Source organism: Schistocerca gregaria, chromosome 1 (genome assembly GCF_023897955.1).
Source record: "Schistocerca gregaria isolate iqSchGreg1 chromosome 1, iqSchGreg1.2, whole genome shotgun sequence".
Classification (NCBI taxonomy): Eukaryota; Metazoa; Arthropoda; class Insecta; order Orthoptera; family Acrididae; genus Schistocerca; species Schistocerca gregaria.
In genome coordinates, this window is record NC_064920.1 from 196,430,163 (window position 1) to 196,673,627 (window position 243,465).

At 44.5% G+C, this 243,465-nt stretch overlaps 2 protein-coding genes across 2 annotated transcripts; one reads left to right on the forward strand and one right to left on the reverse strand.

Annotated features, from left to right (window-relative positions):
* Window positions 1-42,279: 42,279 nt before the first annotated feature.
* Window positions 42,280-185,288, forward strand: LOC126336536 (protein Tob1-like). Its single transcript, XM_050000354.1, has 5 exons — window positions 42,280-42,420; window positions 116,484-116,551; window positions 154,740-155,080; window positions 172,458-172,864; window positions 184,839-185,288. The coding sequence occupies exons 3-5, from the start codon at window positions 154,802-154,804 to the stop codon at window positions 185,194-185,196; spliced, it is 1,044 nt and encodes a 347-aa protein (XP_049856311.1). The 5' UTR covers window positions 42,280-42,420; window positions 116,484-116,551; window positions 154,740-154,801; the 3' UTR covers window positions 185,197-185,288.
* A 4,192-nt stretch (window positions 185,289-189,480) lies between these two features.
* On the reverse strand, window positions 189,481-237,084 carry LOC126337614 (proline-rich protein 36-like). Its single transcript, XM_050001489.1, has 3 exons — window positions 237,061-237,084; window positions 229,827-234,331; window positions 189,481-189,730 (listed from the first exon to the last, which is right to left on the reverse strand). The coding sequence occupies exons 1-3, from the start codon at window positions 237,082-237,084 to the stop codon at window positions 189,481-189,483; spliced, it is 4,779 nt and encodes a 1,592-aa protein (XP_049857446.1).
* Between the last annotated feature and the right edge of the window lie 6,381 nt (window positions 237,085-243,465).

A 243,465-nucleotide genomic window follows, 5' to 3' on the forward strand; every position in this document is an offset into this window, starting at 1 on the left:
ACCCGATGTGATTGTATGGGATGCCATTGGGTACACGCCTCGGTCACCTCTTGTTCGCATTAGCGGCCCTTTGAACAGTGGACGTTAGATTTCATACGTGTTACGACCCGTGGCTGTACCCTTCATTCGATCCTTGCGAAACCCTACATTTCAGCAGAATAATGCACGACCGCATGTTGCAGGTCCTGTACGGGCCTTTTTGGATACAGAAAATGTACGACTGCTGCCATCTCCAGCACATTCTCCAGATCTCTTACCAATTGAAAACGTCTGGTCAATGGTGGCCGAGCAACTGGCTCGTCACAATACGCCAGTCACTACTCTCGATGAACAGTGGTATCGTGTTGAAGCTGCATGGGCAACTGTATCTGTACACGCCATCCAAGCTCTGTTTGACTCAATGCCCAGGCGCATCAAGGCCATTATTACGGCCAGAGGTGGTTGCTCTGTGCACTAATTTTTCAGGGTTATGCAACCAAATTGCTTATTTTACACATAATTCCAAACCTTTAAGAAACTTTTTCTCGCTAACAAACTCCACAAAATGCCGAAAGGAAAAAAGTTTGCTACTTTTTCGCTGTTAATGGAGTAAAATCGCTGATTTAGGCATGATGTTTTGATTTATTACTTGTCTTCTACTAACTCGATTCGTAACGCATTTCACAGACAGTAAAATATATCACCTGCAAAATTATGTCATTGTATGACTCTATGTATGGAAGATATGAGATCATGATGATTTAGTAACGTGGAAACGAAAGTGCACGACAAAATTCGCTGGAGATATGGGAGAAACATATGTGAAATATGTTAAACACATGTGAATCATATGTGACATGTCTGTACTCCAGCACTGCCCAGATAAAAGCTGCTCCTAAAACACTGAATCGATTTCAACCAAACTTGGTTTACGTATTACTATCCAAAATGAAATACTGTGAGCAAGATGGATAGAAAGAGTGGGTAAGGAGGGCATGTATCCAGATATGAGAGAGGTGAAGATGGACATACTGAGTGGAGGCAGAAAAGAAAACAGAGAGAGATGGACAGATAGAAGAGGTGGAGGATGGACCCATACAGAGAAGGGAAGAGGATATGGACGGGGGGGGGGGAGGGGGAGAAAGAAGCAGATGGACAGAGGAAGCAGGAGCAGAGGGACAGAGAAAACCGAGAGGAACAAGTGCACAGAGAGAGGGGAGAGTAGCAGGTGGATAGAGAGAGACACAGGAGGAAAAGATTGATGGTGGAGATGGACAGAGAGGAGAGCGGAAGAGATAGATAAGGAGAGGGAAAGAGGAGATGAGCTAATGAAAGAAATACATACCCAGGCGGAACTGAGTACTCAGTTAGTTATCTATGTAAATAATAATAATAATTTCGTGTGGCTCAATACGTTGATGCAAGTCTTCCTACTGGACGCCACTTGAGTATCCTTATTCAACCTCAATTATCCTACTGGGGACAGGAGATCTGCAGTTCAACGTGCAATCCGAATCGTTGTTTCTAGTGATTCCTCACGTCATTGAGAGGATAAGGCTAGGATAAAATGAAGCGTGAAAAATCTACGGTGCGACCGAAATTTGATCCTGTTACCTCCCTGTATCCAGGCACGTGCTTTACTGCCTTTTCTTTTAATTGTGTTAGTCATTTTTCTCAGCATTTGATCTGGCCGGATATCAAGTGAGACGCCTTCAAGTTCAACGTTGAATACTTCTTTTTCTAGAAGATAGCCAGTGCTCTGACCTAATATGCTGAACTACCGTTCCAGCATCGCTAGACCAACAGGCCCGGCATGTATGCATTTAGTTCAGGTTTTGATGAGAGTTTGCGAGTATCAAAATGTGTGACATAAATGGCTGTGTCTTTTGACTGCATTGACTTAGAAGCTTCATTTTTTAATCATCAAGGGATGGCAGACCTTGGAATGTGGTGTAAACTTCTTCTTGGCTTTGCCCTTCCTGAGGGAAAGGTGTCTTAACAGTCGGACTGACAGACAAACAGAAACACAGACGGACAACAAATTGGTCATATAATGTTTCCATTTTTATAGACTGAGCTGCGGAACCCTACGAACGTGTAATTGGAAAAATTTGGAAATTTGGGGTGGTAAGTTCCTACGGGACCAAACTGCTGAGGTCATCGGTCCCTAGTCTTACGCAGTACTTAATCTAACTTATCTAACTTACGCTAACGACATCACACACATCCGTGCCCGAGAGGACTCGAGTCTCAGACCAGGCTAGCCGCGCGAACCGTGGCAAGGCGCCCTGGACCGCACGGCTACCCTTGCGGAGACCGTGTAATTCATGATATGTCAAATGTGAACATTTTGATAAGATTTTACAGCGACTATTAGGGTATTGAATGAAGCAACAAGTTTGCTGTTACTAGTCACAATATTTATTTATTTCCATGACTCTCTGAGGTTCAAGCCTCATTGATCAAGTGAATTTACGGGGATTCATACGATTTGCACGTGTTGAGTTACGATTTTTGGGTAACCTGTGGCACTATCTGACAGAAAAAGACAAAAACAAAGCACTGTTTTTCTTTATGTTGGTCATAGCTATCTGGAGGTCTCTGATTGTACGATAAACAAAAACATAAATATGAAATGAAAAATACCTCCAGTCGCGGCAGGATCATTCTTTTCTCCTATTACGTCACATACACCATTACGTTTCGTAAACAGTGAAAGTATGGCGTCTGTAATGTAGTCAGTGCAAAAAAAATACAACAAAAAACTCTATTTTTCAACAAGTTTCAAAGTGTTATGAACAGTGTAAATATATTCAGTGGTCATACGTTCTTTTCTGTCATGTTTACGTAACCAGATCGATCATGTTTGACAATGTTCATGCGTGCGTTAAGTCCTCCCATTCTCGACGTATGAAGATACATCCAGCATTGTGGGGAGACATAATGTTGCATGGGCATACTGATCTCCATTTGGTCGAAAGGACACTCACCGGCCAACGTTATTGTGACACTGTGCTCCATCCTTTTCAAGGATGCATTTGGCTCTACATCACTTTTACGGATGAGAACGAGCGACCACGTGGAGCAGCGCAGGTGGAGGAAGTCTTGGACCGAGAAGATATTCAGCGAACGGACTGGCCTACCCGTTCCCTCGACTTAAACACCATCGAGAGCGTGTGAAATGCGTTGAGCAGACGCAGTGCAGCTCGTTCACATGCACCGACGACCATCCGCCAGTTGTCAGCCACACTGCTGGAGGAATGGAACGCCCTACAACAACAACTCCTTACCAAACTCGTGGCCTCCAAGGGAGCACGTTGCAGAGCAATGCACTGCCGTCCATGTTGTTCACAGACCCTATAAGAACCATGTCCCACCATTTGTAATACCCAGGGGACAATCATGAAATTATCATGAATCACGGCTACTTCACTGTAATTATTGCCTTTGAATAAAAATGTCATCTCGTTCATCTCATTGCGCACTAATTTCTGTTAGCTTCTACACTATACCGCCTAGGTGTGCTCCAATTTCCATCGGCCTACGATACAAGGCAGTGAAACAGCATGCGAAAGTTATTTACGTCCTTAAGTCTTGCACACCACAGCACTTTCCTCTCATTTAAGTAATCAGGATGGCACATTAGAAACATTAAGTGTGAAGAACGTGCGATACAATTACACTGCCAGCAACAGCACACGTGTAAATAATTAATTGGGAGTGGCAACAGCGAATTTGCTGCTTCATTCGATAGTGCACGTTGTTTACAGTACGACGTCGTCATCTTATGACAAATCCGCTAGATTACAACAGAAGCTACATTTAGCAGCTGCTAGTTTTGCAGAGAGTAACGCCATCTACGAGACTGAGTCATAGGCCGCTGGTAATGACACAAGTCTTGTTACACAGAACTTATTTCAGTTTCCAAGAAATCTACTGGTTTGTCTCAAGAATTCACAGCCATAATTGTAGCTTTACAGCACATAAGGAATTATATGTCAAAATATATTTTTACCACTTCGATTTGCAGAAGTTTGCTGCTCAGCCCCCCACCCTCATCAGGAAAAATAACTCACTTGCGATATATTAAGAAAGCCACCAAAGAAAACAAATCCCCCCCCTTCCATCCTGTTTTCTCCCCTCCTAACCTCTCTCTGCCTCCCTTCTCCCCCCCCCCCCCGGAGTCCTTTTGCATTCCCTTCATCTGCCGTTCCCCACTCTCTGTTGCGTCTGCTGCCCAGCTCCCCCCCCCCCCCCCCCCCCGCTTATGGGTCCTCGTCCTCTGTCAGCTCCTTTCCCCCCTCCCCCAATTCGTTTCTCCTCTCCTCCTCCCTTTTCTTTCCCAGCATCTGTCCAGGTTCCCCCCGTCTGCCCTCGGCTGTGGTATGTCATATCTGTGCCAACTTTTTAGTGCAGTGTTCAAGTGGGTGTTCAGTGTTGTGCGTCTTTCCAAAGTGTCGCGAACAGAAATCATGCTGTCGCTGGGTGTGAATTTTATATCTCTTGCGAACAGAAAGCAGTCTGTCGCCGTGTTTTTTAATCGTCTGTCTATTATTTTACCTGTCATCTTCCAGTGTATTTTATTAGCAGCATCAACCCTTTGATTTATGTTTTAAGTTCCCAAATTTTCCTCCGTTTTACCATTTAAGTCCGATTTTATCGCCTGCTTTTATTATTTATTATCTTCATCTTTTTAAAACAAACTCTGTAGGCTGAAGAGCGGCGTACTAAGGTGCTGACAGCCCGCCCCCTTCGGGGCGAATCGAAACTCAGTACAGAAAAAAAAGTATCAGGGGGATGGTGTTAAGAGTCACACTAAAATTAAAAACAGTGAAATACTTGAGAAACTTACTGACCGACTATATGAATATTTCTGGTATCTGAACTGCAGATTTTTCAGAGCTCATTTAACTTTAGGACTCTGTATCTCAGAATGAACAAAATTGGACTTGTACCACTATTGAAATAAGCCCTTCAAATGTTCCCATGCACGACTCAAACGATCCGCCTTCCACAACTTCAGTTCTGCAAGTACCTCTCTCTCCTACTTTCTGAACTTAAGTTCTCCTGCATACCTTGCTAGATTAGCAGGTTTTAAGGAAAAATGTCACTGAGAAACAGTTTGGGGAAAGACCATGGCTTGTTTCCAGTGCAATGGAGTGTGTGTCGTTGTACAACTTTCAGGCATAACAAATGAATAAAATTAAAGGGCTAGGTTCGATTTTCGTATAGGCTCAAAGAATTAATCTGACAAAATCTTCGCCATAGCGTACGCTCCGCTGCACAGTGAGTCAACGAAACTCCAATTTAACCTATGATTATTCGAAGACCAGCTCTCAATGGAGCACCTTAAAAATATATATCTACGGCCGTCTGACTACGTGAAAGGGCAAGACGAGAACGAAAAGACGAGTATGAGGAGTAAAAAATAAAAACGGGTGTAAGTCCCATTACTCGCATGATGCGCAATCACATATCATTCCTCGGTGGTTACTACTGCGTATGAAATAATCCTTATTACGAATGTGACTCTGTTTCAATAGTGAATGACAAGTCTTCTTTTCTTGGCATGTAGTTTATATTGGAACATCAAAATGGTTTTTACAGACGAAAATGTGACATAATCAGTTTGGTAGAACTCACTTATCAAAATGACGAAAATTTGCAGTATGAGTAGAGTTTTTAAATAAATGTAATTCCGAAAACGTTGTTAGATGAACAGTAGAGCCAAAGCGACTAATGGCAAAAAAAAAGCCGGAGATGCACGTCTCTTTGGCTCGGGGTTGTCTGAAGGTCGAAAGGAGACACTTATGCCGTGCGACATTAATTCAAGAGCTGCACTTGTGTTCCCGAGGAAAACGTGACTCTTCATAGTTAATTACACAGGTAAGCTAACTTCCGTTTTCTTCCTCTCAATGCGGTTTTCCCCACTTGTGGGGAGAATCAACTTTCAAGATGATGCAGTATTTTCTTCATTCCTTATACAGAACATCTTCCTAGGCCAAAATAGACACCAGTCCTTTTATGCTAATTTCAATAATTCATCAGCAATTCGCACAGCATATAAGCTTTGCACGAGGACGTGCTGCAATGTAATGCCTCAAACTTTATTCAAATTCTACACATTTACTCTGCATGTCTACATACATCTAAGTAAAGTCCAAGTTTTTTAAGGTTTAGAAACTGATGAAGATCAGATGGACCAGTCTGGATAGAGAATGGTCGATGAGAGTGAATCCAAGGCGTCGGTTTGTTGCAGCGCTCGTGTGTGGTCTGACACTATGATACCGAAGGTGAGGGTGCTCCATCTGTGGACGAACTCCTCGTTTTCGAAATTCCATAACAGCACTCTGTTTCTCACGCTCTCATGGATATGTCACGCGCCTGCTGATTTATTTACGATAAGCACTGTCTGACAGTGTTTAAAATCGAATGGCCACCGAATACAAATTCAATGATATGCTGCTATGTAATCTTGTTCATCAAGGGCGCCGAACCGACATCAACATAATCGTATGACTTGTTAAAGCTTCGTCGCTGGGCTCTCTCTGCAAGTGAGTTTCACTCAGCACAGTGCAAAAATTGAAACATGAATACAATGCTGGTACAGTGTGCGTCATAATAGCAACAACTGACTCGACAATAGAAACAAAAACGTTCCAGAAAATGCGGGACCGCAAACGATATCTGCGAATGCATGGCTTCGAGCTGCCTCTGGCTTCAGTGTGAAATGTTGTCCTCCTTCTTCTCTTCCCTGGTCTTATCCCCTATCGCCACGGAGTTGGCACTCAAATCCGTATTTGGCAATGTTAGCGGTAAAGGTGGAGGGGGGGGGGGGGGGGCTGACACTCTTCCTGTCTGCACCCTCTCCAAAAATGTCTGCGTCTAGTGCTATCCCATGTTCAAGTATGAGAATGTTTCCGAAAGGTTTGCGAATCATGTTACTAAGACGGACCAGGAGTAACAGTCCTACTTTAAATATATATGTGAAATGTATTTGACATTTGCATATGCGCCCAAAGCCACGGGTAAAAAGTTCATCCTAAACCTCTGCAGCGATTTCATACTAATTTGGTTCACATATGAGTTACGGCCTGGAAAAAATACTTCAGACGGTGAGAAGGCCTAAACCTCTGCAGCGATTTCATACTAACTTGGTTCACATATGAGTTACGGCCTGGAAGAAATACTTCAGACGGTGAGAAGACCTAAACCTCTGCAGCGATTTCATACTAATTTGGTTCACATATGAGTTACGGCCTGGAAGAAATACTTCAGACGGTGAGAAGACCAACCTCCTATTAGGCTAAGGTTGATGAGGTATAGAAAGAAGGAGGGAAGAGGAGGTGGACAGAGACGGAAGGAGTAGATGGGTGCAGATAGGGGAAGGAGAAGATGGACGGAGAGAGGGGGAGGGGTAATGAACAGAGAGAGGAGAGAACACAAGATTGACGAACAAAGGAAATACGAGGAGATGGGCAGAGAAAAAGGAGAGGGCGTTTGGACAAATAAAGAAAAGAATTGGACAGATAAAGAAAAGAGAAAGAGATGGTCTGATAGAAGAGTGGGATAAATATATTCCCCGGCAACGCCGAGTACTCAGAATGTATTTATTATTAACTGTCAGAATTTGATAGCAATATACATCAACATTCCTTGTCCACGTCCCATTTTTCTATGTAGTCTCCATCAAGTTCTATAGCCGTACGCCAACGTTGCGGTAGAGCATGTATTCCCTGCTTGTAAAAGCTCTTGTTCTGTAGGCGTAGTCATGTTTTCACTGCATGACTGACACTCTCCTGATCTTCAAAGCGTATTCCCCGTAGAGGATCTTTAAGCAGCCCAAAGAGATGGAAGTCCAATGGTGCCAGGTGTGGACTGTAGGGTGGATGAGGCAATAATGTCCAACCCAGCTTGGCGATGTGTTCCCGGGAAGTCACACTTGTGTGTGGGGATGCATTACCGTGTTGGAGCAAGATTTCTGCTGAATTCTTGTCAGATCGAACACGTTGGAAACGGTTCTTTAGATTCAGAGTCTTCACGTGTGCTTGAATTGATGGTTGACCGTCTTGGCATTGCATCCACGAGAATGACGCCATCAAAATCCCACAATTCTGTCACCATGACTTTCTGGCAGAGGGGATTGTCATGAATTTCTTCTTTTGTGGTGAATGAGGCTAATGCCACTCCATGGACTGCATTTTTGTTTACGGTGAAAAGTGGTGCACTCAGCTTTCGTCCCCTGTATCGATTCTTGACAGAAAGGCCTGTCCGTCCATCTCCAAACGTTCCAACAATTCAGACGAAATGGCCTTTCTTTGAATTTTGTGGTCCGCTGTGAGCATAAGTGGAACCAATCGTGAGCACCTCTTTGGAAATGCGAGAGTCTCGATCACTGCACACGCATTTCTAATGCTGACAGACACCTGCAGAGCCAATTGTCGAGCTGTTATGCGCCAGTCGGGACGAATAATGGTATCCGCACGATTCAGCATGTCTGGAGCAGTGGCTGTGACAGGACGTCCCGAGCGTGGCTGATCATGGAGCTCTGTTTCTGCATTTCCTGAGGCGGTAACTTTCTTCACCCATCGCCCAACTGTACTCCTATCATCTGCAGAGTCGTTATACGCTGCACACAAACGTTCATGGATATTCACCACGATTTATTTCTCTGTCCACAAGAATTCATTAACAGCGCGCTGCTTGTAACGTGAGTCGTGTGCAGACGCCGTTTTGACGCTGTACTACGGCTCTGCCACCTGCCAGAACGGTTCGAAACTTCACCGGCATACAGAACAAACATCAAATGTGAAGCACCAACAAGGATTATTGTCTATATACACTACTGGCCGTTAAAATGCTACACCAAGAAGATATGCAGATGATAAACGGGTATTCATTGGACAAATATATTATACTAGAACTGACATGTGATTACATTTTCACGCAATTAGGGTGCATAGATTCTGAGAAATCAGTACCCAGAACAACCACCTCTGGCCGTAATAACGGCCTTGATACGCCTGGGTATTTAGTCAAACAGAGCTTGAATGGCGTGTACAGGTACAGCTGCCCATGCAGCTTCAACACGATACCACCGTTCATCAAGAGTAGTGAATGGCGTATTGTGACGAGCCAGTTGCTCGGCCACCATTGACTAGACGTTTTCAATTGGTGAGAGATCTGGAGAATGAGCTGGCCGGGGTAGCAGTCAAACATTTTCTGTATCCAGAAAGGCCCGTACAGGACCTGCAACATGCGCTCGTGCATTATCCTGCTCAAATGTAGGGTTTCGCAGGGATCCAATGAATGGTAGAACCACAGGTCGTAACACATCTGAAATGTAACGTCCACTTTTCAAAGTGGGGTCAATGCGAACAAGAGGTGACCGAGACGAAAAACCAATGGCACTCCCCATACCATCACGCCGGGTGATACGCCAGTATGGCGATGACAAATAAACGCTTCCAATGTGCGTTCACCGCGATGTTGCCAAACATGGATGCTACCATCATGATGCTGTAAACAGAACCTGGATTGATCTGAAAAAAGGACGTTATGCAATTTGTGCACCCAGGTTCGTCGTTGAGTACACTATCGTAGGCGCTCCTGTATGTGATGGAACCACAGCCACGGTCTCCGCGCTGATAGCCCACGCTGCTGCAAACGTCGTCGAACTGTTCGTGCAGATGATTGTTGCCTTGCAAACGTCCCCATCTGTTGACTCGGGGATCGATACGTGGCTGCACGATCTGTTACAGCCATGCGGATAAGATGCCTGTCATCTCGACTGCTAGTGATACGAGGTCGTTGGGATCCAGCACGGCGTTCCGTATTACCCTCCTGAACCCACCGATTTTATATTCTGCTAACAGTCATTAGATCTCGACCAAGTCGATCAGCAATGTCGCGATACGCTAAACCGCAATCGCAGTAGGCTACAATCCGACCCTTATCAAAGTCGGAAACGTGGTGGTACGCATTTCTCCTCCTTACACGAGCCATCACAACAACGTTTCACCAGGCAACGCAGGTGAACAGCTGTTTGTGTATGAGAAATCGGTTGGAAACTTTCCTCATGTCAGCACGTAGTGGGTGTCGCCACCGTCGCCAACCTTGTGTGAACGCTCTGTAAAGCTAATCATTTGCATATCACAGCATCTTCTTCCTGTCGGTTAAATTTCCCGTCTGTAGCACGTCACCTTCGTGGTGTAGCAATTTTTAGGGCCAGTAGTGTGTATCCTGCACTGTTAATGATGCCACCTGCCGTCTGTGAGTGGTTATTGCACGCTGACGTGGAACATAGGCGGTGTCGCATTTATGTGTCTGGACCGTGTACGTATATGTCCCCCATCCGGAAAGACAAATGGTTCAAATGGCCCTAAGCACTATGAAACTTAACATCTGAGGTCATCCGTCCCCTATACTTAGAACTACGTAAACCTAACTAAGCTAAGGACATCACATACATCTATGCTCGTGGCAAGACTCGAAACTGCGAACGTAGCAGCAGCGCGGTTCCCGACTGAAGTGCCTAGAACCGGTCGGCCACAATGACCGGCCCGGAAAGTCAATTTAGAACCTGGGGATTCAATCACTATTAACAAACCATACTTTCTATCACTACAGTTTTTGCAGAACTCACGAAAATAAGCCGGACGCTGTGGCTGAGCGGTTCTAGGTCCTTCAGTCCGGAATCGCGCTGCTGCTACGGTCGCAGGTTAGAATCATGCCTCGGGCATGGATTTGTATTATGTCCTTAGGTTAATTAGGTTTAATTGGTTCTAAGTCTAGGGGACTGATGACCTCAGATGTTACGTCCCATAGTGCTTAGAGCCATTTGAACCATTTGAACCACGAAAATAAACTCTACGAGACGAAATATATCACTGATTTTCGATGTGAATCTGTAGAAAAAGACTAGCACGATTCGTTATTGTTGATATCGGGGTGCCGCGAAGTGAGTTTCAGCATTAATTATTCTAATGAGGTTAAGAAGACCAAATAGTGTTGTGCGAAATGCAACAGTTTAGTTCGAGCTGTTATTGTTGTTGTGGTCTTCAGTCCTGCGACTGGTTTGATGCAGCTCTCCATGCTACTCTATCCTGTGCAAGCTTCTTCATCTCCCAGTACCTAATGCAACCTACATCCTTCTGAATCTGCTTAGTGTATTCATCTCTTGGTCTCCCTCTACGATTTTCACCCTCCACTCTGCCCTCCGAAGCTAAATTTGTGATCTCTTGATGTCTCAGAACATGTCCTACCAACAGGTCCCTTCTTCTAGTCAAGTTGAGGCACACGCTCTTCTCCCCAACTATATTCAGTACCTCCTCATTAGTTATGTGATCTATCCATCTAATCTTCGGCATTCTTTTGTATCACCACATTTCGAAAGCTTCTATTCTCTTCTTGTCCAAAATATTTATCGCCTATGTTTCGCCCGCATCTCGTGGTCGTGCGGTAGCGTTCTCGCTTCCCACGCCCAGGTTCAATTCCCGGCGGGGTCAGGGATTTTCTCTGCCTCGTGATGGCTGGGTGTTGTGTTATGTCCTTAGGTTAGTTAGGTTTAAGTAGTTATAAGTTGTAGGGGACTGATGACCATAGATGTTAAGTCCCATAGTGCTCAGAGCCATTTTTCGTCCATGTTTCACTTTCATACATGGCTACACTCCATACAAATATTTCAGAAACGACTTCAAGACACTTAAATCTATACTTGATGTTAACAAATTTCTCTTCTTCAGAAGTGCTTTCCTTGCCATCGCCAGTGTACATTTTATATCCTCTCCACTTCGACCATCTCTGCCCGTTTCTGACCACTCATGAAACATATACGGTATTCAAGAGCCTACTGTCCTTGAACTAATGCCGCACGCATAACTGAAATACCTACCAAGCAACACAAACACTTTTCAACCAGTCTTTCGCAGTGCTTTAAGGTTAGTTATCAAACTATTGCAGAATTCTAAGCAAATCAACTTAATTAAACAGAAAATAACCAAGTATCCACATTGCACAAAAGTTAACGAAGTGATCGAGCGTAATTACAAAACGTTTATAACCATTTGATTTAGTATTTCCCAGCACTGTGAAATGTGTTAGATTTATATGCCAACTTTGATTATAGGGATGAATTTAGCCCAGTGAGTAAGCTATTAATCAATATCTAAACGTCAAATCTTATTTTATAACTCTACCCTCTTCATTTTGTACATATTTCCACCATACAGGTAAGTTCGAGCTTTAGGTAATAAATTTCAGGAGCCTTTCCTCCGATTTGGAAATGTGCCAAATTTCTACCGCACGGAAATGAAAACTGTGGAAAAGAGGCCACGGGTGGGACAGAGCGCTGCAGGAAACTGCGATAGCAAGGATCGTATTTCCTTCAGAAGATAACCCATAAAGAGACGAAGCGAGTTTGCGACATTCACTGCGCTTCTGCGCCGTGGTTGGAGGTTGTGACCTCACCGCCACAGGCGAGCGCTGGAGTCCGCAAACAGAACGGCTGGCGCTAAGCGAAGATCGATCTAAGGCGAGACTAGCTCCAAGCTTCCTGACCTGTTTACGTAGACGACGCGGCGTAGTCGGTGCGCGAGGGATCGATATATTAAAACGGGGCACTACAAGGACATCCCCGCCCGTTTCTGACTACTCATGAAACATATACGGTATTCAAGAGCGTACTCTCCTTGAACTAATGCTGCACGGATGACTGTAATACCTGTCAACCAATACAAACACTTTTCAACCAATCTTTCGCAGAGCTTTAAGGTTAGTTATGAAACTATCGCAGAATTCTAAGCACAGAAAATAACCAAGTATGTACATTACACAAAAGTTGACAAAAGTTGACAAAGTGATCGAGCGTAAATACAAAATGTTTATAACCATAGCTTAAATATTTTCCAGCATTGTGATGTCTATAGACCAACTTTGATGGCAGGGACGAATTTCGCCCAGTGAGTAAGCTATTAATCCATATCGAAATGTCAAACCTTAGTTTATAACTCTACCCTCTTCATTTGTCCATATTTCCACCATACAGACGAGGTCGATTCGTAGCTACAAACGGAAAGGGCATTTGTTCTTCCCATTTATACGTTTTGTACGACACAATGACATTCCGTCTCCGGAAATCATTTTTTTTCCTTAATTGTTCTCTGGGGTGTCTGTTTTACTGCAGTGTTCATCCTAGGTTCACTAGAAATTCCATTATCGAGCTAGAAGGCCACCTGTATATGTTATATAGCTCCGAAAATCATTCACAGCGAGAAAAAATAGCGGACATCTCAGCCCGTGTGGCAGCATGTAATTTCAAATACAGTCTAACAGGTATTTTATAAATCATGAACGTGCTGCAACTTGAGGTCGGGCCAGCTTGTTATAACTTGTGCACAAAAGCGCTGCGGCAATGAATATATGCGTCTTTGAGAATGCTTGCTTGTTGTGAGCGAAGCAAGTGAAATAATTCCTGACCTATAGTAGTATATATGTTCACTGATTACAGTGGTCGCTCCATCCCCTACCATCCTTTGCTAACTGATTTTAGTTTTAAGCGCACTGCCAATTGACAAATCTTTTTATCAGATGTGTTCCACTTTAATTGGCACAGCGATCTCAGTGGTTGTACTGTAAATATTATCAATATATAACGCGTTGATGAACTTTTAATTGCTACGTTTTTTAAAGAATAAGACATTTTTCGAAAATTTATTACATTGTTTACTATTCCTCTTCACCCTTCGTAGCTATACGAACTAGGATTAATAAACACTGTAAGCAGTTTCTAAATAAATCTCATTCGTAAGGAAAACTTTCTTTAAGTCTATACTAATCGAAAGACCAATAAACGTATTTACAATACGACCAGTGAGGAAGCTCTGGCAATAAACTCGAAACAAATGTAGCAGAGAAAACAGAGCCGTGGCTGGCTCATGCTATGTGCCGGATTAAACCTTCGTTGCGATTCTGTGTTTAGGCTCCCACAGTTATCGCGATTATGCTGTTATCCACTCCTTCCACGGGTGGCACCTGCGGTGTGTATCGATACTCGCACCTTGGACTATCTCTAACCTGGCGCATATACACTCCTGGAAATGGAAAAAAGAACACATTGACACCGGTGTGTCAGACACACCATACTTGCTCCGGACACTGCGAGAGGGCTGTACAAGCAATGGTCGCACGCACGGCACAGCGGACACACCAGGAACCGCGGTGTTGGCCGTCGAATGGCGCTAGCTGCGCAGCATTTGTGCACCGCCGCCGTCAGTGTCAGCCAGTTTGCCGTGGCATACGGAGCTCCATCGCAGTCTTTAACACTGGTAGCATGCCGCGACAGCGTGGACGTGAACCGTATGTGCAGTTGACGGACTTTGAGCGAGGGCGTATAGTGGGCATGCGGGAGGCCGGGTGGACGTACCGCCGAATTGCTCAACACGTGGGGCGTGAGGTCTCCACAGTACATCTATGTTGTCGCCAGTGGTCGGCGGAAGGTGCACGTGCCCGTCGACCTGGGACCGGACCGCAGCGACGCACGGATGCACGCCATGACCGAAGGATCCTACGCAGTGCCGTAGGGGATCGCACCGCCACTTCCCAGCAAATTAGGGACACTGTTGCTCCTGGGGCGAGGACCATTCGCAACCGTCTGCATGAAGCTGGGTTACGGTCCCGCACACCGTTAGGCCGTCTTTTGCTCACGCCCCAACATCGTGCAGCCCGCCTCCAGTGGTGTCGCGACAGGCGTGAATGGAGGGACGAATGGAGACGTGTCGTCTTCAGCGATGAGAGTCGCTTCTGCCTTGGTGCCAATGATGGTCGTATGCGTGTTTGGCGCCGTGCAGGTGAGCGCCACAATCAGGACTGCATACGACCGAGGCACACAGGGCCAACACCCGGCATCATGGTGTAGGGAGCGATCTCCTACACTGGCCGTACACCTCTGGTGATCGTCGAGGGGCACTGAATAGTGCACGGTACATCCAAACCGTCATCGAACCCATCGTTCTACCATTCCTAGACCGGCAAGGGAACTTGCTGTTCCAACAGGACAATGCACGTCCGCATGTATCCCGTGCTCTAGAAGGTGTAAGTCAACTACCCTGGCCAGCAAGATCTCCGGATCTGTCCCCCATTGAGCATGTTTGGGACTGGATGAAGCGTCGTCTCACGCGGTCTGCACGTCCAGCACGAACGCTGGTCCAACTGAGGCGCCAGGTGGAAATGGCATGGCAAGCCGTTCCACAGGACTATATTCAGCATCTCTACGATCGTCTCCATGGGAGAATAGCAGCCTGCATTGCTGCGAAAGGTGGATATACACTGTACTAGTGCCGACATTGTGCATGCTCTGTTGCCTGTGTCTATGTGCCTGTGGTTCTGTCAGTGTGATCATCTGATGTATCTGACCCCAGGAATGTGTCAATAAAGTTTCCCCTTCCTGGGACAATGAATTCACGGTGTTCTTATTTAAATTTCCAGGAGTGTAGTTTCTGGCTGGGCGGTGTGCGACGGGTCGGTCGGTTGGCGCGGAGCAGCGAGGAACTCTCGGCGGGGCTTAGTTTGGCCGGGCGTGCTGGTGGTCTATGCGGTGTCGGAGTGTGTGGTACTGTTCTCACTGCTACGAGGTCCGTGGCTCACCGACGCTGAACACGAAAGCTGAGTTTTGATTTAACCTATCAGCAAGTCAAGGTTGTTCACATTGTCGTTTGCAGGTCGTTTTTGGCTGTTGGGATATTCCCGAGATCAACAACGTGGTTTTCAAGTTGGAGAATTCTAGCCATCCTCCGGTGGAGTTTCACTGTATTTCGTTATTTGGGTTGAAGTGCACCAGCGTAATCTTCTGCTTTGTGGCCGTTAACGTTTCGATTACCTGCCCAGGCCATTAAAGTCAATTTCAGGCAGTGTAGTTTCCTCATTTTGTTGTTGCTGTCCAGTATGGTGTGTAGTTTGACAGCTCCATGTATGATTGGTTGTGGGCGCCAATATCCTCTACGTTGTTCCATTGAACTCCCTGTTGTGCCCTGGTCTGGTGAAGTGGAAGTTATCTTGTCGGTGGGTCCGTTGACTGTTTGTCGGTTGGGTTGTCGTCATATCGTCAATGGTTGGCCCAACTGCCCGTCTCACCTAAGCGAGCATTAGTGTTTGAATTCGAGGCCGACCCTCGGACATCTGAGCGCCTTTGTGTGTACGGCCCTTTTAGCCGATTTTTTTAAAAAAATAGAGTTGTTTTGCTCTTAAGGCCTTCAGCCCAAATTAAAGAACAGTTTGACGTAAGGCCTTTGGTAATTAAAAAAAATTAATGTTGTGGAGTTCTAACTCTTATGCATTCTGCCGTTTTGAATTTAATTTGCTTATTTCAGCCTAATTAAGGCTTGCCTTTTGAATTTCTGATTATGCTTGCATTTTTAAGTTATTGGCCTTCAGCCATTTTTAAATTAAAGTGCCTTTCAGCTGGTAATTAAGTCCCAAGGATTAAAGCTGTGTGTTAAAAAAAAAAGAAACTATTTTGGGCTCTTGTAATGTCTGATCAAATAATAAAGTTGTATGTTCGAATGTAACTGACAGCTCCTTATTTTGGCCCCTTTTCACAATTTAAGTTACCTGTCGAGTCCTGCGGGATTAGCGGGGCGTTTTAAAAACTTCTCAGTTTTCAGTGTGTTTAAGAAAAAACATATTATTATTATTATTATTATTATTATTATTATTATTATTATAGGTTGTTGCCCCAGATGACCACCTGCACAAACACGTTATGGACATGTCATGCTTTCGATTTAACGTCTACTTCTGTAATAGCACAGATTGGTCAAAATTTCCTGCATATTTGGTAACAGATGAAATACTCTAAGACAAAAAAAACGCACCTTCAAGGAATTATCTGAGTGGACGGAAATCGGTAGATGTGATGTACATGTACAGACAAACAAATGATTAGAATTTCAGAAAAATTGGATGATTTCTTCCAGAGAAAGACCGTCATAGATTGAGCAAGTGAATAAGGCGCTGGTCCACTTCTTTATGCAAGCAGTTATTCGGCTTGGCATTGATTGATACAGTTGTTGGGTGGCCTCCTGGGGAATATCGTGCACAGTTCTGCCCAAATGGCGCGTTAGATCGTCAAAATCCCGAACCGGTTGGTCCCTGCCCATAATGCTCCAAACGTTCTCAGTTGAGGAGAGATTCGGCGATCTTGCTCACCAAGGTATGTTTTGGCAAGCTCGAAGATTAGCAGAAGAAGCTCTCGATATTGTGCATTAAATTGGTGAAATGTAAGCCCAGAACGGCTTGCCATGAAGGGCAACAAAAAGTGCTGTTGAATATCGTCGACGTATTGTTATGCTGCAAGGGTGCCTTGGGCGACATCCAAAGGGGCCCTGTTGTGAAAGTAAATGGCACCCCGGACCATCACTTCTAGATATCGAGCCGTATGGAGAGCGACAATCATGTCGGTGTCTCAGCGCCGTCCGTGACGTCTCCAGACACATCTTTGCTGGCCATCGGAACACGGTTCGAAGTGTGACTCATCACTGAAGACATTTCTACTCCAATCAATGAGGCTTCAGGCCGTAGACGTGTGTGGAGACGACTCTGATGGCCCTCAGGGAGTCATCCAATAACTCTATAAATCAATGCCAAGGCGAATAACTGCTAGCATAAGGGAAAGATGTGGACCAACGCGTTGCTGACTTTTTTCAATTTATGAAGCCCTTTCTCTTGAACAAATCATTCAATTTTTTTCTGAAATTGTACACCTTTGTTTGTCAGTACATGTACAGCACATCTACCGACTTCTGTCTCATCCGGATAGTTCCTTCCTGGTGCGTGTTTTCTTCTTTTGTGTGTGTGTGTCTTAAGAGTGTAATATGTTAATGTTCGCGAAAATTGCGATATCATTAACGAACCACTGTTGTAGTGGTCTTCAGTCCAGAGACTTGTTTGATGCAGCTCTCCATGCTACTCTATCCTGTGCATGCTTCTTCATCTCCCTGTACCCACTGCAATATACATCCTTCTGAATCTATTTAGTGTATTCATCTCTTGATCTCCCTCTAGTATTTTTACCCTCCACGCTGCCCTCCAATACTAAATTGGTGATCAATTGATGCCTCAGAATATGCCCTACCAACCGATCCCTTCTTCTAGTCAAGTTGTGCCACAAATTTCTCTTCTCCCCAATTTTATTCAATACCTCCTCATTAGTTATGTGATCTACTCATCTAACATTCAGCATTATTCTCTAGCACCACATTTCGGAAGCTTCTATTCTCTTTTTGTCTAAACTATTTATCGTCCACGTTTCACTTCCATACATGGCTACACTCCATACAAATACTTTCAAAAACTACTTCCTGACACTTAAATCTATACTCGATATTAACAAATTTCTCTTCTTCAGAAATGCGTTCCTTGCCATTGCCAGTCTACATTTTATATCCTCTCTACTTCGACCATCATCAGTTATTTTGCTCCCCAAACAGCAAAACTCATTTACTACTTTAAGCGTCTCATTTCCTAATCTAATTCTCTCGTCATCACCCGATTTAATTAGACTACATTCCAGTATCATCGTTTTGCTTTTGTTGATGTTCATCTTATATCCTCCCTTCAAGACACTGTCCATTCCGTTAAGCTGCTCTTCCAGGTCCTTTGCTGTCTCTGACAGAATTACAATGTCATCGGCGAACCTCAAAGTTTTTATTTCTTCTCCATGGATTTTAATACCTACTCTGAACTTTTCTTTTGTTTACTTTACTGTTTGCTCAATATACAGATTGAATAACATCGGGGATAGGCTACAACCCTGTATCACTCCCTTCCCAACCTTTCATGCCCCTCGACTCTTATAACTGCCATCTGGTTTCTGTACAAATTGTAAATAGCCTATCGCTCCCCGTATTTTACCCCTTCCACCTTCAGAATTTGAAAGAGAGTATTCCACGTTACATTGTCAAAAGCTTTCTCTAAGTCTACAAATGCTAGAAACGTAGGTTTGCCTTTCCTTGATCTACTTTCTAAGATAAGTTCAAAATGGTTCAAATGGCTCTCAGCACTATGGGACTTAACATCTGCGGTCATCAGTCCCCTATAACTTAAAACTACTTAAACCTAACTAACCTAAGGACATCACACACAACCATGCCCGACCGTAGCGGTCGCGCGGTTCCAGACTGAGGCGCGTAGAACCGCTCGGCCACATCGGCCGGCTCTAAGATAAGTCGTAGGGTCAGTATTGCCTCACGCGATCCAACATTTCTACGGAATCCAAACTGATCTTCCCCGAGGTCAGCTTCTGCCAGTTTTTCCATTCGTCTGTAAAGAATTCGCATTAGTATTTTGCAGCTGTGACTTATTAAACTGATTGTTCGGTAATTTTCACATCTGTCAACACCTGCTTTCCTTGGGATTGGAATTATTATATTCTTCTTGAAGTCTGAGGGTATTACACCTGTCTCATTTATCTTGCTCACCAGATTGTAGAGTTTTGTCATGACTGGCTCTCCCGAGGCCGTCAGTAATTCTAATGGAATCGTATCTCCCATTTCATCTTCGTCTACATCCTTTTCCTTTTCCATAATATTGTCCTCGAGTACATCGCCCTTGTATAGGCCCTCTATATACTCATTCCACCTTTCTGCTTCCCCTTCTTTGCTTAGAACTGGGTTTCCTTCTAAGCTCTTGATATTCATACAAGTGGCTCTCTTTTCTCCATAGGTCTCTTTAATTTTCTGATTTTCCTGTAGGCGGTATCTATCTTACCCCTAGTGACTGCATCCTTACATTTGTCCTCTAGCCATCCCTGCTTAGCCATTTTGCACTTCCTCTCGATCTCATTTTTGAGACGTTTGTATTCCTTTTTGTCTGCTTCATTTTCTGCATTTTTGTATTTTCTCCTTTCATCAATTAAATTCAATATTTCTTCTGTTACCCAAGGATTTCTACTAGCCCTTGTTGTTTTACCTACTTGATCCTCTTCTGCCTTCACTATTTAATCTCTCGAAACTACCCATCCTTATTCTACTGTGTTTCTTTCTCCCATTCTTCTCAGTCGTTCCCTAATGTTCTCCTGAAACTCTGTACAACTTCTGGTTCCGTCAGTTTATCCAGGTCCCATCTCCACTAACATTCGTGCAATCTTATTCACATATGATAGTTAGTTATACATGTAGTCCCACATCTTCAGGGTGAAAATTGTTCAAGCGGATGACGATCCGAAACCGAGTATTTCGAAATATGGAACCGGTGGTCAGAAATGAATACAGTCTGATTTCTCCGCATGTACCCAAAAATCGGGACATACGAAAGCGAGCCATGGAATTTAACAAAGCGAAATGAGCAAAGAAGCATCATAGATGCAATTCTTAGGAAAAGAATCTGAGCACACACTTCCGGCAGAGCGAACAGTGTTGACAACAGAGAAGAACTGGGAGGGAAAAGCTTAATTGAGGACATTGGCCGGCAGCGGTGGCCGAGCAGTTCTAGGCACTTCAATCCGGAACCACGCTGCTGCTACGGTCGCAGGTTCGAATCCTGCTTTGGGCATGGATGTGTGTGATGTCCTTAGGTTAGTTAGATTTAAGTAGTTCTAAGTTCTAGGGGACTGATGGCCTCAGACGTTAAGTCCCATAGTGCTTAGAACCATTTGCACCATTTGAGGAGATTATAGTATACGGAATAACTGAAAAGACAATGGCAGATGAATGGAAGACGACAGAGGGCACAAGATCTATAGGAAGACCGAGAGAAAGGTGGATAGATCAGCAATCCCAAGCAAGAGGACGTAACAGGCGAATTCCTAATGCTCGCAGAAAGAAAAAGAAGAAGGGCAACAACAAATAATACTGAAAGGAATCAAAAATTCTGCATTATTTTTCACGCAAATGAATATTTATGGAGCCATCGGCGTTCCCAGTCCCGAGCGCGCTCTGAGTGGAGGCACTGTTGGCGACGTACAGCGCGCGAGACAGCGTGACTAACGCTGCGTGACGTGGCTGTGCGTTCACGCACGGTCGAGCTCATTATGTTCTGTCCTCTCTGGTGCTAGTCGCGTAGGATGCTGTGCAAGTGCCCGGTACCGAGTGCAGCGCACCTGCAATTAACTTTCCTGTTATTCGGTGCAGAATGCCGATGTGTTGTTCCTATCTACACTCCTGGAAATGGAAAAAAGAACACATTGACACCGGTGTGTCAGACCCACCATACTTGCTCCGGACACTGCTAGAGGGCTGTACAAGCAATGATCACACGCACGGCACAGCGGACACACCAGGAACCGCGGTGTTGGCCGTCGAATGGCGCTAGCTGCGCAGCATTTGTGCACCGCCGCCGTCAGCCAGTTTGCCGTGGCATACGGAGCTCCATCGCAGTCTTTAACACTGGTAGCATGCCGCGACAGCGTGGACGTGAACCGTATGTGCAGTTGGCGGACTTTGAGCGAGGGCGTATAGTGGGCATGCGGGAGGCCGGGAGGACGTACCGCCGAATTGCTCAACACGTGGGGCGTGAGGTCTCCACAGTACCTCGATGTTGTCGCCAGTGGTCGGCGGAAGGTGCACGTGCCCGTCGACCAGGGACCGGACCGCAGCGACGCACGGATGCATGCCAAGACCGTAGGATCCTACTCAGTGCCGTAGGGGACCGCACCGCCACTTCCCAGCAAATTAGGTCGCTGTTGCTCCTGGGGTATCGGCGAGGACCATTCGCAACCGTCTCCATGAAGCTGGGCTACGGTCCCGCACACCGTTAGGCCGTCTTTTGCTCACGCCCCAACATCGTGCAGCCCGCCTCCAGTGGTGTCGCGACAGGCGTGAATGGAGGGACGAATGGAGACGTGTCGTCTTCAGCGATGAGAGTCGCTTTTGCCTTGGTGCCAATGATGGTCGTATGCGTGTTTGGCGCCGTGCAGGTGAGCGCCACAATCAGGACTGCATACGACCGGGGCACACAGGGCCAACACCCGGCATCATGGTGTGGGGAGCGATCTCCTACACTGGCCGTACACCTCTGGTGATCGTCGAGGGGACACTGAATAGTGCACGGTACATCCAAACCGTCATCGAACCCATCGTTCTACCATTCCTAGACCGGCAAGGGAACTTGCTGTTCCAACAGGACAATGCACGTCCGCATGTGTCCCGTGCCACCCAACGTGCTCTAGAAGGTGTAAGTCAACTACCCTGGCCAGCAAGATCTCCGGATCTGTCCCCCATTGAGTATGTTTGGGACTGGATGAAGCGTCGTCTCACGCGGTCTGCACGTCCAGCACGAACGCTGCTCCAACTGAGGCGCCATGTGGAAATGGCATGGCAAGCCGTTCCACAGGACTACATCCAGCATCTCTACGATCGTCTCCATGGGAGAATAGCAGCCTGCATTGCTGCGAAAGGTGGATATACACTGTACTAGTGCCGACATTGTGCATGCTCTGTTGCCTCTGTCTATGTGCCTGTGGTTCTGTCAGTGTGATCATGTGATGTATCTGACCCCAGGAATGTGTCAATGAAGTTTCCCCTTCCTGGGACAATGAATTCACGGTGTTCTTATTTCAATTTCCAGGAGTGTATTTTGTGCGGTTGTGTTGAAATTTGCCTATCAAAGCATGTGCTAAACTTTCTCGTTCGTTTCATGCTGTTTTATCGGTGTTGTGATTTTAATGACTAGCTATTTTATATCTTTATTACGACTTTTGGATATATTTCTCTGAGCCGTTATTTCCGCACTTCCGTTCGTGACGACCCAAACACATGAACATCTTTATTATTTTTGAACATGCTGCTCCACTTGTTGGAGACTATACTGCTTGGTCTCCATCGCACTTTGGTATTGGCGTTCGTCTGTACTTAAACAATAGATAGTCTCCTCGTTGGACTCGAAGAAGAGCTCCCGTCTCCTGGCCAGAACAATCAGCGGTCTTCACTCTCGTGCACTTTTTTTGGTATTGGGTTATGTGAAAAGTTGCCGTGTCAAAACTGAGTGGAAATAGAAGAGGAGTTGGTTTTCTGAGTGCTGTCTGCTCGTCCCAATGTACAATAAACAACATGGCTATTACATTGAGTGCAGTTAAATGTTATTCGGAGTTGTTTGTAACAGACACTTTTATCTTGGAGATCCCCGCTTCGAACAGTTACTGCGAGCGTTAATGCCACTGTAAAGCGTAAATTGTTTTTTTTTTTTTTTTTCAACAAAAAATTAAATAGTCATTTCAGTCCACTGGTTCGTTATCTCAGTGTACTCAGTTTCCCATCATCTACCTTCTATGACTTTGCCCCTAAAGGTTTCGGACTCCCTGCGAATTGTAACTCTTAACTGCACTGGATAACAAACGGTGATGCTCGCCCGCAATCAGTATCTGACATACTCGTCATACACTGGCATACTCCACATTTGTTCTTTCGAATACAAAGTAATCCCCAGAAATTGCGGCCCAGTAAGCACCTTTTGAATTCAGATCAATTTGAAAAAAATCGCACATACAGCCCAGTAAAAACTGTTTTTGTCCATTTTCAACTTTTCGCTTCATAATGAATAGTAGATCAAATTTCGGGCATGCAGCCGCGCAAATAAAATTTCTTCCACTGATATTTCAGCCGCGTATCGTCCGGCCATCCTCAGAGACGAAATATCAGTGGAAGAAATTTTGTTTGGCGGCTGCATGCCCGGAATTTAATGGACCAAACTGTTTTTGTTTGCCGACACCTATTGTACTTGAGAGAAAAAGTCCATACATTAACAAGTGAACTAGACGTTTAATCCAGCACTGACTTCCCCTTATTTGACGCTCTAAAAGGTCTTCCACAAAATTTTCATCTCGGCGCCCTCAATGATTTTCCCTTCATGCAGAATTTGGTGCATAGAAGTTTCTTATGAACGTCTACATCGATTGTTCCCCGAGATTAGGGTATTTGCTGTTGTCTGAGAGTCCAACTAATGCCTGTACGTGCCAAAGTTAAATTCAATAAGTTTGTGTGACTGCCTATAACGCACTGATGATAGATACGAAAAAATGCATCTTTCGACTGACGCTGACCCACGTTTTGTCTCTTTTTACTTTACGTCGCCACAAATAGTTTCCGAGCTTCTTAAAACCGCAAATAATCGCCAGGGCTTCCTTTTCAGATATTCTATAATTTTTCTCACATTTGTCAAGGTCTGAATTGCTAATGCTATGGTTTAATGAATTTTTTCCTTCTGGGCCATTATTTCTTGTACGTTTTTTACATCTGTAGCATAAAAATTGCTGTCGGCGTCCATATGTAAAGTTTGAGACACATATGGGTGATGTACCACATTATTCCTTATTAAGTCCCCTTTTAAATCTTCAAAAGTAGACTGACTTTCTTCAGTCCAGATAAAATCATTATTTTTTCCTTAACAATATGTTCAGATACTTATTATTGAAATTGTGTCCCTCCAAAAATCGGTGACAGAATCTGCAGAGATTTTTTAAAGTAGTTTCTTGTTTTCAGGATGTGCACAGTTGTTAATTGATATTAATTTTTCTGAGTGCTTGCCAGTCCCAGACAAGGTAATTATTTGTCCAGAACCTTCATTCCGTTGTTAACACACATACATTTCCTTAGTTTCAAAGTCATTCCCCCATCTCTTTTCAGTCACATCCCATTCTAACATTTTATAAGTTTCCTGTTGAACTGCTTCGTTCTTTGACCATGGAACTGGGTAATCATGCACAAGAAACAGATTGTGAGGTATTATTTCCATGCAGTGCACAAATCTCTTTGTTATGAGTCTTTCTTTTAACGTTTTGTAATCCAGATTTTTGTATAATGGTAAAGTATGGTATTTCATTAACTACTTCCTTAAAGTCATCCTCAATTTTCTCAGCACTGTTCAGGTTTTTCACTAGGCCACTGTCAAAGCTGTTACATAGATTTGCGTTTTCAGAACTGACTTCTGTTTGCAAGAATTAAACTTTTGTCCATCTTCACATTCTAATTCTTCAAATTCCACATCTATAGCTTTCAATACTTGTGTGTCCTGATAATTTGGCCTTAAGACTCAACAATTACATTTTGTTTCATGAACCAAGCAATTCCTACAATCATTTTTGTACTAAGTTCAGGACCCACTAAGAAGTCATACTCAAATTCACGTCCTTTTATTTTAAAATCAGTTAGAACTTATGGCTACGAAATTTTTCACGAGTCCTCGTGTAAGAAGTTCTTGGTTCACTTGCTGTGTCAAATTCGGATAAAATTCCAAGCTTTCGATGATAGCCTTCATCATCAATATCATGCCTGATGATGATGGTGGAAGCTATCATGTAAAGCTTGTAATTTTATCCGAATTTGACTTTGCGAGTGAACTGAGAACTTTTTATGCAGTAATAACTTCTGTTTTATAAGTTTACTAGCTTTCCCATTTGTACCCACAACTATGGCGCGAATTACACATATAGTAACTAATCCATCATGCATTCATGAAATGAGTGAGGCAGTCCACTACTCTATGATTCAATACATAATAATGCGTGTAGTTTTACAGTGAAGAGGCAAAAAAACTGGTACACCTGCCTAATATCTTATAGGGCCCCCGAAAGCCTATATCGATGATGTTTAGTTGAATGGTTCACACGCTGATGCTTGTTGGTTGATGGCCCAGCATTGAAATCTGCAGTAACTCGCGTAAGGGTTGCACTTCTGTCACGTTGAACGATTCTCTTCATTCGCAGTTGGTCAGGATCTTTTTCCGGGCTCAGCGATGTCGGAGATTTGATGTTTTACCGGATTCCTAATATTCACTGTACGCTCGTGGAATGGTCATATGGGGAAATCCCCACCTCATCGCTACCTCGGAGACACTGTGTTCCAATGCTTGTGCGCCGACTACAACACCACGTTCAAACTCACATCTTAATAACGTGCCATTGTAGCAGCAGTAACAGGTCTAATAACTGCGCCAGATGCTTGTTGTCTTCTATAGGCGTTGCCGACCGCAGCGCCGTATTCTGCCTGTTTACATATCCGTGTATTTGAATAAGCATGCATATACCAGTTTCTTTGGCGCTTCAGTGTATATTCCATATTTATATTGATAAAAGAGTCTGTGTTCCTGTATTGTTCTAAGTATTTTACTGATCCTCCAACAACAAATCTTGGTCGACCTTAAACTCATTTTAGGATATGTTGTTCGTTGACAGTATGTCTTTATCTGGAGGTCTGCTTCTGCAATTATTCAGCATGTGTAGTCATGTCTGGGGGTTTCGTTTTTTCTGATTCGGTTTTAATTTCAGATTTTTTGCATTGACATTAAATCAAGTGTGCTAACTTTCTTTTTCCATTGTGTCAGTCATTACGATAGGGCTTTGATTGGCACTGGTTTTCAAGACAGCAGCTTTAGCTTAATTACCTTCATATATCAAATAATTATCATCATGGATTTCAGTGACACGTATACAATCTCTCAGATTTAGATAACATCTTTCAGCAACAGTTCCCTTCATCGGCGCGGTCTGAGGCGTCCTCTCACTGTCGGAGATTCGAGTCCTCCCTCCGGCGTGGGTGTGTGTGTGTGTGTTGTCCTTAGCGTAAGTTAAAGTTAGATTCAGTAGTGTATAAGGTTGGATGTATGTATGTGTATGACCTCAACAGTTTGGTCACATGAAATCTTACCGCAAATTTCTAAATTTTTCTTTCATGTCTGCTTCATTATCTAGCAATGCTTTGCGACGCTAATAATGTGATGTCCTTCTGCCTATCATTTGCAACATTTCTTGCTTCGCTGCAAATAATTTCTTTATCCGCAGCTCATGTACCTTGCACACCGCTTATTATTTCCCTACACATCACACTTTACCGTTAGCAACATACGAATTATACACGATACTTGTATTACTACACACCTTGCCTCCTCCTTCTCGACTGACATCATACTCCGGATGCACTTCACTGCTTCCCTTTTCATTTCTTACCATTCACACTGCTGCAGACCTTTGTACAGATCATCACTGTGTTCTAACCAACTAAGCATTCCTGATGACTTACTTCTGCAAAACTCCTCTGATTTGATTTTAGATAAACTGTTGTTATGACTTCTTTCTTTATCCATTAATGTATTTTCATTTCCGACTGATATGTTATCAGTATTCAGTAGACCAGGTTCCACGCTTGATACAGTGATGTCAACCCCTGACCTTGTTACTGTAGTTACGGTGTTCATCTTATCGGCCGGCTACACTCGCAGTCTGCAAGAGTCCAGCATCAGCGCTGTCACTCTTTTTTATTACGTGCCAGCAGCGACTCATCCTGTATACAAATATTGCAACGACTGAACAGTCTCTGTCGTTATTTCGAGTGTGGTACTTGCTACTTCTGTTACATGTGTGTCTCTTACTTTTGACGCAAGAAAGCTTTTCCGCGTATGTTTGGTCCACAAAGTATGAAATCGGTGGTTTTCCTCATTCCCTATCGCTTGGTTCGAATCCTCTGCTGTTGGGTGGCCATCCGGTCGATCGCGACTGACCGGTCGTTCGCGGCTATTAGCCCAGGCGATCGTGGCAAGGCAAAAAACTTGTGAGTTTAATATACCTAATAGTAAGTTATATGCAAAAAATACGTAGAACTCACTGTGCAAGAGTAACTACGAACTGCTGTGCGTATAATTTTGAATTATTTTTCAATCGTCGTTCCATCACGTTATTTATTCTGTCTTTCACGCAGTACCTCTATTTTCCACACAGGACTCGCATTCGGGAGGACGACGGTTCAATCCCGTCTCCGGCCATCCTGATTTAGGTTTTCCGTGATTTCCCTAAATCGATTCAGGCAAATGCCGGGATGGTTCCTTTGAAAGGGCACGGCCGATTTCCTTCCCCATCCTTCCCTCACCCGAGCTTGCGCTCCGTCTCTAATGACCTCGTTGTCGACGGGACGTTAAACACTAATCTCCTCCTCCTCCTCCTCTATTTTCGGCACGCGATGGATTTAGACGGGAAGCACGTGGGACGTCGGGATGGGGCTGGTTTCTATCCGTCAGTTGACAACAGACTAGCGGAGATACGACGCCAACAATTACCGGCGTGAATCAGAATTAGACTCTGCACGGCGCCTCGTACGTTACGGATAAGTGGTTTAAGAGAAACTGAACTAATTTCAAATGAAGAAAGAAATGCTTCTGAAGGTTCATCAAATAAAGTAAGATAATTTTTTTCAATATGATTTTACTCCGTCACTCAACCAAATAACCCACATACTAACAAGGGGAAGGCCTCGGACACAGCCAACCGATTCGGTTCAGATTTGGCAGGTCGCTTGTGTACAACCTAAAAGGAAGGAATCTAAGATATTTTGGGTCAACATCCCCGCGTTTTCGAGGAAATCACCCCTAAAGGTTATGACGAGCGGTCGACACAAAATTGGCGGGATCGACAGATAATTGTAAACAGAGCATTTTTCATCATCAGGTATGGGGCCCGAAAACGCATACTTTTCCTGAAATCGAGGTAAGAAACTTTTACAACTGCCTCTTCTGTACCCACATGGTCAACGCTTTTCGCCGACAGCACCGATAGCGCAACGGCGAAGGTAACTGCCTGCGAATCTCGAAGGAACGTAGTGTATATTATTCTTTTGGTTTGTTTTTTCCATATCTCAGTTGATAGGGATAGGAGGGTTAATAAGGTAAGTAAATCAATAAGGAATGATAATAAGGTAAGTAAATGAACAAGTAATGGTAATAAGGTAGGCAAATAAATTTCTCAAGCCTCTTAGGATAGTAAGCAACTAAAATGTTACTCCAGGTTACTTTACAATGGCTCTTCCAGTCACTGTTACGTGTCCGCACTTTTCTTCGAACAACTAGATGGATGGTACTTGTCATATAAACATTCGAGACAAATATACTCATGGCACAAAGAGCATCTAATGAATGCAATCTTTCGACAGCTACACTGTTCTTTCCCTATGATATGACGAAGAGGCAACCAGGACAAAATAACTCTCCTCGCTGTAAACAAGCGTCACACGGTTGGCTATCTGTGATCCCTCGTGAGGAAGTCGCAGGACTTTTACTCGGAGTTCTTTTCATGTGACAATGCTTAAAAGTTTAATAGTTTACTAACTCACGGCGTTTGGGAAATTAGTTTGCCTACCTTATTATTATCTTCCCTTATTGATTTACTTACCTTATTAACCCTCCTATCTCCATCAATAGAGATATGGAAAAGTACAAACGAAAAGAATAACATCCGCTACTTTTCTTCGAGATTCGAACCCGGGTTTACCGATTATCAGCCAGTTACCTTTTTCTTTCAGATCTCATTTTGTTCGGTTTTGGTCGTTGCATCTGCTCGGTGCGGACGTCGTAAGACATGCACTTAAGTTCGTTGTTGATCGTTTACCTCAGTTTTTTTTATTACAGAGGGCAGCTAACTCTCTGACCGAACACGCTGAGCTACCGCGCCGGCATTACCTTGGCCGTTGCGCTACCGACGCTGTCGGCGGCAGGCGTTAACCATGTGGGTACAGACGGGGCAGTTGTAAAAGTTTCTTACCTCGATTTCTGGAAAAGTACGCGATTTCGGACCCCATACCCGATGATGAAAAATGCTCTATTTACAATTATCTATCGATCCCGCCAATTTTGAGTCGATCGCTCGTCGTAACCTTTAGGGGTGTTTTTCTCAAAAACGTGGCGGTGTTGTCCCAAAATATCTTAGATTCCTTGTTTTAGATCGTACACAAGCGACCCGTCAAATCTGAGCCGCCAGCATCTCGTGGTCGTGCGGTAGCGTTCTCGCTTCACACGCCCGGGTTCCCGGGTTCGATTCCCGGCGGGGTCAGGGATTTTCTCTGCCTCGTGATGGCTGGGTGTTGTGTGATGTCCTTAAGTTAGTTAGGTTTAAGTAGTTCTAAGTTCTAGGGGACTGATGACCATAGATGTTAAGTCCCATAGTGCTCAGAGCCATTTTTTTCTATAATATGTTTTTTTTTTTTAAATAACAATCAAAGGCCACTGTCCCAACGAAGACGTCTTTCACCTTGGCGCATCCGTCGGCTCCGTGCGTATGGTGACCAGCTGTGAAAGACTCCCTACTTTGCTGCAGCAAATCCACCACCCTTGTTCCAGCGTCCTCGAACCCATGTAACGGAAGGAACCAATAACCATTGCCTAATTCATCAACACGTATTGACTAATATGAAACTAGTGACACAAAATGTGATGGATATTTGTTTCGATATTGTAAATTCTATAAAAGGAAAAAATCTCTCCGAAGGTGACTCTTTAAGCAGCAATTAGATGAGAAGGAGCCAGATTTGGCATTGCACACTGACTTGAGGTGGCTCAACAGAAGCAAGTTATTGCAAACATTTGGATATCTATTAGACGAAATAATAAAACTTCCTGAAGAGAGAGATGATGATTATCAGCGCCATTTATACTGGCACTGTGATTTAGCATTGTTAGCAGATTTAGCGGAAAATTGAGCACATAAAATCTGGAATTAAAAATCAAGAATAAAACATTAGCGGAAATGATGAGCTCTACTGCAGCACTCCATAGTATAACAGTGCCTAGGATAGTTTACATTGACATAAAAAACTTTCAACAATTTGTAAATATGAATCATCATACGGAAAAACAGCATATTACAATTTCATTCCTGACAAGCACACGGCAGAATTTAACAGTTGTGTCAGACTTCGAAATTCGCTTTACTGATTTGAAAAAAATTGAGAAGTTGGTGGAATTCATCAGTTGTCCGTTTAATAATTCCACTGATCATAGTGACATCTATTAAATGACCAAAATTAGCAGGTACATTTCAAATGGATCACTGATACTGCAAAACGAAATTGTTACTTTGCGTTGCGATATATTTCTAAAAGCAAGGTCATCCATTGACCTAGATTTCTGGGCACTGATTTCCACGAGAAATAACCAGATTTGAAGAAATGTGTTGAACAACTGCATTCATGTTTTGGTTCAACGTATTTATGTGAATCAGCATTTTCCTGCTAAAAACAAACAAAAATTAAACACCGTTCTCGCTTTACAGACGCTAATACATTGGATTCTTTAAGGTTGGCAATTTCCTATTACAAACCTGACTTTGTTAATCTACCGGAAGATACATAGACGCAGTGCTCACACTAATATGAATAAGTAGTTAGTAAGAATAATTTTCAATGTTATGTTTTCCCTCTTAATAAAAGAAAAATTGGTACATCGCACAGAGTTTCGACAGTAGACAGTAGATCTAGGCTATAACCAAGTTGGTCACCACTGCTCCACTGGGTCTTGTTGAGTTAAATCCTCCATGTACCCTGCATATCATACTGACTCGTTACCCTTCGTTATCATTTCTCTCACTTTTACGTTGATCATTACTGTTTTTAAACTAGCGTAAATAACGATTTCCTCTCCAGCTGTTCTCGTCATCCACGTGTTCCAGAAATGTAGCAACATTTTTATTATTGCTACTTACAAAACGTTTAGAACTTCTGGGAGTTTATTTTAAAGTTCCCAGACAATCCCAGATCCTGAGCGTCTACTTGTAAGTGCACTATTCTCCTGAACTACCCATAAGTCTCAAAGAAATTTTTCGTAGATTTTATGCCCCTGTTGTCTTCATTATACGTTTCCGCTATAAGCGATTCTGTTTTTGATCAGACCAGTACTCACAAAAATAACTCGTGATTTAATCCATTAAAAGTTATTTGGCCTGTACTTATATTACGTGACCGTTTTTTTGGAAATAATCGCATAACATTTGCAAAATTATAAAGCAAAAGCTCAGTAGATTGGAATGGTTAATCGGCAATGAGAAACGTGACGCGTAAACATTACTAGTGATTGACGGTAGCTAACTAATCTAACTTGCTCTTCTTGAATTATTTCATTCGAATTTCCATACTTTATAGACTAAAGCGCAAAAGAAACTTGTATGGGCATGCGTATTCAAATACAGAGATATGTAAACAAGCAGAATATGGCGCTGAGGTCGGCAGTATCTATAAAAGACAACAAGTGTCTGGCGCAGTTGTTAGATCGGTTACCGCTGCTACAATGGCAGGTTATCAAGATTTAAATGAGTTTGAAAGTGGTGCTATAGACGGCGGACGAGCGATAGGACACAGCATCTCTCAGGTAGCGATGATTTCAATGTTGGGCCGTCAACAAGTGTGAGCGTGCGGTGCGAACCATTCAACGAAACATCATCGATATGGGCTTCCGGAGCCGAAGGTTCACTCGTGTACCCTTGATGACTGGACGACACAAATCCTTACGCCTCGCCTGTGCCCGTCAACACCGACACATGACTGTTGATGACTGGAAACATGTTGCCTGGTAGGACGATTCTCGATTCAGATTGTATCGAGTGGATGGATGTGTGCGGGTGTGGAGACAGCTTCATGAATCCATGGACCCTGCTTGTCAGCGGGGGACTGTTCAAGCTGGTGGAAGCTCTGTAATGGTGTGGGGCGTGTGCAGTTGAGACTCTTGATACGTCTACATACGACTCTCACAGGTGACAGGTACGAAAGCATCCTGTCTTATCACCTGCGTCCTTTCATGTGCATTGTGCATTCCGACAGGCTTGGGCAATTCCAGCGGGACAATGTAATACCCCACAGGCCAAGAATTGCTACAGAGTGGCTCCAGCAACACTCTTCAGAGTTTAAATACCCAACTTCCCATACATTAATATTAACTGAGTATATCTGGGATACCTAGAAACATGCTGTTCAAAAGAGATCTCCACCACCTCATATTGTTACGGATTTCTGGACGGCCCTGCAGGATTCATGGTGTCAGTTCCCTCCAGCACTACTTCAGGCATTAGTTGAGTCGATGCCACGTCGTAATGCGGCACTTCAGCGTGCTAACGGGGGACCTGCACGATATTAGGCAGCTGTACCAATTTCTTTGGCTCTTCGGTGTATAAGTTAGAGGACGTTGAAAACAAGCTGGGATGAAGCAATAGAGCTTTGGAGTCATACAGGTCCCTTCGAGTGGTTCTTCGATGCGAGCACTGGGAGCCAGTCATGGCATGGCTCGCTGCCGTTGGGTGCCCAAAGCACCGCAGACACAGACAAGATCATCTGTGGCGTAAGGCCTCAAGCCACGATCGCTCTTACGGCCCAGAAGTGGAATAGAAAGAACGCTGTTTTTAGCGAAGTCCGAGGACGCAATATTGTGAATAAAATATATGAAAGCTGCGTTTTCTCCAGAAAGGACCAGGTGCTATGGAGTGGGAACCCGCAGTTTTGGATAATCTACATTTACATCTACATATATACTCCGCCAGCCACCGAGCGGTGTGTGGCGGAGGGCACTATTCGAACCAAAGTCATATCCCCCCCCCCTCCCACCCTCCCGCGAGAGGGAAAAATGTCTGAACGCCTCAGTACGAGCTCTAATTTCTCTCATCTTTGAATGGTGATAATTGCGCATTTTGAAAGTTGATGGTAATAATACATGCTCTATATCCTCGGCGAAGATCGGATTTCGGAATTTAGTGAGCAGCCCCTTCCGTTTAACACGATGCCTATCTGCAAGTGTATCCCACCTCAGACTTTCTATGAGATTTGTAACGCTCTCGCTATGGCTAAATGTACCAGTCACGAATCTTGCAGCTCTTCTTTGGACCTTTTCAATCTCTTGAATGAGACCCAACAATACTGTAAGACTGGAGGAACTAAAGTATTGTAAGCTATTTCCTTTGTTGAAGGACTGCATCGCTTCAGGATTCTACCAATAAACCGCAAGGCGGAAATGTGAGATTTCTTTCTAGCAAATAGTGCAAAGTTACTCATACTTCTTCTTCAGAGAGAGCCTCGAAGACTATTTCTTCGCGGACGGCCATCATCGCTTCACCTCCTAGGGTCCCGACCGCCACAGCCCACCGCCAGAGCAGATGTTCCGAGGGACTTCGGGCTGATTGGCAGTTGGCCGTTGGCGAGGGCCGCTGGTGTGCGCCAATGACTGATTCTGCAGCCACTTCAGCCTCCGCCTACAGTTTACTACGGTGAGGTCGAACCGCAACCGTGAGACGAATAGGAACATCAAAATCATTTTATAAAATTTCATAACTTCCTGTTTCACTTCGAAGGCTTGCATTCAGATTCAGTGACCAGCTAGCTTTTAACCCAACCATAGGTTCAACACACTCCCTTCTTTGATACTTTCTCGCTTTTCTACTAACACCACGACACTCATGTTACAGCTTCGCAGCTGCAGTTTTATCATTTACTCGTTTATTACAATATTACACCAGACCCTTTTTTCAGATATGCTTAAGTTATACTAAAACAATATTATCATTGCTTGTCAAATGTGTTCGTTAACGGAATAAACCGAACTAATTATGATTCTTGTTTCATTTAGTAATAATCTAATTCATTATTCATTACTATGTACGATAATTAATTAACGTTTGTCACATACACAGGTCCAATTTCCACACCTTCAACTTTGAATCACGTAGTCGTAACATATCACTTATGTTCCGACCCCCATTGCTTCGATCTCCTGCTATATTACTTATTACCACATTAATTTTTGCCAGATCAGTTATGTCTTCACGAAAGACTCCTTTGAATTCTTCAGAAAACAGATATGGTGCTATCCATTTTGATTTTCATATGGATCAAACTTCTCCTCACTGTCCAAAATCTTACTTAAGGCAGTTATGTCAGATATTTGGGTTTATCTTTAATTTTCTTTTCAAGATCACAAATTTTACAGTGAATGACGGAAGTATTTTTGATACACTTCTGTTTGCGAACAACATCCTGTTCATTTAATTCTGTCTCAGTATCAGAAATGACTTTTCTCGAAGTTCAGATTTGGACCTATTTTCATTGACAGTATCAGCTTTGAAGAGGGACACTTTATAGTTCAATTTCATTTCAGTCACAGGTTCAGCAAATTCCTGAATTTTCTCTACTTCCGACTCAAAGCTTTCGTTGGTATCATTTATCTAACCCTGCACAAATATAACATTAATAATCAGATTGTGCACTTCTATTTTGACATAATTAATTCCAGTATTTAAAACTTACTCCTTCTTGTCACTATCACCAATTTTTTGATTCATTTTACATTTTGATTTTACAATCAATTTTAGTTCTCAGCGCCTTGATCGGAATCTCAGTCATGCTAATTTGTGCCTTGATTAGAGTGTCAATTTTGTTATTCTGTTCCTCCATTTCCCTGTCATTCCTGCTGTTTAGTGCCTTAATTTGACTACCTATCAAGGAATATATGTAATGGTTATAACTGCAGATATTACTACTGGTGACAGATCGGTGTGCTGAATAATATTACGTCAGTATTTATATCATTTGCAGACTAATAATTATCGCCTTTACAAGTCATATGTGTTTAGGTATGTTAGTACCTGCCAGTAGGTGTGGTAAGAACAAGCCGTTAATGCTGATTTTCCCCTGGGCAGCAGATCAGGTGCTCAAATTTTGATGTGTGGACACAAAATAGGTAGTCTATACTGACATGGGTAGTCCAGTTAGTGGTGCAGTATGACCGTGCAGGAAACAGCTGATTGTAAAGTTTGTGACATGTCTGTAGGAAGAGAAAAAACAACCAAAACACTGCTGTGAGTAGATATTAAGTTACCACATATAAAAATACCTGCATTAATATCTGCTGCACTCTGCGTAGGAACTAAACTATCTCTGAACAGGCCTTGTAAGTTCCAATGGTACCGACTGGCCGCCATGTCATCCGCACCCGACAGACGTCAATGGATGAAGATGCGGAGAGGCATTTGGTCAGCACGCTACTCTCCCAGCCGTTGTAAGTTTTCATGACTATAGCCGCTACTTCTCACTCAAGTAACTCCTCAATTGTCCTCACAAGGGCAGAGTGCTCCCAGCTTATCAATAGCACTCGACAGACCACGATGATCACCCATCGAAGTGCTAGCCAAGCCCTACAGTACTCAACTTCAGTAACCTGAGAAGAATCAGTGTTAACACTGTGGCAAGGCCGTTAGCACGTGTGCGTGTGTGTGTGTGTGAGAGAGAGAGACAGAGAGAGAGAGAGAGAGAGAGAGAGAGAGAGAGAGAGAGAGAGAGAGAGAGAGAGGGAGAGAGAGGGAGAGAAGAGACGCCCGCTAAACCCGCTGGGCAGATAATTAGGATTGTGGAAAGGGCCAAATAAGATGGGGTCAGTTTCACCTACTAATTGTAATTTATTGTAATTGAATAAAACATTTACAACGAAAGCGGCAATAGCCGAACGTTTACCAAATGCAACTCTTTCACTGCCGAAGTCCTTCAAACAAGAAATCTTAAAAATCAACAAGATAAAAATGGAGTTAAAATAGCAAATAAAATAATTAAAAGAAGCCTCAAAGCACAGTAGATAGAACAAGCATATGCAAGGTGCAATACGAACGGCTGTAGGTCCACAATAAAATTTTCAAGATTTTAAAAATAAATTACCATAACCTTTCAAAAGCAGAAGGCCGTAATGTTTAAGCTTGAAAGGTAATTTTAAGAATAAGGTTGGAAGGCTGAAGGCCAACCATTGATTTACATAAATTGGTTTACATAAAACATAATTAAAATTTATTTTCTTTTAAATCATTGGCTATAATAGATTACCAACAGACAATTAAACACCGGTGAGGAAGACAGCAAAGACAACGGCACTCAGAAGCCTCCAGCGAGGTCGGTCTGCCCTCTTTCGCTTAGGTGAGACAGGTGGTGACACCAACTATACTTGATCCGTCGGAACCCAACCAGGGGGCAGCCACGGACCGACCGACACAACGAGTTGCTTGCCATCATTCTGTGGTGTCACCGCCAGACACCACACTTGCTAGGTGGTAGCCTCTAAATCGGCCGCGGTCCGGTACTATACGTCGGACCCGTGTGTCGCCACTGTCAGTGATTGCAGACCGAGCGCCGCCACACCGCAGGTCTAGTCTAGCTAGACTCCCTAACACTCGCCCCAGTTGTACAGCCGACTTTACTAGCGATGGTTCACTGACAAATTACGCTCTCATTTGCCGAGACGATAGTTAGCATAGCCTTCAGCTACGTTATTTGCTACGACCTAGCAAGGCGCCAGTATCCGTACTATTGATATTGTGAATCATGTACCATAAAGAGCGACGTTCGTCATTAATGGATTAAAGTTAAGTATTCCACCAGCTACGTCCGTTTTTCTCAATTCTAATTCCCTTGTCATGTTCCAGACCTCACGCCAGCCTGCGTGAGCTGAGACGCGTGCATTTCGGCCTCCTTTAGGAACACGGTTGGCTCACCTGCCAACCGCAACACATTCAGTACGTGAGAACTCAAACACAAAAGGTTACGAACGTGATAATCCACAATGATGTATGTACTTGCTGTCAAAGTTGCAAACCACGCTGGACAGCGACAACAGGTGAGGAAAGGACGCTGCCTGAAATTACGTTAGTGCCCAGTGCAGGTAACCCACTAACGGCCACAAGGCCAAAAATTCCGCTGGTGCACTTGAATTTGAAATACGGTAATGTAGTTAACTTCACCCAAAAGGAACACTGCCTGAATTTACGTCAGTGGCCAGGGCAGGTAACCAGAACTCAAACGGCCACAAGGCAGAAAATTCCGCTTGTCCGCAGCAACCGACTGACTCCTCTCTGAATGCCGACAACATCTAAAATAGTCGTCAGTGGAAATAACGCCAAGAACAACCTGACAAACACTTGCACGAAGACCTCAACGATACCGAACAGTAACTAAGCACGCACGAAGACAAATCGGGAGTCGATGCACGCACACACTCCCAGCCAACTCATGAGCCAAAACACATCGTCCAGTAGGACGACCGACCGACGATCCACCAAGACCATGGCCCGGCTCAAGTGATGCGTGGCGGCAATGGTCGGGCTAGCCATGTCGACGCAGACCTCACTGCTGCTCCAACCCGACTGCACTAGCGCCGCATTGCAACTCCCCGACTGACAGGTGCGGACTGCGCTCCACACGCGTCCCAACTGACTGGCAGACCTCAACTCGCGACTCAAACTCTCTTACGACAGACAACGACCGAGGAGTAATAGCAGTCGAACAACGATACTACAAGAGGGGATATATCGATACGCGGCTGCTAACGCCGCTCGCGGTCAGGCAAAGCAGCAACTCAGTGACAGTAGTAATTTAAATTAAAGTAGAGAGGTGGAAAATCGTTAAAAACAAGGTGTAAAATACTTGATGGCGGGAACACGAGCCATGCACACACGTACAGCTCAATATACAGGGTGTTGCGAAAAGGTACGGCCAACCTTTCAGGAAACATTCCTCACACACAAAGAAAGAAAATATGTTATGTGGACATGTGTCCGGAAACGCTTACTTTCCATGTTAGAGCTCATTTTATTACTTCTTTTCAAATCACATTTATCATGGAATGGAAACACACAGCAACAGAACGTACCAGCGTGACTTCAAACACTTTGTTACAGGAAATGTTCAAAATGTCCTCCGTTAGCGAGGATACATGCATCCACCCTCCGTCGCATGGAATCCCTGATGCGCTGATGCAGCCCTGGAGAATGGCGTATTGCATCACAGCCGTCCACAATACGACCACGAAGAGTCTCTACATTTGGTACCGGGGTTGCGTAGACAAGAGCTTTCAAATGCCCTCATAAATGAACGTCAAGAGGGTTGAGGTCAGGAGAGCGTGGAGGCCATGGAATTGGTCCGCCTCTGCCAATCCATCGGTCACAGAATCTGTTATTGAGAAGCGGACGAACACTTCGACTGATATGTGCAGGAGCTCCATCGTGCATGAGCCGCATGTTGTGTCGTACTTGTAAAGGCACATGTTCTAGCAGCACAGCTAGAGTATTCCGGATGAAATCATGGCGGTGAATCGAGGAAGTACAGTACATACTGACGAAACTAAAATCAGCTCTAACGTGGAAATTAAGCGTTTCCGGACACATGTCCACATAAAATCTTTTCTTTATTTGTGTGTGAGGAATGTTTCCTGAAAGTTTGGCCGTACCTTTCCGTAACACCCTGTATACGAGTCGCGTAAGACGTAACACCCTCTTTATTCCGCGGGCGATTGCACGTATCAGTAAGCGGTTTTCGGCGAATCATAGCGGACTATGGGGCACATGGCATATGCTTTGGTACATGCACAATAATCACAACATTTATATTGACCGAGATAATGAGGCAAGTTCATGTTTTTTAAATGGCACGCTATACTTTTCTTACAATCATTCGAACGCTCTTGAAAAGACGCGTATAGTGATATAACGCATGTTGCTATTGTGATTCAACCTTCCCTTAAAAGACGCTGGGAAACATTGTACGATTGAAGGTCGAGGCGGTCGGGAGCGGCTGCAGACCGTAAACACGCTTCGCGCGCCCCGAGGGCCGAGTTGCCGTGCTGTATGCAGCACGCACGGCCTACGCTACGTAGGTAAATCCTCATTTACCAGCGTCTTTTAAGCAAAGTTTGAATCACAATAGCAACATGCGTTACATTACTATACGCGTCTTTTCAAGAGCGTTCGAATGATAGTAAAAAAAAAAAAGTATAGCGTGTCATTTAAAAAACATGAACTTGCCTCGTTATCTCGGTCAATATAAACGTTGTGATTATTGTGCATGTACCAACGCATGTGCCCCATAGTCGGCTTTGATACACCGCTTGTCGATACGTGCAATGGCACCCGGTATTAATGGGGTGTTAGGTCTTACGCGACTCACACTCACCCTGTAATATATATATATATATATATATATATATATATATATATATATATATATATATATATATATATATATATATATATATATATAAGGCTTAGCAATATTGTCACCTAATCCCACAAGCCAGATCTCGACTTACATGAATAATGAATAATTAAGTACAGTTATTTCGAACATGGATCAGCTGTATACTAAGACTGGCAGAAAGGATTGTTACTATATTGATGTACCATCCCTGAATTACGACATAAATTTCAAAAGCACAACTGTACTAGGTTCTTCGTCGAAGGAGCTGTGACGAAATTCCTGTTTGGCCATTCAATCAGATGCACCCATAAACACCCAGCAGACACTCGATTAGTACCCGAGAGGACAGACAGAGCGTACTGACGAGTGGTTAGAACACTGTACTTGCGTTCGGGAGCACGACAGGCTCAAATCCGCGTCCAGCCATCCGGATTTAGGTTTTCCATAATTTCTCTAAAATCGCTTCGGGCAATTGCTGGGATGGTTTCTTCCTTGTCCTTGAAACAGTCCGAGCTTGTGATCCATCTCTAATGGCCACCATGTCGATGGGACGTCAAACCATAATCTTTCTTCCTCCCGAGAGGACAGACATGTTTACTCAGTCAAGAAGGATTGTACAATCATATCAAGTAACTTGATTCAGGAAATGGGTTTGTCTGCACTGACAGAGGACGTATGGAGCACTGTGGACAATTAGGTTGACTACCATTATATGACTTGCCTTGACGTTGCAATAGACAGAGGGGCACACATGGAGACAGGTCCAACAACAACGCTGGGCAGAGGAATGGAACCACATCGTCATCTCACACAAGTCCAAGTCACGATTCTGCGTACGGAATTACGAAGGCAACATACAGGGCGATTCGGCTTGCACTACCTAGAGGTTTTATGAAACACGCTACGCCTTCAAATACCACGTGCAATATTTTCATATTCTTTGGCCTGTACAGAAAGAAAGAACATGACTTTCCTGTATGAAATTTAATGTAGTTCAGTTTTATGTTGGGGTACTTTTTTTACGAGAAGACATAGTTTTCGAGTTATTCAAGAAAAACACAAAAGTGACCTTCAAACGCGCTTTCCTCAGGTTGCCTAAAACCCATAGGTAGCTGCAGCTTAATTACCCTGTACGTATGTGTAAACTGTTTGGAGAACGGACGTTGCCAGATTGTACTCATCATCATACAGGCTTAGCAACTGGCGTGACTGTATGTGGCACCAGTAGATACACAGCAAGAGCGCCTCTAATTGGCATAGTCGGTAATTAAGGTAGCAGGAGCTTTGTTTCTGGCGTCTGAAGGTCAGTCGCTGTGCCCTATCTACGAGGTCTCCCTGACGTTATCTTTCAACAACTCACCGGAGGACTACATGTTGCCCTACTCTCCTGACCTAATCTTATACTGAGGGTGGTTGACTATTCTCCCGGTCAATACTTTCTGCAGATCTGTGACCCAATGAAAACATCGTGGGTTGCCAAGAGGCTGTTATGCCATCACTCACCAATAACAGCGATTGATGAAGTCCTGTATCTGTCGTGCAGGCTCAGTTCGACTATGGCAGCCTAGAACCAGAGTAGTTGCCAAAAGTGGCAGCTCCGTACTACATTTCGCACTCTTTGTACCCCCAAAATACCTAAAAGTTTAGCCATAGTATACTGTGTGGGCAGAATACGTAATATTTTGTTATTAGGTATGCGTCTTGGCGTTGCAGTTTTAGTTGATATACTGGTCGGCATAGGAGAATGTCGTCGCCAGGTGATGACTGTGTACCATATTTCCAGAATGAGATTTTCACTCTGCAGCGGAGTGTGCGCTGATATGAAACTTCCTGGCAGATTAAAACTGTGTGCCGGACCGAGACTCGAACTTGGGACTTTTGGCTCTCACGGGCAAGTACTCTTCCAACTGAGCTACCCAAGTACGACTCACGCCCTGTCTTCACAGCTTTACTCCTGCCAGTACCTCGTCTCCTACCTTCCAAACTTTACAGAAGCTCTCCTGCGAAACTTGCAGAACTAGCACTCCTGAAAGAACGAGTGCTAGTTCTGCAAGTGAGCTTCTGTAAAGTTTGGAAGGTAGGAGACTAGGTACTGGCAGGAGTAAAGCTGTGAAGACGGGGCGTGAGTCGTACTTGGGTAGCTCAGTTGGAAGAGCACTTGCCCGCAAAAGGCAAAGGTCCCGAGTTCGAGTCTCGGTCCGGCACACAGTTCTAATCTGCAGGAAGTTTCTGTACCATATGTTAGGGCCTCCAAAAGTTGTCTCTCAAGCAGTTGCTCTTAGCGGGTGAATGAGTGCGTATAGACAGGGAACGCAGGCGTCGGCGCAGCCCACTTTCGCTGTCGCGCGACTGCAGCAGGCAGGGCACGGAAGCGCTTTTCGGAGTTGGCCCGGCGCGGCTAGGAGCAGCGCGGCCCGGCCGTAATGATCGCGGCTGCCCCGCAAGCCGCTCTGCCGGGCGCGCGCCCGCGTGGCTCGATACTAGGACGCCAGTTCGCCGGCCTGCCGCCGCGGCGCCACCGTCGCGCCGCTAGTTGATAAAAGCGGGCGTCGCGCGCCGCGCCGCTACAGTCGCAGGTCGACCGCCGCCAACGCGTGGAAGCGCTTATCTTCCTTTTTTTATACTTTTCTACTTTTATACTTCACCGTCGTCGTCGGCTTGAGCAGTTCTCGAAGCGCTGCGAGCGGCGAAGAGGAAGGCTGTTCGAGACGAGGTGAGTACTCGAATCAGCTAGTCCAGCGTGTCTCGTGTGTGCCGAAGGGATATTTTTAGTGTGAAACTGATACCGTATTCAAATTACGTTCCGAGCGTACGCGGAGAGCTCTGTGCGTTATGGCAACATTTCTTCGTGAAAAACATGCTGCGTATAACTTGGCGGAACTACCTAAGATACTTCGCGCTACAAGACTTAGAAATGATATATATACTAGGTTGAGCTACGAGAAAATTGTGTGCTACAGTGTGTGCTGATGATAAGACCTCCGGAACATTTTTCTGCAGGATTCGTGCACGTCTGCACAACCGTACTTCTCTAATGCCCAAAATCTGGGCCTGAACGAATAAGGATTGTTGATTACACATACGAATTACTTAAGAAAAAGTTTCAGCTGTATGCCATACAACTTTCGCATTCACGTGATATTTTCATTTGTAGAGACATACTTAACAAACGGCCACCATCCATATGTGAACAAACAAGTGATGATGTCCATATCTGTAGGTCATTATCCCTGCAATGCTTCCTAATCGTAGCCCGTGCAGTAACTGCAATAATACGAAACTTATACCTGTGAATCGATACTTTACATATGTCAGTATATCTACATAAGGAATAAGTGTGGTAATCAGACATTTAGGACACTTCTCCATGAATTAGCGTCGGTTCTATGCCATAGTGGAGTATACTTCAGTAGAAACAAACTTCATGCATTCCAACCATCCATACCCGCCAAACAGGCGCTGAAGACCACTGGGTCACTTATTCCTAAATGCGTTTCAGTTTAATCCCAGAGCATTCCTGTAAAGATACTAAAACTACATGTGTATAGAGATACTTAAGATACCGTCTGTGGCAATAGACATATGGCAACAATCTACAGTAATCGAATACCTAGCCATGTTCCGACCATTCATCTCTCAATTCCATTGTATAGAATTACAGAAAATGTATACCTGTTGAGCCTTACTTTAACTACAAAAACTATTAAATGTCAGTAGTTAGATATGTTCATGAGTTTCCCGTAACGACTTAAATAGTATTCGATTGAATAACTGCTGTCACATATTACGAACATCTGTAGAAGCAAATTCCACATATGGAAATAATACAAATGCGAACGAAAATTTCCAATACGCTGCAGCCTGAGAAGCATACTTCACGTATGGGAACAATCTACAGAGAAAATATAACTGCATATGTTACGGACTTTAGATCACTTCTGCTGTAACACGTTTACGTTCCGTCTCACAGAATTACATGAGATGTATACATGTCGAGACGTGCTTCATTTATAGCAACTAATAAGTGCCGCTGGCTATAATGTTTCATCACTTCCGCCGCAGTTGGTTATAACACCATTCGTTTGAGATCCTGCAGTCACATTTTACGAACAACTTGAAGAAACGTAGCTGACATATGGTAATAGTCCTTAAGTACCGAACATTCCCATTCACGGTGCAGGCGACAGTACTACATCGCTCTAGCGACGTAGATGCAGCGCTGTTCGGGAAAAAACACCGTCTGCTGCTCTGTAGGTGCACCTTCGATCAGAAATGTACTCGGAGCTTCCTGGCATTCTCAAGGTCAGCTGGCGGCAGAAGCACCGCAGTGCGACACGGCTGTTAACGAATCAGGAAGGTCACAGTCGAGGCTGGCTGCAGACTCGCACTCACCTTCGACTTTTAAAACGCTACTGCAGCACAGCCACCTGGTCGCATTTCCTGGTTAGGAGAAGCACACTGGGTAATAGGCGCAACCTCTTGACCTTTGGCGAATGAAGTTACTGACCATTAACTACGGTAACATGTTGTTCTATAGCAACATCACGGTCTCTGTAAGAGAAAAATGCTTTTGCGATGAGATGAAAAGAACTAAAAGGAACGGGGAATTGTGAAATAAAGCACTTCGGTGTGGTTCATCGATAGGCTGCAATGTGGGACAGCACAATTCGAAACAAGTCAATAAGTATTGCTAGTAAGCAGCAGTTGGAAATATTTCTTTACTCCGTTCTTCAGCATATTCATTCAGGCTCTTAAACCACGTCCCACAACGTAGAGTTAGGCAAGATTATCACGTACTATAAGACATCGTCGACTTGAAAATTATTGATGTAAAAATATCTTGAATCAGAAGACTCGTTACGCCCTTAAGTGAAAGTTGACAAACAATACATCTTGCAGGTTACAATTTCTGAATATCGTAGTCGTATTGATGTACGTATCGCAACAGTTTTGTATTAATTTGGTGAAATGCCAATGTAGCGTCAAGTCACAGTAACAACCCAGCTTTAAATTAGGTTGTGAGTAGGAGACACACTTAAATGAATTCTGCTTCCGTGCGAAATCAAATGTAATAACTACGGCGTTTTCTTCCCCTTTTTGTGATTCTGCACTAGAGACGTTAACGATAGATGACACGAGTGTGTTTAAATTGGAAATTTAGTATTTTCCCCGACAGTTTTAATTTGTACTGCCTGTTAATTCGCATTTCGTGCTAGGACTAGCAGCCTGAATTAGGGACACAACCAATTCACTTTTGACGAAGAAAGTTACCAGTAATCTACCTCAGCAATATGTTATTTTCGTGAAACCATCGAGGTCGTTATAACAGAAAGCAGCTGTTTTGAGGAGACGCAAAACTCTAAAAAGAACATTGAATTCGCAGTGTGTCAGAATTATGCGAGACAAACCGGAGAATGCTTTTAGGGAGCAACTAGTAGAAAATATTGCACTGCTGCTCTAAATTTCCTAAGCCACGACCGTTGACTTCAAAATGACATTATGCATCTGAAAAAATTTAGTTGATCCAGTTAGTTAAAGTGTTTTCACATTTGTTGCTGGCTAGAAGAACAGCTTCATGTTCAGGTTACACATTTTCGAAAGTACTACACGTCGATTCCCGTATTTTGTGTGTCAAGAGAGTGCTTTGTGGCGTGAAAATCGATTGCAATTAAGTTGGAATGCAATAAACACAGCTGTTTGGAGATAGGCATCCATATGGTATGTTTGGTATTTATTTTGCGCTGTGAAAATATTTTTCAAGGATGTCTTCAATCAGAAGATTATTTAAATCAACATTAACGAAGAATGCTTCTTGCTGACTTCCATTCCTTTATTTCGAAATCCTGTTAGTATTATTCTAACAAACTTTTAGCGTTATTCTGAAAAAATTTCATTGCAATGTGACGTGAAAGTAACATATGTAAATAAAAATTAGAAAGCGAGTATAAAGATACCTTTGAATTTAGGTTGGTTCAGTGCCAAATAATACGTGACAAACACGGCATTTCCAGCGTTCTCTAATTCTGCGTTAGGTCGTTAATGACTAATGACGTGAGTGTAATTAAAATATTTCGAATTTTTCATGATATATTTACTATACACTGATTCGTCCAAAGCTGATCTTTTTGCAGAACTGACAGATAGTTTTATACCATTTACGCAACCAGTACTGTATGCGCACATGTTTACACCCTCGCCACCTAGGTAGTAGGAATAGTGATAGTAGCTGTATTCATCCGTGGATCACATTCACAAGGGCGTTACTGGTTAAGATCAAGAAACATGATTCATATATTCGGAAATTTACATATTTGTCGCTACACATTTAGTCGTCCGTGGTATTGTGAAAGGAATCATCACCGCATTTGCCTAAACTAATTGAGAGAAAGCTCGGAACATCGAATACCTAATTCGTGAACAATCTGTAAACAACAGCGCAAGTTCGTTCGATTTGTTCCTTGTGCGCAACATTCTTTTTTGTAAACATCTTGCAGAGAAATTTTCTCATTTCTTAACACAAATCGCAGCATAAGCTACGAACACACTATCAGCGGACACTTGGGCCGCAACGATTGCGTTTGACATCCATTTTATGTATTGTAGCTTTCAATTTTCGTACTTGAAAAACTGAGTCGGCATGCTCCATAATGAGTGAGCTGTTGAACTCATAAATAGGGTCTTTGTATCACCCATTGCAGAGCCGTGATGCAAGGTTTGTTTTCGTTTCCGGTGTCAGCATTTCTGCTCACAAATAAGATGAATGCGATGGAAGTGATGACTCGTCAGATACAAAAGAGGCGGACACGTCGCTCGCGCCAGCCCACTAATCTGTTGCGATGGCCACGTCGGCGCGCGGTGAGACGTGTATGTAAGAAGTGACGCAACCGGCCCCTGTCATCTAGGCTCACCCGCGTTGCACTGATCCTCCGCAACAGAGGTCACGCGTCGGATTCCCAACGATCACGATCGGCTAGTTCCTCTCTTTTGCCGCAGAGGCCGTGAGAAAGTGACGGATGCGCTAACCACTTTCCGAGTTCCGCAATGGTGACCATCCCGAGCGGAACGTACCTCCATTTCCAGCTTACGCAATAACAACAGCTGCCGTACAACTTTGTAGCTGGCTATATCTACCAACCTTCGTGACTAGAATACATTCTTCTTTTAAAATTTACAATTATATCCACCCAATATTATTTACCGTGTACGCTTGTTACACATGTCGTCCTATACTCAATATACTGTAAGTATTTTGTCATAATGATAACGACCGGGAGAGCGGTGTGATGACCACACGCCCCTACTGTACCGATAGGCCACTTGTGATCTGAAGATGGAGTGCTTTTTTTTTATTTTGGTATAAGGAACCCCTGTCTCCGGTGTCTCATTAGGGAGTAATAATTTAATTATAATTTCTAGAGTTTGTTGCCCCAGTGACCTTAGTTCCCTCACAAATACCTTCACAGTAGTGTAAAAGCCAATTATCAAACGTACAACACAAGAAACACAGTAATGGAAAAGTACTGAGGGAATAGTTCAGCAAGGCGACGTCGCACCACTGTTCCATTGCATTTAGCGAACCCATATACGAAGTGTATATCGGCCACCTATTCATCAGTAAACATGTATACATTGCTGGGTGTCACTGTTAAGGTACAAGTAATTCCGCCCGTAAAAACAAATCCCGTGTGGCATTGAATAGTATGATTCTGTTTGCTAAGGCTTCAAGACTGGCCAGTCTCTTCTTTCCTGGACGAGTTACATTTCCTCGCGGTTCTTCTATTGATTCCCAGCCTTCTTATGGCTACTTTGGTGTTGTCATTCCACTTTAAATCGTTCCAGTCACTTATTCCTACGTATGTTACGGTCGTTTCCGTTTCCAATGAGCTATAGCCAAAAGTGTAAACGAATAGTAACGAATCTTTTCGTCAATTTATATGCAATGTGTTACGTGTATTTATTGTCTGGACATACCGTCGATCCTCTGCTGATCTTCCTCTATTTCGTTACAGTCTTTTGTCTTTCAGCAGCTGTTTGACTCATTTTCATAAGATTGCTTTAGTTTCACCACACAGTTCCAGTAGCACTCACTCCTTCTTGCGTATGAGTAAGCATACACGGATTTCCAATTTTGACCTGCACAATATATAGATATCAAGTTGGTGGCAGAAACGGAATAAAGATCTCCGAAACTATTATACTGTAAACTCTGTATTTTCCTTTCATTTTTCAATAGTTGCACAGCTCCTGGCTGCACGCGTCTTTCTTTAATTATACCAAAAAATTCTCTTCGTACATATTTCTTCTTCCTGTCACTAATTACGAGTGTAAGCTTGTATCACTAGTCCGTACATGTTGCGTACAGCATGGAAATATGGAGGTGAAAACGCATACCCCGAAAAATATTCGTACCATACAATTTTCGAATACTTTTCGCTTCGTTTTCCACATTCAAGAGGTCCATTTAAACTTGTGAGTTGCCAGCTTTTACCATGTTACCCCGTGAAAATACCTTTGTAAATTTATTCCATTTATTATATTTTGGGTTCTTCTGACAGTCTCTTGTTTTGACTTCTGGAAATATTGCGATGACTCTATTTTTTGGAGAGCAGTATTTTCGTCTTTGACTGTTTAATTTCAACCAACATGATTACAGTTTCGATCGTATGGCCATTTTACATGAGAGTGAATCAAACTGGACATACGTTTTAAAATTTGTTATCGAATATATTATTTTTTATCAACTTTTCATAACTGGGATTCAGTTACGTAAAATTGTTTGAAAGACATTGTGTTTACGCCAGTGAATATTAAACTTTTTATTTCCACTACTGCAATTTCGGCTTTAGCCCAATTCTCTAGTGCAGATGTTTTGGCTTTAAGCCATATCAACTTTATACACGACATATAAATGTGACAGCGTGTATAAGGTTGACATGGCTCAAAGCCAAAACATGTGCACTTGATAATGGCCTAAGGCCGAAATTGCAATAGTGGAAATAAAAAGTTTAATAGTCACTGGAGTAAACATAATCTCTTTCAAAAAAACTTTTTTCAGCTTACGTCGTATTTGAACCAAAGATACGTAAGTAATATAAAATTTCATCGTACTTTATTGTGATGTGGTTATAGCTATCACCAAGGCATCAACGTGAAGCATTAGAAGTCACTCTTTTCCTTTGTTTCAAAAAAAGCTACATTCATGATGGTTCGTTCGTATGAAAGTTTTATTTCACTTTTGAAAAACATACTATTATTTTTTATATTGTGATCTCCTGTCAGTCAGTTGCGCGCCAGTTATGGGCGCCAGTTCTGTGACTGGTAAAGCGAAGGAATAAACTGCATCTACGTACCCCATTCCTTGCAGGGCATTTTTAAAACAGGAGTAATGCCATACAGACAGCCGACAATGACGAGAGCTTCCATATTGAAGCAGCTTACGTGCCCGCAGTACGTAGCTGTACAATACTCCGAGTAGCAGACAGTGCAAGAAGATGTGATATCTTCTTGTCATTTATCGCTCATGCTCCTAACGTTCACTACCAGAGATGGCCAAGTATCCGCCCCCATAAAAATGCCATTCAGTTCGTCGCCTGTGCCATACTTATAGAGACTTCTATTGTTGAAAACCTTTCGATGCAAACACGAGTTTGTTTTATGGCACGCTATTATGGTCACGCTTTTTCCTGCCATAAAACGTGACTCGCTACGTGTGCACGCGGCACAAACATTTTATGTAACTCTGTAGTGAAGACATCTTGTGTAGATCGCTCTGTAAAATTTGGCGTGGATTTGATTTTCTACTCTTGTAAAGTTCGTCGATCTCATTGCAGTTGTTAAGGCATACGGAAATGAGTGAAAGCAGTAGCCTAAATAGGATTTTCCTGTGTCAGGAATACAATAGGTGCTCCTGACGCAGTTCCCGATCGGCAAATTCTGAGATACTGCCGTAGAAAAAATTTTGTGTGTGACCAGACACGCTGTCAATGGAAGGCGATCGATTAAAGCTCTCAGTTCATGCGGCTGAATTGTGCTTCCCGGGGCGTCGTAGTTTCTGTGTTGCGCGCCTGCGCAGTAGTGGGTTATGCATCACTCCTAGAGAGGTCGTCGTGCTGGGTGCTCCTGCCATTCGCTGATTAACTAAGAAATTATTGCATTGCAGTGAATCACTAACGTCAGAGACAGATACACTGAAGAGATTTTCTTGTTGTTGTGGGTTAGTGGTTCGTATTATCTCCATGCCTACCTTGACCTCCATACGTGTTTATATATACCTACACGCGTAGCGTAGGACGGGCTAATGCTGTGTGGTCTCTTTGCTACACCAAAGGATTCTAAAAAAAAAAAAAGGATGAAGACAGCAAAACATGCCGTTAATTTGCCCTTTCCATCTCACTGTTTCTACGTTAACTTCGGACACAGAACAACTCCTACTCATTCGAAAAACTTTGCTCCTTGACAACATTCGCAGATTACATTTAAGACAAAAGAATAGCTGGAAACTTAAATCTAAGGCCTCAATTGTTTGTGGCAACTCTGCTGAAAGCGAAGATGTTTGGCTATTCCTGAAACTCAACAGTGATAATCTTAACCTTCGTGGAGATTGTTACTTCGTTCTCGTGTGCTTTCAGCGAATCTACGTTTCCATAACACAGCTGTAATAACAAATGTTCTACAGAGGACAATGTTATTGTTGTTGGAAGCCCCTCGGCTTTTCTATCATTGTCACTCACTAAAAGCCACTAAAAAATCATGCTCAATAATTCTGAAAATATTAGTGAAGTCTCTTACACAGGGTACCTTCTTTTATTTTTCACTTAATCGTTCTTTTGGAAAAGTTTTAATTTTTCGGATATCATTAACAGCTATAACAATTTCACTAACTGACAAGAGGAAAAACTATTATTTCTATTCGGGAACGAGTATTCACAAAAACCTCATAAAATAAGATAAAAATGGGATAAAAATTTGTGCCCTCCCATAATCTTTTAAAACTCATAATAAAACTTGATGAGCCACTACAGAATGGTAGGCCGCCACTTCCATATTTAAATATTTTAAATAAACATCAAATCAAAATTTATTTACACAAATCGCAAACGTGAATGGCCCTCACAGCCACGATGCAATCTAAGTGCACCCACACTTGGCACTAAACACATTTAACCGCAATCCTCCGCGAGTACCTTCAGAGACATTTTCATCACTAAAGATGCAAGTTCCACCACTCAAGTATGATGTAACCGCATTGTTGATATCCAGGTCATTATCTCTGTTCAGAATGGGAGTTCATAGGAGGCACATGAGTCTCATGATAGATCCGATCGTTCCGCGGACTGAATTTGCTCTTCCTGAAGGCCTTTAGTCTCTTCAACCCTACCCCGTACATCTCCCACCCCTAAAAAAATCCAGTGACATCTTCCTGGTAGCACATTTGTCAAGTGACTTGATGAACAGATCCGTCTATGGCGTGCCAGTGATTAGGGCGGGAATTGCTCGTTTGCGTCCCTCAGTCGCGATTCTCTTCTTAATGTTGGTAACAGGAGGTACGCCGAACGTAGAAACAGCATTTGAAGTTCAGAAGAAATATTACGGTGTTTAAATAGGGCCCATAGCTGCATCGACCCCAGACAGATTTAGTTTCTCCGTGGCTTTCCTAAATTTATTAAGGAAAATGTTCGGTTGATTTCTTTGCAAAGAACACGGTCGACTTTCTTCACCAATCCGAGACTGTACTCCGTCTGTAAAGACGTCGTCATTGAAATGACTTTAGACCCTATTCTTCCTCTCTTATTTTAATAAAAAGTTGTGCTGTCTCTGAGCGCTTCCCAAATCATGTTGACAGACGCATTACCATAATGTAAAGTTCCTGTAGCCTGTTGTATGCTTCCTCGCCCCATGCTTCCTCCCATACGCGAAAGGCGTCACACAAACACAAACTATTTTTGAATGCTTCAATGAACAATATCTTTCGAGCGGTCGCACCAAGTCGTCATCTTCTTTAAAACTGAGCCATTTTTGACTAGCCAACAACTTTGGAACGTCCCTGAACGATCTCTTATTTGCACGTCTACTTGTCATCTGATGGTACGGAAAGGCAAAACAATGTCGCTAAAAGCTTTCTCTGGATTATTCCATACACGAAAAGTATGCTTTCCCGACTTCATGAACGTAACAGGCATTTTGGTGCACAGGTACTGACAGTATTGCTGCAGCGAACGAGATGCTCACATACAGTAGGTTCTGAAGAGCGCAGATCAAAATTACTTTCAGTCCTGGAGACATCCACGTTCCATGAGTTCTTCAAATCATTTCCGGATAGTTCCCAGATGACTTATAAAATAGGCCACGTTCGTCCTTTTACAATCGGGCTGGTGTTCTGTCTCCAGAGATGAGAGAGTGGCGTTAAATCTTCATCTTTCCTCTTTTTGCAGCGCCGGCGAGTATTGTCTGGTACCCTGGCAGAACATTTTGCAACGCTGGCAAGCGACGGACCTAACCTGTACGAGTCAGAACGTCGGTCGATATCTGTGGCCAGGTTGGCGATAACCGATAACACGTCACGGCAATGCTTGCGTTAATCTTCCAAATGTCCATTATCGCACATCATCCAGACTGCGTGAGAAAATCGCACTTGCCTCATTGAAATTCCATGAGCCAGCTCCGGTAAACGTCTAGAATTCGCAAAGCGTTTGCGCTCTTGTCGAGTTCCGTCCTTGAAGTGCAAACTGTTATCTGGCTAATTATACAGTACTACAAACATTATCTCCTCAAGGGCGAAAAAACTGCGCATTTAAGAGGAATATATCTCTCGACTACACTTATTCGCTTCAAGGTGTTCATTGACATTGAAAACAGCGAGATGGCGTAGTGGTGACACAATGGCTTCGCATTTGGCAGAGAGGGAGGGGTGGGTGGGGACACCAAATTCCTGTCACTGTCTCTTGATTTAGATTTTCCGTGGTTTCCTTAAGTTGTTTCGAAGGTTCTTTTGAAAAGGACAAGGCAAATTTTATCGCCATACTTCCCCGATACGGGCTTGTGCTCAGTCTCTGATGACCTAAACGTCGACGGCATATTAGTATCCGTTTTCCTCGACTATAGAGACCTTAGAACCTGCCTCTAGTAACTAAGTTGTCTGGCTTTTTCCTTCCATTACCTTTAATCCCAAGCTGTTGTAGGTCTTTGTCCATTCGTGCTTTGCTCCTGGAGTCTGCGAAACAGATGTTTCTTTTTTTCTCTCTCTCTCTGGGTTCCTCGGCGTTACAAATTTGACTCGTAGGCACACTAGACGCATTACAGTCCTTTCTGGAAAAAGATTTGCAGTGGTTAATAAAAAAGAAAAAGAGAAGAAAAGAAAAGAAAAAGTTGAAATGTGGGAAAGAAATGGTGAATAAAAAGGGGGTTTTAAAATCGTAAATGACCGTGAAAAAGAGAAAGAACGAAAAGCAAATCGGACTTCGTATTACAAAAAAGCTATCGGACTTCGTGATTCGAAAAAGCAATTGTTGGGGTGGTCCTTGAGGCGTTCTTGAGTAAAAGTTAAAACAATTTCCACTACAAAAATTATTGAAAAAGAACAGAGAATAACAAAATGTAACTGACCGGGGGAAATGGCGTAGATAAGAGTTCATCCTTTACCATGTTAACATGTCTTCTTTCGTGCGGCTTCCAGGTCTTCAAAAATCTCCTACTTCATTTCTGCGTGAAAAGTCTGCTCCGAAATCTTGCAGTCGTCAAGGAATCACAAATTTATACAAATTAAAATCATCTTGATACTGAATGCAATTTAATTTACTTTGCTACTTCCATCCTTCGAATTACATAACAACTTCCACAATATGTCTACACATTAAAATCAGATCAAGACTAGCAATAAGTTTTTTACGTCTGCATTAAGCTTCCGCTCTCGAGAGACAATAGACGGATAGAAAACAGAAAAAGAGCTACAATTTTAGTATTTTCTCTGCCGTCGAGCGCTCATACCGCTGCGACGGTATAATTTATGTCTGAGGGAACGAGTCCCGCTACAGATTGATGCCGGAAGTACTCTCCGCCACAGACCGTTAAGTATAACTGTGGACATACAGATGTAGGTGAACCTGGACAGAAGATTTCTCTATTGGGTACACTCCCAGGACTTCGCGTTGGTTGCGATCTACCTGCTTTTTCAGTCGTATAATGCCCTGGAACTTTACCCCTTGGATTTCCCTGGCCGTTACGCCTCGCAGAGAACTGCTTGGAATCCCTGAGCTGACGTCTGTCTGATGCTGGCGTCTTACGTGCTATTTTGTTTGCTACTCCTAGTCCCTCGCAGACGTAATGCTTATCGCTTCAGAACTTTACTTGCATGTCCCGGAAGATAAGTGGGTCATGGTTCAAGTGTCTTAAATAATAAAAGTGATTGCAATTAATTGTTATTTAAGTAGGATAGGCAAATGTAATGTCAACTTGAAATGAACTATTCGTGAAAAATTCTCGTCCCACCAGCCACGCGTATTGCACAGAAATCACTCATGGTGTGTCCACCAGTCGAATAGTCCCAGTAGTCTAGTTCAGACAGAAATTGACTCAGTGGCGCACTTAATAATATTTTAATAATTAATTTCATGATATGTCGCACATGTCTTCCATACCAATCGCAGTCCTTAACGTACTAAATGTCACTATCAGAATATCAGCAACCTCGTGCCATAGCTTCTTATTGGATCATTTAAAACATAATTACCGCAGGAAGCTTATAAAGAGATTCATCCCTTTCCTTACTTGTCACCTGTTTTGCTTAATATTTATTGTCAAAGTGTTCTCTTCTGGGGAATGGATTCTGCCATTTCGTCACTAACTGTAACTGATCTTTATACTTGGACCACCGTTCCCCGTACCACTTTGCTCCGCTGCTGTGCCATTTGTTCCAACACACGTCGGTTGCGCCTCATTTCCTGTGCGGAAGACCGCTTGCTGCTAGTACAGCCTAGGTCGAAACCCTCACTCCTCAAATTTTATACTATCTGTTTTAAAAACACGAAAAGTTCTAAGACGTATGGCTCATAATGACGACACCTGTCACACGCCGAGCCGCGAGATTGTAACCGCTTATTTCAGGTACAACTCGATAAAATTTCTCACGTATTGGATTCACTGTCATCTGCTTCACTACGAGTCACCAGGGTTCTAAACCCATGCAATATTTGCCTCCCACTCGTAATGGCCGGTGCTTTCCCCGACGGTAATATAGTGAAAGGAAATGCTTTTCCGGCAAACAAGCGCTCAACGACAAATGACAGGTGTTGCGTAACGTGTCGCGGTGATATGCAGTGCCGGGGTGAACTGCAACCTGCTGTCGTTGTTCCAGATATGCCACAGCGGGGAAAAAATACAGCAAGGCGATAGCAAAACGGGGACGACGTCCGGCTGAAACAGCGCATGCACAGGTCGCCTCGTGTACACGGCGGTATACCAGCTTTCAGTCAAGCGAGTTGAGAAATAAATAACAAAGATCGCTACATCGATGAACTCATCCCATCGTCTTCTGCTCTGCTCAGTTAGCGAGATATGTATAGAAAATAACATGCACTAAAAAGCTTTTTTTCCATTTGCCTTTGCAAAGATACTGAAACCAAATTTCGACAGTTGCCAGTTTACTATGTGAGCTTACAGTGTGAGAATGAACTGAATAAAGTTATATACCTTACATCTAGATTTACATTATGCAAGCAACTTTACAGTGTGTGACGAAAGGAGCTCCTGGCCTCACTGTAATTTCCCAGGTCGCCAATGATGTGTGAGGGTCGGTACACCGTCGTATCGCCTCTCATTTGTCTGACTTCGTCTTGGTGATTCGACTGGCCGTATGTGAGAAAGTAATACGCTGCCCGGATCTTAGAAAATGCGCTCTCGGAATTTCATTAGCAAACGTCGCCGTGATACACAATGCCCCTCTTGCAGCCTCTGGCGCTGGAGGGTTGGGTTGATTTGGGGGAGGAGACCAAACTGCGATGTCATCGGTCTCATCGGATTAGAAAAGGATTGGGACTTAAGTCGGCCGTCCCCTTTCAAAGGAACCATCCCGGCATTTGCCTGAAGCGATTTACGGAAATCACCTAAATCGTGCTGGCCGGACGCGGTATTGAAACGTCGTCCACCCGATCTGCCGCTGGAGTTCGTAGGGCACCTCCGTAACGCTCTCTTGCCAATTAAACGATCCCGTGACGAAACGTGTCGCTCTTAGTGGAATCTTGTCTATCTCTTCTATAAGACGTTCTTGGCAAGGCTTCAAGACTGATGAAAAACACGAACGAGTATTTTGCAAGCCACCTCTTTCCAGGATAATTCACATTTCCTTAAAATTTTCCCAATCAATGTCAGCCTGCCATCTGTTTTTCTTACTCTACCCACTCGGTATGGCTCAAGTCTGTTATTTCCAAGTATTTTACGGTTGGTACTAGATTGATGGGAAAAAACCGCAGCGCCAAAAAATGTGTGATGTAGAGTAATGAAATTTTGAAATATATTTGTCTATGTAACATATTCAACTAAAGAAAAGGCATTGAAAATGTGGAATGGTGGTACTTTAATAACCGATATAACAGCCAGACTGTTGAATGCAAGCACGCAAACGTGCATGCATTGTGTTGTAAGGGTCACGCATGTCAGTATGTGGGATGGAGTTGCTAACGTGCTGCACTTGGTAGGTCGGTACAAGGACGGTTACTGCTGTGTGTGGGTATGCTGGAATTGTTGTCCGATGATGTCTCGTACGTGCTCGATTAGAGACAAAATTGTTCAAATGGCTCTGAGCACTATGGGACTTAACAGCTGAGGTCATCAGTCCCCTAAACTTAGAACTACTTAAACCTAACTAACCTAAAGACATCACATACATCCATGCCCGAGACAGGATTCGAACCTGCGGCCGTAGCAGCCGCACAGAAGTGCCTAGAGCCGCTCGGTCACCGCGGCCGGCGATTGTTGACACATCTGGCGATCGAACAGGATAAGGCACCATGTCGGCACTGTGCAGAGCATGTTGGGTTACAAGAGCGATAAGTGGGCGAGGGTTACCCTGTTGAAAAACACCCCTGGAAAGCTGTTTATGAATGGCATCACAACGGGTCGACTCACCAAACTGATGAACAGTTTTGCAGTCAGAATGTGTAGGCTAACCACGAGAGTGCTCCCGCTGTCATATGAAATGGCACTCCAGACCGTAACTCCAGGTGTAGGTCCAGTGCGTCTAGCATGCAGATTGGTTGGTTGCAAGGCCCCAACTTGCCTCGTTCTAACAGACACACGATCATTACTAGCACTGAGGCAGAACAAGCTTTCGTCAGAGAGTAACACTTCGTTGTGTCACTGTGTTGTCTGCTGCTGCTCAGATTGCTGCTGCAGATGCAGTGCGATGCGCCACAGCCATACGTCGAACACGATGAACATTCCTCTGGATAGTACCATGTGGCCGTCTGGAGTCCGGTCTTCATGCGACTAATCGTTTTCGTGTCCACCGCTGCCAGAAACCATAAACACTGGTTGCGTTCGTGTCAGGTCTTTCTGCAACGCTGCAGAAGGAACATCCAGCTCCTCGAGGCCCTAGACATGACCTCGATCAAACTCAGCGAACTGCAGTTAACGGCGTCTTAGTCGCCTTAAAGACGTTCTTCACTAACATCAGCTCACTGAGTCCAATCTCAACGGTAACAACGCTCACGACCGTTGCAGCGTGTATTTAAAGCAAACCTGATTTGCATCCTTATAGTGGTACTACTAACGCCATTCTTATACGACTCGCCCGAAATTTGCACAGAATCAACTTTCAGATGTAGAAACATGCCTACCAACTTTCGTTTATGTCACACAACTCACACTTGGTGTCGCGATTCTTTTCCGCCAGTGTACAAGGTGCGACAATAAAGTAATGAGACTGATTTTCTTAGCAAGATGTGGCAACCCTGCAGGCGTGTGTAGCCACAATATCTTTGACCTTGGTCTACAAGCTGCTTCTAGTCCAAGCGGCACATCGATGCAACTGCTCAGTCGTGAGTTGTGCTGTAATAAGTTAAAACGTGTTTGTGTCTCTCATCACGGAAATGGAACCGCATAATATTGCGCAACAGCATGCCATTTCTTTTTGCATTAAATTGGATGAAAACGCGACGAAAACTTACGGTAAGCTTCAGAAGGCTTTTGGAGAGGAGATTACGTCAAGAGCCCAAATTTTTCGATGGCATAAAATTATTAGAGAAGGCAGAACTAATGTTGAAGATGAAGACCGCACTGGACGACAATCAACCTCACAGACGTGCGTCAGCTTGGCCAGGGTGCGTGAAGTACGATCTGATCGAAGATTATCCGTGAAAATGATTGCGTAAGAACTGAACGTCAATCGTAAACCGGTTCGTCTAATAATAACTGAAGATCTTGGTATGAGAAAAATTTGTGCAAAAATTGTCCCCAAAAATCTCACACCACATGGAAAAATGTGGCAGCCGATCTGTTAGAGCAAACGTAAATCAATCCAGAATTGTTGAGCCTTGTTATCGCTGGTGATGAAAGTTGGTTTTTTCAGTACGATCCACAGACAAAAGCCGAAGTTCGCAGTGTTGCTCAAAGCGATCACTCAGACCAAAAAAAAGCTCGCATATCAAATTCAAAAGCGAAATGCATGCTTGTGTGCTTCTTTGATTCGAAGGGAATTGTTCATAAAGAGTGGGTGCCTTCTGGACAAACAGTTAACCAATATTACTACAAAGAAATTTTAGAAAGACTTCGTAAAAGAGTTCTTTGTGTCCGTGCCAACATTGCCGATAATTGGATTCTGCATCACGATAATGCGCCATCCCATACTGCTCTGTCAGTACAGAAATTTTTAACCTCAAGACAAATTTCAGTTCTATCACAGTCACCTTATTCACCAGATATCGCTCTGTGCGACTTTTTCCTTTTTCCAAGAGCCATACTGCGGTCAAGGGTCACCATTTTTAAACAACACAAGATGTCCAAAAAGCTCTGACGAGGGTCTTGGAGGATATTACGGAAGATCAGTTCCAGAAATGTTACCATCAATGGCAGAAGCGCTAGAAAAAGTGTGTACAGTCAGAAGGGAACTACTTTAAAGGAGACAACATGAAACTTGACTAAAACGGTAAGAAACATTTTTTTTTTCACATCAGCCTCATTACTTTATTGTCGCACCTCGTATTTCCAGTTTTTTGTCTCCAATAGCGTAATCGAACAGCAGGTGTCTTAACTTACTTATGTTAAATACGTTACTTTTATTTACGTCCAGGGTCAACTGACAGTCCCTGCAAAAATCGTCGTCTGCTACGGGTGTTCTTACATTTCACTGTAGTCCTCTGACGTTAAAGTCTTACTATGGACAATAACAATGTCCTCGAAGAGCTTCACGTAATTTCCGATGTTATACACCAAATCATTTACGTATATTGCAAAAAGTAATGGCACTAGAACATTGGAGTAAGCTAAAATTACCTTTACATCTGTCGATTTCGCCCCGTGATGAACGGTTTCTGTCTGCCAGGAAGTTTTGAAATCAATTTCAGGTGTTTTTCCATACTCTACGAGCTGGTATATCGTTCAGAAAACGTCAGTGTGGAACTATAGCGAATGCCTTCCGCAAATCAAGGTACACGTCATCAACCTTGACACCGTTTTCTTCGGCGGTTGGGGTCTCATGGACGCTAAGTGAGACAGCAGAATATGTTAGCAAAGTGAAGAATTCGTGTGCTAGCAACACGTGAGGCGTAATTGTGACGCAAACTGTTGAAAACAGAAGGGCGACAGAAGGTCAGTGGGGATGTCTGCGAGTTGATTGCGCCAAAGCGTGATGTTAGCTCGTACGCTGTAAGTTGCCACTGCGTGCGTGGTCACGCTTAATGGCGACATTTGTATCGGCTGTCTGCCGTGTCTTAATTTCATGGCGACTTTTATTGGTCATACACGGCTTTATGGCAGCCGACGAGCATCGCCTGACGTCGCAGGTATACAAGTGTATCGAGATGGCGTCTGCCTGCGTGCACGAACGTCTCACTAAGCAACAGCTGCGGCGCCCGACATATCGGCACAAGCCTTACGTTTACACATGGCGTATAGGCTTTAGTAATGCAGATTGTGGCGTGTATTCAATGCTTTCTTTAGTCCAAGAACAATATTTCCAACTGTTCTCTATTGGCTGGACGATTCCAGCGAAATGACTCTTTATTGTTTTGCGTGCAAGATAGGTGGACAGCCTTCTTTGAAAGCAAAACAAAGATCCAACGTGCAAGCTATTGTCGACAGAGTTCTAATTCATTACCAGAAGGATGAAAGAAGGAACATCTGTATCCTTATAAGGAATCGTCCAAGTTTTCCTTTGAAGCGATCGCCTTAGGGAAGGGTACGCAAGTGGTGCAGCAACATTTGTGGGGAGCAATGTTGAGTATTTGCAGTCTGTTTAGTGAAATGGTGGTCGGGTAAATCAGTAGAAAAATGTATTTGACAACAAACTAAAACTACATACATCATATATGAACAAAAGAAAATGCAATTACAATTAATAATACGTCCAGTCACTTGCAGCGACGACAATTGCTTGGCATCTCCGAGGCACGTTTGAAACCAAGTTTTCCGCGTATTCACCTCCAATACGTCGAATCTGCGTAGACAGCTGTTTCAAAGTGAAGATCTTTCTTCCGTGCAACTTCTTTTTGGTATAAGACATACATTTTCAATAGGATTAACGTCACACGACTGTGAGCGACAATCCAGTACCTGCACACCTTTCTCCTTTTTCCAGTCGCCGCAAAACCCCTGCGGCATCCTGTCTTCATTTTTGTCGTTGAACCAGAATTTGGCAGTCGGTATCAAACATCGTTGATAAAGGCGTCCCGTAAATTGCACTCATATCTCTTCTTGTGTATCTCAGTCAAGAATTCAAAGTAAACTGATGTTTTATGCATTGCATGAAGCGTAAAGATTCCCTCTGATGGGTTGTGAAAGAACACAGTCAATATCTTTTACCATCTGTGTGTAATGCCGACCACACGTTTACTTAACAAACTGTACAACAAGTCTTGTAGTACTTGTTACGACTTCATACACTTCTTGTTGTTTTCGTTTGGAGCCGATGTTATTATGGCAATCGCCGGCCGGTGTGACCGAGCGGTTATAGGCGCTACAGTCTGGAAGCACGCGACAACTACGGTCGCAGGTTTGAATCCTGCCTCGGGCATGCTTGTGTGTGATGTCCTCAGGTTAGTTAGGTTTAAGTAGTTCTAAGTTATAGGGGACTGATGACCTCAGAAGTTAAGTCCCGTAGTGTTCAGAGCCATTTGAACCATTTTTGAATCAATTTGAAATGATAACCAACACCGACTTCAATACGAGGTATCATCCCCACACTCTTGTATTTATTTTACGGTGGATACTAATGTTTTGTGATGACTGAAATTACGTCAGTTCACGAAGACTGACGACTCGAGGCTAGTATGAAAGTTACGTCTTCCCGTCGCACCCTAGACACGCTAGGTGAGTGAAAAATCAGGAGACAGGCCAGGGCAGTCAATGATCCGTACATAGCTTAAAGCATTTGTAGTGTGAAGTGCAGTGTGCGGTCTTTCATTATCTTGTTAGATTTTGCCATTTGGTACCCCGGTCGTGAAGGGTGTGCTAACAATTGCCGTGTATACCGACTGGCCCAAAACTCTGTATACCTATACAACTGCATCCGCGAACACGTATGGCGACGTCGGCGAGCGCCGGCTGGCCCGGAGTGCTTGTCGACTGGTTTCGTGTGGTGTGAGGCGCTATCTCCCTTCCCTGCGCCCAACAGATAAGACCGCCGTTGGCGTAACTCGGCCAACACGACCACTATAGGCCAGAGTTTAGCAACAAGCGCGGCGACTGTGGCAGCGCAACTCTATTACGCCAGTCACACGTACAGCACATCTTCGTGACAGACTTATCTTGAACGTGAACGCCGGGAAGATACACTCCTGGAAATTGAAATAAGAACACCGTGAATTCATTGTCCCAGGAAGGGGAAACTTTATTGACACATTCCTGGGGTCACATACATCACATGATCACACTGACGGAACCACAGGCACATAGACACAGGCAACAGAGCATGCACAATGTCGGCACTAGTACAGTGTATATCCACCTTTCGCAGCAATGCAGCCTGCTATTCTCCCATGGAGACGATCGTAGAGATGCTGGATGTAGTCCTGTGGAACGGCCTGCCATGCCATTTCCACCTGGCGCCTTAGTTGGACCAGCGTTCGTGCTGGACGTGTAGACCGCGTGAGACGACGCTTCATCCAGTCCCAAACATGCTCAATGGGAGACAGATCCGGAGATCTTGCTGGCCAGGGTAGTTGACTTGCACCTTCTAGAGCACGTTGGGTGGCACGGGATACATGCGGACGTGCATTGTCCTGTTGGAACAGCAAGTTCCCTTGCCGGTCTAGCAATGGTAGAACGATGGGTTCGATGACGGTTTGGATGTACCGTGCACTATTCAGTGTCCCCTCGACGATCACCAGAGGTGTACGGCCAGTGTAGGAGATCGCTCCCCACACCATGATGCCGGGTGTTGGCCCTGTGTGCCTCGGTCGTATGCAGTCCTGATTGTGGCGCTCACCTGCACGGCGCCAAACACGCATACGACCATCATTGGCACCAAGGCAGAAGCGACTCTCATCGCTGAAGACGACACGTCTCCATTCGTTCCTCCATTCACGCCTGTCGCGACACCACTGGAGGCGGGCTGCACGATGTTGGGGCGTGAGCGGAAGACGGCCTAACGGTGTGCGGGACCGTAGCCCAGCTTCATGGAGACGGTTGCGAATGGTCCTCGCCGATACCCCAGGAGCAACAGTGTCCCTAATTTGCTGGGAAGTGGCGGTGCGGTCCCCTACGGCACTGCGTAGGATCCTACGGTCTTGGCGTGCATCCGTGCGTCGCTGCGGTCCGGTCCCAGGTCGACGGGCACGTGCACCTTCCGCCGACCACTGGCGACAACATCGATGTACTGTGGAGACCTCACGCCCCACGTGTTGAGCAATTCGGCGGTACGTCCACCCGGCCTCCCGCATGCCCACTATACGCCCTCGCTCAAAGTCCGTCAACTGCACATACGGTTCACGTCCACGCTGTCGCAGCTTGCTACCAGTGTTAAAGACTGCGATGGAGCTCCGTATGCCACGGCAAACTGGCTGACACTGACGGCGGCGGTGCACAAATGCTGCGCAGCTAGCGCCATTCGACGGCCAACACCGTGGTTCCTGGTGTGTCCGCTGTGCCGTGCGTGTGATCATTGCTTGTACAGCCCTCTCGCAGTGTCCGGAGCAAGTATGGTGGGTCTGACACACCGGTGTCAATGTGTTCTTTTTTCCATTTCCAGGAGTGTAATATCTGTAACAGCATCCCATTCGTTCATTCTGATTACATTCTGGAAGTTTCACTAAATCGCTTCGGTCGGATTCCAGAAGCGGTGGCTTCCATAACCTTGGCCGATATTAACTAGTGCCCCATCTAGAGACCTCATTGTAAGTGGCACAATAATTAGTGAAATTCATTATGTCGTACATATACGAGGGCTTGCTGAAAAGAAATGCCTCCGGAATTTTTGTGTGAAAACTCTTACATCTTTTTAAATAAAACAAACGTAAACATTCTACGTCTTTATTCTTTGCGTCAACGTATTTATTTCTCGACTTAGCCACCCTGGCGACGAACGAATTTCTCCTGACGAGAGACCACTTTGTTGATACCGTCACTGTAGAATGTTTGGCTTTGTTGAACATCAACTCTGCTTGCACTGCTTAATCACTGCCAAAGTGAAGTTCTCGAACGGATTCTTTAAGTTTTGGAAACGGACGAAAATCGGACAGGGCCAAGTCGGGACCGAGCGGAGTATGGTCAGCGTTACAGATAGCAAGGCATCGGATTGTTGCAGACGTCACAGCTCTCGTGCGTGGACTGCCGTTGTCATGCTGACGGAAGCGGTGCTCCGTATGTGGACGAACTCTTTGAATTCTAAACTCGTTTACAGCCCGCTGTTTCTCTCGCATCGCCATAGTTACGTTACACACCGCCATGTTACACGCTAAAATTCGGGCCCCACTAAAGGCAAAGAACTGCAAATGTAGATAGATAAAGAATGAAGATGTAGAATGTTAATAACGCTTGTTTTAGTTTAAAAGCTTCACGATTTTTCATATAAAACATTCGAAGACATTACTTTTGACACGCAACCGTAATTATCCCCCCAATGCAGACTACGGCCAGTATTTATATTCCTACCGCACGAAATGTGTATTCTGTGGTACTGCTCATCTTCTCACATACAGACAGACGCTAACATTACTTTAGTATTCCCATAACCTAGATCATCACGCTATCGAGCATCCTGCGGAGATATTCTCCCCGTGATCATCAGATTACTGTAAGAGGTGCTTACCATGATGGATCGTACAAGATTCGCGTGGTAATAACTGATAAGTTAGTCGGGTTCATGTCGCATACTCGTTATACAGGTTAAAATCCTCTGGTCTTGTTGGCTCAAATGGCTCTGAGCACTATGGGACTCAACTGCTGTGGTCATTAGTCCCCTAGAACTTAGAACTACTTAAACCTAACTAACCTAAGGACATCACACACATCCATGCCCGAGGCAGGATTCGAACCTGCAACCGTAGCAGTCGCACGGTTCCGGACTGCGCGCCTAGAACCGCGAGACCACCGCGGCCGGCTCTGGTCTTGTCCACTTAACTTATTGCCGATGTGTCAACACTACAACCATGCTCACAATGATTTTGCCTGACTGACATGCCGATTATGGACTATACAGCATGGATGTTTGGAGTGATGACACATTATCTGCGAATCCAGTTATGCTGGCAACTGATGTGTTATGCATGGGGATCGTATCAACCTGTAACGCATAAAAACAGCCTGAAGATGACGTAATGAAGCGTCGAAGCTGGTAGCGACAAAATAAAATAAAATCATAAGGACGGCTGTAGGTGTGTTTTTATTTTTTGTCACCATAGTAAACGGCCGTCGTCCCAGAGACGTCCTGCTGAAAGGATGGACATACAGGAGTCTTATTAAGATTCATTCGGCCATGTTTGATGTTGCGCCGGCCGGGGTGGCCGAGCGGTTCTAGGCACTACAGTCTGCAACCGCGCGACCGCTACGGTCGCAGGTTCGAATCCTGCCTCGGGCATGGATGTGTGTGATGTCCTTAGGTTAGTTAGGTTTAAGTAGTTCTAAGTTATAGGGGACTGATGACCTCAGAAGTTAAGTCCCATAGTGCTCAGAGCCATTTGATTTTTTTGGTGTTACTCTCATTTCTGTTAAATAGTCCCAGTACAACGTAATGGGTTCTACTACTCAAAAATTTATCGAATGTATCGCATATCTGCGAATATACTCCTTACGGTGGTATCTTGTTATTAGTTAACGATTTGGTGTTTCTTCGAACACTTCCATTAATTAATCATCTGTATGTAGATCAGTTGCAGATGGCAGTCTAGAGTGATGACACCGCAGGCCCTGCGATATGCGGGGAGGCGGCTTTAGGCAGTGCTGCTAGACTGTGCCGCGTTCGGTTCCGCGGAAGCGTCCTGCGGGCGCATTATACACGCGATCTATTTCCACGCGTCCGGTAAACGCAGCGTGCGTGAGGCGCAACCAGTAAACGTCACACCGTCAGGGTCGCCGCCGCACGCTAAAAATTATCCGACCAGCGGTGACTCATCCCCGATCTGCAAGTTTCCCAGAAAGTTCGCCAAAAGGGCCGCGAATGTATTTTTGGGCCAAGCGACGCCATGCTAGAAGAATTACCTGGAACGCTCCAAATGCGGGAAAGTTATATTTCGACGTGCTCTTGAATCGGCGTGACGTCTCCCCCCCCCCCTCCTCCCCATTCCACGCATTCTGCATTATCTCTGCCCCACGCTCTTTACACAAATACTGACAAATAAAACTAAATTACTAAGAAATTATTTGTCGCTCTGTATTTGTTCGTCTCTGTGTTTAAACACCATACCATGTCCTTACTTGTGACGTCTGCCATCCAAATAGAACATTTCAATTACTGAGGATGAGCAGTTTACAGCAGACACGTCCTGGAAATGTTGGAAGTCGGAACCAGCAGGACTCCTGCGCAACGGCAAGCAAACGACGCACAGAAATGTTTTGAGCGGACAACGGTGCGAACAGAGACATGTCTTGGACTCAAATTGTTCCCGCTAATAAAGCGATCACTATTAACTGAAGATATTTAGCGCATGTAGAAATCTGCACTATTAATTTCAATTCTTTTGCAGCACTCCTCGGGTACGACGTTCCTTTTCGGAATGCAAGAACACCTTAGTAGTTGCATGTAGTACACTCAAGGCAATATGATGAATTTTTATGAAACATGTCTTAGTGTAACGGCACAGTCCAGTATCGAAAAAGAAGCAGGCGCTAATACGTTCACCAAATATCCCCGTTGTATACTAGTCAATTTAACCCTCACCGCGCTCTGAAGTGGAATGTTTGCATCGTGGTCTCGCGGTTAAGGCGCTCAGTCCGGAACCGCGTGACTGTTACGGTCGCAGGTTCGAACCCTGCCTCGGGCATGGATGTGTGTGATGTACTTACGTTACTTAGGTTTAAGTAGTTCTAAGTTCTAGGGGACTGATGACCACAGCTGTTAGGTCCCATAGTGCTCAGAGCCATTTGAACCTGTAAAGGAACTGAAAATATTGTGATTTAATCGCAGAGGTGCTGAAAAATTGTTCCAGTGACACACCAGAGAAATATCTGGTAAACTTTTTATCTTTGAGAGACATAGGAACAATTTCGCCCTTCGTTTTTTATTTCTTGTATGAACGACTACTTTTTGTTCTAATGGGCTGGTGGGATGTCGTACTGTCTAATTACTAGTGTGTGTGTGTGTGGTAAATGAATGAGTTAAAAGACGCAAGATGTGTTTTATATTATTTTCATCGCAAAACAAGCCTTATTCCCATGCCTATGGAGTATTTATGTTAAGCAGAGAAGGCGAGTTTTAGATGGAACCGAAGATCTTCAAAACGGCGCTGCTCAACAATAGAGGTACGTGATTGTGCTCTCTACTTTCCTTTCGTGGCCGCTAAAATTACTTCCGATTCGTTTTGCCGAGACATTCAGAACCTGCAATCTTCTTTTTCTTATAAAAATACTAGTCCGATGCAAAAGAAATACTCTTAGATTTAAATAATTGCCATTCTTTTACCCAGGCCACGGGGAATGATAGAACGTACGTGCCTCTACTCTGAATGTACGTTCGCAATCTCCGAGTGTGTTACGACGAAATTATTTCACAATGAAAATTTCTCATCAGACCGCAACCACTCGCACGCGAATGTACGTACCCTCTGAATGTATCTAGTCAGTCACGCGCGTTGTTCAAAAGCTTTACTTTTAATATTCAGTGGATTACATTTCCGAAATTAATTTTTGTTTATGCTGCAAATCGTACTTCACGCGAAGTATTTATTACGTAAGTTTCAGGCTCAATTTAATAAAAAAAAAGATTCCGAATAATAGAAATAAAGAATAACAATCAAACAAATCAAACCTAAATAAACAGAAAGAGGGAACGTTACAAACCCTTTTTTTTTTTTTGCAATGTAGACTAGAAATGTATTTTGCCCTGCCTCATTCAAACCCATCACATCATCATCTTTTCGCAACACTACGACAAATTCTACGGGTTGTACCAGTTGATGGAGCAGGATGAAAGAATTTACAGTGGACAGAAATAAACACAGATCCTCAAATCAGTCGTTTAGGGATTCATTTGTGAAGGTATTATCAATTCACGATTATTTTGAAACTGATAATTATTTTTTGAGAGAGTTAGGCCTATACGCGCCGTATGTGTATCAGTCTCCACATTAGCAAAGTTTTCCATGGAATGTGTGATTAAGACTAATAGGCGATCGTGTTATTTCGTCACACATCCTTCCACACAGCCGTCTTACATCGAGGATGCTTGATGATGGAGCTCTTGAGCAACGTCGAATTATGTGACGTATGCATGAGGGGACACAGACATACTTGACTACGACTACCGAATGAAATGACAAACTGCGAAGATAGTCGATTCGCGTTCGGGAAGTCGACGGTGCGTGTCCCCGTCCGGTCAACTAGATGAATGCTTCCAGTGGGTTTCGTAATTCGCCTAAACGTGTTGATGGTTTACTGGAAAATGACGTGACCAATTTCCTTCTCTATTCTTCCCCAGTCCGAGCACGTGCTCCGTCTGTAAGACACTAAATCCTGTCTTCCTTCCCTCCTTTTACTGTTTCTCTGAAATGACGTCGAAGACAATGATGTGGTCTACGAGGAACACGTCTAGGTGATCTGGACGCTGGCCTACAAGATAAACTTTGCCTTCTCCAAATTTATTCCTGAAATTCAACTTAACTATAATAGGTATGGATGTACTACCTAAAGCCACATACAAAAATTTGTGTCGAACCAGGGACTCGAGCGCGGATTTCCTGCTCATCGCAAGCAGCCGCCTAAGCGACGACGATTGTCTATGATCTCTCATTGTCTCGGTTCTAAAACCTGCACAGGAATCACGAGATGTGCGAATGTGGCTTATGAATTTGTCAAAAGAAAGAGGTAAGTGCGTGACATGTGAAAGTTTGAATCGGTCCAGGGAACGTGTCCGGATAGCCTGAATGATAAGGCGGCCGGGTTCTACTTCCGGTCTGGCAAAGTTTCCTACGTTTTAGTATGTAGTACAGGGCTTCCCAAGTGGTCCACGGACCCCTTAGGGGTCCGTCGGCTCTTTCTAGGGGATCCGTGGCCACCCTTCACGAAATCGTGTAAAATAATGAGTAAAATTATTGAACAAAAATGTGAAAATCAAATTCTTTTTCGTGTGAAAAATATGTTTACTTTTACTTCAGGTCGTATTCCCAAGCAGCCTTTGCGGTTCCTAAGTGAGAACGTATACACAGTTTAGTGCCGGAGAATGCGGCTTCTGTGATCGACTGTTTCGCAACAATACGGGGGTCTTTGTGCGCCGGCTCACGGCGGTAGATGCGCTGTAACCTTTTACGCATGTGCGGAGCGAGCTTTGTCGACCAATCACAGCACTCGCTGGCACGTATGCGGCCCCAGGCATCATTAAATGTTAAAATTCCTTTGTCAGTGCACTACCTACTTCATAAGTCGATTTTTGACGTTCAAGTTGTTTTCATTCATCTCTAAACCAAAGACTATTGATACTTTGGGGTGGGGGGGGGGGAGGGGGGATGTGGGTCATTGGGAACAGACTAGGGGTCCGCCATGGATTTTCGACTGAAGAAGGGGTCCACCAACTGAAAAGGTTGGGAAGCCCTGATGTAGGACATCTATATATTATAGTTAAGCTGAATTTCATGAACAGATTTCAATATTTTAAACTGTAGTCGGTCATCAAATGTGAGTATCATTTCTATTCTTAAGTGTTTTGTGTCCAGAATCGCCGTAAAAGCGTCGTTTACAGCACTCCCATTAACTCGGTCGATGAACTAGAGTAGAGACTTATTAATTCCCGTTAAAAATCTGGAAATTATCTGACGTTCGAAACGATTTTAAAGTCAGTGCATTGAACTCTACGGACTATTCTTTGAATACCTCCTCCAACAATTACAGAAATTGTGGCTCTTACACAAAAGGATACGACTGTTCTTCTTGTTCACTAAATGCATCTATACGCCTAAAACAGCGCCCAATCACTTTTCTTAGTCGTTGCCATATTCCTAACTACGAGTAACGCGGTGTTTACAAATTCGAAATTGTCTCAAGTGTGTAAACTCGTTTACTGAGGCGGTTTTGCTTCTAATGTCGTACACTTTCAATTGTGTCAGTTTGCGCTACTATTTATGATACCGCTGTATATTAACACATCGCAATGAGAATACATGGGCAGTTGCATCAAATCAGTCACTTACTTGGCACCTTCGCCCTCGTGAATTTTCCCCTGCTGTGACTACCTCCCCCCCTCCCGACGACTACCACCCGGCCTCCACCATCCACCCCCATAGACAATATTTCCTGCACGGTGTCAGGAGTTTTGAGACTGGTAACTTGAGCGTGGCGCTTGCAGAACACAACGGGGTCGCGCGCCTATTTCTGCAGCGGCCGCTTTTAGAGGCGGAGTAATATCCGCCACACGGAGACCAGCTGCCGCAGAGTGCGGGTATTAGCATAGAGCTTAGCCGCCAAGCCCGCTGCGTGCATTCTGCCCTGCAGATTATGATACAACGTCACCCTGCGTCTCTTTGGTGTGGCTTTGTTCCTATGGATATCGTCCTTTCTCCGCTGGTCTTTGCCTCGCCTGACCCGTCGCAATTGCACCTGTAGCGACACGAAGTGCTCCAGAGGATGAGGGCAGATGGGGTAGATAGCAACCGATTTCGAATATTCCTCGCATTCGAATAAAACGGAATAAGTCATACGAAACTTCATGAAGAAGAAAAAAGTGCACTACTTCTTCTTCTTCCTGGTCTTTACTACATCTGGCAGTGTTAGTGATGGATGGTGGTCGGATGAAAGTTTTTTTAAATGTTTTCGAATCGTTTAACTGAGAGTGCCAGCCCGCTATTCACCTAATCGGAAGTGGAAAACCGCCTAAAAACCATATTCGGACATCTCGCATACCTGCTCTCGTCTTTAATCTACCTGACTGATTTGGTCCGGGCCCATCGCCCTTCCCCTAATCCCGGAAGTGGAGTTCTAACGTGTGCAGCTATCTGGGCAAGTTATTCGACCTTTATTTCTTTTCAGCGCTATTAATACTTCCCCTCTGAAGCCGTTTTGAAGTGATGCATTATTGTGGTAATTAGTCACACCCCCAAGAACTTTATATTTAACGGTTGACCACCCAGAGATGATCATGTCAACTCTACTTACTTCCTATGTCAAACCCCAAAATCAATTCGACAGCAGCCAATCTTGCGAACATGGCTCTCAATAATTTTCGTATTCTTGAAAGCCCTACAGACGTAGAACTATCTGAATTTTACTTTTTTTCGAGGTAAAAGCTAAAGCTTCATGACTATTCCACATACGTAGTCAGTAACCAAACCCGTCCCACACCTTATCGACAAAAATCGTATAAAGGATCTACGGAACTTGGAAGTACCTCAGAGCTCTTGACGTTGTACACATGAATGCTACAAGAACGCCGGCCGTTGTGGCCGAGCTATCTTCAGTCAGGAATTGTGCGACTGCTGTGGTCACAGGTTCGAATCCTGCCTCGGGCATGGATGTGTGTGATTTCCTTAGGTTAGTTACGTTTAAGTAGTTATGAGTTCTAGGGGACTGGTGACCTCAGTTGTTAAGTCCCATAGTGCTCAAAGCCACTTGATTTTGCTACAAGAACGAAGCTAAAACAGTCTGGAAACACGTAAAGAACAGAACGAGAAGCCCCTCCCGTTATATAAAGCATACGGTCCCTGCCCCTAGTGAAGGTTCAAATGGTTCAAGTGGCTCTGAGCACTTTGGGACTTAACTTCTGAGGTCATCAGTCCCCTGGAACCTAGAACTACATAAACCTAACTAACCTAAGGACATCACACACATCCATGCCCGAGCCAGGATTCGAACCTGCGACGGTAGCAGTCGCGCGGATCCAGATTGTAGCGCCTAGAACCGCTGGGCCACACCAGCCGGCCCTAGTGAAGGGATAAAACATTTTGTAAACACTGCCGTTCTAGGTTTGGCTGCAGCCATACTGTTCTTCGAAAATTGGCTTACAGCGCTGAGGACAAATGTAAAAGAAAAAAACGTATGAAACAATTAATGTAATTTTGCGATTTGCGGGATTTTATCAAGATTTAAAAATCCACTCAGCGCTCTGAGAAAAGACTGCGCCCTAAATCTGGAAACAGCGCACAGAGTCGTTTCGAAACGGTTTTCAGCTACTGTAGGTGTAGCCGACGGCTCGCTGGCCACCCTTTGTCCCGGGGCGTGTCGAAGCGCTGATAACTTTAGGAACCGGCGCGCGCTAATTGCTTAATTAGTTCGCTACGCGCTACAAGGGCGTGTCGGAAGTGGGTTGCTTTCGCTCGCTCGGGCGCCCGGACTTCCTGATGACGGAGTGCGCGGTCCGCACCAAAACGCCAGCTTCCGATTTCTAGAGCGCGGGTTTCCGCGGTTTCACCGCGCCTATTACGCGGTTGATGAGGCACCACTGAGACGTATTGCAATTTCCTACGCCGCCGCCGCTCTCGTCGGTAAACCCTGGTGCCTGGCTGTCACAATATTGGGGGCATCGATGACAACAGGATGTAATGCGGATATGTGCAGATATTTTTATATGTAGCACCTTAATATGTACACACATCAGTGTGTTAGTTGTTTTTTCTCTGTGTCGAACGGTCTTCCCACGTACATATCAAAAACTTTACGACCTCTACCGTCGCACTGCACCGCTAAGTGGACTACTCCTGTCAATATAGACTAACCGTTCTGCATCCATGCGACCACACTTCGACACATGACCTGCTGCCCAGGGGAAAAATAATGGCTTGCTCTTGCCACATGTACTTGGAAGTGCTAACAAAGCCTAAAAACATACAACTTATAATTTCTATCATCATTAGTCTGCAAATGACATAAATAGTAACTAATGTTGTTCAGTATACCGTCCTCCCTGCCAAGGAAATATCTGCACTTACCGGCCTACCTGTTACAACTGGTATAGAACATCTTACAAAGCCCTTCTGCTCTTTGGGTACACGTGTTAGAATGTGCCTTCTTACATTCAAGATTATGAAATATACCGTTTCAACACATCGCTTGATTTGCAGCAGTCGTGTTAGAGACTGTGCCCAGCTAACCACAAAGCATGCTAACAGCTTCTCTCACAGTCTGTAATTTTTTGTTCAGCCTCTACCGCGTCTCGTTTTCGTTGACTGGACTGAATAGATCTATTGACACAGTGAATATCGTAGATTTCAGTACTTTATTGAAGCACCCTTTTCGTGGGCCTGTTGTTGCCTCTTGTCACTTTACGCCCTACACATCGTCAAAAAATTGCCGTCTTCTACTGACTTCTTGTGATTTATGTATGGCATAAAATTGATTTCATCTGTACGGAAATTATAACATGCCCTTAAAACAACTAAAAAGTTGTTGCTGTTGTTGTTGTTGTGGTCTTCAGTCCTGAGACTGGTTTGATGCAGCTCTCCATGCTAACCTAACCTGTACAAGCTCCTTCATCTTCCAGTACGTACTGCAACCTACATCCTTCTGAATCTGCTTAGTGTATTCGTCTCAGGAATTTAAAACAGCTGGAGTGCATATAACACTAGACTAGTTGCAATCAACAGCAGTGTTTCAGTGCCAAGCACATCACTACCATCCAACATGCCAATGTAGGAATATCAACGAGAGGTAGTTCTAGTGATCAGTAGTTCTACGGCTGTATCAGCGAACCTTATCTTTGCTACCTCTGACTTCTTGTTGTCTAAATTTTATTAGAATTGTGATGCAGACAACAAACTACAAAAAAAGTAATAGACTTTAAGGACCTACAGTATTTCCTAAAGCTCTGCTCGGCTTCATTAACTTCATACAAACTTATTCACATTACAGTATTCAGTTTATTTTTATTTACTCGTGTGAGTCACGAACGGATACTGACTGGCTTTCTTAAGGGATACCAATGGCCAGTTGTTTTAAATACGACTGTTGCACGTAGCTGGCTGTGACTAGTGTCATGTTTGTGTTGTTGTTGGTGGTGGTGATGGTGATGGTGACTGGTGATGATGATGACTTCCATCAACCATAAGGCCGGTATTACACTATCAAATTTCTTTGTCAAAGATTTTATCAAAGATGTAATCAAATATTCCATCAAATATATTTGACAAAGATCTTTAACGTAGCGCTATAAGGGGTATTACACTGTCATCATATTTTTCGTCAATGTTCAAGATGGCTGACAAGAACAACTTGTTATTCACCACAGCAGCTGCATGTACCACAATTGCACTGTGTGCACGTGCGGAAGAGAAGTGGGGGAAAAAGTGAACATACCTGGGTGAAGCCGTGAGTTTTAAGACGTCACGACAAAAGCATTCAACAAAACTTGTTACGTGAGCTTATAGTGGAGGACGTCAAGTCGTAAATCAATTACTTATGAATGGATGAGCATACATTTCAGTATGTGCTCAATGAAGTGTATCCTCATATCATAAAGCACAATATTCACTTAAGAACTGCTACATCTGCAGAAGACAGGCTCACTGTAACACTCCGATTCCTTGCTACAGGTTAGGTTAGGTCAGGTCAGGTCTCCATTGTTCTTTATCAATTTATTATTCAGCGTGCCTCAAGTTGTAAAGCGCCTCATCAGCTTCATACATTTCTATTGTTCGCACACACCAATTGTATTTACCGGCAATGTTTATTAAAACACTACAGACGACAGAATGTTGCAGCGATGCTAGCGCTCCATGTGGTAACACGTCACATTGCAGTGAACAGAAGACAAGCGACTTCTTTGATCAAATCTACAGCGAGGCCCTAGATTTGATCAAATATTGGACGACATTTGACAAAGTTCCCTATTACACCATCAAATATCTTAGACAAAGATATTGGACAAAGATTTGACAAAGAAATTTGATAGTGTAATACCGGCCTAAGAAATATTCAGACATGAAAGGTAGGCAACGGTATCAGTATACATTGTTTACGCGCAATAATATAACTTACTTAGAAAACTGAATTAATTATGCTACTGTAAAAGTCATGGAAAAGTCTGCCTCTTAAAAAACTACGTAGCAGTGTTCCTTGCGTGAAGCGCCATTCGAGCTCTACCTGAGCGCAAGTAGCACAATTTGCGGCAGCTATCAGCCCTCCTTCCTGCATACAATATAGGGCGGTGTTGCCACAGGGGCGCATTCCCGCCACGGCGAGTTGCTGTGCGCCGGCGTTGCCGCTGCAGGGCCGGCGATCGCGCTTCTATTTCCGGAGGCAGCGACCGCAGCGCGCCACACCTCTCCCCTTCGAGCAATCAATATCTGTGACGACCCGACGGGCGCACCGGCCGGCGTGTAGTGGAGCGCAGAGCGGCACCCTAGGCAGTGCAGTGGTCACGCCGCCGGCCGTGGCCGCGGCGGCTTGCGCAAGTACTGGACGCGCACTTGCGTCACAGGTCGGCTGGTCACGTGACACTGTCGCCCCTCCAGCTCCGTGACTATCTTTGGTGGCCGCCACGCCGCACCCCAACCTTGCACAAGGCACGTTGGCCACCACGGGCCTTCCTGCGCACTGTCTGTCTGTCTCGTGTTCCGGCTCACCTCCCTGCCCTCCCCTTCCCTTCCCTTTAGAGCGGGAACCTTACAAGTGCCGCCTACCATTCTGCCAGAAGCTGCTTCTTGCTGCGGAACTGATTAGTGGAAACCGAGGGCGCCGAAATTCTTACCATCGGAGCAGCGGCAGGCTAAGAAAAATCCCGAACTATTCAAGTCCGTAATCTACAAAATGCTGAAGTTGACAAAATACTCTACTGCAGGTTCCGTGATATTTGTAACTACACTACTGGCCATTAAAATTGCTACACCAAGAAGAAATGCAGGTAATAAACGGGTATTCATTGGACAAATATATTATACTAGAACTGACATGTGATTACATTTTCACGCAATTTGGGTGCATAGATCCTGAGAAATCAGTTCCCAGAACAACCACCTCTGGCCGTAATAACGGCCTTGATACGCCTGGGCATTGTCAGAGCTTGGATGGCATGTACAGGTACAGCTGCCCATGCACGATACCACAGTTTATCAAGAGTAATGACTGGCGTATTGTGACGAGCCAGTTGCTCGGCCACTATTGACCAGACGTTTTCAGTTGGTGAGAGGTCTGGAGAATAAGCTGGCCAGGGCAGCAGTCGAACATTTTCTGTATCCAGAAAGACCCGCACAGGACCTGCAACATGTGGTCGTGCATTATCCTGCTGAAATGTAGCGTTTCGTAGGGATCGAATGAAGGATAGAGCCACGGGTCGTAACACATCTGAAATGTAACGTCCACTGTTCAAAGTGTTGTCAATGCGAACAAGAGGTGACCGAGACGTGTAACCAATGGCACCCCAAACCATCACGCCGGGTGATACGCCAGTATGGCGATGACGAATACATGCTTCCAATGTGCGTTCACCGCGATGTCGCCAAATACAGATGCGACCATCATGATGCTGTAAACAAAATCTGGATTCATCCCGAAAAAATGACTTTTTGCGATTCGTGCACCCTGCTTCGTCGTTGACTACACCATCGCAGGCGCTCCTGTCTGTGACGCAGCTGCAATGGTAACTGCAGCCATGGTCTCCGAGCTGATAGTCCATGCTGCTGCAAACGTCGTCGAACTGTTGGTGCAGATGGTTGTTGTCTTGCAAACGTTCCTATCTCTTGACTCAGAGTTTGTTGTGTGCATACTGTAAGACCTTCGGTACATACACCATCAAATTATTCGACTTGTCGCTCTAACGAAGTAGGCGAGAGTCAGCAATATGTCTCGTGATCTTATTGTGGCGTGTTTATCTTCTGCCGTTAGGTCAGACGATAGAAATGCCACTTGCACGCTCAGAGAAGCAGATTGACGTTGACCAACTTTAAACAGAACATAATTGATTTTCACACACATTTATTAAAATAGTAACAAGCATAAACCTTAGGTAACTAGATTCTGGATGCTATTTACAATTGACAATCTGAAGTTCCTTTGGCCTTGTACGTTAATCTTATTCTCAAATATTTCTGATACTTGACAAAGTGTCTATACATTTCTCTTCATGGCTATGTACAGGAATATGATAATCTTATTAGGTGCAGACTGAAACTTAACTATGTAATGGTGCAGACTAATGCGGACTGGTACAGACTGGCGCAGACAAATGCATATTCGTACAGGCTAATGCAGCCTAACTAATCGGAGGTCTGTACACTCGTTATAATACCTCACACATTCAGGTATCACTGTGCGAGTGTGATCCCCGAGGAGAAAAGAGTCTACGTTAGCAGCAATCTCATTGGCTGCGTTACATATTAATACACGGATCGGCAGAAGCAGAATTTGGTCCATCTCTAAGGCAGCGCCATCTCGTAGTGCGGAGATGGACGAGAGCTGCGCCTGCGCTGTTGTGCTTAGTGAGGCGCCCTCTAGTGGGAAAGTCGTGTACACGCTGACTACGCGGAACTATGTACACAACAGGGATCGAGACTTGGCTGCACGATCCGTTACAGCCATGGGGATAAGATGCCTGTCATCTCGTCTGTTAGCGATACGAGGCCGTTGGGATCCAGCACGGCATTCCGTATTACCCTCCTGAACCCACCGATTCCGTATTCTGCTAACAGTCACTGGATCTGCGACCGCGAGCAGCAATGTCTCAATACGATGAACCGCAATCACGATAGGCTACAATCCGACCTTTATCGAAGTCGGAAACGCGATGGTACGCATTTCTCCTCCTTACATGAGGCATCACAACAACGTTTCACTAGGCAACGCCAGTCAACTGCTGTTCGTGTATGAGAAATCGGTTGGAAACTTTCCTCATGCCAGCCTGTTGTAGGTGTCGCCACCGGCGCCAACCTTGTGTGAATGCTCTGGAAAGCTAATCATTCGCGTATCACAGCATCTTCTTGCTGTCGGTTAAATTTCGCGTCTGTGGCACATCATCTTCGTGGTGTAGCAATTTTAATGGCCAGTAGTGTAGTAATGACAACAGAAATAACGACAATAATAATGGATGCAGCTTGATAATAATTAGGCAGCCAGTGCCATATCTCATAATGTGCGAGGTACGAGGGATGTTCAGAAAGTAAGGTCTGATCGTGAACTGAAAACCACAGTGAAAATCAAAAATTTTTATTCGCAACAGTTAGCCACACCTTCCAGTTACCTCTCTAAATAATTGCCTGTGCTTTCCACCAATCCTCTACGCTGGTCTGCCTTTCGTTGTTTGTTCCAAAATGTTGTCTTTGTAGTCAGCAGTTCATGTGAGCAGAGATGAACAGCAGCAGGAGCGAATTAAGGGCTGTGTTGTGGGTGTTGAAACACTTCCCATTTAAACGCTGCAGGAGCATTTTCATTGCTCCTGCAGAATGCGGCTAAAAATTGTTGTGAAGAAAGAAATGCATTACGAGTATGTTCTGTGGGCTGCATACCTTCAGGCGATACCTCTCACCAGATACACACACTTGGTGAGAGACACTGTTGTTTTAGGCATTTCTACATTATCACCTTGCGCTATGAACTCAAAAGAGCGACTAAGCGATCGACAGGCACACTAAAGACACTGCCCAACAAATCTGGGCAAAGTTCCATCAGATTTTCACAGTGGTTTCCGTTTCTCACCTAATCGGACCTTACTTTCCGAATATGCCTTGAACATCTAAAAGTAAAGTCTTTGTTCTGTTCGCCACATTTATTCATAAAAAATACAAAAAAAATAAGAAATACTCTTGCTCATAATAAAAACTGTCATTGAAAATTAGTGTTAAATGTTAGGTGGTTCATAAAAACTTCATTCTTACAACTCAAAAAAAATTAGACGTTTTATCATGGAATGTACATTACTCTAGGCCTTTCTGCCAGAACTACTATTGTTCGTATACATTACGCTTTAATTACAGATTAATTCTGAAAGCTTTCTGCGACCTTCTCGTATGTTTGGAGTAAAGACCTTACGAGTAAGGAAAGAGACTAGGGGTGAGCGGAAGAATATCTAGTGTAATTCTTCTCTTCCTCTGTCCGCAGATGCAATGGAAAAAACCCTCCACGATGAACTTTGCAGTGGCTAATAGAGTATGTGATACAAGTAGGCACAGAAATTAACTTAACTCTGTTTAAATCCGTAGGGAATTTCGTAGATTTTCGCGTTACACGCACTACATAGTTATCAAAACAGTATTCCGCTTCCTTACATACTCCTACCAGTCAAATGATTCATTTTACCCCTAATGGATTGTGCTGAATTCTATTACTGATCTGTTGAAGCATAATGTTCAAGAAAATTTGCTGCAAGTCACAACTAAGGTCATCTCTTTAAAGCACGACCGGTTTCGCGAATATGCCCATCTTGAGGTGCCTATATTCAGTTTCGTCTTTACACATACAAGATTGTAGTTCGCTGATAAACATGAAGGGCAAATTATTGTTATATGAACTGACATTCGTGAGTGAATATACAGACAGGGTTCTTCAAACGAACGCTTTGGACTCAAATATGCTATACCATTTGGAAACTAGACCTATGTGTAAGTAGTTGCCCATGTTCAATGCTTTCACTTACATCTCCTTAGTCAACATCACATAATTTACGCTACGTTACATTTCAGTCTGTTCCCTTTTGTCGAACTTGAGTCAGATATTTCTCTGTCACCTGTGGTTAGAGAAGTCGATGATGTCATGAAGCTTGCAAAATTCCAACACATTAGTTAGCGATATCAGCGGTATTACTGTGCTCATTACATGCCCTAGAGGCAATGTTTGTTAATTAGGCGGATAGACCGGTGGGCTGCGAGCCACGGGAAGGTCGGCATGCATTCGCTCTGAGGCCTGGCTGCCCTTTCCATTATGCGATTACATTTCCGCGAGCGGCTGCCTCGTTACTTCCACAGCCTGTTTCCCAACCAAACAACGGCCTCCGCATTACGCTAATGCTCCGAGGCTCTGCTAATCGCGATCCTCGGTCCTAATCCTATTGCGCCGCTCCAAGTGCCTCGTCGAGAGAACATCTCACACTGTACACAAACATAGTGCCAAATAATTATTATTTCCATGAGTATTCCTGAAGTTCGTACGTTATAGTCCATCGCGGCTCTTCAAGCGATGGAGGTGACCAACGTGCTCAAAATGTAACGCAAACTTGTGGGAAAATAATTGTTGAAAGTTGCCTCTCTTGCGTAATTCACATAGCTGAATACGACGTTGCATGTTCTTATACACATGTTGTGCACTACTGGTCAAACGTTTTCGATCAGAAATGCTAAAAACATTATACTTTATTTCAATGTACCTCGTACAAACTAAATAGACCAACAGAATAAATATTTTCTCTCTCTATTATTAAGTTTAGATTTTAGCCTATTCAAAATTTCCACCCTTTGCCCTCGAACAGCTGCACAAGCTCTTAGCATTATGAAGATAAGATTTTGTAGTGCTTTTGCAGATATTGCAGTCCAGCACCTCTATAAATTATTCCATACATCATATTCAACATTAGATGAGATTCACCGCCGGACCGCTGCGGTTGCAGGTTCGAATCCTGCCTCGGGCATGGATGTGTGTGATGTCCTTAGGCTAGTTATGTTTAAGTAGTTCTAAGTTCTAGGGGACCTCACATGGCCAAGACATATTCTTCAGTTCAAATGGTTCAAATGGCTCTGAGCACTATGGGACTTAACATCTGTGGTCATCAGTCCCCTAGAACGTAGAACTACTTAAACCTAACTAACCTAAGGACATCACACACATCCATGCCCGAGGCAGGATTCGAACCTGCCAACGTAGCGGTCACGCGGTTCCAGACTGAAGCGCCTAGAACCGCAAGGCCACGCCGGCCGGTTATTCTTCAGTTACCCACACTTCTCTTTTATATTGAAATACCCTCTGCACAATTTCGAAGCATGTTTGGGACCACTGTCCTGCTGCAGAACAAACTCAGGACCAACATGTTTCTTGCCAGATGGAACTACACTGTTGATCAGTAACCTGTGATATCCTTCCTGCTTTAATATTCCTTTAGTTCTCACTAGATCATCGACTATATCACTCGCAAAACATCCCCACACCATAACCGGCCCTCCACCATACTTCACCATTTGCGTCACACAATGGCCCGTTATACGTTCTCCACTAAGTCGACGTAAAAACATTCGACAATGGCTTCCAAATATTTCAGACTTAGATTACTCCGTAAATAACGCCTTGGACTACTGCTGCATGGTCTATTTTTTATGTTGCTGTGCCCATTGTAATCTTTTCAGCTCATTTCATTTGGGTAATAAATGTTTTTTGGCCTCTATGTTCTCCTTTAAACCTTCTTCACGAAGTTAGCGCTGCAGTGCAGAGACAAAGTTTGGAGCTGCCCGCATACTTGTTTACTTCGTCGTGAATTTCATGTGCAGTACGAGTACTGTGACGTTTCCTCTGTACACATATGAACTGCTCTTCCCTGTTACTCCGCGTCTTCCAAATGGCGAAACGTTTGCATTAGCTCCAGTTTGCTTGCACCGCTGTGTTGTATACACCACTGTAGATCGGTTAGGCCAACTTTTGTTGTCCTGTGAGAACAGCCTTGCTGATGCAGAGCTACAATTACAGCACATTTTCCAATTGCAGTCCCTGTTTATATCCGCTCAGAAAGTAATATGTTATGAACCTCCTCAGGGGTACAAAAACACTGCTAGATGCACAGAGTGTGCTGTAAACTAATGCGAACTGACTGCAGCTCACACAGCTGAAGTAATGAGGGCTGTTGGAATGGAACCGTCTTAGGAAAAGACACGTCAGTGTCGTTGTGGATACTTATCACCGCCTGTCTTCGAGAACAACCAGTCAAATAAAAGAGACGATTAGTCTTTACATACTCATAACTGTATTATTACCTGATCGGCGACATAGTAGGATATTCAAAACGAAATAATGGATGGATTTGAACTAGTAGCAAAGTTTTTTTTTTTTTTTTTTTTTTTTTTTTTTTTTGTTTAGACGGACATCAAGTAACACTACATTACGCTGAGATGGTGAATGTTGTATCACGTTCCTCATACAGAACAACAGCACCAGCAAGGAAAGATCTCATATATGATACCGACTCTCCGTCATTCGACATCTGGCAGCTCTACGCTGAACATATGGCGACTGTCCTGTAGCTGACGCAATGTACCCTCTATCAGCAACTTGTAACGAATGAGTTTGATTATCAACGGCTTTTATAGCTTTCGCAACGACAATGACAGGCTGCGGGCTGGTGCTAGCGTCTCAGCACTGGGAAATGCGAACTTACTGATTACAGAAGTCCAGAGGATGTCAACTTGCGGAAGGGTTTTCTACTTGTAGTACTGGGGTGCTCTGCCATTTCTTCACAGTGTCCATTGTGAATAAGAGCTTGTCGACGCACAGTCTAGAGTGATAGTATTATGTGATTCTACCTACTACAAAAGAAATACTTGTACAAGCGTTGAAAATAATTCGTCATGTCAGGTCAAGGAAATATGTCATTTAACCTCATGTCTGGAAATTATTAGTTACAGATATTATCTGTAAGCTGCAAAAAGCAGTTGAACCATGACTGTTCAAAAATGGTTCAAATGAGTCTAAGCACTATGGGACTTAACAGCTGAGGTCATCAGTCCCGTAGACTTAGAACTACGTAAACCTAACTAACATTATGACATCACACACATCCATGCCCGAGGCAAGATTCGAACCTGCAACCGTAGCAGTCGTGTGGTTCCGGACTGAAACGAACCACAACTGTACGGAGAGTTATACACACCAGTTCTCACCAGCATCTTCTATAGATTTTTTTAAAATTTTGTTTTACACGTATAGTTCTGTAGGACCAAATCGAGACGCAAGTCTCCATGGTCATGGAACGTGTGAGTGTATAAAATTACAACAAGTAATAATAGATGAAATGCTTACGAGTCCTAAGAATTTGACAAGATGTAAGTTTATATAAACACAAATCGCCAATGTAACACAGGGATTAGCTTAATTTTTGAAGGAACTCCTCAACATGGATTTGAAAGCGCATGGATTACTGCTAAGATTTTTGAATTCTTGTGGTAGCTTACAGGAAATGGATGCAGCAGAATACTGCATGCCTTTCTGTACAAGAGTCCTGGAGGTGCGGTCCAAATGCAGATCGAATTTCTGCCTAGTATCAACTGAGTGAAAGCAACTAATTCTTGGGAATAAGCTGATAATGTAAACAAGAAACGACATTAAAGTATATTTGGAACTTTAATAGTGCCATCTATTTATTTACAGCTTGTACAAAATAGATATATGTTTCAAAGTTTTAATGACCTTCAAAGTAATCACCAGCATTGTGTATAACCCGTTGCCAGCGATGTGGAAGTCGTAGGATACTCTCAGCAGTGCCAGTTGTGGTGACAGCTCGAGCGGCGCGGTCTATTGCCCGACGAATTTGTAGCAGTTCTGAAGCGAATGCTTTTCTTTCAGTTTAGAAATCGCGATAAACTCACGAGAGCTTAAGTCAGGGGAGTGCAGTAGGTGGTATAACACTTAGCAGCCCCATCAGTCAAACATATCAGTAACAGCTTGCACTGTACGTGCTTGAGCATTGTCCTCCAAATGATGGTTAGGTCCTGCAGAAAGAGTCATCACTTCTGTCTCTATGCACTATTATTTTTACTACAATATCCCTCTGTTTCACCTAATAAAACAACAGTTTTCGAATAAACCCTAGATTAAACATTGACAATTTCGGTTTTGCTATAAATGTTGTTTGTGACAGACAAGAGGATGTTTATACACAACAAAAGTCTTCCATAGGTTACCCAGCCTTTTATATATCCTCTCTTGGTTTCTAGACTGTTCGCTGATTCCGGTTATTAGGGGAATCTCATCGCGTAAGTAAAGAAAGCGATCGAGGTGAGGTACGCCTAGTAGCTATGCAACACACCGAACGCGCAGGTGACGCGGGTACGATCTTAACATCAAAGCTACTAGGTTAACTTTTGTAGTCTAAGCCTACTTATAGTAGCTTAAACCAAAACTTCCACGCGTGGGCGTGAAGCCGGGTGCTCTCCTCTGGAGCAGGACTTCGGTGTCGCAACTGCGGCGCCGCTCTTTACGAGGTGTGGTCTTGCGGAGCCCAGCTAGTGTCTCAGGAGAGAAGCTGCCGCAGCATGTCTCGCCGGCGTTTCACAGCGGTTGCAGACGTGGCGAGGCGAGCCGCCTTTGTGGTTTACCGCCTCATTGTCTGGCAGGGCATCGGTTTTTAAAGGCGACATTACGCCAGCTGGGGCGACGCCGGCAGCTGGAAGGCTCCCGCGCTGCACGGCTCCATAGTGGAGACACGTTTCGCAAACAGCCGGGCGCTAATTCTGTTGTCAACTGCTTCCTCTACGGACTATTAGGCGACGCGATGACGCAATTAATTTACCATCCACTTACGCTCCGGCAGGCTCCGTGCCACGTCACATGAGAATTTCGAAACTGGGACGTGACCTAGGGCTTCGGATGGACAGCACCATTCAGGAAGGGAGCCAGGAAGATTAGGGTTTATCATCTCATCGGCGATGAGAGCATTAGGGACGGACTGCAAGCTCGAATTGGGGTTGGGATGCGTCTTTTTTAAAAGAACCATACTGGAGTTTGTTGTAAGCGATTCAGAGGAGCCGGCCATTGTGGCCGAGCGGTTCTAGGCGCTTCAGTCTGGAACCGCGAGACCGCTACGGTCGCAGGTTCGAATCCTGCCACAGGCATGGATGTGTGTGATGTCCTTAGGTTAGTTAGGTTTCAGTAGTTCTAAGTTCATGACCTTAGATGTTAAGTCCCATAGTGCTCAGAGCCATTTGAACCATTTGATTCAGGGGAACCATGCAAAATGACTAGCCAAGGCAGCCGAGGGCGTTAATGCGTGGCTTCCTGGACACGGGTAGGCGCGCTGGCCCTGAACCGAATTCGCCAGGAGGATTAACGATGAGAGTTGGTATGCCAGCCAGCCTGGATGTGGTTTTTAGGCTGTTTTCCACATTCTGCTTGGTGAATACTGGGCTGGTCCCCACTTTCCACCTCAGTTACACCACTCGCAGACATTTGCAACACGTTCGCACTATTTCATGGCTCACACTACACAGAGACAGCTGGGGTACACTAATTCTGATGTTGTGGGTGGCAACAGGAAGGGCATTCGGCCACCCTTTGCCACTAACAATGCCAAAACCGTAGTAACAAGGACGAAGCGGGACAAAGGCCCAAAGCAAATGATGAGCGGAACCATGCAAAACCCAAATTGGTTTGCCAGAGAGGAGTGCGAAACCGCAGTTGTGTGAGAATGCGAAATATAATTGAATCTGAAATTAATTAGACCGAAGAAAACAAACTGATTAGAATTCCACTGACTGTCGTTCAAAGTCAGTACTTTAGGTGATAAGACTGTCTGCATTGTGAGTGTTTACATAGTGGTGTACTGATATAATTGCTTCCGCGGCCAGAGTCAGTCATAAAAGTTCTCTTGGTGTGGTACCGCGGCATATTGTAAAAACTACTGCTTCTGGAGAAAAACCAACGTTTCGGCCACGGTTGCAGCAACACGACAGCGGAAAACAGTGTCTTAAAAACACTCTTCATCTGCCGAGAGCTATGTAGCACCTAAACGTCGAGACAGAGAATTTGGGCCACGTCAGGAGAGACGCGTAGAAGACGAAAGGTAAGGTGACTGCCGGAAAAAAGTGGGAAATCCAAGTTCAATATCTGGTTCGCCACAACATTTCAACTATCACGTCAGATGCAAATAATAAAATGCTGCTGTTGGCAAGTGCAACACGTCCTTTCGAAAGATATATAGGGAGGTATTAATGAGGGGCTTTTTATATGCAGGGTGTTACAAAAAGGTACGGCCAAACTTTCAGGAGACATTCCTCACACACAAAGAAAGAAAATATGTTATGTGGACATGTGTCCGGGAACGCTTACTTTCCATGTTAGAGCTCATTTTATTACTTCTTTTCAAATCACATTTATCATGGAATGGAAACACACAGCAACAGAACGTACCAGCGTGACTTCAAACACTTTGTTACAGGAAATGTTCAAAATGTCCTCCGTTAGCGTGGATACATGCATCCACCCTCCGTCGCATGGAATCGCTGATGCGCTGATGCAGCCCTGGAGAATAGCGTATTGTATCACAGCCGTCCACAATACGAGCACGAAGAGTCTCTACATTTGGTACCGGGGTTGCGTAGACAAGAGTTTTCAAACGCCCCCATAAGTGAAAGTCAAGAGGGGTGAGGTCAGGATAGCGTGGAGGCCATGGAATTGGTCCGCCTCTGCCAGTTCATCGGTCACCGAATCTGTTGTTGAGAAGCGTACGAACACTTCGACTGAAATGTGCAGGAGCTCCATCGTGCATGAACCACATGTTGTGTCGTACTTGTAAAGGCACATGTTCTAGCAGCACAGGTAGAGTATACCATATGAAATCATGATAAAGTGCTCCATTGAGCGTAGGTGGAAGAACATGGGGCCCAATCAAGACATCACCAACAATGCCTGCCCAAACGTTCACAGAAAATCTGTGTTGATGACGTGATTGCACAATTTCGTGCGGATTCTCGTCAGCCCACACATGTTGATTGTGAAAATTTACAATTTGATCACGTTCGAATGAAGCCTCATCCGTAAAGAGAACATTTGCACTGAAATGAGGATTTACACAGTGTCGGATGAACCATTCGCAGAGGTGTACCCGTGGAGGCCAATCAGCTGCTGATAGAGCCTGCACATACGGAAACAACTGGTTCTCCCGTAGCACTCTCCATACAGTGACGCGGTCAGCGTTACCTTGTACAGCAGCAACTGCTCTGACGCTCACATTAGGTTTATCGTCGTCAACTGCACGAAGAACTGCCTCGTCCATTTCAGGTGTCCTCGTCGTTCTAGATCTTCCCCAGTCGCGAGTCATAGGCTGAAATGTTCCGTGCTCCCTAAGACGCTGATCAATTACTTCGATCGTCTTCCTGTCGGGACACCTTCGTTCTGGAAATCTGTCTCGATACGAACATACCACGCCACGGCTATTGCGCCGTGCTAATCCATACATCAAATGGGCATCTGCCAACTCCGCATTTGTAAACATTGCAGTGACTGCAAAATCACGTTCGTGATGAACACTAACCTGTTGATGCTACGTACTGATGTGCTTGATGCTAGTACTGTAGAGCAATGAGTCGCATGTCAACACAAGCACCGAAGTCAACATTACCTTCCTTCAATTGGGCCAACTGGCGGTGAATCGAGGAAGTACAGTACATACTGACGAAACTAAAATGAGCTGTAACATGGAAATTAAGCGTTTCCGGACGCATGTCGACATAACATCTTTTCTTTATTTGTGTGTGAGGAATGTTTCCTGAAAGTTTGGCCGTACCTTTTTGTAACACCCTGTATAATGGAGCTATGGGCTGTAGAGCGCAGAGACTAGGGAAGCACCGGCAGTGCAGCCGTCCGCTTGCTCGCTGACGAGAGCAGGCTGGACGCCGGGCCGCGTGCCAGCCAGGCCGCGGTCACGTGTCCGCGTCGGGACCAGCAGGTGGGGGCCATGTGGGTGGCTGCGGGAGGGGGGGGGGGGGCGCTGTGGGGATCTTCTTCAGGACGTGACGGCGTGGCGGGGTCCGCCGCGGAATATTCCACCCGGCACGCGCCACGCGCGTCCTGTTAGCGCAGCACGTGACGTCACGGCCTGTTGACGCCTTCCTGCGTACGTAGGCCATTAGCTCTGCAGCGCTTCCTGCGCGCAAACAGCTGCGCGCGGCCTGACCTTGCGCCGACTCCGGGCACAGGGGACAGTGTAAAAGTCTCCGTGTATCTGCCGAGCGGCCGTCGTCATCACGTCTGGAGCCCGGTCACCTACGTAAAGCGCCACGACAGTGCCGCGGGAATGCTTATAGGTTCCTTAGCAGAATGCTGCAGAACATGTGTGATCGGACTTAAGCGAAAAAGGAATACGGCCTCTTTTTGCGACAGTTCCTGTCCATGTTCTGCACGCAATTTTCACTTGTCAAAAATTATCACCAATGGATAAACTACGCTAATAGTAAAACAATTTTATCCTATGTATTTTACGCATTCTCCTCCTCCTGCTTCAACTGTACCCGCCCGGCGGGTTAACGACGACCGCCCGTGTGCAGGCCAGCCTGGTTGTGATTTTTAGGCGGTTTTCCACATCCTCCTAGGTGAATACCGAGTTGTTCCCCACGTCCCACTTCAGTTCCGCGACTCGCAGACTTTTGCAACACAGCCACACTCTTTTACTATTTACACTAGACGCAGACAGCTGGGTCACACTAATTCCGTCCCGGGGGGTATGGGGTGCCGGCAGGAAGGGCATCCGGCCACCGCTTAAAAATTAACCATGGCAAATCCGTACTTGACCCTGTGCACCATGCGGGATAAAGGCAGTAGCGAAAGAAAGAAAGAAAGGTGTTTTATCTACACACCCTATTTTTCCACGAAATCTCCGTCCCCTTTCCATGGCCTTCCTCCAGCCTGTATGCTCTGTCGGTACCAATCCTCGTCCTGGTGGCAGAGCCTGTGCTTTACAGTGTGAATCACCTCCGCATCGACCTCAAAATGTCTTCCACGAATGGCTTATAACGCGTATCACCTACAGACGCCATTTTGAAACTGTCCTGCAGGTACACAGAAATGTAGCGCGCTCACTCAGTAGACTTAAAATAATACATTCGAAGCATTGTTTTCAGCTGAGAAAAAGAATTCGGTGCATAACTTTCTGGGCAACCGTCGTCGTTTTCCATTCTTTGTATGCCTCCATACCCGATGCGGTAGCACATAATTTTTTCATTTTGGGAACAAAACGGTCTACATTACTAAATTGGTTCATTTGCTTCAGCTGACGCACCGCTTTGTCACAAGTCCTATTGAAACTGAAACTGAACTGTGTTTCAGAAGCTCTATGTTTGAAACCGATTATGGCAGTAGCCCAAATTGATTATTATAATTAAAGTAATAAACAAAATACCGTGTACAAAGAGACCTATTTAACAACGAGAGTATTCCGCATGAAGTTCCCTTTATTTCATCTGTTGCCACACTGTTTCGTTCTTTACGTGGTTTGTTTTTGAGCAGCTTCTCTCTCTCAGAATTTAACCATCACTTTTTGTATCTTGTACCCACGATTCATTGAGACGAAGAAGAGGTTGAAAATACGTTGTTTTAGAGAATTTTACTTTAATGTCTTATCTGGTCTTATTTTCTAGGGTGTTAAGTATGGTATTTACAAACTTGACCAGTTTAACACTTACATCTTCATCACTGTTTTGACAGTCCCATACCTCCAACAATGCGATGAATAATACTTATTCAGAAATGATGTTGTCAACCGTTTATAATACTTCACTACTTCACTTCATTTGTTCACAACATGTTCGCGCATTACATCACTCTTAATGATCTTAGGATGTCACACGTCAATGAATGTAATTTCTAAATTACAGTTGATATATTTTCTTACTAGCGGACCATGTGTGTTAATCTGAGTATTTTGTAGCACTAAATTTGATTTTATCATGCAGCGGTTAGCTCGTTCACGTCTTCGCAGTTAACATTTGGACACAATTAGAAGTACATCACCTTGAATGAATGTATTTATATATTTAGCTTGGAGCTTTTGATCCGAGTGAGGTGTCGCAGCGTTAAGAAAATGCACTGGCACTCAAGAGGAGTGGGTTCAGATCCTCGTCTGACAATCTAGACCACAGGTATAAGCATGGGTGGTTCCTTTGAAAAAGTCGCGGACGAATTCCTTCCCTGTCACTAATAATGCTAGCGCATGTCTGTAATTAACTAGTTGTTGGCATTACGTTAAACACTAATCCTCCATCCACAGTCCCTCTCTTCTGGATGTTTGGTACCTCAGAGGACATCTTGTGGTTCCTGGTGACATATCTTTCGTAAATTAAGAGGTGTGTCGAACGGAAAGAAAATGCCTGTAGTTGTTTGCCGTCCTTAATAGTGTCTGAACATAAACTCCATCCAAAAGCGTTAATGGGTCCATCGGTACCCATCGACCGCGGTGATAGTCAGCCTAGCTGATCACTCAGCAACGGAGGCAGCCCTTAATACTATCAGCCATTGTGAAATTCTGTCACGCATCAATCCTCCTCATTGTGTTCTTTATCTAAAGAATGCGAAAGAGGCTATTATCTCGTCCATGTGTCTTCAGCATCCTCCGATTACATTTCCGCTGAAGCATTATGTTTAGATCTTAGGGTTAGCTAACATTTCAATACACTCCTGGAAATGGAAAAAAGAACACATTGACACCGGTGTGTCAGACCCACCATACTTGCTCCGGACACTGCGAGAGGGCTGTACAAGCAATGATCACACGCACGGCACAGCGGACACACCAGGAACCTCGGTGTTGGCCGTCGAATGGCGCTAGCTGCGCAGCATTTGTGCACCGCCGCCGTCAGTGTCAGCCAGTTTGCCGTGGCCTACGGAGCTCCATCGCAGTCTTTAACACTGGTAGCATGCCGCGACAGCGTGGACGTGAACCGTATGTGCAGCTGACGGACTTTGAGCGAGGGCGTATAGTGGGCATGCGGGAGGCCGGGTGGACGTACCGCCGAATTGCTCAACACGTGGGGCGTGAGGTCTCCACAGTACATCGATGTTGTCGCCAGTGGTCGGCGGAAGGTGCACGTGCACGTCGACCTGGGACCGGACCGCAGCGAGCACGGATGCACGCTAAGACCGTAGGATCCTACGCAGTGCCGTAGGGGACCGCACCGCCACTTCCCAGCAAATTAGGAACACTGTTGCTCCTGGGGTATCGGCGAGGACCATTCGCAACCGTCTCCATGAAGCTGGGCTACGGTCCCGCACACCGTTAGGCCGTCTTCCGCTCACGCCCCAACATCGTGCAGCCCGCCTCCAGTGGTGTCGCGACAGGCGTGAATGGAGGGACGAATGGAGACGTGTCGTCTTCAGCGATGAGAGTCGCATCTGCCTTGGTGCTAATGATGGTCGTATGCGTATCTGGCGCCGTGCAGGTGAGCGCCACAATCAGGACTGCATACGACCGAGGCACACAGGGCCAACACCCGGCATCATGGTGTGGGGAGCGATCTCCTACACTGGCCGTACACCTCTGGTGATCGTCGAGGGGACACTGAATAGTGCACGGTACATCCAAACCGTCATCGAACCCATCGTTCTACCATTCCTAGACCGGCAAGGGAACTTGCTTTCCAACAGGACAATACACGTCCGCATGTATCCCGTGCCACCCAACGTGCTCTAGAAGGTGTAAGTCAACTACCCTGGCCAGCAAGATCTCCGGATCTGTCCCCCATTGAGCATGTTTGGGACTGGATGAAGCGTCGTCTCACGCGGTCTGCACGTCCAGCACGAACGCTGGTCCAACTGAGGCGCCAGGTGGAAATGGCATGGCAAGCCGTTCCACAGGACTACATCCAGCATCTCTACGATCGTCTCCATGGGAGAATAGCAGCCTGCATTGCTGTGTCTGTGTGCCTGTGGTTCTGTCAGTGTGATCATGTGATGTATCTGACCCCAGGAATGTGTCAATAAAGTTTCCCCTTCCTGGGACAATGAATTCACGGTGTTCTTATTTCAATTTCCAGGAGTGTATGTTCCATGAACGTCTCGAAAAAACCAAGAAGTTGAGATGCAGTACATACCTACAATATGTTTCGTTCTTAATCTCGCATGCTACTGTGCTACGTAATGAATTTGTGTGTTCACTAGTTCCAATACGAACGTTGTAACCCATTTTTATCGCTGTTACCGGATCAAACTAAAGTACTGAAAAACGCGCGGACGGCTGTTGCGAAGGCTTATGAAGCATATTAAATTGATGGTCTTGTTTTCGAAATGACGTGTGGGAAGAGCGTAAAAGATGATATCAGCACTGTGCTGTTTCTTTTGTAACGAGAAGGTCTTTACTTCGAAACAACATTAAAATTGAGGGTGATGTGTATCAGTGAAAAGATCCGCTGATGGCTGTGCTATTCTCCTTGAAAATATGACAAACTTACAGGATTTGTTGAACGGAATGAACAGTCTGCTGAGCACGGAGTATTAATGGAGAGAAAAACAAAAAAAACAAGAAACGCGAAAGTATTAAGGAGCAGGTAAAGTTATTAGATTAATGGGAAACTTAACATCTAAATTGGGGACTACACAGAAGATGAGATATAGGAGTTCTATTAACTTGGATACAAAATGACACACAACGGACGAAACAGGGGCGGTATAAGCAGCAAACTAGTACAAGCAAAGAGAGAGATTGAGAGACAGAAAGAGAGAGAGAGAGAGCACTCCTCGCTAAAAGAAATCTGCCAGTATCAAACAAAGGCCTTAATTTGAGAAACAGATTCCTGAAAATGGGGCTCTGCTCAGTGCCGTGTGGTGTGTGAGTAAACCAAAAAAGTAGAAACGTCGCATTGAGATGTGCTGTACAGAAAGTATGTTGAAAGTGAAGTGGACTGCTAAGGTAAGAAATGAGATAGTCGTCAACAGAATTAGCGACGAAAGGAATAGGTGAAAATATTAACGGTAAGACGAGACAGGATGAGAGGTATTAAGATAGCACATAATGACGTCCATAGTACTATATGGAGCCGCAGAAGGCAAAAACTGTAGGGGAAGACAGAGGTTGGAATATGTATTACAAATAATTAAGGACGTTGAGTGTATGGGCTGTTCTCGTGTGAAAAGATTGTAGAGTAAATCAAATCAAGTAGTAAACTGAAACCCCCCCCCCCCCGCAACACTGCCTGAGATGATGCAGAGCTTTGGACATTGGCACGAAGTATGAGGATCAGGAACTGTACTCAGTCGTTTACTCTGTCCTCACAGACCAAAATGATAAAATTTCTTTCGCTACTAGATTTCAGTTCTCCCTCTGTCAGTTCACGACACTGACTACCTAGGCAGTTACGTGATGACTAAACAGATACACTTCTGATAACACACAAACCCGTACAGAATCCTGGACGGGTGCAGAACGTTAACACCTGTCGAATGCGGTACCCGCTGTAAGAGAGATAGCATCACCCGGTTGGTAAACGGCGAGTCATTGCCCTGCGAAGCTGTCAGGCGAACAAGGCGCAACGCAGATCACGACCCCGCATAAGCAGCTGGAACTAAGTGGTAATTCTGCACGTCATACCGCCGTCAGCGCACATCTAGCGGTTGCTACTTTCTCCGTCCGTGAAGCAACTCCTTATTATCTCGCTGGGTTGACAGCACCACCAGTCACGCCGATCCGGGACAATGGAATGCACCGTAGAAAAAGACGCTTCGTAGAATACTCGCTTCGTCGTACTCCACCGACCGACCTTCTTTGTAATACTGGCACTTGCACTCTTCCAAATTTCTCTCGTCTTTACTCTGTCAGCAAACATCCTAAACTTTTAAAGGAAAGAAAATGAAAACTGACATAGAATGACGTATTGTGAACTTGGGGAAATATCGTCGGAACCACACAAAACGTGTAAGTTGACTACAATTACGAGTCCTCCCTCGGGAATTGGTGTTTATGTTGTCTTTAGCGTAAGTTAGGTTAAATAGTACGTAAGCTTAGGGGCCGATGACCTCAGCAGTTTGGTCCCATAAGACCTTACCAAAAATTAAGATATATGGCTCCCAACATAGGCACCATGGCGACGAACACACTTCTCCCAACGAGAAACCAGTTTGTTGATGTCGTCACAGTAGAACGTTTGTCTTTGTTGACGGAGCCGCAACGTCACCTCTTCTCGCACTCCTTCATCACCATCATAGTCCTCGAAGGTGTTCTTTTTGGAAACAAATGAAAATTGGTTGGTGCCAAGTCGGGACTGTATGGAGAAACCCAAGGCATCGGATTGTTGCAAATATCGCAGCGCTCGTGTGTAGTCTGGAATTCCCATACTGAAGGAGGGGGTGTTCCAAGCGAGAACGAAATTTTCGAATTCGTGTTTTCAATTTTCTGAGAGACTACAGTACGCTATGGTTCAAATGGCTCTAATCACTATGAGATCATCAGTTCCCTAGACTTAGAACTACTTAAACCAAACTAACCTAAAGACATCATACACATCCATGCCCGAGGCAAGATTCGAACCTGCGACCGTAGCAGCAGCGCGGTCCCGCACTAAAGCGCCTGGTACCGCTCGGCCACACCGGCCAACGCTACTTCTAATACACCGACGTAGTTATGTTACACGTCGCCATGATGTTACAAGCTACAATTTGGAGCCCTGTGGCAGCAGTGGGTTGCAACTTGAGACGGCGAAACGAGGAAGTTGATCGAGTAATAGGCATGACGTGTAACAGAACCGATAATGAGAACAGAATAAAAAATTCGAAGGCATTGCCTGTCAGCACGCCATATACGAGTGACATTCCTAAAATAAGTTTCGTCATTGTTTTCGAAAAGGGCGATGGTATTATGCCAGGTGAAGTAAAGAATTCACCCCCATAGCACACCAGCGAGCCCCAGGTTATTGGGAGTACACATCACAATGGCAGTCGGACTGTACCACCAATGTGGTTATCAATGGGAGTGCATTCCGTTATCCGGTACGAATCAAATCTTGGACGACAACGCAAAATCAAACACTGTGAGGATCTCGCAGGATCAGATTCGTCGCTTCGGATGGTAGAGATTGAATCAGCCGGCCGACGGATCTGATATTGTCCCATTGTACTAACTAATCTAAGGACATAACATTCATCCATACCCCAGGCAGGATTCGAACCTGCGCCGTAGTGGTCACGCGGTTCCAGACTGTAGCGGCTATAACCGCTCGGCCACAACGGCCGGCCGAAACCGCTTAACGCGAATAAAGGTTATTATTAGCGATCTTGGTAAAGAAGTTTATCTTCTCTGATCTGTTATCACAGATCGCCCTTCGCGGCTCAGAGTGAGAGAACTTAAAAGAAGAAAATTCCAAACTCTTCCTGGCAGATTGAAACTGTGTCGGAGCGAGTCTCGAACCTGGAACCTTGTCTTCCATGGATAATGCTCTAACGACGGTGCTATCCGGCCACCATATGCACTTCCACCTTACGGCTCTACTGCCAGTTCCTCTCGCATACTTCCCAAACTTCACAGGAGTTCTCTGGAAGAAAAAGTAAACAAGTCCTTATCTTTGCAATGTGTCACCGAAACAAAGATATCAATAAAACGAAGGTAAAGATGATGCAAAAATCATTACTATAAGTGCAGCGAGAACTGGCTGAATTTCGGTGTTAGCAATCGACGACAGCGCACCATTTCTTGTGTAAACACAGTATTCAGCTACTTCTGGACTTCAGAACTCTACACTCGGCACGAGTCATCATTGACGTTATTGACCCACTCGCGACGTGGGTTGCTGTTGTTGTGGTCTTCAGTCCTGAGACTGGTTTGATGCAGCTCTCCATGTTACTCTATCCTGTGCAAGCTTCTTCATCTCCCAGTACCTACTGCAGCCTGCATCCTTCTGAATCTGCTTACTGTATTCATCTCTTGGTCTCCCTCTACGATTTTTACCCTCCACGCTGCCCTCCATTGCTAAATTTGTGATCCCTTGATGCCTCAGAACGTGTCCTACCAACTAGTCCCTTCTTCTTGTGAAGTTGTGCCACAAACTCCTCTTCTCCCCAACTCTATTCAATACCCCCTCATTAGTTATGTGATCTACCATCTAATCTTCAGCATTCTTCTGTAGCCCCACATTTCGAAAGCTTGTATTCTCTTCTTGCCCAAACTATTTATCGTCCATGTTTCACTTCCATACAAAAACTTTCAGTGTGGTGCCTGCTAACACGCAGGCATGTGACGCGTGCACAACACGAATGGTCGATTCTGAACGTCGCTCTTGAAAAACAGGCTTTAATAAGCCGTGTGCCCCAGCGCACGACGGCGATAAGATAGTTTACACGCGTGGATTAGTGCGAAGTAACGAGGTCCCATCGCTTGTCCGGCGGCCCTTTCTTCGGAACGTAACTGCCCATGCTTCACCTACTGGAGTGCAAGGTAAAATGGGGCACTTTGATAGTCGATATAAGGGGGGGGGGGGAGGAGGAGAGGGCTACGTAGGGGAGGGGGAGGGCAGGGCCAGAGGACAGCTGAGGACAAGACGCGTGTGCACCGCATGTCGCAGCGTGAGTGTGCCACCGTGTCAAGGGCGGCCGCGCGTGCGGTTGGCCAACGCGCCGCGCGACTTATCTGTCCTCTGCCCGCATGCGCAACTCTTTGCTGACAACTCCGAGTCAGCTCCATGCGCGAGATCGGCTCCATCTCACCTCAGCAAAACGTGGCACACTCATACGCTGCGACATGCGGTGAGCACGCGTCTTGTCCTCAGCTGTCCTCAGGCCCTACCGTCTCCCCCTCCCCTACATAGCCCTCTCCTCCCCCCCCCCCCTCACATCGACTATCAAAGCTCCCTATTTTACCTTGCACGCCAGTAGGGGAAGCATGGGCAGTTACGTTCCGAAGTAAGGGCCTCCGGACGAGCGATGAGACCTCGGTACTTCGCACTAATCCACACGATCTGACAGCCAGGTCTCCGTGAATAGCTAACAGAGTTTCGGGGTCTAACTCGTAACCAGGTTGGCTTCTGTTTGAAATGTAGCAATGTTAACAGTAGTAGTTGATCAATGTCAGCGTGGGATGTGAATGACATACTACACGGTGTTGGGCAGTATAACAGAAGAATCACTCGTAACAGAATCATACAGAAAACCTTTCCTGTCAGTTAATCAAGCAGCTCTTCGTTTGGCCTCACGAGGCTGAATGCAAAAATGTTCAAATGTGTGTGAAATCATATGGGACTTAACTGCTAAGGTCACCAATCCCTAAGCTTACACACTACTTAACCTAAATTATCCTAAGCACACACACACACACACACACACACACACACACACACACACACACACACACACACACACACACACGTCCGAGGGAGGACTCGAACCTCCGCCGGGATCAGCCGCACAGTCCATGGCAGCAGCGCCACAGACCGCTCGGCTAATCCCGCGCGGCCGGCTGAATGCACCCCGTCTCAGACCTTCCACAGCAGAATAATATGAGGCAGTTACTAATCGCACCCGGGATCTCATCGCCACTACCCAAGAACGTTAACCACCAGACTACCGAGGCGGCCGCACAAAAATCTAAATATCAAGGTCCGGAGACAATATGGAAAACTCACATTCATCTTGGTATCATGTTGCTTCCACTGTAGTCCATGACTTGAGCAGTGCAGGAGTACTACACTAATGATAGAATGAGAAAGAAGGTGTCTCACGAAAGACTGTTGTGCAAAATTTAAAAAAAAATCGTAATTTGCTGTAAATGTGGCGTAACTTCACAGGCCTGATTTTGGCACGAGCTGCGGTCGGTCCGAGGATTTTTCCCTGCCACTTTACGTGATTCAAACAACTGTTAGTGCTTTGTGCATGTAAAAAATTAGAGTTGCAACGTGGTTCACGTTGAACTGTGGGTAATCGCGTAAAGATTTACAGCGGTTCTGATGTAGGTATACACCCCGTTCTGTAGGACCGTACGATTTGTTGCTGAAGTAGAACGAGATGCGGACGATCAGTGGAATAAGTGGCACTGAATAACTGTACTGTGATTCCTAAATAGTGCACTTCTCGCGAGTGCATTAGCACCCGGCATTGTTACCTCATTACTTAGTTCTCGATAAACGTAGTAATAAGCAGTCATAGTAGATATTTATCTTTCACCCAGCAACGAAAACACCTTCTCACGTTCGTTTCTGTAGCGGAGATGTTCTGTCTGTGGACATGGATTTATGCTCTGATTTTCATCTACCCAGCGCAGTCTTCAATTCCTAGGAATGTGTAGGATAATTTGGGAGCACATTGTATATGTTGCTTTTGTACATCCATCGTATAGATGTGAAAGCGGGACTGCAGATAACCAGTAACTCGTAGAAAAATGATACCATGAGCCGTAATTCATCCAAAAATATTTGTTATTTCAGCAATTATTACAGCAACCAGTTTCGGAATTTCATTAGCGTCATCTTCAGGAACCTATGCGTAAAAACGGATGGAGACATCCAAACACTGGCGCACATAGAATAGGTACCACATACGTGTATTGAACTAAATACCGTGGACTTCTATTTATTCTGTGTACACTCCATACACACGACAACATCGACAGTTCTTTACTTGTCCGAAATGCTCACAGAAAATTTAAGTCATTGATGCACATATGAGAACTGAAATGGAGAATGAAAATTTTTAGCAAGGGGTACATTTGCACCCAGGCCTCTTGCTCACTAGGCAGATGCACTAACCACTACAGCCGGCCGGTGTGGCCGTGCGGTTCTAGGCGCTTCAGTCTGGAACCGCGTGACCGCTGCGGTCGCAGGTTCGAATCCTGCCTCGGGCATGGATGTGTGTGATGTCCTTAGGTTAGTTAGGTTTAAGTAGTTCTTAGTTCTAGGAGACTGATGACCATAGATGTTAAGTCCCATAGTGCTCAGAGCCATCTGAACCATTTTGAACTAACCACTACGCCAACCTTGGACAGTGGCTTTGCACATGTCGTAGCATGCCTCCCTCCTAAATCCAAATTCCCAGGCGCGCTTCAGTCCACTTGCTATTCCCCAAAATTCGAACAGCCTTACAGAGGCTCTCTAAGTACTTTGGAATAGCACCTAAGCATCGAACGAAATGAGGGGATCATAGAGGAGGAAAAGATTAATGTTTAATGTCCCGTCGACAACAAAGTCTTAGAGACGGAGCACAAGCGCGAATTAGGGAAGGATAGGGAAGAAAATCGGCCGTGCCCTTTCGAAGGAACCGTCCCAGCATTTGCCTGAAGTGATTTAGGAAATTACGGAAAAATCAGGATGGCCGGAGGCGAGTTTGAACCGTCGTCCTCCCGAATGCGAGTACAGTGTGCTAACCATTGCGCCTCCTCGCTCCGTGTGCCAGGGCATAGTGGGGTGACATAGAGGTTAGTGCATCTGCCTACTTAGCAGGAGACCCGAGTTCAAATTCTAACCTTGGTACAAATTTCCACTCGTCACTTCAGTCTGCATATACACATCAGAAATAATTGAGACTTGAAAAGGTCTCTGGAACCATATAGTTTCTTTTCAAACTTAAGTCTTCCATTCTCTTTCCCTAATATTGACTGTATGTGGTAGTCCCATTATTGCTGCTAACAAATACTTCTACTCAAGATGTTTACCATAAGCCTTGTAACCAGGCACCTGGATTCGAACCAGCTACCTCCAACAGGCGCGTAGCAGTAGAGGCGTGGGTCAGAGACCTCGGCTACAGAGGTCGATTGGATGCAAGTAGTGGAGCAGGCGGGCTTAGCTGGGGCGTTTGGCTGGCGGCGAGGTGTGAGGCAGGCGGCTGTGACCCAGTTGGCCGCGGGGGTGCTGGACCAGTTGGTAGGCCGCGGGTCGATCGAGCTGCTGCCACCCCCGCCGCCCACGCCGCAGTGGCCACGCCCACGCCTACGCAGCCCGCTCTCGCCTCCGGCTGGCGCCAACTCATTTTCGCTGCGCCGTATTCGGCCCGACAGAGACGGGGATCTGACGCCAGATCTCACTAGGTCCACGTCTACAGCTACACTCTAGAAGCTAGTCTGTTGTATGTAACGGAGAATACTTCATCTGCCACTTCCCCCTTCCTCGTTCTAGTCGGGAAAGGCACCCAGGAAAAACAGCTTTTGGCAAGCTTCCTTATGAAATCAAAGTCTGATTGTTGTGTTGCCACTTCCCTATAAACTACGCCGCCGACCTCGAACATTTTCATCGAGCTTCTGACGTCATCCACTTCATGGTCTCTTCGTAGGATATATGTACGAGGAAGTAGTACCTCCAATTACTCTTCTAGGAACATGCCCTCTCGTAATTTTGACACTAAAATTTTCCGTGATGTATAGTGCCTCTCTGGCAGCCTGACGTTTTCTCGATAACTACACGAACTAGTGGTACAACGCATAGCTCTTCTTTGAATCTTATTTCCTCTGTAAGTGATGAGTGGTAAATGTGCCGGGCAGAACGAAATACTCGAGTAGAAAAATGGTCAACTGTGTGTGAATTCCTAAGGGACCAAACTGCTGACGTCAAAGGTCCTTAGACTTATACACTACTTAAACTAACTTATGCTAAGAACAACACTCTCGCTCATGCCCGAGAGAGGACTCGAACCTCCGGCGGGAGCGGCCGCATAGTCCGTGACATGGCGCCTCAAACCGCTCGGCCACTCCGCACGGCTACTCAAGTACAGATCGGAAGAAGGTTTTTTATGCTATCATCATCGTGGATGGACTACAGATGTTGAGGGGGTCTGACAGTGAATCGCAGTCTGGCATCTATCTTTTTGGCGACTAGTTTGATGTGGTTATTCCCCTTTAACTCGTTCCGTACACATGCTCCCAGATATTTAATGAATATGACTGGTCTCAGTAAGTGTTCAGCACCTGCGATATCAAACAATACCACGTCTTTCCGTCTGTTTAAGTGTAGAATAAACTTCATAATCAATGCATAGGTCATATAGTGAACAGTAATGGTCCTCTAACACACCATTCGGGTATGCCCGAAACTACTTATAAGTACGAAAACTTTTCAACGTTATGATGTGTTCTAGTTGCTAGTAAGACCTCAGTCCAATCAAAAGAGAATTTTTTCTTACTGCCGTCTGTAATCACACTTTTATTTTGCCTAATGGTTATCGGTTTCCGTAGCAGACCACACCGTGGCGCGAAATTCTGAAGCTTGCTTACCTAAATAGGTGTGTCCTATGTAGGTTGTTTCAAAGTCTTCGCGACGAATAACTAGGAGTGACAGTTCACGTCATGGGAACGCCTTTTAGACAAAATGTTCGCCTACTGACGGCCGGAGTGGCCGAGCAGTTCTAGGCGCTACAGTCTGGAACCGCGCGACCGCTACAGTCGCACGTTTGATTCCTGCCTCGGGAATGGATGTGTGTGACGTCCTTAGCTTAGTTAGGTTTAAGTAGTTCTAAGTTCTAGGGGACTGATGACCACAGCAGTTAAGTCCCAAATGCTCAGAGCCATTTGAACCATTTTTTGTTTTGTTCTCCTACTCTTCCCGGCGATGTTAGGCGTCTTTTAATAACTGATTTACCCTTGAGAGGCGTCAGGGCATAGGCACACAGCAATATGTGTTGCCATAAGCTAGTCATCTGCTCCGCGGTAGGAGGAGACTATAAAATACTTTTCTCCGCTTAGAGAGACTCATTATAAAGGTTTATTTACTGAAAACTACCCTATCACTGTACTGACGTAGGTAGCATGCACGCCTATTTAGTACACCCTGCTAGTTCGGTTAAGTATCGTCGTCGTAGGGCGGGCGCAGTCAATAAAACGACGCGCTGCATCGCCCGGAAGCGTCAGTGAACATTTTGTCTAACAATAGTGGTTCCTCATAACTTTGAAATACCGTATATATAGTAAAAACTACTTACGGAAGCAGCTTTAACAACAGCACGAAGCGTCAGAGGATGGCCTGATGGCGATACTTGGTAGCAAATCCGATAGCCAGTAGACTAAATAGAAGAGCGACTATAGACAGAAAAACTGATATGTTGGTCGCCGTTCTAACGGAAACCATGTCGGGAACGCTGTAACAGATTAGTATGAAAACCGCGAACCGTGGAAAGACGCCCTAGATGGCGCGGCTACCGTCCGGCGGCAATGTAATATAGTCGTATCGTAAGTTAATCTACGTTGTTGTTGTGGTCTTCAGTCCTGAGACTGGTTTGATGCAGCTTTCCATGCTACTGTATCCTGTGCAAGCTTCTTCATCTCCCAGTACCTACTGCAGCCTACATCCTTCTGAATCTGCTTAGTGTGTTCATCTCTTGGTCTCCCTCTACGATTTTTACCCTCCACGCTGCCCTCCAATACTAAATTGGTGAGCCCTTTATGTCTCAGAACATGTCCTACCAACCGATCCCTTCTTCTAGTCAAGTTGTGCCACAAGCTCCTCTTCTCCGCAATTCTCTTCAATAAGTCCTCATTAGCTATGTGATCTACCTATCTAATCTTCAGCATTCTTCTGTAGCACCACATTTCGAAAGCTTCTATTCTCTTCTTGTCCAAAACTATTTATCGTCCATGTTTTACTTCCATACATGGCTACACTCCGTACAAATAGTTTCAGAAATGACTTCCTGACACTTAAATCTATACTCGACGTTAACAAATTCCTCTTCTTCAGAAACGCTTCCTTGCCATTGCCAGTCTACATTTTATATCATCTCTACTTCGACCATCATCAGTTATTTTGCTCCCGAAATAGCAAAACACCTTTACTGCTTTAAGTGTCTCATTTCCTAATCTAATTCCCTCAGCGTCACCCGACTTAATACGACTACATTCCATTATCCTTGTTTTGCCTTTATTGATGTTCATCTTATATCCTCCTTTCAAGACACTGTCCATTCCGTTAAGCTGCTCTTCCAAGTCCTTTGCTGTCTCTGACAGAATTACAATGTCATCGGCGAACCTCAAAGTTTTTATTTCTTCTCCATAGATTTTAATGCCTACTCCGAACTTTTCCTTTGTTTCCTATACTGCTTGCTCAATGTACAGACTGAATAGCATCGGGGAAAGGCTACAACCCTGTCTCTCTCCCTTCCCAACCACCGCTTCCCTTTCATGTTCCTCGATTCTTATAACTGCCATCCGGTTCCTGTACAAATTGTAAATAGCCTTTCCCTCCCTGTATTGTACCCCTGCCACCTTCAGAATTTGAAAGAGAGTATTCCAGTCAGCATTGTCAAAAGCTTTCTCTAAGTCTACAAATGCTAGAAGCGTAGGTTTGCCTTTCGTTAATCTTTCTTCTAAGATAAGGCGTAAGGTCAGTATTGCCTCACGTGTTCCAGCATTTTTACGGAATCCAAACTGATCTTCCCCGAGGTCGGCTTCTACCAGTTTTTCCATTCGTCTGTAAATAATTCGCGTTAATGTTTTGCAGTTGTGACTCATTAAACTGATAGTTCGGTAATTTTCACATCTGGCAACACCTGCTTTCTTTGGAATTGGAATTATTATATTCTTGTAGAAGTCTGAGGGTATTCCGCCCATCTCATACATCTACGTAACACAACCTAATTACGCAGATTATTATCACATACTTCGCACAGTTTCTAATATTTTATTCTGTATCGTATTTATGTTTCTTTTTTATTTTGTGCACTATACGAAGTCTTTGTGGCTATTTTTCATATATTTGCGTGTATGCGTAATTGAATAAAATCTGTGGAAGAAAATTAAAAAAAACAATAAAAATGAAAAATAATTTAAAAAATTAAAAATACAAAACAAAATAAGTAAGATACGCATCAGACCATTAAGCCATATGAGTTATTATTATTATTTCTGTCCGTTCTCAGACGTTATGTCTGGTTAAAAATGGAAAGTGACGCGGACCTTGATCAAGCGTGACTTCCTTTTAACTGTACAGTACATGGTACATTGCATTTAGGAACTTTGGGGTAATTGAACATGTATGAATAATTACAGTTTTCTGTAGTTGTATATATGCATTTGGATGTAGCTGTATTGCGTTGATGTATTGGTGGATACTGTGTGGTATGACTCCTGTAGTTGATTGTATGATTGGTATAATGTCAACTTTATCCTGATGCCACATGTCCTTGACTTCCTCAGCCAGTTGGACGTATTTTTCAATTTTTTCTCCTTTTTTCTTCTGTATATTTGTTGTATTGGGTATGGATATTTCGATTAGTTGTGTTAATTTGTGCCTTTTTGTTGTTGAGTATGATGTCAGGTTTGTTATGTGGTGTTCTTTTATCTGTTATAATGGTTCTGTTCCAGTATAATTTGTATTCATCATTCTCCAGTACATTATTATTATTATTATCTATGTACAAAGTTAAGTTCGAACGAAACCGTCATATCTTGAGTCGCACTCGCACTTGTCGGTTTTTTCTCTTTTTTCTTTCTATTTTTTTTTTTTTGAAAAAAAGGTGATGATTACAATTTTTTACTAACCGTAGTACTTCTTTCACCGCTGAAAACTGCCTCACGAACGTTTTGGCGTATTGCCGGTGAGAGGGTTCAGAAAGCGAGACGGCGAGGGGAGAGGTGAAACCAGTCAGTGCCGAGTCGGCGAACCGGCCGCGCCCCGACACGCGACAAAGGTCGTCAGCGGAGCCGCGCCTCTTCTCCGCTTCCGCTTTCACTCTCATTCATCGCCGCCTCCACCTGCGAAATTCACTGCGACGCACCCAGCCTGTCTACGCCCGGTCCGTTCCCCGAAGCGGTGGGGAGGGGGGGGGGCGTAGTATCGGTTCAGCGAAAAGTCCTCCCTGGCCGGGCGCGGCGCTGCAGGGCGAAAATATCTGCGTAAACAGCGGGCGGCGGCAGATTTCGCTTCGCCCGGGGAGCAAGTGCTCTGCGGCGGCTATGACGTCAGAGGCGGCGATCAATACGACTGACCTACGTCACAGTGGCACGCGCAGCGCTGCGCAGGGCCCGCACCCCCGTCGCGGCGGCTATTATCGGAGGGGAACCCACCCTAAGGCCAGCGATTACAGCGCGTCCGAAATAGCGCTCTAGCAGCGCCGCACACCCCGCGGCCATAGAGCAGTTAGTCGACCTCATTAACTATACCTCTGTGCGCCCGAAATAAAGCGCGTACGTATAGGTCAACGGACGCTCACACCTCGATGCCGAGCACAAGGGTAGGAGAATGTTGCTGCCAAAGCAGTGCTTCTACCATTGTTGCCTGCCGAGGCATTCAACAAAAAAGGATTGTGTTTGACGGATGTATCTCTCTCTTTCCTAGAGTGTATCCTGGCGTACGGGGTCTGCTAATTTCTTGATTTAACAAATTAATTTGTTTTTAAATTTCTTTTCGCTACAGTCGTCACTTAAGAAGTTACACGAGGCACGTCTGTAAATCATGTCAGTTTTTTCTTTTTCAAAAAAAAAAAAAAACGCTTTTTAAATGCTCTCAAAATAAGCAGTTTCCATAATAACCAATTGTCTTTTTTTTTATTCCTGTTATTTCTACATCTACACCTACATCCATACTCCGCAAGCCACCTGGCGGTGTGTGACGGAGGGTACTTTGAGTACCTCTATCGGTTCTCCCTTCTATTCCAGTCTCGTATTGTCCGTGAAAAGAAAGATTGTCGGTATACCTCTCTGTGGGCTCTAATCTCTCTGATTTTATCCTCATGGTCTCTTCGTGAGATATACGTAGGACGGAGCAATATTCTCGAAACATCAACAAAAGCCCGTACCGAGCTACTGAGTGTCTCTCCTGCAAAGTCTTCCACTGGAGTTTATCTATCATCTCCGTAACGCTTTCGCGATTACCAAATGATCCTGTAACTAAGCGTGCTGCTTTCCGTTGGATCTTCTCTATCTCCTCTATCAACCCTATCTAGCACGGATCCCACACTGGTGAGCAATATTCAAGCAGTGGGTCAACAAGTGTACTGTAAACTACTTCCTTTGTTTTCGGATTGCATTCCCTTAGGACTCTTCCAATGAATCTCAGTCTGGCATCTGCTTTACCGACGATCAACTTTATATCCATTTTAAATCACTCCTAATCCCTACTTCCAGATAATTTATGGAATTAACTGATTCCAGTTGCTGACCTGCTATATTCTAGTTAAATAATAAAGGATATTTCTTTCTATGTATTCGCGGCACATTACACTTGTCTACATTGAGATTCAATTGCCATTCCCTGCACCATGCGTCAATTCGTTGCAGATCCTCCTGCATTTCAGTACAATTTTGCATTGTTACAACCTCTCGATATACCACAGCATCATCCGCAAAAAACCTCAGTGAACTTCCGATGTTATCCACAAGGTCATTTATATATAATGCGAATAGCAACAGTCCTACGACACTCCCATGCGGCACACCTGAAAAAATGTAGAAATCGAACAAAGATTGAAAAACAATGACTCTGGCAGTTGCAAGATACATACAATCAACGTATTACATTACATAGCCAAATAAAAGAAAACTTAGTCCCTCCATCGCGCGCTGCTTTTCTCGAAGAGCTGCAAGTGGTTGAATACTACAGAAGATTACCAGTATTGTCCTACTGATTGTAATTTTTTGAAACTCTGCTCAGACATCATGTTGTAATTTGCGATCGAGCCACCATTTGGGGATTGCGAACAGTTAGTGCTCACTGGTGAAATCTGAGATTGAAGAACTATTGTTTTTCGTGTTAAATTGGTCCGTTTTCAGGGATACAAGCAGATAAAGGCATATTGTGTAGACACATGCAGCAGATTAGCTACTTTCTATTTTTATTGCACACTATCGCCAAATTGCTGTTATGTTTGTCATTTATTACTGTTACCATAATTTCTTTACGACCGATGGCCTTTATAGTCTGGTCCCTTCAACCCCCACAAACCATCCTACCATAATTTTCTTCTTCTTTCATTACTCCATAAAAATGGTTCCCAAATCGCTAATCTTTTAAAGCAAAAGAAGCACTGTACTTCATCGCTGCGTCACCTTGTAAAAATATTTCCAAACTAAAGTTGGGGCCATTTTGCAACACAACAGATGTCAGCGACAAGAGCGGGAACGCACCGTATGACCAGATGGGGACAAGGGTTGTACATTGTATGTACACACGCACGGCAGCAGGGCATTATTTTCTCAGCAACGTTGTACCAATTCTTATGCTGTGTGTTTGTTGCTCGTTCCTTTCGGCACTGTTACTACAGCAGCGTTGATCGCTTTTCCCACTCTTCCATAATAACGCAGTTTTTCAAACCAATACAAATTATACCAAAAATTAGACCTTTTTTAAAAAAAGGTTTATTTAAAAACAAAAATTTTTAGCACTGCTGCTATGGGCTAATTGATAATTGTGTTTCTATCTGGTTATTAGTTAAAAACAATGATCGGTTTTAACCAGCAGGTTTTTCCCATTTGACTGGGGACCAGTGCTGTATTTCCTACATGAGCGTGTGAAACCACCGATAAATAGCCCAAGACTGGCCGGTATACCACACCAACTAACTACTACGCGGATTCGATCTGGTGATGATTCATCTCCCTATCTCGCAAGCTGGCGCGCACCACGTTAAGCTATACAGTCGCCTGTAATGGAGGTAGACTATCTCATCAGAAGTATCCAACACCCCTACGTAATGCAGAATTGATCACTAGATGTCACGAGAGGTGACCCACCAGTGTAAAAGAAGGCAGGGAGTTTTTCTTGTCAGTAGAGGAGCGGTAAGAGGAGAATGGGACGGTCATGGGTGCTCAGAGACTTTGAACATGGACTAGACATCGGACGTTACCTCAGTAACATTTCCATCACGCGCAAGGCTAGACGTGCGGTCTAATGCGGCCTGCCGGCACGGTAGCTCAGCGTGTTAGGTCGTAGGGTTAGCAGCCCTGCGCATAAAAAAAAAAGTGGATGGTCGATGAACTTGAACTGGCGTTTAGGGACGTCCTCCCCGAGCAAATCCAACGAACAGCATCGAACGAAAGTAGATAAAAAAAAGCTCTTCCCGAGCGGGAAGGCGTGCCGGTCCCCAGCACGAATCTGCCCGACGGATTACTGTCGAGATCCGGTGTGGCGGCCAGCCTGTGGATGGTTTTCAAGGCGGTTTTCCATCTGCCTCGGCGAATGCGGTCTGGTTCCCCTTATTCCGCCTCAGTTACACTGTGTCGGCTATTGATGCGCAAACACCGTTTCCACGTACGCGTACACCATAATTATTCCACCACGCAAACATCTGGGGTTACACTCGTCAGTCCGCAGCTCGTGGTCGTGCGGTAGCGTTCTCGCTTCCCGCGTCCGGGTTCCCCCTAGTTCGATTCCCGGCAGGGTCAGGGATATTATCTGCCTCGTGATGACTGGGTGTCGTGTGATGGCCTTGGGTTAGGTAGGTTTAAGTAGTTCTAAGGTCTAGGGGACTGATGACCATAGATGTTAAGACCCATATTGCTCAGAGCCATTTGAACCATTTTTTTCCCGGGGGAAGCGGGGGGAGGAGGGGGGGGGGACCGAACCGCACAATAACCCTGGGTTCGCTGTGGGGCGGCGGAGGGGTGGGTAGACTACTGTGGCCTGTTGTGGGGTTGTAACCACTCTGTCGTTTCTAGGTCCCCAGTTTAATACATACTTACAAAATATCCATCAGGTACATTTCAAGCGATCTGCAGCTTCCCTAGTCGACATTCGGTGATATTTCTTGAAGTGGAAATCGAAACAACCACAGTTAAACCACGGATGGGGTACTGTTGTCGAGCAGTTCCACGTAAGCCATATATTTCTGTAAGCATTGCTAAGCGACGCTTGAGGTAGTGTAAAAGAGCGACGCCATCGGACAGTGGATGACGAAATGAGTGGTCTGTAGTGATGAATCGCAATACAGGATGTGGCAATCCAATGGAAGGGTTTGTGTTCGGTGAACGCCTGGTGAACGTTACCTGCCATCTTGTGGAGCGAAGTACAGGGGAGGTGCTGTTACAATACGGGTGTGTATTCCGTGGTTAGGGTGTGATACCCTCAGTGCGCTTCTGAAAACACTGAATGCGAAAGGATGTGAACACATTTGACAGCACTGTGTGCTGCTCTCAGTGAAGAGAGAGTCCGGAGACGATGATTCTACGTATAAGCACGATAATGTACCTAGCCGCAAAGTAGCATCTATGAGTCAATGGTTTGTGGACAATAACATTCCTGAAATTGACTGCCCTTCCAAGAGCCCCGACTTGAACCCAATAAATAACCTTTGGGATGAGTTGGACTTCTCTCCGCTCTCCGGTGTCTAACATCAGTACCCAGATATATGTAACAACTTTATTTTGTTCGAACAAAAAACAGTTTCTGTGTTAACTACTGCAGTCACATTGAGTAACTTACTGAGTTTGCTTATTAGTTTCTCACTTATGATGCCTGAAAAATGGGAGAGTGTTCTTTCTTTCTCGATCATAGAAGCGTTACATCCGTTAAAAATCTCTGCCTTTTTCAGATGCCCTTGATCGGGGCTTAATTTCGGCCGGAATGCGGTGGGACGGCGTTCCTGCACCTTCCAGGGAATTTTTTGAACTAGAACAAGTCGGCATCGAAGATTTACGTAAAACACTTCAAGCTATTAAATCACAACGTAACTGTAATTTGCCATTGTGCCGGCAGCAGTGAACGTCACAATGGGAGACATTCGATTTATGGACAGGGTCGAGACACGTATCGGTAATCTTGATGTCGACAGTCTTGTGTAAAAAATAATTTATCATTGTTAGTTTCATCACAAACTTTCAAAAATCGAAACTTCTGATTTTCATGGTTGACTGGAGAGGGGTATTGTATGGTTAAAAAGGTGCATTCCGACACTTGAAGTTTTAGAAATTAAGCACAGCCCATAATGCATAACGTTTTCTTATCTTAATTGTCTGTGATTTTCATTTGCACTCTCGAATGTTGGAAATTAGGTGGACCGATAAGGAAATAAATGAGGCGGTTCTGCGCAGAACAGGAATATGTGGAAAACACTGACAAGGAGAAGTGACAGAATGATAGGATATCTGTTAAGACATGAGGGAATGACTTCCATGGTACTAGAGGGAACTGTAGTGGGCAAAAACTATAGAGGCAGACACAGAGTGGAATACATACAGTAAACAACTGAGGACGTCGGTTGCAAGTGCTACTCTGAGGTGAAGAGGTTAACACAAGAGAGGAATTCGTGGCGGGCCGCACCGAACTACTCAGGAGACTGACCACCCAAAAGGAGAAAAAACACTCTACATCTCATATGCATTTCAAAGCCAGACATAGCAACATTACATTTTAAAAGCCGTCTGTCGCATTCGAGCCGGGACTCGATCCTGAGACCTTTGAGGCAAGAGTGTATTTGGTTCCGAACCAGCGCAAAACGAAAAACGTGAAACCCCTCGCCATTTCCAGTGTTCTGCTGAAGACTGTTGCCTTACTGATTATCGTTTGTCCCTGGCGACTTTCCGCGTGCAATCGTGGCGGGCACGTGTTTCGTAGTCCGCCCAGAGATAACATAGTGGTGGCAGACAGAGCCACCTGTTGGCACGCGAGGTCACCTTGGCCGCCCCCAGTGCTGCCAACATTCCGCACGTCTGCAGCCGGAGCTGGCGGGGGCACTGCCTCCCATTGCCAAATGTCGCCGCATCACTGGTGTGAACACAGCACCATGGTCGCTCCCGTTGTGCTATTTCTGCCGCCCGTGCCAGCGCGGAAACATTGTAAACGTATGCTGGCACCTACTGCGCTTCGCGACGACGGAGCATCATGTTATACGAAAACCGCGTTGTTGCTGCTACTGTCCCGTTCTGAAAGCCTCTGCGGAACTAGTTCCCGTTTTGCGCCTGACGTTTGGCAGATGTGTGGTCCGATTCCAGGGCGACATCCCAGGCAATGTGCGTCTGTCATTTGCAGTTCTCCAGCCATTGTCCATATCTTCGTTCCACAAGTAGTCAACTTGAATTGGTGGTCACATTTCCTTATCAAATATATGGTTTATATACAATTGTTGTTTACTCCAGTCTTTTCACACGACAGACATGTAGCAAAGTTGACAGGTACTGTATACGTTTGACAATTCCCATTAAACCCTTTCAGATGCTGTAGGCAATATTTCGCGTTTTTGCGTAAATGGTTAATTTAAACGTGAGGAAATGATGCTTATATCAACGACAGGTGAAGCGCATAGCCGTAAGCGTCCATAGTTGTAGGGTCAAGCTGTCGGATTGCTCTGCGAAAGATCCTGTTCGATACCGACTACTGCATGATTTTTTTTTCTCTCGGTCCAAGTCGTTTTGTAAGATGGCTTGAAGGGCTGCTTAGAAGCAGCTGCTCCAAGATCGTATAGATGACTACGATTGGGAAAGCAATGTGATGACCACGTCTTTCCAAACTGCTGTTACCATAGACTGACAAAGCAGCCAGTTAACATCCAGTTGTCTTCAGGATCTGACCGAACCCATCGCCACCGACCAACCGCCATGTCATCCTCCGCAATGGCGTCGTCGGATGCGGTGTGAAGAGGTGTCTGGTCAGCACACAACTCAGTTGTCAGTTTTCGTGATTTAAAATAATGGTCAGTTATTTTACGAAGTTGCAAAACAGAAATTTTGGGATTCTAAAATATACCGCATGTGAAGGACAGTATATGTTGAGCTTTTACGAAATTATGAGTATGTTTTAATAACATAATAGTTTCCTTTTTAGTGAACAATAAATTTCCATGAAATGTAATTTACATTTGGAAAAATATTGTTGTATAAATGGCAGTCAAATGTAAACGCAACAAATGGAAAAAAGTGTGTAAACTGTTCATCATTTCAAAAGTAATCGCCATAACTCTTATTACTTTTTTTTTCCACTGTGAGACACGACGATCAATGGAAAAACGTTTGCGGTTGCCTACAATAACGCAGTCAACTTCAAATGCCGGTTCTCTAATTTTTCGCAATAGCGTTGCTCGAAAAGAACCGTCATCTACCCTCCAAGAAGGCCCATTTGAGTTCACGAAGTATCTCTGTAATACTCATCTGTTGACCAAACCTACCGGTAAGAAACCTAGCAACACCCCTCTGAATTGCTTCGATATCTTTCTTTCATCTAACCTGGTTGGTATGCCAAACACTTGAGGAATACTCAAGAATGAGTCACACTAATCTTCTCTATGCACTCCCCTTTACAGACGAGTTACTCCTTTCTGGAATGCACCCAATGAGTAGAAGTTGGCCAATCGCTTTCCCTGCTACCTTCCTTATGTGCCTCTTCCATTTAATATAGCTTTGTAGCGTTTCGCCTTTCCATGTAACCGACGTGTCTGTGTCAGGTAGCAGACTAGTAATGCTGTATTCTAGCATGATGGAATTATACTTCCTGATCGTCTGCTTAACTTACGTTTTTCTGCATTTAGCGGTAGCCGCCATTTATCACATCAAATAAACATTTTTTCTAAGTAATATTGTATCCTACAGTCACTCGACGTCGACTTTTTTTCCATACAACACAGAGTCATTGGTAAACAGCTCCAGAGTGCTGCTCATACTGTTTGTCACATCATTTATATGCAGGTGGTGGTGTTCCAAGTGTTGCAATGCGCGGTGTGGACATCGTAGGACGCTGAAACATCATAGGCATTTCCCTCCATAAAAGGGACAGTCGCGGAGTATGCTGAAAAAACAATAGTTCCACTTTCTGCCACCAGGTGAAAAAATGGCGCTGTAAGCAGTCAGAACTTCATGCGGGCGCGAGAAAAGGAGGGGAACGATCAAATACATGATAATGGTGGTTCTGGCACTTTTACTAGGATTTGATCACAAGTTGTGTTCGGTATAGTCTCCTGACTCAGCAAAATACTGCATCCGTAACACAGTATAGTCGACAACTGCTCACAGCGTATCCGGTGTAATGAGTTACACTCACAGGCCACTTCGATCGATGGACTCTGGCATGGAATGAGTCTCTGCACATCAAAACTCTCTTCGCCTGTACTCCAGCAAAATTAGAGCAGTTCTTGCTGCCAGAGGTGACCTGTGTACTAAATTTCACACTGTCGCCTCCATAGCCCTGTGGTCAGCGTGGCTGGTTGCTATACGGATGACCTGGCTTCGATTCCCGGTGCTGGCGGAGATTTTTCTGTGATGTGAGAACTAGAACGTGGTGCGTTTAGCCTTCTAATGTCAATTGAAGAGCTACCTGACTGAGTAGGAGCGGTTCCAGCTCACGAAAACTGACAACGGCCGTGGGAGCAGTGTGCTCCTCCACGCCGCATCCAGAGATGCCACTGGCGGTGGATGACACGGCGGTTGGTCGGTTCCAATGAGTCCGCCGGTACCTGGGGACGGAAGTGACGTTTTTCGTCATACTTTCTGGTTACTTAGCCATCGAGCTGCGGCGCTGCCCTCCGCAAAGCACGGGCGCAGCCTCGGAGCCCGGCGGCCTCGACCTGAACTTGACTTCGGGGGTGCAGCTGGCCATTGTTGACGGGGGCCGCCAACCTCCTAAAACGGCGACGCCGGCGCCCGCCACCCCCGCGCGTCTATTTGCGGGCGCTGCTTTCCCCGCTGCCGCTGCTGCTGCTGCTGCTGCGGCCACAGCTTGCAAAACCCGGGGCGGCCGCTTGGCTCCGCTCCGGCATTCTTGTGACTCACTGGTCAACAACACAGAATTAGCCCGCGGAGGCTCGCCCTCCTGCCGCGTCCTACGCCACAGCCTCGCCTACATCTGTCTCCCCTGTCCGCAACACTCATCCTAGCGGAAAGGACCCAAAATTTCGTTTTTGCAATGCAATGAGCACACCCTCACTTCAACCACAGTTTACTGACTTTCCTATGTCTCACAGACAATTTTGTGTATCCGGTGGGTTACGTAAAGATGCTTAGAGCAACAGAGTCTTCCACTAGGCATGAAGTGCATGCTGTTATTCGACTTCTTCGTGCTGAGTGATTCAAAAAATGGCTCTGAGCACTATGGGACCTAACATCTATGGTCATCAGTCCCCTAGAACTTAGAACTACTTAAACCTAAGTAACCTAAGGACATCACACAACACCCAGCCATCACGAGGCAGAGAAAATCCCTGACCCCGCCGGGAATCGAACCCGGGAACCCGGGCGTGGGAAGCGAGAACGCTACCGCACGACCACGAGCTGCGGACTGCTGAGTGATTCCACCTGGGTTTCATGGAGCCCATATAGCGTAACTATCATTAGTGACACCAAAACGCGGCAATAGTGCAGGACCTACCCAGGTCTCTAAGGCATACGGCAAGACTCAGAATGTGCCGCCGGGGTGGCCGAGCGGTTCTAGGCGCTGCAGCCTGGAACCGCGCGACCGCTACGGTCGCAGGTTCGAAACCTGTCTCGGGCATGGATGTGTGTGATGTCCTTGTTCTAAGTTCTAGCGGACTGATGACCTCAGAAGTTAAGTCCCATAGTGCTCAGAACCATTTGAACCAATAGCGCAGGAACTTGAAGCTCGACGTACGGTCTTTCACGACGCAGGCGGTCAGGGAAGGAAGCGAGCGTCAACCGATGATCTTGTTCAGCGAGTGGACCCGGCGACTCAACAAAACCGTCTAACGAAGGGCAACTGCAACAAAGACGCTCCTACAGCGTTTTCGATTATAAGTGTTAGATGATCAACCATACAGCTCTGACTTGGCTCCCTCTGATTTTCATGTCATTGCTCACCTGAAATGCTAGCTATGAGGACAACATTTTGGCACAAACAACGAACTGCAGACCGGCGGTAAACTCAAGTGGCTGCCTTCTATGACGAGGGTACGGGAAAGTTGGTACTGGTCCCGGCGGAGGCTCGAGTCCTCCCTCGGGCATGGGTGTGTGTGTTTGTCCTTAGGATAATTTAGGTTAGGTAGTGGGTAAGCTTACGAACTGATGACCTTAGCAGTTAAGTCACATAAGGTTTCACACATTTGAAGGTTAGTACCGTGCTGCGGTAAATGTCTAAGTCCGAGTGACGGCGGTGTAGAGAAGTAGGTTACAAAAATGGTTCAAATTCCTCTCAGCACTATGCGACTTAACTTCTGAGGTCATCAGTCGCCTAGAACTTAGAACTAACACCACACACATCCATGCCCGCGGCAGGATTCGAACCTGCGACAGTAGCGGTCGCGCGGTTCCAGACTGTAGCGCCTAGAACCGCTCGGCCATCGCGGTCAGCCAACAAGTGAATTCCGTAGCGGCTACTTCCATGTTGAGCGCCATCGCACGTGCGCGCATTAGCGACCTCTGCTAGGGATGCAGTCAAAAAACAAATATACGCTGTGGACCCTTCGTAAAAACTCGGACGAAATGAACCTCAAATTACATCTGCTGGGACCTTGTCCAAGATAGCAATAGGAGATTCCTACATTTCCCTCGTCGTTCATGACCCGAATATGTAACTAACTTTGTCATATTTTGACCACCGGCTCGTCGTTGTCTGGTAATATTTGTTCTCACTGATGACAACAGAAATTTCGAGGCGCACATGAACAGCCAACTTTATCTTCTGGCTCCTTACGGAACTCAAGCAGAAAAGGAGGCGGCGCGTTAGTCCGTGGTGGAGCAGACAAGCAGCGTTTAACTGGGCGTCGAGTGGCAGCAGCGAGGAAAATAGGCTGATTGGTGGAAGACAGGCTGTCAGGGCCGGACGGTGGGGAAGTCCGCTGGAGTTCCTGGAAACGTGACGGCGGTCCAGCTCCAGGACGAAGGTATCCATACAGCATCCGAAGAAACACCTTGAATGGAAATGATCAAACGACACTCTCCTTGGATGGAAGCTTAAAATAACTTCTGAATATAAGGAAACAGCGGCTGTTAATTGAATACACAACTTATGATATTAATGACACAGATTATACCTGTCTTCAATTACCCCATTCTCCCAGGCGGTTACATACTCTTCATTAGGGCCATGTTCGCGTATCCGCCTTGTAGGTTCTTTTCTTTCTGTCCAGAGATGCTGCATCTCTCCTATGGCGTTCTCATCCATTTCACTCTTAGACTGCGCGTTTCTCAGTTTCTAAATACACACCAGCCTGATTTCTTAAACATACGAAATGAGGTGCTCCACCACAGAATCGGTGAAGGAAGGATTATGTAGAAAACAATAAACAGAACAAGCGATAGGATGGGAGTTAAGTCATCAGGAAGTAATTTCCACGGTACTAGGTGGAGACTTAGAGGCCAAAAATTGTAAGGGAAGACGAGTTTGGAATATACGCAAGAAATAATTGGGAACTTTGAGTGTAGGTGATATTCTGGTTTGGAAACATTGTAGGAGAGGAAAAAGTGGCGATCAGAACGAAAACAGTCGCAAGACTGAATCCCTTCCGCTCCTCCCTCGCCTATAAGAAATCAAAGAGAGAGAGAGAGAGAGAGAGAGAGAGTAATGATTTCTCAGTCTACAAGGTAACGTCATCACGAAAAGTATAATAAACAGTCATTGCTTAAATGTACGTGACATTTTTAATATCTCAGATGGCTAGTCAGTGACATTACAATCAATATATGAATATTCTAACAGCACAACCTATGAAAACAGCTTTCAAGAACGATCAGCGAAGGTTCCAGCAGCTGCAGCAGTTTAATGAATGAGCATAGACAAACTTTTGCAACCAAATATTACATTTTTTTTCATTGTGTAGTCACGTAGCATTTGTTGAAGGAAAAGGTGTATGTTCGGTACACGTGGGATGTACTTACATTCTTTATAAACGTATAAATTATAAGAACCTTTATTTAAAAACTGACAAAGATGATATAACTGTAGAAATAATGAAACGGCTATTTTATGGATTAGAAAACCCGTGCTTGTAGACTCCTGATTCGATGATTGCTTAAGAATTAAGTCTGCCACGTTTTGAAAAATTTCAGTGCGTGTGTCTATGTTTGCGCGCACGAGTGTGTGTGTGTGTGTGTGTGTGTGTGAGAGAGAGAGAGAGAGAGAGAGAGAGAGAGAGAGAAAGAGAGGGAGAGGGGAAGAGGGAGAGACAGAGAGAGAGGGAATAGGAAACTATAGGAGGTGAGGTGTACATGTCCATTTAACGTTATGTTTTTTTTTTTTGGGAATAAAATACGTCTAACACAGATACAGTTTCAAACAGCACAAGAACAACGATTTAAGAAATAATAGGAGTCTTTGTATCTGTTTGAATCGTTAAACTCTCTAAGGGTATCATAATATTTCATTAGTTGTATCTGTCAGTTCTCTCAGGTATCAACAAACAAGAGCCACGCAGATGTTGTATTTTGAAGGGAGAAAACCTGCCACGTACCGCTGTAGACAGTAACCTCTGGCTACTGTCCACAGCCGTTAGCGACGTACGTAGCTCGCTTTCGGATATTATATCATTTAACAGGGCGCAGAGATTACGCGGACGCCGAGCATGTTTAGACCTAGCAAGTCACTTCATCGTGTTTTGACGACATGTCTTCTGTTTGTATGTTCGCAGAAAACCGCAGAATTCCATCGAGAAAGGCAACAGCTCGTCATGCTGAGCTAGGGCAACGCACCTCCAAGGTAAGCTGCCTCCCACTCTATCTCGTAGCTAACTTTCAAAGAAAAACGCCTCACTAATGGCTAACAACAAATGGTCTAGATGATATCATTTCCTTACGTACAGGGAACTAAAATGTAAGATTTCTTTCGAACAATAAAGACATTAAATCGTAAGAGGGTGTATGAATAAAAATGCCTTCACTCACACGATGTATTTCGGTTCCTTTCGGTCAATCTTCAGATACAAATAGTCTAACACATAATTTACATTTACTCTTGAGTGATTTGAAATGCATTTTTCTGTTATGAGAAAGTTAAATGTTACGTTTTGCATTTCGTGAATCAATATGCGAAAAAAAGGCGAGAAACAGTGAAAAAGCTTACCGTACAAACAAGGACGAAAATTTTTGACCTTGTAAACGTTGGTTTATTCCTTATATTGCCGTACATCACGTCACTCAAGACGCACATTCGTTTACACATTTCAGTGTTTTTCAAATACTTCACTCTTGTACTGTACTGTACTGTACTACAACGTGTTATGATCGAAGACGAAGTTATCACTTAGTGTCAGAGACATGGTCAGAGGTCTGAGTATCAAGAAGTTGACCTATGCAAGGAATAAATTTAAAATAAGAGTTTAAACTATGGCTAGTGAAATATTATTGTTCATTTGACATAGATTCAGGTTCAAATGGTTCAAATGGCTCTAGGCACTATGGGACTTAACTGCCGAGTTCATCAGTTCCCTAGAACTTAGAACTACTTAAACCTAACTAGTCTAAGGACATCACACACATCCATGCCCGAGGCAGAATTCGAACCTGCGACCGTAGTGGTCGCGTGGTTCCAGACTGTAGCGCCTAGAACCGCCCGGCCACACCGGCCGGCATTGATTCAGGCTTTTTGATTTTGTGTACGTATATTTCTAGTTGTTCTAAGCGATATAAGGTCTTAACCTTGGCTTCATGGTGTAGCATCACCAAACTGTTTTCTACCGTTTTGATATCATGTTTGGTTTTTAGCATATGCTGGGCAATAACTGATTTTATCAAAGTGGTTGTGTCTGAAAAGCATTAATTGTCTTGGAAACGGGTTTAGAAATTTCAGTCTGTTTACCTACACATTCGGTAGGGCCTCTTTGGCATGTTACTTTAAACACTCCACTGCTCCTGTATTTTTGATAACCTCTTTTTTATGCTGTGGACTAATAAGTGTCCTGACCTATGATTAGCGGAGAATGCAATTGTTACATTGTTAATTGAATAGGTTTGCAACGAACAAACCAGCGTATGATGACCTCAAAAGGTTAAAAATTTTCGTCTTTGTTTGGTAAATTTTTCTCTGTTTTTCCTCTGTTTCTCGCTATCTCCCCCATTTGATTCACGAAATACAAAACCTAGCATCTATCTTTCTCATAACAGGAACACGCATTCCACCTCACTCAAGAGCAAATATAATTCACATGTTAGACGATTTGCACCTGACGGTCGACCCTCAAAGCCCGAAACGCAACCTGTAATTTAATAAAACACGAAAAAATTATGAATGAAGGCGTTTTTATTCACACTTCCTATGTATTGAATACAGTCATGTTTACAGCTGGAAGATATGGATAAAACTGAATTAAATCATAAACTTCGAGACTAAAGCGGCTGCTAACACAGGGTCTCTTAGTCACCATCTCGTATTTTTTAGAGCTTTCAGATATGTAGTCCAGTGCTATAGAACTTGAAAATTGTTTGTAATATTGATCCCTAGGTTTTGACATACTGATTGCTGGGTTTGTCGCTCTGGTGACGCAAATTGAAACTGATCACAACTGGTATTTAAGTAACACAAGTGACGTCACACTGAATATCCCACAATGTATTTTCTTGCATGTACGTCACCAGTCTTGATTTTCTACCACCCAGCACTTCTTCCTGCCTTGTCCTAATCCTCTCATCTGTAAATGTCTACAACATCTAACTAACACCCTTATCTGTTATCTTTTATTCTAGAGAATTGTTTCTTTCATTCATCTCTTATTATCGGTTTTTGTCTATTCGCTATCGATACCGAAAATCTAAAGCTTCATCTTCAAGCACTTAATCTCAGCTGGATGAAGTTTCCAGTCCTCTAATAACCAGGCAACATTATGCTGCATAATAATAACCGGATATACGATCTCGATTACCAAACTCAAGTGCCGTAGATGAAGCCTTAGACATTCTTAAGCGATAAAAAGTAGGCAAATGTCAGTAAACATAGTTGACTGAGGACAGGAACAATCATTATTCTCCAGAATAAAATATTAAACAATTAACGTACACAATTTCCAGAAGCCAGGAAACAACCATAAATAGTCCACTGCCGCTACAAATTATTCCTGCTATTGCTCCTTGTAGTAACAAGTTAACTACTCGTTGTTGCTATGTCTTTGTAACAACCTACCATTCGGCAGTTAAAGGTTTCCTGTGGATATCTTTGGAAATCTACCCTTTCTAATGACTCTTCATTTCGCATTTAACTTATCCACTTAAATTTTAATATCGTTAGAATAAAATAATAATTGGTATTAACATTATCATTTATGTGGCACATGTTTTATACCTGTTATGATTTTAGTAGCTCTGTTGGTATTCTATGTCATATATTTTATATTGTATCTTTATTCCCTTTGCTGTCGGATCAGACAAAAAGTCAAGCAGAAATGAGTCGAGTAAAAGGGGCAGTCAAAAAAAAAAAAAAAAAAAAAAAACGAGCGCCGGCCACAACGGGACAGTGCAATCGTCACCACACGCATTAAGACATTTATCCCACAGGGAAACTAGTCTATCAGTTCCTATTTCTAGAAGATGGTCTGCCGCTGACGGTTCCACAACCGCATCCCTTCCGACTGAAACCGACATCCACGCTTGTCTCTCTTCAGGTGAAAAAAGACGTGGAAACCACACGGCAAAGTATCGGGACAGTGTGGAGCATGTTGCTGTGTGTCTGAACAAAATCACATTAGCTCCTTCGTGCGGATGGCGGCGTGTGGGCGGGCGCTATCGTGAAACGGTATGATTCCGTCCGACGGCATTCCTGGGCGTTTCCACTTTACGGCACGTCGCAGTTTCTGCAAAGTGTCTTCATAGCGCTGCACACCGATTGTTGTTCCATGCTCGAGGAACTCTACGAGTTAGAAACCTCTGCAGTCGAACGAGAACATGATATGACCTTACCGGAGCTTGTCTGAACAGATATGGGATTTCTCTTGCGGGGCAGATGTGGAATGTTTCCACTGTTGGCTTAAAAGTTTGCCCCCTGGCTGCTGAAAATGCTGGTACGCGGCCGCTGTGGCCGAGCGGTTCTAGGCGGTTCAGTCTGGAACTGCGCGACCGCTGCTGCCGCAGATTCGAATCCTGCCTCGGGCATGGATGTGTGTGATGTCCTTAGGTTAGCTAGGTTTAAGTGGTTCTAAGTTCTATGGGACTGATGACCTCCCACAGTGCTCAGAGCCATTTGAAACTTTTTTTTTTAATGCTGTCGGGCGGAATCGTCCTGTTGCGCTATAATGCCCGCCCCCAACGCAGCCAGTCTGAAGGCAACACTTCAGCTATTTGGTTGGAGACTCTGCAACATCCTCCGAGCAGCCCGAATCTTTCACCGTGTGATTTTCAATTTTTTGGCGACCTGAAGAAACACACGCGTGGAAGTAGGTTTGAGTCGGACGAGGAAGTGCAAGAATCACTAAGGTTGTGAATTCGCCAGCGACTGAGCGCTTTCTACGAAGCAGGAATTGTTCGTCTAGTCTCCGAATAAGATTATTGTCTTAACGACTTTGTTGATTACTTTTGAATGTAATCATTCCATGGTCCCGTTGTGGCATGTGTTGGGTTTTCATTTGACTGCCCTTCATAAATATGGAGCAACATTTGTGGGAAAATACATCCCATTGTTCAGTTTCCCACACCATCCGTACAAACACTTTTCTCTCGACGTCACGCTTTTTGTGAGTTATTGTCACGACCGAACTCAGAGTCGGGAAGAAATTTTGCACGCGGTGAAGTGTTACCACACCATTACAGCCACGAGCTTACGCGGGAGAGGAGCCTAGAAGAACCTCGCAGTACGTTCGGCGACAAGGTGAAGGCAAAGTCGCGGGCAGACTGCCAGGAAAAGCCGCGGAAAGCGGCGGTCGCGGTGAGAAAACAGGAAAGCACGCCCGACCGGCGGCGACATCTGATAGCCGCGTCTAGATTGTTCCTCAGCAGACCCGCTGCTGCCCCCCTGTATGCCACTTCTGATAGCCGCGCTCCACTGTTTGGCCCTCACGTCCACCAACTTATCCTACTTGCTCATGCTCTGTCCTTATTAACCGTGTTCTGCAAAGAAGATATCCGCTGGTCGCACCTCAGAAACAATAAAATCCTTAGTAAATCACGGTTTGTATTTCAGAACAGTTTCAAAGTGGCTCTGAACATATGGGACTTAACTTCTGAGGTCATCACTCCCCTAGAACTTAGAACTACTTAAACTTAACTAACCTAAGGACATCACACACACCCATGTCCGAGGCAGGATTCGAAACTGCGACCGTAGCAGTAGCGTGGTTCCGGACTGAAGCACCTAGAACTGCTCGGCCACAGCGGCCGGCATGCAGGTGGTCAGACAGGATGCTTAGTACGTGTCACCTGTCAGAGGCGTATCTAGACGTATCAGGGATCGCATATCACTCCAACTGCATACGTCCCACACCATTACAGAGCCTCCACCAGCTTGAACAGACCCCTGCTGAAATGCATGGTCCATGGAGATCGTCTACATACCCGTAAACTTCCATCCGGTAGATACAATTTGAAACAAGACTCGTCCGACCGGGCAGTACGTTACCAGTCATAAACACTCCAGTGTCGGTGCTGACGGGCCCAAGAGAGGCGTAAAGCTTTCTGTCGTGCAGTCATCAACAGTACAGAAGTGGGTCTTCGGCTTCGAAAGCCCACGTCGCTGATGTTTCGTTGAATGTTGATGGCCCAGCATTGAAACCTGCAGCAGTATACGGAAGGGTTGCACTTCTGCCACGTTGAACGATTTTCTTCAGTCGTCGTTGGTCTCGTTTTTGCGGGATGTTTTTCCGGCCGCAGCGATGTTGGAGATTTGGCGTTTTACCAAATTCCTGATACTCACGGTCCAATAGTGAAATGGTTGTACGGGAAAATCCCCGCTTCATCGCTACCTCGGAGATGCTGTGTCCCATCGCTTGCGCTATAACGCAACTTAAATCTTGATAAGCTGCCATTGTAGCAGCAGTAACCGATCTAACAACTGCGCCAGACACTTGTTGTCTGATAAGGTGTTGCGACCGCAGCACCGTATTCTGTCTGTTTACATATCTCTGCATTGGAATACGCATACCTATACCAGTTTCTTTGTCGCTTTGGTACCCACCAAGGAGAATGACTCTTTTTGTGGATGACATTAGTATTGTAATCAATCGAAGCATACGCACAACAACAATAGAAATGATAAACAATATTCTTAGAAGTGTCATTGTCAGATTTTCTGTAAGTGATCTCACTCTCAATTTCAAACAGATACAAAATATTCAGTTCTGTACGTCCAGAGGTACTTCACTAGTAATAAGGGTAGTACATGGTGAGAAAATAATAAATAGGATCGAAACTTCAAGATTCTTAGGTGTTCATATTGATGAGAATTTAAATTGGAAAGAGCACTTTTGGAACTTCAAAAAAGTTAAACCACATTTGCGCTTAGAATCGTTGCAAATGTTGGGGAGAGAGAAAAATCAGTAAGTTGACATATTTTGGATATTTTCGTTCAACAACATCACATGTATTAATGTTCTGGGGTAACTCATCTTTAAGAAAGACGGTTTCATTGTTCAAAAAAAGTGCTGTAAGAATAATACACGGTGCTTATCTTGTAGATATCTCTTTAAGAAAGAGGCAATTGACTACTGCTTCACAACATATTTATTCCCTCATGAAGTTTGATGTAAACAATGCACTGGGTTCAAAAGGATCAATGATGTACATAATTTCAATACCAGAAGCAAAAAAGGACATTCATTGCTCCACCACAAGGCTATCTTTACAACAAGAATAAGCTGCACGATGCCCGCAACTAAAATTTTTGATCACTTGCCCAGTGATAGAAAATGCCTGACCGATAGTAAAGTAAAATTTGAAAACTAACTGAAAAAGTTTCTCCTTGTCAATTACTCCTATTCCGTAAAATAGTTTCTATTAACCTCGTACTCCGATGTAGTTCAAATGATTTTGAAACAGGCTGAAGATCCAAGTTCGAAAATCAAAACAGTAAATAGCAACAGCAGCATTGCCAACTGTATACCCCTAGCGGTCGGGGGACGTAGCTGTTTCTTCAGCTGCATCAGTCTACCAGAGGACCGCAACCATTTCACAAAACTCGCAATACACTCATAAACTGCGAAAGCAACAAGTCAGGTCATACAGAGCAGCTATATGGTTTCAGCCGTCCTGGTGAAAGAGGGCTTTTTCGTGTAAATGCATACAAACGTAGCACCAATAAGCACGGAAGCAAGTTACGTGTTTAGTCAGCGACAACAGCGCCGTAGGAAATCCAGTGGCCTTCTGGCGAGCTAACTAGCTGAGGGCACTGAACCCCGACCTTCCTTAGCCCGTGTTTGTTAATTCGTCCGCTTTAACGCCTGCCGCGTTAGGCAACGCTCGGTCTCTGATGACTGCCGTGCGGGCGATGTCGTAAACACATCAGGTACCCTGGAGTGGAGACCGGGAAGTCCGAAAACAAATAACACGTTATCTACGTTTAGCGCGCACAGCAGCACATTTTCCACAAACTGATTTTCAGACAGAACTTTCGTCTATGTATGCTATGAATTTCCTTAGAACCACAGAGTTTAAATGAAAGTGTGGTTACTACAAGCGGAAATAGAAGATGTTTAAATGAATATTGCCATAGCTTGGCTATGTCAACGATTAACTGTATTGCAGAGTATAAATGTTTCGAGTATTCTGTAGTTATCTTTCCTAAAGCTACATATTTACTGCCATACATTCATCGACTGCCTACAGTGACATATATTTCGTTATTTCCTGCAGGGAGGGAGGGTTCAAAATTAACTAGACGGGAAAATATAAAAGGCAATCAAAAAGTTTCCGGTCGAAGACCGTGCAGTCCAGAATCGGTATGCCAATCAGGCAGTGAGGCAATCATCCCACCGAGAAACTAGGTTGAAAATACATGTTTGGTGAAGCACCCTGTCCTGCTGCGGAAGAAGTTCGTAAATGCATGCTGCAAGACCTCGTCCGACAGGAATTGTCGGCCCTACAAGGCGTTTTTTAAGTGAGAGAAGGCGTGATAATCGTATGGGGAGAGATTAAGTCGAATGCTCGAACGTCTCTCACTTGTATTGACGTAGCATCTGCTTGACGAAATTTGAGTTACGGAGACGTGCGTTACCTGAAGTAGCAGCACGGTAGTTTTCGACGGGCGTGCTGCCACATACACATTTTCATCCTGTGATTGACGTCTACCGGTGTCTGTCCTTCGGCAGCCATATTTCGACGCTTCTGGTAGAAATGTCACCATTGTTCACGTTCCCGCAATTATCGCACGAATCTCGTAAAGACACCAAGGCCACACTAATCCCTTGCTTACATGTCGGTGCCTTATATACCCGCATCGGAGTCGTGCTACGTTGTATATACGTCTGCCACCAAACGAATCGTTTTTGACCGCCCATTACATTTCATACAGTTTAAGATAGGCAACCCAGCTTACATCATGTACCGCAGATGCAGAAGATTTTAAGTTGCGTTGCCTCTCTGTAGGTGCATGAAATAATGTCTGGGCCAGTTTTACTTTATCCATACAGTATAAGTTGACATCCATGCTTCCGCTAAACCACTTGGCAAGAAAGTAAGGAAGATCAGGCTTTAACAACTCATTGGCGACGAGATTGCTAGAGATGGAACATGAACTCGGAATGGGACAACACAGAGGCCATGCCCGTCACAAATGAAAAATTCCAGAATTTTCTCTAAGCGATTTAGAGAAAGCACAAGAAGAATAGATGGCCAGACAAGGAATCGGCGTAAAATCATTTCTAGAAATTAAAAAAATCGTTCAAATTGCTCTGAGCACTATGGGACTTAACTTCTGAGGTCATCAGTCCCCTAGAACTTAGAACTGCTTAAACCTAACTAACTTAAGGACATCACACACATCCATGCCCGAGACAGGATTCGAACCTGCGACTGTAGCGGTCGAGCGACTGTAGCGCCTAGAACCGCTCGGCCACCCCGGCCGGCTCTAGAAATTACCAGAATAGTTCCTTTTCTAGGGAAAAGCCGATTACCTTTCATTCACGGCCAATCATAGCTTGTGATCCATCTATAACGACTTAAATATCAATGGACGTTAAATTTAATCTATCTACAAGCTTTTTACACATTTGGAAAACGCAAACTTGGTGAGAATTAGTCCAGATTCCTTGAATGCAGAATGTGCAGTTTCAAGGTGTATGTAAACACGAATCACAGTCAACAGCGTTACCCGGTCCAAGTTGCTCTGTGGAGGGACGGAATTTAATCCAGGACATTAAAACAAGGCTTGAAGATCAGGAACTTCACGTCACCAGCTCACCTCAACATGCTGGCCAAACGCTGGCAAATTTATTATATGACCAGTATTCGAACCGACTACCTCCGAGCAAGCGTCATCAAAAAGGCGTGCGTTAGTGATCACGGCTGCAGTGGCGGTTACTGTGAGGAGGAATAGTAGATCGAGCAAGGTAGCTGGATAGGAAAAAAAATGGCTCTTAACATCTGAGGTCATGAGTCCCCTAGACTTAGAACTGTTTAAACCTAACTAACCTAAGGACATCACACACATCCATGCCTGAGGCAGGATTCGAACCTGCGACCGTAGTAGCAGCGCGGTTCCGGACCGAAGCGCCTAGAACCGCTCGGCCACAGCGGCCAGTAGCTGGATAGGATCTTCATTTTGTTGAGCCCAGTACATGTAAAATAGTTAAAATTTTGTTACAGTGTGTGTAACATGTCTTGCTGTAGCACACAGGTCCCACCACACCCTCCCCTCGCACGTTCTATTAGTCCCTCCAGATCCTTGAACGCCATGCATTCTGCCTCACCAGGCGCGCTGGGTAGCCGTGCGGTCTACGGCGCCTTGCCATGGTTCGCGCGGCTCCCCCCGTCGGAGGTTCGAATCCTCCCTCTGGCATGGGCGTATATGTTGTCCTTAGCGTAAAATAGTTTAAGTTAGATTAAGTAGTGTGTAAGCTTAGGGACCGATCACCTCAGCAGTTTGGTCCCATAATCCATACCACCACCACTCTGCCTCACCTTCCGAATCCGATCATCTTCCTCCACAAGGATCCTTTACCAAATCATCAAATTCCCACCTCTCCTCACTCATACTGAACACCTCCAAACTACTTACACCATCCACAACTCCACTCTAATATCCTATAGTCTTCCTTCTACTTTCCAACTCTAGTATGCTGCCGCCCGTCTACCAATACATCCCACCAACCCTATACCTACACAACCTTCACATACTCTGCCAAAGAAACTTCAACAGTTTCCCCCTCCCAGTTCATAAACTCAATCCAGATATTTACCCATCCTTCCAACTTTAAACCCACCCCACCTGTTCCACTTGGTCAGGGTTCCCTCGTATTACCCTATCGCATTTTTTCCTCCTTCTTTCCTAGCCTCTTTTCCTCACAAAATTTTGTCCTCAGTGGTACACCTTCTAGTTCACCCCGTCTTGTATCCCAACAACCACTCCTACACCATCGTTACATCCGCACCAGTCCTCCATCCATGTTCAACCCTCCTTCTGAAACCTCCCCTTAGAAAAATTAATGAATTACTGCACTGATAAGCCCATTACGTTATTTGATTTTCAAACAGCTGAGCAAAACTGAACGTACTCAGACATTTCTCTGTTTACTTATTCTGATCATCACTAAACTGACACAAAATATTTTTAGCGCAACGCAATCTGACTTTAAATAATCCCTACAAAAGAATGTCACTGACTAACAATAACCTATAACTTTCATGAATCACTTACCTCACAAAAATCTTCGTTACTCGAACTACTACAATACAGCAAGCGCCAATACTGCCAGCTAAATAAAAGATTCTAACTACTGAAGGCACTAACTACTGATAGGCATAGTTAGCAAATGAAAGATTTCGATAGAGAACAAACAATGTATTTACCTTAATAGTGTTCAAAAGTCATTATATCAATTCATGTCATCCACTCTTACAAATTTACTCTCTCTGATGGACTCACGTCCAGATCATCCACTCTCAAAACTCCGCCATCTCTCTCCTCACATCCACAACTGCTGGCGGCTCACCTCCAACTGCGCAACGCTACGCGCTGTTCACATCCAGCTGCCCAAAACTACAATAGCGAATATTTCAACAATGCCAACCAGCCACAGACTACACACAGCAGAGTCAGTGATTTTCATACAGAGCGCTACGTGGCGTTACCAACATAAAAACCTGAACAGCCTACTTACACTTCTTCTACCTGCCTCGACGACCAACCTTTATCCCTTCAACAATGATATACCGTCCCCAAGGCGGGTCCTTCCAGTTTTAGCGCCAGCGAGATGCGTCTTTTTAACATCAGTGCTCTGCATCGTGATTTTTTAAATGTCCTCTTATTGTGTTTTTCTTTTTACCTTTTATTACAACTTTTCTTTTACTTAAATCGAAGAAAGTTATGTTTCTTATAAGGAAAAACTACCATTATCATCTTTAAAGGGATTTTTTTTAAATTCAATATAAATATCTCTAAATATCTCGCCTTTCTGTTCAGTATACTTTTTTCCATCTCATTTAGAGTTTGTTGTCATTTGGCCTAAGAGTGATTTGACTGTATTGCTGACAACCCATGTGGGGTGAAGGTGGATGAAATACCAATAAAGGCCGGCCGCGGTGGCCGTGCGATTCTAGACGCTTCAGTCTGGAACCGCGCGACCGCTACGGTCGCAGGTTCGAATACTGCCTCGGCCATGGGTGTGTGTGATGTCCTCAGGTTAGTCGGTTTGAGTAGTTCTAAGTTCTAGGGGACTGATGACCTGAGATATTGAGTCTCATAGTGCTCAGAGCCACTTGAACCATACCAACAGATGAAGAAAACAGTACTCGGACAGCAGGTTAAAGTCCAATGCCAGCAGATAAATAATAATAATAATAGTAATAAGTAAGATGGAATAAAGTAAGCAGAAAGAGCCGTGTGGAAGTAGAGTCGGGACGTAACTGCGCTGCAGACTGCGGGTTGCGTGCGGGGCCGTCACGGCAGGTGGCTTGGGTGTCCATCAGTAGGATGCCACCAGGGCGGCCAAGGACGTGGAGAAGCGGCCGTGCGAACTGGGGCCCACAGCTCTGCCAGCCGCTGCTGCCTTTCGTTTCCCCAGAAAAGGCATGCGGTGACTCCGGAACTGACAGCCCTGCAGCTAGAGCAACCTGGTACAAGCCACTGGGTAACCGACTGCTATCGCCTCCTCAATTTAGCGGTTAACACAGTACGAACACTGATCCCCACGAACCATGGACCTTGGGGTCGTTCGGACACCACAACGGTGCAGACAGCTGTACAGTAGCCGCGAACATACTGGAGGGATATTTGTGGTGAGGCCACACTAATACAGGGTCCCCAATCCTTCCTGATAAACACAAGTAGCTCTTTGTTCAGAAGCAAAATAAAAAGTATCAAGGAAATGTTAGTTACCAGGGGGATATTAACCAGCATCGTTGGCTTTCTTGTAACTTCGTTCATTACGAAGATAGATTCAAATTCAAATGGCTCCAAGCACTATGGGACTTAACATCTGAGGTCATCAGTCCTTTAGACTTAGAACTACTTAAACCTGACTAACCTGAGGAGGGAATTAGATTAGGAAATGAGCCACTTAAAGTAGTAAAGGAGTTTTGCTATTTGGGGAGCAAAATAACTGATGATGGTCGAAGTAGAGAGGATACAAAATGTTGACTGGCAATAGCAAGGAAAGCGTTTGTGAAGAAGAGAAATTTGTTAACATCGAGTATAGAATTAAGTGTAAGGAAGTCGTTTCTGAAAGTATTTGTATGGAGCGTAGCCACGTATGGAAGTGAAACATGGACGTTAAATAGTTTGGACAAGAAGAGAATAGAAGCTTTCGAAATGTGGTGCTACAGAAGAATGCTGAAGATTAGATGGGTGGATCACATAACTAATGAGGAGGTATTGAATAGAATTGGGGAGAAGAGGATTTTATGGCACAACTTGACAAGAAGAAGGGACCGGTTGGTAGGACATGTTCTGAGGCATCAAGGGATCACAAATTTAGCACTGGAGGGCAGCGTGGAGGATAAAAATCGTAGAGGGAGACCAAGAGATGAATACACTAAGCACATTCAGAAGGATGTAGTTTGCAGTAGTTCCTGGGAGATGAAGAAGCTTGCACAGGATAGAGCAGCATGGAGAGCTGCATCAAATCAGTCTCAGGACTGAAAACCATAACAACAATAACAACGTAAGGGCATCACACACATCCATGCCCGAGGCACGATTCCAACCTTCGACCGTAGCAGCAGCGCAGTTCCGGACTGTAGTGCCTAGAACCGCCACAGCGGCCGGCCCCTTGATTTTTTTTTTAATTTGCTAATCCAATTCCTCTTCTCAAGACCTGTTCGAAAACGTACCACAGTCTATCATTTACATAAATATGACGCAATTAAAAAGATAACATCAAGTCCATTTTGTCTTTCCTGTACTGGTACACAGTGCAAGTATCCGGGGTAGCGTCATTCGTTCACTTGGCGGAGTTGACGGTATACGAATGGAATCACGAGGTAAAAAGCGCATGTCATTCAGTCAATGGTCTTCTGTTGTAGGTTCGTGTGAGTACAATATACATGGTGAACCAGAACTCCACCGACATAATTTGAGAAGTAGTAATATGGGGCAAAATTAGGAAAGAAGTCTTGTAAACATGGCGTCTAAAATGCACACCTTAAGAGCTATGGACACTTTGTTCAGTAGAAGATATGCATTTCAGAATAGCGAGGACGGAAAATGGTGCATAACTAAGAAGGTATGTACTTTAAGGTCCATGTTCATTGGATATTTATTTCTTGTTGTCTTCCACACTGTCACCTTTCAAAATACAGAAAGCAAGAACATGTCAGTAGAGAAATGTGTTTCACTCTAGCAAGATGAACAAGTGCTGATACTTGCAGCCCTTAAGGTCTGCTTTTTAGAGACCAAGTTTACTAGGCATTTGTTTCTTGATTTGGTTCATCCTACCAGCTCTGGAACTTTGTTGCTGGAGTTCTGATTCACACTGTACACCAACAAAGAGAAGATAGAAATTCTACTCATCTCTGAAGAATCTTAGTTAGCATAACATTAATTGCAAGAATATATTTTTACGTGTGGTTAATGTCAATTCCGGTAAATGGATATGAGGAAACACAAAGTTTGAAGAGATAAAAGGTAACAAAAAATCCAGTGGAAATGCTTGTAACATAAACGCATCTCCAAAGTAAATATTATACTGGATTTCCCAGGAGGACTGGCCAATAATCAGGGATATATCAGGGACGATCATTCGAAACAAAATTCCTATAAATATGGGCTCCAAAACGCATACTTCAAGAGCTTTGAGAGCTATGGGCACTTCTTTAACTTCGATACTATGAAACAAATCTCTTCTACTGCACCCTCATTGCTTTCTGTACTTTATGAGCTGGTAGTGTGGACCAGTGTAAGGAAAAAATGTCCAGTATACATGGCCTCTAAAGTGCATACCTTATGAGTTACTAGGACTTGTTCATCTTCGCTGCTGTGAAATTCATGTCTTCTACTGAAACAGTGCTTAACAGCCTTTAAAATATGCTTTCTAGAAGCCATGTTTAGTAGAGTTTTTTGCTTCCAATGAACGTTCCTGTCACATCTCTGAATATTGACCTTTCCGCCTGCATTTCGTGGTCGTGCGGTAGCGTTCTCGCTTCCCACGCCCGGGTTCCCGAGTTCGATTCCCGGCGGGGTCAGGGATTTTCTCTGCCTCGTGATGGCTGGGTGTTGTGCGATGTCCTTAGGTTAGTTAGGTTTAAGTAGTTCTAAGTTCTAGTGGAGTGATGACCATAGATGTTAAGTCCCATAGTGCTCAGAGCCATTTGAACCATTGACCTTTCCTCCTGGAACACCCTGTATTGCACCAAGGAAAAGAATTTTTAATCCGTTAAACGAATATTTATACTCTTGCTGCGGAAGAGAGCCACACCAATAAACAAATGTTATAATTCTTTGTGTTTAGCGAGATGGGATTGACGTGAGGACCTCTGTCAAAACATGACCATTATACACGAGAGTGTTTTTTTTTTCCTTCTGTCCTTCTCTACCATCTCTTTCTCCTTCTTCTGTTTCTCTTCCTTTACTTTAACCACAAGAATGGTGAGAAAATGTAAAAAATCTTGTGTTGTTTTCCTCATGAAGGTTCCAGTGAAGATTTACCATTGCTTTTCCCCAAACTGTAGTGACGATTATATCTGTATCCTATGGAGAATTCTGATTAATTCCTGTAAAACACACTGTTAAATTTGTGTACTTTTAAATAGAACGAAGGAAGAGAACTGAGTGTCGGTCTTAGCCTACTTCTCTCGAATAGCCCCATGGACCTTGAAGGGTTAAACGTCCTCATCAGACGTACAGATCACAGTAACTGCTGTCTCATGGCCTCACACTTCCAAACACTAGGAAGTTACTTGAGAGTTAGACAACAAGCGATAACAAACTTTCGGCCGTCAACTCTCAGCCCCTTTCATGCAAGATATTGTTGATAAGGTATTCGCACAACTCTCATATTGAAAGTTGCTACCTGCTATTGTAGCACCACTAACCAGCTTACATGAAGCACCCGACCACCGAGGTCGGTCCATATTGCCTTTTGTTTATTACGAAAGCCTTCTACTCGTGACCACAGCCCGTCCTCTGGTGAAAAGCATTTACCGCATAATTCTGCGTACGGGCACGGATCGCTTGCCGTGAGGTTGTGTGACCGCGAACCGTTGCGAAGTAGCTATTCACGCAAAGCTTCCAGCAGCAGCTATTGCGTCGATAGCTTCCTAGAAGCAGGAGTCTTAGCAGGTGCGCACGAGACGTCCACGCTGCCTCAGTTGCCTCAGTGGGCTTACGCACCACCTTCGGCTGCGTTCTCAGTGGCGCCGATAACAGATGCCAGACGCTTTCGTCAGAGGTCGTCCGATAACATTGGCCGACATCTTGGTCACGGTACGTCTGATCCGCTTCGTCAGTTTTTGGCGGGGTCAAGCAAGCAAGGTTAAGTTACGTTAGAATCTATTCTGTCTATGAAGTATGTTAGATGTTGTGTGTGTGTGTTTGTGTGTGTGTGTGTGTGTGTGTGTGTGTGTGTGTGTGTGTGTGTGTTTGAGGTTTACGGACGCTAAACAGCGTGGTCATCAGCGCCCAAACGCATGAAAACAGGAACACGTGCAGTGAAGGGAGGAAGAAGGACAGCTAACAAGAAGAACGGCTAAAAGACACAGACCTGACGCAGTTCCAAATCCTCACATACAGAGGCAAAACAAGAGGAGAAGAAACGCACTAAAAAAAAGGAAAGGAAACACAAGGAAAAGAGAACAGAAACCGAAGGAGGTAATCGTGACTGGCGGACCACTTACCTAAAACCTCGGTGAGCCAGTCACCCAGCAGCACATTAAAACCCTCTCCCTAAAATCAGAGGCAACAAATTGGACAGGACACAAAACCGTAAGAGCTTAACCACAGTCGTTGCGTCGTCTTGCAAAATAGAGGGCAAATCCGGTGGCAAAGAAACCACCGCCCTCTGGTCAGAGAATAAAAGACAGTCAAGTAAAATGTGGCGGACAGTAATCTGGACGCCACAAGCACTGCAGACTGGGGGGTCCAGAGTAAAAAACCATGCGTTAAGGGACTGTGCCCGATGAAGAGGCGAGTGAGGAGAACCTCATCCCGCTGTTAGATGTTAACCTAGGATGGGATGAATACCACGACGCTTCTGTGCTTGGAGAAGAGAGCTGCACTGCGGCTTTTGCTGTTAAAAAGACGCCGAATACAAGTAAATGAGCTGTATCCGTCTCGTAAACAACGTGGCAAGTACTGCACTCTCTTTCCGCAGTTATCAGAATAACGAGACAAGACTTTTAAGTGTATGAAACTAAGGAATAAACGTTGTGTTACACGCTCGAGATGATTCATGATGACCTTGATAAGCAAGATTACAACACTCTCTTTTGCTCTGTTTATTTGAAGTTGTGCAGGCATACGTCAGTTAAAATTCAATGACTGCCATTCGGCAACGTGTGAAAGACAAGCCTAAAGTTTGTAATGAGGCACTCTGAACACCTTAAAAATGGAAACACAGACACCACACTGGAAAACCACTCCATAGACAATCACCATCCTCTCGCATAATATTAGGAAGCAGTAGTAATAATCTGTAGACACCTATTACTCACCCACCACAACCCAAAAAATCCACTACAGTAACTATAAACCTAAGATACGCCAGGCTTCTCACTTGAAAAAATTATTTTTGAGGCTATAAATTATGCCTAAAATTTCCGATAAAGATTTTGCTTCTTGTGGTTTGCAATGAAGCTGCGATTTCAGTCCATATATTCCTAACTATATGCCGATTATGATATTTTTCATCCTCAGTATGCCACAAACTCAATCTTTCTGGAATAAACTTATCAGCTTCTCATTCTCCATACTTCGAGTATAAAAGCCACGGTCGACTTGACCGAAGGAAACAAATTGATTTGAATTTTCACCGATTGTCGTCCGAAGTCTCTACGTTCGGACGACGAGATCGTTACGTATTTGCCTCCACCGAGGAGTAACATCTGCAAAATTCTGACAAGACACTGTACGACATCACTTCTCTCTCTTCTTTTCCGGCGTCGTGCTGTATTTTGGACTATCGTGCCTCTGTAGGTCAGTGAGTAAGTGTCTGACTCTAAATCCAAAAGTTTGGATATCAATTCCATGGTGGTCCTTCTGTCACTTATAGCTTGTTTTACCTCTAGAACTGATCCGTGAATGTGACATTTGCTACGTTGCCACCCGCCGCTGTGACCAAGCAGTTCTAGGCACTTCAGTCCGGAACTGCGCTGCTGCTACGGTCGCAGGTTCGAATTCTTCCTCGGGCATGGATGCGTGTCATGTCTTAGGCTTAAGTAGTTCTAAGTCTAGGGGACTGATGACCTCCGATGTTAAGTCCCATAGTGCCTAAATCGATTTGCTACGTTGCCAAGCATGGTTCTGACAAATGAGACCACATTAAACTAGATGTGCCTCGGCGTTGTTAAGTTACTTCAGTGAGGCATACGACTTCAAATAAAAGCATGCCTAGTGAAGCACTGCGTTGTTCAAATCGAACTTAAGGTTACCCTATTTTATTTCTGTGGACGATTGACTTGTCTGTCACCACTTTATCTTTACCTTATTTTATTTCTGTGGACGGATTACATTTCCGTCGCCACATAGATATTTTTAACCTGAGATGAGAGAGATGCGACTATATGGATACCAGAGTTCAGTGCCCCGTAAATGACAAGGTCGTTAGAGGTACAGCAGAAATTCAGAATGGACAAACGCGGGGGATGAAAATTGCCACGGTGTTATTCAGAGGAACTGACTCGGAATTCGTCTTAACTCAAACAGAGAAACGACAGAATACCTATATCTGGACCGTCAGACAGGGGAACCGAACCTCGCTGCTCTTGAATGTACGTCAGTGCCTAACTACCGCTCTGTTTCAGTTGTTACGGGCAAAAAAATCGCGTCCGCCACTTGTGCGTCAGTCCTGAAAATCTTGTTCTGCTTGTGTATTCTGAGTTTCTCTCTGCCTATACAATGTACGAATAACTTGCGGGAATGCTGGGCGAGGTCGTCAACAACCGCCGATATTTCGACAGGAGCACACCCCGCCATTTTCAGGGAATAACTGCAGCAAGTAAGCGTTATGCAAAGGAATTTAAAACCTCAGATTTCAGAAAAAGTCCGGAAAGCTAACACTGAAACACACTGTAAACAATAGCGCCGTTACAAACTAAAGATAAGTGAAATCAGAAGTTATCGATTGTGAAATTAATAATTAACGGGTGAGGTAACATTAACACTGTCCCTCTGATTTTTGACAAGGGAGAGAGCAGGATTCCAGGCAGAATTTAAACAAAAACCATCATCAGACGTGCGTTGCGCTATCGACCAACTGTGCACCGGATAAGTCATAATGCCGAGGTGGCACCAATATCTACGGCCTTTTCGTCTTAGGCAGGGAGCATTTCGAAAAGGATTGATCGTATTTTTCGGATATATGGTGTGAAGTGAGTTTTTTGACTACCATCTAAGATCAGAATCCTTTTTAAGTTCCTTAAAGGATGATCCTGGTTTGCGTAAGTCTGGTGTCTACCGTATTCCATGTGCTTGTGGCATGTCAGGTATTGGTCAGACCATCAGGCCTGTGGAGGACCGGTGTACTGAGTATAAACGTCATATACGATAACAACAGCAAAGAAAATCCGCCATTGCGGAAAATTGTCTTAGCACAGCTCATCGTAGGGAATATAACAACACGGAGATTCTGGCATGCACTTCCAGATACTGGGATAATATTATTATGGAAGCTGCTGAAACTGGATTAGCGAGTAACTTTATAAAAAGAGAGGGTGGTTTTGTTTGGATTCTGCTCCCTCCCTTGTCAGAAATGCTACATCACCCACTGGTTATTAATTTCACTGTCAGTAATTTCTGACGTCACTCATCTTAGGTTTGTGATGGCGCCAGTGTTTTCAGTGTGTGTGTTACCTATCCGGAGTTTCTCTAAAAACCTAGGCTTTAAATTCCATTACACAGCACTTACTTGCTGCAGTTATGCCTTGAAAATGGCAGGGTGTGCTGCTGTCGAAATATCGGTGGTTTTCGGTGACGTCACTCGGTTGAATTCCCGTAAATTATTTGAGTCTCGTGTATTATGTTACTCAGGTGCAACTTGTGAAGCAGCCACGTAGTTATATAGATGGATGTGAGAAACTGCACAGTCACAGAGGCGCTCACCGATCGCCTCTTGCCTTTCCTGAGAACTTAATATTTTGCTTTTTTGTCTAACAAGCACCTCATCTTCAACATAAGGCATCCAAAATTGTGCATTTTATTTAATTATAGCTTTCTCTTAATATCTGTAATAATTCCTGCATTCCCACTAAAACGCTTTAGTTGAGTATCACCCGATTTTTTCGTCACTTTTTTACTGTATAATCATCTTCTGCAGAGTAAAGAGCTTACTATGAATGTTAGACGCGTTTGCAAGCTAAATTCTCGTGTCTTGGTTTTCTGTAATACGCTAGGTGAACCAGAATTCCACGGACAAACATCCAGAGGTGACAGTACAGACCAAACCAACAAAAAAAGTCTAGTAAACATTGGGTCTAAAATTCTTACCTTGAGATCTATGAGTACTTGGTCGCCTTTGCTATTGTAAGATACATCTTTTCTACCGAGAGCACTTACTTTCCACTTTTTTTTAGAGATGGACCAAAACAAAACAAACATCTAGTAAATATGAGCTATGAAATGCACAACATTAGAGCAGCTGTCCATTTTCGCTATTGCGCTACACATTTCTTCTACTGTTTTGCTCCTTACTGCCACCTCTGAAAGTTTCTCGGTGGAGTTCTGGTTCAACCTGTACATCGCATACCAAAAAACAACCAAATGTACGTTCCCAGAAGCGCAATCTAGTCTTCAAGTCAATTAGCAATCGTTGTACTAAGGAAGATATTAATTTAATATTTCACCGTCAGCAGTTTGCAATAACATCAGTGACAATTAGCGACAAAGAAGAGAAAATGTGACAGACATCATCAAAGCTATGTCGACAGGACTGACACGTAATTTTTTCCACATCATAATGCAGAACACAAGAGCAGAAGTGATTTCAGAGTAGGTGTTTTTTTTTTCTTTATAAGCACGAGTACGATAGGGATTCTAAAACGATTACTCCAGCATAATCTGATGTTGCAGTCACCAGTACAAAGAACTGTCTGATGCCGCTCTGCCTGCTAGTTTATCTTGTGCGCTCTGAATAGCAACTGCACCCTATATCCATTTCAACCTGCTTACTGTTTTGGTTCCCTCTACACTTTTTACCCCCCCCCCCCCCCCCACCCCCTTGCACCCCACTTTCCTCCAATCTTGTCAGATTCAAACAAATAACTTGCATATTAACTATTTCTTTATGTCTCAGGATGCGTCCTATATCTCACCTACATTTTTTATCAAGCTGTCCCGTAAAATTATTGTTAGTTACTTCTTCGTTCGTTGCTTACCTACCAATCTAATCTTGAGAACTACGTTTCAATAACTTCTATTCTTTTCTTATCTGTTCTCTGTCGTCCGCGTATCAGTTCTATGTAAGGCTACTCTCGAGTGGTAATATATAATAAAATCGCTACGGAGTGTTGTAATTTGCAAGTACTTCAGTAACTCATAAAGTGGACATGGTAAGCTACCCACCATACACGAAATCATCCGGAACGGTTACCATAAGTTGTGTCGTTCAGAAAGATGCGATGAAGTTTAACGACGAAGCCGAGACCTGCACTGTACCTTCAGCCTTTAAGTACGCCGTCCCTCATCTTCGTGACACGAGCATTAGGTGCAACTGCAAGTGTCTTACGTAACCGCAGCGTTTGTTCTTGTCGTGATGTAACGACTGCGGTGCTTCTTGGAAATATGGGGTCTAGCGACGGCTGTTCGCAACCAATCAGGAACTGCCAGCAAGTTGATCGGTTTTTGTCGTCCTTCACTTCCCGCAACCGGAAAGCATCTACGCCGCTCTCTTCCTGACACAGTTTAGCCGCGACTAATGGATGCTGGTCGCCAAATGCCGCTCAGAACAAATAGGTGTCTTCGTTCGTCTTGGAGCTCAGGCTAGCTCCGAAACTCTTTGCGCCGGTGCTTCCGTGTGTCCCGCGACTTGCGTTGCGTCACTGCGGCGGCGGATAGGGTGGGGGAAGGGGGAAGGAGGAGGCGGGGGCGGACTTGCATAACAATAGGTTGAGACGAAACTGCAAACCCAGAACTGTACGCCCCAACGTCGCAGGGTCCTGTTACGTAACTTGTTTCCACGTTCATGCTTATACTGGCCGATGCTCGTTGGACTTAATAAGCCAGCGAGCCCTACCAGATTAGCCTTATGTCCAGTTTGGTCGCTTTTAGACAAGGGATGCTAATCTGCATCACTCTACACTCATCATAAGCAGAAGCAAACACAAAATATCATCTCACTAAAACTTACTGATTACATTTCGAAAAGTACGAGTACATCGTTAACGCCAAAAACCTTTCACAGAGATATTTTCGAGACTAAGCTCATGTTCTTTCGAAGAAATATTTCTTGAAAGCCAGCCATATGACCCTGCGCCGTAACTGCAAAGCAGATGCTTTCGTGCTATAGTTTAGGTGGTCGAGAAGTCGCTGGAAGCAATCGTATACATTATTCCCCGCGGCGTAATTAATCAAAAATACGCATAACGTGAAAGGCATGCATATTTTCCTACAGGCATGACGGAAAGAAGCAAGGTTTTAGTCACATTTTGAACAGTAGATCAGGAGCTATAGTTTTTAAATTAAGGATATTTTTACCATTAATACGCCGTCTTCAGTCACAATTTTTTACTATCCAATTTAAGTCGAACGCGTTTTTTAGGATAAAACGCCACCTCCAAGGAAAACATGCACGTTTATAGACATCCGTGCATTACCTTTGCAGCACATAAACGACACAGTTATAAGTTTCATACGAAAGCGTCTCAGGAAAGATTAACGAAAATACAAAAAAATGAAGTATCTTCATTTGACTACAAAATGTTCGTATTTTGCATTGGTAAAATACGGTAGCAGAGGGAAGATTAGATATTCTGTAGGGTATACATCTACATATACATATACATCTACACAAACCTCTGTGAAGTGTATGGCTGAGGATACCTCCCACTGTACCAGTTGTTAGTCTTTTTCCCCTTCCATTCGTGTATGGAACGTGGGAGCAATGATTATTGAACAGCCTCCGTGCGTGCTATATTTAATCCAATCTTCTCACGGTTCCTACGGAAACGATACGTAGAGGGTTGTAGTATATTCCATATTCCTAGAGTCGTCATTTGAAGCCGATTCTCGTAACTTCGTTCAGTAGATTTTTGTCGCGATAGTTTACGTCTATCTTCTAGTGTCTGCCAGTTAAGTTTGTTCAGCATATCTGTGACACTCTCCCTTCTCTGTATACGTTCAGTATCCGCTGTCAGTCCTATATGGTACGGGTCCCACACACATGAGCGATATTCTAAGAAAGGTCTCACGAGCTATTCGTAAGCAAACTCCTACGTAGACTGGTTGCATTTCCCCAGTATTCTACCAATAAACGGAAGTCTGTTAGCTGCTTTACCCACGACTGATCCTATGTGATCGTTGCACTTCATGTCCCTATCAGGTATTATATCCAACTATTTGTATGAGTTTACATATTCCAGCTGTGACTCACAGTATTATGTTAGTGGGATACTAAGTTTCCTCGTTGTGTCAGACGCACAATTTTATATGTTTAAACATTTAAAGCAAGTTGCCATTCATTTCATCACTTTGAAATCTTGTCAAGGTCTGACTCAATACTTGTATAGCGTCGTTCAGACTGTGCATCATCTGCAAAAAGTCTGAGTTTACTGTTAATATTGTCCGCAAGATTTTAACACACAACATGAGCAGCAAGCGACCCAACACACTTCCGTGGGGTACACCCCAAGTTTCATCTACACCTGACACAGACTCTCCATCCAAGATAACATTCTGCGTCCTCCCTACCGAGAAATGCTCAGCCCGGTCACATATTTCTCTGATACCCGTGTTTTTAATAATAAGCATTGGCGTGGTACCGGGTCGGATGCTTCTCGGAAATCGAGAAATACAGCATCTACCTGATAGCCTTGATACATGGGTTTCGGATGTCACGCGAGAAAACTGCGAGTTGGGTATCAAATGAGCCATTTTGGTGGCCATGGAGGAGGTCATTTAGTTTGAGATACCTCCTTATGATGGAGCTCGGAATATGTTCTAAGATTCTACAACAAATGGATGTCAAGGATATTGGCTTTAAGAGTTCCCACATAAAAAATTCGGAGACACTACCTTTCAGCACAGCATCCTATGTGGAAGACTGTCTGGAGACAACGCAGCAAGATTTCGTCATCTGGTTAGCCCGCGCATTCTTAGTTGGCGAGACAAAAGAACAAAAATTATAATGAAATAGGCAATACAAGTTGCGTTGCAGAACAAGTAAACTACGAATTGCCCGGAATATGGATCGCAGTATTGCAATTACGACACTTACATTTCCCCTTCATCAGTTAGGCTGTGCCAATGAGTGCCAGACTGTAGTTGGAAGACGAATAGTCAAGAAACTTCCTTCTCTGCACTCAGCTACCAACTTAAAAACTCCACATGTAGGGGACGACTCAGTGTTGTTGCAAATGTGACGTACGAGACTATCGCTTATTTCAGGAAAAAAAAAAGAAACAGGGAAACGCATCAGACACTTCACACGCTAGGAATACACAATGCACATTAGCAAACCAGCGTTTGGTTCTGACATGCAGCAGTGCCCCACCGATTGGTCAACCTCTTCGTCCCAGACACAGTGATGGGAATAATTCATTCGATTGCATCCACGAAAAATTTGGAGGAAAAGCAAACAGCTTTCTCATACAGTTCGGGCGGCGCCACAGAGTCCCAATCACTGATATCCGCACAGAAAACGCAAAAACGTCATGCCCAATTATTCCTGAGAAACGGCCTTGGTGCCACGTTGGTCCCTGCCCTCAGTGAGGACATGCCAACAAAAGCAAAGAGATGCCACGGCCCCACTACTGCGAAAAACTGCTCAACTCTCTGGGGATGCTCGCCCCTCCTAATAATAATAATGTCGTGTGACGAGGGCCTCCCGTCGGGTAGACCGTTCGCCTGGTGCAAGTCTTTCGATTTGACGCCACTTCGGCGACTTGCGCGTCGATGGGGATGAAATGATGATGATTAGTACATTTTTTTTTGTCTCATTTTGTTCGTCTTCGTTCTTTGTATCTGCTCGGTACGGACGTCGCAAGACACCCGTTTCAGTTCGTTGTTGATCAATTAACTCAGTTTTTTTTATTATTATTATTACAGAGGGCAGCTAACCCTCTGACCGAACACGTTGAGCTACCGTGCCGGCGACCACGCAGCTACCGGGGGCCAACACCACTCAGCTACCGGGGCCGGACGTCCCTACTAATGAGACTCACTGATCACTTTCTACTGGCAAGCACTCTCACAGCGGGAGTTCAGTCTCCCAGACAGGAAAACTCTAAGCTTTCCTCCAAAACAAACAAGCCCACTACTTTCAATAAAATATCTACGAAGCAGGGGCAGAAAAATGAAACACTATCGCATAGTGATGTGTGACACTCATGTCACACTAAAAAAAGCCGACAGTAATGGGAACATTACACGCACTTCACGCCCAGACGGTAACCCACTTAGGAGGCTACAGGGAATCCGACCCATCACTTCCAGGAGGAACAAAAACACTTCCCCAGCCTACTGGAGACTGACCCTGGCGTCCAGAAGAGCGAACAGGACGAGCACCTGACGCAGACAGGAAATGATGTGTTACATCACATTGATAGACTTGTCTTCTATATTCTTAAAATTTCCCTGTTACGCTGAAGCGCCATAGGAACTGGCATAGGTATGCGTATTCAAATACGGAGATATGTAAACAGGCAGAATACAGCGCTGCGGTCTGGAACGCCTGTATAAGACAAGTGTCTGACTCAGTTGTTAGATCCGTTGCTGCTGCTACTATGGCAGGTTAGTAAGATTTGAGTAGTTTGAACGTGGCGTTATTATAGTCGGCGCAAGAGCGATGGGACACAGCAACTCCGAGGTAGCGATGAAGTGGAGGCTTTCCCGTACGATCATTTCACGAGTGTACCGTGAATTCGGTGAAACGTCAAATTTCCGACAACGCTGCGGCCGGGAAGATATCCTGCAAGAACGGGACCAACGACGATTAGAAACAATTGTTCAATGTGGCAGAAGTGCAACCCTTCTGCAAATTGCTGCAGATTTCAATGCTGAGCCATAAACAAGTGACAGCGTGCGAACCGTTCAACGAAACATCATCGATATGAAATGGTAATTAAATCAAGACCCTACTCTGTCGACAGGCGTTGATGTACATCAACTGGGACAGTTGAAAATGTGTGCCCCGAGAGGGAATCGAACCCGGGATTTCCCGCTTACATGGCAGACGCTCTATCCATCTGAGCCACCGAAGGCGCAGAGGATAGTACGACTGCAGGGAATTACCCCTTCCACGCTCCCCGTGAGACCCACGTTCCCAATTTAATGACCACACACTACATTCGTAGTGTCCCTGCCCATTACACTCATTACTCGCGGCAGACAATCTTACCGAGTCCCGTAAGACTTCGGGCAATGCGTGTTCATCCTCACAGAAGAAGGTCAATAGCCGGTTAGAATTACCTATATATGGAGATGTTATCTGTTCTTTCGGACATGTCCGAAAGAACAGATACCATCTCCATGTATCCATATATCATCGATGTGGGCTTTCGGAGCCGAAGGCCCGACACAAAGCTTTGCGCCTCGCCTGAACCAGTCAACTCCGACATTGGACTGTTGAATAGATACATGTTGCTCGGTCGGACGAGTCTCGTTTCAGATTGTATCGAGCGGATTGATGTGTACGGGTATGGAGACAACCTCATGAATCCATGGACCCTGCATGTCAGCAGGGGACTGTTCAAGCTGGTGGAGCCTCTGTAATGGTGTAGGGCGTGTGTCAGTAGGACTGATACGTCTAGATACGACTCTGACAGGTGACACGTACGTAATCACCCTGTCTGACCATCTGCATACATTCATATCCGTCGTGGATACCGACGGACTTGGGCAATTTCAGCAGGACAATACGACACAACCCGCACCTCTAGAATTGCTACAAAGTGGCTCCAGGAAGACATTTCCGATTTTAAAATCTTCCGCTGGCCACCAAACTCCGCAGACATGAACATTATGGAGCATATGTGGGGTACCTTACAACATGCTGTTCAGAAGAAAATGGTTCAAATGGCTCTGAGCACTATGGGACTTAACTGCTGAGGTCATCAGTCCCCTAGAACTTAAAACTACTTAAACTTAACTAACCTAAGGACATAACACACATCCACGCCCGAGGCAGGATTCGAACCTGCGACCGTAACGGTCGAGCGGTTCAAGACTGTAGCGCCTAGAACCGCTCGGCCACTCCGGCCGGCAAAAAGGTCTGCTCAGAAGAGATCTCCACCCCCTCGTACTTACGAATTTATGGACAGCCCTGCAGTATTCGTGGTGTCAAATCCCTCCAACACTACTTCAGAAATTAGTCGAGACATCGCCACGTCGTGTCGCGGCGCTTCTCCGTGTTTACGGGGGCCCTACACGATATTAGGCAGGTGTACCAGTGTATGTCAGAAACACTAAATGTGTTAACGACCGACGACGAGGGGAGTGTTATTAAACGAGACTCGGTGAGGTTTCGTAATGGAGCCAGTCGCACCTATCGGACCCTTTGCAACCGACTCCCAGTCATTTGGTGTGTAGTGTGGGCGGTCTACCCGCATCGCTTTAAGCTGTCCCGCTAGCCGCGTGTCGCAGCGCCCGCTCCACGGACTGGAAAAAAAAGAGAGGGGAAAAAAATCAGGTCTCGGCTTGTTGCACAAGGCTGGCTCTACCTGTAGTGGCCACGCCCGCCACACGGCGCTCCACATACTCGCTGTGGGCGTCCCCTGTCTGCAACGCGGCAGCTGTGGGCCTGCAATTAGGACGGATCTCCGGCACGGCGCGACACGCGAACGCCAGCTGACCCCTCGGCCGGCTCCCAAATCAGAGAACTCGCTATACGCCAGTGCACCAGCGGGGAGATCGAACTGACTGCAGACATCAAATTTGTCACCCACACGTAATGTCAACTCCGGGCAAAGGCATTGGCGCGAGCACCAGTATCGACCGTTTCTCCGCCAATAGCTTCATTGGGGTGGGGGTGGTGGGAGGAGGGGGGGGGAGCTATAGGGTCAAAATACCGCTGTCCCAGTTGTCGCTAGCTTTGGTCACTCGGAGCCTCTCCTCAACTGGCATCACGCGGGTTCAGTGCAGCCCATACCACTCCTCCCACCAAGGGAAAACCCCTGGCAGTGCCGGCAATCGAACTTGGGTCTTCCGCATAGCAACCAGCCGGTGACCACTCAACGACGGAGACGGACCATCACCCCCGCAAAAGAAGTTGGACGTATAGCAACGAATAGCACAAGGATATGGCATAAAACCTGTGGTGTTAGCAGAAGAGCGAACACTAGTGGAGGCCGAAATGCACGCGTTTTAGCTCACGCAGGCTGGCGTGAGGAGGGAGGGACTATACTGACGTGAGGTCTGTAACATGACTAGGAATTAGAATTCAGAAAGCGGACGTAATTAGTTTGATACTTAACTTTAATCCATTAATGATTAACGTCGCTCTTGACGGTACATGATTCACAATATTGTCTGTTCAGAATTCATTCTAATTGCTGAATATGGCGCCTTGCTACGTCGTAGTAAATGATGTAGCTGAAGGCTATGCTAAACTATCGTCTCTGCAAATGAGAGCATATGTAGGCAGTGAACCATCGCTAGCAAAGTCCTGTCCAACTGGGGCGAGTGCTAGGGAGTCTCTCTAGACTAGACCTGCCGTGTGGCGACACGCGGGTCCGACGTATACCAACCGCGGCCGATTTGGAGGCTACCACCTAGCAAGTGTGGTGTCTAGCAGTGACACCACAAAACTAGCGTAAGAAAGTGTTGAGTGATGGTCACAACTAGGAATAACAAGTAGTTGGGAACGACTCAAGAAGATGGAGAGTTTCAGGTGTCTGAGAAGTGTAATACAGGAGAATGAACGAAACGACGGAGAATAACTGGGCGGGAGAGGCAAGCGGAAGCGTTCTGCAAGGGAGTTAGGAGCCTGATATGGAGCAAGGATGTCTATCAAGACAGCAAAATGATTCTGTACTGGCCATACAACACTCTGATTCTTCAAAATGGTTAAAATGGCTCTGAGCAGTATGGGACTTAACATCTGAGGCCATCAGTCCCCTTCAACTTACAACTACTTAAACCTAACTAACCTACGGACAACAGACACACTCATGCACGAGGCAGGATTCGAACCTGCGACCGTAGCGGTCGAGCGGTTCCAGACTGAAGCGGCTTTAACCGCTCGGCCACTCCGGCCGGCCCTAATTAGATTCGGTACATAAGAAAAACTGCTAGTACAGGGACGACACCTGTGTTAGCGAGGCCGTAACTGCACCACTTGAAAGCTACTGGCCATTGCCCATGAGAAAGTGGTACAAATCGATAAAATTCAGTAAACAAATCAAAATTATCATTGGATCAATAACTCCGGTAACAATTCAATAGAGAGAAAAATGTGTCATTTATGGCTTTCCATCTGCAAACAGCGTCCGAAGCAAATAACGGGTCGGTAACATTGGCAGTTCGAGTGGTGTAAGTGCCATACCGCCGCTGGCGAGAGGGCGTTTCTTCGGCGGTGTGTAGTAAGTGTTACTCCGCGAAGCGCAGAGCTGCAGGCGGCGGCGCGGTTGCCCGTGGAGCGTAACGCTGAGACGGAGCAGAGGCTGTCGGCTGGTCGTGTCCAAACGATCTGTTCCCCCGTCCCCGCGGCCGGAAGACACGCTCCCGTACAACGCCGCTCCGGGCGTTCCGCTTTCGCTGGCCGTTCTGTTCCGCTCTTCCGGTGTGTCTCTGCACGCCTCCACACCAGACACCAGCAGCTGCTTGCCACGTTGGAATTTACCGCTGGCCGGCCCCTCTGATTGCTACATTCCTTCCCTGTCTTTATCAACCACCTTTCCTTCTGCAGATTAACCGAAAATACACTGCATCTATCAATATATTACTTTTTCCTGCACTGTCTTTGAGAAAAGGTCTGCTGTCATACACCGAAAAGCCAAAGCGGTATGGGCAGGCGCAATCAAATACAGAGAGATGTAAACAGGCAGAATACGGCGCTGCCATCGGCAACGCTTATTCAGGATGGTCCATTCATCGTGATCGAGCCAAATATCTCACAAAATAAGAGTCAAACGAAAAAACTACAAAGAACGGAACTCGTCTAGCTTGAAGGGGGAAACCAGATGGTTGGCCCGCCAGATGGTGCTGCCATCAGTCAATCGGATATCAACTGCGTTTTTTTTAAAATAAGAACCCCCATTTTTATTAGATATTCGTGTAGTGCGTAAAGAAATATGAATGTTTTAGTTGGACCACTTTTTTCGCTTTGTGATAGATGGCTCTGGAATAGTCACAAACATATGGCTCACGGCTTCGGACGAACAGTCGGTAAGAGGTAGGTTTCTTAAATTAAAATACAGAACGTAGCTACATTTTATTTCGGTTGTTCCAATGTGATACATGTACCTTTGGGAACTTGTCATTTCTGAGAACGCACGCTGGTACAGCGTGGTTACCTGTAAATTCCACATTAATGCAATAAATGCCCAAAATGACGACCGTTAACCTCAATGCATTTGGCAGTACGTGTAACGACGTTCCTCTCAACAGCGAGTAGTTCGCCTTCCGTAATGTTCGCACATGCATTGATAATGCCCTGACGCATGTTGTCAAGCGTTGTCGGTGGATCACGATAGCAAATACCCTTCAACTTTCCCCACAGAAAGAAATCCGGGGACGTCAGATTGGGGTGGCGACGTATGTAGGACACTACGGCGCTGTATCTTGTTATACTATTTAATGTTTCACGCATGTTATGTCGTTCAAGTCCTCTTAGAAGGCTCTTTCGAGTGACACGGGAACAGTATACACCACCATCAAAAAAATTCTTTCTTTAGTTGGGACTACCTGTCTTATTGCTTCACTCTTGCCTTTGACGACCAAAAAAGACCAGTGCAATGGACAGCAACAAAGAAAAAAATACCGGTAGTTGCTAGTGTAAAGTACGTTCTGACCTCAGGTAGTCCAGGCAACACAATACGATAGAACGGATCTTTCATTCTGTTCTGTTTTGAAACTTCCTGACAGGTTAAAAGTTAAAACTGCGAGCCGGACGGGGACGTCCTCATTGCCTGTCTGCCACGAATGACAGCTCAGCAAAGTATGCGGCACACAATGCGTAAACATCAGGAAGTGGGGAAGAGGAAACTCAAACTGTGTTTGTAACTCGTAAAATTTTTGTTAATTTGTGCTAAGATCTTATGGGACTAAACTGCTTAGGTTATCGGTCCCTAAGCTTACACACTACTTAATCTAACTTACGCTATGGACACACACACACACTCATGCCCGAGGTAGGACTCGAACGTCCGACGATGGAGCCGCGTGAACCGTGACAAGGCGCCCTAAATCGAGCGTCTACCCCGCGCGTCAGCTCGTGAATTACGAGTTCGTCTGGATAGCTCAGCTAGTGTGGACATTGCATGTGAAAATCAAAGGTCTGGGTCAAGTCCTCATCCTTCCATATTTTTAATCTGTCAGAAAGTTTGAAGAACATAGAACTTTCATTTCCAGCTTATATTGTCCCTTTTACTGTATGAAGTTATTTATAAATTTAAATCATGTTAGCTTAAGATGCAAATTTTTTCATCGTATTCCAGTAGACACAAGTACATTATTTAATGATTTTTTTCCTTCTGATATACGCCTTAATATTCCAAATGATTGGCATTCTGTCAAAAAATTATAACTGAAACTGAAACACGTTTACAATCACGTTCCTAAAGTCATAAATAACAACTAAATACGTGAGACAACTCGGGTCAAAGACAATGGCAATATTTAAAGAAGTCTCAGATGAAAATAAAAATAAAACTACGGTGCGACCTCAGTAGCCTGTCGTCGTATTTCACAGTACAGATGGTTGAGAATTTCTGCTCCCGATTTTCTGGGTATCCGTTCCCGGTATTGCAGCAAACTATACTATCTGGAACTCAGACTACAAAATAACAGCAGGCATTTAACGTTATTGCCTGTGATGTTGATTCGAAGGGTATGGCATCGAAATGTGCTTTAAACCGCAATTCGCTTAACTCTAGAACATTAAAGGGAGGGAAACGTTACATTGGTACTAAACAATCGTAAAGTTTACTACTCGACATTTTATTCGAAGGTAGTCATAATTTTTAGATTATGAATCATTTAATTACCATTATTAGATCCCCAATGGCATCTTACAAACCAAATTAAGTACAAAATGTTCTGTTTTATAGTTTACTGCAGTCGTAAGTTTCACGAGGGTTTAATAATCTATGGTTAACCCCGTCAGTTGTGAGTCGAAAACAGTCCAAACAGACACTGAAGAAATTTAGGGGTCATTTTAACAGATACTCTGTTTGTGAATCAGTGGTTATTGGATCCTTACATTACTGAAGCTTTTTTGATGAGCGCTGCAAAAGCAATTGTTGTTGTTCCTATTACCTGATACTGTTAGATGCCAGTTACAAATATCTTCCAATAGGAACGACTAAAAATTTTGCATTCGATCCAAATCAAGCTTTCGTATAATACATCTTGAGCATCAAGCTGTCGTATAATACATCTTGAGCTTTCTCTCTTTTAATTTGGCTGTAACGAGGGTACTATAGCATTCCAATTAGTAAGTTGATCTAATGGCACATATTCATGCTTTGCATTTTACCTGCCTCACTAAAATTATAAAACAACAGAGTTACTGTGATAGTGAGAAGGGTTAGCTATGGCACTCCACCTATCATTGTTCATCCTGAGAAAATTGTCTTAATTATGTCAGAAAATATGCCTACCACAAACACGACAACAAAAATAATCCGTGTTGAATGCGAACAACAGGGTGAATCTCTTTGATGAAGTGTTTCTATCGTAACACTTTGAAACTAGTTAAAAAACCTAAGCTCAATTATATGTGGAAGCTGCTAGCGAAACTGAGGTTAGCTATTCCCTGATCGATTGATCTGTCGTCTGCACAGTTATTTCCATGAGAAAACTGGGGTTGGATACTTTATTTATAAATCACGTAGGGCGTAAGTTTGTAAATGAAGTAGGTAATTTTTAGGGATACTTTCTGCAGCGTTCCCATGCCTCATGTACAGAATTCATTGAAGACGCTGTTACGTCCATACTGTTTGTTTTCTTTGACCCAAGACGTCTTGTATGTGCTAATTAAAAGTGTGTCACCAGAAGCCCAGTTCATTGCCATCATTTCTGCTGATTTTATAGAAGAAACCGCTTTAGAGTCTACTTCAACTTAATGTTTACTAGCAATACTATTCGTAACGCAGAAAGAATGCCTTTCCTAGGTACGATATTGCCATGCAAACAAATTGTTCGTTATTCTTTGACTTTGTACAATCTATGTTGATTCTTGCATTATAATTGTAACCGTAGTAAGTTAAAAATAATACAGAGCTAGCTGTCGAACACACCTTATGTGAAGTGTTTCTTCCTCTCCACTTTTATAACAAATTAGTATCTGCATATTTTCTATGCAGCATGAAGTGTCGTTCCAGTGAAGTCTTTGTAAATATGAATAGTGAGGTAAGATGCGGTTTAGTTACTGCTTTGAACCTGTGCCATTTGAGCGTGTTCTTGCAATGCTAAAGCTGTCTATCCTTGTACTGTTCGCCGAATCGTTGTAAGTCGTCACACCATGAGAAGGCTTCCTCTACTTAAAACGTTATCAGTAGTGCTTCCTCAATGGCCATTTGCTAGCATATTGCCTGTTGGTCTGTTTTGTTTACTTCACTTTTGCTATTCGAGTTTGATAAAGGTCAATGTTTCGTGTGACAAGTAAACGACACACAGGCAAACAGGTTTACATAAGCATGGTAACTCTGCCCTGAAATTAGCTATATCATTTGAAGATAATGAATACACTTATTGAGCAACGTGTAGCTAATAATTTAGTATGATAACCAAGCAGTAACGACTACTCACGCTTTGAATTTTTTACGTGAACTAGTCATTAATTAGTAAGTGCATTTTTATCCATTAATATTTGTTACGCCGAAGAAAGAATACAGTTGATATGTGTGTGTATGTGTGTTTGTGTGTTTATATATACGTGTGCGTGTTTGTGTTTGTTGGATGTGTGAGTAAATTAATGATAGATTTTGTAGAGGTATTTGAGAGAACAATAAAACAAATGAAGCTAAAGAACGACCATGCTCTCATAAAAACTACGTGCGGAAAGCTCAGCGAAGCTTCAAATACGCTTAGCAGCGGTATTATTATGCGCCCTGCAGAAAAAAGTAAAGATTCGTTGTGTAGCGTACGGTATTTCTTTCCTTTCATTTTTGGAAGTATATCGATGAGTAGGCAGCAGACTAGGTGAAGAGTATCTCTGTAATGGAAATGCTCTCCACTCAGTATTTAAGTAGCTTATTATTTGCAGACATAAATATATTTAAAAAACAAAAAGCTTATATTTGGACGCATTTTATTCGTATGTATCATCGACTCGGTAAAGGAAACTTCGTTATGCAGTGGTTCTGCAGCGATTTTACCGTTTAGTTTCGTGACACCGGAAATTTCTATACTTGTTTCACCTCAGTGATACATACGAATTTTGGGACACATTTGAAAAGTTAGATAAGAAGTAGGAAAACTCCCGTAGATAAACACGATGCTCTTCTAGAAATTACACATATGCAATGGTTTGCAAATTGAAGGAATATAGATAGTATTTTTTTTCGTTTTATGAGATTTAATTTCATTTTGCTTGTCGCTTACACGATTAGGCCTGCCAGTACTCAGGTGAGAACAAGTACTAAGAATATAGCATATCTGAATAATGTCGAAGAGAATTTGTTTTATTCCAGCCAAAAGAACATTCTCCAAAATTATTTTGCGAGCCAAGTACAATATTATGCTTTTCTGTCAAAGTAAGTTAACGATACAGTAGGGACTGTTCTAGTTGGCTTTAATTTCCTTTTTTATTATTTTAAGTGTTTCGCTTTGTATACTTAAGAAACATCACACCTATAAAGCGAATATGTTTGCGTGTGTGAGCGCACGCCTCTCTCTCTCTCTCTCTCTCTCTCTCTCTCTCTCTCTCTCTCTGTGTGTGTGTGTGTGTGTGTGTGTGTGTGTGTGTGTGTGTGTGTGTGTATTATGTGTTGTCGCTGTTGTTGCTGTTGTTTTTGTTACAGCTATTAGTTTTGGACAGCATATTCCCCTCGAACCGGTAGTTTCCCTGGCTACTCCTATTAACGACATAATGTTCAAAATATTCAAATGTAAGTGAATTCCTAAGGAACCAAACTCCTGAAGTCATCGGCACCTAGACTTGCACACTAATTAAATAACTTAAACTAACTTAAGCTAATAACAACACTCACATCATCCCAGAATGAAATTTTCACTCCGCAGTGGACTGTGCGCTGATACGAAACTTCCTGGCAGATTAAAACTGTATGCTAGACCGAGACTCGAAGGCGGAATCTTTGGCTTTCACGGGCAAGTGCTCTACCAACTGAGCTACACAAGCATGACTCACGCCCCGTCCTCACAGCTTTAATTCCGCCAGCACCTCGTCTCCTACCTTCCAAACTTCGCAGAGGCTCTCCTGCATACCTTGCAGAACTAGCACTCCTGGAAGAAAGGATATTGCGGAGACATGGCGTAGCCACACCCTAGGGGATGTTTCCAGAATGATATTTTCACTCCGCAGCGGAGTGGCTACGGTAGATCTGTTGCACAGTTTTCGTCGAATGTCTGTTCTTTAAATTTAGAAAACACTGTTTTGCCAAATCGTGTTGCCTCTCTTCCAGAGATCCCTATTTAAGTTCCCCGAGCATCTATCGACATGTTTCGATGTCCGGATTTATTCAGCACCTGGTGTGTTACCTAGTCAGTAAGCACTGCAGGTATTCAAGAACTAGCTCCTTTACAAACGCTCCGCACCTTCCTGGAAGGGTTCCAACAAAACTTAAGTCTTCCAATAGCTATTCATAATAGTGATTTTGTGTGGTCGGCCCATGTTACAAATTTATGTGTCGGGCTCCAGGTGTTACCCACTGTTCTTTAATTAGAGAATGTCAGATTGTTTCCCATTGTCACGGGTAACATCTCATTTATATATAGAAAAAAAAATGATATCGGGGCCGCAGATTTCAAGCTGTCATGTGTTTAAGCTGAAACCTTGTCTACTTGAATTAACTTTACCCATTAATGAATTTTTGTTACGTTCTCAGTGGACCAAAAGAGCCATTGTCAGTAATCGTCAGTCATCTTTTGAATAGTTCTAGCTACTACGCTACGTATGGTATGAATATTTTGGCTATGGCGCAATACAGCATCGGCGGATTTTCGTTGTGTTCTGCTGTTAAAAATTATTTATCATTACTTGTCATAGTATATAGCATATTATCACAAGTATTTGTCTCTTTTTTCCGAATGTTTTACAATTTTCTGATGTTGTGGATGGCATTAAATTTTAGTTATTATAAATATGTGACTTTTTTCCGAATATGTCACAATTTTCAAGGTTTTGGTCCAGCAGGAGCCTAAGAGCACAGTTCAAATTGCTGCGAGTGAAACAAATACCAGCCGATTAAATTGCTGCAAGCGAAAGTAAATCTCAGCTATTTTCATTTACGAAGCGAAACAAATTACAAACGAGAATCCCTCTGGGTACCTACTTGTGACTCATCATCCGTCCTGTCGACTTTCCTTCATTCATCGCGCAAACCGTTACCAAGGGAAACAAAAAATAAATAAAAATAAATAAATAAAAAACACCGACACTAGCAGTACGCCGTTTGAAAACAGTGATGTTTCTAGACACTATATCTCCTGTTTATCGCCACAGTTATTCGTTATAGCTGAAGAGCTTCCTAGATGGAATTAACGAACAAATATTGTCAGTGGGCCATTTGATTTGACCACAAAATTTTCATTTCCTTATCGGTGAAAACGTTCAAATTTTACATACCCTTCGAAAAATTACATGCCTCATGATACAATTTAATTTGCGGATCAAGTATGTATTGAGGAAGGAAATTTGCATTTTATTTAAATCACATAATTTTATTAAATAAAATCAGTCTGAGGAGCAGTAGCTAATACGCTACTGGCCATTACAATTGCTACACCAAGAAGAGATGCAGATGATAAACGGGTATTCATTGGACAAATATATTATACTAGAGATGACATGTGATTACTTTTTCACGCAATTTGGGTGCATAGATCCTGAGAAATCAGTGCCCAGAACAACCACCTCTGGCCGTAATAACAACCTTTATACGCCTAGGCATTGAATCAAACAGAGCTTGGATGGCGTGTACAGGTACAACTGCCCATTCAGGTTCAACACGATACCACAGTCCATCAACAGTAGTGACTGGCGTATTGTGACGAGCCAGTTGCTCGGCCACCGTTGACCAGACGTTTTCAATTGGTGAGAGATCTGGAGAATATGCTGGCCAGGGCAGCAGTCGAACATTTTCTGTATGCAGAAAGGCCCGTACAGGACCTGCAACATGCGGTCGTGCATTATCGTGCTGAAATGTAGGGTTTCGCAGGGATCGGATGAAGGGTAGAGCCACGAGTCGTAACACATCTGAAATGTAACGTCCACTGTTCAAAGTGCCGTCAATGCGAACAAAAGGTGACCGAGACGTGTAACCAATCGCACCCCATACCATCACGCCGGGTGATACGCCAGTATGGCGACGACGAATACACGCTTCCAATGTGCGTTCACTGCGATGTCGCCAAACACGGATGCGACCATCATGATGCTGCAAATAGAACCTGGATTCATCGGAAAAAAGTATATTTTGCCATTCGTGCACCCAGGTTCGTCGTTGGGTACACCATCGCAGGCACACCTGTATGTGATGCAGCGTCAAGGGTAACCACAACCATGGTCCCCGAGCTGAAAGTCCAAGCTGCTGCAAACGTCGTCGAACTGTTCGTGCAGATGATTGTTGTCTTGCAAATGTTGACTCAGAGATCGTTCCGTGGCTGCACGATCCGTTACAGCCATGCGGATAAGGTGCCTGTCATCTCGACTGCTGACCGAGCGAGGTGGCGCAGTGGTTAGACACTGGACTGGCATTCGGGAGGACGACGGTTCAATCCCGCGTCCGGCCATCCTGATTTAGGTTTTCCGTGATTTCCCTAAATCGCTCCAGGCAAATGCCGGGATGGTTCCTTTCCAAGGGCACGGCCGACTTCCTTCCCCGTCCTTCCCTAATCCGATGAACCCGATGACCTCGATGTCTGGTCTTCTTCCCCAAAAACAACCAACCATCTCGACTGATAGTGATACGAAGCCGTCGGGATCCAGCAAGACATTCCGTATTACGCTCCTGAACCCACCGATTCCATATTCTGCTAACAGTCATTGGATGTCGACCGATGCGAGCAGCAATGTCGCGATACGATAAACCGTAATCGCGCCAGCCTAAAATCCGACTTTTATCAAAGTCGCAAACGTGATGGTACGCATTTCCTCTCCTTACACTAGGCACCACAACATCGTTTCACCAGGCAACGCCAGTGAACTGCTGTTTTGCGTATGAGAAATCGGTTGGAAACTTTCCTCATGTCAGCTCGTTGTAGGCGTCGCTACCGGCGCCAACTTTGTGTGAATGCTCTGAAAAGCTGATCATTTGCATATCACAGCGTCTTCTTCCTGCCGGTTAAATTTCGCCTCTGTAGCACGTCATCGTCGTGGTGTAGCAATTTTAATGGCCAGTAGTGTATTACATATGATCGTGAGTATACTACCTGTCTGATGACAATTTAATTTTCTGTTCAAGTATGTAATCATGTAGAAAAATTTCATATTATTTTAGTTCAGATAAACGTATTAAACAAAATCTGTCTGAGGAGTAGGAGCTAATATTTTTATTTTTTATATTTATGCATGAGATCTCACATGTTTATTGCCATATTGGGTGACTGTTTTATGTTCTACTGGCGTTACGAGGATGCGTTACTAACTGAGACTTTTCTCTCTTTTCTGTTTCAGAAAGCAACTACGGAACCTTTTTGTAAAAAACCAAAAAAATAGTGATAAACCCCACCAGCAACATGCACATCGAAGTGCAAGTAGCACTCAACTTCGTCATTTCGTACCTGTACAACAAGCTGCCGAGGCGGCGCGTCAACATCTTCGGCGAGGAGCTGGAGAAGGCCCTGAAGGAGAAGTTCGAGGGCCACTGGTACCCGGACAAGCCCTTCAAGGGCTCGGCGTTCCGCTGCCTCAAGACGGGGGACCCCGTGGACCCGGTGCTGCAGCGCGCCGCCCGGGAGGCCGGCGTCCCCGTGCACGACGTGCTCGACAACCTCCCCCAGGAGCTCGCCGTCTGGGTCAGTAGCGCGTCTCCGCCGCTGCAGTTCAGCTAGGACCCGCGCCAGGAATGAAGACGACATTTTCATCCCTGATCAGATCTTTTTTGTTGCACTGTTGTTGCATAACAGTTTCAGATGTTTTACTGGTGTTATGCAACTTCGGGGTGCACTCAGCCTCGTGCTGCCAATTGAGGAGCTACTCGACCGAACAGTAGCGGCTTCGGTCGAGAATACCATCGGAACGACCGGGAGAGCGGTGTGCTGACCCCACGCCCCTCCTATCCGCACCCTCCTCAGGCGAAAAAATGGCTGACATCGAAATAAGTGTCCAAGGAATAGAAAAGCAACTGGAATCACTCAACAGAGGAAAGTCCGCTGGACCTGACGGGATACCCATTCGATTCTACACAGAATACGCGAAAGCGCTTGCCCCTCCCCCCTTTCTAACAGCCGTGTACCGCAAGTCTCTAGAGCAACGGAAGGTTCCAAATGATTTGAAAAGAGCGCAGGTAGTCCCAGTCTTCAAGAAGTGTCGTGGAGCAGATGCGCAAAACTATAGGCCCATGTCTCTGACGTCGATCAGTTGTAGAATTTTACAACATTTTTTTGCTCGCGTAACATGTCGTTTCTGGAAACCCAGAATCTACTGTGTAGGAATCAACATGGATTCCGGAAATAGCGATCGTGTGAGACCCAACTCGCTTTATTTGTTCATGAGACCCAGAAAATATTAGATACAGGCTCCCAGGTAGATGCCATTTTCCTTGACTTCCGGAAGGCCTTCCATACAGTTTCGCACTGTCGCCTGATAGACAAAGTAAGAGCCTAAGGAATATCAGACCAGCTGTGTGGCTGGATTGAAGAGTTTTTAGCAAACAGAACACAGCGTGCTGTCCTCAATGAAGAGACGTCTACAGACGTTAAAGTAACCTCTGGCGTGCCACAGGGGAGTGTTATGGGACCATTGCTTTTCACAATACATGTAAATGACCTAGTAGATAGTGTCGGAAGTTCCACGCGGCTTTTCGCGAATGATGCTGTAGTATACAGAGAAGTTGCAGCATTAGGAAATTGCAGCGAAATGCAGCAAAATCTGCAGCGGATAGGCACTTGGTGCAGGGAGTGGCAACTGACCCTTAACATAGACAAATGTAATGTATTGCGAATACATAGAAAGCAGGATCCTTTATTGTATGGTTATATGATAGCGGATTTACTTCTGTAAAATATCTGGGAGTATGCGTGCGGAACGATTTGAAGTGGAATGATCATATAAAATTAATTGTTGGTAAGGCGGGTACCAGGTTGAGATTCATTTGGAGAGTCCTTAGAAAATGTAGTCCATCAACAAAGGATGTGGCTTACAAAACACTTGTTCCACCTTTACTTGAGTATTGCTCATCAGTTCCGTACCAGGTCGGGTTGACGGAGGACATAGAGAAGATCCAAAGAACAGCGGCGCGTTTCGTCACGGGGTTATTTGGTACGTGTGATAGCGTTACGGAGATGTTAAGCAAACTCAAGTGGCAGACTTTGCAAGAAAGGCGCTCTGCATCGCGGTGTAGCTTGCTGTCCAGGTTTCGAGAGGCTGCGTTTCTGGATGAGGTATCGAATACATTGCTTCCCGCTACTTATACCTCCCGAGATCACGAATGTAAAATCAGAGAGATTCGAGCGCGGACGGAGGCTTTCCGGCAGTCGTTCTTCCCGCGATCCATACGCGACTGGAACAGGAAAGGGAGGTAATGACAGTGGTACGTAAAGTGCCCTCCGCCGCACACCGTTGGGTAGCTTCCGGAGTATAAATGTAGATGTAGATGTAGTTGAGGAAGACACGGCGGTCGGATGGTCCCGGTCCCGATGTGCCACTTGTGGCCTATAGACGGAGTGGTTTTTTGAACCTTACAGTTTTTTATGTAATTCTCGTAATCGATTTCGAAATTACACAATTTCATATTCAGATGTGCTTCTGACAGTACAACTCAACCGAATGGTAGAAGCACATAAAGTGATCCAAAACGTAACCACATCGAAAATTTGTAAAGCTACCTATAGTGGAGAAGGCATAAGACGAACCCTGACATCTCGCAGCTCTGTTGCCAGCTTTCACCTGCGAAACGCTAACGCTGCAGGCGAAACAGTAGCCGTCAACATAGCTGTGGCGACACTGAAGCATTGCCATAGAGCCGTTTACAAGATCGCGCTACGTTATTGGTTAAGCCTGAGAAGCTGCCACGCCCAGTCCACTGCAACTCTCTGGGTTCAACTTATTCCGACTCAACTGTGGTTTGCATTTTGAATCACGGTACATATTTCTGTGGTTCGGATCAGTTGGAGTGCCACAAGCCGGTCCAACGGTGAAATTGCATACTCTGTAAACCGATTGTGTGAATTACGTAACATCAACAACACACCTAAATGATTATCCTAGAACATTACGTTAATGAAACACAGCTGAACGCTCCTAGGGCTCCATCCATGATGATTAACCACAAAAATAGTCTTCTTCTTTTGTCAGCCTAGTGCATTTATGGGCGAGTTTTGTTGGCAAAAAGTTGAATTTTAGGTTTCCCTTTCCTTTTTGTGTAAAGTAGCCAAGAAAACTTGTTCTAGGTGTGCTTCAAATGGCTCTGAGCACTATGGGACTTAACTACTGTGGTCATCAGTCCCCTAGAACTTAGAACTGCTTAAACCTAACTAACCTAAGGACATCACATACATCCATGCCCGAGGCAGGATTCGAACCTGCGACCGTAGCAGTCGCGCGGTTCCGGACTGCGCGCCTAGAACCGCTAGACCACCGCGGCCGGGCAGGTATGCTGTGAATGCAGTAATTGAGTGCTACTATTAATTCAGCCCAAACATACACGGTAGCAGAAAAGTGTTTCCTCGCTACAGTGCCTTAAAGATGGCTGACTGCACACTTGCTAATTGAACACTTGTCTCACAGGGCGGCACTGTAACAAAAACGTGACAACACAATAAGAAATAACGAATAACATTTAATACGAGTATGTTACAAAATGGTAACTTTAGTCCAGTTTGATTTTGGCTCTACATGTCCTAAACCTAAAACAAATAAATATAAATACACTCCTGGAAATTGAAATAAGAATACCGTGAATTCATTGTCACAGGAAGGGGAAACTTTATTGACACATTCCTGGGGTCAGATACATCACATGATCACACTGACAGAACCACAGGCACATAGACACAGGCAACAGAGCATGCACAATGTCGGCACTAGTACAGTGTATATCCACCTTTCGCAGCAATGGAGGCTGCTATTCTCCCATGGAGACGATCGTAGAGATGCTGGATGTAGTCCTGTGGAACGGCTTGCCATGCCATTTCCACCTGGCGCCTCAGTTGGACCAGCGTTCGTGCTGGACGTGCAGACCGCGTGAGACGACGCTTCATCCAGTCCCAAACATGCTCAATGGGGGACAGATTCGGAGATCTTGCTGGCCAGGGTAGTTGACTTACACCTTCTAGAGCACGTTGGGTGGCACGGGATACATGCGGACGTGCATTGTCCTGTTGGAACAGCAAGTTCCCTTGCCGGTCTAGGAATGGTAGAACGATGGGTTCGATGACGGTTTGGATGTAGCGTGCACTATTCAGTGTCCCCTCGACGATCACCAGAGGTGTACGGCCAGTGTAGGAGATCGCTCCCCACACCATGATGCCGGGTGTTGGCCCTGTGTGCCTCGGTCGTATGCAGTCCTGATTGTGGCGCTCACCTGCACGGCGCCAAACACGCATACGACCATCATTGGCACCAAGGCAGAAGCGACTCTCATCGCTGAAGACGACACGTCTCCATTCGTCCCTCCATTCACGCCTGTCGCGGCACCACTGGAGGCGGGCTGCACGATGTTGGGGCGTGAGCGGAAGACGGCCTAACGGTGTGCGGGACCGTAGCCCAGCTTCATGGAGACGGTTGCGAATGGTCCTCGTCGATACCCCAGGAGCAACAGTGTCCCTAATTTGCTGGGAAGTGGCGGTGCGGTCCCCTACGGCACTGCGTAGGATGCTACGGTCTTGGCCTGCATCCGTGCGTCGCTGCGGTCCGGTCCCAGGTCGACGGGCACGTGCACCTTCCGCCGATCACTGGCGACAACATCGATGTACTGTGGAGACCTCACGCCCCACGTGTTGAGCAATTCGGCGGTACGTCCACCCGGCCTCCCGCATGCCCACTATACGCCCTCGCTCAAAGTCCGTCAACTGCACATACGGTTCACGTCCACGCTGTCGCGGCATGCTACCAGTGTTAAAGACTGCGATGGAGCTCCGTATGCCACGGCAAACTGGCTGACACTGACGGCGGCGGTGCACAAATGCTGCACAGCTAGCGCCATTCGACGGCCAACACCGCGGTTCCTGGTGTGTCCGCTGTGCCGTGCGTGTGATCATTGCTTGTAGAGCCCTCTCGCAGTGTCCGGAGCAAGTATGGTGGGTCTGACACACCGATGTCAATGTGTTCTTTTTTCCATTTCAAGGAGTGTAATTTTAATTATAACTTTAATAATCAACAGCCTCAGTTGCACCGGTTACCTACAATTGACCTAGGTTTCAGTCGGGATAACCCAACCTTCTCCAGAATAACCGTAACTACCGTTTGTCCATAGTGGACATAGTCAAGCCAAAACTACAAATCCATAAATTATCGTCAGACTGTAAAACTTACCTGGAACTGCCTCGGCTGGTTCCACTACAGCACTTGTGGCTGCCACATCGCAGTCGCGTAGTGGGGCCGAGGCAGTTCCAGATAAGTTTTACAGTCTGACGATAAGTTATGGATTTGTAGTTTTAGCTTGACGATGTCCACTATGGACAAACGGTAGTTAAGGTTATTCTGAAGGAGGTTGGGTTATCCCGACTGAAACCTAGGTCAATTCTAGGTAAACGGTGCAACTGAGGCTGTTGATTATTAAAATTAAAATTGATAGTTATACAGTTGCTGAAAGGGCCGCGAAATGTTGAAGATATTTAATTTTGCTGTGACTTGGCAGTCTATGATATCGTCACTAACAGAAATCGTACAGACACTCTTGATGAACTAGAAGCTGCTAAGCCAGAATGTAGTCTTCACAGTACTACACTGAGCTGGCTGCAAGCACTTACATGCTCGAGCGTAACTCTCTGAGTGTCCGCGGCGCACCCTGTTTTGGTGCTTATGGGCAGAAGGATTTCCATGTCCACCAGTACGAGGCGGAAGCAGTGTAGTCCGCAGTTGACAGAGCTTCCAAAGGCGGCTGCCTACGCTATCGGCGGACGCATATCACACGCTGAAGGAACTGTTACGGAACCAGGAAGAGGTCCACGTTTGTGAGCTCATCTGGAGGCTGCTACAAGGAACTAAGAGGCGCCAGTAGCTGTGACTGCTTGGTGGCGGCATCTGGCCAGACACACAACATGGCAAATATATTTTATAACCATATGACGTGTTGAATTTGACTGTCGAGTAGGCGTCGCTCAAAGAGATTATCTACAGGCTTCTCTGGATTCACAAAGTAAATAACATTCAGTTTCGAGACTGAATATCATATCTCTGATTCCGTTCAGTTCAGAACACACACTAGCACTCAGTTCAGGTGCCCTAAAACAACATCCTTACCTGAAGGTTGATTGGAAGCATTTCCAATTGTGATTATAATCTCGCAAATTAATCCTGAGTAGAATGGTTGTGAAAGCAGTCATTTTGTGCACTGCAGCTCTGCAGAATCTACAGGTTACGGAAATAACGAACTGTGAATATAAGTGTCGAGGTGCTAACAAGGAAACCTCCGCATCGCACCCCCTCAGATTTAGTTATAAGTTGGCACAGTGGATAGGTCTTGAAAAACTGAACACAGATCAATCGAGAAAACAGGAAGTAGTTGTGTGGAACCATGAAATAAATAAATAAAATATACTAACTGAGTAGTCCACGCGAATATAGGCAACATCAAGGACAGTCGGAGGTAAGGAGCGCCGTGGTCCCGTGGTTAGCGAGAGGAGCTACGTAACGAGAGGTCCTAGGTTCAAGTGTTCCCTCGAGTGAAAAGTTTTATTTTTTATTTTCAGTTTATGTGACAAACTTATGTTTTCATACTTTTTTGGGAGTGATTATCACATCCACAAGAAAAGCTAAATCGGGCAAGGTAGAAGAATCTTTTTACCCATTCGCTAAGTGTACAAGTTAGGTGGGTCGATAACATATTCGTGTAATGTGACGCACATGCGTATAGAATATATCAGACGTGTTTTCCTGTGGAGGACTCGGTTGACCTATGACCTTGCGATCAGATGTTTTTGGTTCCCATTAGAGAGGCACGTCCTTTCGTCTACTAATCGCACGGTTTTGCGGTGCGGTCGCAAAACACAGACACTTAACGTATTACAGTGAACAGAGACATCAATGAACGAACGGACAGATCATAACTTTGCGAAAATAAAGACAGTAAAATTTTCAGTTGAGGGAAGACTTGAACCAAGGACCTATCCTTCCGCAGTTAGTCACGCTAACCACGGGACCACGGCACTGATGAGTTCACAATTTGCTTGATCTTGTTTATCTTGCGCATGGACTACTCAATTTGTATATTTTACTTATTTTTTTTCATAGTTCCACACAACTTCTTCCTGTTTTCTCGATTGATCTGTGTTCAGTTTTACAAGGCCTATCCACTGTGCCAACTTATAACTAAATCTGAGGGGGTGCGATGGGGAGGTTCCCTTGTAACAAGGAAAACAAGAAGGAAGAAAAAGCAGAAACAGAAATAGCAGAGACAAGACAATAATATGCAGAAAGAGTCTATACATAGGGCGTGTTATGTAGTGTATGCTTGTATATTGTCAGGTGTGCTGATTCGCGGCACTGTGGCCGAGCGGTTCTAGGCGCTTCAGTCTGGAACCGCGCGACCGCTACGGTCGCAGATTCGAATCCTGCCTCGGGCATGGGTGTGTCTGTGATGTCTTTAGATTACTTAAAAGACATCATAGTCGCCGTTGACGGTATAAAATATTTATTGTTACTATTGCAATTTCGGCCTTATGGCCATTTTCTAGCAACACTGCAAAGTTACCTAAGCACAAAAATACAAAAGTGAAGCACAGGGTGTATATACATAACTAAGCAAACATTTCACTAAGAAAGTAGCTCAATCATAAAAATAGGAGATAAATGTACATTACTTACATTCTGTCAGAAAATGAAACTATCTGACATGAATACATGTCGTCGTCAAAATGCAGCCGTTTGACTGTGAGAGTCCCACAAGATCTGATGAGAACGACACTTATTACATCGTAATATGTTGTTAAATATATACTCACACATACAAGTTCAGGTGCACTGACAACATGTGGAGCTAAGTCAGTTGGCGTGAAAATACATTTACTAAAGATACTGCCTGTGCACGTAGCAAAGACAGTGCACACCAAGGACACAACTTATAAATTTTATATCGTAAAGTCTTTTCATCTGTCGACATCATACAGCTTACTAAATAGTGCTATGATTGTAATGAGCAGTAGGATAGGATGGTAATATTTATTTATAGCATAATAGGGAATAATACATGTGTTATCTGTTAATAAGCTCTCAAAGATATGACTGTGAATCCCAACCATGAGAAGTTAATCTTTAGGTTAGTTAGATTTAAGTAATTCTAAGTTCTAGGGAACTGATGACCTCAGATGTTAAGTCCCATAGTGCTCAGAGTCATTTGACCCCTCCCCCTTTTTTTCGCGGTACACATCTCGTTTGTTAAGCACAAGTCACTGGTTACACAGAACACAAACACAATACTCGACTCCCAAGTCCTAGCATAGTGGACTATGAGGTGTAGGGTACATCTACATCTACATCCATACTCCACAAGCCACCTGACGGTGTGTGGTGGAGGGTACCCTGAGTACCTCTATCGGTTCTACCTTCTATTCCAGTCTCGTATTGTTCGTGGAAAGAAGGATTGTCGGTATGATTCTATGTGGGCTCTAATCTCTCTGATTTTATCCTCATGGTCTCTTCGCGAGATATACGTAGGACGGAGCAATATACTGCTAGACTCTTCGGTGAAGGTATGTTCTCGAAACTTTAATGAAAGCCCGTACCGAGCTACTGAGCGTCTCTCCTGCAGAGTCTTCCACTGCAGCTTATTTATCATTTCAGTAACGCTTCCATGATTACTAAATGATCCTGTAACGGAGCGCGCTGCCCTCAGTTGGATCTTCTCTATCTCTTCTATCAACCCTATCTGGTACGGATCCCACACTGCTGAGCAGTATTCAAGCAGTGGGCGAACAAGCGTACTGTAACCTACTTCCTTTGTTTTCGGATTGCATTTCCTTAGGATTCTTCCAGTGAATCTCAGTCTGGCATCTGCTTTACCGACGATCAACTTTATGTGATCATTCCATTTTAAATCACTCCTAATGCCTACTCCCAGATAATTTATGGAATTAACTGCTTCCAGTTGCTGACCAGCTATTTTGTAGCAAAATGATAAGGAATCTATCTTTCTATGTATTCGCAGCACATTACACTTGTCTACATTGAGATTCAATTGCCATTCCCTGCACCATGCGTCAATTCGCTGCAGATCCTCCTGCATTTCAGTACAATTTTCTATTGTTACAACCTCTCGATACACCAGAGCATCATCCGCAAAAAGCCTCAGTGAACTTCCGATGTCATCCACCAGGTCATTTATGTATATTGTGAATAGCCACGGCCCTATGACACTCCCCTGCGGCACACCTGAAATCACTCTTACTTCGGAAGACATCTCTACATTGAGAACGACATGCTGCTTTCTGTTATCTAGGAACTCCTGAATCCAATCACACAATTGGTCTGATAGTCCATATGCTCTTACTTTGTTTATTAAACGACTGTGGGGAACTGTATCGAACGACTTGTGGAAGTCGAGAAACACGGCATCTACCTGTGAACCCGTGTCTATGGCCCTCTGAGTCTCGTGGACGAATAGCACGAACGTCTTTTTCGAAACCCATGCTGATTCCTACAGACCAGATTTCTAGTCTCCAGAAAAGTCATTATACTCGAACATAATACGTGTTCCAAAATTCTACAACTGATCGACGTTAGAGATATAGGTCTATAGTTCTGCACATCTGTTCGACGTACCTTCTTGAAAACGGGGACGACCTGTGCCCTTTTCGAATCTTTTGGACCGCTACACTCTTCTAGAGACCTACGGTACACCGCTGCAAGAAGGGGGGCAAGTTCCTTCGCGTACTCTGTGTAAAATCCAACTGGTATCCCATCAGGTCCAGCGGCCTTTCCTCTTTTGAGCAATTTTATTGTTTCTCTATCCCTCTGTCGTCTATTTCGATATCTACCATTTTGTCATCTGTGCGACAATCTAGAGAAGGAACTACAGTGCAGCCTTCCTCTGTGAAACAGCTTTGGAAGAAGACATTTAGTATTTCGGCCTTTAGTCTGTCATCCTCTGTTTCAGTACCATTTTGGTCACAGAGCGTCTGGACATTTTGTTTTGATCCACCTACCGCTTTGACATAAGACCAAAATTTCTTAGTATCCTTCCAGCACAGCAAACCTCGCAGAGACAAGGTCCGTCGCAGTGGTTGCCGTATAAATACCACGGTGTCTGAGCGACGATCGTGAACGTCGCTAAAGTAGTCCTGCGGTAGGTGTGTTCTTTATTCAGAGTCTGGAGAGGCCGATCGCCGTCGCGCGATCCCACGTGGAGCGGGAAGCTACGTTCCTAGCTCGTAGCGCCTCTCGCGGTGCAAAAGGCGTGATCTGAAATCCGCTGCTGGTGGAACGAATCGCTGGATACAGAAATGTGAATTTTGCATGATTTTTTAAAAATACTTTTCTCCTTATCTTAAATTCTTCGTAATGTAAAAGCACCTTTTCTCAAAACCTCCTTGTTAGACTTCGATGTAATTTTGAGATCAGCTTCTCGTCATTTCCAGGCTCCATTCATCACTCAGCGAACCACTTTTGCAATTTTTACAAGAGTAGACAGACAAAAAAATTGAAGTTAAGAATTATAATGGCTGCAAACATATAAAAAATGTACAATAATAGAAGCAGCACAACTTTGTATCATTACATCATTTGTTCGACAGTATCATGACTAAATTATAAGGTTCACTCTTCTGCCGTTAATAACTTTTCACAGTAGTTCAACAGTTGGAACGAAGCTAGCCACATTGAGAAGCGGTAAGCTGATAACAACGCAACACTTTGGACTGAATTACTGTTGTTAACGAGATTACTATGTGTGTGGTTTTTAAGAAAAATTTTAGAGTAAATGGTAACAAAGGTTACGAGAATGTGAATTTTAAATATTTGGGAACTCTACGGTCAAAGGTATATACACTTTTCCCAGCATCCTGACCACTTCTTAGTAAGAAGGAAACTCAAGTTTTCTGAAATGCGCTCGTATTGCGACAATGAACTCAAATACGCCAAGCCGCGTCAATGATAAATTGTAGGTTCCCCTATCATTGACTGGATAAGTCAAATAAAATGTCAGAACAAAACAAGTACAGCTCTCGCGTTACGATAATCTTCCAAAAGAGAAAGGGTATAAATACAAGACGACAAAGTACCATGAGGGAAGAAAAGAAACGAAAGCAAAGAAAATGATATCTTGAATGATTTAACGTGGACGATGATTCTGTCAGATTCAATTTAACTCTCCTGCCTTATTTTCTCCCTTGGTAAGAAATTGCAAACACTTAACGAAGAATTCTTTACTATGGCTGCTTTTTGTTGAGTGTGATTTGCAGTCGTAACGTTTAAGGTAGAGGGTGTACAAAGCAAGTGAATTTATTGCCGTCTGACTTGTTGAAAGTAACACAGTTCCATCAGTTAGCCAAGGCGGAACTAACATTCATATGCAACTAACGTTACACATTTCACAAAATGCAGAACACATCTCGTATTTATTTCTCCGATTGTGCTTAAAACCGTGATTTCGGAGAGTCCACCTTCATTTTTATGCGAGTAGTTAAACGAGTAGTGAAAGCGTTCGTGATGCAAAATAATAGACTTTACGGATTTGTTTGTCACTGCTACTGTTCACGTTTACAGATATTGAGAGCGTTGCAAGTCGACTTGTTCACTTCTATAGACAGACTGCAATGTATTTATTGCCAGGTCGTGCGCTGTGACTAAAAACAAATGGCAACACAATATTGGATAACATATTTCAATGCTAAATTCTACCAAGATATTGGCGCTTACAACAGAAAAGTATACCAGACTTGGGATATAAATTGTTCTGCAATCAAAAAACTAGCATTTGCCACATGAAATGCCTAACGTACTGATCCTTTTACTTGGCCCCATTTCACTGGGTCCTCGAAACTTGTAAAAATCTTTTTTCTTAAGTACTCATTTAAATCATTTATTCTACTATTTATAGGTACCTACACAACATAAGCAGCAGCAACAATTTCGGAAACTCTTTTAAGTGATTATGACACTTTCAGCAGATAACTGGGATACATTATAATCTTCGAAGTGATATCACTGATGATGACACATCTATTAAGTAATAGAGATATATTGACTTTTTTAATATTATAAGTTAACTAATCAGATAAACATTGCTTTAATTACTTGTTTGCCTTGCCAAAAATTTCTGCGACTACGGATGAACTCTAAAACTTTATTAATTAAAACTGTGCTAAACTTCCTTCAGTGATAATACTAGTAGGAACGTTTCGGTGCCAGATTCGATATTTGAGCATCAATAACAATTATTTAAAATTGTATCTATAATTCGATAACAACGGAACAAAATCATAGATAGCGATAGCATCGCAAGGCGTTGATTGCCTTTATATTTGAGCCCAAAAGGTTTAGAGCACAAGGCCGACTATGGATATTATATTTTATGTTTTCATGAACTATCTTCACTCTAAAAATCAAACACAGAACTAAAGAGTAAATCACAAATATTGTAACCGCAAACAAAATATAGGCTTTTACATAACTTTTATGCTACCTGTATGTACCACTGTTATCATTCATCATTACAAGATTTTCTTTAAGACAAAATCATTCATTTACATTAATCTCCTTTTAAAGAAAAAAAAACACTCATTGAACGTACTAGACAAAATATGGGAATTATGATATGTTCGTTTACAACAACTCAAATATAAAATCAATAGTCGAACCGTTTTTCTAACTTAGTAGGCAAATAATTAATATTTGCTTTTTATGTTGCTGAAATCTTTTTGTTTCAAACTGTAGATATATCTAATTTTTACTATTGTATTCGTGTTTCCTGTATACTATATAGCTGCTGCATGCACTATAGTCTCATTAATGTAAAAGGTTATTTATTATTTTCCCAAGAACTATTCAAGACTACTGGTAAAGGCACTTTAATGCTTCTTAAGATACTATGAAATTATTGAATACTTGGCATCGATATCGGTAACATTGAAATCATGACAAAAGTGTCGCTACTCACTCATATCGCTAACATCGCAAAGTTAGTAGTATTACAATTTTTAAGCGAACTAACAGTCTTATACATGCAAATGTTGTGTGTCCATTTGTGAAGGTGAACATCATCTGCAGATTATTAGTTGTTGTCGGAAAGCTCAGAATACTACTGAAACAAAAATTTCTGTAATTCAGTAGTTTATATACGGGGTGTTTCTCCTAATGGTCCTCAGGCCCATTTTCTCCGATGTTTCGCAGGTATTTGCGACTTCGTTTTTGTAATGTATAACAGGAGTCATCTCAAACAAATGCTGCCCATCACATCTTTCGCGTGTCACTTAGTGTCGACCGGAAGAGTCGCTTTGTTCCCCGTTACGAGCAAAATGATTTTTAAAGAGGAATTTTGTATGGTCATTCAATAGAGCGGTCCAGTATTAGTGTAGTCTGACGTCTGTTTTATCGATATGTATTAATAGGGAAAGTGAAAAACGGAGAAGAGCCAGTATTCCACTTGTGGCAGCACCGCCGCCAGTCTGCACTGGTAGCTACCCCCTTGCATTAGCGCTGCTCAGGCGCTATTGAAGTACTTGTTGTTTTCGTTTTTTACAGTCCCCTTTAATAAGTTTTGATAAAATAAATATCACAATAGACAAAATTGGGGTCGCTCTATCGCCACGTAAAAGTCAGCTCTGAAAACCATTTTGTTTGTAAATGGAAAAACACCGACGCTTTCCATCGATACTGAGCGTCCCGTGAAAGATGAGATGAGCAGCGTTTGTCTGGGCTGACTCCGGCTGTACATTACAAAAGCGAAGTTAAAATTATGTGCTGAAACATCGGAAAAAATGCACCTGGCAGCCCTTATGAGGGACACCGTGCATACTTGTAGAACTGAAACCGCACCCAAAGCAGTTCCCTACACACGTAACCCAGAAAGTACTTGGAACTATGGAAGCCGGGTTTACCGGACCTGCTGTCTGAGGCGATGCCAAGGCCAGCCGAGAAGCGAAAGTGGTCCAACGGCTTCAGCGGGAGCTTTGCACTCTGAGCGGGTAAAGGACATGCACTTGTGGGCACTCCCTCGCCTACTGGTGCTTGCTGCTTTGGGTACTTTTGAAAGTCTCTGCTATTCGGAAATGATAGCGTAGTATTCAGGGAACGTTTTATGTGTCTCTGTAATGGGAGGCATCCAAAACCATTAAGCAAAATATCTATGTCAAGAATCACAATCGTTTCGCTAACAAGGGAAAATTCCCAGGTGTAAATAAACGATCTTGATGAAATTTGGCGGGCATGTAGAGGCGTCAAAATAATGCAATACCTATTTTTGTCGTTTTTGCCCAATTTCACTTTTAAGGAGTAAAACACGCATCAAAAAGTAATTTCGCATGCTAAGTTTATGGCGAATGTCTTCGAAACCATGTAATATCAAAATGTCTTTCATATAAAAATTTTAAAATGTAGTTAACGTTCTTAAAATCTTTATTTATCAATTTTTGTTATCGTCCGAAATTTGACAAAATACCCCCACCACCATTAATTAATTTTGAAAATGAAAACTTTGTTACGAAATAAATTAAAGGAATTTCACGCCACACCCATCCATGTATAATAAAACTATTTTCCGAAATACCATTTTTTTATAAAAAGCTGTACACAATGTGCTGTTGGAGTATTTTAAACATAGCTAATTAAAATATCTATACGTTCGTTCTTATTCTGATTATTTGTTTTACGTTTTAAACTGTTATTCTAGGTTTTAAATTCGTAGATTTTTTCATTTGTGTTGTAGTTTACCGTTTCACATGTGTGTATTTTGTTAACTGAAAGTAATAAGCAACTGAGTAGCACTATACAAAATCCATTCTCTTTGCCGAGGCTTTCCAATGTTCTGAAATATACCTGACACAAATTAGGATATCTAGAGGATTACCGGGAGCAGTATGCGAATCCTGCTACATTTTGTTTTATTTTGTGTTGTCCATCATGGATGTTATGTGAAGAAATTGCGTACGTTTTTTGTGCTTGGTACTATAAAAACGCTATTTTAACCATTTTTACAGATAATCATTATTGTAACTGTTTTTAAATACTATACTATATATACTTGATGGCTTTGCCCTTTTACGCGTGTGTAACATGCATTGCACGCATCTCCTCCTGCCGGTCTCTCTGTCATCTCCTGCTCCTCCTTCTCTCTGTTCAGCCGTGCCCGTCCACTTGTATTCTGTCTGGAACACATTCTGATACTATTACTACAACACCCCAATACTCCAGGGCAACTGGGAAGTCACCTGTTACCGACATTTTTCATTCCCACCCACAGCCCTAACGAAGAGGCTGTCATCGAGTTTAGTTTTGAGGCATGTTTGAAATTTCAAGTCTCTAGCTCATCGGGAAGTTGGTTTAAAATCAACTGCAAAATTTGTAACGAGAAGACAGACAGACAGACAAGAAAGCGACCTAATAAAAACGTGTTAAAAATCGCAAGGTGTCAAGACCGGAGACTGTGGGTGGCCATCTGAAAAGCGCCAGTCAGTGGCTGCAAAGCAGCCGATCCAGCGACATGGCAACGTCTCATTCAGGTAATTCCGTACACAGTTATCTAAATGTGAAAGATAAAAGTCCTGTTATGCTTCAGAGTGTGGTATGAGCCACAATTGTAGCAAGTCGAGACTGGTGGTATCATTGACTTTTCTCTCAGCGAAGAAGGAGGGTCCATGGACTGTCTTGTTGGATACGGCACGGAACATGTTAACTTTCTCGGAATCCTGAACATGTTCGACGGTTGTGAATGGATTCTTTGTCCCCCGTTACGCATGTGTTGTGTAGGTTGACCTTTCCCGAGAGACGAAAGGCGCCTTTATGACTGACCATTACTTTGCTTGCGAAGTCATCATTTTCAAGACGATTTTACATGTCAGTGCAGAACCGCAGAAGATGCAATTTGTCATCGGGCCTTATGACTTGGCAGGAGCTGCAATTTGTACGGCGTCGTTCTTAATTGCTTACGCAGGATTTCCCACACTGCTGTCCGAGGGATGTTCAGTCGTGCACTAACTTCACAGACAGACTTTGTGGGACTTCGCAACATCATGTCCCTGACACAGTCCTCTGTCTCCTCTTAAATACCAGGTAGACCCGAATGTTTTGCATCGCACAAACAACCACTCTCCGCGAATTTCTTGTACCATTTAATAGGCTATTGTTAACTGTTAGTATGTTGTGAAAATAGCCACGGATCTGCTTGCACACTCACTGCCGTTTGTCATTGCGCAAATTACAGCACACAAAATGCTTCCTCTAACCTGGTTCGCCACATTTTTCAGCAATTAAAATCGGTGCGTCCCTGTCAGGAATTTTCGAAACTAACTTGCTGGTATACCATGTTTGGAATACACTACTGGCCATTAAAATTTCTACACCATGAAGATGACGTGCTACACACGCGAAATTTAACCGACAGGAAGAAGACGCTGTGATATGCAAACGATTAGCTTTTCAGAGCATTCACACAAGGTTGGCGCCGGTGGCGACATCTACAACGTGTGGACATGAGGAAAGTTTCCAACCGATTTCTCATACGCAAAACAGAAGTTGAATGGCGTTGCCTAGTGAAACGTAGTTGTGATGCCTTGATAAAGGTCGGATTGAAGTCTATCGCGATTGGGGTTTATAGTATCGCGACACTGCTGCTCGCGTTGGTCGAGATCCAATGACTGTTAGCAGAATATGGAATCGGTGAGTTGAGGAGGGTAACACGAAACCCCGTGCTGGATTCCAAAGGCCTCGTATCACTGGCTGTCGAGATGACAGGCATCTTATATGCATGGCTGGAACGAATCGTGCACCCACGTCTCGATCCCTGAGTCAACAGATGGGGGCGTTTGCAAGACAACAACCATCTGCACGAACAGTGCGACGACGTTTGCAACAGCATGGACTATCAGCCCGGAGACCATGCCTGCGGTTACCCTAAACGCTGCATCACAGACAGGAGCGTCTGCGATGGTGTACTCAACGACAAACCTGGGTGCACGAATGGCACAACGTTATTTTTTCGGATGAATCCAGGTTCTGTTTACAGCATCATGATGGTCGAATCCGTGTTTGACGACATCGCGGTGAACGACCATTGGAAGCGTGTATTCGTCATCGCCATACTGGCGTATCACCCGGCGTTATGGTGTGGGGTGCCATTGGCTACACGTCTCGGTCACCTCTTGTTCGCATTGACGACACTTTGAACAGCGGACGTTACATTTCAGATGTGTTACGACTCGTGGCTCTACCCTTCATCGATCCCTGCGAAACCCTACATTTCAGCACGATAATGCACAACCGCATGTTGCAGGTCCTGTACGGGCCTTTCTGAATACAGAAAATGTTCGACTGCTGCACTGGCCAGCATATTCTCCAGTTGTCTCACCAATTGAAAACGTCTGGTCAATGGTGGCAGAGCAACTGGCTTGTCGCAATACGCCAGTCACTACTCTTGATGGAATGTGGTGTCGTGTTGAAACTGCATGGGCAGCTGTACCTGTACATACCATCCAAGCTCTGTTCGACTCAATGCGCAGGCGTATCAAGGCCGTTATTACGTCCAGAGGTGGTTGTTCAGGGTACTGATTTCTCAGGATCTATGCACCCAAATTCCGTGGAAATGTAATCACATGTCCGTTCTAGTATAATATATTTGTCCAATGAATAACCATTTATCATCTGCATTTTTTCTTGGTGTGGCAATTTTAATGGCCAGTAGTGTAACTTTGTTACTCTCTCACGTACTGTACAATTTATTATGTTATGTTTAGCCATTTACCTATACCTGTTTGATAAAATTGGTTGTATAACAGCTGGGATAACACGCGATGTTTCTGGAATACATTGCACATCCTACTTGTGATAGTGGAGAGCCTGCTGACAGAGCACAATTCCCGGCAGGTGGACCCCGGCGAGGTGAGCTACCGGATCGGCGAGAAGGGCGCGGTGAAGCTGCTGCTGAGCGAGTCGGGGGCGGGAGCGGGGGGCGCCGGCGGCGAGGGCTCGCCGGCGGCGGGCGGCAGCGGGGGCGGCAGCGGGGGCGGCCCGGCGGCGGCGTCGGCCGAGGACCGCGAGGTGACGCGCACCTTCAACCCGGAGGCGCAGTGCTTCCGGCCGGTGGAGGCGGAGCCGCACGCCGGCTCGGCGTCGCCGCAGCCCGCGCCCAGCCCGGCCGGCTCGCCGTCGCCCGTCGCCGCCTCCTTCCTCACGAGGCCGCCGCCGCCGCCGCTCACCTTCACCACCGCCACCTTCGCGCAGACCAAGTTCGGCAGCACCAAGCTCAAGACCTCCAGCAAGAGGGCCAACAGGTACCTGCACAATTCTTCTAAAGGGCCCGCTAAAATGCTTATTTAGTTTACCACGCGTATTATTGGATTGAATTCGGGGTGCACTCAGCCTTGTGATGCCAGTTGAGGAGCTTTGGTCAAGAATACCATCATACCGACCGGGAGAGCGGTGTGCTGACCCCACGCTCCTCCTATCTGTATCCTCATCGGAGGATGATGGTGTCGGTAGGCCGCTCGTAGCCTGAAGACGGAGTGATTATTATTGGATTAAAACCTCATCCGTGGTCTGTAAACAACTTAGCATTTTGGTTTCGTTCTTGGTCTACAACCTACAAGTGTCACCGTTGGACTAACTGCATTTTCCACTGTTTTCTACTTACGTAGGAAGTGTCATTAGAATGAAAGTTTTTCAGACGAAAGGTATTAATCTCTTCCACCTCGTAGAATACAGTTTCATTCCGCTCTTGTTAGCCTGTCGATGACGACTATTTAAATGAAGTGTAGCGCTTCAGCATGGTGCACTGCCTGAGGAAATGATGTATACAGAGCAGTGAAAGAATTGATTCGTCATCTGCTTAGCACCACACGCACGGGACATACCTTGGTTATCACGGAGTCCTCAGTTTAACATGGCAGTTTTACACTGAGGTAACAAAACCTATGCGATACCTCCTAAATCGCGTCGGGCTTCCTTTTCCTCGGCATAGTGCAACATCTCGTCGTTACTCAGCAAGTCGCGGGAAGTCCCATGCAGAAATATCGAGCCATGCTGTCTCTACAGCCGTCCATAATTGCGAAAGTGTAGCCGCGATTATGTCCATAAATATTAGATGGGATTCATTTCGGGTGATCTGGCTGGCCATATCATTCGCTCGAACTGTCCAGAATGTTCTTCAGACCAGTCGCGGACAACTGTGACAGAATTACATGGAGCACTGTCATTCATAAAAGTTCCATGATTGTTTGAGAACATGAAGTCCACGAATGTCTGCAAATGGTCAATGATAGGTTCAGTTAGACCAGAGGACCCAGTCCATTCCATGTAAACACAGCCCACACAATTATGGAGCCGTCCTAACTTGCACAGTGCGTTGCTGGTAACTTGGGTCTATGGCTTCGTGGGGACTGTGCCAACTAGAACCCTACGATCACCACTATCCGATTCAAATTGGCACTCATCTGACCAGACCACTGTTTCCCAGTCTCCTAGGATCCAACCGAGACGGTCGTTAAGCCAGGAGAGGGTCTGCGGGCGATGTCGTGCTGTTAGCAAAGTAGTCGCGTCGGTCGACTGCTGCCGTAGCCCATTAATGCCCAATTTCGCCAAGCTGTCCTGACGGATGCGTTCGGCGTACGGCCAACACTGATTACTGCGGGTATTTCAGGCAGTGTTCCTCGTCCGTCAGCACTGGCAACTCCACGTAAACGCCACTGTTTTCGGTTGTTGAGTGAAGGCCATCGGCCATTGCGCTGTCCGTGGTGAGAAGTAATGCCTGAAATCTGACATTCTCGGCACACTCTCGATAATGCGGATCGCGGTATACTGAATTCCCTAACGATTTCCGAGATGGGATGTTCCTTGCGTCTAGCTCCAGCTACCATTCCGCGTTCAGAGTCTGCTGAGTCCCGTCGTGCGGCAATAATTACGTCGACACCTTTTCACACGAATCGCCTGAGTACAAACGACAGCTCCACCAATGCACTGCCCTTTTACATCTTGAGTAAGCGATACTACCTCCATCCGTATATGAGTGTATCGCTATCCCACGACTTTTGTCACATCATGGAATTCTTTTAGATAAGCTAAATCATTATGGTTTGAGGGGGCCAGTGCACAAATGGTTTAATTCATACTTAACTGGAAGAATGCAGAAAGTTGAAATAAGTGGTTCATGTAATGTTAATACAACAGCTGATTCCTCAAACTGGGGGGCTATCAAGCACGGGGTCCCACAGGGTTCGGTCTTAGGTCCTTTACTGTTCTTGATATACATTAATGACTTACCATTCCATATTGATGAGGATGCAAAGTTAGTTCTTTTTGCTGATGATACAAGTATAGTAATAACATCCAAAAACCAAGAACTAAGTGATGTAATTGTAAATGATGTTTTTCACAAAATTATGAAGTGGTTCTCAGCAAACGGACTCTCTTTAAATTTTGATAAAACACAGTATATACAGTTCCGTACAGTAAATGGCACAACTCCAGTAATAAATATAGACTTTGAACAGAAGTCTGTAGCTAAGGTAGAATTTTCAAAATTTTTAGGTGTGTGCATTGATGAGAGGTTAAACTGGAAGCAACACATTGATGGTCTGCTGAAACGTCTGAGTTCGGCTACGTATGCTATTAGGTTTATTGCAAATTTTGGTGATAAGAATCTCAGTAAATTAGCTTACTATGCCTACTTTCATTCACTGCTTTCGTATGGTATCATATTCTGGGGTAATTCATCGTTGAGTAGAAAAGTATTCATTGCTCAAAATCGTGTAATCAGAATAATTGCTGGAGTCCACCCACGGTCATCTTGCAGACATCTATTTAAGGATCTAGGGATCCTCACAGTAACCTCACAGTATATATATTCACTTATGAAATTTGTTGTTAATAATCCAGCCCAGTTCAAAAGTAATAGCAGTGTGCATAGCTATAACACCAGGAGAAAGGATGATCTTCACTATGCAGGGTTAAATCTGACTTTGGCACAGGAGGGGGTAAATTACGCTGCCACAAAAGTCTTTGGTCACCTACCAAACAGCATCAAAAGCCTGACAGATAGTCAACCAACATTTAAAAATAAATTAAAAGAATTTCAAGATGACAACTCCTTCTACTCATTGGCTGAATTTTTAGATATAAATTAAGGGAGGGAAAAAAACTAACTTAAGCATTAGTATCATGCAATATTTTGTGTAATGTAATATCTTGTACAGACATCTTTCATTAACCTGACACGTTCCACATCATTACGAAGTGTCGTATTCATGATCTATGGAACAAGTATTAATCTAATCTAATCTAATCAGTGTACTTCTTCCAATTATCACAAGAAGACCATTAAGTGATCTCCATGTTGGCCATAGCAAGATGTCTATTTTTTTATGCAATAGTTTTCCAACACCCGTATCTATTGAAGAAATTTATTTTATGAGCTTCTTATGTGCTACCAGCATTACATTGATGCCATCTTCAGGCCCCTGTACAATGAGTAGAACAAATGTACTATTATAAAAAATAAAAAACATACGCTAACAATTGACAGCTATCATGTTAACTATGTAAGTGGTTCAAAAGGACAAGTATATCATTAAAACTACATGTACCATTAAGGCAAATATGCTTCTGCCTATGTCATGGTGTTGTTAATAGTTTTCGCTGTTTTACTCGATCATAGAATGATAGGTGAACATATGTGTACGCTATTATTCATAAATCCGTACCACACAGTTGCAATAGGCCATGCAACACAACAATCAAATGTACTGTATACAATCATATGTCCAGTGGAAGAGCACCTGGATGAGTTTACTGTACTACCCTGGCCGTCAAATTTCGCGGACTTAAACCCATTGAGAATTTGTGGTACCATCTCGATCGGGCTGTCCGCGACACAGTTCCTCACTCGAGAAATCTAGGGCCGCTGGCTACTGCATTGGACTCTAATGGCTTCACATCCCTGTCAGTACCCTCCCAGAACTTTGCTGACCCTCTGCCTGCACGTCCCGCAGCGGTCCGCGCTGCAAATGGTGGTTATTCAGGCTTTCGACAGTGGTCACGTTAGTGTAACTGCATAGTGTATATTATTGTTTAAATCCACAATTCGTAAAATGACGTTCTAGCTAGTGCTATAACTTTACTGGCCAGCAATGTAGTAGGCACTCGTAGAAGCAGCCTTGGAATATCCAGAGAGACGACTGCCCTATGTCTTCTGGATACGGCTACAGCACCGGATCGCTGCTCGGTTACTAGCAATTTCATCGAGGCCGTGCAAGGGCCCCTGGCAGGCAGGGCGCGGCCTCTTCGCCTGTCGCAGCGCGGCACGCACGCTTGCGAAAGCAAGGGTCGGCCGGAGCGGGCGCTGGGCGTGTTCGCGTCGAGATGGAACCCGCGGGCCACGCCGACGACGCCCACAACTGCCTCTGGACTTACCGCCGGCACGCGGGGTAACGCAGATATTGCGTTACCGTTACCTGTCCCAGCCGGAGAAAGTCGGATCTGGTTCTGGTCGGGACACTAACACTCGCACTGGCTGTTCACTTTCCCCGCTCGAGTACCGCCGTGCTTTGCGCAAGAGTGCCTATAGCCGAAAAGCTATCTTCTGGGGCGATCAGCGGGCGGGAGCTGTTTCCTTTCTGTATAGCCTCCTTCCATTAGCCTTCCTGTCAGATTTATGTCGCATTTGTTCATTCGTAGCCCTACCGGCCACCTTCCTATCGGAGGCACCACACTTGAAGTGTCTCTTGGCACTGAGAAGCAGCTGAAAGAGTTTAAAACAAATGTCTGGATGGAATGCCAATTTAGTTTTACAGAGAGCACTATTCGGAAATGGCCCCTCACGAAGCATGCATTTGTTGCGAATCGCTCTGAAAATGTTCAAATGTGTGTGAAATCTTATGGGACTTAAGTGCTAAGGTCATCAGTCCCTAAGCTTACACACTACTTAACCTAAATTATCCTAAGGACAAACACACACACCCTTGCCCGAGGGAGGACTCGAACCTCCGCCGGGACCAGCCGCACAGTCCATGACTGCAGCGCCTGAGAACGCACGGCTAATCCCGCGCGGCGCGAATCGCTCTCCCAGTGCAAAGTCGCAAATGGTTGAGTAAAAGTACAGGTGACTCCTGAGTATAACGCGGGTAAGAGAACGGACCAACAAAAATAGAGACCAATATCAACATCAGCTTGCTGCAGAATTCGGTAGTTTATTCTAATTTCGAATACAGGAAATTTCCTTCAAGCAGGAACGCACCTGTCCGCAAATCACCATGGGTTTAGATGCTCGGCTCGCCATTTTCTCACACGATATCCTGTGAAGCGTGGGTTAAGATCAACATGCAGACTCCATACTCCTAGATTTCCGGAAGTGGTTTGACACAATGTCCTCAGGCCGTTAACGGAGACCCGAGCATACAGAATGGGTTGCAAGATACGCGGGGGGTCGAAGGCTTCTTAAGAAATATCTGCGTACATCCATATTTAAACTAGATGAAGGTCGGACACAGCTGGTATAATTTTTATTCAAAATGAAATTCCTCCAGCTGTACTTAAGATCTTTTTTTTATTACAGCTAGAGGAATTTCATTTTTAATAAAAAAAATCTTAAGAAATAGGACACAGTACGCTGTGGCCAGCTTGTGTTCACCAGAAGACAAGTGCCTCAGGGAAGTGTAATAGGAGACCTGTTATTTTCTATACGCATAAATCGTCTGACGGGTAGGGCGAGTAGCAATCTGCGTCTGTTTGGTAATGACGCTGCCGGGTACCGAAAGATGTCGTCATTGTGTGTCTCTAGGAGCATTCATGATGACACACAACTTCTATTTGCTGTGATGAATCGTGGCTTCCTCCAAATGTGGAAAAATTTAAGATAATGCAGATAAGTAGGAACAACGGAATATAGTACTAGTGGTATGCCGCTCGACACAGTCACGACGATTACCACGTAGGCGTACGTTGCAAAGCGATACAAAATGGAACGAGCACTTAAGGCCGGCAGTAGGAAGGCCAATGGACAATTTCTGTCGGTTGGAGAATTCTAGGGGAAGTGCAACTCATCTATAACAAAGACCTCGAATAGAACATTAGTGCAGCCCATTATTGAGTACTGCTCGAGTGTTCGGGTTCTAGACCAGGTCAAATTGAAGGAAGACAGTGAAGCAGCCAGGCGCTGTGACCTCGCGATTCCAGGCGCTTCAGTCCCGAACCGCGCTGCTGCTACGGTCGCAGGTTCGAATCCTGCCTCGGGCATGGATGTCTGTGATGTAGTTAGGTTTAAGTAGTTCTAAGTTATAGGGGACCGATGACCTCAAGATGTTAAGTCCCATAGTGCTCAGAGCCATTTGAACCAAATGTGAAAAAATATTCCAAGGTACGCCATGGTCATGTACCAATTGAAATTTAAAAGTATCGCAGTCGATAAAATCTTGTCAATAATGTGTTACGTTATTACTTTAAAACAAACCTAATACCAGTAAATGAAATCAAATTAAATAGAAATGTTATCGAAAACCGTTTAAAGTTAAATATAAGGGGCGTTCAAAAAGAAACGAGCCGGAGGCATAGTTACAGAAGCCAGTACCTGTCTGTTAGAATTACTGACCCTGGCTGTTGAGACACTTGTCCCACTGTGACAAGGCGGTGAATGGCTGTCTGATAAAATTCCCGAGGCTGCGATGTGAACCAGTTCCGCACGTACAGCTGGACATCGTCGTCCGAGGTGAATCGTTTGCCCCTCAGAGCCTTTTCAAGGGGATCAAAAAGGCGTAAACCTCCCATTTGAAATCCGGTCCGGACTGCGCTCCAGACGCGTTCCAACTGACTGGCAGCCCGAACTCGCTACCCGAGCTCGCTCACGACAGACAACGAGCGGGAAGTAATAGCAGTCGAGCAAAGACACTACGAGAGGGGATATATCGATACGCGGTGCTAGCGCCGCTCACGGGCAGGCAAAGCAGGAACTCACCAGTAATTTAACGTAGTGAGGTGGAAGTACGTAAAAAACAGGGAGTAAAATACATGATTGCGGGAACACGAGCCAGGCACGGCTCACTGCGTTCATTCCGTTCTGTTCCGTAGCCTTTCCATTTTTCATTTCACTTGCGGCTTCGTGTAGCTCTTCCTCGTTTATTTCGTGTCCTTAATAAATTTCGCTTCGTGCTTCGGAGGTGTTCCTCGTGTCCGCTGGCTCGTTTTCTTCCCTGCGTAGCTTCTAGTAGCAGTCGGGCTAAGTAGTTTCTTGTATTACGTGCAGCCGAGCATCATCTTTTCCAGCTTTGTTGATGTGTTTGTATGGTACTTCCTACCTACCGCGGAGATCAGTCTGAGCTATTTATTATCTCGTACTGATGCCGGTCATAGGTCGCGGGAAAGCGCGCTGCTTATGAGGCGCGCAGGGGACGATTAAAAAAGGTTGCACTGGCAGCGAGATGCGGGCTGGATGGCGATTGCCGTCAGAGTGAGATGCGACAGCTCGGCGCGGGATGTCCGCGGGGACCGGCGAGGTCGCGAGGTATTGTGCCGGCCAGGCACGTCGGCGGCGGCCATCCCGGCCAAGGCTGCGCCGCTACACGGAGGCGAGGACAGCACACGGCCTCTCCCACACACCGCCGCACCGCTCAGCCACAGCCTCGTGACGCACGCCTCGCTCTGCCTTTACGAGTCCCTAGGCTCGCAGCAGGGTCGTCGTTTTATCTCTACACGACATTCCGACATGCATCGCTTTGGAGCATACGTGATAAACACAACTGGTGCACATAACAGAGTATGCCACTGTAGAAATCACTTGGTTATAAGACGAAGACGTCATCGAGCCATGTTCGGAGGCCCTTCCCATCAGAAAACGAAACACCTTGAAGGTTGTTCGATGGAGAGCGGAAAAAAGTGAAAATCTTAGGGTGCAGAATCACATAAATAAAAGGGGTGCAGAATGACTTCAAAAATGGCTCCAAGTACTGTGGGACAACATCTGACGTCATCAGTCCCTTAGAACTTAGAACTACTTAAACCTAACTAACCTAAGGACATCACACACATCCATACCCGACGCAGGATTCGAACCTGAGAGTGTACCAGTCGCGTGGTACCGCACTGAAGCGCCTAGAACCGCTCGACGACAGCGGTCGGCTAGAATGACTTCCCTACCCAACTCCTGTATACGAGGTGTGTCTAAAAAAGTTCATTGAATGCTATCAGGCAACAAACAAAACAAAAGATACAAACAAATTTTTGTACATGGCTGCACGTTCAGAGACCGTGAATAGTTACAATTGAAAGAAAACAGCCCTCGGTCACTATTTGTAATGAATTGACCGGGTTTCAACACTGCTAGGAGTGTCTTCCTCAGAATTTAAATCAAAGAATGGTCTATAACATGGTCACAGAATTATGACTAAAAACGTGTGGTACAGAGTATAAGTACAGAATCATCGTGAAAGACTGGCAGTACTTATATGTCATTTATAAAATAATAAATATGCCAAAAGGGCATTAGTCACAAAGATATTTAAGATAAAAAAATTGTGATGGGGGAGCCACTGAGGGCTGACCGTTACTTACGCGGTTATTGGTTGCAAACAAATGTTCTGTATTGCCCTTCAAAATAGTCGTCACCCGCTACAACACACTTTTGACAACGTTCATACATGTTCTGGAACGCAAAGGCGTCCTGTGGAATCGATCGCAGAACGGCTGTCACGCGATCTTTGATGGCATTCACGTCCGCACAACGTTCACCTTTGATGCGCGCCTTCAAGCGGCAAACGGGAAGAAGTCCGCAGGAGCCAGATCAGGCGAGGACGGAGAGTGTTCAGGAACAGTTACCATCTTCTGCGCCAGGAACTGGAGCAAACGGATCCCGCAGTGAGCAGGGGAATTTTCATGGAGCAGGATACATTTTCCAGTCCTGTAAAATTCTGGCCAAACTCGCCGGATACGCTGTAGCAATCGTTCAAAACGGACTGTACAATACAACATTAATGGTTCGAACTGTAGGAAGAATTTCTTTGTAGATGATGCTGTTGTTATCGAAGAAAGCGATCAACAGTGTTTTCACCTAGGATTTTTACAGACGACTTTTTTTTTTTGGTCGCGGGTAAGATGGTGAACACCATAACATCGATTGCCATTCCGGATCGGGCTGATAGCACCAGATATCTCCCGTGAAGATGGTGTTCAAATGGCTCTAAGCACTATGGGACTTAACGTCTGAGGCCATCAGTCCCCTAGACTTACAAGTACTTAACTGACCTAAGGAAATCACACACATCCATACTCGAGGCAGGATTCGAACCTGCGGCCGTAGCAGTAGCGCGATTCCGAACTGAAGCGCCTAGAACCGCTCGGCCACGGCTTCCGGCCACGATTGTGTTCACCAGCAGTTTCCATCCGCTTTTATTTCTGCTCGTCTGTGAGAAATGAAATGGCTCTGAGCACTATGGGACTTGACTTCTGAGGTCATCAGTCGCCTAGAACGTAGAACTAATTAAACCTAACTAACCTAAGGACATCACACACATCCATGCCCGAGGCAGGATTCGAACCTGGGACCGTAGCGGTCGCGCGGTTCCAGACTGTAGCGCCTAGAACGGCTCGATCACTTTGGCCGGCTCGTCTGTGAGCTTCTGTGACACAAATCTGGAGATGATCTTTCGCTTACCCAAATCATAGCGGAACGATGGTCTGCACCATGTCCTTGCTAATGCCCGATTCCTCCGCAATCAATCCGAGAGTGCGTCGCCGATCTTGTGCCAGAATTTCTCGATCTTTTCTGGGGTTCTGTTTGTCGATAGCAGACCTGAACGTGGCTCGTCCCCATTATTTCCTTCCCTTCACCGAAGCGTTGAAACCGTTCAACACATTTTCTGCTCACGGCGTCCCTCCCGTAAACCTGAACCAACATTCAATGTGTCTCTGTTGCAGTCTTCCCCAATTTGTAGCAGAACTTGATGTTTACACGTTGCTCCATTGCGCTGTCACACTGCCTCTCACAATGACTACGTTCAACTGGTCGCAGTCTTGTTCATCATTTTGATTCGCAGCTCCTTGTGTTGGCCGCGTCTGCAGTTAAAATTGTTGGATGTGAGGTCCGCCTGTTATGCAAAACACCGTTGTTTCTCAGTACCCAAACATGTTTCGCCACCACCGTGCCATCATCAGTGAGTTTTCGTTTTTATTTATTGTGTAACTTGAACATTTTTGTTAAGTGATTATAAAATTATGTGGATGTTTAGTTCAAACAATAGATCGTTTCTTTTAGTTAATACCTTTACATTTAGGGGGCATGAATTTTCCGGTTCACTTATGTGTTAATTACTACATGTAGCTTGTCATCTGCAACCAAACGATGTGGATGAGAAAGTTTTTTCTGGGAGTTAACCTATCTTCTAGAACGTAATTAAGTCTGTCGTGATGTCTTCGCACCTATATTCGTTTTTACTTACGTGCTTGCCACACGAAAACATAATGTGTTATTAAAAGTCACATTTAATTTGCTCTTCATAAATTATTAATAGTCCAAAAATCAACTAGAAAAAAGAAGAATGGCTATAATTAAGTGATGAGAACGCATTCCTTTCCAAGAATTGTAGTTTTATTATAATTATACTTTCCATTTCCTTGCTCTGACCGAAGTAAACTCATTAATTATGTCACTGAAGTCAAAGCGCTTGTTCACTCGCCTGCTGACGTGAACGCTAGCGGCGGTCCAAAGCATACGGCGTAAGCACACCTATAATATTCAAACTCGACTTTTCTCAAAAACGGTTGAGAGTTGCGTCTTCCTGTTCACACTTGTTGAAGTCCTGGTTATGCCCCACACAGCGTGTCAATACGAATGAAATCGGTGAGTGGGAGTTCGTACGGTCCGCTTGTGAGAATGGCTCTTCCTCAAAATACGACGTCCGGCGCTCACATAAAGAGCGGCTGCAACTTCGTGGCACACGCAGAGGTCGGTTTTCGGCCTGGTTCAAATGACTCTGAGCACTATGGGACTTAACTGCTGAGGTCATCAGTCCCCTATAACTTAGAACTACTTAAACCTAACTAACCTAAGGACATCACACACATCCATGCCCGAGGCAGGATTCGAACCAGCGAACGTAGCGGTCACGCAGTTCCAGACTGAAGCCCCTAGAAGCGCTCGGCCACCCCGAGGTCAGCTTCTGCCAGCTAAACGGGAGACTCAGCCCACGTGCTCTCTCTGACACTCCCACCGCTTTTGCTGCTTCTGACAATGTCTCCAAAAGTGCGAAGTGGACAATATTTCGAAACCAGGTGCGTCAGGTAATTTTTAACGTGCTGAAGTTCATGAGAAATATAGCAGTGGAAGGAATATCTATTCCGCTATAGTTCTGGGAACAGGTTGGTTCAAATGGCCCTAAGCACAATGGGGCTTAACATCTGTGGTCATAAATCGCCAAGACTTAGAACTACTTAAACCTAACTAAGGACATCACAAACATCCATGCCCGAGGCAGGAATCGAAACTGCGACCGTAGCAGCAGCGCGGTTCCGGACTAAAGCGCCTAGAACCACTCGTCCCACGGCGGCCGGCGAACTGTTTCTCCTTAAGTGTGGGAAAAAGTATGCGATCGGGCGAAAGAAGAAAATAATTAGCTTAATAATGAACTAACAAGAGACAATTTGAGCAGCCAATAGTAAGTGAAAAAAATGATGAACTTTCACATGTAAAACAAAGTTAATTTTGTTATGTTTTTGAACTTCCACTGCTATGAGTGTGAATCCTGAATCCTTCCTGGTCATGCTGACAAAGTTTTATGAATTTATTCGTAGAAGTATAGACAGTAGGAATTAAAAACTCCTGTGGGGTCTCTCCTGCTCCAAGACGGCCCGTTTGACGTCCTGCACCCTTAAGTTAATAACACCGTACCTACCTAGACATTTCAAGTTTTAAAGAAGGTGGCTTTCAAAAGAAACTGCAGTCATTCTGCTACTGACATTTGGCTCCGTTGACTAACGAGTTTAGCAATCACTGGTGTATAGCTCTGAGCACTATGGGACTTAACATCTGAGATCATCAGTCCCCTAGAACTTAGAACTACTTAAACCTAACTAACCTAAGGACATGACACACATCCATGCCCGAGGCAGGATTCGAACCTGCGTTGTAGCGGTCACGCGGTTCCAGACTGAAGCGCCTAGAACCGCTCGGCCACAGCGGCTGGCCCACTGGCGTAGACTGTGGAATATTGTTGTAGCTGCCGTTTTTGCCTGAGTTGCAGATAGATGCTAACGTGGTGTACATTGTTGCAGGATGTCGCCGACGGAGTTCAGCAACTACATCAAGCAGCGGGCGATGCAGCAGCAGCAACAGCAGCAGCTGCAGTCGCCGCGGCCGCTGTCGCCGGCCGACTACTTCCTGCAGGGCTACCAACAGGCGCACGGCTCGCACTTCCCCTACCACGAGCTGTACCACGCGCCCCCGCCGCCACCCCCGCACCACCACCAGCTGTTTGGCGGCGCGGGCGCGGGGGCGGGCGCGGGCGCGGCGGCGGCCTCCTCCCCCGACGGCCCGCCGCCCCCGTCGGCCAAGCAGCTGCTGCCGCCCCCGCCGCCCCCGCACCACTACCAGGCGCACAGCCCGTACCAGCACCTGCTCGTAGCCAACTAGGCCCGCCCTCCAGCAGCAGCCGGCTTGATCATCTTCTAGTCGCAGGGTGGCGAGCACACCCTTTACCTTGGATTACGATTCGGGTCGCTCTAGAACCAACACCGTCTAAAAAAGAAAAAAAAAAACTGAGACACACACACACACACACCATAATATATATACATACATGATGATATATTTTTCCTTCCTTGGTTGGTTTGCCAAGCCACTGTTATGTTGTAAAACTAGAAAGTAATATTTTATAATATATCTATATTTTTTACCCATTTTTCTACATTGTAACGATATGTTGATCTTCACACCAAGGGGCGTGGCGCGTGGAGTGCGTCGCTGAGCGATTGCGTCCCTGCGCTGTACGCCCCCGTGTTTCGATTACGACAGACAGAGCAGCTTCGATGTTGTTTGAAAACGAAAAAAAAAAAAATGAAAAAAAGTTCTGGTGGGCGTGTGCGACGAGCTCGCCTTCCACATGTAAATAGAAACTGCGAGAGTGAAAGGAAACAAAAGAAGAAAACCAAGAATGGAGATAAAAAAAAGATCACCGGTGATTCAAGCTTTTTATTTTGTTACTACGTTCGGAGGAGCTGAAAGATTCAAATATTTTTCAAGTTTTTTGTACCGTGCCCTCGGATCAGTATTGTAGCCCGCTGCGCTAGCCGCAGCGGGCGCCATTCGACTTTCTACGCTAGATCTTCATGTATAGAGATTAGTCATAGCTACACATATTGTTTTGATTTGTTCCTTTATTTTTTCACTGATTATATATATATACATAAGAGATATATATATATATATATATACATAAAATAGATTTGCTATAGCTATTGTTTTTATTTGTTTTTATATTGAAATATATTTTGTTTAATACTGACTATTGTTATGTTTGGTATAATAATATTAATATATTAATAATAATATTAAAATTAATACTTCAAAGTAAGTATAGGGTCTGGTTTCAATACAATGTTGCTGAACGGAACGAAGAAATGGTTAATGGTACCTGAAAAATAGTCATTTGTCAGGCAATGACGAGTTGGTTGTTTACGGTTGTTGGTGAAGAGATTTGGTGTTAAGGCGGAGGCTGTCTTGCCGGTGCGATGGACGCAAACTGAGATCGAGCCAGAGGGAGACGCGGGTTCGTCGGTTGTGCACAGTTCCTATAAGAACGTCCGAGTACATTCTGTACAAACTATCCATTACTAAATTCTATGCACTCTAAGCAAGACGTTTACTTACTGGTTACTGCAGAATCCACAAAAACAGAGTTACCAAAGTTACGTTTATTTCGTATTTTTAATATAAGACTTGTTTAGAAACAGAAATGTATGTGACCAGTGCAGCTTTCACCTCTGCTTTTCAACATCTAACACATTAACAGACACAAAATTATGATAATGTTTATTTCTTACTAAAGCAGCTCCTAATGCCCTTAACATCAAAGCATAGCAGAGAAAACTGCTGTTTGTGTCAAGCACCTCTTCCTTTTGTAAGCGAACATCTACACTCAAACAAAAAGCAACTTGATTAACTGTCGTCCGTATTTTTTTTCTTTTTTATACTTCTACGAGATACTTGGGCTATCATCAGTGCAAAGACTGTTTTGATGCAGCTTTCCACACTAGTCGATCTCTGCATATCTATTTCAACCTATATCACCTTTAACCCATTTACTGTGGTGTAGTGCCAGTCTTCCTCCACAATTTTTATTTTATCCTCCTACACTTCATTACCAAATTAACTATTCCTCGATGTCTCATATCAACCTATCCCTTGTGCCATCATGCTCTTTTCTCTCGTTTTCAATTCAGTATCTCATGATTAGTTATTCACTCTACCATTGTAATCCTCATAATTATTCTGCAGCAGATTTCAAAATCTTTATTCTCTTCTTGTCTGTGCTGTTTGCTTTCCATATTTCACTTCCATATAAGGCTATACCCAGAACAAGTACTTTCAAAAGGCTTTTAGCTCTTTAGTTTACATTTAGTGTCAACATGTCTCTCTGTGTCACGAAAGCTTTCACTGATATTGCCCAGCATACACTTCGTATCCTCCCTTCTCCTGGCGTGAATTACTTTGCACTTCTTCTGACGTGAATTACATTGCTGTCCAAATAACAAATGTATCTTCTACTTCAGAGTCTCATTTATTAATTTAGTTCCCTCAGCATCACGTGGCTTAATCCAACAGTCGTCAGTTACCCTTTTCTTATCTCTATCTCTTTTCAATATACTATCAGCATTTTCAACTGCTCTATCGTTCTTTGTTGTAAGTGTTATACAATCTGAACAGTTATTTACTTTGGTTTCAATATTTAGTGGGTGTTGTTGAATGAGAAGGAGTCTGTAAATCATTGCAACCTAGGTAACTTTTAACAATCAGTGCATAAATAGAAGTACTCCATGCAGTAATGTATTTGGCTTCTATTTAGTCCAGAAACCAATATCAAGAGAATAGTTTTTTGACACAACTGTGGCACATGATTTCCTGAAACCACGGAAACTATTTAATGTTAAAATGGCGCCACAGTTGAACAGATAACTAGCTGGTCGTTCACACGTCTACAATACAACCGACGAATCACGTCTGCCGTCTGGTTTTGAATAAGCAATAGCAGTTTCCGCCCAGCCGACTGTTTTTGCGGTAGATATGACTAGCAAATAAAGGAGAGTGAAAGGGATATCTTCTGTGAGAAGCAACTCAGAAAGTGGCAACATTGACTCTTTTTTATCTACAACGTCCGTGTCAGATTTTTCTTTTTCATCCCGTTTTTTGTGGAGCTACAGAAGTAACGTTAATAAATACACACATATATAAATATATATATATAGGGCATAGCAAAGTCGGCGACGACGGTCTATCTTTTTTACCTAACGTGATTTCAGTGTCAATATCAATTACAACTATTTATAGTAGCGAGGTAGAATTTAGCTTTAGGAAGGCGGCCTGACAGCGGAGGTGGCGCAGCCAGCGGGCGATTTGCGCACTACCGGACGAGGTAGGGACGACGAGAACGCCGAACTTGGCCGAAGTCGCACAGTGTCTGTGATACAGGAGGGCTACTATGCTTCCGTCGTTTGCGACAAGCGCTTCTTGTGGCGATCGACGCTTTGCACCATTTTCGTGCGAAGTTCGCCAGGAGACTAACGTTCTGCCTGTCGCTTCGCGAACTATGGACCGTCGGTAAACTAACGTGCAAGGCGAGGCACATATACAGTATTTCCAGTGGGAAAACTAAATTGCGTATAACGTGTCCGTAGCGGATCAGTCAGTTCGGCTACATCGAACGCCAGTTCGACACAAAACATTGTCGCGGATTTTGCCTTAGTGCTAGGAGTGGTAAGAATTTATTTGGCGTCGCCGGCACGACAGAGATGTGGTAACCATGTACAGCTACAGTAATACCGTCGGAGACGTCTTAAACCTGTATTATTTTAGGAATTAACGAGTGATCGGGTGCGTGGCTGCAGCCTCGAAAGTAGACATTGCGTCTCATATGGGCAACAGGTACGCTGATTCTCGAAGCATCTGCGTGAGCGTTTATGTTACCCAATTGCATTCTGTATGAGAATTCAGTCGTTCGTGGGTTGCGAGATACGGGTTCGAGACAGAAGATGATACAGCGCTCGGTTTGCTTTTACTGCCCCACTTGATTCATCGCGAAGTCTGCAGCTTTTTTAATTGCTACTGAAAAATTTTGCTTACCGAGATAGGATTTAAAGTGCAAGCTACCTCGGGGCAAGATTCTAAAATGTAGGCGCCAAAACTGACGTCTCGTGTTGCGCATCCGCGGAATAGTAAAGTACTCAATCTGGAAATGTCGCCGAACTACATCGTCTAGTGCCCGACGTGTATCGGGACCGATAGAGGTCTGGGGGAACTAACGTCGCGCCACAAGAGGCCCGCTCGGCTATTTCGGCTGTCTCGACGTACACAGTGTTTGTGGTAAAAGTAGTAATTTGTGATCTCAGACATGTTCGATAATCACGCTCTGTAACAAGTACTGAAACAGAAAAACACGCACCTTGGAGTTTCTTGCGCCGTTGTCGGTGATGAATATTTGCAGACGCCACTCTGGTGTCGTGGAAACGATGATCATCTTCTCCCAGCAACCACTACGACACGTTGAGTCTGAAAATATGACTTTCTCGTGCTCTATTGATACGGGTGTTGAGCTCTGGCGAGGTTCAGAGGGGGAACACCTTGTGGTTCCCAAACTACTTCTGCCGTCATTGTTTCGACAACGGCAGAAATTGTTGCCCGCAGAGGGGGAAAGTAGGCTGATTAGGTGAAGCGATGCACGGGCGGAAATGCCAGCGACGCCCGCGGCAGCCCGACGCACCCCTCGCGCTCCGTCGTCGACGTCGGCGCGAGTGGTGGCCGGTCTGAGGTTTGCAGAGGCCAGACTCTTCTAATCTCGCGCGGCCAGCAGTCGCAAGCCGAGCGCCCGTTGCGACCGCTCGCCGGCGCACCCACGTTTTTTGCTCTTATAGTGGCCGCCGTCATAGTGAGAACGGATTTTTCCATCCCGTTACTATAATATACATGTGTATAATAGTCTATAATTTTTCATATTGTTGTACGAATTTTTAAGTTTATATTAAAATGTTTTGTGCATTCATAAAACTTTTGCCGTATTTTCATCTCGTCTCCTCTGCCCTTCCGACCACTCTAGTCTTCCTACACAAATAGATCAAATGCAGAAACAGGTTTTTATTCACGAGATATTCGCAGAGCCACGGGAAAATACCAAAACGAAGGAAAGTCGGCAACCAATCATATATTAACAAGGCAGAATAATATGACAATTCACTGACCTAACGAATATGGCAGCATTGATAGAGAACAGTTCCATTTTAAGCATCTAAAGCTCATTTCCACCGTAACTCTAACCATCAAAACACAAAAGATATTTACGAACCGAAATTTTTCAAGGTTTTCATTGAACTTGGGTCCACAGTTGTAGCGAATTTTTCGAATGGTTGCATTTCGCTTGCAACTGCCTGTTTTACTTGTAAAATTTTGGCCTTAGGCCATTTTCAAGTATCTAGGCGTTTGAAGGCAACATACACTATTGGCCATAAAAATTGCTACACCAAGAAGAAATGCAGATGATAAACAGGTATTCATTAGACAAATATACTAGGACTGACATGTGATTACATTTTCACGCAATTTGGGTGCATAGATCCTGAGAACAGTCACCTCTGGGCGTAATAACGGCCTTGATATGCCTGGGCGTTGAGTGAACCAGAGCTTGGTTGGTGTGCACAGGTACAGCTTCAACACGATACCACAGTTCATCAAGAGTAGTGACTGGCGTATTGTGACGAGCCAGTTGCTCGGCCACCATTGATGAGACGTTTTCAATTGGCGAGAGATCTGAAGAATGTGCTGGCCAGTGCAGCAGTCGAACATTTTCTGTATCCAGAAAGGCCCATACAGGACCTGCAATATGCGGTCGTGCATTATCCTGCTGAAATGTAGGGTTTCGCAGGGATCAAATGAAGCGTAGAGCCACGGGTCGTAACACATCTGAAATGTAACGTCCACTGTTCAAAATGCCGTCAATACGAACAAGAGGTGACAGAGACGTGTAACCAATTGCACCCCATACCATCACGCCGGGTGATATGCCAGTACGGCGATGACGAATACACGCTTCCAATGTGCGTTCACCGCGATGTCGCCAAACACGGATTCGACCATCATGATGCTGTAAACAGAACGTGGATTCATCCGAAAAAATGACGTTTTGCTATTCGCGCACCCAGGTTCGTAGTTGAGTACACCATCGCAGGCGCTCCTGTCTGTGATGCAACGTCAAGGGTAACTGCAGCCATGATCTCCGAGCTGATAGTCCATGCTGCTGCAAACGTCGTCGAACTGTTCGGGCAGATGGTTGTTTTGTAAACGTCCCCATCTATTGACTCAGTGATCGAGACAGGCTACAATCCGACCGAAGTCGGAAACGTGATGGTACGCATTTCTCCTCCTTACACGAGGCATCACAACAACGTTTCACCAGGCAACGCCGGTCAACTTCTGTTTGTGTACGAGAAATAGGTTGGAAACTTTCCTCATGTCAGCACGTTGTAGGTGTCGCCACCAGCGCCAACCTTGTGTGAATGCTCTGAAAAGCTAATCATTTGCATATCCTGTTGGTTAAATTTCGCGTGCATCACGTCATCTTCGTGGTGTAGCAATTTTAATGGCCAGTAGTGTATTTGCCGAAGATCAGCGAAAGCACATTACGTAATTCTTCTCTCGTGCACAGGTTGCATACGAAGAGTGTCTACACCATTATACTTGTGAGTGCAAATGTCGTACTTTTTAATTAAACCATGTGTCATTAGACTAGTAAGGTACAATATTTGACAGATGTAACATCAACAAATGCCCAAATACTTGGAAGTGGCCTAAGGCAGAAAATGTATGATAGTACAATAACCAACTCACAGTTGCAGATGAGATGCAATCATGTAACCAATTTTTCAGGTTTCGTTAGAACGTAATCTAATCTAGACCTTATCTATTCTGTAAAAACACGAAATTATTTAAAGGGACGAAATTTGCTTAGCTTACCAATTGCCCTCTAATCTACACAACAGTGGGAAGAATGTAAAAGAGGCTTTCAAGTTTTGTGTGTTACTAAGTAGGATGTTTTGATTTGTCTCCATGGCAGTCCACAGGAACTTATACAGGGGAGTACAAGACTCTAAAATGGTCGTTTCTGGTACCATAGATTCAGTTATATTGACATATATGTATCGGCATCCCAAGAATAAATATGACAGAAAGTACACACAAGTTCCACGATTGTTAGGTACCAACAACGTGTTTAGGTAGATTAATTTGATACATAAATGGTAAGTATATTTCATTTTATCATCTTTTTATATTATTAAAACGAAGATGAATCGTAACTTTCTGAATGAAGAATCTCTTATTAAAACCAGGACGTTCAACGACCTATTCACAAAAATCATATCAACGCATTTACTACATTACCCTCCTGCCTTCTGTAATTAAATGTCTACTTGTACAACAGACCTGAAGAAGTGATACAGCAAAGCTATATTGTCTGGTTTGTTTGGGCAAGATGCTAATAAGCATTGTTCAAGACGAGTGAGAATTGTGTAATGAATAAAAATTCTGCAAGCTCAGATTCCAGGAGGCCGCCCCTCCCTGCATCGAACGCTCATACTCGTCTCAGAACGGATGGTTCTTTGCTTTTTTTATTAGTTATCAAACAGCCCTGCATTCTAATTCATTAATCTAGTATAAGTTCTGCAGAGAATTTGAGACGTTTTCAATCTGCATAAATCCAATCAATTATTACTTATTTCCTCCATTTTATTTACTTTTCTTTTGTCCATATCGTTTCATAGTAAAAACCAGATGGCTGCAAATATCAAAATTACAGAGTACCATATATACGAGACATCACCGTCACACAAAAGTACCCAGCATGGGAACATCATCTATATACAGTAAATGCTACATGGAAACAGGTATTTTACTGGCTCGTTAATTTTCAGTTCCGAGCGTTCTGCCTACACACACACACACACACACACACACACACACACACACACACACACACACACACGTTTACTTGCAATTCATATACGATTAGGTGAAGGAATGAAAGAATTGCACAGATGACAACAAAACTCTTTCACATTACGGACCTTATTCGAAAGAAGCTGAACAAACGGCGAGTACGAAAAAGGAGCTGGGTAACTGTTGTTAGGTAACTTCACATGGAGTACTTGGATTTTAAAACAGAAAAATGGTAAGGTTCGCTATCACACAGAGAATGTATTTTCGTTGAGGTGGACATTACAGCAATTAGTTATTGTCTCGCACTCAACTACATTCACTACTCAGAAACTGCTCAGGCACGTCGACGCAGTTACACATACATATTATACACACGCTTTACGTTCACATTTAGGTCTAACGTTACTATTAGCATTGCGGTGGGAGCGAATCTCAAGGGCAATAACAATAATGAAAAGAGATGTAGTGGCATCGCAAATGGCCGCAGCTATGGGCTACATAAAATGTTGCGTTTTAGCATCGTTTCAGTGATATAATACATGGTTTCCACTCTGACGTGTGCGTCAAAGAATACAGCAATACTGGGGCAGAAACGTTTCGAATGAGGAGTCTTCTTTTGTAACGTCGTTAATCCTTTGTTGTTGTTGTTGTTGTTGTTGTTGTTGTAGTAGTAGTAGTAGTAATAATAGTTATAGTAGATCGGTGGATCACTGTTACAACTATGTGAGATATATCATAGTAATGGATGTCCATTATAGAATGTTATAGTATCAGCTGTAAGTGTTGTAGAGTGTTGGTAGCTCAGATTAAGATAAGGGGACGCTGGTTCATTGTTTTTTCCCTCTTGCAGCGCCACCTGCGCCACACACGCAAAATGGCGTGAGCGCAAAGCTAAAAATTAATCCGTTATAAAAATTCAACGTGCATTTCGTTTAAAGTTCAATTACGCGAATGCGTGGTGACTGTTCTTTCGGACGTAGAGAATCAGCAGCTGTGAAACATACGCAAATTGAAGGGGATCACTGCTGTCAGCTGCAGCCGGGCATTACACGGAATCAGCGGCGACGAGCACCTGCATGGTAAGCGAGAGATCCGGGGTTGGGATCCCCATCCAGTACTCGTTTCCGCTCGTCACCGTTGTTGTTGTTGTTGTCTTCAGTCCTGAGACTGGTTTGATGCAGCTCTCCATGCTACTCTATCCTGTGCAAGCTGCTTCATCTCCCAGTACCTACTGCAACCTACATCCTTCTGAATCTGCTTAGTGTACTCATCTCTCGGTCTCCCTCTACGATTTTTACCCTCCACGCTGCCCTCCAATGCAAAATTTGTGATCCCTTGATGCCTCAAAACATGTCCTACCAACCGATCCCTTCTTCTAGTCAAGTTGTGCCACAAACTTCTCTTCTCCCCAATCCTATTCAATACCTCCTCATTAGTTACGTGATCTATCCACCTTATCTTCAGTATTCTTCTGTAGCACCACATTTCGAAAGCTTCTATTCTCTTCTTGTCCAAACTAGTTATAGTCCATGTTTCACTTCCATACATTGCTACACTCCAAACAAATACTTTCAGAAACGACTTCCTGATACATAAATCTATATTCGATGTTAACAAATTTCTCTTCTTCAGAAACGCTTTCCTTGCCATTGCCAGTCTACATTTTATATCCTCTCTACTTCGACCATCATCAGTTATTTTACTTCCTAAATAGCAAAACTCCTTTACTACTTTAAGTGTCTCATTTCCTAATCTAATTCCCTCAGCATCACCCGATTTAATTTGACTACATTCCATTATCCTCGTTTTGCTTTTGTTAATGTTCATCTTATATCCTCCTTTCAAGACACTGTCCATTCCATTCAACTGCTCTTCCAAGTCCTTTGCTGTCTCTGACAGAATTACAATGTCATCGGCGAACCTCAAAGTTTTTATATCTTCTCCATGAATTTTAATACCTACTCCAAATTTTTCTTTTGTTTCCTTTACTGCTTGCTCAATATACAGATTGAATAACATCGGGGAGAGGCTACAACCCTGTCTCACTCCTTTCCCAACCACTGCTTCCCTTTCATGCCCCTCGACTCTTATGACTGCCATCTGGTTTCTGTACAAATTATAAATAGCCTTTCGCTCCCTGTATTTTACCCCTGCCACCTTTAAAATTTGGAAAAGAGTATTCCAGTCAACATTGTCAAAAGCTTTCTCTAAGTCTACAAATGCTAGAAACGTAGGTTTGCCTTTTCTTAATCTTTCTTCTAAGATAAGTCGTAAGGTCAGTATTGCCTCACGTGTTCCAACATTTCGACGGAATCCAAACTGATCCTCCCCGAGGTCCGCATCTACCAGTTTTTCCATTCGTCTGTAAAGAATTCGCGTTAGTATTTTGCAGCCATGGCTTATTAAACTGATAGTTCGGTAATTTTCACATCTGTCAGCACCTGCTTTCTTTGGGATTGGAATTATTATATTCTTCTTGAAGTCTGAGGGTATTTCGCCTGTCTCATACATCTTGCTCACCAGGTGGTAGAGTTTTGTCAGGACTGGTTGTCCCAAGGCCGTCAGTAGTTCTAATGGAATGTTGTCTACTCCGGGGGCCTTGTTTCGACTCAGGTCTTTCAGTGCTCTGTCAAACTCTTCACGCAGTATCGTATCTCCCATTTCGTCTTCATCTACATCCTCTTCCATTTCCATAATATTGTCCTCAAGTACATCGCCCTTGTATAAACCTTCTATATACTCCTTCCACCTTTCTGCCTTCCCTTCTTTGCTTAGAACTGGGCTGCCATCTGAGCTCTTGATATTCATACACGTGGTTCTCTTCTCTCCAAAGGTCTCTTTAATTTTCCTGTAGGCAGTATCTATCTTACCCCTAGTGAGATAAGCTTCTACATCCTTACATTTGTCCTCTAGCCATCCATGTTTAGCCATTTTGCACTTCCTGTCGATCTCATTTTTGAGACGTTTGTATTCCTTTTTGCCTGCTTCATTTACAGCATTTTTATATTTTCTCCTTTCATCAATTAAATTCAATATTTCTTCTGTTACCCAAGGATTTCTAGCAGCCCTCGTCTTTGTACCTACTTTATCCTCTGCTGCCTTCACTACTACATCCCTCAGAGCTACCCATTCTTCTTCTACTGTATTTCTTTCCCCTATTCCTGTCAATTGTTCCCTTATGCTCTCTCTGAAACTCTGTACAACCTCTGGTTCTTTCAGTTTATCCAGGTCCCATCTCCTTAATTTCCCACATTTTTGCAGTTTCTTCAGTTTTAATCTACAGGTCATAACCAATAGATTGTGGTCAGAGTCCACATCTGCCCCTGGAAATGTCTTACAACTTAAAACCTGGTTCCTAAATCTCTCTCTTACCATTATATAATCTATCTGATACCTTTTAGTATCTCCAGGGTTCTTCCACGTATACAACCTTCTTTCATGATTCTTAAACCAAGTGTTAGCTATGATTAAGTTGTGCTCTGTGCAAAATTCTACTAGGCGGCTTCCTCTTTCATTCCTTAGCCCCAATCCATATTCACCTACTATGTTTCCTTCTCTCCCTTTTCCTACACTCGAATTCCAGTCACCCATTACTATTAAATTTTCGTCTCCCTTCACTATCTGAATAATTTCTTTTATTTCATCGTACATTTCTTCAATTTCTTCATCATCTGCAGAGCTAGTTGGCATATAAACTTGTACTACTGTAGTAGGTGAGGGCTTCGTATCTATCTTGGCCACAATAATGCGTTCACTATGCTGTTTGTAGTAGCTTACCCGCATTCCTATTTTCCTATTCATTATTAAACCTACTCCTGCATTACCCCTATTTGATTTTGTGTTTATAACCCTGTAGTCACCTGACCAGAAGTCTTGTTCCTCCTGCCACCGAACTTCACTAATTCCCACTATATCTAACTTTAACCTATCCATTTCCCTTTTTAAATTTTCTAACCTACCTGCCCGATTAAGGGATCTGACATTCCACGCTCCGATCCGTAGAACGCCAGTTTTCTTTCTCCTGATAACGACATCCTCCTGAGTAGTCCCCGCCCGGAGATCCGAATGGGGGACTATTTTACCTCCGGAATATTTTACCCAAGAGGATGCCATCATCATTTAATCATACAGTAAAGCTGCATGTCCTCGGGAAAAATTACGGCTGTAGTTTCCCCTTGCTTTCAGCCGTTCGCAGTACCAGCACAGCAAGGCCGTTTTGGTTAATGTTGCAAGGCCAGATCAGTCAATCATCCAGACTGTTGCCCCTGCAACTACTGAAAAGGCTGCTGCCCCTCTTCAGGAACCACACGTTTGTCTGGCCTCTCAACAGATACCCCTCCGTTGTGGTTGCACCTACGGTACGGCCATCTGTATCGCTGAGGCACGCAAGCCTCCCCACCAATGGCAAGGTCCATGGTTCATGGGGGGAGGTCACCGTTGTTTGCGCCTAATGTCCGGCTGCTGTTGACAGCAGTGATCCCCTTCAATTCACATATAAAGGTTGACTATTATCGCCCATGTGGAAAAAACATTTGCCGAAGGTACAGTCAGTTCAAAACGACGAGATGTGTGAGTAACGGGGGGCGGGGGGGGGGGGGGGGGGGAATCATAGAACGACCAAAAGTGAATGAAGAGGACGTTGACCGTGCCAGAGCATTTTACCTTCGTGGTCCTAAGAAGTGTGTTCAGAAAGCAAGTCTTGAACATCAGTTGCCAAAGGTGACAGTTTGGAAAATTTTAACTAAACATTTACTCACGCCTTCATACCGGCTTCAGCTGGTACAGGCTTCAAAGCCAGATGCCTGTGGTGTACATAGTAACTTCGCACGTGAAGTGCTGCAGTGATGCCTTTCTTGATCACATGGTGTTCAGCAAGAAGCCGTCTTTTCACCTAACCTGGAAGGTAAATACCCATAACGTTTGTATGTGGGAATCAGAATATCTTCATGGTGCTGTACATTATCAAGAAGATTCCCCAAAATTAAACGTTGTCTGAGCTGCGCCCCGACGCCAAGTGTACAGACGAGCTTTTTTTCACACTGAAGCTACAATAACAGACGTGGCTTACCCGGGTACATTGCAACAATGGCTCCTCTTCCCATCGGAATGTCAACCTGAAAACTTTATCTTGCAACAAGATGGAGCCCCTTCCCACTGGCATCCCTTTGTATGAGGGTGGTTGAACGTTGGACTAGTCACAACGGACAATACGACAGATCTCATTTCCGCTGGCCTACGGGTTCACCTGATATCCTGTCAGGAGATTTTTTTTCCCTATAGACTTTTATAAAAGGTCCGTCCATGTTCCGTCATTACCTAACGATTTGCTAGAGTTGAGATCCAGAACTGCAGACGTTATTACTTACATTGCTCCGTACTTGTTAACCAAAGTGCGGGAAGAATTTAATTTTAGGTTGGACGTGTGCCATTTAGCAAAAGGTGCATGAATTGACCATTTTTAAGAAAAACTAGGTTAGTTTACCTTCAACTTGATGTATTATTTGTAGTAAATTGTTAAACGTTATAATGTACGATTGCCACAGCGACATTCGTTTTTGGACACCCTGCATTGCAGAGTACGAGTAGAAAAATTGTATATTCAGGAATTTGTATACTTACATGCTTAGTTTGGCAAGGGCAGCCTTGTAGTTGAAATCATTCCCGCATTTACAGAAGGTGATTTAGGAGAGCCACGGAACAATTGAATCAGGATAGCCAGGTGAGAATCAGAGCCTCCATTCTCACAAGTCAGTCTGGCAAAACAGCACAGTCTCATTCTGTTCAAGCTCTATAAACAAAAATGGGATTTTCACTAGAGTAAAATAAAAATTAAACTTGCAGAAGCAACGGTCTCGTATGAATGGAGTTTTATTTTCATATTATATAGGGTGTTAAGCATCAAATATGCGTCAAACGCGTTAATCGAATGCTTTTCTAGACATCTGTATCAGGAGCTACAATGGCGGAGCGTTCGAGAGAACTTGCAGAATATCGTACGTTTCCTGATCATGCTATTGTGACAGGAGACCACTTCAGTTTGCCAGCTGTAGAATTGGAGAGTCATGCGATCACAATTGGTGCCACAGACAAGGACTGCTGCAAGATTATTCTGAATGTCGTGTCCGAAAATTACTTTGAATAGGTAGAATGTACTTGTGGTGGTAACATCTTAGACCTCCTAGCAACAAAGAGGCATTAAGTGTGAACGTTTAGTGGAGGCCACCAGTTATCAGAAAGTTGTGACAGCTTCAACGACTATCGGCGTTGCAAGAACTATTGAGTAGGAAAATATTTTTGCTTAGCAAGAGTGACAGGGTACGAACTGCAAAGTCTTTTGAGTAGCCAACATCAGATAATGAAATGGAGAAAATTCAAAAGCTTTGTTCAATATGCCCCGATGGTGAGTGTTCATCGGAGGTGAGGGTATCCTCTGGTGTGCCTCAGGGAAGTGTGGTAGGTCCGCTGTTGTTTTCTATCTACATAAATAATCTTTTGGATAGAGTGGATAGCAAGTTGCGTGACTGTAGGAGGATACAAGATGACTTGGACAGGATTTGTGATTGAGGTAAAAAACCGCAGCTGACTCTAAATATAGATAAATGTAAATTAATGCAGATGAATAGGAAAAAGAATCCCGTAATGTTTGAATACTCCATTAGTAGCGTAGCGCTTGACACAGTCACGTCGATTAAATATTTTGGCGTAACATTGCAGAGCGATATGAAGTGGGACACGCATGTAATGGCAGTTGTGGGGAAGGCGGATAGTCGTCTTCGGTTCATTGGTAGAATTTTGGGAAGATGTGGTTCATCTGTAAAGGAGACCGCTTATAAAACACTAATACGACCTATTCTTGAGTACTGCTCGAGCGTTTGGGATCCCTATCAGGCCAGATTGAGGGAGGACATAGAAGCAATTCAGAGGCGGGCTGCTAGATTTGTTACTGGTAGGTTTGATCATCACGCGAGTGTTACGGAAATGCTTCAGGAACTCGGATGGTAGTCTCTATTGACACGTAATCAGCATGGCTTCAGAAAACATCGCTCTTGTGCAACGCAGCTAGCTCTTTATTCGCACGAAGTAATGGCCGCTATCGACAGGGGATCTCAAGTTGATTCCGTATTTCTAGATTTCCGGAAAGCTTTTGACACCGTTCCTCATAAGCGACTTCTAATCAAGCTGCGGAGCTATGGGGTATCGTCTCAGTCGTGCGACTGGATTCGTGATTTCCTGTCAGGAAGGTCGCAGTTCGTAGTAATAGACGGCAAATCATCGAGTAAAACTGAAGTGATATCAGGTGTTCCCCAGGGAAGCGTCCTGGGACCTCTACTGTTCCTGATCTATATAAATGACCTGGGTGACAATCTGAGCAGTTCTCTTAGATTGTTCGCAGATGATGCTGTAATTTACCGTCTAGTAAGGTCATCCGAAGACCAGTATCAGTTGCAAAGCGATTTAGAAAAGATTGCTGTATGGTGTGTCAGGTGGCAGTTGACGCTAAATAACGAAAAGTGTGAGATGATCCACATGAGTCCCAAAAGAAATCCGTTGGAATTCGATTACTCGATAAATAGTACAATTCTCAAGGCTGTCAATTCAACTAAGTACCTGGGTGTTAAAATTACGAACAACTTCAGTTGGAAGGACCACATAGATAATATTGTCGGGAAGGCGAGCCAAAGGTTGCGTCTCATTGGCAGGACACTTAGAAGATGCAACAAGTCCACTAAAGAGACAGCTTACACTACACTCGTTCGTCCTCTGTTAGAATATTGCTGCGCGGTGTGGGATCCTTACCAGGTGGGATTGACGGAGGACATCGAAAGGGTGCAAAAAAGGGCAGCTCGTTTTGTATTATCACGTTATAGGGGAGAGAGTGTGGCAGATATGATACACGAGTTGGGATAGAAGTCATTAAAGCATAGACGTTTTTCGTCGCGGCGAGACCTTTTTACGAAATTTCAGTCACCAACTTTCTCTTCCGAATGCGAAAATATTTTGTTGAGCCCAACCTACATAGGTAGGAATGATCATCGACATAAAATAAGAGAAATCAGAGCTCGAACAGAAAGTTTTAGGTGTTCGTTTTTCCCGCTCGCTGTTCGGGAGTGGAACAGTAGAGAGATAGTATGATTGTGGTTCGATGAACCCTCTGCTAAGCACTTAAATGTGAATTGCAGAGTAGTCATGTAGATGTAGATGTAGAAAGGAGCCGTTCTTTTTATGAATCGCTACTGAGGAAATTTAGAGAACCAGCATTTGAGGCTGGCTGCAGTACAATTTTACTGCCGCCAACTTACATTTCGCGGAAAGACCACAGATAAGAGAGATTAGGGCTCGTACAGATGCATATAGGCAGTCATTTTTCCCTCGTTCTGTTTGGGAGAGGAACAGGGAGAGAAGATGCTTGTTGTGGTACGAGGTACCCTCCGCCACGCACCGTATTGTAGATTGGGGAGTATGGATGTAGATGTAGATATCTTATAAGCAGGTTTTTAAGGGATGGGGAGAGACTCACAGTGGTTTAATAGCCCCTGTTAGAAAATTGCTAGGAAAGCAAACAGAGCCGGCCGCAGTGGCCAAGCGGTCCTAGGAGCTTCAGTCCTAAACCGCGCGACTGCTACAGTCGCAGGTTCGAATCCTGCCTCGGACATGGATGTGTGTCATGTCCTTAGGTTAGTTAGGTTTAAGTAGTTCTAAGTTCTAAGGGACTGATGACCTCAGATGTTAAGTCCCATAGTGCTCAGAGCCATTTGAACCAAAGCAAAGAGATACTGGTCATCGATTTATGCGGAGTCCAAGTTTAGCTGACAAACAAATACTGAACGAAGCGAAAATAAGGGTAAGGTGTGCAATAAGAGCAGCGTTCAGTTAATTCGAAGGTAAAATTTTGCTGATCAATTCGACTAAAAACACTAAGCAGTTTCAGTCTTACATAAACTAAGTAAGCGAATCGAAATCACTTATTGAGTCGCTCAGCTACCATACTGGCCCGCTGAATCAACGAAAGGTATCAAACGACTGGAGAAGATCGCACGTCATTTCGGTTTTCAAGTAGCACTGTAGGTTAGATTCACGTCATTTCAGTCCTATGTCACTGACATCAAGGTATTGTAGAAATTTAGCACAAGCATTTTTAGCATATTGCAGCTTTGTCAACAACTGTGACAGACTAATATTTAGAAGAATCAGCCTCAGTTGCGCAAATTTTCTGGTCTTTACCAGGTTTAGGCTAAATTAATCTCGTCTTCTTCAGAAGCATAAAATTACTGTAACATGCCAGAGTAAGGCACAGTCAACATTAAAATTAAAACGTATAGTACCTTCAGTTAAGTAGTTTTAATTCTATATGGTACCACGGTACTATAGGTTGGTTGGTTGGTTGGTTGGTTGGTTGTTTCGGGGAAGGAGACCAGACAGCGAGGTCATCGGTCTCATCGGATTATGGAAGGACAGGGAAGGAAATCGGCAGTGCCCTTTGAAAGGAATCATCCTGGCATTTTCCTGGAGCGATTTAGGGAAATCACGGAAAACCTAAATCAGAATGACCGGACGCGGGATTGAACCGTCGTCCTCCCGAATGCGAGTCCAGTGTCTAACCACTGCGCCACCTCGTTCGGTGGTACTATAGGTTTTAATTTTAATGTTGACTGTGCCTTATTCTGGCATGTTATAGTAATTTTATGCTTCTGAAGAAGGCTGGATTAATTTAGCCGAAACCTGGGAAAGACCAGAAAATTTGCCCAACTGAGGCTGATACTTCAAAATATTAAGTGTTGTAGAATTATGGAGCACGTTTCATGCTCATGCCTATGTAATATGACATTTTTGGAGAACTAAAATCTGCTCTACAAAAACCAACATGAATTCCGCAAAGAGTGTGAATTGTGTCAGTCAGGTCTGGACTGATACGTTTCATATTTCATTACAACAACACCAGTTTATTTGAACCCATTTAACGATTTACCGACCGGTAGTTATCTGCGTTGTTGTTGTTGTTGTTGTTGTTGTTGTTGTTGAGTATATCAATCATGATAAAGGCTGAGTCGCTAACAATCATTGCATTCCATTTTTCATTCTGTATGTTTAGCTGCGTTGCAAAGATTGAGTCGCTGACAAGCAGCTTGGGCGCTGATGACCTCGATGTTGAGTGCCCATAAGCCCCAACACTCACACACACACACACACACACACACACACACACACACACACACACACACACACACACACACACACACACGACAAGCATCTTATTTAATTTCTTCATTCTGTATGTTAGATGCTTGTTTAGTTGCATGCTCTCGATATAATGACTTGGACCACTCGACGGAGTTACAGTTCAGCCACTTCAGGCGGGAAAGAAATCTGATCGTGGACAGCGGGCGAGTCCTTGGTGGGCTACGGCGACTTCTAAGGGAAGGTCCGCTAAAAGCAGAGGGCACAGGCCAGATAGCCGGGCGGCATGTAAGCTGCACCGGACACACAGTACTGTATACGACTGTGCCAGCCAGAAATATGAGGGGTCACTCCAAAAGAAATACACACAATTTTTGTAAAAATACAGTTTTCATTCTGCATGTGTGAAAATTTCACAGTGTGTAGATATATCTTTCCCGCTTGTTTTCAAACTTAGTTCAACCATTTCCCGTGAGTGGCGCCGTCGCAGCATGTCTTCAAGATGGCTGCTACACTTGACGTTCGTCAGAAGCAACGTGCTGTCATAGAATTCCTGTGCTGTGAAAACGAGACAGTGGGGAAACATCCACAAGAGGTTGACAAAGGTGTATGGGCACGCTGCTGTCGATCGCAGTACAGTTAGTCGCTGGGCAAGCAGGTTACGTGATGAAAGCGGGCACGGCAATATTGAGGATTGTCCTCGCAGTGGCAAGCCACGTACTCCACACACTCCAGACAATGTGCAGAGAGTTAACGAACTGGTGATTGCTGACAGACACATCACGGTGAACGAATTGTCACGCTACGTTGGGATAGAGGAAGGAAGTGTTTGCAGAATACTGGATGTGTTGGGGTTACCAAAGGTTTGTGCCAGGTGGATTCCCAGGACGTTGACAGTGGCTCACAAAGAAACAAGAAAAACGTTATGCAGTGAACTTTTGAAACAGTACGAGAATGGTGGAGATGAATTTCTTGGAAGAATTGTGACAGGTGATGAAACATGGCTCCATCATTTTCACCAGAGACGAAGAGGCAATCAATGGAGTGGCGGCCTGCAAATTCACCCAAGAAAAAAAATTCAAAAGCACACCTACTGATGGAAAAGTTATGGCTATGGTGTTTTTCGATTCCGAAGGACTCTTGCTTGCGGACATCGTGCCAAGTGGAACCACCATAAATTCTGATGCATTTGTGACGACACTGAAGGAAGTTCTAGCTCGACTTAGTCGTGTTCGACCACATCGGCAAAATCAGGATATTTTGCTGTTGCACGACAATGCACGGCCACATGTCAGTCAAAAAACCGTGGAAGCGCGATCTCAAAACTCGGATGGACAACACTGAAACACCCGCCTTACAGTCCTGACCTGGCTCCATGTGACTATCATATCTTTGGGAAACTGAAAGACTCTCTTCGTGGAACAAGGTTTGAGGATGACAACTCTCTTGTGCACGCTGCCAAACAGTGGCTCCAACAAGTTGGTCCAGAATTTTACAGTGCGGATATACAGGCGCTGGTTCCAAGATGCCGTAAGGCAGTAGAGAGGGATGTAAATTATGTGGAGAAATGAAAATATTGTTCCTAAAGGATGTATCTACACAGTGTAAAACTTTCAAACATGTAGAATAAAAGATGGATTGAAAAAAAAAAGTGTGCATTTCTTTTGGAGTGACCCTCGTTTGCACACAAAATTCTACAGAATTGCAACCCCCGTGGTGGGTGGTTTGTGACTTCTTCCATAAAGATCAGTCTGACAGACAATAAGACGCGTCCGGGCCAATGTATAGTAAGTTATTTTTCCAGTCGGAGTCTCCGCTCAAATGACATCCTGATGCCGTGCTTTTTGCCAGCCGGCCGTTCCATAGAACTGAGGGAAGCCAGGTTGGCCGAAAGATAGCTATCTCGTTGCCTTCACATGGGAAGCTATGTGGCAGGCATTATTAAGAAATTTTTCTTGTCCTACTTGTGGGGAGGTTTGGCGAAGTCTGGATGCCATTCCACGTGGACTGCAAATTTCTTGAAAGTCTCTGCCGGATGCTAAAATCAACTGTATTCAGTATTATGGCGATGCAGCTGATCGCCATCTTCAGGAGAACGCTGCTTCTGCTGACAGGTCCCGCTGAGAACTGATGACAGGCTCCAGATCGACGTCTTGCACTATATTGGCCTCCATGCTGCACACGGTGGATGCGCCGCCCATCACAGTTGCTGCCCATCACGACTGCGCAGGCGGTAACGATATATCGCACTTAGAGACGATTTTAGAACACTCGGACTCGTCACAACGAAGAACGTTGTGTTTTGATGCGGGATAGTACGGGAGTCCTGCTAAGAGGAAACCCATTGTCTCTATTAATTAAATTGTCCGCCATCGTCTAGCGGTTCTAGGCGCGCAGTCCGGAACCGTGCGACTGCTACGGTCGCAGGTTCGAAACCTGCCTCGGGGATGGATGTGTGTGATGTCCTTAGGTTAGTTAGGTTTAAGCAGTTCTAAGTTCTAGGGGACTAATGACCACAGCAGTTGAGTCCCATAGTGCTCAGATCCATTTTTTTGTCCGCCATCATAATTTCAATTGCCTCTTTATATTGTTCCAAAAAACCGGAAGTATTGGCAACTACCACAGTTTCGTCAAATTTCATACCGTGTCCATCGTTTAAGCTGCTACTGCCTATTTTGCGGCCGTTGTAGCCTCGTATTACAGCGATGTTCCGCACACCTGTCATGAACTGTGCGAATCGAGCGGCCATGTAAGCCTTCCCACACTGACACGGAATTTTGTATACAGGGTGTAAATTTTAAGTTGAGAAACCACAATAACTCGAAAAATAAGCTTCACACGGAAAAATGTGTAGAATCCAAAGTTGATTATTTTCGAGGGGGACATCTGCTAGTGCTAAAATTAAACCGCCACCCCAGCCCCCTGGCGGTGGGGCGGGAGGCAACTTTAAAATTTCAAACAGGAACCCCCATTTTTTATTGCAGAATCAGATTCTACATAAAAAAACCACGTACATATTGTCTTAAACATTTCCTTTGATTCTTGGTAGTTGGCGCTGTAATTCAAGAAAATCCACGTCCTCATTTTTGCGTGGAAAATGGTTACGGATGAATGAAAATACTTATTTACTTCGTAAATTTTGATTCGCTAAAACTAGGCTGGGTTTGAGAGAGAGGAATTAGAGTTTTACAAATGTTGACCCAAATACTGTATTAATTTTTTCCGCAGATTCTGGTCAACATTTGTAAAACTCTAGAGCATGGATTTTCTTGAATTACAGTGCTAACTACCACAAAACAAAACAAATGTTTAAGACAAAATGTACGTAGTCTGATTTTGAAATAAAAAATGGGGGTTACCCTCTGAAATTTTGAAGTTGCCTCCTGCCCCACCCCCCGGGGGCTGGGGTGACGGGCTAATTTTAGCACCAGCAGATGTCCCCCTCGAAAACAATCAACTTGGGGTTCTACACCTTTTTTTGCGTGTGAAGCTTATTTTTCGAGTTATTGTGGTTTGTCAACTTAAAATTTACACCCTGTATAACAGGCTTCCTAAGCCCCAAATCATCTTTCACAGAGCCGAGTGATGCCCTAATCTTGGAACGGTGGACGGAACACACAATGTTAAAACTCCTTAAAATTCTTCGACTCTTAAACGGTATGCTCCCAGCATAATGAATAAAGGCCACCCTTCATGCGCCTCCGGTGATGGTCCAAACTCAATAGCCCGACGAATCTGCTTCTCAGAGTATCCATTTTCCTTAAGAACAGCCATCAAATGCGCATGTTCTTGGGACAAACTGTACGTGTCGGAAATGGCATATGCTCTGCGTACCAGAGTCCTAAGGACGCCACTGGGTTGTTATGGTGGCTGACAACTCTTAGAATACAGATACCGATATCTGTGTGCGTCGGCTTTCGATGAACATTATGTCCCAAAGTATCATCTGGTTTTTTGTAAACCATACGTCCAAGAATGGAAGCATCCAATAATCTTCAGCCTCCATGGTAAATCTAATGCTGAGATGAAGACAGCGGAAGTGGTCCAAAAATCTGTTGAGAGCATCACGTCCAAGTGGCCAGACGAAAAAGGTTTCATCCACATACCTCCAGAAGCACGTTGGTTACAAAGCCGAAGTCCTCAGTGCCATACCCTGGAAGTCCTCCAAAAAAAATTGGCGACAATAGGTGATAAAGGACTCTACGTAGCCACTCCGTCATTCTATCCAAAAATGTTACCGTTAAATAAAGAATACGTGGATGTCAGCACATGACGATAAAGCTTCACCAACTCTTATCCAGTTTTTCACTGATCAAACTAAGGGACTCTTCCGGAGGGCCTCGAGTAAACAGAGATACTACATGAAAATTCGCTAATAAATCTGAAGGACCCAGCCTCAAAGATTTCAATCGTCCAATAAAATCCACCGAATTGGTGATACGGTGTTCACACTTCCCAACGTATGGACTGATAGATGCAAATTTCTCTCTACACAATGTGAGGAGACAGTTTGTTGGTTAACATCACGTACGCGGGCGTTTGGAATTCCGGTTCTCAAAACGTGCATGGGAAGGCAGGTCGGTAGACAACTAAAGATGTCCCCTAGGAGAGGTGTTGGAGCAGAGTCTCGGAAAAATCTTATTCATTAATCACTGACCGAGCCATTACTATTGGTGGAAGCATATCTGTGCATATTTTGTGTACTGCGTAAAGGAAATATAAATTTTTGAGGATTGTGGGTAGGCATGCAGAAGACAGGACTCATCCATGACAGAGGTGGTTTAGGCATTTGCATATGGAATCTACATCTTCCTATCAAAGCAATTATTGAACGTCCAGCAGTGATTATAAATTGTAGATAATAATCTGTTGGCACGATGGCCACTCTCATCCTTCCCACCCTTTTCGGGCCTTGCCAAGCTGATCTAACATTCAGTTAAGTTGTGCTACTGTCAATGATTGCCATTCTTTTTGTTTATTTTGTATACTTGCTATTCTTATTAATGTGTACTCTTCCCCTTTGCTTTTTATACAATTGAGGTTATTTTGGCCCAAGATCATCAATTCCGTAGATGGTTGACCCCTCCAATTATCCAAAAATCTTTATTTTGTAGAAACCAATACCCATGACTCATTTATGAGCGCCAAAATTTTTTTCATTGAACAATCAGTTGTACAACAGATCAGTTTCTATATCTGTGTTCATAGGGATCACATTCTCTCTGACAGTCCACCTGGGACAGATTATTAAAATGACCAAAGGTTGATTAGCTCAACATCAACATCTACATGGATACTCTGCAAATCACATTCAAGTGCCTCACAGAGGCTTCATCGAACCACCTTCACAATTCTCTATTATGCCAATCTCGTATTGCGCGCGGAAAGAATGAACACCTACATCTTTCCGTACGAGCTCTGATTTCCCCTACTTTATCGTGGTGATCGTTCCTCCCTATGTAGGTCGGTGTCAACAAAATATTTCTGCATTCGGAGGAGAAGGTTGTTGATTGGAATTTCGTGAGAAGATTCCATCGCAACGAAAAACACCTTTCTTTTAATGATGTCAAGCCCAAATCCTGTATCATTTCTGTGACACTCTCTCCCATATTTCGCTTTAATACAAAACGTGCTGCCTTTCTTTGAACTTTTTCAAGTAGGTATCCTGCAAGAAATATTGCGAAATTCTTGACGGCATTTGCTACAACTACACAATGTCATTTAATGAATAAAATGCGAGATCAGTGAGCAATAAATCAGCTTTGTCACTGGATTCACGACCTCCTTGCAGACAGAACTCAACATATTGATCTTAATAGAACAAAACTGACAAGCCAGAAAGTAATTTCCAATAGCGCCCCAAGGAAATGAGATAGAACTGTTACTGTTTATAACAAACGATAATCACTCAGAAAGGAAATAACGTTTTTTTCGACAGAAATTTTTGTTTGATGTAATCAAACGAAACTGTATTTTACATACAATTTGGTACCCAAGCTACTTTTCTACGTAGTCAGCGTTCAAATTTAGGCACTTTCTGTACCGTTTTACCAGCTTTCCTATGCCATCTGCAAACTCAGTTGCCGCCAAGTAGTTAAAGCTCTGATTAATGGCTTCTTTAAGTTCATCATTACTTCCATAGGGGTTTTCACTCAAAAATCTTTAACTTTGTACAAAAAGTGATAACCACTTGGGGCTAAGTCCGGATTGTGTGGCAGATGTTGAAACACAGCGACTGAGAAAAATCAGTGCAGCTGCCACTCGTTTGGTTGTGTGTTCGTCTGCCGATATTCGAGGAATCCATCTGGCACACACTTTTTTATAGCCCTGATTTGCACCAGAAACCTCGCACAACACAGTTCTAGAAATGTCTGGAAAGAATGAATGCTGTCCACTAATTGTAGAACGCCTGTTGTCTGGGATTCTTGTTTCAAACCTTGCTTTGAGTCCGTCAATCACCACTGAGGGCCAGCCCGAGTAATCGGTGCGAACAGTTATCCATCCGCCATTAAACATGACACACCACTTTCGAACTGACGCTTCGTTCATCGCATTATCGGAAACCTCAGTTATCTGTCTATAACTTTCGGTGGGTCGGACTTCATGCGCATTTAAAAGCGGCTTATACTGCGCACCTCACGCTTGGCGGAATCGTCAATTTTGTCACACATTTGAAGTCGAACAGCTATGCAGTAAGCAACCATATTGGATCGTAGCTTCCAATCGAGGCCAGTGGTTGGTCGACGGTGGTGGTGAGGAGACGCGGTTACGTAACGAGAAAAAAAAAAAAAAAAAAAAAAAAAAACGTTCTCTACTTTCCGAATGGCCCTCGTGGAAACCCTAATGGAAAACGTCAGAAGCTCCATGAGGCTCTTCATAGATGTTGCGGTTGACTGTAAGACAGTTGCAACGCCAGAAGATTGTAGCGAATTGCAAGAAATCTGCAGAAGATCTACGATTGTTGCAGGGACTCGCAACTGAGTCTGAACATAAATAAACGTATGTTACTGCTCAAAATTAGTCTACAATTACACAATTGGCGATAAATCACCTAAAACAGTAACTAGTGTAAAAAAGGTAATTATCTGTAGCTACTAAGACAGACTCAACACACAAAACAGACAAGAAAAAGGCATGTCAGGTGAGGTGCATTGGAAGAATCTTAAGGAAATGTAATTCATCCGCGAAAGAAGTGACTTGCGAAACATTTACCTCCTGAACGTTGAGTATTGCTCATTAGCGTGGGACCATTACGTGCTCGAATAATAGAAGACAGAGAGACACGATCTAATAGGAAGCGGGGAGTTTAGTCACTGGGTCGTTTAGTCAGCGCATAAGCATTACTAAGATGGTACACTAATTCCATTTGCAGGCGTTGTAAGGGGCATTGTTCATCATGAAGAAATTTTCTATTGAAATTCCAAGAGTGTACATTCTGGTTAGAGTCGAGAACCATATTACTTTCTCACATGAATGTCCCATGAAGCGACTATAGCGAGAAAATCCGAAAATTAGAACTAAAACAGAAGTTTGCTGCCAATTATTCTTTGCAAGAGTCATTTGTGAATTTAAAAAGTAAGAGGATAAAGACAACAGTACCAAAAGTATCCTCCTGCATAAAATATAAGGTAAGGTGACTAGTGGAGTAGCTGAGGAACGATCATTATTCCGAGATAAGACAGGAACGATCATCTGTGGCAAAGAACTTTATATGGGCATATGACCTATTCCGAATAGTTTCTGAGGTACAACACGTTTGTTGCACACACATCAAAAACGTTTTGCATCAACCTGGTTCGCAGAACTCCTGAAGGCAGACATTGACTGTGTAACGTGGCAGATTGATTGAATGAATGTCAGTTTCGCACCTTACATGAGAGATTTCATATGACATAACAAGTATGTCATGTGACATACTTCAGTGTTAATAAGCAGATTTGCCTATTAAAATGTACAGTATGTAATGCAAAGGGATGACACTCGATTTGATGGTATTAACACACCGAACCCAAATCCTGCATGTCAATGAGCAAAAGGCGAAAAAGCTGCTGGAGGAAACGTTTTAGTTTGGGGACAGACGCGAGTTGCACTGTCACAGCCCGAGTACAATGGGAAGCTTTCAAAAGGGGTTGGTGACCTGAGGCGAAAGGGACAAGTAACACGCCGGGCGATACATCAAGGAGAGCGACGCAGTTTATCACGTGAAATGCCCGTGGTGGGCTCATGATCCACGGGAGTAACTTTTAGGCGTCAGGAGCGGGCAAAAAATGTCCTATTGGCTGGAATAAACTAGGAAGAAGTAGAAAGGGGCGAAATTTCGACACAGTTTGAAGGCAAGCCCTTTGTGATTGGTATAGGTAGTTCCCACAAGATGAAAGGCATACTCCCATTGGTCAGAAAATGGCATGACATGAAACACGAAAGGACACAGATGGGGAACAGTTTGCTACGAAAGACACAAGACCCAAAGCTTCGGGGACTCTCCTCTGAACCAGAGTCAAATGTAGAACAGGGCCCCTCATGCTCCGTACGACACCAAAAGAGGAAGTTTGTGTGAACACTGCGTGCACTTCGGCCGACATTCAGCTGGAAATTAGCTGAGTCATTGAGCTCCAATAACAGAGAAACGATACAGCCACGTAGTTAATTGTTCTTGCGAGAACTGAAAGAGCATTGTAGTATACACGCTGCTCCATCTATGCACACGTATATCGCCATATTTCCAGACTAGGGATGCCTAACGAGAAATGTAAAATAGTTTCTGCTGATAAAATCAGTAAAGATTTTGATTAGCTTTTTATAGGATTTTCAGCAAGGTAAATGCCGCTAGCAGAGGTGTAAACTTGTTGTTTCACCAACTTGCGTCCACTGTGAACTCTAACAACCTTGAGTAATCTTTTGCTCATCTTCTCACAAAAACTAACCATCCTCGGTAGACTTGACTGTCATCCTAAGTAGTATCGGGCTTAGAACCAGAATTGGATGATTTGTCGTAATATTGGCCAACTTAAACTTGTAGAGAACCATCTATTTAAATTTGATATTGTTATGTTCAGTGTAATTTTGGCTAAACAGTACGTGATGCGTTATCTTGATAACTTACATTGTCATGTCACAACCTATGTACTTCTTTGACAATAATTCAGAAAGTAAACTAATTGTGTACAGCTACACAACAATGTGCGCTGTCCTAGAACAATGGTCCATTCCCAGTCCCAGTCACTGATTCTAGAGATGCTAATGCACACACATTGTGTTTTTCTGATGTCTGACAAACGTGTAGAGTGGAGTGTCAAAACTGGGGATATTGTATCAAGGACACAGTCGATTTGACTGTTCAGAGATGTCACTAAACCCGCCCAAAGATATAAAAAACCATGTATGAGCAGCGCCTATGGGATGGAGGGGTCCAACAGCCGATCAGTTTCAGTCATTTCACCAGGAAAGAGGTAGACGGCTCGTGTTGTTTGTAGTTCAACTGTGCCAGGCGTTTAGCTCGTGTCGGCATTGTGCCAGGAAGGGCTTCAGCAAGGCAAGTGTGTATGCGCCTCTGAGTGAACCAACGCGATGTTGTTCGAACTTCGGGTAGATACAGAGACAGGAACTGTCGATGACATGCCTCGCTCAGGCAGCCGAAGGGCTACTACTGCAGTGGATGACCGCTACCTACGGACTATGGCTCGAAGGAACCCTGACAGCAACGCAACCATGTTTTGAATAACGCTTTTTGTGCAGCTAAAGGACGACATGTTATGACTCAAACTGTGCACAATAGGCTGCACGAAGCGCAATTTCACTCTCGACGTCTTTGGCGAGGTCCATCTTTGCAACCACGACACCATGCAGCATGGTACAGAGAGGTCCAACAACATGCCGAATCGACCATTCAGTACTGGCTTCACGTTCTCTTCACCGACGAGTGTCGCAAATGCCTTCAACCAGACAATTAGCGGAGACGTGTATGGAGGCAACCCAGTCAGGCTGAATACCTTAGACTCGCTGCTCAGTGAATGCAGTAAGGTGGAGGTTCCCTGATGTTTTGGGGTGGCATTATGTGGCTCAAATGTCTCTGAGCACTATGGGATTTAACATCTGAGGTCATAAGTCCCCTAGAACTTAGAACTAACCTAAGGACATCACACACATCCATGGCCGAGACAGGATTCGAACCTGCGACCGTAGCGGTCGCGTGGTTCCAGACTGAAGCGCCTAGAACCGCTCGGCCACTCCGGCCGGCGGCAATATGTGGGGCCGACATATGGTGATCATGGAAGGCGCCGTAACAGCTGTACGATACATAAATGCCATGCGTTGTCTGATAGTGCAACCATATTGGTAGCATATTGGCGAAGCATTCGTCTTCATGAATGACAATTCGCGCCACCATCGTGCATATCTTGTGAATAACTTCCTTCAGGATAATGAAATCGCTCGACTAGAGTAGACAGCATGCTTTCCTATCGAACATGCCTGGGACAGATTGAATAAGGATGTATATGGACGGGATGACCACTAACCACTCTAAGGGATGTACGCCGAATCGCTGTTGAGGAGTGGTATAATCCGGACCAACAGTGCGTTGATGAACTTCTGGTTAGTATACCATGATGAATCCAGGCATGCATTAGTGCAGGAGGACGTGATGCTGGGTATTAGAGGTACCGGTGTGTACAGCAATATGGACCACCACCTCTGAAAGTCTCGCTGTAAGATGGTACAAGATGCAATGTGTGGTTTTCATGAGCAATAAAAAGGGAGGAAATGATGTTTATGTTCATCTCTATTCCAATTTTCTATACAGGTTCCGGAACTCTCAGAACCGAGGCGATGCAAAGCTTCTTTTGATGTGTGTATATTGTTACATTATGTATTATTCAGTACATTGTTAGGTTTACACATTTACAGCAGTTAGTAAACATTACAACATGTGTTTTACGAAGTATCAACTGTAAAATAAGCATTTTCAAAACAATTACCTCTAAGCACTATCGCTATGTGATGAAAGTAGGACTATGCTGAACCATTTCAACAATGTGTTGCTGTTCCTCCACGGATTGTTGAACTACACTTCCAGAAAAAAATGGGAACTTGGAAGAGTACCTGTTTCATGCAATGTGCTGAAAACTCTGGTACACACTCTATGGTCAGGAATTCGAAGTGCAGGAAAGCGCCGAGAGTATTCTTCGACAGTAGCAGCAGCACTACATTCGTAGAAGTTATAAACAAAAGCCATATCTGCATATTCTTCGTTAGTGAAGACATGGGGCGTTTTAGCCAGTGCATAGACAAACATAGTTCCCCGACGCATCTCTCTGATACATTCTCAATTCCTCACATTACTTCACTCACAGCACACTATAGACAACTGCACACTCAACAGGCCGCATTAATGGCAGAATGATAGCTCAATAAAAAGGCTGAAAGCCACGAGGTAGGTTGGACCAGAATAAAACGTCAAAGATGTTAGGTGGTTAAGACATACGAGCCCACCAATAGCCAAAAAAGCAAATGTACATTAAATGAGTTCTATATCGGAAACCGTTCGAAATAGAGCTTACATCCATAAGAAGTTTTGTGCTCCATTGAGCCTTCCTGTCATATCCCTGAATATTGACCATACCTCTTGACCGAGCGAGGTGGCGCAGTGGTTAGCACACTGGACTCGCATTCGGGAGGACGACGGTTCAATCCCGCGTCCGGCCATCCTGATTTAGGTTTTGCGTGATTTCCCTAAATCTCTCCAGGCAAATGCCGGGATGGTTCCTTCGAAAGGGCACGGCCGACTTCCTTCCCCGTCCTTCCGTAATCCGCTGAGAACGGTGACCTCGCAGTTTGGTCTCTTCCCCCCAAACAACCAAACAACCAACCATACCTCTTGGGACAGACTGTAGCTGTAGATGTAAAATATGGGGACCGAAAAGTTAAACACAACTTGTGCAGAAATCAGGCTTCCAGTATAGAGCCAAAAAATATGAAAAAGAGGCAGCAGTTGGGAAAGGAATGGGGCAAAGTTGTAGGCACGTTCCAGCGTTATTCAATCTGTTTCTTGGGCAATCAGTAAAAGGAGAAGAAATTTACAAAGGAAATTAAAGTTCAGGGAGAAAAAGTCAATAAAGTTGCTGATGAAACTGTAATTCTGCCAGAGACGGAAAAGAACTGTTGAACGGAGTGAATAGTGTTGCCAAAAGAGTGTGTAATATGAACATAAATAAAAGGCAACAAGGATAATGGACTACAGTCGAATCAAGTAACGTGATGCTGAAAGGATTAGAATAGGAAATGAGGTGCTGAAGTAGTAAGCCAATACTACTATTTGGGCAGCTAAGTGAATGACGAAAGCAAAAGCAAGGAGGATGTAGAATCTATACTGCCAATAGCAAGAAACGTTTTTCTGAAAAACAGAGATATGTTAACATCGAATATAAATTTAAATGGTAGGAAGTCTTACCTGAAAGCAATTGATTGTAGTGTAGCCTTATTTAGAAGTAAAACAAAGGACGATAAATAGTACAGACAGAATTAAACAATAGCTTTTGAATCGTGATGCTAGAGAAGAATGCTCCAGATTAGATGAGTAGAACGGATAACTGGTGAAGAAGAACCTCAATCGAATTCTGATAGGACACACCCTAAGACTTGAAAGAATAGTTACTTTTCTGATTTTTTAGGGGGGGGGGGGGCGGGGTGTACGAGTGGTGAAAATCATCGAGAGCCCTCGTCTTGGAAATAGTGAACAGATTTAAATGTATGTAGCATACGGCAATCACGCTGAAATTAGAAGACTTGGGCGAAGTAGAGTAGTGTGGAGAGCTTGCAAATGTGCTATTGTTTTCTGATGTTACACTACCAATGCAAGTAGTATATCTCAACCGTGATTTAGTGAAACTATGCGTAGCTAAAAACTAATTCATGACCCTATAAACAATTCCTTAACGCAATCTAACTTTGAAAAAAATAAGAAATTGACTCAGAAGTTCACACTTACAAACAAAATGCGCAGATAATAAAATGCAGACGTAGCTTCTTCAATTGAATCTCACCACTGTGAAAAATCATTCCTAAGATCGTATAAAATTAGGTGTGTAATAGTGACCAACTTACAGTTGAACAAGGTGCAATGGGGATCTTGGATCCTACTTGTTATCACTGTTATATTAAGGAACGAGAGGCAACATCAACGTCTAACATCCGGTTTTCATCAAGGTCATTAGAAATGGAGCATACACTCTGAATGTTTCAAGAATGGAAAAATAAATTGGCCATGCCTTTTCATAGGAGGCATCCCAGAACCATTATATCTCAAATCATACAGGTCAAGAGTGAATGTGTCACATCATTATATTTCAAAGTTTTCTGAAAAAGTATATGCCTAAGTTTCACAAATCTACCTCTCAAAAGCAAAATATTTTGATTTTCTGATAATTTGTGAAAATGCTATAGAACTCTCTAAACGAGAAAATTTGTAAAAATATCATAACGAAATGGAAAATAAAAAATGTAATAAAAAACTGTAAGCGACACAGCTCTCGTATTATTGTTAATACAAACCTTATTCACAGTATTTTCAGACATTATTTACATTTACACACTTTTGAACTTATTTTTGATAAAAAGGTGAAGTGGCTGTCCCATATTCGCGACCTGAAGGCTACCTGCATGAGGAAGTTTAATTCTCTCCTCCTCCTCCTAGCCCACGTATCTTTGGTTGTAGACAATGTTACTCTTCTCCATCTTGATTGCACTCTGGTTTTGTCCAGACTAGATTATGGCTGTCAGTTTTATGGCTCAGCAGCTCCTTCTACTCTGAAACTGTTTGACCATGCTCATCATCTGGCTATCGGTGCCTTTTGCACTAGTCACATCGACAGTCTCCTCGCGGAAGCGGGGATTCACCCCCCTCCCCCCTCCCTTGGAGGGTACCTAGACCACGAATTAGGACCGACCTATTCCAGGGTCCTAAGGTCTCTGTCGCCCCTATAATTTTCCGGTATCTTGTATCTTCCATACTTAAGAGTTTCAGGGTGCTACCATCTTCTACAGTTATGATTCCAAACGATAGAAATGGTTTTATGTCTCCTACTAGTATGGAACACCATTTACATCTGGAATCATGTAGTATATTCAAAGCAGAGCTGCTAGCCATTAACAGGGTCCTCCGTTTTTTTACTCATGCCTCCCTACACAGTGTTTTAATATGTACTCACTCAATGAGCGGCCGGCAGGCTATAGACCGATGCAACTCTCGTCACCCTTTGGTGTCTGCTGCCCATGACCTTCTCTCTGCCCTCGGCTGTACAGCTTGTTCATTCGTCTTTCTTTGGGTCTCAAGTCATGTGGGCATTCTAGGAAATGAACTGGTTGATCATTTGGCTAGAGAGCCAGGTACTTGCCCCCTATTCCCTTCCATTATAGCAGGTGCAAATACCGGGTGATCAAAAAGTCGGTATAAATTTGAAAACTTAATAAACCTCGGAATAATGTAGATAGAGGGGTCAAAATTGACACACATGCTTGGAATGACATGGGGTTTTATTACAACAACAAAAAAAAGAAGTTCAAAAAATGTCCGACAGATGGCGCTGGACAGCAAAACGTCAGTAACTGCTACCGTGACGGTTGAGAGGTATGCCGATATGTTACGGAATCGCATCCCCAGCCTGGCTGATAAACACCTGCTGGAAAGTACGATGTTTATGCAGGATGGCGCTCCATTCCATATTGCTAGACGCGTGAAAGATCGTGTGCTCAGCGGCCACTTTCGTCACGCTTGGCCTCCCAGACCTCAGTCCGTGCGATTATTGGCTTTGGGGTTACCTGAAGTAGCAAGTGTATCGTGATCGACCAACATCTCTAGGGTTGCTGAAAGACAACATCCGACGCCAATGCCTCACCATAACTCTGAGCATGCTTTACAGTGGTATTCACAACATTATTCCTCGACTGCAGCTATTGTTGAGGAATGATGGTGGGTATATTGAGCATTTCCTGTACAGATCACCATCTTTGCTTTGTCTTACTTTGTTATGCTAATTATTGCTATTCTGATCAGATGAAGCGCCATCTGTCGGACATTTTTTAACTTTTGTATTTTTTTATTCTAATAAAAACCCCATGTCATTCCAAGAAGGTGTGTCACTTTGTACCTCTCTATCTACATTATTCCGTGATATTCAGTTTTCAAATTTATACTGACTTTTTCTCTCCCGGTATATGGCTATGAATCAAATATCGCTTTGCCCAAAAGTGGAATGACATCTGGTGCGCAACTGCTCTCAGTAATAAACTCCTCGCAATCAAGGAGACTACTGCAGTTTGGCAGTTTTCCTTCCGCCCCTCTCTCTACGCATCAGTCAGACTCGGCTCAACCGTTGTTTTCTCTATTGTGTAATGAGCCACACCCACAATGTGGATGTGGAGCCAGACTGATGGTATCCCATATATTGGTTGGATGTCCCTTTCTTTTGGCCCTTAGTACTACATAAAGTCTTCCAGATTCCTTGTCTTTAATATCAGCAGAAAATTCACAGTGGTTGTACTGGTCCTCAGTTTCCTACGTGAAAGTGATTTTTGTGTTCACTTAAAGGTTTTGCTTCACTCCTGGAGCAGCGGCTACGTCCCATGACTCGTCCCCTTGCCAAGACCGCTCTTTTATCCCTCTTTTTAGATTTGCCCTGCCCTTTTATGCGTTCTACTGCGCTTTTAGCTTCCTCACTTTATAGTTTGACACCTCTGACCTGATCCGCCCACTTTTAGTGGACACCTTTGTCTTACAAAGTAACTTTTGAATCGCGTGAGTGATGACCTCGCAGTTTAGTCCTGTAACACCACAACAGGCCCCTCCCCCTTAATCTGGTATCTGCCTTTCCTACTATTTGTTTTACAAGACCATTCCATTTAAGGGCGTTATGGATGGTTATTCATAGATATTCCCATACAATGGTTTGACTCAAAAGAATGAAGACTAATTTAACCCGCTCCCCACGCCCGGGTTGCTGGGTGCAATTCCCGGTGGGGTCAGGGATTTTCTCTGCCTCGTGATGACTGGGTATTGTGTGATGTCCTTAGGTTAGTTAGGTTTAAGTAGTTCTAAGTTCTAGGGGACTGATGACCACAGATGTTAAGTCCCATAGTGCTCAGAGCCAATAATTTAACCGGTAAGTAAAATTCCCACCATGAACCATGGACCTTGCCATTGGTTGGGAGACTTTGGTGCCTCAACAATACAGATAGCCATACCGTAGGTGCAACCACAGCGGAGGGGTATCTGTTGAGATGCCAGACAAACGTGTGGTTCCTGGAGAGGCGCAGCAGCCTTTTCAGTAGTTGCAGGGGCAACAGTCTTCATGATTGACTGATCTCGCCTTGTAACACTAACCAAATTGGCCTTGCTGTGCTGGTACTGCGAACGGCTGAAAGCAAGGGGAAACTACAGCCGTAATTTTTCCCGAGGGCATGCAGCTTTACTGTATGATTAAATGATGATGACGTCCTCTTGGGTAAAATATTCCGGAAGTAAAAAAGTCCCCCATTCGGATCTCCGGGTGGGGACTACTCAAGATGACGTCGTTATCAGGAGCAAGAAAACCGGCGTTCTACGTATCGGAGCGTGGAATGTCAAATCCCTTAATTGGGCAGGTAGGTTAGAAAATTTAAAAAGGAAAATGGATAGGATAAAGTTAGCTATAGTGGGAATTAGTGAAGCTGGGTGGCAGGAGGAACAAGACTTTTGGTCAGGTGAATCCAGGGTTATAAATACAAAATCAAATAGGAGTAATGCAGGAGTAGATTTAATAATGAAAAAAAAGATAGGAGTACGGGTAAGCTACTACAAACAGCATAGTGAACGCATTATTGTGGCCAAGAAAGAGACACGAAGCCCACACCTACTACAGTAGTACAAGTTTATATGCCAACTATCTCTGAAGATGAAGAAATTGAAGAAATGTATGATGAGATAAAAGAAGTTATTCAGGTAGAGAAGGGAGACGAAAATTTAATAGTTATGGGTGACTGGAATTCGAGAGTAGGAAAAGGGCGACAAGGAAACATAGTAGGTGAACATGGATTGGGGCTCAGAAATGAAAGGGGAAGCCGCCTGGCAGAATTTTTACGCAGAGCATAAATTAAACATAGCTAACACTTGGTTCAAGAATCATGAAAGAAGGTTGTATACCTGGAAGAAGCCTGGAGATACTAGAAGATATCAGATAGATTATATAATGGTAAGAGGGTAGTAGCCGTGGTCTAGAGGTAGCGTCTTTGATTCATAATCAAAAACGTCTTCGGTCCCGGGTTCGATCCCCACCACTGCCTAAATTTTGATTGGCGGCCGAAGACTTCCGGCATAAGAAGTCAGCCTCATTCTGCCAACGGCCTTGTCAAAGAGGGCGGAGGAGCGGATAGAGGTTCAGGGCACTCTCTTGTCCTAGGGGTGGAAAATTGCCCCTAAAGGCGGAAGAATCAGCAATGATCAACGACATGAGGATGCAGAAGGCAATGGAAACCACTGCATTAAAGACAAGTAACGTGTATCCACAAGGCATGTGGCCTGTAGTTTAAGAAGTGTCATGATAATCTCTCCATTGGCAAAAGATTCCGGAATAGTCCCCCATTCGGATCTCCGGGAGGGGACTGCCAAGGGGGAGGTTACCATGAGAAAAAGATTGAATAATCAACGAAAGGATAATGTTCTACGAGTCGGGGCGTGGAACGTGGTAGGGAAACTATAAAATCTGAAAAGGGAAATGCAAAGGCTCAATCTAGATATTATAGTAGGGGTCAGTGAAGTGAAGTGGAAGGAAGACAAGGATTTCTGGTCATATGAGTATCGGGTAATATCAACAGCAGCAGAAAATGGTATAACAGGTGTAGGATTCGTTATGAATAGGAAGGTAGGGCAGAGGGTGTGTTACTGTGAACAGTTCAGTGACCGGGTTATTCTAATCAGAATCGACAGCAGACCAACACCAACAACGATAGTTCAGGTATACATGCCGACGTCGCAAGCTGAAGATGAACAGATAGAGAAAGTGTATGAGGATATTGAAAGCGTAATGCAGTATGCAAAGGGGGACGAAAATCTAATAGTCATGGGCGACTGGAATGCAATTGTAGGGGAAGGAGTAGAAGAAAAGGTTACAGGAGAGTATGGGCTTGGGACAAGGAATGAAAGAGGAGAAAGACTAATTGAGTTCTGTAACAAGTTTCTGCTAGTAATAGGGAATACCCTGTTCAAAAATCACAAGAGGAGGAGGTATACTTGGAAAAGGCCGGGAGATACGGGAAGATTTCAATTAGATTACATCATGGTCAGACAGAGATTCCGAAATCAGATACTGGATTGTAAGGCGTACCCAGGACCAGATATAGACTCAGATCACAATATAGTAGTGATGAAGAGTAGGCTGAAGTTCAAGACATTAGTCAGGAAGAATCAATACGCAAAGAAGTGGGTTACGGAAGTTCTAAGGAATGACGAGATACGTTTGAAATTCTCTAACGCTATAGATACAGCAATAAGGAATAGCGTAGTAGGCAGCACAGTTGAAGAGGAATGGACATCTCTAAAAAGGGCCATCACAGAAGTTGGGAAGGAAAACATAGGTACAAAGAAGGTAGCCGCAAAGTAACCATGGGTAACAGAAGAAATACTTCAGTTGATTGATGAAAGGAGGAAATACAAACATGTTCCAGGAAAATCAGGAATACAGAAATACAAGTCGCTGAGGAATGAAATAAATAGGAAGTGCAGGGAAGCTAAGACGAAATGGCTGCAGGAAAAATGTGAAGACATGCAAAAAGATAGGATTGTCGTAAAGACAGACTCAGCATACAGGAAAATCAAAACAGCCTTTGGTGACATTAAAAGCAACGGTGGGAACATTAAGAGTGCAACGGGAATTCCACTGTTAAATGCAGAGGAGAGAGCAGATAGGTGGAAAGAATACATTGAAAGCCTCTATGAGGGTGAAGATTTGTCTGATGTGATAGAAGAAGAAACAGGAGTCGATTTAGAAGAGATAGGGGATCCAGTATTAGAATCGGAATTTAAAAGAGCTTTAGAGGACTTGCGGTCAAATAAGGCAGAAGGGATAAATAACATTCCATGAGAATTTCTAAAATCATTAGGGGAAGTGGCTACAAAACGACTATTCACGTTGGTGTGTAGAATATATGAGTCTGGCGACATACCATCTGACTTTCGGAAAAGCATCATCCACACAATTCCTAAAACGGCAAGAGCTGACAAGTGCGAGAATTATCGCACAAACAGCTTAACAGCTCATGCATCGAAGCTGCTTACGAGATTAATATACAGAAGAATGGAAAAGAAAATTGAGAATGCGCTAGGTGACGATCAGTTTGGCTTTAGGAAAAGTAAAGGCACGAGAGAGGCAATTCTGACGTTACCGCTAATAATGGAAGCAAGGCTAAAGAAAAATCAAGACACGTTCATAGGATTTGTCGACCTGGAAAAAGCGTTCGACAATATAAAATGGTGCAAGCTGTTCGAGATTCTGAAAAAAGTAGGGGTAAGCTATAGGGAGAGACGGGTCATATACAATATGTACAACAACCAAGAGGGAATAATAAGAGTGGACGATCAAGAACGAAGTGATCGTATTAAGAAGGGTGTAAGACAAGGCTGTAGCTTTTCGCCCCTACTCTTCAATCTGTACATCGAGGAAGCAATGACGGAAATAAAAGAAAGGTTCAGGAGTGGAATTAAAATACAAGGTGAAAGGATATCAATGATCCGATTCGCTGATGACATTTCTATCCTGAGTGAAAGTAAAGAAGAAGTAAATGATCTGCTGAACGGAATGAACAGTCTAATGAGTACACAGTATGGTTTGAGAGTAAATTGGAGAAAGACGAAGGTAATGAGAAGTAGTAGAAATGAGAACAGCGAAAAACTTAACATCAGGACTGATGGTCACGAAGTCAATGAAGTTAAGGAATTCTGCTACCTAGGCAGTACAATAACCAATGACGGACAGAGCAAGGAAGACATCAAAAGCAGACTCGCTATGGCAAAAAAGGCATTTCTGGCCAAGAGAAGTCTACTAATATCAAATACCGGCCTTAATTTGAGGAAGAAATTTCTGAGGATGTACGTCTGGAGTACAGCATTGTATGGTAGTGAAATATGGGCTGTGGGAAAACCGGAACAGAAGAGAATCGAAGCATTTGAGATGTGGTGCTACAGACGAATGTTGAAAATTAGGTGGACTGATAAGGTAAGGAATGAGGAGGTTCTACGCAGAAACGGAGAGGACGACAAATGCAAGGATGTGGAGGCTTATCTCGATAAGGGTAAGATAGATACTGCCTACAGGAAAATTAAAGAGACCTTTGGAAAAAAGAGAACCACTTGTATGAATATCAAGAGCTCAGATGGAAACCCAGTTCTAAGCGAAGAGGGGAAAGCAGAAAGGTGGAAGGAGTATATGGAGGGTCTATACAAGGGCGATGTAGTTGAGGACAACGTTATGGAAATGGAAGAGGATGTAGATGAAGATGAAATGGGAGATATGATACTGCGTGAAGAGTTTGACAGAGCACTGAAAGACCTGAGTCGAAACAAGGCCCCCATAGTAGATAACATTCCATTAGAACTACTGACAGCCTTTAGAGAGCCAGTCCTGACAAAACTGACAATGTTGATTGGAATATTCTCTTTCAAATTCTGAAGGTGGCAGGGGTAAAATACAGGGAGCGAAAGGCTACTTACAATTTGTACAGAAATCAGATGGCAGTTATAGGACTCGAGGAGCGTGAAAGGGAAGCAGTGGTAGGGAAGAGAGAGAGAGAGAGACAGGGTTGTAGCCTATCTCCGATGTTATTCAATCTGTACATCGAGTAAGCAGTAAAGGAAACAAAAGAAAATTTCGGAGTAGGTATTAAAATCCATGGAGAAGAAATAAAAACTTAGAGGTTCGCCGATGACATTGTAATTCTGTCAGAGACAGCAAAGGACTTGGAAGAGCAGTTGAACGGAATGGACAGTGTCTTGAAAGGAGGGTATAAGATGAACAACAGAAGCAAAACGAGGATAATGGAATGTAGTCAAATTAAATCGGATGATGCTGAGGGAATTAGATTAGGAAATGAAACACTTAAAGTAGTAAAGGAGTAAAATTACAACCGAATGAGTCGGTTATTTTCCAACAGCCAAATGAACCGATTGTTTTCATTTCTTGAGGGTATTTTCTTTCTGTCGTTGCAACTACAAATCATTCTGTTGTTCTTATGACTACCCTTTTTGGAAACTGATGAAATCACCCTCATTGAGATATTTTATTGAAGAGCTGCGTGGATCACTGGATTACCATCGATGCCTTCTGCAGATATTTGAGGAGTTTTAAATCAGCTTCGTTCTACGCCTTACACTTTCTTGATTGAGGTACTATTGCAGCCTTTGCTGGAACTTGCAGGGTTACCTCTGTCGAAGACACAGCTAACTTGAGTGTACTGTACAGGTTTTACAAGGAATGTTAAGAGAGGGACGAAGATATTTTAGCTTAACGAGAGCGACAGAGTGTCTGAATAGTCAGCATCAAATATTCAATGCTAAGAACGAAGATATGGAGCACAAATGGAAGAAGTTCAGACGCGCCGTTCAATATGCCTGATACAAGTATGTTCCGAGCAAGGTCCACCGTGGTTTAACAGCCGTGTTAGGAAACTGCTACGTAAACAAACAGATCGTCATTGCAGATTCAGGGTATGTAAAACCCGACCTGATAAAGAGAAGATGAACGAGGCGAAAATGAGGGTAAGGAAGGCAATGACAGAAGCGTTCAGTGCCTCTCAAGTAAAATTTTGTCATCCGACTTCAATAAAAAATATGAGGTGTTGTGGCTTTATGCAAAATCAGTAAACGTCTTAGAAGTCTCTGCTCATTCACTCTGTTACCATACTACACCAAAACGGTAGGTAACAAAGAAAAGACCGAAATACTGAATTCGCTATTCCGAAATTGTTTCCCAGCGGAAGATCGTAACACGGTTGCTCCTTTAAAACATCATACGGACGCCGAAATGGCGGATGAGATAACTGATCACTGAATGGAAAAGCAACTCCAATGGCTTAGTTGCGTAAGGCATCAGTACCAGATGAGATACCTATAAGACTTTACAATGATTACGAGAAAGAACTTGCTCTCTTCGAGCAGCAGTGATTGTAGGTCGCTGGAGCGGCGAAGGGTACCTAGTCACTGCAAAAAAGCGCAGATAATTCTCGTTTTCAAGAAGGGCCGCGGGACAGATGCGTAAGCCCTTAGTCGTTGACTCAATATGTTATAGAATTATGGAACATGTTTTGTGCCCTAGAATTATGATGTTTTTGGAAAATGAAAATCTCCTCCATAAAAATCAACATAAATTCCGCAGGCACACATCTTGCGAAACTCAGCTCGCTCTGTTCCCATATTAGATCCACAGAGCTGTGGACAACAGCATTCAGGTTGATGCCATATTCTTTGATTTCAGGACGGCATCTGACATCGTGCCACACTGCCGGTTGAGAAACAATACGAAGTTACAGAGTATGGGACCAAATATGCAACTGAATTCAGGACTCCCTTGCAGACAGAACTCCACACGTTGCCCTTAACGGAACAAAATCTAGAGGTAATTTCCAGAGCACACGAAGGAAGTGTGATAGGACCGTTACTGTTTTCAGTGTACATAAACGACCAAGTAGAAAGTGTCGGAAGCTGTTTAAGACTGTTCACAGATAGTGCGGTTGTCTATAGGAAAGTAACAACGCCAGCAGACAGTATCAACTTGCAGACTGACCTGCAGAGGATTGATGAATCGTGCAGGCTCTGGCAGTTGACCCTGAACTTGAATAAATGTAACACACTGCGCATACAAATAATAAGAAATCCGTTAATGCACAACTACACTATTGATGACGAACTGCTGAAAACAGTATCTTCCGTAAAATATCTAGGAATAACTATCCATAGTGACCTTAAATGAAATCAGACTGATACAGTTAGAGGAGTCAAACTACAAAGTGAGGCATATAAGGGTAGGGAAAAATCTAAAAACAGGAGAAAAAGGGGAGAAAAGAGCAGCCTTTGCAAGGGGAGTGGTAATGGGTCCCTGCTGCTGCTCCAGGAGTAAAGCAAAACCTTTAACTGAACACAAAAATCAGTTGCACGTAGGAAACTGAGGATCAGTTCAACCACCGTAAATCGTCTGCTGATTAATAAAGACAAGGAAACTGGAAGGCTTTACTTAGTACGAAGGGACAAAAGAAAGGTACATTCCACCAATATATGGGATACCATCAGTCTGGCTCCACAGCCACATTGTGGGGGTGGCTAGTTACGCAAGAGAAAACAATGGCTGAGCCAAGCATGACTGATGCGTAGACTCCTTCCGAGAGGGCAGAAGGAAAAGTGCCAAACAGCAGTAGTCTCCTTGATTGCGAGGAGTTTATTACTGAGAGCAGCAGCGCACCAGATGTCATTCCACTTTTGGGCATAGCGAGATTTGATGCTTATCCATATATTTGTACCTGGAATAACGAAAGGGAATGAGGAGGGGGTGGGGGAGAATTATTTGCCTCTCTAGCCAGATAGTCAGCCAGTTCACTTCCTGGGATGCCCACATGACTAAGAGAAGGTCATGGGCAGCAGAGACCTAAGGGTGACGAGAGTTGCATCGGCCTATAACCTGCACGCTGCTCATTGAATGAGTACATATTAAAACACTGTGGAGGGAGGCATGAGTAAAAAAACAGAGGGCCCTGTTGATGGCTAGCAATGGTTCAAATGGCACTGAGCGCTATGGGACTTAACTTCTGAGCTCATCCGTCCCCTAGAACTTAGAACTACTTAAACCTAAGGACATCACACACATCCGTGCCCGAGGCAGGACTCGAACCTGCGACCGTAGCGGATGGCTAAGAGCTCTCCTTTGAATACACTACATGATTCCAACAGTAAATGGTGTTCCATGCTAGTAGGAGATATAAAATCATAACCCGTCTTATCTATGGTTTTGGAATCATGAGTGTAGAAGATGGTAGCACTCTGAAACTCTTCAGTATGGAACGTACAAGATACCGGAATATTATAGGGGCAACAGAGACCTTAGGAGCCTGGCATAGGTAGGTCCTAATTCGAGAGATGCCAATGAGTGGAGGGTAGTGAGATGCATTCCAACCGGTAGTCCCATCTGAGCGCAGGTATCAGATGGTATATGTCTCTTGTTTGCAAAGAGGATGGGGTACACGGAGCGGTCAGGGAATCGCCGAATTGCGGTTTTGTAAGAAACTAGGAGATGGCTCCATTATATTTGTAGAGGGTGAATCCCCACTTCTGTGAGGAGACTGTCGATTGGACTAGTGAAAAAGGCACAGATAGCCATATGATGAACATGGTTAAGTAGTTTCAGAGTAGAAAGAGCTGCTGAGCCATAAACCTGACAACCATAATCTAGTCTGGACAAAACCAGAGCTCAATAAAGATGAAGGGTAGTATGGTCTGCACCCAAAGATGTGTGGGCTAGGAGGAGGAGAGAATTAAATTTCCTCATGCAAGTAGCATTGAAGTGGCGAATATGGGCCACCCAGTTCACCTTTTTATCCAAAGTAAGGCCCAAGAGACAGATGTGTGCTACGACATCTAGGCACTCGTCGCCTAAATAATGTTCTGGATCGGAGTGTACTGTGGGTCGACGGCAAAAATGCACAGCCTGCTTTTAGTGGTTAGAAAACTGAAAGCCTTGGGAGAGGGTCCACGCAGAGGCCCGTTGGATGGCCCCTTGCTGCTGGCGTTCGGCATATGCTGCCGAACGTGAACTGCACCAGATGCAAAAATCGTAGACATACAACATTGGCAGACATTGCATGAGAGGCGTCGTGCACCACAGAGAAGGCTACTATTGAAATTTTAAGAAAGCACTTTCCGGGACGAGTCGGATATCATATTGCTTCCTCCCACATCTTGCATAATGATCTCGATGAGGAACTTCAAGAAATTTGAGCAAATACAGTGGCTTACTGAGAAACATTCTCCCCAAGCAGCATTCGAGAGTGGAACAGGGTAGGGGAGTGAGTTAGTGGTACCATAAGTACCCTCCGCCACATACCGTTAGATAGCTTACGGTGTATGATGTAGATAAATTCTATTAATGTTTTTTTTTTTTTGCCCTGCTTATCGGACGACACCAAAAATGCATATATATCCCTCATTTCGGTATTTACAACAACAGTTAATTTCATACTTTCCCAAAAACTACTGATATAAATCTCTAGTGTTCGTCTATTTCTTAATGACTACCTAAAAGAAAAACAAATGATTGTCTAACTAATTACGATTGTGTGACGGTAAGTATTTGCACCCATTTACTTTCTCTTTCAGGTATCTCATAACTGGAAACAACTGACAGTTAATATCCAAAAATTTCGAAAAAAGCGCTAATTTCTTTCATATCCTCGGCGCTGCGGATGGTAAACACATTCCAACAGTCCATCCTAATGTCAGCGAGTCTTTGTTTTACAAAGATTATCATTCTGCTGTACTGACTGCTGTTGTTGTTGTTGACACTAGCTATAGATTCATTTGTGTGGGCCTTCGGAGGTACTATGATGTGATTCATGCATCACCATAAAAATTAAAAACTTCTATTATCGATTGTCCAATACACGAAAGTACAAGTAATGCACGTTTGTCGTTTTCAACCAAAATTTGCGAATATTCCAAAAGAAATTAATTTTAGATCCAATTTTGCAGGTATCATGATAAAAGCTTGATACATTCTCCAAAATTACATTCATGACATACGAGATATTTTCTTTGCAAGAACCCTGCAGACTTGCAATATCTTTGACCTTGGTCTATAAGCTGCTTATGGTCCAAGCGGTACATCGATGCAACTGCTCAGTCGTGAGTTGTGCTGTAATCAGTTAACACGTGTTTTTGTCTCTCATCACGGAAAAATGTGGCAGCCAATCTGTTAGAGCAAACGGAAATCAATCCAAATTTGTTGAGCCGTGTTATTACTGGTGACGAAAATGGTTTTTTTCAGTACAATCCTGAGACAAAACGCCAAAGTAGACTGAAAAAAGATCGCATCTCAAAATAAAAAGTGAAATGCATGCTTGTGTGCTCCTTTGATTCCAAGTGAATTGTTCGTCAAGAGTGGGTGCCTTCTGGGCTAACAGTTAACCAATATTAATACAAAGAAATTTTAGAAAGACTTCGTAAGAGAGTTCTTCATGTCCTTACCAACACTGCTGATAATTCGATTTTGCATGACGATAATGTGCCATCCCATACTGCTCTGTCAGTACAGCAATTTTTAACCTCAAAGCAAATTTCAGTACTACCACAGTCACATTCACCAGATATCGCTCCATGCGACTTTTTCCTATTTCCAAGTGTCTATACGGCGGTCAAGGGACACCATTTTCAAACAACACAACATGTCCAAAAAGCCGTGACGATGGTCTTGGAGGCCATTACAGAAGATGAGTTCCAGAAGTGTTACCACCAATGGCAGAAGCACTGGAAAAATCGTGCGCGATCAGAAGGGAACTACTTTGAAGAGACAACACTAAACTTGACTAAAACGGTAAGCAACATATTTTCACATCAGTCTCATTACTTTATAGTCGCACCTCGTGGGTGGATATTCCTGCAAAGCACAAGTGTGAAAACTGTACCCACTTACAAATCATATTACTAACCAGCAAAAGCGAACTGATTTCCTGGTGACACGGACAACATCGTCGGTTTACGCCAGAGAAACAGGAAAGGATGTATCAACTAAGAACACTTCAATGCGCTGTCACAGGATACATATTTGTTCGCGCGACAGAGTGAGGGGGGCTGAGGGTGTGAGGGAGGGCGACAGAGAGAGGGAGGCCGAGGGAGGGCGAGAGAGAGGGAGATGGAGAGGGAGGCCGAGGGCGAGGCCGAGGGCGAGGCCGAGGGCGAGGCCGAGGGCGAGGCCGAGGGCGAGGCCGAGGGCGAGGCCGAGGGCGAGGCCGAGGGCGAGGCCGAGGGCGAGGCCGAGGGCGAGGGCGAGGGCGAGGGCGAGGGCGAGGGCGAGGGCGAGGGCGAGGGCGAGGGCGAGGGCGAGGGCGAGGGCGAGGGCGAGGGCGAGGCCGAGGGCGAGGGCGAGGGCGAGGGCGAGGGCGAGGGCGAGGGCGAGGGCGAGGGCGAGGGCGAGGGCGAGGGCGAGGGCGAGGGCGAGGGCGAGGGCGAGGGCGAGGGCGAGGGCGAGGGCGAGGGCGAGGGCGAGGGCGAGGGCGAGGGCGAGGGCGAGGGCGAGGGCGAGGGCGAGGGCGAGGGCGAGGGCGAGGGCGAGGGCGAGGGCGAGGGCGAGGGCGAGGGCGAGGGCGAGGGCGAGGGCGAGGGCGAGGGCGAGGGCGAGGGCGAGGGCGAGGGCGAGGGCGAGGGCGAGGGCGAGGGCGAGGCCGAGGGCGAGGGCGAGGCCGAGGGCGAGGGCGAGGGCGAGGGCGAGGGCGAGGGCGAGGGCGAGGGCGAGGCCGAGGGCGAGGCCGAGGGCGAGGCCGAGGGCGAGGCCGAGGGCGAGGCCGAGGGCGAGGCCGAGGGCGAGGCCGAGGGCGAGGCCGAGGGCGAGGCCGAGGCCGAGGGCGAGGCCGAGGCCGAGGGCGAGGGCGAGGCCGAGGCCGAGGGCGAGGCCGAGGGCGAGGCCGAGGGCGAGGCCGAGGGCGAGGCCGAGGGCGAGGCCGAGGGCGAGGCCGAGGGCGAGGCCGAGGGCGAGGCCGAGGGCGAGGCCGAGGGCGAGGCCGAGGGCGAGGCCGAGGGCGAGGCCGAGGGCGAGGCCGAGGGCGAGGCCGAGGGCGAGGCCGAGGGCGAGGCCGAGGGCGAGGCCGAGGGCGAGGCCGAGGGCGAGGGCGAGGGCGAGGGCGAGGCCGAGGCCGAGGCCGAGGCCGAGGCCGAGGGCGAGGCCGAGGGCGAGGCCGAGGCCGAGGGCGAGGGCGAGGCCGAGGCCGAGGGCGAGGCCGAGGGCGAGGGCGAGGCCGAGGGCGAGGGCGAGGCCGAGGGCGAGGGCGAGGCCGAGGGCGAGGCCGAGGGCGAGGGCGAGGCCGAGGGCGAGGGCGAGGCCGAGGGCGAGGCCGAGGGCGAGGGCGAGGCCGAGGCCGAGGGCGAGGGCGAGGCCGAGGGCGAGGGCGAGGCCGAGGGCGAGGGCGAGGCCGAGGGCGAGGGCGAGGCCGAGGGCGAGGGCGAGGCCGAGGGCGAGGGCGAGGCCGAGGGCGAGGGCGAGGCCGAGGGCGAGGGCGAGGCCGAGGGCGAGGGCGAGGCCGAGGGCGAGGGCGAGGCCGAGGGCGAGAGGAGGTAGGGCGAGAGGAGGTAGGGCGAGAGGAGGTAGGGCGAGAGGAGGTAGGGCGAGAGGAGGTAGGGCGAGAGGAGGTAGGGCGAGAGGAGGTAGGGCGAGAGGAGGTAGGGCGAGAGGAGGTAGGGCGAGAGGAGGTAGGGCGAGAGGAGGTAGGGCGAGAAGAGGTAGGGCGAGAAGAGGTAGGGCGAGAAGAGGTAGGGCGAGAAGAGGTAGGGCGAGAAGAGGTAGGGCGAGAAGAGGTAGGGCGAGAAGAGGTAGGGCGAGAAGAGGTAGGGCGAGAAGAGGTAGGGCGAGAAGAGGTAGGGCGAGAAGAGGTAGGGCGAGAAGAGGTAGGGCGAGAAGAGGTAGGGCGAGAAGAGGTAGGGCGAGAAGAGGTAGGGCGAGAAGAGGTAGGGCGAGAAGAGGTAGGGCGAGAAGAGGTAGGGCGAGAAGAGGTAGGGCGAGAAGAGGTAGGGCGAGAAGAGGTAGGGCGAGAAGAGGTAGGGCGAGAAGAGGTAGGGCGAGAAGAGGTAGGGCGAGAAGAGGTAGGGCGAGAAGAGGTAGGGCGAGAAGAGGTAGGGCGAGAAGAGGTAGGGCGAGAAGAGGTAGGGCGAGAAGAGGTAGGGCGAGAAGAGGTAGGGCGAGAAGAGGTAGGGCGAGAAGAGGTAGGGCGAGAAGAGGTAGGGCGAGAAGAGGTAGGGCGAGAAGAGGTAGGGCGAGAAGAGGTAGGGCGAGAAGAGGTAGGGCGAGAAGAGGTAGGGCGAGAAGAGGTAGGGCGAGAAGAGGTAGGGCGAGAAGAGGTAGGGCGAGAAGAGGTAGGGCGAGAAGAGGTAGGGCGAGAAGAGGTAGGGCGAGAAGAGGTAGGGCGAGAAGAGGTAGGGCGAGAAGAGGTAGGGCGAGAAGAGGTACGGCGAGAAGAGGTACGGCGAGAAGAGGTACGGCGAGAAGAGGTAGGGCGAGAAGAGGTAGGGCGAGAAGAGGTAGGGCGAGAAGAGGTAGGGCGAGAAGAGGTAGGGCGAGAAGAGGTAGGGCGAGAAGAGGTAGGGCGAGAAGAGGTAGGGCGAGAAGAGGTAGGGCGAGAAGAGGTAGGGCGAGAAGAGGTAGGGCGAGAAGAGGTAGGGCGAGAAGAGGTAGGGCGAGAAGAGGTAGGGCGAGAAGAGGTAGGGCGAGAAGAGGTAGGGCGAGAAGAGGTAGGGCGAGAAGAGGTAGGGCGAGAAGAGGTAGGGCGAGAAGAGGTAGGGCGAGAAGAGGTAGGGCGAGAAGAGGTAGGGCGAGAAGAGGTAGGGCGAGAAGAGGTAGGGCGAGAAGAGGTAGGGCGAGAAGAGGTAGGGCGAGAAGAGGTAGGGCGAGAAGAGGTAGGGCGAGAAGAGGTAGGGCGAGAAGAGGTAGGGCGAGAAGAGGTAGGGCGAGAAGAGGTAGGGCGAGAAGAGGTAGGGCGAGAAGAGGTAGGGCGAGAAGAGGTAGGGCGAGAAGAGGTAGGGCGAGAAGAGGTAGGGCGAGAAGAGGTAGGGCGAGAAGAGGTAGGGCGAGAAGAGGTAGGGCGAGAAGAGGTAGGGCGAGAAGAGGTAGGGCGAGAAGAGGTAGGGCGAGAAGAGGTACGGCGAGAAGAGGTACGGCGAGAAGAGGTACGGCGAGAAGAGGTACGGCGAGAAGAGGTACGGCGAGAAGAGGTACGGCGAGAAGAGGTAGGGCGAGAAGAGGTAGGGCGAGAAGAGGTAGGGCGAGAAGAGGTAGGGCGAGAAGAGGTAGGGCGAGAAGAGGTAGGGCGAGAAGAGGTAGGGCGAGAAGAGGTAGGGCGAGAAGAGGTAGGGCGAGAAGAGGTAGGGCGAGAAGAGGTAGGGCGAGAAGAGGTAGGGCGAGAAGAGGTAGGGCGAGAAGAGGTAGGGCGAGAAGAGGTAGGGCGAGAAGAGGTAGGGCGAGAAGAGGTAGGGCGAGAAGAGGTAGGGCGAGAAGAGGTAGGGCGAGAAGAGGTAGGGCGAGAAGAGGTAGGGCGAGAAGAGGTAGGGCGAGAAGAGGTAGGGCGAGAAGAGGTAGGGCGAGAAGAGGTAGGGCGAGAAGAGGTAGGGCGAGAAGAGGTAGGGCGAGAAGAGGTAGGGCGAGAAGAGGTAGGGCGAGGGAGAGAGGGAGAGGGAGGGTGAGAGTGAGGAGAGAGGGAGGGTGAGAGTGAGGAGAGAGGGAGGGTGAGAGTGAGGAGAGAGGGAGGGTGAGAGTGAGGAGAGAGGGAGGGTGAGAGTGAGGAGAGAGGGAGGGTGAGAGTGAGGAGAGAGGGAGGGTGAGAGTGAGGAGAGAGGGAGGAGAGAGTGAGGGTGAGAGTGAGGAGAGAGGGAGGGTGAGAGTGAGGAGAGAGGGAGGGTGAGAGTGAGGAGAGAGGGAGGGTGAGAGTGAGGAGGGAGGGAGGGTGAGAGTGAGGAGGGAGGGAGGGTGAGAGTGAGGAGAGAGGGAGGGTGAGAGTGAGGAGAGAGGGAGGGTGAGAGTGAGGAGAGAGGGAGGGTGAGAGTGAGGAGAGAGGGAGGGTGAGAGTGAGGAGAGAGGGAGGGTGAGAGTGAGGAGAGAGGGAGGGTGAGAGTGAGGAGAGAGGGAGGGTGAGAGTGAGGAGAGAGGGAGGGTGAGAGTGAGGAGAGAGGGAGGGTGAGAGTGAGGAGAGAGGGAGGGTGAGAGTGAGGAGAGAGGGAGGGTGAGAGTGAGGAGAGAGGGAGGGTGAGAGTGAGAAGAGAGTGAGGGTGAGAGAGTGAGGGTGAGAGAGTGAGGGTGAGAGAGTGAGGGTGAGAGAGTGAGGGTGAGAGAGTGAGGGTGAGAGAGTGAGGGTGAGAGAGTGAGGGTGAGAGAGTGAGGGTGAGAGAGTGAGGGTGAGAGAGTGAGGGTGAGAGAGTGAGGGTGAGAGAGTGAGGGTGAGAGAGTGAGGGTGAGAGAGTGAGGGGCTGAGAGGGAGGGGCTGAGAGGGAGGGGCTGAGAGTGAGGGGCTGAGAGTGAGGGGCTGAGAGTGAGGGGCTGAGAGTGAGGGGCTGAGAGTGAGGGGCTGAGAGTGAGGGGCTGAGAGTGAGGGGCTGAGAGTGAGGGGCTGAGAGTGAGGGGCTGAGAGTGAGGGGCTGAGAGTGAGGGGCTGAGAGTGAGGGGGTGAGAGTGAGGGGGTGAGAGTGAGGGGGTGAGAGTGAGGGGGTGAGAGTGAGGGGGTGAGAGTGAGGGGGTGAGAGTGAGGGGGTGAGAGTGAGGGGGTGAGAGTGAGGGGGTGAGAGTGAGGGGGTGAGAGTGAGGGGGTGAGAGTGAGGGGGTGAGAGTGAGGGGGTGAGAGTGAGGGGGTGAGAGTGAGGGGGTGAGAGTGAGGGGGTGAGAGTGAGGGGGTGAGAGTGAGGGGGTGAGAGTGAGGGGGTGAGAGTGAGGGGGTGAGAGTGAGGGGGTGAGAGTGAGGGGGTGAGAGTGAGGGGGTGAGAGTGAGGGGGTGAGAGTTAGGGGGTGAGAGTTAGGGGGTGAGAGTTAGGGGGTGAGAGTTAGGGGGTGAGAGTTAGGGGGTGAGAGTTAGGGGGTGAGAGTTAGGGGGTGAGAGTTAGGGGGTGAGAGTTAGGGGGTGAGAGTGAGGGGGTGAGAGTGAGGGGGTGAGAGTGAGGGGGTGAGAGTGAGGGGGTGAGAGTGAGGGGGTGAGAGTGAGGGGGTGAGAGTGAGGGGGTGAGAGTGAGGGGGTGAGAGTGAGGGGGTGAGAGTGAGGGGGTGAGAGTGAGGGGGTGAGAGTGAGGGGGTGAGAGTGAGGGGGTGAGAGTGAGGGGGTGAGAGTGAGGGGGTGAGAGTGAGGGGGTGAGAGTGAGGGGGTGAGAGTGAGGGTGTGAGAGTGAGGGTGAGAGTGAGGGGGTGAGAGGGTGGCTTGGAGTAGGTTGTTTGTGTGAGAGCAGGTCAAAGAGGAGAGGGGGTGAGGCAGAGGGGGGTGAGGCAGAGGGGGTGAGGCAGAGGGGGTGAGGGAGAGCTAAGGAGAGTTGGAATGGAGTAGTGGCGCCAGTCTGCCACACAAGACTTCTTGTATGAGAAACATACATGTAGACTGAAGCAATAAAAGTAAATATGTACAAAGGCTCGTATTCGAACTCAGGTCTACTGATCATTAGGCAGATCCCCCCAGTCACAATGCCATCTTTGTACAGTGGCTTCACACAACTTCACTAACTACCCTAGCATGTCTCCCTCCTCAACCCCAACTCCTATTCACATTCAGTCTCTTCATTTTCCCCCTAAACTCTAACAGCATCACAGAATCATATTGTTTTATTTGATTTTGTTCTATATCTATATCATCTTGCTATTGAATAGTTATATTTCATGAATTCTATTTTTAGATATTTTTGTCCTAGTGTGACAACCGTTGATTCTTCCTATGTTATTTTTTCTGCTCTCATAAATCATCACTTTTTTAACTAAATTTTATCTCATTATTAATACATTTACTTAGCAACATGTAGCACTTACCTACAAGTCCCAAGTTCTTATTTAGATTGTATTTCTTTGGGATTTATTATTCAGATTATTGTTTCATAACAGCACAGTTAGTTAAAAGTTACAGTTAAATGAAATTAGAACAACAGTTTGTTATTTGCAAAAACTGTGAGCTAATCAGCATAATATAACAAAGTGACCTACACCGTTTCACTGTTTAAGCATTTTACATTGCCCAAAGCTAATTCTCTTCTGCAATAATTAAACTTTAAATTTTGGTTCAGTACCACTTTCCATAGCAGATACTTTCGAAACTGCTGTTAGATTTTAGACTTCAGCTATTTATTGTTGATACCTTAACTTTTTCATACAGTGTTGATTAACTTACTAATTAATAATATATTTTTTCAGTATGGTGTCTACTCATGTAAACAAGATGAAACACGTTGCAGAAGAAAACAGTGTTAATGCATTTTTCCTACATTTATAACTAGTAATGTTTTCTGCAATCCAAAGTTCCATTGATTCTCATAGTTCTTGTCTAGTCAGATTTCTAATTATGTATGTACTTTTCAAATATCAGTTTGTTCTTACACCCAGTAGTCAGATGTCACTCAAAATAAGCGGTCTACGGTTCACATCTGATGTGTAACATATGTGTCTACTGCACTCTGATCATTTGACTGAAGTTGTGGTTACGTTTATTCTGTACACGAGAATACGTGCACCTGAAGCTCGTGAATTTTAATATTCAATTAGTTTTGAGTGAATTCAGGATGTAAAATTAATTAATATTCTGACTGAACTGCGTCCTGATTATCAAAAGTGTATAAGGTTACTGTCAGTGAAGTGGGTGACTGCTGGATTTGGTGATGTTAGTTATGTACAGACTTAAATGATGTGACAAATTACTAAAGGCCTTTGCTAAATGTGAATTGTGTCTTTTTAGATAAATGTGAACTGTTTAGTTTGTGCCCAAGTTGGAATCTTTGCCACTGTGACTGTGTGCTGGCCTGCATAATCGAGTTACAATTGTCTGTAGTGTAAAAACGGTATCCATTCTTAGAATTCAGATTCTGAAAGAGGAAAAAATTGCATGTTAATGTCAACTAAAATATGATGGTGCATACATCAATGAACAAACACCATTCCACATACAATTAATTTCCAGCCTGGTGGTGATTGAGAATGGTGCTACCGAGGAGCAAGACTATCAAATCCATGTAAGTTCCGCCACACAGACTTAATTTTCCAAATGTGACCAGCGTTTGCAATTGCTGCTGACAGTGTATGAAGTGAAGAGAGTGCCTGCTTACTGATGGATTACCTACATTTCAATTATTCTTATGGTCTTCCAGTAATTCAAGCAAGTTGATGAAAAAAAGTGTGCAGAACATACTAGTTTTATATTTCCAACAGACATATCTGCCTGCACTCTGTTTAAACAATCACAGAGCGCTTTTAACTGAATATTCTAGCAATGGAAAATCCAGAATGGAATAATGACAATATTACGAAAAGGATAGAGTTCTACTTACCATGTAGATGATGTGTCACAGACAGGCACGTGTTTAGCACTCTATTTGTTGTGCCTGTCTGTATTCAACATCTCTACTTTATGATAAGCAATCTATCCTTTTCATATTGTCTGTATTTTTAAAATTTGAGTGTCAAATATCATGCTTATCATCAGGATACAGACTGAAAAGTAGTCTCCAAAAGCTTGTAAAATGGGTCAAAAACATGTCACTAGTAGCAGATATAATTCATTTGCTTCAGTTTTATGTTGTCATTAGTCCAGAGACTGGTTGGATACAGCACTCCACGCTACTCTATCATGTGCAAGCTACTTCATCTCCAAGTAACTGCTGCAGCCTACATCCTTTTGAATCGGTCTAGCGTATTCATCTCTTGGTTTACCCTACAATACTACACTGGCGATTCCTTGATGCCTCAGGACATGGCCTACCAACCGATCCCTCCTAGTTAAGTTGTGCCACAAATTCCTCTTCTCCCCAATTTCATTCAGTACCTCCTCGTTAGTTACATTATCTACCCGTCTAATCTTCAGCATTCTTCTGTAGCACCACATTTTGAAAGCTATTTTCTTCTTTTCTGTTGTTGTTGTAGTTTTCAGTCCTGAGACTGGTTTGATGCAGCTCTCCATGCTACTCTATCCTGTGCAAGCTTCTTCATCTCCCAGTACCTACTGCAACCTACGTCCTTCTGAATCTGCTTACTGTATTCATCTCTTGGTCTCCCTCTACGATTTTTACCCTCCAATACTAAATTGGTGATCCCTTGATGCCTCAGAACATGTCCTGCCAACCGATCCCTTCTTCTGGTCAAGTTGTGCCACAAACTTCTCTTCTCCCCAATCCTATCAATACATCCTCATTAGTTACGTGATCTACCCTCTCTACTTCGAGCATCATCAGTTATTTTGCTCCCCAAATAGCAAAACTCGTTTACTACTGTAAGTGTCTCATTTCCTAATCTAATTCCCTCAGCATCACCCGATTTAATTCGACTACATTCCATTATCCTCGTTTTCCTTTTGTTGATCTTCATCTTATACCCTTCTTTCAAGACACTGTCCATTCCGTTTAACTGCTGTTCCAAGTCCTTTCTGTCTCTGACAGAATTACGATGTCATCGGCGAACCTCAACATTTTTATGCCTTCTCCGAATTTTTCTTTTGTTTCCTTTACTGCTTGCTCAATATACAGATTGAATAACATAGGGGAGAGGCTACAACCCTGTCTCACACCCTTCCCAACCACTGCTTCCCTTTCATGCCCCTCGACTCTTATAACTGCCATCTGGTTTTTGTACAAATTGTAAATAGCCTTTCGGTCCCTGTATTTTACCCCTGCCACCTTCAGAATTTGAAGGAGAGTATTCCAGTCAACATTGTCAATAGCTTTCTCTAAGTCTACAAATGCTAGAAATGTAGGTTTGCCTTTCCTTAATCTTTCTTCTAAGACAAGTCGTAGGGTCAGTATTGCCTCACGTGTTCCAACATTTCTACGGAAGCCAAAGTGATCTTCCCCAAGATCGGCTTCTACTAGTTTTTCCATTCGTCTGTAAAGAATTCGTGTTAGTATTTTGCAGCTGTGACTTATTAAACTGATAGTTCGGTAATTTTCACATCTGTCAACACCTGCTTTCTTTGGGATTGGAATTATTATGTTCTTCTTGAAGTCTGAGGGTATTTCGCCTGTCTCATACATCTTGCTCACCAGATGGTAGAGTTTTGTAAAGACTGGCTCTCCCGAGGCCGTCAGTAGTTCCAATGGAATGTTGTCTACTCCGGGTCCTTGTTTCGACTCAGGTCTTTCAGTGCTCTGTCAAACTCTACACAAAGTATCGCATCTCCCATTTCATCTTCATCTACATCCTCTTCCAATTCCATAATGTTGTCCTCAAGTACATCGCCCTTGTATAGACCCTCTATATACTCCTTCCACCTTTCTGCCTTCCCTTCTTTGCTTAGAACTGAGTTTCCATCTGAGCTCTTGATATTCATACAAGTGGTTCTCCTTTCTCCAAAGGTCTCTTATTTTCCTGTAGGCAGTATCTATCTTACCCCTAGTGAGATAAGCCTCTACATCCTTACATTTGTCCTCTATCCATCCCTGCTTAGCCATTTTGCACTTCCTATCGATCTCATTTTTGAGACGTTTGTATTCCTTTTTGCCTGCTTCATTTACTGCATTTTTATATTTTCTCCTTTCATCAATTAAATTCAATATTTCTTCTTTTACCCAAGGATTTCTACTAGCCCTCGTCTTTTTACCTACTTGATCCTCTGCTGCCTTCACTACTTCATCCCTCAAAGCTACCCATTCTTCTTCTACTGTATTTCTTTCCCCCATTCCTGTCAATTGTTCCCTTATGCTCTCCCTGAAACTCTGTACAACCTCTGGTTGTTTCAGTTTATCCAGGTCCCATCTCCTTAATTTCCCACATTTTTGCAGTTTCTTCAGTTTTAATCTACAGGTCATAACCAATAGATTGTGGTCAGAGTCACATCTGCCCCTGGAAATGTCTTACAATTTAAAACCTGGTTCCTAAATCTCTGTCTTACCATTATATAATCTATCTGATACCTTTCAGTATCTCCAGGGTTCTTCCATGTATACAGCCTTCTTTTATGATTCTTGAACCAAGTGTCAGCTATGATTAAGTTGTGCTCTGTGCAAAATTCTAGCAGGCGGCTTCCTCTTTCATTTCTTTGCCACAGTCCATATTCACCTACTATGTTTCCTTCTCTCCCTTTCCCTACTACCTAATTCCAGTCACCCATGACTATTAAATTTTCATCTCCCTTCACTATCTGAATAATTTCTTTTATTTGATCATACATTTCTTCAATTTCTTCGTCATCTGCAGAGCTAGTTGGCATATAAACTTGTACTACTGTAGTAGGTGTGGGCTTCGTATCTATCTTGGCCACAATAATGCGTTCACTTTGCTGTTTGTAGTAGCTTACCCGCATTCCTATTTTCCTATTCATTATTAAACCTACTCCTGCATTACCCCTGTTTGATTTTGTGTTATAACCCTGTAGTCACCTGACCAGAGGTCTTATTCCTCCTGCCACCGAACTTCACTAATTCCCACTATATCTAACTTTAATCTATCCATTTCCCTTTTTAAATTTTCTAACCTACCTGCCTGATTAAGGGATCTGACATTCCACGCTCCGATCCCTAGAACGCCAGTTTTCTTTCTCCTTATAACGACATCCTCTTGAGTAGTCCCCGCCCGGAGATCCGAATGGGGGACTATTTTACCTCCGCAATATTTTACCCAAGAGGACGCCATCATCATTTAATCATACAGTAAAGCTACATGCCCTCGGGAAAAATTACGGCCGTAGTTTCCCCCTGCTTTCAGCCGTTCGCAGTACCAGCACAGCAAGGCCGTTTTGGTTAATGTTACAAGGCCAGATCAGTCAATCATCCAGACTGTTGCCCTTGCGACTACTGAAAAGGCTGCTGTCCCTCTTCAGGAACCACACGTTTGTCTGGCCTCTCAACAGATACCCCTCCGTTGTGGTTGCACCTACGGTACGGCCATCTGTATCGCTGAGGCACGCAAGCCTCCCCACCACGGCAAGCAAGGTCCATGGGGGGGGGGGGGGGGGGGGGGCACTAAGGTATGTTTATTACGGACACTGGCGGAAAGACAGGAAAGAACCAACTGCCTCCTAGATGCACAGGTGATCCTATTCATAGAAACACGAGCCATTTTTCGGGCACTTCCTTCTTAATGTGTCATTGTTTTTTGTCTTAGAGTATATTTAGAGGAATAGTATTGCCAAATTGAAATAGATCGGCTCGTCCAGCCCCGAAAACATTTTCAGGATGTTTCCTATAATTAGCAACAAATGTTGAAAATGATAATCGCCTCCGAAATATTCCTGATATTATGCTCCACCCATCACCACAATCAAGTCCATTTCCGAAAGCATGGTCGTCTATAACGTATGGCACCAAAGTATGTTTATTACGGACACTAGCGCAAAGACAGGAAAGAACTAACTGCCTCCTAGATGCAGAGATGGTCCTATTTATACAAACACGGAGTGTTTTAGAAGAAGCAAACATGAAAAACATAAGAAATAACGAGAACTTTCTTGAAATAGTAAATACTACGTAGTAAACACTGGGTGTTCAAAAAGTCTCTCCGCAGTGCCGTATGATTGTTAGTCGCGCGTGTCGTATGATTGTTCGCCTGCCTGGGTTACTCCCAATCAAGTGGACTCTCCCAGCATTCCACTGTTTCGTTTATCTCAGCCAGCGTCAGTAGTGTCGTTGGTGTGTATCGTTACATGTTGACGTGAACTTTTAAGTTTAGTTCCTTTGCCAGCCACAGTGGCCTTGCGGTTCTAGGCACTTTAGTCTGGAACCGCGCGAACGCTAGGGTCGAATCCTGCCTCGGGCATGGATATGTGTTATGACCGTAGGTTAGTTAGATTTAATTAGTTCCAAGATCTAGGGGACTGATGACCTCCGATGTTAAGTCCCATAGTGCTTAGAGCCATTTGAACCTTTAGTTCCTTTGTTCGTTTGTTTCGTATATTATTTTACTTCAAATAATTTAGACTCATTAATTTCAGTGTAGATGGATAACTGTTAGGCTGCAGTTTTATGCTACATTTTGGCTTCATAAATCTGAGACTGAAATCTAATTGTCGTGCTACTCTGATATTATAACTTTCACTTCTTACCTCCTAGAACCAATTTTCATTCAGCAGTGAAGTGTGCACCAACCTGAAAATTCCAGATTAAAACAGTATGATGAATTGGGATCTTTGCCTTTTGTGAGCAAGTGCTTTACAGATTGAGCTATCCAAGCACGGCTCATGACCTGTCCCACAGATTTACTTCTGCCAGTTCCTCAACTCCTACCTTTCCTAACTTCACGAAAGTTCTCCTCCATAACTTGCAGCATTAGCACTCCTGGAAGAAAGGAGATTGCAGGCACCTTTCCAGCCCTGTTAAGATCACTGTCACCATGAACGAACTGGTTTACAAACTTCAAATGAAGCTGTTGCAGAATCATGAATAACTCACTCAACAAACTCTGGAAGAAATATAATAATCATCTAGAAATGATTGTGACAGAGATATGGCTTTAATTTTACAGAACATTAAAAATTAGTGTTCAATGACCTAGTTATTCTGCAGCCATCAATGCAACGTCCACACCACAGGACACAAAATCCCTTTACCTTTCTTGCAAACAGGTTTCTGAATTTTATATTTTAAGCAAGCAACTGACAAGTCAGTACTGATACAAAATAAGAAGCGATGCCACATAATGGGGTTATGTCCCATGTCAGTATATATTTTCTCAGTATTATTAAGTGTCTACTACATATGAATACAGCTTCTTTATTCCAAATATAACTGCAGTCTTAAGTATTTGTGACGGAATATAAAAGGTTGGTGACATGGCATTATTCAACAACAGTTTTCCAGTTGGTATCTTATGTAAAAGGTACATCATTCAACCTTGCCAAACTAGTACACTGACACAATATTGCAATTAAATTAAATGAATTCACTCCATGCACAAATCTAAACTGTAGTATGGCAAACTGAATGGTATAAATTCAACGGAACAGGATGTTAAAAATCTTGCAAGCTAAACCGAACAAAGGAAAAAGATAGTAAATCATGTAACCAGTCATAATCACTTGCCACAAAAGAAAATATATCTGATTAATACACAGAGACAGACACATTCAGAACTAATACGGCTGTCAGAAATAGTTAAAAATATATTTCACATGCAGGAAACATGTCTTAACACCACCATATTACATTCTTGTAGGCCATTTCAAAGATAATTACTGTCACCAGTTACATTGTTAGTGACAGGAATATGAACATAATTATACAAGGGATGATTAGACTGAAAAGTCAGAAATTGTCAGTGACAAACAGAGAGAAGAACAAGATGAAAAGGGAACAAAAGAAGAAATACAAAAAGATAGATAGGAAACAAAAATAAAAGAATATATTTGCAGAATAAGGTGCCATAAAGAATGTTCTTCATTCTACAGACAAGGGACAACAGCAACCCATTACATTGTCAAGTGATTTCTTACAATGTAGGAATACAAGTAAACTTTTTCTCTGGTGCAGAACATTCTTTCCACGAAGGAACAGAAATATAGCCATCTGTTTACCGCACAAGCCGTCTTTGTGGTCATTCCCAGGAATGGCATCCCAGTTTTACAATTATGAACATGCTGAGCAGCATGCCCTTGGTACCCATGACAACCTTT

What these genes read in the sequence shown, in the direction of transcription:
- LOC126336536 (XM_050000354.1), top strand. Translation starts at nt 154,802, where the DNA reads ATGCACATCGAAGTGCAAGTAGCACTCAACTTCGTCATTTCGTACCTG. An exon ending in CCCAGGAGCTCGCCGTCTGG is followed by an intron (nt 155,081 to 172,457) that starts GTCAGTAGCGCG and finishes AATTCCCGGCAG; the next exon opens with GTGGACCCCGGCGAGGTGAG. An exon ending in TCCAGCAAGAGGGCCAACAG is followed by an intron (nt 172,865 to 184,838) that starts GTACCTGCACAA and finishes ACATTGTTGCAG; the next exon opens with GATGTCGCCGACGGAGTTCA.
- LOC126337614 (XM_050001489.1), bottom strand. Translation starts at nt 237,084, where the DNA reads ATGTCTGTTGGAAATATAAAACTA. An exon ending in CTGTTGGAAATATAAAACTA is followed by an intron (nt 234,332 to 237,060) that starts GTATGTTCTGCA and finishes CCTCACTCTCAG; the next exon opens with CCCCTCACTCTCAGCCCCTC. An exon ending in CTCTCTCTCGCCCTCCCTCG is followed by an intron (nt 189,731 to 229,826) that starts GCCTCCCTCTCT and finishes TGTATATTATAG; the next exon opens with TAACGGGATGGAAAAATCCG.